This window comes from Hemibagrus wyckioides, linkage group LG17, assembly GCF_019097595.1.
Source record: "Hemibagrus wyckioides isolate EC202008001 linkage group LG17, SWU_Hwy_1.0, whole genome shotgun sequence".
Taxonomy (NCBI): domain Eukaryota; kingdom Metazoa; phylum Chordata; class Actinopteri; order Siluriformes; family Bagridae; genus Hemibagrus; species Hemibagrus wyckioides.
This window is the reverse complement of record NC_080726.1, coordinates 15,571,157-15,821,202: the sequence shown is the minus strand read 5'-3', so window position 1 is coordinate 15,821,202 and position 250,046 is coordinate 15,571,157. Positions and strand designations below refer to the sequence as shown.

General features: G+C 39.2%; 15 protein-coding genes and 1 long non-coding RNA gene across 26 annotated transcripts; 6 read left to right on the top strand and 10 right to left on the bottom strand.

Moving 5' to 3' along the window:
* Positions 1–2,100: 2,100 nt before the first annotated feature.
* Positions 2,101–3,725, bottom strand: zgc:154093 (uncharacterized protein LOC777623 homolog). The gene has a single exon (XM_058412831.1). The coding sequence runs from the start codon at positions 3,429–3,431 to the stop codon at positions 2,619–2,621; it is 813 nt and encodes a 270-aa protein (XP_058268814.1). The 5' UTR covers positions 3,432–3,725; the 3' UTR covers positions 2,101–2,618.
* Positions 3,726–12,887: 9,162 nt separating this feature from the next.
* Positions 12,888–24,256, bottom strand: zc3h4 (zinc finger CCCH-type containing 4). 2 transcript variants are annotated; one of them, XM_058413237.1, is made up of 14 exons: positions 23,944–24,256; positions 20,971–21,214; positions 20,782–20,889; positions 20,070–20,316; positions 19,790–19,938; positions 19,611–19,704; positions 19,389–19,525; positions 18,704–18,805; positions 18,447–18,563; positions 18,133–18,237; positions 17,609–18,030; positions 17,193–17,497; positions 16,808–17,047; positions 12,888–16,015 (listed from the first exon to the last, which is right to left on the bottom strand). In XM_058413237.1, exons 1-14 carry the CDS (start codon positions 24,021–24,023, stop codon positions 14,421–14,423), a joined length of 3,945 nt encoding a protein of 1,314 aa, XP_058269220.1. In that variant the 5' UTR covers positions 24,024–24,256; the 3' UTR covers positions 12,888–14,420. The 2 variants fall into 2 exon arrangements, with proteins under 2 accessions (XP_058269220.1, XP_058269219.1); XM_058413236.1 differs by having other exon boundaries at positions 12,889–16,015; positions 17,184–17,497; positions 23,944–24,255.
* A 1,321-nt stretch (positions 24,257–25,577) lies between these two features.
* sae1 (SUMO1 activating enzyme subunit 1) lies at positions 25,578–36,750 on the top strand. The gene is made up of 9 exons (XM_058413238.1): positions 25,578–25,945; positions 26,366–26,477; positions 26,594–26,767; positions 30,120–30,265; positions 30,358–30,457; positions 30,538–30,643; positions 34,520–34,664; positions 34,760–34,829; positions 36,389–36,750. Exons 1-9 carry the CDS (start codon positions 25,845–25,847, stop codon positions 36,479–36,481), a joined length of 1,047 nt encoding a protein of 348 aa, XP_058269221.1. The 5' UTR covers positions 25,578–25,844; the 3' UTR covers positions 36,482–36,750.
* A 2,176-nt stretch (positions 36,751–38,926) lies between these two features.
* Positions 38,927–46,740, bottom strand: bbc3 (BCL2 binding component 3). Its single transcript, XM_058414492.1, has 4 exons — positions 46,323–46,740; positions 44,750–45,004; positions 43,391–43,599; positions 38,927–41,113 (listed from the first exon to the last, which is right to left on the bottom strand). Exons 2-4 carry the CDS (start codon positions 44,988–44,990, stop codon positions 41,018–41,020), a joined length of 546 nt encoding a protein of 181 aa, XP_058270475.1. The 5' UTR covers positions 44,991–45,004; positions 46,323–46,740; the 3' UTR covers positions 38,927–41,017.
* An 8,122-nt stretch (positions 46,741–54,862) lies between these two features.
* rad1 (RAD1 homolog (S. pombe)) lies at positions 54,863–58,602 on the bottom strand. 2 transcript variants are annotated; one of them, XM_058413036.1, is made up of 6 exons: positions 58,462–58,602; positions 58,087–58,301; positions 57,893–58,001; positions 56,428–56,686; positions 55,845–55,943; positions 54,863–55,245 (listed from the first exon to the last, which is right to left on the bottom strand). In XM_058413036.1, exons 2-6 carry the CDS (start codon positions 58,279–58,281, stop codon positions 55,068–55,070), a joined length of 840 nt encoding a protein of 279 aa, XP_058269019.1. In that variant the 5' UTR covers positions 58,282–58,301; positions 58,462–58,602; the 3' UTR covers positions 54,863–55,067. The 2 variants fall into 2 exon arrangements, with proteins under 2 accessions (XP_058269019.1, XP_058269020.1); XM_058413037.1 differs by having other exon boundaries at positions 57,893–57,950.
* Positions 58,603–59,679: 1,077 nt separating this feature from the next.
* Positions 59,680–62,519, top strand: ift20 (intraflagellar transport 20 homolog (Chlamydomonas)). 3 transcript variants are annotated; one of them, XM_058413918.1, is made up of 5 exons: positions 59,680–59,815; positions 60,174–60,416; positions 61,470–61,555; positions 61,630–61,733; positions 61,821–62,519. In XM_058413918.1, exons 2-5 carry the CDS (start codon positions 60,290–60,292, stop codon positions 61,900–61,902), a joined length of 399 nt encoding a protein of 132 aa, XP_058269901.1. In that variant the 5' UTR covers positions 59,680–59,815; positions 60,174–60,289; the 3' UTR covers positions 61,903–62,519. The 3 variants fall into 3 exon arrangements, with proteins under 3 accessions (XP_058269901.1, XP_058269902.1, XP_058269903.1); XM_058413919.1 differs by having other exon boundaries at positions 59,712–59,815; positions 60,266–60,416; XM_058413920.1 differs by having other exon boundaries at positions 59,728–59,815; positions 60,263–60,416.
* tmem97 (transmembrane protein 97) lies at positions 62,248–63,493 on the bottom strand. Its single transcript, XM_058413917.1, has 3 exons — positions 63,360–63,493; positions 63,140–63,284; positions 62,248–63,011 (listed from the first exon to the last, which is right to left on the bottom strand). Exons 1-3 carry the CDS (start codon positions 63,471–63,473, stop codon positions 62,737–62,739), a joined length of 534 nt encoding a protein of 177 aa, XP_058269900.1. The 5' UTR covers positions 63,474–63,493; the 3' UTR covers positions 62,248–62,736.
* A 1,614-nt stretch (positions 63,494–65,107) lies between these two features.
* Positions 65,108–73,860, bottom strand: si:ch211-167j9.5 (fibroblast growth factor receptor homolog 1). Of its 3 annotated transcripts, none has more exons than XM_058413915.1 (14): positions 73,677–73,860; positions 73,464–73,591; positions 71,900–72,008; positions 70,899–70,970; positions 69,357–69,450; positions 69,012–69,213; positions 68,728–68,866; positions 67,206–67,304; positions 66,856–67,016; positions 66,176–66,313; positions 65,987–66,098; positions 65,763–65,862; positions 65,329–65,428; positions 65,108–65,247 (listed from the first exon to the last, which is right to left on the bottom strand). In XM_058413915.1, the coding sequence occupies exons 3-14, from the start codon at positions 71,931–71,933 to the stop codon at positions 65,197–65,199; spliced, it is 1,302 nt and encodes a 433-aa protein (XP_058269898.1). In that variant the 5' UTR covers positions 71,934–72,008; positions 73,464–73,591; positions 73,677–73,860; the 3' UTR covers positions 65,108–65,196. The 3 variants fall into 3 exon arrangements, with proteins under 3 accessions (XP_058269898.1, XP_058269899.1, XP_058269897.1); XM_058413916.1 differs by having other exon boundaries at positions 73,776–73,826; XM_058413914.1 differs by having other exon boundaries at positions 73,464–73,860.
* A 94-nt stretch (positions 73,861–73,954) lies between these two features.
* usp32 (ubiquitin specific peptidase 32) lies at positions 73,955–113,886 on the bottom strand. 2 transcript variants are annotated; one of them, XM_058413660.1, is made up of 34 exons: positions 113,681–113,886; positions 103,979–104,106; positions 99,276–99,381; positions 98,625–98,743; positions 96,624–96,783; positions 92,487–92,618; positions 92,122–92,229; positions 91,738–91,853; positions 91,406–91,468; positions 91,221–91,304; positions 91,048–91,109; positions 89,900–90,002; positions 89,608–89,788; positions 87,792–87,970; positions 86,783–86,923; positions 86,423–86,582; positions 85,049–85,203; positions 84,779–84,860; positions 84,600–84,674; positions 84,116–84,254; positions 83,921–84,026; positions 83,648–83,821; positions 83,234–83,408; positions 83,006–83,157; positions 82,332–82,443; positions 81,961–82,205; positions 81,684–81,868; positions 81,451–81,537; positions 81,252–81,372; positions 79,257–79,448; positions 78,914–79,160; positions 78,309–78,751; positions 78,018–78,110; positions 73,955–76,297 (listed from the first exon to the last, which is right to left on the bottom strand). In XM_058413660.1, exons 1-34 carry the CDS (start codon positions 113,736–113,738, stop codon positions 76,124–76,126), a joined length of 4,857 nt encoding a protein of 1,618 aa, XP_058269643.1. In that variant the 5' UTR covers positions 113,739–113,886; the 3' UTR covers positions 73,955–76,123. The 2 variants fall into 2 exon arrangements, with proteins under 2 accessions (XP_058269643.1, XP_058269644.1); XM_058413661.1 differs by having other exon boundaries at positions 86,465–86,582.
* A 7,416-nt stretch (positions 113,887–121,302) lies between these two features.
* On the bottom strand, positions 121,303–124,147 carry LOC131367562 (tubulin beta-4B chain-like). Its single transcript, XM_058412932.1, has 4 exons — positions 123,881–124,147; positions 123,245–123,353; positions 123,040–123,150; positions 121,303–122,410 (listed from the first exon to the last, which is right to left on the bottom strand). Exons 1-4 carry the CDS (start codon positions 123,935–123,937, stop codon positions 121,350–121,352), a joined length of 1,338 nt encoding a protein of 445 aa, XP_058268915.1. The 5' UTR covers positions 123,938–124,147; the 3' UTR covers positions 121,303–121,349.
* Positions 124,148–127,071: 2,924 nt separating this feature from the next.
* exo5 (exonuclease 5) lies at positions 127,072–131,915 on the top strand. 2 transcript variants are annotated; one of them, XM_058414602.1, is made up of 7 exons: positions 127,072–127,259; positions 127,476–127,556; positions 128,170–128,251; positions 129,205–129,455; positions 129,570–129,674; positions 129,796–129,968; positions 131,056–131,915. In XM_058414602.1, the coding sequence occupies exons 2-7, from the start codon at positions 127,481–127,483 to the stop codon at positions 131,527–131,529; spliced, it is 1,161 nt and encodes a 386-aa protein (XP_058270585.1). In that variant the 5' UTR covers positions 127,072–127,259; positions 127,476–127,480; the 3' UTR covers positions 131,530–131,915. The 2 variants fall into 2 exon arrangements, with proteins under 2 accessions (XP_058270585.1, XP_058270586.1); XM_058414603.1 differs by having other exon boundaries at positions 127,072–127,346.
* A 6,789-nt stretch (positions 131,916–138,704) lies between these two features.
* On the bottom strand, positions 138,705–155,558 carry LOC131368425 (uncharacterized). Its single transcript, XR_009207036.1, has 3 exons — positions 154,981–155,558; positions 142,273–142,419; positions 138,705–141,464 (listed from the first exon to the last, which is right to left on the bottom strand). It is a non-coding gene; the product is annotated as an uncharacterized LOC131368425 (long non-coding RNA).
* A 1,867-nt stretch (positions 155,559–157,425) lies between these two features.
* abhd15a (abhydrolase domain containing 15a) lies at positions 157,426–164,615 on the top strand. Its single transcript, XM_058414550.1, has 3 exons — positions 157,426–158,397; positions 160,720–161,072; positions 164,034–164,615. Exons 1-3 carry the CDS (start codon positions 157,894–157,896, stop codon positions 164,581–164,583), a joined length of 1,407 nt encoding a protein of 468 aa, XP_058270533.1. The 5' UTR covers positions 157,426–157,893; the 3' UTR covers positions 164,584–164,615.
* Positions 164,616–180,168: 15,553 nt separating this feature from the next.
* On the top strand, positions 180,169–208,888 carry aipl1 (aryl hydrocarbon receptor interacting protein-like 1). 3 transcript variants are annotated; one of them, XM_058414219.1, is made up of 7 exons: positions 180,169–180,299; positions 191,958–195,397; positions 205,538–205,717; positions 206,474–206,662; positions 207,006–207,182; positions 207,516–207,657; positions 207,812–208,888. In XM_058414219.1, the coding sequence occupies exons 3-7, from the start codon at positions 205,559–205,561 to the stop codon at positions 208,570–208,572; spliced, it is 1,428 nt and encodes a 475-aa protein (XP_058270202.1). In that variant the 5' UTR covers positions 180,169–180,299; positions 191,958–195,397; positions 205,538–205,558; the 3' UTR covers positions 208,573–208,888. The 3 variants fall into 3 exon arrangements, with proteins under 3 accessions (XP_058270202.1, XP_058270201.1, XP_058270199.1); XM_058414218.1 differs by lacking the exons at positions 180,169–180,299; positions 191,958–195,397 and adding exons at positions 201,517–204,427; positions 204,531–204,716; XM_058414216.1 differs by lacking the exons at positions 180,169–180,299; positions 191,958–195,397 and adding an exon at positions 201,517–204,716.
* Positions 208,889–210,831: 1,943 nt separating this feature from the next.
* trarg1a (trafficking regulator of GLUT4 (SLC2A4) 1a) lies at positions 210,832–220,815 on the top strand. The gene is made up of 3 exons (XM_058413670.1): positions 210,832–211,884; positions 217,367–217,493; positions 218,989–220,815. The coding sequence occupies exons 1-3, from the start codon at positions 211,501–211,503 to the stop codon at positions 218,994–218,996; spliced, it is 519 nt and encodes a 172-aa protein (XP_058269653.1). The 5' UTR covers positions 210,832–211,500; the 3' UTR covers positions 218,997–220,815.
* Positions 220,816–225,535: 4,720 nt separating this feature from the next.
* gosr1 (golgi SNAP receptor complex member 1) lies at positions 225,536–249,388 on the bottom strand. Its single transcript, XM_058413669.1, has 9 exons — positions 249,266–249,388; positions 244,778–244,889; positions 244,582–244,669; positions 243,432–243,539; positions 242,587–242,678; positions 239,515–239,589; positions 230,503–230,532; positions 227,268–227,350; positions 225,536–226,147 (listed from the first exon to the last, which is right to left on the bottom strand). The coding sequence occupies exons 1-9, from the start codon at positions 249,294–249,296 to the stop codon at positions 226,023–226,025; spliced, it is 744 nt and encodes a 247-aa protein (XP_058269652.1). The 5' UTR covers positions 249,297–249,388; the 3' UTR covers positions 225,536–226,022.
* Between the last annotated feature and the right edge of the window lie 658 nt (positions 249,389–250,046).

Here is a 250,046-nt window from a genome sequence, read left to right as displayed (position 1 = left end):
ACCCTTCTGATGTTGTACAGAAGAAACCGACATGAGCGAGTCACATTAGTAACATGGGGGGAAAAGAACAGTTGATTGTCCACGGTTACCCCAAGATTGCGAGCAGTTGCCACAGGGGAGAGTTAACACAAGATCCTTTACTTGTTAGAACTCAGGGACCCATTTATATCACTCATCAATTTATACTTGTGCAAAATAATTTGTAGAAAAATCCATGAGGTTAGAGATTATATTTATTTTTCATAATTTTTCATTATTATTTGTATTTTTTAAATTATTTTTGTTGTAAGATTTTAAACATTGTGTTATATGAACAGTCCTATATTTCTTAATATTGCGAATAGATTTAAGTTGCCTTGTTTGTTTTGTTTTTATTGATTGACCTTTAGATACTTTAGATACCACATGCTAAACGTTCTAAAAAGTTACTTAGCAGTCTGTTTGGTTTAAGTAATAAGTAAATGATTAATTAATAACAATTATGAAAATAGTATTTGATAAGGGTTGTGGTAAATTAGTGGTGACGGTGTTGATCAGAAGGTTGTGAGTTTGATTCCCAGGTCCACTAAGCTGCCACTGCTGGGCCCTTGAGCAAGGCCCTTAACCATCAATTACTCAGTTGGATAAAATGAGATAAATTGTAAGTCACTCTGGATAAGGGTGTCTGCCGTAAATGTAAATATTAAGTGATATCACCCACATAATCACTTTTTACAATCATGGTGAGCAGAAAAGTATTTCAAAACATCAACTTTGAAGAAGATGGGCTACAACAACAACAAAAAAATCACATCAGGTTCCACACCAGTCAACATAGAATATGAACCTGGGGCTATGATGAGGACAATCCTACCCCAAGTGGACAGTTGAAGATTAGAAAAAATAAAATCACCTGGTGTTTTTCCAGTCTGTCCAGTTTTGGTGAGTTTGTGCCCATGATAGCATAGGGTTCTTGTTCTTGGCTGACTGGTGTGGAAACTGATGTGATTTTCTGCCCATCAGAGAAGCATATCGGCATTCCCATCAAAACCTTGAGGTCAAGCTTTGGTGTGTTGTGTAGGCTGAAACACTTTTCTGCTTGCAATGATTTGAGTTGCTAGAGACTTCCTGTCTGCTCCAACCAGTCTGGTCATTCTCCTCTCTCTCTCATCAACAAGCTGTGTTTCAGCCTGTAAATCTTCTGCTGACTTGTTCTTCACACCACCCTTTGTAAACCCTTGAGACTGTTTTGTGTGAAATTCACAGGAGATCAGCAGTTTATGAAATACTCAAAACAGCCTATCTGGCACCAACAACCAAAGCTGTTAAAGTCACAGAGAGCACACTTTTCTCCATTCTGATGTTTGATGTGAACATTAACTGAAGTTAACTAAAGCTCTTGACCTGTATTTGCTTGATTTAAGCATTTTGCTGATTAGATGCATGAATGTGTAGTTGTTCCTATAGACAGTGAGTATATACATAATGCTGCCTGAGTCATACAGAGATAAGAGTCAAATGTTGGTCTTAATTTGGACTGACTCATGCTGCTACATTCACTAGAATTGTTTTTATTACGTTGTGTGAAATTAATTTTCTTTTACAAAAATTGACAAAGAATCGAGTTTTTCACAAAACCCACATGTAATGAAGTAATGACCATATATTACAGACTCCTGAGAGACCCCAGTTTAAGGGCTATTTTTTATTTAAATTTTTTTTTTACTTTTTAATGAAGATGAAGACATTTTTTTTCTTCTGCAATAACAGCCAGAGGGAAATTCTTGTTACAGCCTGGAAGGAAGTTAGGGTCAGTGTACAGTAGGGGTCATACAGCATCCAATAATAGACTACCTGACAAGAAGGAAGCACCGCTCCCTAAAATACATATAATATCATTTGTACTTCATTTGCTTCTATGATAAGTGCTCAGTTAATGCATAATACAATCATACACCATATTCCACAGCCAGATTTATATATATATATATATATATATATATATATTGTAAATGGTGTTTTCCTTGTGTAATTTTCCTGTATTGATGATCCTGAGGTAATATTCTTTTGTCCATTGTTTGCATTCATATCAATTAGATGATGAAATAATAAATACTTGAATTGGTTTCAATATTATTTTATTTACATGACCATGTTAAACCCATATCTCGTATTATGATACAAATCAATAATAAACTGTGTTTCTGATAGAACGCCCCCAAAAAAGGGAAATAATGGAAACCTATAATTATGGGTATCAAGATGAACTGGTTTCTGCTTAAAAGTAATAATCAAGTCAGCATTTCATATTGGTCATAAATTGACTAATGTGCAATTAGTAACTTTTGCACTGGATTTTTCCTTGTTTACATACTTTAAATTATAATGTAAGGCAGCAAAAAAGTCACAGTCTATTTACACTGAGGAGATTTTTTTTAATATAATAATGTAAATGTACAATATAAACAGTATACAAAAACAGTTTTCCATTTTGCATCTACATTTCAGATGGTCATTTACACAGAAAGAGATGCAGTTTTTAGTTTGTAGTCATTCTGTCCCAAAGATTTACTCCAGTGTCCAGCAAGGGAAGTACAAGGCCAAGCAAAGATATGCACATTACAAGTTTCTTTGCCAGCTTACAGCTCACACCTGTCTTTCACACTCTTGTAACGGTCCATTATCCTGAGAACGTCCTCCAGAATGGATGGTCCCAGATCCAGGTCGAGGCCAGCAAGAGACTCTGAGCGTGACATTGTGGGAGAGAATGCAGGAGACTCACTGTGCTCACTTCGCAGGTCCTCATTGCTCAGGCCAGTATCAGAGTCCAGGCTCAGACCTCGTTTAGGGTCTGGTGGAACACAAACTTCGGACATTGAGTCATCTGAGGAGGCCTCAGAGAAAGAACCAGGAGAGGGCATAAGGTGTCTCAAGATGGGGATGGAAGCAGATAGGGTGAAATCATGGTAGGGTTCCCGGTAGTGTCCATCCCCGTCTGCGCACACAGACATGGAGTGTTGCTGCTGATTGTGGTGGCGCTTATGTTGACTAGAGCTTTCCTCTAAGTGTAGTCGAGGAGGTTTCGGAGGTGGCTGCTCAGGGGCAATGAAGGCAGGCATTGAGAATGTGCTTTTAAGAATGGAGCTGTCATTTGAGTTATGATGGGAGTTATACCTTTGCTGTAGGCCTTGTATCTCAAACATGTCATCAACATGCCTGCTCATGTTGTTTGAAGAGGGATGTGCTAAGGAAGGTAACATGTCCAGTTTGCCTTGGAGGAAGCCAACATCTCCGAACATATCACCCTCACCTTCCGGTCCAACATGGGCGCTGTGGCGCAAGTCCCCTAGAGGAGGGCTGATCATATCACTAGAGAGAACATCCCTCAATTTTAGCTTTTTGCCATGCTTTGGTGTGGGTGTCTTTAAATACATAGGTGTCTTGGCTGGCATTCTGTTTCCCAGAATTCCAATGGCTGTTGTAATGATGCAGCTGGAGCTAGGAAATGTTTGCTCCTGGTTTTAGCATTGGCTAATTCATAGTTGGTACACCTTTACCAAACCGAAAGATGGAAGAGTCTTTTGGTTAAATATCCATAACATCACAGGATCTCTAGATTCGTTTAGAGCAGAGCAAACAAACAGAACTGTACAGGTCTCGTTCTGTACTTCTGGATTTTTCCCACAATCTCCTGGCTGTCTGTGTTTCAGGAATACTGCAGATCATGGAGTCTTTAGCATCTCTGAAAATCTGCAGAAATACAGAAACAACAGAATAGATTAACTGCCAAAAGAAGTAAAAGATAAAGAACTTTTAGCACCTCTTGGAGCTTGCTATGGCAAATGTAATTACAATGTAGTTACAATAAAGAACATTTAGTCTCCTCACTCCCAGCTACCTTCAGCTCTGTGGTTGAAATGCCTTGCGAATTACATTTTAGGGAAAAGGGGCAGAACTTAACAGCTGGGACAGAAAAAAATGTAAACAGAATACTAAAATAAGTAAACTTGCAAATACCAGTTTAATTTATCTTTGAAATTATATGTACACATGTGGAGAAACACTTTTAAACCTGACATACAATCCCTGTAATTTGGGAAATTAGAGCTTTAGAAATCACCTAAAATGATTTTATAATCATTCTACCCATGCCCAGTTAACAGATACCATGTTATGAAAGTTCCTCCTGCATATACGTATAGGCAAGTGATGTGCTTTTGTGTTTTCTGCATGATGTGAATGCTACTGGCCTCTGTCCACCAGTTTATAACTCCACTAAACCTGCTAGAACCATCAAGCCACTGACGGCATATTAATTTCTTAAAAGGTATGCTTACTGTTCCTAATGTACTTAAGTATTTTGAGTATATTTTGAGTATAAGTACAAAACAGTCCTTTGAGAACAGCTGATGGAAATCCATAATAACCAGACTGACAAATTGCCACTGCACTGTTTTTAACCAGCACCTCATTTGGCTCGGGGAAAAGCAGTCTGCTGAAGCAAAAAAGGAGGCAAATTTGTGGTTGCCAAAAAGGCCAGACACACCCGAAAGCTTGTAAACTTAGATATTTTCTTATAATTCTATTATCTCTGGCATAACACATGTGTTAAACTGTTCAAAACCACAGTTCCTTTTTTAAAATCTTGTTTCTGCTTGCAGGCCATATGTTTTCTCCATCCGAGTGTTTACGGTCTCTCAATGTGGTTTACACACGTCTGACGCCACGCTGCAAAAATATCCAGGGAAATGGCTTTAGATGTGAAAAGTATGGGAAGACAAAAACAATGTGGACCAAACCTTTCTTTGTAAGCTTGGGAAAAATAAGTCAATGTTCCACAGGCTGTATCAAGATGAAATAATTGTGAAAACAATAAAGATAAAATCAAATTATGTAACAAGTACACTGTAAAGTTTAGCTCTTGGCTTAATTGTTCCCTGTTACAGCAACACACCTCCCTGTGTTTGTGTTCAGTCCACACTATCTGAGTTGATCCAATTCCTGGGTTTCCAGATTTAACCACTTGGTGCCATCGTTTAGTCCTACAAATCCACACCCAGCCCAGTTATCCCATATCCCCTGCCTGGATTAATCCAACTTGTGAGTGTGAACTATAAGTTTAGAGATGTTTAAAGAAAACTGTTTTTAAACTAAAGCTGGACTAGATTTTAAAACATAGCATACAGTGAAATAAGCACAATGCAAAAGGATATCCAGGTTTAGGCTTAGACTTTGTTTTCTCTATATACACAATCTACTCTTCATCTTTTCCCTCAACAAAAACAGAGGTCAAAAATGTTTAAATGGAAAATGAAATATAAAGTGAAATAATAGATTAAATAATAACTTATCTATAACACAGTTGTATATAAAAAGGAGTGTATGAACAAAATGTATTTTGACAATTTATAGCCTACTTCATGGATAGCTCTACAACTCTATGATTTACAATAATTCAAAATAATGTCTTTTATTTTTGTCTTTCTGCATTAAACAACTATCCGAATTTGTACAATATAATATGTACAATATAATATTACAAATATTCAAATATAGTGCCAGATATATAGTGCCATAAAGATCAACATTAAGTTATGATAAAATATTATTAGTATTAAAATACATTGGTACTTGCCTTTTGGCTAGTCGGACTGCTGCACGCGCTTCTCTCCCGAGCACGACTGTAAACCTCTTAACTGTGATGCAACTTAAACCGGGGAAAAGCTGAAGACTGAGAGAGAGAGAGAGAGAGAGAGAGAGAAAGAGAGAGAGAGAGTGTGTCATGCTCTAGGCCTAGCGACGAAATCCCGCCTCCTCCTACCTGGATTGGCTAATAAATTACGCTCACAGTCAGTCAGCCAATCAGAGCGAGGGGAGGTTGATTCTGCCGGGAAATGGAAATTCATCACTACACGGGAAAAACGCTGGAGCCAAGAAGATTCTGGGACAAAGTGAGGGTACTTGAAGTGCTTGTATACAATTTAAAATGCTGTCTCCGGTGAAAATTAACCTCCATGGCAGTTCCTCTCTTTTCAGACTGATTAGCTGTAATGGTGGGCCAAGGCCATGCTTGTTTTTTCCGTTTTTACTGGGTTGTAATAAAAGCTTATCTGATGAAAAGTTAGGCCCCCTATATATTTGCTAGGGAAGTTTAGTACATGGTAGGAAACCCTGTCAAATTAATGTAAGCTACTACTAGTGAGAGTTTTATAACCTCTATAATTATTAGCACACTTGAATGTGCTAATCATTATAACTGACTTAGAATCATTTTATTCAAATTAGAACAGATGAGATCAGATGAGATTAGATTAGATTAGATTAGATTCAACTTTATTGTCATTGTGCAGAGTACATGTACAGAGCCGATAAAATGCAGGTAGCATCCAACCAGAAGTGCATAAGTGACATATTTACAATTAATTACAATAAAGATATACAGCTATGGGGGTGATGAATGGAATGTCTTATGTACAGGTGTAGTAGGTATTATAAATAGGTATAAATATGATTTATGTATGTACAATTGTACAATTAATGTAAGTCAAGATATACAGATGGGTATATATATATATATATATATATATATATATATATATATATATATATATATATATATATATATATACACTATATTGCCAAAAGTATTCGCTCACCCATCCAAATAATCAGAATCAGGTGTTCCAATCACTTCCATGGCCACAGGTGTATAAAATCAAGCACCTAGGCATGCAGACTGTTTTTACAAACATTTGTGAAAGAATGGGTCGCTCTCAGGAGCTCAGTGAATTCCAGCGTGGAACTGTGATAGGATGCCACCTGTGCAACAAATCCAGTCGTGAAATTTCCTCACTCCTAAATATTCCACAGTCAACTGTCAGCTGTATTATAACAACATGGAAGTGTTTGGGAACGACAGCAACTCAGCCACGAAGTGGTAGGCCACGTAAACTGACGGAGCGGGGTCAGCGGATGCTGAGGCACATAGTGCGAGAGGTCGCCAACTTTCTGCAGAGTCAATCGCTACAGACCTCCAAACTTCATGTGGCCTTCAGATTAGCTCAAGAACAGTGCGCAGAGAGCTTCATGGAATGGGTTTCCATGGCCGAGCAGCTGCATCCAAGCCATACATCACCAAGTGCAATGCAAAGCGTCGGATGCAGTGGTGTAAAGCACGCCGCCACTGGACTCTAGAGCAGTGGAGACGCGTTCTCTGGAGTGACGAATCGCGCTTCTCCATCTGGCAATCTGATGGACGAGTCTGGGTTTGGCGGTTGCCAGGAGAACGGTACTTGTCTGACTGCATTGTGCCAAGTGTAAAGTTTGGTGGAGGGGGGATTATGGTGTGGGGTTGTTTTTCAGGAGCTGGGCTTGGCCCCTTAGTTCCAGTGAAAGGAACTCTGAATGCTTCAGCATACCAAGACATTTTGGACAATTCCATGCTCCCAACTTTGTGGGAACAGTTTGGAGCTGGCCCCTTCCTCTTCCAACATGACTGTGCACCAGTGCACAAAGCAAGGTCCATAAAGACATGGATGACAGAGTCGGGTGTGGATGAACTTGACTGGCCTGCACAGAGTCCTGACCTCAACCCGATAGAACACCTTTGGGATGAATTAGAGCGGAGACTGAGAGCCAGACCTTCTCATCCAACATCAGTGTGTGACCTCACAAATGCGCTTCTGGAAGAATGGTCAAAAATTCCCATAAACACACTCCTAAACCTTGTGGACAGCCTTCTCAGAAGAGTTGAAGCTGTTATAGCTGCAAAGGGTGGACCGACGTCATATTGAACCCTATGGATTAGGAATGGGATGTCACTTAAGTTCATATGCGAGTCAAGGCAGGTGAGCGAATACTTTTGGCAATATAGTGTATATATATATATATATATATATATATATATATATATATATATATATACATACAGTATATATATGCTTGAATAGTACTGTTGTGTACAGGATAAAAATGTACAGTAGTGCAAAACCAGTTTTATAATTTATATAGTATAAAGATGCACTTCAAGTGGATTGTGGAAAGTTGAAGTTGTCTTATTTTTTAATATATTATTGGACCAACTTTTGTTTTTGTTATTTAGTATAATTTCATCATATTTCTCTCTCAGTTTTACACTCATAATGTCTTTTGACTTTGTACTTGTACTCTAAATATGTATTGCGTATGTATCCATAAGCATAATCAAAGATATGGTTTAAAACAATACTAAATTGATCATATTTATTAAGGCTACAAATTGTAATGTAATAGCTTGCTGGTTCATAACAAATTAATTGCAAATTTTTAAATACTTTTACACTTTCAATCATTTTGATACCGTGAGCCACATTATTATCCCCATGTTGCCATGCCTCTATGTATTTATTGTAGGTATAACACATTCTGAAATCAGAGCACTTATTTTTGCTTATAGCACAATCACAAATTAATTTTCAACACAATTTACAGTGGCCTAAAGGAGAGAAGGCAGTCCTAGGAGTGAAGAAAAAAAACAAGTGTCTTAAACTAAAGTGGTTGTTTCTGGTTACAGTCAGTGGCAAATGTTTCAACTGTGAAAAAAGTGAAGTGCAGACATCTATACTTTGTGAATGCAGCCTTTTAAATCTAGGTGCAATTATACTTTATAAATTGTTTGTTATGCTTTTTAGGTTGTCTGGCACGCAGCTGCTGCAGACTATTTTATTAGGTACATTATACAGTATAGCTAGAGTCAGTAAATGAGCTTGAATGTATACGAAATATAGCTACAGTTAAAATAAGACTAAACACTATTGAAATAAAATCATTTGGTCTTATGACCAAACACCTAGAGTTCTCACCAAAAGTGTTCAACTGTTACTATATAAAAAAATACCATAAGCTCATTAACATCATTAAAACGTCACACCACATTGGGGAAATCAATGAGATATTCGCTGGCGGTTATTGTTATGTCAGTTGTAGCGATTCATCAACATTTCCACCTCATTTTTTTGGAGCAGGTTCAGTTACCTGTTCATTTTAATCCATTGTCAGGCAGTGAGCAGTCTATAAATTAGTAAAACTATAAAGATTTATAGTCTGCTATTAATTAATAGTTTACTATTAATATAATACTATTATGAAAGTATTTTGGAAAAAATTAAATTAAGAATTAAAAAACAGCAAATTAAAAAAAAATGTAAATGTAAAAAAATATATAATGAAAATAAAAACTGTATTGATTCATACCCAACAGAAAAATAATTGCCCCTGTATAAAACAGCATTTAGTTGGAGAACGTGACTAAGCCATGCTGAGGTTGTCCACTTCCTGCTCTAAGAGAATTTGTAGGTCAGAGTTTAGAGTCAAGACTCCTAGCGTGGGTTCTGACATGACGCAATAAGCCAGTGCATTGTACAGACCCTCATTCACTACTCAGCCAACACCCCTCCCTGTAGAATTTCATCATGCTGTAACTCCATCAACATGGTCATTGTAAATTTGCCTGTGTGAATGTGCACTGATCACAGACTGCTCAATTGCAGAAACTATGCAATGACTGTGCACAATGAGAGTGACCTCTCCAGGAGGAATCACAGGAATTCATGTGTGGTTTAGCATTAAGCCTGGGGTGCTGTTTTTTGCAGAGCTCCCAACATGCTTCATGCTGGGAAGATGACACACTGACCAGATGTGGAAAATTAAAGCTGTAAATTCATTTTTTTTAGGTTTCTCTATTTACACTCACTGTGTTCCCAGGCAGCTGTGGCTCTATTGAAACCTGTCCTGTTCACATGATAAAAGAGAGCATGTGAGGAGGATTTAATAATTAATATATTGTAATGGTGGTTAGTATGCATTTCTAAACCATTACATAATGTAACTGTGTATGACAATCTTTACATAGCAGTTCATTTATCCTGAAAAGTAATCTAAATCAGAATATAAGAACAAGAAAGAGAGAGTAAGGAATAAAACACAATGGGGCATGCTTTTAGAGAAAAATAATCAACATTATAGTAGTGGAACATGTTACTGTTATTACACCAAGTTATTTCCCTATTACAACACATCCTAAATTTTAATCCTCTTATATGAGATCAATTTCTTTATGATTATTTATTATTTTTTATTCACAAACAACCCACCATTTAGTCACATTTTACACTGTGGAATGTCCATGGAACAAGTTTGCTCTTGTAATCATTTACAGCACAAAAGCTATAAACAGTCTTTCCTTCAGCAGTCTTGTTTTTCCTTTCTTTGAAGTTAATAAGTCTAGCTAGTGAAATTTCTAAGAAAAAAGAAAGTGCAAAGTCCTCTGTCCTGAAGAGTTTCTCATGCTGGAGCATTTACTGTTACAAAGGGCTGCCAGTGGAGACGAATTCCATAAATGAAATTAAAATAAATAAATAAATAAATAGAAAAATAAAATAACAAAATAAAAGATGTCTTATTTTATAAAAAAAAAGAAAATCAAATAAAAATAAATAAATCTTACAAAAATAACATAAATCTTAACGAAAACAGACACATTTTTACTTGTTTATTTTGTGAACCATCCTACATACAAGTCCCTGTGTAAGTTGTTACTACACAATACCAAGTTGAATATAAACCTGTGATTTGTTTTGCAGCTGGAACTACTGTCAGCGATCCTGATATAGAAAATACATCAAATTTCTCTGGTCGATGAGATTTGAGAATACAGCAGTGCTATGGTGTAAAGTTAAATGTGATGGACAAGGGTCAACTCTTGACGCATACAACTCTTGATCCCTAAATAGCCAGCTGTTTCAAAAGAATGTACTTCTGGGAATTTGTCCATTTTTCATGCTAGGCCATCCTGCACATTTCCTCTCAGTGCCCTGTATGCACTCATGGTGCACACACCGGATATGGGTACAATACAAAACATACACCAAAATAGAGCTACACGATGAGGGAGAGGTAATATTATATTCTAAGTAAAGGTCCCCAGTGAACTCTGTGTATTATTGGATAGATATGAAATATAGTAGGTTAAGTTGTTGGTCAAGTATCACAGCTGTGACATAATGAAAGAGGACCTGGGAAAAGCCACAGCTCAGTGGACAGAGAAGCAAACAAAGTACATGGCCCATTTAACACTGATAACTCCCAGATGAGACTTCACACGAATCCATTTCAAAAGACAAAAAAGCAAGAGATGGTATGAGATTGGGAAAGCCCAAAATCTAACTATAAAGTAAAACTTTTTTTGCACTGCACACATTTTACACACCCACAACCATAACATTTCATTACATAACGGCTATTTTGAACTATTTTGATGTGTTTATTCACGTCAGTTTGTGTCCACAAAGGGAAAAGAACAGCTTGTGAGTGGAAAGGAAGGCCTGATTTTTTCCACTGAAGGAAGCCACAGTTGAGTTTTTTTGTCTCCTGGACCGACACGCAGTCTGTGCTTCACTGCCTGCTGCAGAATGGAGTTATCCCAGATAGGAGAAAGTGTGCACGAGGGTGGAAATCCTCAAAGAGAATGCCTCAGGAAATGGGATGGGGAGGTCTGAGGAAGAGTTGGAGTCGAGATAGCATGGGAATTACAGACAGGACAATTAATGACTTTTTGCAGGACACAAGGGACACAAACACATTGTGCCTAGAGCTAAAAGTAGAGGAAGATATATCCTTGGAAATGATGGGACCTGGTGTAGACAGAGTCCCTTAAAAAACTCTACATATCTTTACAATAAGCATCGTTTTTTGTAAAACTGCAATAAGCTCTCAGAATATTGCTGGAAATAAAGTCAGCTGTGTTTGCCTTTTGTCAAAATCACACAGGTTCTTCTTTCTGATCCACATTGTAGCTGATGAAGACCATATGTACACAAGTTCAAACTGCGTACATGCTGTAAATATTTGGATTTTGTGAGGTCACATGCGCCTCCAGTGTGTCTCATCCTTCAGTACCAGCATGCAGTGTCTAAACAAGCTGCATATTCTTAAAAACATCGCTAAATGAGTTTTGATTCCAATCTCAAGTAGCGTGTATGGGAGCCTCAGTTTTACTACTACTAAATACAAAAAAAGATAAACCATGCAATATTTTCTCCTGAGATACAACATAACACAGCACTTAATACATCCTGATCAGTTACTGCAGTCCATAGATGACAGTTAATTTTTCAAGCACTGCTTGTATAAGTCACACTACTGAATGGCCCATTTCAGCTGTAAGAAGATCAGGAATGCTATATTTACTCGAGCCTTCCCTTCATTTAATGTCGCTTTAAGAGGATTATGGGTAAATATAAACACCAAAGTCTTGTGAAGGCTCTGCTTCAGGGATACCGAAAAGCTGACTTACATGTAGTACAGCTACACAGCTAAAGCTGAAATAAAAGGAATCAGAAATATGAAAATAATCCTTAAGCAAATTTATAAGATTACTAACTAAATTTAGCTGCTACTGAGTCCCAAACAAGTTCCTCCTGCTAACATTTATTGCTCCCTCGTCAAAGTCCGGTATGGGTGTGGAAATGTTTTTGAATAAATGACTTTGTCTATAATAGGCTAAATGTAAAACAAAGTGGGAAAACGTTCCGTTAGTTTGTTTTACCGTAATTATGGAAAATGTCTGATTTTTTTGGGGAACATCTTAGATGAGTCATTTATTATAAAGGCTGATTTTTGTAAAGAGATGAGTTTAGGGGAAATGATTTGCGTCCATTAGAGAGAAAATAGGAAGGTTTTCTTCTGAATTGTAGCCATGGAATCATAATTGTTCAATTGTTCTTATACTAAGGAAGGAATAAAAGATGACATGTAATGAGACAAGGAAATGAATCAACAATGGGGGTGGCAGGTTATGAAAGCGAAGGTGACTATTTTCTAACAGGGGCACGATGTCTTTTATTTATCTGATACCACAAAAGATTTCCAGCAGTTTTAATTTATTAATCAGCAGGATGTCATACATTTTAATCTTTGATTATGTTTAAGGTTGTGTAGCAGCTATGAACCATGATAGATCACTTACATGTTGAAGCAGCGATAAGCCTTTATTCTCTCAACTCTTTTGTCTCTTAGTTAATGATGCAAAAATCACAGGCAGAATGCACAAAATCTTCTGTCCTATGACTTTCCAGTGGCAGAAAACCCTTTACCTTTGGGAAATAACTATTTTTAGAATAATATTAAATAGCTATTACATAGATTATGTGAAGTGTATGCCATACAAGAGCTTGTGAAGAATAGCTGGCAATACTGTCTGAGCCATTCTGTTAGAGAAAATTTATCAACACCTTCAAACCCATCAGATTTTAGTATTCAACACTGTGTGTAAACACATTTATCCAATTCCTGAGCCTTTGTCATGTTGAATCTTGTATTTCCTTTATTAAATATTTCACACCCTTACCTACACTGAATGATACAAAATGTTACCTGTTGTCAAATATGGACATTTATCAATATACAAAGTCCTTTGCAAGGGTAAACCCAAACAAAACAGATTTTTTTTAAGCAGTCCTTATGAAAAAATTGTGTTTCAAGGTAAGTTGGAAAGAACAAGAGTTCTTTTTGCTGAGAGACAAAAGCATACCTTAATTGTTTGTGCCCATTAACTGTTGCACATCACAAGTCCATTTACAATACAGGTGGGAAAAAATATATATATATATGTATATAAATGTACTGTATGCAGTGTTTATATAATGATTATATTCTACTGCCACATGAAAAACAAACATTTCTCATAAGTATAAAAAAATAAATTAAAACAATTTCACAAACACTATTAACAGATGTCGGTTTCAGTATACAGTTCTGTTACTCAGAAAGAGAGAGGTTCATAGTCCCAAGCAGAAGGAAGGTGCCCATAAACAAATATAAAAAAAACTGAAGAGACAAAACTAAACAAAACCCTAAATCTGAGTGTGGACAATGAGAGCGCTAAAAGAGTTTTAAAAGGATTTTAAGCACTGACAGGTGACCGGATGCTGTTAAAGCATTGCTGTGGCAGTGCAGTCACACACACTGGTCTTTGCAGTAGAGGTGATTTTATATAGTGCTTGATCTACTGACATATCACACCTTGTACTCAAAGGTAAGATCTGGAAATCCACACTGCTTGAGGAGAAGGGGCTGGCAGAAGGGACAGGCAGTTCACAATGGTGTATAGTCATATGGGTCATCCATCCTTCAGCTAAATCATAGCACAGAGTACTAGCTAAGGAAAATGTCTCTTCAAAAACCGAAAGTGACTGACACTCTGAGAAGGTTTTAAAATGAATGTGTTTTAAATATTTATTCCATTTGGTTTTAAAATAGACATTTAGATAGATTCTGTCCCTTACCATAATTCATTGATGTATTCCCTCCCAACCATATCCCCCAACCTATAATTCCTGTGAATACTGAGAATGTGGTGTTAAGGTGCCCCATGCTGGCGTAGCATCAGAGCTTCACTTTGAAGTTCACTGACAGAATGGGGAGGCAGTAGGGTCGAAGCCTTTGAAAACGTCCTTTAAAGAGGCGTTGTCCTGTTCAGCAGTGTCTGGCTGGGCTGGGCTGTTGCCACCAAACGGACTACCTGTGCCGCTGGGCTTGCTAGCTTGCTTTACCATACTGAAAAGAGTGGAGACAGGCAGGTTGTGGACTCCTGCCGGTTGTTCTGTACCTCCCGCAGTTCCCTGGGGATTTTGAGAGGGACCTCCTGTTGTGGGAGCTCCTCCTACACCTACTGTGTTGGGTGAGGGTGAAGGCTTGGGCCGAGGCCGGTTATAGCTGTTGTAACGGTCAGTGGTTTGCTCGCTGCTGTTTTTCTCTGGTTCTGGCTGGTCCAGGGCTGATTTTCGGACAAACAGCGGCTCTTTAGACTTTGGCTTCGCCGTAGAGGCTATGCTGTCACTGGGCTTTGTCTCAGTTGTTGTTGTGGTGACCTCTGTATTCTCCGGTTTGTCTGAACTCTGTGTGCGTGGGTCATACAGACTAATGTTACTGAGAACACTGCTGCCAGACCCTGCAGTACCCCCTGAACCCCCTCGCCCTGCTCCACCCACTGAGAATAGACGTGGGTCATAGGGTGCAATAGTATGTGTGGGTGAGGCTGGAGCAGGGGATCCAGAAGATGCAGACGTTTGCGAGGCTGTAGGTTCCGTGGGCTGCTTGAGAGCAGATTTCTGAGGTTGAAGCCGAGGATCTGTGACTTTGCGGGCCATGCGAGGATCGATTGGCTTTTCAGCTGGGACGGGTGCAGGAGGAACCCCAGGTGAAGGGGTCTGTGAAGGACTGGAAGAAGAGGCATTAACAGTCTTGAGTATACGAGAGAGCAGCTCAAAGTCTGGTAGGGAGGAAGAAGATTGGCTGGGAGGCTCAGCAGGGGGTGCCGAGGTAGGCAAAGGTGCTGAAATAGACGTATGGAGCTGCTGCTGTGCACGGGAGAGCCGTGGATCTATGGTTGCTACGGGAGGAATACCTGGGGGCAGCGGAAGAAAGTCTTGTTTGGGAATGGGGATAGGAATTAGATCTTCGGGACTCCAAAGCACAGTCTTTGCAAAAGGCGGCTTGATCAGCACCAGGTCTTTTTTGATATGGCTAAACTGCTGGAGCTGTGAGCGGGGATCACGCAAAGCCATGCCCATTAAGGGATCCAATGGTATAGGGACAGGCTTGTCCCTCAGCATTCTCTCTCCCTCCTCTTCCTCAGTAGCAGCAGGTGCAAGGGGTGGTGGTTTATACACAAGTGGGGGCTCTGGTTTGGATGTAGCAGCCTGACGTGCAAGTCGTGGGTCTGTGGGAGCAGAGGATGACGGAGGAGAGGAGAGGTTAGTCTCTGAAACCTGGGAGGAATCTGCGTTACGTGATAAGCGAGGGTCTCTGGCCAGCCTGGGGTCAGCTGGTCTGCTGGGCACTGGAGCAGGCTGAGACTTCTGTAGTCGGGGGTCACTGGGAGCACTTTCAGGTTTTGAGGGTCCTTGGGCTTGGCTTTGCTGCCGTAAGGTTTTCAGGATTGATGTGACACTGCCACCACCATCTTCATCTTCACTAGAATACCAATTTGCTGAATCTCCTAAAAGACATAGAACAACATGGATGAAATTTTTTTTTATTTTGAGTTTTAGCATGTGACTCGCTTAGACACAGGCATTTATACTAGAAATTGTTTGTTGTTGCCCTATTCCTATATCAACTATGTTCAAATAATATCAATGACCAAGACTGCCATCTAGTGAGAGAACAGAGTTCAATGAGACTAGTGAATCCAAAGGATATTTACAGTCTTTAGAGGCCTTGAATAAGGCCATGCAGAGAACTGTGCCCTTGAGACATGTCCTTCCCAGAACAAATTGCTGCCCAAAAAAGTACAATTGTTTACATATTGGGCACTGAAATACATATCACTTGGTAAACCTGGATCTCCAAATATACCATCACTGGTGGAAATCACACTGATAAAGCACTTTTTAAAACTTCTGTTTTAAGATATGATTATATATAAGTGTAACCTAATATATCCTATTTCATAAACATGAACTTGTACAATTTATGAAATAAAATAATGAATAGTTTTAACAGAATTAGATAATTTCACGTCTGATATATGCAACTCTAAATGTACTACAGCTATAACTCAGCTGAGCATAGCTATAGGAGCAAAGACCTTCAAAGCAAATTAAAATAATATAATCTATAGTGAATCACATACTTCCAACTTGTACAAACCAAGACACTGCTGAGCTTGTCTGAATTACTCCCATAGATTTTTTAATCTATCTGTGTTCAAATAACTACTGTGATATACTGTGTAAAATCTTTTAATAAAGATAAGTATCAAGTATGGCATAAGAATGTGAACTGGTACCTTCATTGTCCCGCTCAGGTGCTCCTTCAGCTAGCCTCCTGGCCCTTTCCTCTTCTTCCTGCTGCTTCTGTTGGATCCTCATAAACAGCACACGCTGTGCTGGAGGCAAAAAGTCTGGCACTGTTATTCCAGGCTGATTAGTTGAGCCTCCATTGGATGGGCCCTCCATATTACCAGAATTCTGATTCCCTGAGGACTGCTCGCTAAAGTTTCCACCAGATCCTGCCATGTAGTCGTCATCTATGTCATGAAACAAAAAGTAACCCTGATATACTGAAAACCAGAGGTAGTACAATATCCACAACAATACATAATTACATACACAATTGTCCTTTGAATAAAATTGCTCGGGTTTCAAGCAGAAAAAATAGCTCACCCTCTTCACCTTCTTTTCCTATACTTTGCTGCTGTTGGTAGAAATTGTCATAAAAATTGCGAGCAGAACCACCCCCAGGTGGCATCATGGCCTGGTTTGGAGGTCCTTCTCCAGGGCCAAAGTTTTGCATCATTCCTGGGGGACCCTGGTTCATGTTGGGTGGGCCCATGCGTGGCATGTCATGAGGCCCATTTGGTGGCATGTGACCCGGTGGTGGTCCACCAGGGAAACGAGGCGGAGGTCCACCTGGAGCACATGGAGGTGGGCCTTGAGTTCCTGCAGCACCTGTAGCAGCAGTGCCAGGAGCTGGACCTCTAAAAAGAGATACACAGACTGATTAGCATTTACAATATGTAAAAATTCAAAGCCCTTGTGGGAAAACTACAAGTGTACCATGGTTAAAATAAGAAACAAGAAGGTGCAACCTGACGCCTAGTTTTTGCGCTAGTTGTCCAGTGGGTTTCACAACGATCTCAAACAAGGAGGGGATCTTCTTTCCTGAGTTACCGCCACAGGGAGGTGGTGGACCAATGGGTGGTGGAGATGGACCATGGCTTGGTGAGCCCTGGAAAGATCCTCCTTCTGGGCATGGGGGAGGAGGCCCTTCATGCCCTGGTACTGGTGCAGTGCTTGGGCATGAGGTACCATTAGTAGGTATGCTGCCCTGCTGTGGCCCTACTGTCCCAAAGTTTACAGGAGCTGAGGAATCTGTTGGACCAGGCCTTGGGGGTGTGGGTAAAAGTCCCACACCAGGTGGGGGTTTGGGGAGGGGATTGATGCCCTGTTTCTTCAGCTCCTCCACTTCCTTCTCATCCTCAGCACCAGCTTCAGCATCCTCAGCCAACATCTGTAATAATATTAAACCTCACAGTTTGAGTGAGAATGTGATGGGGGAACAATAGAAAAAAAATATTTTCTATCAACAATAGACATTCACAGATAGGCTCACCTTATCTAGCAGTTCCTTTGTGTCTTCTGATAGAGGTTCATGAGAGAACATACAGTCATTCCCATTTACACAGTTGCCTGTGGTGTGGAACAGCTTGCAGGGGAAGTCACGTGCTTCTGAGTTAAGGAATGATCTGCACCATTCATTATATTCTCTTATTAAACAGTATTCTAACTTAATAAGATCAGAGTTGGAAGAGCAATTCACATTACAAAATTGTAACAACTTGCTTTCTTTTTCGAAGAGACAATGTCTACTACCAATATTAGTCTAATATCAACTGCTACAACCAGTCATTTACAACACCTGATAAGGATATCATGCATGTAAGGACAATTTTCAGCCCGTGCACAGAAGCCAGTGATATAGAACTTGCAGAGTTCTTTCTTCTTTGGCAACTCAATATCGTGACTGAAGTTGCAATGGTCCCCCTGTTAAGCATATAAAAAAAGAATAAACACAGACATAACTTCGATACTGCATGTATTCATTTATGTTTAAATATATACAGATTTATAAATAAGAATCCTCCTCCATACACCAAATATCTCTGTATATTAATTGTTCTTACCCAAGTACAGCGGCCTTCAATGTAGTACTTGCAAATGGCCTTGCCCTTCTTGTCCTGCCCATGCTTCTCCTGCTCATGCTTCCTCTGGCCACCGGATCCATCCTACAGAACCCACAGTTCTCTTCACGCTTAGCTTTCACTGTGCAGCTGTTCTGAAGTGTGGCCTAGAGCCAAATTCCATTTATTAACCTATCCAAATTTACTAATCAGCTCGAGACTACCTGAACCTAGCCACAAAATCTATTTTCACATAAGATGTCTTCAGATACAAACAAGCTATTTTTAATTTAGATATTTAAAATTCTTCATTCGTAATTGATCTGTTACCTCACACACAAATTTTATTTTAATTCACAACAAACACAGCTATGACTGTGGATAAGTCAGGGCATCAGCTCACGGACATAAAAGTATGTAATTTTACCTGACTTAAAATCCTGTGCACTGTACCTTCAGCAAATATTATAGGGTTTTTTTTTGGTAATAAAAGAGTATATACCAGATAATAAGACAAAGGTGAGGTACACTACAAATAATAGCGCAGTATGTGACACATGATGTTACTGGACATACTTGCCAGACTTGTTTTTGCCTTTCACATGGTGAAAAGTGTAAGCCATTTAAAAAGCCATTTTAGTTGACTGTGCTGTGCGAGACTGGGCACTGTGTTGATATTATTTCTTACCCCCATGTCCATATCTCCACTGTTTTCATCATCATGGCACTGATCTCCTCCACGACCCCTCCCACGATTTCTTCCCCGGCCACGGTTCATGCCTCTGCCCCCCTTCCCCCGGCCTCGACCTCGGCCACCTTTGCCACCTAAAAATAAATTATTCAGCTGGTTATGTTTTTTCTTAATCTACTATTAAATTAAAAAACAGCATATAACCTGTTTTAAACTCACCACGCCCCCTGTCTTTGCATTTTCTGTACTGGTTCAATTCTTTTGTGTAATCATCATCATAATCATCACCCATGTCATAGTCATCATCACCATACTGTAAATGGAAACATATGTTAGTTTGTGAACAATTACCGAAACATAACACCAGATGATCAAATCATCTAAAAGTCAGAACTAACCTCCATCTCATCTCCATACATGCCATCCCCATCATCGTTCTCTCCTCCCATTTTGCCTCGTCCTCTACCTCGCATTCCACCTCTACCCCCACGGCCCCTCATTCCTCCTCTGCCTCGGCCTCTCTGGTTTTTCATTCGGCCTTTAAGGCCTGCACAGATGAGGTTATGATATAATGTTCACATTGATATCAAACTGACTTGAGAAGGAGTGATTCTTTTTATGCCTTCTGTAAAAGTGACAGATGCATCTGTATTCTGCCACTGGAGCATTAGCGTGTACCTCTGCCGCGCTGGTTGCCCGGTCCACCTCCACTACCTTCTTTGGCCTTGCAGTACTGGTTAAGCTCCTTGGTGAAGTCATCATAGTCATCTTCTCCCATGTCCTCATCTTCCTCACCCTCATAGTTATCATCATCATACTCATCATAGCCACCGTACCCCTGTTTGTCCATTTTCATGTAGCTGCCTTTCTTTGACATAGGTCCTCCATGTCCAGAGGGAGGTGCAGGACCATAGCCTCCATGAGACTGGAACATGAAGAACGTTTAAGTCACATTCAGTTCACAGAATTTTTAGCATCCATCAGAAAACAAAGTGATGTGTTGTTGTTTGGTTGCAGGTCTGTTTACAACGTTAAGTGAAATATATGCTTTTAGATAAACCTGTACAACCAAAAATACAAGTGCCAGTTCTGTATATGAACTGACAAACATGTTTAGTTTCCTTTCCATCTTCCTGAAAATGAACACGAATACATAAAGGCTCGTGTCTCCTATTGGCTGATTCAAAAAATTCAGCAGATGAAGGACTGTATTTTATGCATATGCATCTGTTTGTGTGCTATTCATTAGCACAATACTTCGATAAAAGTGGTATTTATTATTTATAGATACACCAAAAATAATTTTAAATGTAACTTTAGACAGACATTCTGGGTGTTTAGTTACTTAAAGAAATGTGATTCGAATAGGAAAATAAAGTATAACACTCACTGAGGGTGGATACTGAGGGCTGTATTCCCGATACTTCCTTTTCCCACTAGGACTGTAGTCAGATTCATCACTGTATTCTGAGTGGTCATCACTAGAAGAGGCATGGCGCTAAACCACACAAAACAAACTCTGCGTCAAAATCTATTGAACAAAAAAAAACAACTCTCATTAACTCACTCACACACACACCTTGTGTTTTGATCTGCGTCTCTTTCTGGATCTCCGCTTTTCCTTCTCCCTCTCTCTATCTCTATCTCTCTCTTTCTTCCTTTTCTTCTTGCGACGGTGGGCCTTTTCTTCATCTGACTCACTGCCGTGCCGCTCCTTTACACGGCTGGGCTTCTCCTCTGGCTCTTGTCCCTCAGTGCTGGGCATTTCCACATCACCTCCATCATCTTCCAGCTCCCCTTCTTCCAGCTCTTCATCCTCTTGTCTGTAAAGTTCAAACATTAGAAATGATGAATGAATTGTGCCTTGACAAAGACAAAGAATTTCCAAAGTAATATAAAGTCCCCACAGACTGGACACAGAGAAAGTGCTTTGAAACTTTTCATAAAAATACATTGTCGTCATGTTTTGACCACCATTCCATAAATTTTGTAAAGTCATGGTTTTATGAAAGTGATTTTAAAGTACATATAGTTATATATACAAAATGTATCATCTGGTTAGATGCCTTAACATTTCAACACATGATGATGTACAGATCTGGGTGAAATGATGACAACTGTAGTCTACTGTGAGCACTAAACTGAACAATTTAAAGAGCCAGAGAGCAATCTGATAAAAATCATGCTAGCATCAGACTGGGACAGTGTATTGGGAAAAAGGAAGGAGCTCTATTTTAAACAAGAGACTTGTCCATCTACTGAAAATGAGAATCTAAATTGTGTTATTAATTTGTGTATATTTTGGATGTTCAGGAAAATCATTTTACTAACAATGTGACAAAATAAGTGTGCAAAACCTTTTTTGTCTATCCTCATGCATTTTAGTATTCAAGTCAACATAATGTGACAGTTTTACAATGTACCTACATGCACAATCTGACTCCTGACACTTTCCCTTAAAACTTGGGTTAAATAGGAATAACCCAGCTCAGTGCCAAATACATCCTGTATACGACACATTTACCCACAGGCTGCTACACAGAGGAGAAACAGATCTCTTGGATAACTGCACAACATTGATTAGGATTAGATTAGTGTACTCCTTGTACTGTGTCCACTGCCCACCTACTACAGGACTGAGGGCCTGCTGTTCAGCTGTCAGGTCATGATCTGAACTCTAATTTCTCAATCACATGACTCTTATCTTCCTTCATACTAGTGTGTAAAGGAAATATTCTAAACTCTGCTTAAATGTCAAATTTCCAAAGTCTTTTTCAAAAAAAAAAATAAAAGGACTACATTCCTGCTGGCCACTTTAACATCATGTAACGCAACAAATGTGTCATCATATCCTTAGCACAAGTAATATGAGGACAACTGAGCTTATTCGACCATGCAGTGACTGACAAGACAGCTGAGAAATCAGGTCACCCTCTACCAAAAGCTATAAACAACCCATCCAGAGCACTCTCATCCATTTCTTAATATTACGAGCTAATGCGGCTATAAAAGGGTATACCTGAATGATAACCAACCAAAGATAAACAATGCTGAAACCGTTTCAAGGCCCCTAAAACCACAGCCTGTAGCATGCGGGGACCTGAAACTGTTCACCTGAAAGCAGCAGTATTGAAAATGAAGCTATAAATTCTGGACTCTGGCAGCTAGAAAATGGGGCTGATCAATTCTGCATGAGGTCACTGGATTTTGGGAAACAGTGAAATTAGTGAAACTTGTGTTTTAGATCACGTTTAGGACCTTGAATGCTTTTGAGACATTGGGAAGGAACTCAAAGTGTTGTCGAGATGCATTAATTTTCTGGAGGACGAGCTCATCCTAGGAGAAATAAAAGTCATTTCCTTGATGAATAACAGTTGTTCCCTGGCTTAATCAATATTCTTTGTTTTAATCATTATTCGTTGGTCACAAATAGCCATTTTTACATGTAAAAGCTAATGATGTAAAAGCTCTTTTTTAATACAGTGCGATTCCCCCAATTTAAGTTTTTTTTTGTTATGAAGAAATGTCAGTGTTGTAAACCTACACTACATTAGCGTATTTGAATGAATAGACATATAGCTAGTTATTTAAAGTTTTTCCTTGTTAAAAAATCCGCTTTTCTTTGCGTACTGAAATGTGCATATTCGTACACAAACCAGTTTTTTACAATTTGACGCCCTGCGGATTGAAATATTGTGCGCGAGGCGTTGGCTATTCAGCTACATGAAGCTAATGAACTAGCGACGCGAGACGCTTAAATGATAGATTACAGCCGTTGCATCTACATTACAAATGGCGTTTGTTTGATATCCAGGAAAATTCACACGAGTTGAAACCAGAGCAAATTTCACGAACGCGTTACTTATCCTAAATAAGTAAACTATACGGTATTTTTAAAAGGGGGGGGGGGGTGTTAGCAAAACGTAGCATCTGCGCCACCAACCTAGCGTGTTTAGCTACTCTCCAGCGTTTCAGGAAGCATCTTGTATTAGCTTTCTTTAAGGCCCTGGCTACAAGATGCTAGCCTGAGCTACCATAGACGGCTAACTATCTTGCTAGTCGTATCGGCGACAGCAGTTGACTTTTTTATGATCGCCGAGCAGTGCACATAGGCTGCGCTTAAAATATATACGATATAGATGGAATCACTACCGACAGCTAGTAAGAGATTAAGTGGTTAAAATCGCCGACGTTGAGTTTGATCCGTTTTCCCTTTACTGTAAGGAAGCCTGAAAATACATGATCGATGTTCTTTGTTTAATGGCCACTTTGGTCCTTCGCTGGTGGAAAAAAGAGCGTCGAAAAATGTCTGGATTTGTAAATACATTTCTGTGTACAAACAGAATATGTCCGTGATTCGGATACATGACCTTCCAGATTTGCGCCGTGTTAACGTTTCAAGATGGCGTTCGTTACCTCTGTACTCGTTTCCCAGAAAAAAAGTCGACTTTAATCCCTTTGAAAGAAAAAATGCAAAATAATGCCCATGCTTTTTGTACTTAAAAAGCAAAGGATAAATAAATAGTTGGAGAGAAATATGATATTACTCGACCTTTCGTCAGTGAGAAGGCTGTTGTGTTCGTGGTTGGCTGTTGGGGAGTTTGGATGGACAGTCATGCTTTCCACAGCCATTTCCTCTAACGGACTACAGTTCAGTGCAAAAAAATCGACTCAGGATTCAACTGGCTTATGCGTTACTTGACTTTGATCTACTTGTTGATTGGTTTTAGGAAGAGTTTCAGTTCATAGCAGTTAAATTCCCATTAACAGTTTCAAAGAGAAACATGCTGAAACGTTCCTGAAGGTCTCTCCGTCCTTACAGTTGCGAGGTGAAATGAAACTCAGTCACTCAAAATGGCGACAGTTCTTCTCCAACGCGAGGGGGGTGGGGTTACCGATGATGACGTACTCACAACAACGACCGACTTTCTACGAAGTGGCTGAGGAGGGGTGGGGTCTCCCAACACCCAGTAGCATTTCCAGTCCAAGGATGAGTGATAACATGCTGCTTGTTAATCTATTAGATAGTTTTTAATGGATTGACCAACGAGATTTATACATTGAAATAAGTGACGTTATTGTGACTGGTTTTTTTTTCCATTTCAGAATAAGAATCATTTTCTCACCAGCACAATAAAATACAATATGCAGTATAGATTAGGTGTATCTTAGTGTGTGTGTGTGATGTAAATTCCAATAGTTTTATAGTATTACAAATCACAGTCAGACCAAACACAAGACAAACAAAACTGACATACATAGTATACAAAATGTATAACAACATATAGACCTGTACATATCCGGATGCAGAATCCAAATTGAATTTCGACTTAGACAGAATGCAAGAAAAAGGTTGAGGGTTTAAGATTAAAACACACAACCTTCTGATCAGTAGTCCAAATATTTATTGTTCTTTTTATTCCATGTTTTTTTACTCAAGCTTCTGTAGACTAGCCTTCAAGGACTACAAACGAGACACTTGCTGCCTTGTTCATTTTTATTGAGCATTGCATAGTCAGTTTTCAACAGATCTATGGCTGTCATATTGAACGTTTAACATAGTTAAGCATGCAACACTGAGTCCTCTGCACTTATTTCATCAATATATCAAACATAAACTCCAGTACATCAGTATTCTTAAGGATAAAAGGTTAAAACAAAAAAAAGTTCATAAATAACCCAATACTCACATGCAGTATGCATATCCTTATATAATATTCACATATAAAAAGCTGTTATTTTATTATGTATACCTCCCTTATACCCATATTTACTGGGCACTCTGTCAGGTTCCTCTGAATTTCATTACTGAGAGTAACTCATTTGTTGCAAGCACAATTTGGGCTCTGGATCCACCTGAGGCTCTATACTTCTTGGTTGTAGCTTTTCCTGTTGTGATCCACTTTCTGCTTTGATGGATAGTTCCACATGCATACATTTTTCTATCCCACTATTTAATGTCACATAAGGGGAAAAGGGTTTCCTACTGAGGTTCTTCTCATGTTCCACATGTAATCTCAGTGAGAATCTCCTCGTCTTTCTTGCGTCTTTTTTTTTTTCATTAGGTATCTAAGTCTCTATACAAATACAAAAACGAACCATTTGACAGTAAGAACCGGTTGCTACTGAGCTGATTCCTATGATTTGACTCACTGAATAAGGACTCGTTGGCATTTCTTGTACTCCAACGAGTCTGATAATGTGAGGGACAACGTGTTAGTGCATCATCTTGTACAGTTAATGATTTATGTTGTTATTATTAGCCTTAACTCGTTATTTACTGGTTATTAAATGTTCCGCTGTAACCCACACGTCATCATTATGCGCCCTTTTGAATGAGACCAAGCGGGAGAATTTGTCGCATTGAATGGGCAGCCGGAAAATTGTACCGAAAGCGACTTTGTTTAATCTGAGCATCCGAAACATTCAGGATCATTTCTGAACCTCATTGAAATGATTGATACAATCGAAAAAGACGACAATATCATAAGTGAGGAAGAGGCAGCTCAGTATGACCGACAGATTCGGCTCTGGGGTCTGGATGCACAAAAAAGGTTTGAGATCTGCTAGCTAGAGAAGTAGCTAAGCGGCTAACTTGCTAATAAATATATGAACTTGTTTCTCGGATAATTCCTGATAAAAATGCGCGCATTATATATTTGATATTTGTGTGCTGCTGTGAAGTGCTAATTAACGTTATCCATATTCATCTGATCTGTAAAATCATCTTAAAACTCCGGATTGTCCAAATCCTATAATACAATTAGTATAAAACGTTCTTATGTATTGTTCGAGTTCAATGCATTTAATAAGAGCACTGATCCATTAATGGTGCACCAGAAGTAAAATTCCATGCAATAAAGCATTCACGACACATCATTTATTAATGTTAGACTTATGTTTTATAATATTAATTAAAAAAAATCAAAGAATACATGTCTAGCAGCTAGTGACATGGAGGCTGTCTCTCTCAGGCTCAGGGGTTCTCGAGTGCTGCTCGTTGGACTCAGAGGACTGGGTGCTGAAGTGGCAAAGAACCTTATTCTAGCCGGAGTGAAAGCACTCACTCTGCTGGACCACGAGCAGGTATGACTATCTTCATCAAACACTTCCCACTTATTGGAAGAATCAAATTCTGTGATCATTACTATAATAATTAATGCTGCATCCAGCTAAGTACTAATCATGACATTCGTATTCAGGTTACTGAGGAATCGAGACGAGCTCAGTTCCTCATACCGGTGGATGCAGATGGTCAGAATCAGGCCCAGGCTTCTCTGGAGCGAGCCCAGTTCCTCAATCCAATGGTAGAAGTAAAGGCTGACACAGATCAAGTGGAAAGCAAATCAGACGACTTCTTTCTTCAGTTTGATGCAGTAAGTGTCTAAAAGAGCAGTCAGCATCGCTCAGTTTGCATGCTGACAAGCTTCTTAATTATTAGTGGTACTTTCAATAGTAGGTTTTCTATTTATTTATTTTCTTGGAGTTTTGTACATAACTAAAATCTTCTTCAGTGTTTTTTACATTATCGTGATGATTGTTAAGGGTCTACTGTTGTAAATAAATAGTCAGTCAATCCTTCATGGATTTCTTTGGGGATTGTTGTGGCCAAAAAGGCTTGATAAAAGCAATACCGAAATATCAAATGTGCTTTTGAGCTTTTTTTTTTGCTTTTTGCACAGGATTCTTCTTTTAAACACCACCAGAGAAGACACTATTATAGCTTTACACACGTTTTATGAATATGAATTAAAGAGGGCTTTGGCTTAATGCGCATTATGATGTCAGAAGTTTGAATCCTAATAATGCTCACAATCTCCTAATGGCAGAGTGAATGCTTTTTAGGGGCTTTGACACATTTTTTATCCGTTTATGGCATTATTGACTGTTGTGGGCCATGAAGTTCATTTATCTCTTGAATTACAGCAGCTATAAACAGTCTTTCTTCTACGTGCCTCTATTTTTTCTGATTTGAAGTTGATGAGACAAAAAACAGCTTTCCAAGTTGGCAAGCACAAAGTCGACTGTCTTAAAGTTTCCTTTAGAAGTAATCTCACTGAATTTTACAAGGCACTGACTCTGGAGACTCCCTCTACAAATGATAAATTCACACTGTGGTGGAGTTACAATAATCTAAACAGAAAAGAAAAACACATTAATATAAGTCCATGATTTGAATTACGACTGCCCTGTTTTTTGTAGGAAATTATTTAATTAGACTTCTGAACAACCAGTTTTGAGAATTCATCAACACTCTTGTAGATAAACATTCAAGTCTAGTAGTTAATGTTTATGACTGTATAAGCAAGTTTTGTTCTAGTGAGGGAAGAATGGAAGACTGTGATTAGAATAATACACAAAGCTTTTAGGTCCTGTTCTCCTTATGGCCAGTAGGTGGTGTAATAAAGCCATGTTATTGCTGTTGTTCATGGTAAAAGATGCTTGGGTATTACATAAAAAAAATCATGATGTTTTTCTGATGAATCGGAATTGTAAGACATTAAACCCCTGCATGGTGACATAAATAAATAACAGAAACAATAGAATCGTGGATTTTATAATAATGTCTGTGTTAACTGGAGACAATAAGCAGCTACCTTATTAATGTCCAAGCATGGACGAATAATGCTGCCCATTCCTCGGAGGATCATCATTGTTTTGCTTAGAAACTGGACCTTAGCCCATTCTTGTTTATCACCGAATCTGTCAGCATATGAATGTTCAAAGCTCAGATGATCTGCCTCCCAGCCTGTCTGCGTTTGCGAGCCTGGGAGTTCTCCCAGTGGGAGTACTAGTGAGAGTTTATAAGGAGGGGAAGAGGAACGTTGTGAGGAGGGGGTTCATTATAGACAGTGTTGCTCTTTTATCTGTTTCCACTGATATTTCAAAGTGATATATGAGGGGAAAAGGCTGGCATGCTTGGGAGAGTGTTTTGGATGCATGCCTCTTGTAGTACATCAATGATACTATGATTGACAGCTTTTACTCAAGGGATACGTTGTCTGTGTTGATGAACTCAGTTTGCTCTGTTGGTGAGCAAGAACGCTAGTTCATATGCTACTTCCTTATCCTTATAATGACTAATGTGGCAAAATCAGTTTCACTGTTTTTCAAGGACAATAATGTTTACTCAAAAATCATGACAGCTTGCCGAGCCGGTCATGTCAGATCAATATTCCTTTATTTTCACCTTTTAACTTCACTAGAAATTGTTGCCTCATTACATCATGGCAAAAAGGAGGAAATACCTGTTTTTATTTGTTGACAAAAACTCTTTATGGTTGGACAGTGGCAGAACATGATGGAGCAGCATGTCCTCAAAGCTCCTGGGTTATGTACTTCTTTTCTAAGAAGTGTTATCAATAGTCCATGTTGATTTACATAATGTTTTTACAACGTTTTGGAATCCTTGCAGATTCAACGTTCTGCGTCCATAGTTTATCAGTTAATGAGTGCAGTGCTGATGTCCTCGCTAGCGAGGTAAATGACAATCGTGTGGCTGTAAACAACCTTCAGTCTCAACCGATTAAGTATGTACTTGTAGGAGCCACCCAGTGTCTTCAACCTGGCACTGCGTATATCAATATCCAAACAGTAAGTAAAGTGCTGGGTATTTCATGTAAACAGGCTTATCATCAATACAGAATGGGAGGGTACAAGGGTTGGTGTCTTGGATAAGATGGACCAAGCTTGCTGGTTAGATATTCAGAATATTATAAACAATTGGCTGCCTGGGAAAACCCTTTACACAGTCAAATTTAGAAACTAATAAAATAATATAAAATATAAAAACATTATGAAAACTGTTCCTAATTATAGTTATAGCTTTTGCGTGTCATTCAATCAAGTTAATGTTTGGTTACTAACAAAAGTGTAAACGCAGTAAGTTGCAATTAAAGACTCCCTCCCTCGCATGCCTCTGTATTTATATCCTAATCTAAATATAGAAAAGCAGCATCACTGCATTTAGCTGTCATTTGTATTGAACGTCCAAGTGCTTTTCTTGTTTTGATGATGTGATGGCACAGGAATGTCACAGACTTGTAACAGATTGTATTTGATTACAAACTGATTCGCAAAACGAAATGGTTTATGTCCATTTTGCTTTGATTTGTAAATATCCAGCATCATAGTGTGTCATTCATAGTGTGAGGAATAGAAACAACTAACAGATCTTAGATATTAGTCTGACTGTTTTTAACCACTGTGTTGTTAAACTGGCTCCGTACCGAACATTACCTTTGCAGACATTAAAAACAAGACATTTAAACATCACAGTGCTAAACAGTTTTATATATAGAATTGTTTTCCTAAAATAGAAAATGTAAAAGTACATTAGTAACATAAATTCAGAAATTTTATTTCCGGATTCAGGCTCAGCAACATAAGATGGGTTTTCCACAACCTCCACACATCTAAGAATAGACTCCAGGAACCTTATTCATCTGCCTTTTTTTTATTTTATTTTATTTTATTTTTAATTTTTTTATTCAGCAGCTATTTAGAGCAGATATTTGGAATATGGATCCGACTCACATGAACTGATCTGTAGTCAGAAAAAGACCTCATTAAGATGAAGATTCTGTTTGAAAGTTGCAGTCATTTACATACCTCTAACACATTCCTGATACAGCGGAGATGTGGATTTCACAATAGAAATGAAAACTGAATCATTCCCGGAGATGGGAAAATTTGATAATTGTTGTTAATTCTTTCTCGTCCTCCTAGGTGTGTCTGACAAGATGCTCCAGGGACATGATGGTGCGTGTGGACCAGCTTTGTGCCGGCAAAAACATTAAAGTCTTCTGTGGTGATGTCTTTGGTTACCATGGATACATGTTTTCTGACCTGGGCTTGGAGCATCATTATGTGGAGTATGAGGCTCTTTATTGTCTGACAGTGACTGAAATCGGTAACTGAAATAATTTAGTGTATAGTGGTTTTGAGGTGTCTTTGTTTTCCTCAGAGAGAAACCAAAGGTTGTGAAGTCATCAGAAAAGACCAACGATGGCCCTGAAGTGAAGAAACCTAAAATTGATCCGAATGAGACTACCATGGTGAAAAAGGTGTGTTATCACGATTGTCTACTGTTGCTAGTTATTAATCATGTCAAGTTCTCCAATATCTTTTTTCTTTTTGATTGCAGACTGCCAGTTTCTGCTCTCTAAAAGAGTCTCTAGAGGTTGACTGGACGACTGAGGAGGCCAAACGCAATCTCAAACGCACACCACCAGATTACTTCTTACTACAAGGTTCTCACTATATATATATATATATATATATATATATATATATATATATATATATATATATATATATATATATTATATAGGCACTAGGTGTGGATATATATATCCACACCTAGTGCCTTTACAAGAATGGTTTGGAAACAGTCAAAAGTGCGCCTCTTGTCATTGACTTTAATGTAAACAATGGGCCTCATTTGTCAATCTTTTAGCTTTGAGGCTTTTTTCCGTGGGTCAAACCGAACAAAAAATTCCTGCCAGAGTTAACAAAGTTTTAGTAACAGATTTTCTTCATGCTCACATGCAGATGTTCCTGAATGTCAACCACATGAAAATTACAAAAGATATTTACAAGAATAAGACTGATTTTCATTTAGTAGCACAGACAAAAGTCTGTAAACAGCAAAAATAAGAGTGTCTTTTAGAAAAAGCATGTGTTAAATCTTCCAGTACTGCAGCCATTGCAGCTTCATACCATAGAGACACACAGGGGGAATGTTCATGAGTGTGTCTAAATTAATGCATAAGAAGGCTAACTAAGCTTTGATTTGATCAACCTTAAATCATAGACAGTCCCCTCCAAAATTATCAGAATGGCAAGGACAGTTTATTTGTTTTTTTGTGTTTGAGATCAAAAGATACACTATATTACCAAAAGTTTTGGGACACCCCTCCAAATCATTGAATTTAGGGGTTGGGCTTGGCCCCTTAGTTCCTGTGAAAGGAACTCTTGCTTGGTATGCTTCAGCATACCGCGACATTTTGGACAATTTCATTCTCCCAACTTTGTGGGAACAGTTTGGGGATGTGCACAAAGAAAGGTCCATAAAGACATGGATGAGTGAGTTTGGTGTGGAGGAACTTCACTGGCCTGGCCTGTCCTGACCTCAACCGAATAGAACACCTTTGGGATGAATTAGAGCGGAGACCTTTTCGTCCAGCATCAGTGCCTGACCTCACAAATGTACTTCTAGAGGAATGGTCAAAAATCCCTTTTTTAAACCTTGTGGAAAGCCTTCCCAGAAGAGTTGAGCTGTTATAGCTGCAAAGGGAGGGACAAGTCCATATTACATTCATATGCATGTAAAGGCAGATGTCCCAAAACTTTTGGCAAGATAGTGTATGAGTGTTTATAATAATTTCAGTTTTTATTTACTGGTATTTATATCTAGATGTGTTAAACAGCAGAGAACATGGTGTGTTTTTCGTATCAGACCACCCAATTTTTAGAAGAGCAAAATTATAGGAACAGATAGGTCTTTATAAATTTATAATTCTAAAATTATAATTGAGTAAATAACACTGAATATTTGGTTGCTTGCAGTAACTGCATCAAGCCTGTGACTCATTAATGTCAACAATTTGTGATGCTTTTACCACAGCCTCTTTCACCCGATGTTTATTTTGGAACTCTCCCTTCAGTCTCCTCATCAGGAGGTGAAATGCGTGCTCAGTTAGGTTAAGGTCAATATCAAATTGTACATTAATTTTGCATGTTTTTAACGATTCTCATATTAAATACTTGTTTTTTTAATACATTATTAAAAGTAAATTTCTGTAAAAAAAAAAAAAAGGCATTATGATGAAATACTGCTCAAAGGACACATTTTGATCCAATGAATATTTTTTATTCAAACAAATTTGGAACAAACCCCTGAACTAGAGTATATGTGATAAATTATTATTAGATGACTAATATTGTCAACTGTAAATAGTAGTTTCTTTATTTTGTTTAAAATACTTTCTTTTATACCACTACTTAGAAACAGTTAGATAGAAGATCTACAAGGAAAAACATTTCTGAAAGTGTCTGGTTCAGTAGCTGTACAAAGTATAATAGTATATTAAACAATATAATTTTAAAATAAACAGAAATGAATAATAACTATAATTTGTGAATGAATCTTCCAGTAGCCCTGTATTTTTCCATTGTTTATACATGTTTCCAGGGCACAGCTTTCAGTATAGACCACGCCCACTTCTGGTTTAAGTCTGACTATGAAAACCTATGAAAATGTGTGTGTGTATATATATATATATATATATATATATATAATATAATATATATATGTATATATATATATATATATATATATATATATATATAATATAATATAATATAATATAATATATATATGTATATATGTTACACCCCCTTGAGTATCCATGTTAACCTCATTTTTGGATTTCTTCAGCTCAGTGGTGCATTACTTGCAAAAAAATATTTTGTGTGGAAATGAAATGGAAGCAACTTTTTAAAACCTGTTTTTCTGTACATTCAGTTCACACATCTCTAATTATAGAAACCGACAAAATAATGCTAAATGTGCGGTTATGCTGTGCTGGTTTCATTGACAACACTGTCTGCTCTGAATCTTTTTTTACAAGCTCACCTGGCACTCTCAAAGAGGACAGCTCATTTTTCATCACGGTTGTCCATGACCAGTCATGTGCAGTGACTTTAAAACTGAAAACACTGTCCGCCTTTCTTAAAGCACAGATCACTAAAAAAAGCTTCTGAGTGCTCCAGTGCCTCACATATAGTTATGAACTAATGGAAACAAAAACAAACCCTATTTGTGTGTTGAAGCATTTAAAGGTTAGCAAGTACATTAGAGCACTTATAAATGGCACGTAACGGCTGAGCTGCTTTTGAGGAAGAACTGTTTCCTCCATGTTATCTCACTGATTTATCTGAGGTTATGTCAGCTCTCTGATGGGGTTCTGAGACAGATGATGTGCCACTGATTTGAATCCTTTCTACCCCTCAAGCAAAATCTGATGTAATTTCACAATGCACTGGGGAGCAGAAAGCAAAAGCCGAACTGGTCTCAATGTAGTTTGTACTCTTTTAGATTTAATATGAATTAGTCTCACTTACTATACTGTACTATATTTAAAATTTATTAGTCGAATTTAGGTATTACTTTTGAATAGAAAGAAAATAATAGGTTAGAAAAATGGATGCATGAGAAGTTAACAGTTTGAGCTTTTATACTGAGTTTTATTATTCTAGCTTTAAGTTTATCCAAATTGAACAGTTCTAGAAGGATAGAAGAGACTGAATACAATACATTTATGGACAGATTTGAACTTGGTGTAAGTATTAGTCCTTTAGTGGCTATTTAAGTGGTTTTACCTTGAAGATTGTAGCAGTAATAATCAGAGATAATTAAAATGCTGTGCAGACAATGTACTTGTTTGGATTTCATGTTGATCAAGCTTGATATTTTTGGCCAGAACAGTATGGAATACAACCAGAAACGAAACAGAATGAAATAGAAAACTCAATAATGTGAGTTCGGTCAATCTGGTTGTAGTGCTTCTGGATTTCTTCATGGGATTTTTTTTTTGTTCTGAATATGAACCTGTGAATTTGTGTCGGAAAGGAATTAAACTGGAGATGTAAGATAAATTTAAAAGGGCAGAGAGTATAGCTTTTGGCACACCTAACTGGAAACATATTAGTAGTCTATCTGGAAACATTTCATGGAGATGTGTCTAAAAGAAATAATGTTTCCTTGTTGCATGATGGTATTTGTGGTTGACTTTGTGCCTGGTGGAAATTCAGTGTGCTTCACCTGATGGTGTGGTGAGTGGGTGGTCAGAAAGTCAGTTTCAGTGTTTGGCAATGTTGCATGGGGATGAGTGATTACGTAATACCTGCCAAAGATCCTCCAGCAATCTTCAAATTTATTCTCATTTTTAGATTAGCTGCATATCTTTTTCTGTAGCAAACTACAAGTGAAACTGTTGAAAGTTAATGGCCCTGTTTAGAAAATCACAACTTTCTTTTTCACAACCTAACTCAAACATTGCCCATCAATGCTCTGTTGTTCTCCTGGCAGAAGTTCTCACTACATCTTTTTCTTTCTCCTCCAGTATTACTGAAATTCCGCACAGATAAAGGTCGAGACCCTCATCCAAGTAGCTTTGCTGAGGACTCTCAGCTGCTCCTGCAGATCAGAGATGATCTCCTAGAGGCTATGGGGGTCAATCCGGAGCTGCTGCCTGACAGCTTTGTCAGGTCCTAACTAACATTTCCAAAATTTATCATATCTTATATCTCATAGCTGTTTGAGTTATGAAAATAACATTAATGTACATGCTCTGTCTTTACAGCTACTGTTTTTCTGAGATGGCTCCAGTGTGTGCTGTCGTGGGAGGAGTTCTGGGTCAGGAAATAGTCAAGGTATGACCTGACACATCATTTGTTTATTTTTTTTATTCAGCAAAGTATGTGTACAGTTAAACCTGTTCATAAATCGAGCTTTCGGAAATTGCATGTTACTCAATTTTATCTTTGGTGTATGGATACAACCAAACTCGCATCAGATTAGTGTATAACATTTTAGCAGTGGTTTAGTTTCGATTATTGTAATATATTAATAACAACATGATCATGCCTCCACAACCAGGTCATCCATGCGTTCATTCCTGATCTCTCAAGAATGAGTGGTTGAATGTTTGTAGGAATTATATGGAATCATTGTAACCACCAAATATAGCGAGTGGATTTTAGATCCATACAGGTTCAAGGTCATAGCAAGTTTAGATTTGTGAAATAGATTTTGTGTAAAAGCTTTCTTCCTTCTTGAAGGGGATTTAAAGGGTATTTCACCAATGCATATCAGTAACAAGTAGAACTAGACTTGTTAGCGGCAGAAACATTCCCAATGATGTCAACTTTTTATTTCAAGCGTCCTGAGATTTCCAAGACGGTGTTCTTGCAGACACAAAAAGCTCGGTAAACGGTAAAAAATTTCCCTTCTCAGTTTCCTTGTTATTCTCTTGGATAACTGTAGTCTGCTGAACACTTTCATTTTATAGACTCACTACAACGTCACCTGCATTAATATATATGGGGGTAATTTGGGTGTGTCCTACACATGACATGTAAATAAGGGTTAGTGAGTGACCGTGTTTAGTGAAGGATGAAATCATTTAGACTCATTCATATTTACCTGCATTAAAAAAAAAGGCTTAAAAAGAGATTGCACCAGTGTCAGCCACCTGTCTTTTATAGTCGATGTTCACTGACTCTTTAACTCTTTAGCTAATTGGAAACCATAAAAACCCTATGCCCCTATACAATGGAACTTTCATGAGCCGTGAAGGTGGTTTTCCTGATAAGGGTCTGTTTCAGGCATATGGCATCTGCCTTCCCCATTGGAATCTGGCAGTATATGGAAAACCTTTTAGGTGCCGACACTTTTTAAATGCCAGAATGGAAAAGGTAACATTCCGGTCAGTGGAATCCAATTCCTGTCAGAAATGTTGGCATAAAATCCACAAATGGTTTAAAACTGTCCTTGAAACCCCACCTACTATTGTTCATGTTTGTGGTTGTGTTAAATTTGATACACTTTATGTTTACACAGAAGGCTGGTAAAGTACTGAGTCAGATTAGTGATGTAATATAAAGATGTACGTGCCTGATTAAGGTTGACCTCATCATATATTCTATAATTTGCTGGAGTCAGTTGAAGAAGCCTAGTGGAGCGTGTGAGTGCGGTGGATACAATTCTGGCTGGGCAAGCCTTTGCACCCACATGGTGGTGGTGGAGAGAAGCCAGGCTGTCTCGCCATCTCCTTGCATGATGAAACAGGCTGTAACTCACACATGGTCTTTTGCTGTCCCTCATACATCAACCACAAGTACCACAGCCGCCAATGCTTTACTGTGAAAAGCCATTAGCAGCCATACCACACTGATGCTGATGCACATTTTGGTTGTGTGTGTTAAAACAGGCGCTGTCCCAGAGAGATGCCCCGCACAGGAACTTCTTCTTTTTTGATGGCCTGAAGGGTAACGGCATAGTGGACTACTTTGGAGCCAAATGATCATCTAGAAGACCAAGGACAAGTGGACAAAATGTAGGCACTCAAAGACCTTTTCAGTGCTGCAAAAAAAACAAATGTTTTGAACAATAAGCACTCCTTTGAGGAGCTCAGGCAGTGTCATTATTTTTTGTGACTTTATACAGTCTGTAGGCGTACACACATGTTTTTTCTGCCTGCAATTATGATAAGATTGCAAAGTTGCATGGCAAATGTTGTTATTTCCCATTTTGTATCGAAAAGTTTCAAATAAATACATCTCTTTTGGATTACATGGGCAGTGTATGTGCTTCTGTATGAGAAGGGTTTGAAATATTCTTTATCTGTTTTATTATCTGGTCATTCGCACGTGTGTGTTTGTGTATGAGCAAGAGTATATCTAAGTGATTACACAGAAATTGTGCTGGATGGCACAACATGGCAGTTGATTTTGAAGAGAAAAAAGTGTGAAAGTAAAGTCAAGGTGAGTTCAAGTGTATGTATCAAGACCATCTGTGGTTGGATAACTCATTTATGACCTTGGCTGAGCTATTTTCAATGACGTAGTTTGGCACAACAAACTGGGTGACTCAGCAGCATAAGGAAAACAATAAATGTTTTGATCTGGAAGTTTTTCCCCCTCACTTAGTGTCTGGTCTGTCCAGTCTGGTCTGCTGGAATTCCAGACAAGATGGTTAAAACCAGCACTGTCCATTGTCAACTGTTAGCAGTTGGAACTCTGCTGGAGACATGCAAAGTAAACGATTAAGAAGCTAGATTGACCAGAAACATGTTTTGAACACCAGAAACCTGTAGCTGTGGTTCATTCTGCCCAACACTGGAACAGGATACACCAGTTAATCAGGTGCTGAGGAGGAGTGGCATCAAGACACAACTCTCTTGTCTTTTACACAGACATGACACTTAATGAAATTATAGGTATCACAGATGGGTCAAACTGTCATGTGTTAACATCTCTTATTTTCTCCAATCTGGACTTTGATCTGTTTAGTCTGGAGCAGTGACATGGGAGAAGATATGATGGCTATAGACTGCTCTTTGTACTGTAGGACTGATGCTGATGAGTTCATTGCATTCTAGCTGCGTGGCAACTACTACCGACAGATAAATAAACATAATGTTCGTTTTCTTTGGTGAAAGGACGCATGGAAAGGGGAAAGTCAAGGCCATAGGGGACGCTGACTATGTAAGATGTGCTTTTCCCCGGTTAAAAGAAAGCAGGATTAATTACCAACATAGCCCCTCAACGGCAACCTTGATGGTCCCTTTCCCGTGTGGTGCTCGTTGCTCTCTACAGTCCGTTTCCCCTGGCTTTTAGTAAAGCAGCCAATCATTTCCCTGTCACCAGACCTAAAGTAAGGAAAGCTAACCTCTGATTGGCCCAGGTAAGGAGCATTATAATTCTGTTTTTTCCTCTTTCAATTTCGTGTGTAGGCCCAATTATTACTGAACTCATTTGCAGGCAACAAAACAAAACAAAGCCCTTGTTCTTAGAATGTCACCCTCTCAGCTGTACAGTGCATAAACAAAGCAGTAATGGTTAAAAAATGAGATCATGTATGAGGAAATGAATGCATAAAAACCCACAGACTGGATTATTGACCAGCCATTTGCTCATGGAGTAAATTAACCTGTCTTTCCTGTTTAAAATGTCTGTTCATACTTTCCACATTGTTACACATCAATAAATACAAACAGTATATAACTACATTATATAAGCGTTATTCTTGGTGTTATTGACTAACACCTCTAGATGGTGTAATAGCTTACTAATTCCTACAGGACAGTGATCCTGATCCTAAATGAATGCTAAATTAACTAATCTAAACTAATTTTGTCTGTCATGTGATATTAATCATGGTGTTTTTAAGCACATCACTCAAAAATACTGTCATATTTCTTTTTATTTTAAAAAGGCAAAGGGGGAAAAAACATACCAAAATTCATATAGAAAATCGATAGAAAAAAGTCCAAACAGCAAAATGTACAAGGCTAGAAAATGAGATTGACATGAGATTGAGTGCAGTGTGATGTTCACAGTTCACACTTAAGGCCTTTCCCTCAGGAAGAGAGTGCATCAGAGAATACACCTATCCACAAGAAGCCACACACTGTCCACAGGAAGTGGTATACACCACTGCTTTACACAGGAAATCATAAGACAGGCAGTCACGAGATCACTGGTACTCAGTATGCTCAGAAATACAGTACAGTACCCACGTGAATAAAGAGGACCAAAAAAGGAGAGTGCTAACAAGGTTTTCACATGGTTTAACCACAGACATCGCATATGTGGTTGGATAGATACACGCCTATGAACTCATGTGAGAGCAATGGCAACATGCAAGCAATCTAACAGAAGGCCCCAGAGGGTCACTGTTCAAAGACAATGAACCTACATATTGAAACTTTTGTCTTCAAGTAAAATAGGTCTGGCTCAGTTTCTTCCATAATGTTATTGCAGCAAAAATCACGACCATTAATTAAATTACAGCAGAAATACATTTAGCATGTTTTGCTTCTTACTTCTTTGTAGTTGTGTGTAATTGTTAATACAAATACATACAGTATAATTCTTAGAGAACTACTAAGCTTTATCTCCATGCTCATTCAATCTGGTTGATCTTTACAAGCCTTGTTTACAGGTCATACAAAATCTTCCTAAATAATTCATGAAAATAACTTTAGTTGAGCTTATCATTTTTTAAACCCAACAGATTAGTTACTCCTCACTAAGAACCAAGCATAGAAATGGACAGAAAAATAAATTCCTCATCTTTTGTTTGTCAGGATAGAGATTTGTAATATTTCTGAGGGGAATGTTCACAAACTAAACCTGTTTTAATATATTGAGGCTATCGGATTTCCAAATCTAGATCCGTTTGTGAACATATAAATAGTTCTTGGATTTAAATTTGTTAACCTCCCTGCTTTGGTCCATACAACGTTCAGGAAAACATAAATCTGACATACAGCTTTCAAACAAAAAACAAGGAACTGTTAAGTACTTTAAATTTCACCAAAATATACACGGTACACCGGGATAAGAATAGCCAGTTCCTTCTAAGCCTTGCCTGTTGCCATTTTCTCCCAAAAATATTTACATACAAGTTCATTACAAATATTAACACTGCTACCCAGCCGTTTGGACAGCCTGTGGTCTGGCAGATCCACAGAGCTTCCGGCCTCGATTCTATGGCCTCCATTGGAGGTGATCAATCTTTGAAATGAGTGGTGAATGTCGTGTTCCAAAGTGTACATGCAGGTGGGAGCACCAAGGCACTGACCCTTTACCCCACCACCCACCCCACCCCAAACACCGTTCACTGACTGCCCCTGCTAAATCAAGCACATGTAGGTTTTTAAAGGGTGATGTAAGGCACATTCACCACACTGGGATCGCTGTAGAGGAAGCGTGTGGTACTGAAAGGCCCGTCTGTCTCTGTCGCCTGAACGTCTCTTATGCTGATAGTCTCGTTTAGTAGTGTCCCTTTTCCCTGTGCTGTGACGCAGTATTGCTCTGTAAGGCAGCTATGAGCAGATACAGCATTTCAGTGCCTGAGGTACAACCCATCCATTCAATTAGTGCTTTCTGGAGACCTGGATTTTGGCATTTGGTTTTGAATGCTTGTCATACTTGGATGTGTGTTGACCCTGTGTTCACACTAACTAGGGCACAAGATGATGATGCTTACAGTCTGTCGTATATGTGCATACACGCCCAGCTTCTTTAGGTTCTGATAAAACATAGTAGGAGCTAATGCATAAACGTACGCCTAGTGTCGTTATTTTTGTTTAATGCTTGTATTTGATGTTTTTAGTGCCAAATATGGTTGAATGAGGGAAGAAAAAATGACATTTTTTATAGAAGAGGTTTGGGGGAGAATTAATTGCACATGGAACAAAATTCTTCCAATGAATTTTTACTTCATTTTACTGGGTAATTGCTAATTTGCTTATAATTGAGAAAATATATTTAATGCTGCTCTGTTTTGGAGATTACTGCTCTCTATAATATGCTCACAGAGACTGTTCCTCTGTTTCTTGCTAGTGTAAACACAGGGTTGAGAGTGAAACAATGTAATTTAGTTCATAATTACAAATGATCTATATTGGTGAATTGGCCACTGTCTAAACTCACTTTTTGACACATTTGTTCCCATCATAGATTTTCTAAGTACCCAGGCCTTCAGGATGGTCAAAAAAACGTTTTTGTTTTTTTTTCCTAAAAATAAACAAGTGTCCACCAGATTGTGCTTCACAGCGTCACAGATCTAAAGAGGCACAAAAGCATTTCTCCCCCTTAACATGCCCCCACACTGACATACACTTCAGTCACTTGCTACATGAAACTCCTCCCAAAAGAGACAGAGAAAAAAAAACATTATACAACATATACAATTGAGAAACAACACAAACAAGAAAACAAAAAAAAATCCACAGTGCATTCTGGGCCTGCAGAAATGTCCCCGAGCCAGTGCAGTAGATTAGAGTATTGGGGAGCGCCGGCACTCCCCGCAGTGCCAAATACCCGTCCATTTATCTGAGCTGGTAGAGGGTGCTGATGGTGTCAGCCAGGAAGGCGACCAGGCCGCGGTACAGGCCTCTCCAGTTCTGCCACTGCGCGCCCTCATTCTGAAAAACATACAGAATGTGATCGTGAATGGATGTAAGCTTAAACACAAAATACCTTGAACACTATTATTAACATACAGTCAGAGGTCATGCCAGAGTGATAACAACATAGCGTGTGGTTAACATCTCATTAGTGTGCGCTTATGCAAAACTGTAAACCTCAGCATAAATTCAAAAGTTAAGCTATTTTTAGCCAAATCTTTTCTCTACTTGAGTGACAGCTTGACATCAACAACAAACAAGCACTTGACAATCACATAAACTTGGCTAGCCAAGCAATACAGATGTACAAAAAACAAATCTGTTATGTCCCTGGCCATGTTTGTGTGAACAATGTGAAAGAACAAGACGGCAACAAAGAGAAAGTGATCATGTGTGTCTGAGTATCAGACGCGAATGTTTGCGAATCAGTCCCTGTCAGACAATGTCTGCAACAACAGTCTGGTGAGATGCTATTCAACAACTGCTGTGAGTCATCATCTAAAAATAACTCTCAGAGAGGAGAGATGAGAAGTCAGGCAGTTAGTGAATAAGTGACAGATCACTTCTATAGTCCCTGAAAAGTGGCACTGAAATCACTAGAGCATGTACAGAGGGGGAAGAGACGTGTGCAGCGTGTAAGTAATTACACAGTGACCGGCCAGTACAGAGGTCATGTGAGAACACAGGAGAAGCAGACAATTAACACGACACAACAGGTCATGAACTGCTACTACAGCCCAGTTGCCACAACAGAGTCCACCCTATCATTATAACATTAATCGCTCTCCAGTTAGTAAACAAGCACATACTCATTAATCCTCCAAGTTACAGCTTCTACAACCGACAACCACTAATCTCTAAGCTTTACGAGCAAGCTAAAATCGTAAGACTCCTTGACTCCTTAACTTTCATTAATAAAGACTTGTGCAACGTAAGACATTTTACTATGTAGGCAGCACTGACTTCTAAATCAACTACAATAATTACTTTTTGTTCCAATATCACATACACACCAATTCTAGTGCTTATGTATATCTCCTTTAACAGCGTGTAAACAGTGCCTCTTTGCTTCAGTGTGCTTCCTTTCGGTGTTTTGTTTTGTGTAAAATTGCAGTAGTTTCCAGGAAGCAACAATAAGACCAGGAAGAAATGACCATACCGACGCACCTGTTACTGTCGCATGGAGGGTCGTTTGTAGGGAACAGTATCCCAGTTTGTGTATTGTTTTTATTAGACTGTGTGAGATAGACTGGTGTGTCAGCGAGGGGAAAATAATTAGTCTGAACATCAGTTGCAGAGTAGTGAGAGTGAAAGAAGTCAAGAGGTGCATTCTACAGCTACACTTCTAGCCCTGTACATACACACCCACATCCAGCCAGGTTGTTGTTCCCCTGCTTGAGGAAGTACCTATAATTTCTTGACTGGTCCTGAGTAAACAATGTTTGTGTCATGTGCCGTAAAAGCATCCTGGTATCAGAGTTCAGCGGAGCAACAAAACAAATCGTGCATGTGATTCCCCAAACAGCAGGTTCAGCCACGCAACATACCAGCTTTATGATGTATTACATTTGTACTCAGAACTGATTGTTTCTGTGATTGTGTGACAGTGCAAGTGAAAGTGTAAAAAAAAAAAAAAAAAGAAAAGAAAAAAAAGTGCACTGTCTGGGTACATGATTGTGAAGATGACCAACGTGTCAGTGTGCGTGTGTCAGTGTGTGTCTACTGGGTACATCTGTGTATTTCTGTGTGTGTACATACAAGGGTGTGTAGGCTGGAGCACTCAGCGAGTGCTGGAATAGTGCGGTGACATCATGTGTGTTTGTCTGAGAGGCGAGGAGAAGGGAGGAGGGGGAGTTGGTTTGCATGGGGGAGGGAGAGATTAGACTGTGTTTACTCCCTGCCTGCTCCAAAAGCTGAGTCCTCACGCGATACGGCAGGGAGATCGAGAGCAACAGAAAGACAGAGGCAGGAAGGAAGGAGAGCGGGAGGGGGGGGGGCAGGAGGGCAGAAAGCGAGAACAGGAGAGAGCGGGTGCACGAAAGAGAAGGAAGGCATCAGGTTCAACCACTACAGGAAATCTGACTCCAGTCACAACACTAGCCATGGTGAATACCACATTGATCCATTTACAAGAAAAGTCACTGGAGGCTACATGCACACACACACGCACACACTTGTACAGTTTCACAAACACTGTCACTGACACACATCACACCAATCACTGTTACACAAAACAAGGCCAGGGTTGGACTATATAATAGCAGCACAGCTACAGTACACAAACTGGATCCTTACCCTTCTCTGAAGGTAAACAGCGTTCATCTCATCTCCTATGGTTCTCAGCTGGACCGCCACTCTTCCCACCACTTGTTCCTCCTCCACGGACTCCTCAGCAGCTGCAGAGCCTCGGCGGCTTGATTGTGCAGAGGAACTACTGCTCTCGGGAAGGTGATCGGGCAAGGGCTGCTGCATCCTACTGGGACAAGACCTCTCCTGCTCAGTCCCTGAAGGATAGACAGAAAAGAAAAAAATCGTGGTTAGAAGAGTTCCATCTCATTCCATAAAGATTGGGGAGATTTTGTAAATATGATCGAGGCTCCTCGTTTTTTTGGGTTACTCAAACTTTATCATAGAGATGTACCATCCATCTCTGACGCAAGACATCTGTCCAATAAAAAGACATTATTTGGCAGGACTTTGCTGACCCAAGTAAACGAGCAACGAGCTTCAACAATCAGCACATCTTTAATCTTTGCCAAAAAATAATCCCTCAAACCTCCATAAATCTTCCGGCAGTAAAAGAATTTCAACAGGCTTCACGATCTGTGTAAAATCTAATAATCTGCTTAATCAAAGTTCAGAAATCAAGTGCCATCTTTAACTGTTAATAACTGTGTCACAAAAGAGTAACTATGCATTCTTAATGGTCTGATGCCTCGATTTAATTGAACTTGATTTATTTTCTTTACTAGCATGCACAAATAGCTCCACATTACGTGGAAATGCATGTGTGTGGGGCTGAGCTCTGCTAATCCTTCAAGCAGGTGACTGAACAGAGCGAGTAACACTGGGAGAGCTGTGGTGTTCTGGCTTGTTGCCAGGGTAACTGTAAGCCCATGCAGCCTGAGATGAAATGCAGCCATTGGTGGACAGGAACAAGGGCCGGGCGGTGATTGGATGGACAGTGTGTATGTGTGTTTGTGTGTGTGTGTTAGGGGGGCAGGCCAAAAGCCTGCAGCGTTTATAAAGGAGGTGCCAAAAGAGCAGCACCACAAGGGTTCATTTCAGGCTACAGCAGTAATGACGATGTGTGGAAATTTTGGACAGATATAGTGAATAATGACTGCTGGACCAAAACACTTCAAGACCGCTGCTCAGAGCAGTGCGGACATTCTGATACTGTATGTTGGGTTGTTCTCAGCAGGAAGCCACCTGTCCAGGGCAAGTTGCAACATGTCCTTTCTTCTAATGCATGCTCACAGAGGGGCAAAAACCACTTCCTGTCATCTTGAACACGAACCATAGTTATTGAACTTTTTTTTATTTTAGTAATGCTTGTCAAACACACTGCCAAGCATGCTGTAAAGCATTCTGTAGCCACATGTACAGATCACTTGCAGTGAAGTGTATAGGATAAATAAAGGGTGAAGGTACCTGAGCTGTCTCTGAGTGGACCTTCCTGTTGGGGGGAATTGGCCATGCTCACAGTGGCGATAACGGGTGCTGGTGCAGTGCTGCTGGTCTGAGTAGCCACAGTCCTGCGTCGTCTGGACTGCTGAATCAGCTGTGTGCCTCCAGTGGGCCAGGCATCCATACGCAACACCTCCATCCTGCAGGTCTGCGCCTGTGCAGGGCTCTGACTGTCCACCCTGCTGTCCGGCTGTGGCCGGGCCATGGCAAAAAAAGAGGCTGTAGCGAGCAGGGAAAAAATACTTAGAGGTGTGGATAATTTATGCACGTTACGTTAGCAAACATTTCATATCACAAATGATGGGACAAATTCAGCGGGGTCACTTCAAATATTCCTAGATTTAGTCTGTATGATGTGTAAAAAGCAATATGCACACCTTAACATTACAATGTTGTTTTGCCAAAACATATATATATATATATATTATAAAGAGTAATATGAAATCGCTACCATAACCCCTTGCTTGTATTGTTTTCAGGGGAGTTCATGTCTCTATTGGGGTTTTTGTTTCTCTACAAACAAAATGAAGATTAAAATCCACAGCCCAGCCCAATCAAAGACAAAATCAGCCAGCTTAATATACAAAAAAACACTAGTTTTGCATTAGAGAACAGATGTCTGCAATATACTTTTCGAATTTTGCTAAATTAACAAACTTTGTGTTGAATTAACAAACAAAATATGAAAATAATTCACTCCCCGTGTCTCAAGCCCATTGAATTTTACATTTAAAAAACGCAAGAAATGAAAAAATTATCTATTTATTTCCAAAACATTGTGCTTTTTTTTCTCTTTTGGCTGCCGACCATAGCGTAATGACCGCTAGGGGGCGAGCGCGAGCGGCGCGCCGGCTTGTTTGTAAACAAATCCGTGCAGGTAGCGGTAATCGTCAGCGCGCGCGCTTTCTCAACTCCAGCACGACACGTTTACACACAGAGAAACCATTAAGGGAAAAAAATCACGCTTCCAGGTGACACTTGAAAGTGAAATCTGCAATAAGACATTTCCAAGTTGCAACACTGCATGAGATGCATTTTTTTTTATCAGATTTTCGTTTAGACTGCCCGATATGGAAAATTTGAAGCGATGGAAAAGCAGATCATGGTTATTACACAGAGTACACGAACTAAAAAGAGTGTTGAAATAAGCAGGAAACTAATTTCCACTAAGGAATAAAAATGCCTTCACAACGAGGCCTAAGGTAATTTTTTTTAAAAACACGTTAATCGCGTGATCAGGTTTGTTGAATGATTGCGAAATGAGCGCGTGCGTCCATAAGACAGATCCAATTGCAATAATACAGAATAACTTTATGCCTTTGTAGAAACGACACGCTGTCCGTGCATTTTTACATGGAAATGCTATTCAGTCATGACTTGACAGCTTTCACAGACAGACAGTGGATCACCAGAGTATTAGACACCCCGGCCCAACATGATCAAAACATTAATAAACTAGTGAGCGCCGACACACAGCAGGATTACGCACGAGGACATCGCTAAAAAGGCTTGCAAACAATAATTCTATCACCCCTACCTGTAAAACTGTTGTTGTTGTTTGAGGATGTGTAGATAGTCCAGTTCTCGGTTGCAGCGTGCTGCTGTAGGACACTTGGTGTAGGACACTTGGTGTTTTTTGTTTTTGTTTTTTTTGCTTGGTCAATAACCGGTACCCTCGTGCTTCCCGCGCCACACAAACGTTATTCCTTGTTTTGTTTTGGTTTTTATCTCGCGGTTTGCTCGAGTTACAGAGTAAATCCGTTCATGACGCGTGCCGTTAATATTCCTGGATGTCAGTCTGATCCTGTGTGTGTGTGTGTGTGTGTGTGTGTCAGCGCAGAAGATGCGAGCTTCAATAATGACAGCAGCTCGCGCGTACTCCCGCGAAGTGCTCGCTTTGGCCACGCCCTCTTTCTGCATGTTCCATAACAAGTCCCGACATGCTCATCACACCGTCAACACCATCCCGCGCAACACGCTGTCACTTTCCCGCCCATGCGCGAACAAGTACCGCCTCCTGTGCCGGCATTGGCTGGAAGTTCACTGAGACGGATACATCGTCCTATCAGAGGGCCGCCTTTGACGCCCAATCCTGACACGGAGGTGGGTTTAGATTAGGAGTAGATTAGACAACAAAACAACCAGCGCAGCACCTTCTGACTCGGTTAAAGCCCTTTATTTATCTTTTTCCTTCATTGTTTGTTGCTTGTATCTGAATGTGCCACTGTGCAAACATACACTACTAGTTAAAAGTTTTTTTAACACCAGATGACTGTCAGATCCTAAGGAGACTCTAAATGCGTGCATTTGGAGGATAAAAGCAACCCTAATTTATTCCTAATGAGGGTCACGTGGATCTCCTGGAGCCTATCCCAGCACACATTGGGCAAAAGGCAGGGGTACACCCTGGACAGGTCACCTGTCCACATATAGACAGACAACCACACACACTCACTCCTATGGGCAGTTTAGACTTACCAATCAACCTAATGTACATGTTTTTGGACTGTCAGAGGAAACCAGAGTACCCAGAGTAAACCCACAGGGAGAACATGCAAACTCCACACAGAAAGGCCCCTACCTGTTCGAACCTGGGATTCAAACCCAGGACCTTCTTGATGTGAGGCAACAGTGCTGACCGCTAAGTCACTGTGCTGCCCAGCAAGGTTTTAAAATATAAAACATAAATACTGTATATAGTGTGCTGTAAGTGCCTGTTAGGGTGAGAAAGACTGTGGCCTTGCATTAGATCTGCATCACTTCAGTAAATAAAAGCATTTAATTTTTTAAAATTTACTACACGTTTTTCCATTAGCATTTCTCCATTAACATTTACATGCTCTGCACATTTCTACTGTGAAGAATTATTTTATTGTCAGTTGTTTTTCCTAATTAGAATATGGACGCTATTTTATTTCTCTTTCATTACTTTCTTTTTTTTAAAATCTAATATTACTTATATTTTTATTACACTTTACTGTATATTCTATATTTTTGAATGTATTTTGTATTGTCCTTGTAAATTAGGCTTGTTCCCCCCTTCTACCCTGTCGCTCTTGAGAGGAGTAAACAGAAGTAAGAATTTCATTGCACTAGTACATATGACAATAAAACTATTGAATCTTCAATCTGTCTCTGTTCATTTATTGCTTAGTTAGATTTTAGGGAATTTAAATGGGCAAATTTATTAGGTGTTTAAAACCTGGACACTGCTGCAAAAGATTGACCGTCTCCTAGTTTTTGTATGAAAAACTTTGTGCTTGATTTTACAATTTTTTCTTCAGCTTTTTAACTAAAACCTAGTCAGGGTCATGGTGGAACCAGAGTCGATCCCAGGGAACACAGGATGGGACGTGAGGCAGGAATACACCAGTCCACCACACAAACACACTCATCCACACGTAGGGTCACTAGGACACTGCCTATCTCAGGAAAACTAGACGATAGGTGAGAATACACCCTGGATGTCCACCATGTCCACACACATTTGCACTTACTAATGTAGGTGTAATGTAATGTAGGCCTAGTTCACCTACAGACATGTTCTTGAGGGGAAATCAGAAAACCCAGAGGACACCAAGACGAACATGTGAAACTCTACACATATAATAAAAAGAACGGAGAGTGAATATCACAAAAACTGCTGAGAGGATATGAAAGAGTCTGGAGGCACTCAGAGAGAAAAGGGTGGGCATACAAGTGATTTCAGATTTTTATGCCCTATTTAGAAAGCGAAATGCAAACATATTGTTTCAGTTCTCACTATTAATATTTTCTGCATATAACCTATATAAGAATTTTTGTTTTTTTAAAAGAAGGAATAAACACATGGTAACTTCGTCTTAAGTGAGTGCAAACTTTTGTATGATACAGTGAGCCAGCTGAAATTTAGCAATAATCACACTTATTATGTGTGCTCTTACTGTAAACATGTTGTTAAATGACACAAGTCTACAATTAATTTATTTATATCCTAATTAGCAACACAAAATATAGATGCTATTTTAGATGTATATATTCTTTCTGGGTTGTAAAAATAAATATTATGCAATGGAAACCCTGCTAATAGAAGGTGTAGCCGTCTGGATCACTTAAGAAAATTCAGGCTTACATCATAGTAGGTTTACCGCGACGCTAGTTATGGTTGAAGAATGACGTTATAAACGACTTGAGAATTAGCTAAATGATTTTTTTTGGACACCAGTTAATGACTGGGTCCTCAGTGCAGGCCTGAGACCGTGTGTTAGTACACAAGGACAGGATTTGCTGGTGCAATCCTAGTGTATCCCTTAGGCCTTTTTTCCTAAACAGGTTTCAATAATGCATATTCATTCTCTTCAGGTTTTATGTTTTGCATATGAGGATTGATTTTTGTAAATCAGAGCCAAAATGTATTTTTTTTTTGCATTTTATGTTGGCTAGGCTACTGTAACCAGCTGATCAGTGAACCCAATTAAACAGGAATAATGGTATATATTCATTGGATTATGCTAACAGGGGAAATTCCCCATTTTTTGCCCCACAGTATGTGTCCTGTGTCAGTGTGGTCATTGTATCTCATTAAAATCTAATGGGCTGGAAATGGCAGCTGGGCTTCAGAGGCACTTCACACCCATGCATTAGAATAGAGAAGCTCTCTTTATCACTGGGGATTCCCCATACAGGTACATGTCTGGGCGAACAACCTTGCCTTGTCTTACCAGCCTGTGCAGGGTAGCATGGGTATAATCTTCATTTCAGGCCATATATATATTTATGTAAATAACAATAAACATACATTGTTAGTTAGTTTGTTTGCTATTTAGTTTGCTATTTGCTATGGTATGGTGAAACTTTTATTGGCTAAAACACTGTGGCTACATGAGACATTTTTCAACAAATTAATATTTGAAAAAAAAGGCCTATAGGTCCTTAGTGGCCCTTAGCCATGTCAAAACCTGACGCAAGATAGTATTTTCTACTGTTGAGAGACAGCGGTCATAATCCCTCTAAAAATTACATGCACAGTAGCACCATGTAAATCTAATGCACTTCGAGCAAACAGTAAACATTGCAACTGTCATGCAAACACTAAACATAAGTGCAAGCATACTGCAGGTACATTCTGGAATAAAGAAAATAGCGATTAGAAGGCCGACTCTTTCAAGCTGAAATGCACAGTTTTAAATTTTGTACCTTTTGTATAGTAGTAATAAAACAACAACATTAATAATACTACTTCTAACAAGAACAGCAGCAACAACAACAATAATAATAATAATAATAACAACAATGATAATAATAATAATAATAATAATTATTATTATTATTGTTGTTGTTGTTGTTGTTAATAATAATAATAATATATAACTATTATTATTATTAATGATCTGACACATATGTAATTGAAATTTCTTGTATTCAGTCTTGTATTGTTCTGAGTCATTTAGGCTTTGACAGATTAGTTTGTACAATGCACATGTTTAATAACAACTTACACCACTAACAAACATAACAAGATCAAATATGTGGCCCTGATACACTTTTACTTCTTTCGTAGCCGAAACATACAATACAGACAATGGAAATCACATGGTGTGTTTGTGTATTTCTGAAGGTTTGTGTATACTCGTAACCAAAGCTGAATGAGTCTGTGTGTTTCTCTGTGTGCTGAATTATTCTGCCACAATGACATCATCCATTATCTGACCTGGTATCTAGTAAAGTAAACTTCATCTCCAAGACTATAGCCATCTCCCCTCCACTTTAACAAATTAGCTGTCATTGCTGTCAATATAAGTGGTTGCTAAACAGTGGCTGTCAGACATCAGGGAGGTAGCACAGGGCAGCAGCTGCCTCTCCCCATAAACTAATGGGATGGTGGTGAAAGAGAAACATGTTGAAAATAATTTTGAGTAGAACGCACATCACAATCACGCAGCCTAGGCTTTAGCTCCTGTTTTCAAACGGTGTTCAGCAGTCAATGCAAATGTATTTTACTCCACAAAATACTTTTTGTTTTTGTGAGAATATGCAAAGACTATTGCTTAACTTTTCATATAATAAGGGTTCAACCAGTTCAAACAGACAAACCTAGGGTTGTCGCCGAATTATCAGATAGAGATGTGTGTGTTTTTTTAAATATATGTTGCTGATTTTATTATTTATTTTTTTATTTCTTGGTTTCAGTTTCATTCCCAAATGTCTACATTGACCACAAATGGAAAATGTTACACATGACATCATACTTTAGTGTATACATAATTTCCTTCCTGTTATTACCCTATTTAACTACATTAAACAGTTATTTCTTTCAACAGCAACTACCTTGACTCATGTTCTATAATAATTAATATAAATGTCATTCAGTAAAAAAAATGAATTGTAATCGTTTGCAAATCATTGTCATATAAGAGGAATAAAAAACCTTGTTGTTATAATCCACTTTGTGTCAGGGCGCATCACACACCACCCCCTTATTGACTTTGTATCTACTTCTTTTGCACATAATGTTTGATAAAAACTCAGTTAAGTGCTTTGTCTGTGTGGGAAACAAAAACAAACTTCAGCAAGAATGCAAGAATATTAGTACGTATTAGTACCCTTTATATTTTTTTTTAAGTCCAAAACTAGATCTTTCGAGGCAATGTTCATATTTCTACACTATATTTCTTAAAGCTATTGTTTTTCGGAGTCACAGTATGCAATTGGAGTCAAATATTTTTCTTTTTAAAGCCAAACCTCATTTTATATTTTTAAATATGGAGATTAAATTAACATGCGATAAGATAAACTCTAAGCCTGTCAAATTTCATGCAAATTCAGCCAACGCACATGTGGGCTTGTCATAGAAACCTGTGGATGAAAAAGAAAAACAATACACAACAGCAGCCATAATAAACCTCCTAATTTACATTTGGTGCTAAAATGCATCTTTAATTAGATTTTTAGACACATTCAGATAGTGATGCTTCTTCACTATGTCATGTCCAGACAAGCCACAATAATATTAATCCTATTAATCTTGAACTTTTCATGCTATATTTCTTATGTTCTGAAAAGCTGCTTTAAGACAATGTCCATTGTTAAAAGCGCTATTCAAATATAATTGATTTGTAATTGCAAAGATACTTTTTGGTCAATAAATATCTGTGTGTTTTGACAGTGTGAACAAGAACTACAACTTTGTGATGGATATCAAACTGTCTAAATATTTTACACAAATGATCTTATTATGCCTCTTCATATACTATAAATAAATCAGTGTAAGAAAGGTTATTTGAAATACTTCTTCAGGACAACATATATATCAAATGGCACACTAAATGTAAAAAAAACAAAAACAAACATGATGCTGACACGTGACTTAGGACTGTGCACCTTCCACTTACTGTGATGCCACTCAATCATGCATATGGAGGAAAGTGTTAGGTTACAGATGCACAGGCATGATCTCATCGTCACCATGTGGGATCATCTCACACATGGCTGCAGTCTGGGGAGCACTATGGAAAGGGGGAGGAGCAGCACTGATGGAGTCAGGGGTCGATTGGCCTGTCGGTTTGTTGTTAAGTCCAGCTGTTGTCATTGTGACCTCATGTGACTTCTACAGACCAGCTAACAATGGCTTTTTTCATGCGATTATTTTTCACACAATGCACAGGAATGGCATGTTTATGTATATGGGGCTTCCCCATGACAAGAATCCTTCAGGCTGCATAGGGAAGATTGAATGTGAGCTGCTTATTATGATTGAACAATAATCTGCATGATTAGGGTTATAATCAGATGTCATTCTTGAATACGGATTCAATATACAAATTCACTTGGCCTGTAGGCTGGGTTTCACGTGCATGGTTGATATAACTGATAAAACTGGTTTCACCTCTTCAGCCTCCTACCGCATATTGCTTGCATGGCTGATGAAGGACTTACATCTGAAACCGTTTCACTGGAAAATTTTCTGTACTACACAACCCACTAGACCTAAGATTTGCATATTTAAACACTGGGTATTTATCCTTCTGAGTTCTTTTTTTTTTTTTTAAAGAAGCATCTGTTTATCTGTTTGACAGAGAGCTATTTTTATAATCATCTACACAGCTTAAACACACAGCTGTTTAATATGTAGAATTAAGTAATTTAAGAATATCCCTCAAAAAATTCAGAATGTTTTCAGAATATATCTCTATCCAAACATACCGTACAAATTTATTTCCATTCCTCTTGCATAATCTCCACCTTTTGATGTAATGTTCATGACTCATGGTCTCTCGTGACTCTGCTGTGCACCTTCGCTTTATCTCTCTTGAGCTCTTCTGTTGCTAATTGTTGGACTGTCACAACAATTAGGTCACCGTTGAGTGTGTGTTTACAAAACCTAGCCGGTGCTAAGGCTCGAACCTGATACTCGCTGACTCACTGGTGGGGCAAAATGGGGGCAAACGTGACGGCCTACCTCACTTGTTTGCATCTGTGACATCTATATGAGAGGCGATGTTGCCCCTGTATTAGATTTTGTGCTTTGGTGAAACGCTCAACTGTTTGTCTGGACAGTTGTAAGCTGACAGCCATCTATTCAAGTGCTTCTGAACACTTAAGTGAATCTCTTGAGTATAGAAAGGCAACAGGTATGAAATGTGACAAAATCATGTTACTCCATTGGATTCAGCATTATTTCTGTGACTCCAGGACTGGGTTTTACATGTAAACATACTGTATGTATGAGCAACAAGTCCTGTATCAGACAATTGCACTGTCAACTTAAATTAATTTCTTGTTAACCTAGACATAAAAGCCAGAAATCTCTCTGAGCATACAGAACTTTTTTGTTTTGTAGTTGGACAAGCCGGTGACAGTAGACTCGGTGTGTGAAATGCGCATGCGCGGTTATTTTGCAGTAGTTCAAGCTCCTCTGCCCGGAAACAGCGTTACCTCGGCAGCTGTACAAGGACAAAACGATTGGTCCCTGAGTGTTTAGCATCATAGACCACATCCTCATCTGCTTCATATTAAACCAAATAACTTGTCAAAACAGGTGTCGAAAAAAGTAGCGTACTTTCCCGGTGTTAGATTTTATATTCTAGTTGCCTTTTGAGAACTTATATAATCGCCTTATATAAAGTTCACCTGCATTGTTCATTACAGACACCTACCGACTGGAACAGGGTTGCATTGTGCTTTAAATGTAAAATAAATAAATAAATTACATGTAAATAATAATACTGAGTTTTTAAAAACATTATATTATTTATTTCAATTAAACCTGACCACAAGATGGCGGTAGTGGCTCGGTAACTTTTATAGCGTACTCCAGCGCCCTCTGCTGGTCACGCGGCTTGTCATTAAGGAGCAAATGGATGTTTTCTACTCGTCTTATTTCTTCTACTACAACTACTTCTAACTTCTATAAGAATTCATGAGCCTTGAAGGAAAAAAAAACCCCAGTGTTTTCCAATCTAGCAATATTTCTTCTTGACTCTTGACACTGTTTTGCATATTTCAGTCATTCCCTGCTCCAGTAATTGGTTGGAGGGTAGGGGTGATTTGTGTGATATTAATGATGTTCGATATCAATCACCATCAAACATCACACACTATATTGGCAAAAGTTTTGGGACACCCCTCCAAATCATTGAATTCAGGTGTTGTTTTTCAGGGGTTGGACTTAGTTCCAGTTAAATGAACTCTTAATGCTTCACCATACCAAGACATTTTGGATAATTTCATGCTCCCAACTTTGTGGGAACAGTTTGGTGATGATCCCTTCCTGTTCCAACATGACTGTTCACCAATGCACAAAGCAAGGTCCATAAAGACATGGATGAGAGAGTTCAGTGTGGAGAAACTTGACTGGCCTGCACAGTCCTGACCTCAACCTGATAGAACACCTTTGGGATGAATTAGAGCAGAGACTGCGAGCCAGGTCAAAACGGAGATGAGGAGTGTAGGAGTGTGTTTATGGGAATTTTTGACTATCCCCCTAGAAGCGCACCTGTGAGGTCAGGCACTGATGTTGGACAAGATTAAAAAATTAGAGTTGAACACTGGAAGGAATCTGTGAACCACATCTTACCCAAGCCTCAAATATGATTCATATTTGAATGAATAATTTTCATTATTTATTCATAAAATATAAAATTACAAAATACTGCGTGTATAATTACACAGTAAGTTATAGCCATATTAAATATACAATATCAATATACAACAACATATTACAAACCACAGAACCTTTGAAGACCCTGAAAATCCACACAGTGAACAACTTTAACAAGGAACAAATATGGTCCCTAGTGTTCCTTTACTCTTCATCAACCTCTTCGTCGGGACAGCAATAATATTCAACAAAACAAATCTGTCCATCATCATTCCGTACAAGATACTGTAATGAGAGGAAACCTCGAGTATCTGTTCTCACTGACACCTTGCAAGACAGAGCCAGGGCCTTAGTGGAGGGTTTTAAGAGTGACATCTTGTACCTATAAGAGCAGTGAGAACACAGACAAAACTCATAATCCAGGAATAAGATGTATGGCATTCTGGTAGAGCCTTTAGTAGGTGCTTAACTTGTATCCAGCAGTAGCTTGTAACACGGAAAAAAGCATTTCACTACGTCGTACTGCATATGATTTTGTGTAAACCCTGCACAACTCAGTTCATAACCATAAGTCGTTTTACAACACCATCTTTGTGTCTGAAATCGTTCCTGCGCTTATGTATTTATATTTTCCTATTTTATAAATAGAGCAGTGGTGACAGAGCTACTAAACAGAATTCAGAGAACACTGACTGCTAAAACATTCATGCTTTGAATATTAGCAAATTGAAACCAGAAAAATATAGAAGAATTAAAAATACCTTTCTGTATAAACCACAGCGTTTTTCATTTACATTTATATGCGCATGCAGTTCGCTGCTAACTGATAAGAGGATTTCGAGCTGAAAGAACCGCACTAGTGAAGACATACTCTTGAAGGAATATAAATTAAGAATTTGGACAACACTACAAAAATAGCTGAACCCCTAATAACCCACTATATGGTGAATATGGAATGAGTAAAGACAGGACATCTTTTACCTGTTGGTCTGTGTCTTAGTGCACTGGAACAATTCCATCATGTCTGAGTCTTTGGGGTAGTCATAATGGGCATTTCCTGAATTTCCAAATGTTGACAATCTGGGGGAAGTAGAAGTCATCTTTCTTGAGTGATATTAAAATCAACATAAAAATCTTAAGCCTTACTTTTGCAAAATTACTGTAATATCCAGTGAGAGTGCATTTCATAACAGCATTCAATCAATCTGAGGGCAAAAATGGCAAATAGCAAAGGTGTGCAAGGTTAAATTTGACTACAGATGGTCAATATTAAGATATTAATAGTCAAAATGATATCAGTCCAAATGTTTTTGCATGTTCCTTCCTGAATGCAATATAAATATTCTCTGGTAACCTGCATGTAGCTATAAAGACAACGGGTGTCCATACAACTTCCATCATATCCTCTGAACTTTTGGAGTCTAACTGTAATTATCCACACTCTCTCCAGAAACAGGGTTTCATTATAATAAATCTCCCCTTGGCATGGATCTAGGCTCACTTGACCTTTATCAGGTTTATATTCAAGTCATTCCCTCCCTCTCAGTGTTTGTTATATCTATACCTGAAATAGGGATGACTTGGTGACATTGTTAGCTGCAGGATCTCACTGGTCATGTCCAGCTCTGAAAACGCCTCTTTCAGGCTGTCCGATTGAAGGATCACCTTGTTGGTGACATTAGTGCTGCAGAAATCAAAATCTAAAGGCTCCTCAGGCTCCTGGGTGTTGATCTTGCAAACAGTTACCACTCCTCCCTCCTCCAGAAACAAGGTTAATGGATAGCCATAGCCGTTGTAGCACATTCTCAGAGCCGTGCTCACTCCTTAATGGGAAAAGAAAAGATACACACTTTACACATTAGTGTCATGTCCTCTAAAAGGTTTTTATGTACACAATGACTGATCTATAATTAACACATACTGTATTATTACAGTTGTAGTCTTCACTACATTACAGTAAAATTACACTACTATAAAAAAAAATACTGTATGGACCATTTGCATATTTGCTGCTAAACAGTAAGTTATTATTATCACCACACATACATTACAGCACAGCTGAGGAAGTTGGGGTCAGAGCACAGGGGCAGCTATGATGCAGCACCCCTGGAGCAGAGAGGGTTAAGGGCCTTGCTCAATTGCCCAACAGTGGCAGCTTGGCAGTGCTGGGGCTTAAACCCTGACCTTCCAATCAACAACCCTGAGGCTTAACCACTTGATCCACCACTGCCCCATTACAACATTTATTATTTTTTAATATCTTTTTGCACTTTAACAGTATACTGCTCAGCACTGTGCTGTATTTCACTGTGTCTATTGTCTGGTTAATGATTATTCTACTATCTTGTGCTGTTTGCACACATTCACCGATCAACCATAACATTACGAGCAGTGACAAGTGAAGTGAATAACACTGATTATTTCCTCATCATGGCAACTGTTAGTGGGTGGGATATATTAGGCAGCAAGTGAACATTTTCTTCTCAAAGTTGATGTGTTAGAAGCAGGAAATAAGCGTAAGGATTTGAGCGAGTTTGACCAGGGCCAAATTGTGATGGCTAGACGACTGGATCAGAGCATCTCCAAAACTGCAGCTCTGGTGGGGTGTTCCCGGTCTGCAGTGGTCAGTATCTATCAAAAGTGAGCCAAGGAAGGAACAGTGGTGAACCGGCGACAGGGTCATGGGCGGCCAAGGCTCATTGATGTACATGGGGAGCAAAGGCTGGCCCGTGTGATCCGATCCAACAGACGAGCTAGTTAATGCTGGTTCTGATAGAAAGGTGTCAGAATACACAGTGCATCACAGTTTGTTGCGTTTTGGTAGCAAAAGGTGGACCAACACAACATTAGGCATAATGTTAGGTCATAATGTTATGCCTGATCGGTGTGTATTTGATGTAGTTTTCTTGAGGTCTGTGCAGTCTCATTTAGCTCTGGGTTGTTTTCTATAGCACCATCGTCCATGGACAGTTTTATAAGATTTAACTTGACGATAAAGCCACTTGACTTGACTTGACTTGACTACATGCCTGGCACTGTGCTTCCTCCAAAGATGGTAAGGCAATCCAGCAGCACCGTGAGGTTCACCTGAAACCCAACCACATCCTCTTTCAAGGTGAATTCTTGAAATATCTCCGCCTACAGAAATAAACACACTTTCTAGTGCACAGACCAATGGGTGAGAGATGACACTATTTTCAATTGATGTACAGAGAGCACCAACCTGAATGAAGGCGTTTGCTTGAAGACATTTGGACTCTTCTACAGTAACTTTTAGTCCGTTTTGCGTTGCATTAAATATTGCGTGATCTTTGAAGGATATGGCTTTCAGGATGTTGGAAAGGTTCCGTACATTATCCAGACTGACCACCAGAACATAGTCCTCATTTCCTGATTGGGACTGGGTCGACAGAGGCATACTTCTCAACCACTGAGCATCTGCAATGATAAGAGGAAAGACACTCATAACTGTCAGCTACCTTAAGGAGAAAGGTCTATTAAAAATACACACAAGACAATAGTAACTAGCTGTGTAAATAGCTTACGTTTGTATAGTAAGCAGAGATACAGTAACTAATGTAACACGTGTTATACTCACCTACTTAACAAGATAACACACAGATCTTACTTGGCCTTAATGTTTTGGCGCTAATGCCTTTACTCTTCTTCTTTGACATTTTTGTCAGGTAGCAGATCGCATTACTGCCACCTAGTGACCGGAGCGCGGTGTGGTGATTTTCTTAAAAATGTCAAATTAAATGGTGACCCCTTCCTGTTCCAACATGACTGCACACCAGTGCACAAAGCAAGGTCCGTAAAGACATGGATGAGTGAGTTTGGTGTAGAGGAACTTGACTGGGCTGGACCCTGAGATCCTGACCTCAACCCTATAAAACACCTTTGGGATGAATTAGAGTGGAGACTGCGAGCCATTTCAAAACTGTGACATCTGCCTTTACATACACATGAATGTAATATGGAGTTGGCTCGCACTTTGCAGCTATAACAGCTTCAAACTCTTCTGGGAAGGCTTTCCACAAGGTTTAGGAGTGTGTTTATTGGAATTTTTGACCATTCCACTAGAAGCGCATTTGTGAGGTCTAATTCATCCCAAAGGTGTTTTATCAGGTTGAGGTTAGACCAGTCAAGTTCCTCCACACCAAACTCTCTCATCCATGTCTTTATGGACCTTGCTTTGTGCACTGGTGTACAGTCATGTTGGAACAGGGAGGGGTCATCCCTAATCTGTTCCTAAAAAGTTGGGAGCATGGAAATGTCCAAAATGTCTTGGTATGCTGAAGCATGAAGAGTTTCTTTCACTGGAACTAAGGGGCCAAGCCCAAACCCTGAAAAACAACACCTGAATTCAACGATTTGGAAGGGTGTCCCAAAACTTTTGCCAACATGGTGTATATTCTCTGTATTTAAAGCACCAGCTCTTGTGTGCTTTTCAGACTGTCCTGACTAGATACTCGCAAGGACAGCTAAAGACATTCTAAACACATTAGATATTGTACCAGACAGACTCTCCTTTACCCACTGAGAGCCATAATCAGTTCCGTTGTTGTGAAAACTTACTGTGTGGCTTATTTTGCAAGACGCACACATATTGGGAAAACGCTACATGTAAAATAGGGATACCTTCCAAGTAGATTGGATTGGAACATTATGCAATTACAATTTATTCGGAAATATACAATGCCATTTGACTTACACTCACTATTTCTCAATATTCAATACACGCAATGAATCAAATGAGTAGCTTGCTTAAATGATTTAAGCTAGAAATTTGTCCTGCTTCCCCCCCTGGTGACGAGGTGGTACGACCCGCCCGTCTCCAAGGCAGCAGAAACACTGGAATGGAGGCGGAGTCACATCAGCTGGACTCGGTCCCTGTGACACATAATCGAGTGTTTTAGCAAAAGGACAAGAAGTTGCTTTGCACTCTTTCGGTGAGATAAAACTGTACTGAGTTATTTAGTTTAACACGCAATTTGAAGTTGTACTTTTCTTTCACATAAACATCTTTTGTCATTCAATGAAGAAGGTTTTTGTTAGTGGTTAGCATATTAGCTTCTACACTGATGAACCTGTACGTCAGTTAGCCGTATTGTTGCTCGTTAGCCACCTAGCTAGCGGAGTGTCGATCGGTCGGCATATGGTGTGGCACGAGCTACTGTTTACTTCAGTGTTTAAATGTTATCTGATGGTTTGTCCAGACCTATAGACAAGAGAACGAATAGTTGGCCTTTTGCTGTGTCATACGTGGTCAAAACAATGTACACTCTTTGTTTTGTTCTTTGCTTTTAGTTCGGAAACTGAAGGGCAGCAGCTCCATTGTCAGCTAGACGAACTGACGTGTTATTAAAGGCAAACCCGTGTGTGTGATTAAACCCAAGCAGGCTCGCTCTCCTGGTCTCCTGGACATGGCTAAAGATCCACTAGCAGAAGCTGGACTTCATTTCGATGAACTCAACAAGTTACGAGTGCTCGATCCAGATGTTTCCCAGAAGACCACTGAGCTTAAAGAAGAATGCAAAGACTTTGTAGACAGTAAGTGTATTCAAGTCCACTCAGATACCTACAGTGAGTTATCAGTGTATGTTAAGTAAAAAATATCTATAGGGTTACACCACCAGGAAGGTAGCAGATGTTTCTCTGGAGTGGTGCAGAAAAGTCTGTATGTGCAGTCTGTTATTTCTCTGCCTCACATTTCCCCTCACATTTCCCCATGCCTCAGAGTCAGTAGGCTTCTTATTGCTTCTCTTACCTGAGAATGACTCTATACGCTATATTGCCAAAAATTTTGGGACACCCCACCAAATCATTGAATTCAGGGGTTGGGCTTGGACTCTTAGTTCCAGTGAAAGGACGTCTTAATGCTTTAACATGGGTAACAATAGGTCCGTATACAAAGCATGTGTCTCCTCCATTGGCTCATTCAAAAAAAAACTCTTGTGGAAACTCTTGCAAGAGTGTATACTCTTCTTTTTAAGAGTTTTGCAAATATATCTGAAAACACAATCCGAGTTTAAACTATATTTGTTGTGGCAGTAAAGAGCTGGATCTGTCACTAAGAAACATTAATTTGCCATGACAGTGATAGCTATGGTCATCCCCTTTTTCCATTTTTGTTACTGGTATGGGAGCTGATATCAGCTGATACTCAGTAAATGATTCAGTCAGTAACCCACTCTATCAGGTGGTTCGTTCACGCAAGTTGTCAGCGTCCCAAGCATTTATGTCTAAAATCATTAACAAGTCTATCAGAATGAAACTCAGTACATCTCTAAATATCAGGTAATTGGGCCAGTATGGTCTCAGAGTCCCATGTTCAATCCTGAGCTTGAGTTACTGTCAGTGCTGAATTGCCCCGTGAGTAAAGGAATATATACGAATGTGTGTTCATAGAGTGCACTGATGGGTTGGCGTCCCATCAGGGTCTATTACTGCCTTAAGCCCAGATAAATATAAAGCGGTGACTGAAAATAAATTATTGAAGATTTCTGGTGGCTAGAAGGGTAGGGTAGCTTTGGCAGAATAGTTTATTTCCCCATTAATGGTTAACACCATATTTTACCAGCATGTTTCTGTGTTTACTAACAGAAATTGGACAGTTTCAGAAGATAGTGGGTGGGCTTATCGAAATGGTGGATGAATTAGCCAAGGAAGCAGAAAAAGAAAAAATGAAGGTATGTATATTCAATTCAAATTGTTGAGGTTGATTATGAACTGTATATGAACTTGACGTGTGGGGATTCGACAGGCGATAGGTGCTAGAAATCTGCTGAAATCAGTTGCGAAACAACGAGAGGCTCAGCAGCAACAACTCCAGGCTCTAATTGCAGAGAAGAGGATGCAGCTGGAAAGGTTTACTCACGTGTTTTTTGGCCTTTTTTTTGTCTGCGCGTACACAAAACAGCCCTCTTTAAGTTCTCTGTTCTGCTGTTTTGACAGGTACAGAATCGAATATGAAGCTCTCTCCAAAGTCGAAGCGGAGCAGAATGAATTCATTGACCAGTTTATGCTGCAGAAGTGATCGTCTTTTCTTCTGCATTTTGTCAAGAGGACAGAAAGTATGATGCTATGCGTCTCTTTGACAATGACTTCGCTAATAAGAAGTAGGATTCTCACTTGATTTGTTTCAATACGTGGCTTTAACAACCTCAACATATGACCCATATCATGACCAGTTCCTGGGGTTACAAATGTAACATATCTGTTCCACGATAAGGCATTAGTATTTATATAAAACAGAACATATTTATACTATTTATATAGAAGTATTCTGTACACTTTATTTTAATACCTCTTTTGCTACCAGGTAATAAATACAGTATCTGCATGTTACTGTAATTAATTACAAGACCAAGACTTGAGTGTTTTATCTGTATATTTTGTATCCTTTTTGTGATTTGAAAGCTTTGATTTGATTTTCTTTAATTTTTCAACACCCTTGATAGTTCATGGGACCACAAAAGGAGGTACATTTTAAAGGTTCTGGACATTTTGTACTCAAACAGTGCATTTATTTACTTTGTTTACAATACATTTATTAAAATTCTTACACAATACTTATTGTCAAAGTACTGTTCGTGTTGACACGATGACTCGATGTAAACATGATGTATATTTGAATAAAACTATTTTTGCTCATATATGTCTACGTTATCAAATCACAGCTTTGTGGTGTGGATAGCAGTGATGGTCACAGTGATTTCATTCATCAATCAACGATACATGATTCTGGTCAAATGATCAATCTTCAAAAATACGTAATTTTCAGGATATTGTAAAGGCATCTTTACGAAACAATCCTTGTTTTTGACAAAATCAGAAAAAAAGAAATACAATCTATTGAAATCCGCAGACTTTATCTCAGCTTCTTGCTCTTGGACGAAGCCTTGAGATTTGTAGAGGCAGAATTATATGTGGAGCTGAAAAGCATGGTGAGAAGCAGTAAGAGGGGGATGATGAGGTATGGAGCATAAACAGACACCAGTGTCCATCTCTCCTTGGACGTCTGCGGACCTGGAAGAGGTGCCAATGGGAAGTTATAGAGTAAGATGTGTCCTAGGATGGGGATTAAGGCGGTGGCCACGTGCACTGAGTATATGATTGCAGGGGTCCTGATCCATTTGCAGTTTCCTGCAAATAAAGTAGTCTTTAACCTTCTTGACAAGTCAGAGTTCAGGAAAAATAGCATTCTGCATTACCAGAAATCAGGTTTGTGTCATATCAAAGCTGCAGATCGGCATGGTTTATGATTCACTGACCTTTGAAAAAGGCGTATGCTGCGATAGGAAAGAAAGGCAGCTGAACAAGTGCTTCACAAAATATGAAAGATTTAAACCAAACAGGTGGGTCCAGCACCATGGGGTCTCTGAATTCAGATGCATACCAACGCAGGACGTCTTTAAACTGCAATGCAAATGATGATTTATTTACAGACCTGGACTAGAACAGAAATGAAGCGACGCTTCAGGACACACTTACTGGCTGAGGATACACGTGTTCTGGTAGTAGTACTTGAAGATCAATGAAGAGAGTAATAGGAATGTGTGAGGCAAAATAAAAGAAAAAAATAACTTCTAAAGTACGGAGAAACATTGTTACAGAAACATAAGACGCCGTCGATGTGAAAGAAAAGTAAATTCTGCAGCTTTATCCGGGACAAGCACTTAATAATGGGAAGAGCATCAGAGCAACGTCGCCTCACGCGCCGGAATTCTGTCTTGCTATTGGCTGTTGAGCTCGTTTGAGCGGCGAAGAGGCGGGGTTATTCCTGAATGTTGGGTGACGTCAGAGATCAAAGTTTTAAAGGGACAAGTTCAGAAGGGAGATAAGTTATCACACCTCTGCTCCTTTCACCCTCCATGAGCTAGAGCTTCCACATATAGTTATTTTTAAATAAGAGCACTGTTAATGTGGACTCAGGAGTTTAAGTACTTGGGGTCAACAGTCCAAAGTAATGGAGAGTGTGGGAAAGAGGTAAAGAAGCGAGTGCAGGCAGGTTGGAATGGGTGGAGAAAGGTGTCAGGAGTTCCGTGTGATAGAAAAATATCAGCGGGAATCAAGGGGAAGGTGTACAGGACAGTGGTGAGATGAGCCCGCCATGCTGTATGGTTTAGAGACAGTGTCACTGAGGAAGAGACAGGAGTCAGAGCTGGAGATGTTGAGGTTCTCTTTGGGAGTGACAAGGTTGGACAGGATTAGGAACGAGTACATCAGAGGGACAGCTCATGTTGGACGTTTGGGGGACAAAGTTAGGAAGGCCAGATTAAGATGGTTTGGACATGTTCAGAGGAGGGAGAGTGAGTATATTGGTAGGAGGATATTGGACATGGAGCTGCCAGGCAGGAGGCAAAGAGGAGGTATATGGATGTAATTAATGAGGATATGAAGCTAGTGGGTGCAAGTGTTGAGGATGCAGAAGATAGGTATAGGTAGAGAGTGATGATTAGCTGTGGCCACTCCTGAAGGGAAAAGCCGAAAGCAGAAGAAGAAGAAAAAGAAGACTGTTCAAGTGGACTCGAATAGAGAATTAATTCACCATAGTTGTGCTCCCAACTGCTAGGCTGCTTAAGGCTGATGAAATTCTTCATAAAAGTTAAAATACATGAATGAAGTTAAAATACAGAAGTGCAAATAAGATCAAATGGATGCATATGCTACACACAACAATATTCATTTACTTATTATGAGGCTTTTGTTCTCGCTACTGCTTCTTAACAACTTAACCTCAATGATATCACTGTTAGTGCCACAATGACTGTTAGCCTATTAGCTCATCTGCCATGTTGCTACCTCAGTTGCTGGGGGTTCACAAGACATCATGAGAGTATTTATCACATTTTATCTGCAAAGTGTGAGAAAATTGTAGCTCCATACAGGCAGCAAGCTTCAAATTCTTTAGCCGTAAAGCAAACAGGAAGCAGACGATGACTTTTTTGTTGTTTAAAAGATATAACTTAAGTGTACCACAAAATGAACGATCTCTATAAGTGGCCTGAGAACAATTCACTTAAAGGAGCCAGAGTTCATTTGTTGTGCTCATGTAGGTACAAAATAAGGTCACTGATCTGAGACTACATGGAGTGCTAAAACAAGTCTCCAGTCTGTTGAACTGTACAACAAGGCTTCAAATTGCATAGTTGTCCGGTATGAAGTTGGATTCTTGACATCCAGCCGCAGTGTTATCAGGAAGGTCATATCCATTTTAACACAGGAAACTCATTAGTGCATAATAGTTGACTCCTTTATTAGGCCATTAGGGAAAGTCTCTGAGCCTCTGTATGCTTTTAGACTCCAACTTGATTATAATGTTGACAATTCAGTCTTCTGCTATACTCGCAGGTCTTTGGTCTACAACATCCACATAATCCTGGAACGCAAAAATATGCACCATTTTTTATTTAGCTGATAATGGGGCGATTGTTAAATACACTGATTAAACAACACCTACCGCATCATTCTCAATGATACTCTCCAAGATTCTGACGAGATCAGAAAAGGAGGGTCTGGCTGTATAAGGCTCCAACCAGCAGTCTTTCATAATTTGCAATCTGTATGGGAAAATATCAGCTCATCGTTCAAATGCAGAATATTCTAATGCATCCACTTCATACCCAAGCATAGCACAGTTCAAATTAGTGCATAATTGTGGGCCCTCTTGGTGTGCCCTTTACATGTGGTTTGTGTACCACAGGTTTAGGTTTTTTTTTTTTTTTTCATGCTCCGTTACTGTAGAAAATGTTAGACGTGTCTTAGAAAAAGTCTTAGGCATGTAACGCCTACATCTCCCACCAGAGACGCTGTTAATGTACATGAATTATGCTGATACACAGAGCATTTTTGTAGCCTAATAGCAAATAAAGTGTGAATGATGTTGATACTCACATCTCTGGTCGGCAGCTGTCGGGTCCTACATTTCTGGTTCCAGCACAAATGTGATAGACCACTTCATCTGAAGTCTCCAAATTGGGATAGGGCAGACTGCCTGTAAAGAGCACAATAAAAACATTTTTATTTTATTCTACTTTTCTGCAGTTTTCAAATTGGATTTCAAGCAAATGGATGATCTAATCAGTAGGTCTATTATAGGATTATTGGGCTGAGCTCACCAAATGTCTGCATTTCCCATAACACAATACCAAAAGCCCACACGTCCCCCTTGAAGCTGTAGTAGCTGTTCCGGAAATATTCAGGAGGATACCAGCGCAAGGGCACTCGTTCCTAAGGACAGCAACATTTCATACCACTGGAGGATTTAAGTAATATAAGGATTTATGTAATATAATACAATGCCTAACCCTGTGGTGTTTTTTCCTGGTGCTGCGTCTGCTTCTCATACGCGTCAAGTCTCTGGCCAGACCAAACTCAGCCACTTTGATTTCCCAGGGGAAACGGCTTACCAGAATATTCCTTAAAGCAAGGTCACAGTGTACCACCTGCAAAAAACAAGGATGGATCTCAGTCATAATATACATCCGTTACCTGTGTTTCCACTGAGATAAAAACTGTACTTTTCCCAAACAAGTTACTGAGTCACGTCTGTGTCGCACTGCAGAGACCGTTATTAAAAAAGGACATTATACACAGTCTCACAAACCCCTGCCATGGATGACATTTAAGGCAAACTTCTCTTTCTTTTCTTTGCTTTGTTGCACAAATGTTACATTAAAAATAATGTTGCTTTTTCAACCTGCTGCACGCACAAAGCACAATTTCATGCTGCACTTCTGCAGCTCCTTATTTCTACTGAAATAACATGCCTTTTTGGTCATAAAAGTATTGCAGAAAAATTGCTCCATGCATTGCTGAGAGCAGGATAGACTACTGTTAATGGCAGGTAAGATTAATGTACAAAGGAAAAGAAGCATACATAACTGCTGCATTCGTATCATCCAGGCCAGATTTTTCATTCTTTAAAAAAAACATAAATAAAAGGTACGACTGTAATCTCTGGTGTTTCACTGAGACATAGAGATACCATTTTGGAGCGTAAGTGTTCCATGGCCAGAGCGATGTGATAAGAGGCGATAGCGAAAATGTTCTGGATCTCAGGGTCAGCGTTCAGCTTGTCATGATGCGTCTGCACAAAGCTGCGCAGGGTCCCATAACTTACAAACTCCATGATCAACACAAAGGGCTCTGCGAAAACAAACAAACAAACAAACAGCAAGTTAGAGAAAACTTACCACATTCATTCTAAATGTAAGAAAATGAAACGCAGCAACTTGGTGTTTGGATTTGAACTAAAACGTTGAGTTCTACACATCGAGTGTAGGAGTAGAATTACTTGGTAAACTAAAAATAGACCACGTCTGATCGAGCTCTTACCCTCAGCAGTGTTCCAGTCCAGCAGCTGAAGCACATTCTTATGATACACCAGCTTCCTCATAATAGACACTTCGGTCTCCATTTGCTTTGAAGTGACTCCTAATAGAGACAGTCACCTAATTAATGATTGTTCTTGTCTATAACAGGAACCTAATATCATTTGTAAAGCTATAAATAGACAGACAGAAATGATCCTTCCTTCCATATGCCCTGTTTCTACTGTAGCAACTCCAAACGACAAAATTCAACATGTACGTCTATCATATCAGACTTTTTCATCATTTTATGAGGTTTACATGGAACAAAATCCCACAGCACACCACCAACCAAAACACACTGTAGCTTAATACAGTATATATAATAAAGAAAAAATAAATCTCTGAATGTGTTTATACTCTCTTGGTGTGAATCCTGGGCTCTCTCATTCACCATTGTGGTTTTTTATTGAAGTTGCCTGTTTCTCAGTGTGTTCACACAGGTGTACAAAATAGACTGTGCTCTTTAACAAGGTCATTATTGCATGGAGGAGTATTTCCATTACTCTGCCAATCACTACATCGCATGCACAGGCATTCAACAATGGCAAATTACTTCTGGTAAATAAATAATCATTTTTTTCAATAATTTCCCACGGCACACCTGACGATTTCTCACGGCACACTGGTTGAAAATCACTGTATTATATAACACAATAGCACTTTATACACTTTGTAAAGTAGACTTGAGAAGAAATGAAATCCCATTGTATGTTTTTTAAATAAAAAAGAGTGGCTATTTTCTTGTTTCTTGATTAGGATATTTTGTAGATTATGATTATTGTTAGATTTACTGTAAGACTAGTGCAAGTGCTTAATACAGAAAAAAGTTCAATACAAATGATATCAACAATAACTTGAGTGGAAAGTTTCAATTTGAAATAATTAATTTAAATAATTAATCATATTCCTGGATTATAGAGGGATTATTTTTTAGTTTGTCTGCCTTTTTGCTTTAATGACAGCGTGCACTCGAGCTGGCATGGACTTCAGGAGTCTGTGAAAAACCCAATGATCCGTGTTAGATCAGATCCATCCGTGTGAACGCATTCTATAATGGAAGAGATCAGGCATAAGGAAAACCTGACATTTTGTGTAAATGAGTTAACACGGTCAGTGTAACAAATTTGCTTGAAATTTAAATAGTGACCTAGAAAGAATCAATATATAGACAATTGTTTTTTCCCCCCAGATTTTTAACATGATCTCAAAACGTCTGGACTACACTGCATGCAGATGTTATACTACATCATTACAACAGCACTATAATAATGTTTTCTTGATTAAACCGTTCTGTAAAACCCTCTAGTGAGTCCTCACAATAACCAAAATAAATAAATTCTAATATCATCCAAAAACTAAATTTCTGGTACTGATTTAAAAAGTAATTATATCACACACCTGAAGTGTAAGCTAACGCTCGGCAACAGTAGGGTTAATAAATTTAGAGTCAGTGCAGAGAGAAGGGTCTTTCGGCAGCGTACTACCTTCTTTTGCAATCTTGCAAGTGACAAGTGAGTGACCTTTGCAGGTTCCCCGCAACATCCTGGCTTTGTAGAAAGCACCCTCTCTTCCAGCTTTGATCAGCTGTATTAGATTCAGGTCTGTCCTTGCAACCCGTGGGTTCTGAAGAAACACAATTGTGAAGATGTTGCATTTATTACTTTCTATTTATGTGTTTTCTCTCATCAACCTGCAAGGGTCTATCTATGATATACAAAACAAAAAGATGCAGCTAATCATGAGTTGATTGAATTGTGATGCTCTGAACCTGTTGCGACGGTCTCCACAGTAATCGAACGCTCGATCTGCTTTTCTGTCCACGTTGGCCTGTTTCTGCTGAATTGTCTAACGATGGCATCACCAACACCGATGGAGGAGAGGTGGGTGAAAGAGGAACGGAGTCTTGAGGAGGAACAGGCGTGGACTTTCCCTGTCTAAGCAGCTGTATGGTTTTATTCAGGGATCGATATCTGAAATATAAGGAATAAAGACTTTTTTAGCTACAAAATGAAGTGTGTTGGAAAGAAAATCTCTTATCTGAATGTTAGCTGTGACTTGCTCTAATAATGTAGTTTGTAAAACTGTTCTCTAAGTAAAGAAACATTCATTTTACTTTTTGAAGTACACAATGCCAAACAAAATTGTGATGAAAACAGCGAGGACAGAGATGCCAATGAGAATGTGATGGATAGTGTCCAGACCCGCACCTGCAACAACAAACAGAAGGCGAGAGGTTACGTGACAAAGCATGACAGGAAACTAAACTAGGCCACATACTAACACAAAGTTTCACAACACACTTCAGTAAACCTGTAACTCACTCACAAGGCATTTACTAAGTGTTCTGAACGTATTAAGAACATTTTCTCTGTTTCTTTACTGCTTTCACTCACAGTTTAAGTTACAGACATATAGACAATAATATAGATTTAATATACATTGTACAGCTGAAGTCGAAAGCTTACATACACCTTGCAGAATCAGGGGGTCGGGGGGGAAATAAAAAGAATAGGGATCATAAACTGCATTTAGTTTTTCATTTAGTTCTGCCCTAAATACACTCAAAAGAAGACACAAGTTTACATACGCTTCATCCTTAATACTGTGTTGTTACCTGGATGATCAAAGACCGCTCTTATGTGCTGTAATAGCTGTTCATGAGTCCCTGGTTTGTCGTGGGCAATTAAACTGCACACTGCTCTTCAGGTCCTGCACATTATTTGCTTTTCCATTATCTTTTGCATAATATATATTTGCTAGATATGATACTGAGATCCATCTTTTCACATTTGAGATATGAAGAGCCTGGGGTGTAAACTATTTTAAAGGATGATGTGTGTAAACTGATATTTTGTCTTCTGGGAAACCTTTAAATAGCTTATGTAGATTCTGACAGGCGGCACTAAATGAAAAAACTAAATAATTTCACTAATCACTGATCATCCTGTTCAAAAGTTTACACCCCCCCGACTCTATATAAGAGTGGCGGTGGTAACTCAAGTGGTTAAGGCTCTGGGTTGTTCACCAGAAGATCGCGGTTCAAGCCCCAGCACCGCCAAGCTGCCCCCAACCCACCCTGATCCGGGGTGCTGCATCATGGCTGACCACTGCCCTCTGACCCCATCTACCAAGGATGGGATATGCAAAGAAAGTATTTCACTGTGACAAATAAAGACAATGTATGTTATTAAGAGGGTGTGTTTGCTTCTTGAGCATCAGCGAATGTTTGAAATGTGTACCAGTCTTTCCGTTGTCCTCGGTGTTGTTTCTGAAGAACAGTAGGCAGTGTAACAGCTCAGGACAAACCAGCAATTTATAAATATATTTTGTGATAGATAAGAACAGACATTCGTCATCTAGGTAACAACTAACAGTATTAAGAATCAGGTGTATGTAAACTTTTGAACTGCTTCATTTGTATCGTTTCAGTGTCTGGTACTGCGTCAGATAATTTACATATCGGAGGATCTGTAAAAGTCTGTCGTCAGTTAGCTTATCATGAGCAGTACTAAATAAAAACATAAATACGATTCATGATCCCGCTTATTTTTTAAATTATGAGCAGATTTGAGAGAGAGACGTATATAAACTTATGACTGTAAATAAAATGATGATAGAGCATTTATTTATGATCATTTATTCGTAGCATTGACACCTCCAGGGTCCTGGTCTGAGCTCTGGGTTTGAGGCTTTGAGGTCTTGTCCGGCTCCCTCACACATGGCATAGCTGTGGAATAGAAGAGGAATAAAATACTGTTATCGAAAAATAATCAACTTCTGAGTAGGCATCACGTCTCACTGTCCCTTATTGTACAATTTTCCGTACCTATTTATTTTTTTTAATCTTATTTATTTATTTTTTATATACTAATTAGTACTTTTTTTTTAATTGTTTGAATGTATGTATGACTGCTGCACTTTGGTTGGCACTTTTAAATTTCGTTGTACATGCAAATGGTACAATGACAATAAACTTCTATTCTATTCTATTCTATTCTATTCTATTCTATTCTTATTTTCTGATAACAGCATGTGTTTTGTGCCTTATTTAAAGGGGAATGCACGCTTAAATTTTAGTAACATTTGGGAGTTTTCTGCTGATTTTTGTTTCGTTTTTATCGGAAAGCGTGATTCCTCCTTACTCTAACAATATTACATTTATAACAGAGCCATTTCAACGATTATAACATTTACAGCACTGTGCAAAAGATTCAAGTACAAATGTTATAGAGGTTTATTTCATGACTTCTGCATTATTGAGTCAGCAAAGAAACGTTTCATATGTCTAAACATAACAGGAGTAAATTTTGAAGTCTAGAAGAAAAATTTAACTTAATAAAGGCTGCCGATTTTTGCAAGTGTGGAAAACGAAAGACCAAGCAAATGTAAAAGACAAAAACTGTGGCAGATTCTTCACCATGCTCAGTAAGAATCAGCAGCTAATTTTCTTGCACAAGTTGCACTGTAGTGTATCTGTGTCAGGTCTCTCCATCAGTTGTGGTCGATAAAGTGGCTTTAGTAAACAGTGCCATATGGTTAATTTTAGTCAAATAGCCAGAAAGAAATCATTACACACTTCCGTCATGTTTAGTTTACAGTGCTTGAACAGCAGCTTGTAGGCTGTAAGGAGCAGAATGTAAAGTGTTATACACTTACATTGCCGGGTTGTTGTATAATTAGAAACGGACATATTCTTTCTTCTGAGTGGACAGGTATAACAGCTCCATGCATTCCTTGTGTACGTCTGAATAAGACCTCAGCATCACTAAAATATAAAGAAAACTTGGCATCTAAGTCACAGCATAGTATGCTACTCATTTCTGAACAAGTAATGAAGTAACTAGAAAGGGAGGTATGGTATAAATAGTCCTAAAAGCTCATTTACAAGGGAATGGAAATAAACATTGTATTCACAAACCTGAGGAATGTGAAACTCTATAGTTTTATGTAGCAGAAGAGAGATGAAGAATGAGGTCGCATGCGAATTAGTCGATGATTTAATCTTTCACAAATAAACTCCTAACATTTATAGCAAGGCTGTTGGAAAAGTCGAGGGACAAAAACGGCTTTCTGCAGAAGAAAAGTGCAGCCAGTATATAAAAGTGTAGCTTTATTTTTTTTTGTAAAGAACCAAAGGTTTTACTGTAGGCAACATTAAAATAAATGCATTTGTATATAAAAAATATATTTGAGTTTGCTTCTACAGCAGTGTGAAGTTTGCTAAAGCGTGTACAAGAGTTCAATTTTTTAATTTTCTCCCAGTTTATATCCATTTGCTTTGGTTTGTTTCACATCGAAACAATTTTCAAGCACACTGGGATCTTCCTGGACTTATTCTTGGCATTGCGTGATTTAACGGATACTTCCTAGTCTAATAAAAGATGTTTTACTTCTGCAAATCAGTGTATTTTTCTATCCGAGAAAAAAATATAAATACTCGTGTCAGTATTCACACCAAGCGTCAAATGTTTTCTGCTCTCCATTAAACGATCAGTTCAGGTTTCTCTTGAAATCCCTAAGTTTTGTTGTTCCAGGGTTCAGTTTTTTAGTGTGTACTAGAAGAGATGTAATGTTCACAGAAGTGAAGAAGAAGAGGTGTAATGTTCACAGAAGTGAAGAAGAAGAGGTGTAATGTTCACATCTTTAAAAACAAACTTAATTAAAGAAAAACGTCACTTGGCCCACACCAAACAAAATAAATGTAAACCAGTGGCAAACGAAACGAAAAACACAAGAGGCAGCGTCCAAAGCTATGAACATCTGATTCAAAATAGAAAGAAGCAACTTCTAAAATTTATGATTAAGTTTTGGGTTTAGAATTATGGATGGATGGGGGAAAAAAAGTTAGTGTTTATTTTCTTCTGAATGGGAAAAAAAAAATCAATATATTGGTAGGTCATAAGATTTTTAAGTAAATGTTCGGTGTATAACTGCATTCGCATGTTCTCCACACATTACGCCAAACCTAATCCTTTCCTAAAACAAAATACTAACACAGTCAATAGTCAAATCACAAACAAAAAGAATTTGTTTCATTTTGAAAGGAATAGCTGTTAATCTTTCTTTATTTTTTTTTTCCTAGCTAAAAACACAACATGACCTCGATTTCCTAACAAAAAAAAAAAAAACCACCAAACAACACTTTCAGCTACTTTCATGACACCAATGAATGAAACAAACAAAAGTAGGAAAGGAAAAAGGCAAAGAAGAAACCACTTACCATCATTTCGATCCTAAAATGTCGCCATCGTGAGCATCAGTGTGTAATTTGAGAGTCACGGAGTCCATGCGACCTTGTGGTGTGCTGCTACAGCGAGAGCGCACGGAAACTGCCTTCAGCCGGGTGATCTTTAGAAAGTAGAAAGCCGCCGGTGAGGGCGAGATGTAGCACAAGAGCAGAATGTAGTCAGATGCACTTTCACTTCCTTCTCACCTCCTTCTGCCTTGCCGAGGTCCAGATCGGGGCTGTTTTATTTTAGCATTAAAACACACAAGAACAAGATTAATGAAATACACAGCATACTGTGCTTACATGGTTTGCTTTGGCTTGATTCGGGGAAGAGGAGCAGCATTCAGAGCATGACCAGTGTTGTGGTTTCCTTTCTTTCCCTGCTGCTCTCTGCACACGCACAAACATGCAAACATTAAAAGAGCACCCGAGTTTGCAAACAATGAAAAAAAAAAAACAAGAACCAGCAAACCAACACCAGGTTTTTCAATTGCATTGGCTGAATTTAATTGGTTACTCAAATAATTGTTACAGATCAACAGTGTCACTCCATATACAACTACATTTTTACAGCTCATTTTCAAATACATCATGTTTTTTTTTTTTTTTTTTTAATAGGCATTATTTACAAAACGTCTGTACATTGGATGTCAGTGCAATGTCATTGTACTCTTTAAACACTGTACAAAATAAAGCTCATCGAATGAATACATCTCTTGATGATGAACAAAATCCAGATATCAGTAGTTGATTGCACTACTTGCCGATTTAAATCAGGTTTCTTGGAGTATTAATAAATTATCCCTGTATCAAAACAAGAAAAGAAATCTTTAAAAAGTGATGCGTTTTTATTTTGCAGCCTCGATAAGCTGAGAGAAAGATTCCGGTAAAATGAGCGAGCCACTCAGTTCCAAGTAAACGTTGGCGTGAAAGGGAGAGAAACGATTCAATGTTTTAAATCAAATCTGATATTTTCCTCGATAGCTGTTATCGGACAAATATGACTTGCTTGACGTGAACTATCCGAATGTTGAGTGACATCATTTGACCAATAAATAACAAACATTTGCAACCTTTCCTCGCTGGCAAAAGTACATAAATATCCTTAATAAGGAACAAAAGTAGAAAGTAGAGCAGCAAAACGGTACAGAACGACATTGTAGCTCTTTCCCAATGAAGGATCCGGTGCATTCCTTAAGGAGATCTTTCGTTTATACGGAACGTAAGAGAAAGGAATGACTGGCTGCATCATTATCCATTCACAGTGTTTGAATGAAGAGTTGCTACTATCCTGGCATTAAGACACACAACTTTAAGCAGGTCACACAGATGGCACCTCTTTTTAAAGCACAGGGCTATCATGAGGTCGAGGTGTTCTTTCAGAGAAGCCACAATGGTGTCATTTCATACCACCTGTTAAAGACTTTGGCTTGATAAGGTGAACCTCTCGGTTGAGAGAACACTTATCAGATATGCATGAATTTGGCTACCATTTACTCCAACACTAACAAAGATGTATCTTAATGAGAAAAGGACAAATAAAATGACAAACTGAAACGAACCTGCAATGGAGTCATGAAATGCTCATGGTGGTGGGAAAGCGTTATGAGGAGCCCATGTTTGGATAAAGTGATCTGATTTATGGTATTAAAATAAATATCTCTGAAAAATAAAATGTCGTCAACTTAAAACTCGCCTAAGAGATACACTGGCTTTTTGAAAGACACTGGGACGATACCTGAAAACAAACATAAGCTTAAAATAGAAATCAAAATATAGCAATATCGATGATTTTTCTGGGGGGTGTTGCTAACCGGAATGCAATTTTCACAGGCTTTTTTTTGTTTGTTTTTTAACCAGATTTCATTACCCAATATGAAACGTTCTGGGGATATTTAATAAGGTGTGTAGAGTGTAATACTGTCTTACAGTCTTTCCATTAACAATCCGCCAATAAACTGCAAAAAAAAGGGAGGTAGTGTAGGTAGTGTAGAATTATCTGCTGAGAAACAAAAAGAAGTCATCCTTTAAGACTGTGCATTACAGAACTGAACATTGCACTAACCCAGTAGAAACCTCTCCAGTTGAAATGATGGATAAAATTGGGACTGATTTAATGTGTTTGGCCAAAAGAAAAAGAAAAAAAAGAAAAAGCTCTGCTTATGATTCAATCATATAAATATAAAAATACAAAACACAAGTTTTATGGAAGATGAGAGCTCTCCTTCTCCTTAAGAAAACCTCATGGAAAAGTAAATACATAAATATCATTTCCCATGGGTATGAGATGCTGCAGATTTGGACCGAGTCCTGTTAAACACAATGATGTCAAAGAAATCTTTTTTTTTGGTCCAGGACCCATTTTGTTCAGTTGGCAATATTCACAAGCTACGTAATTCTTCCTTACTTATTTATTATTTCACAAAATCTCACAGCCATTTGATGGCTAAATCACTAGTAAGTGTTTCTGAATCAGGGGGCAGCAGCAGAGGGTAAAGATTCCTCAGTCTAAAGCTGATCTTTGTGCTTCGCTAACTGCAGCTCCTCCGCTTCAGCCGTGCAGCTTCACTTGGCCGCACTGTCTGCATTGCACATGGGGGAAGGATACTGACGAACTCGTTAAGTGCCTTTTAACGTGGAAGAGCATGGATTCACTGAAGCACGCAGTACTTCTTGTAGTCCGACTCAAAGTCTTCGTCCATGCTTGTAGTGTCTGCCATTTTTTTGCCATCGGTCATAGGCAGAAACTGAGAGTAGTCCACTCCTTGCTGCTCGTAAAAGAGAATGTATGCTGAATCCGTGTCAATCTCTTCTGAGTGAACCTCCTGAAATGAAACGAGACAGAGGCAGCAAAGTGTTTTATTTGTAATTTGTCCTAAAGCACTTTAACCATTTCCTCCACATCTTTATCTTGCCTCAATCTGTGACACAACAGAAAATATTTGGTCCATCATTATGTACATCTGGACTACACTTCACAATCGTCAACATCCTAGTGATCACAGCAAAGGCATGACTAGAAGCACCGAGTAAATCCGATCATCTGACCCCTGTGTGGACTGTGTTAAGCTAGATTTTCCATTAGCATTTGGATCCTGGTAAACACATATCTGGTGTTAGAAATCTAAATCTAGCAATTTTTTTCTAACCATATATAAAAAATAGCTTTTTACAGCTTAGTGTAATCAGATTAGTTTCGTTCTATAATACACTCGTGTTCTAATGTTCAGAGATGTACCAAAACGGATCTTTTTTTTGGTCCACTGATCCAAAGTTGCCTCAGAAGAAAAAATAAAAAAAATTGCTTGGAGCTCCCATTCATAGCCCTCGTGCATCAATATCACAGAATTATTTAATGATCCAAAAAAAATAATTCATTTAAGATCGATGCTAGTGACATGCTAATGGTTAACAAACAGAAGCATAAATCAGTAAATGTGTTTTAGTAAACCAAAGTCTTTATGGGCCAACATGAGCCACCAGAACAGCTGAGGCTTGGCACTGATTCTGTGGAACATTATTACAGAGAGAGAGAGAGAGAGAGAGAGAGAGAAAGACCATTCTTACAACATTTATCTCCTCAGTTGGTGCTTTGATGATGGTCAAAGAGGTCAGGCCAAAAACCTCCCACGACTGTTCAACTGTGTTCAGATGTAGTGAATACAAATGCCATTTCAGCCAGAGCCTTTGTTATAGTACAGCACACTCCGGTGTCTATTAAAATTCTGTACATTTATAACTACCACAGTGCAGGAGGCAGATCTGTCAGTCAGTACTGATATGTGCATGTTATAATCACTAAACCAGTGGATTATAGCACAGAAATGAATGCTGCACTAGAGACCAGAGCGTGATGCAAAATGAAAAGCGACTGCAGACAAACACTTGTGGTGCAATGTGGGGGATTTCTCAGCAGACCTATGGTACATGATTTGTGTACTGTATTTGATTCCTCTAATGAATTTGGATTAAATCTTACTGCAAATGTATTATCTCCCTTTTAACCTGCCTTTCTGCTCCAATCTGTGTGAGAGTAAAATCCACCCACTCTCTAGACCTTATTAACCGTAATATACTCTCTAATCTGCACACAATATCAGTGCTCACTCTGCATCAAACTATTACAGATGTAGCTTCTCATGTGGATATAGGACAGGAGATTTCTTTAATCAAATACGGATGCCTCAGATGGTTAACCGGATAAAGGGGATTCGTTAGAGTAAGTCAGAATATTTATTTGGAGTGGTGCTTCTGTTCAAGTAGACAAAAAGGACCCAAACCATGCAAGCAAAATGCCCACTTCATCAGCCACCATTTCCCCATTCATTTGTTAGCTATATGTATGTTTTTAATATTAACCAACAATCACCAAGATCTTTATACTCATTACACCTATTACATTAAGCTCTCCACACAAACACACACACAAACACCTTATCATGCCTTTTTTAAACATCTTTCATGGAAGTGAGTGGGGAGCATTACTAATAAAAGATGGATATATCCTTTAATATAAATAGTCAAAAGTACAGAAAGACACTTTACCTTGCAGCTGCTGTCGTTGTAACAGTACCATTTATCATTGGGGTTTTTAGCGTAGGTCACATAGTGGCCCCCTCCCATGATTCCTGAATGGCACTACAAAGAAAAAAGTATTTGAGTGGGCAGAAACATTCATTATACTGTGATGGAAACATCCCTCTGTCTCTGTTTAACAATAAATATCAACCTGCCCCTATTCAAACAAGTACCCCCCACAACACAGACATACACACTCACACCCACACACACCCACCAGAACCAGCAAATGAGGTTTGAATAGACAGGGAAGATTACCGAGATTGCATATAAGTTGTATATTGGCTCAAGACAGACATCATCTCTTCTGTGAGAAGAGCTGTCTGGCTCTGTGGTGGTGTCCGAGAGCCCATTGATTTGGCTGTTGTCCTGGCTCAGTCCGTTTACCATGACGACATCACAGTCAGTACTGGAGGAAACCAATTTCCACGAAGAGTCCTGTGTGTTAGGCTCTGGTGTAGCTCCTGCAACCTGAGGCTCCGCCTCTGTTACCATGCTGGGCTCTGACTCTGACCCACTCTCCTTACAGCCACTGCTGCTGCTGCTGTCCAGATTCTCTTTGCTGTTGGAGAGTCGGTGTCTGCTGCCTAGCTGAGGCAGACGCAGACGTCCCTGTTTTCGCCCTGTGCTCTTAGGGCTGTTGTTGGGGCTGTTGCTTCTGCTCAGCGGGCTGCCTACCCTCCTAACTGAACCAGGAGTGCCTAGATGTAACAAGCATTTCACATTTCACCATGTCAGGTTTGAAGATGCATATTTTTATTCAAGCAGCTTTTAAACTGTTAAGTCAAATAAAATTGCAGAACTGGGAATACATTAAAAACTATTTTGTAGCCTGTGACAGAGAAAACACAGTAGAGACAAACCTCTGCCAGATGTGGGAGGGCTGACCACAGTAGTGGTGGAGATGGAAGACACTGAGGAATCTCCGATGTCCAGTTTCTGGAGCTCCTCCACTGGACACTCGCTCTGGCTCTGCAGGCTCCATGTGCTCTGAGCTTCACGTGGAGCCAAAAACGCACTGGGGTTGAAGTTCTCGCGTGGGAACTTCACTATCTTCTGGGACTTAATCCAGCGGCCATTCACAAACTGGAAGCGTTTCAGATGAACAATCTGGAAAAGAATATAGAAGTCATATCCTTTAATGACCAGGTGAAGTGAAGAACAAATAACAAATAAGGTGAAAGGAGTAGTTTTTTTTTTAAATACCAGTATGGGAGGAAGCCTCCAGAGGTCCAACTTCTTGGTGGCCAGACGATGGGCTTTGCACTTGGAACAATAGTAGAGCTCATCCTCACCCAGCTCCTCTTCACTGGTGAAAGCTTTCAGACAGCTGTCTAGACTGATGGGTTCAGCCTGGGCACGCCGACTTAGTTCTACACTTGTGTCCTCTTCCACTATCTGCACAAAACACACACAATTCCACTTCAACACTAAGCATCGTAAACAGACTTGGCAGTAACTGGCAGGTCCTGGGGAGAAATTGTATATTATTCTATAACAGTGCTTTTTTTTAAACATATTAAAAGAAAAAATAAGTAAAGTATGGGCAGTATGGTGCAAGTGCAACTTTCAAAATCAATTAAACTAGACTTTTTAATTTATTTTGTAAGAAATAAAAATAGAAATATTTGTCACATATTGAATGAAGTGTTTTTTTTCCCCATAAATACAACACACACTCCAACATGATAGAAACTTTTTTTGGTCACATGATAGATTTCTGAAATCCTCAATGTGCATCATATCTTAAAGAAGCGTGGCTTACCCCATTGTGAACACAGACTAACCGCTGTCTGCAATGATCTGCTTGCTAATTTGACCTAGCGCGTTTGTTGAATTGGGACATACCTTCACTGGTTCAGTTTTATACTCCGTGACAGATCTAAAACATTAATTTTGTAGCATATTTACAGCATCAAATTCCAGCAACAGAATTAATTTTTCCAGATTCAACAGCAATACCAGTCTAATAAAGCATGAACAGAGTAGACTAAAGTAAAATTAACTATTTATTACATTAATTACATTATTATTAATAACGATTAATAACATTCTATAATAAATTTTTCCAAATTCTTAACCTTTTTTCTAAAATTCAGTATAAAAAAACAAAATTCTACATTGACCAGTATACTAAACACAAGTTATTTACCCTATACAAAGCTTTCTAAGAAACAAAACAAAACATAAAAAAAAAACAATATGCTTGACCATGGAGCATGATAACTGGAAAACGGCAGCTGGAGTTCTATTTAAACAAAACTAGAATATATATCTGTGTCCAAAATAACAGAACAGAAGGCATTCTCTGCTCACACCAGTCTGTAATGTGTGATATGTGTCAAACTGATAATTGAGAGTGCCACAGATCCTAAATTTAGTTTTGATCTACTAAAACCAAATGAATGGTGCTAGGACAAGATAGCAGTGACCTACATACATTTTTGGCACATGCTATCTGCCTGAAGATGTATTCAATAATCCTCATAAAACTATAATCAGTTAAACATTCTCACTAATCCTGATCATTCAAAAGGTCACTTGCATTGAAGTCAAATTATTATGTAAACAAAAGGTTGATAATATACACACAGCAGGGGATCTGGTTATGCAGGTGATCTTGGCAACTAAGCTTAACTAATATTTTATATGATGTAAACCCTTAGATACGACTTGTCTGTTGTGTGTTGCCGCATTGCAGGATAGCAGGTTCAATAATATATATACGCCCAAAAGTATGTGGACACCTGATATAACACAGAGTGTCTAGAATATCTGTGTGTGTTGAAGCATTAAGATTTCCTTTCACTGAGACTCCATGTTAATGCACATGGTTTTTCGAATATTGCATCCAGTGTTCTTAAATTGTTCTTAGTTTCTGTGGTTATTTGATTATTCAAAAAAAATAAAAAAATACTGAAATCCCCAGTTTAGCTGTGCATCACAATGAGTGTGTGTTTGTGGTCTGTAGTTACACGAAGAGGCAAAAATGTTAGAATTTATTTCCTCTGACAAAAGCTTTTTCAAGACAAATTGTATTTCTCTAAAAGCATCAGCACTAAAAAAAATACTCTAGCGCTTTAGTAGTGTCCATTACGCTTCACTCCTGAAAAACTGTCTTTACACTGAACATTGAAATGTTTGGACAATTTCAGTGTCCAAAACACCTTATTACATACTTTATGTATTAATGCCACCCACCCTTTCTTGGGAAGTTTGATAACGGAGGTGCAGGGCTGTGGGGTCCCAGTCCACAGCAATATAAGCATTTCCTAGGGATGCCAGGTCCTCATTACACTCCACTGTACAGCCTCTGCAGAACCTGGCAAAGACATGGCCACTCTCATCACTCACTGCAGCCCTCTAAAACACCACCGCAGATACAGGATATATGGCTTACCTGTACCATGGGCACCAGGCACAAGAATTGCCATCCTTTTGCACTGCCCGCAGGGTGAAAGGGTACTGATAACCCAGGCTATCATCACTACAGATTGGCAGGAACCATGACATTAGAACAAAAAATTTCAAAAGAAACATATATGTCTTTTTAGATTTCAGACGTTTGACAGCTCATCACTGTACAAACGTAATTATGGAATACTATATATAATGAGATAAGAAGGCACTGACCAGTCTTGTGCATGGTTGCTGGCCTCCTGAGGGGGCAGGGGGCTAGCTAAACGGGACACCTGAATCCACACAGCATCATATAGATCCTTCTTACTGGTGTGTACTGTGCAGGGCACAATGAGAGGCATGCCAAACAAACTGGGCCGATTCTTCTGAGATGAAAGGAAGTATAACTCTGTCCGCATCTAAAGGAGACAGCACGATAGAATCAGTACTATAGTTGAAAGTTTCTTCACTGTGTTAGTGGTGGACTGACAGATGGCTGTGCACCAGTTACCATCTTTCTGTGCATGGCAATGATGTAGCCAATGAAAGGGCTGTCCTGAACTGGGGTGGCATGGCCGTTGGGGATGCCATCGGCAAGACTCTTTTCTGAGGCAGAGGGCACCACCGTGCTCGGCATGCCGTTAGCCAGGCTCCTGTCAGAAACACTTCGAACAGGGGTGCCAGCTGTGCCATTTGGTATGGGGCCAGGTTTCTCAGCATGACTGTTCCGAGTGATTCCATTGACAAGTGTATTGCCTGGGGAGAAGACATTTAAAAAAAAAAGAACAAGAAGAAGAAGAATGAGACAAAATGGAGCTTGTGTGAATTAAAAAGATAAGATAAAGAGATAATGCATTAGATAAGGAGGACTGTCACTCTTACCTACTGGTGCTGGGGAAGTGATAGAGGTGGGGGAACCAGGCACAGGAATCTCAAACGCACACAGAAAGCCATTTACAGACAGACGCACTTTCTGGTTGTCTTGAGGAAAGTTCTAGAAACATTCACCAAAATGTCTGTCAGTGAGACTTTAATAATAAATAAAATAAAGTCGCTAGCCAATATGTCATTAATAATAATTATTATGTAATAATTAATAAATACTGACTGAAACATGCTGAGGTGTTTATGAAAATAATTACCAGGGTGGTGTCATGTGACATAACACAGTGTTACTGACATTGCCTTGAAGTCGATTATTTCCAGGTGTGCATTAGATCTCTTATACCACAGCAGTGTGTCAACGGTTACAATTTTTTGGTTTATTACTGAATAGCACGTCATGTTTTTTAACATTTATAGTTACAACTAATGTTGAGGAATGTCCATGAGACAAGTCAGTTCCAGTTATCGCTTTCTTTAAGTTAAAAATTAATATGTCCCCGACATAGGCCCCTGTAAACGAGCTATTAATAACATATTAAAATAATATTAATATAAATCTGTGATGTGAAATACAGCCTGGACTATTATCAGGGACTGACTGATCACTATACACTGAACATGATATAATGTTTAATGTCAAACTGTCCTTGCTGATACTGTGTTCAGCTCACCTTGATGTTGGAGGAATGGACTTCAGCAAGGAGGATCTGCTCTGGTTTTAGTCTGCACAATTCACTCAGCTGCTTCTTCAGGCCTGTATATTTTTCGTCCATGTTCAGACGGAGACCATAGCGCACTGGGGTGGAACCGTCCAGTTTGATGACTGTAAAATACACATTTGTGAGCTTCATGCAAACCGGAAGATTTCAGATAACCATTTTTCTTCTGCTACACCTCACCTGTTATCTCTAAGTGCATGGAGCTGTCCATTGGAAGGGGCAGGGACAGGAAGTTAAAGGGGTCAAAACGAGCGCTGATGTGGCCGCAGGTTTTGCACTTAACTTGGGACTTAAGCTGGCCATGGAACAGGTCCACCACAATCGAACGATTTCTTCTTAAGTGGTTGTCCCACGCCTACACACACACACACACACACACACACAATGCCACATTAAGTACTACATAGTACAGCACTTCCTAAGGCTTCTTGCTGTCTTATCAATAAGTCGCATCAACATTAAAGCTAATCTACACCTTAAGAAGTCTGGAGCTGAAAGTGTGATTTTCACAGCTCTCCTTCAATCAAACAGCAAGTGTCTCTGTTGTAAACAGAGACAAGAGACCATGGAAATGATTAACAGCTTGACACTGACCTCAGTGGCCACTTCTGCATCGGGCCGTCCATCACTGTCCTTCAGCTCCACATAGGGCTTCTCATGGACCCGATTCAGGTCCTCATGGAGGCCATCCAACAAGAACGCCAGCAGCTCTTGAGAGTCCTGCTGCTGGAATCCATTGAATCTCGGCGCATATTTTGCTATCGTCCACTACATGAAATATGACACTAACTTCAGTATGGAAACTTTGAAAGTAAGCAGGAAGTAATTCTGAAGCAATGATAAATGACCAGGTAAAAAAATGCCCACCCTGAGCTTTAGCGGTGCAACGTTTTTTTGTGTTCCACTCCAGAGTTCCTGCACTAAATCTCCATAGCATTTGGCCATATGGCCTCGCATTCCTATAGGATTGGTTCTGTCAAGATAAGAGTAGCAAATGAAAATCCTCCATCAAACAAACTCCCAAAATGAAAAGTTTTAAACAAAGTACTTTTAACAACAGACCTGTTCAGCTCATAAAGGTGTCTCCCTGAGATAAAGTAGTCAGTGAGAGGTTTGGTGTTGCTCACACACTGAATACTTGAATTCATAAAGCATGTGTTCCCCAGGTTACTCAGACCTGTAGCACCTTTCTCTGTAGGAACTTCAGAAAGAATCAGGAGCCATTTTACTTTCAAAATTAATTTCACAATATGTTTAACTATTAAACACACAGTGGACTAGAAAAAAAGAGAGGAGAGGAGTCATTCCAGTCATGCTTCCTTCTGCTTTAATTATTCATGCAGTTACATCTGGTTTTATTTGTAAGAGATCAATATTAAATATCCCAAGCAGATACAGAATCTCTTATCAGTTTCACACTGTTTCGGCATGCCATGGTGCTCCATAAACTCTAATTAATAATCTACTTTCATAGGAAAATTATTATGGAGTGAAAAACACTACACACAGATCTTTGATAAAGTCTTCCACGACCTATGAATGTTACCTTTGTGTCTGTCTATTTTGCTGCTGTTGGCGATGAAAGACATTTCCTCTGGCCAGCTCATGTCTTTGTTTCGAACTAGTGAGGTACAAAAAGAAGAGTATATTTTCTTGCAATTTTTTCTTTAACATGTAGAAGCAGGATAAACGTGAATTAGGAGAGAGATAAAGCCACGGACATACCCTCAATCACTAAATGCTGCTCATCCTCTATTTTCAAACTCTCTAAAGTGTGATCTTCATCATCAAGCAGAGTGAGGTAATTCTAAGGACAGGATTTTAGGAGTTAATAGCAATGCCATGAAACATACAATCTACATGCAATGTACATGTAACATACTTGACCATAGATTAACATTCAGTAAAATAATTAAAAGTGATATGTAAATGCATATTAATAAGGTAAGGAAAGAGCACTGTGCTAGAGCATAGGAAAGCCACAAAGAATCTCACTTCGCTGTTATAGAGCCAGAGGCGCATGTCTTCTTCTTTGATGCGTAACCTCTGTGACAGGTACTCGTGGATGTCCTTAATGGTGCTCATCCTGCTGAAACAACCCGTGTATGCCAGCACACGCTTCAGTGGGGCATTCGGGGATGGCATGTTACCTGTGGGAGGGTGGGAAAAAAGGCATGTCTTTAACACTCAGTCAAGTCAGTAAAGAATATCCATTGCAAAAAACCATGAAACCTTGCTGTGCTGCTATACTGTACTCAGAGGTTTGTCATTTCATGTACGCCATTTGGCAGACGCCCTCATCCAGAGAGACTTACATTTTATCTAATTTTATACAACTGAGCAATTGAGGGTTAAGGGCCTTGCTCAAGGGCCCAGCACTGGCAGCTTGGTGGTCCTAGGCTTCAAATTCACAAGCTTCTGATCAGTAGTTCAACGCTTTACCACCTTAACCACTGAGCTACCACGTCCCCCATTTTACAGGAGAGATGTGAGAGAAGTGTGAATATATTGTGTTAACCAGGGGTATACTATATACAGTGTATACCTCTATATATCAAATATCTCTATTAAAAGGACCTTCTTACTTTCTTCATTTAAACACCTGAAGGATGTGAACATACCCTATCACAGATACAATATACACCACAGAAAAAGCACAGGATATATTAAGCTGTAAGTAGCAGCAAGAAAGGGCAAAGGTGATTTTAAAGGGACTGAGTAACCATTAGTCTGGGGGAATAAAAGAGATGCACACAAAGCCAAAAGCACCCCACAAATACAAAGACAAACAAGGTAAGTATAAGTATAGCAGTGCTGATTAATATTTAGTTCAAACCCTTAATCCCCTTTGCAAGATCATAGACAGAAGCAGTCAATTGGACAGAAGCACCCAATTCTTCCCAGAATGCACAGCAACCCATCTGACAGGAGGAGCAGAGTTGTGACTGAGAGATAAACCATGTAACAAACCCTGCTACAGCCAGGCATCAGATAGCTAAAATAAGATTAGTGGAGCTCTAATGCTCAGTATCACACAGCCTCAGTGCTGCACAATTAGGTTAGCGCTGTGCTATGTGTCCCTCCTTCACTTAGTGCTTTTCAGGAAACCCGATAATGAGCTCCATAACCAAATCGTATCTAATGCCTGTTAAACAAACATACAGGGCTTCAGTCTGAGCTCACCAGCAGGTATGCAAAAAGCAGGCAGAGATAGGTGCTAGAATTGAACAGGATTGGGGATTTTTTTTTGTGCTGCCAGTCAGACTATGTTGCACTTGCTGTGCCAAATCCCCTTTAGGAGTGTTTTAGGAGATTAGGTTGCCCCAGGACGGTGGAGGGAGCCACTCTCTTGCTGCAGGCTTACATTACCTCGGGGAAAGTGTGGAGGGAACATTCGCAGGCTGCTCATACCCATGTTAACCCAGATGTTGGACTGGGGGGTGCGTGTGGCCGGTTGCTGACGTAGGAAGAGCAAATAACGGGGGAAGAGCTCCAACTCTGGCTGGTCTGTGATGACCGACTTGATCACCTTCAGGCAGACAAACAGAAGAAAAGTGTATGGATAATTCACTTTAATTTTTCTTACCAATATATGCATAGCAATAACAGGTGCATAGTGCCCATTTTTGTTGTACAAATGTTTAATAAAAGGCTCTAAAAAGCAGTGAGGATATACAACCAACATGGGAAGATTTGTATAGTTTTACTGATGAAGGCTGGCACACATACCGGTCTGGGCAGGCTAAGGTTGGCACCGTACCAGTGGTAGAGTGCCCGCCATACTGGCTCTGGTACGGTCTCAAAATCCCGGCCAGCCATCAGGTTCACGGGTCTCTTCAGACGCCCTCCTTCCATGGTTAACGTGGGAGCCTGAAGGGGGAAAAAAGCAAACATGCTGTCTGCTTATCATAATAGCCACGAGGATGCAGGTTGCCCTGATAAATGACCATTTAAATGTCAACTATTTGAAGTAAACCAACACCAGGGGCAGCAGTCCACCTGCTGAATCATTTCATTGCCAACAGAGTGAGATGAAATCTAGCACATTTTAAAAGGCTTATTTGTTGTGAGTGCAGTGAATAATGGCATATAATCAGGCCTGACAGTATGAGAGTCAGTTAGAGGACAAGGTGTTATTACAGAGTATAAAAACTTTCAACAATAAAAGCAATAACACATTGGGCCTCACACATTGAGTCATTGCAGTCTGACACTCTGCCGCTTTAAAATATTATGAGTTTCTCACTATGCAATTTGATGTCATAAAATATCAACATATCATCTTCTCTCCAAAATTCCACTGAAATATGGCAGTAATAAAATTGTAAATTGTCAATCATGCACAGCTCCTGCTATAAACACTCTGAAAGCATTTGGGTACTGAGGAAATTGCCAATTTTCCAGCTGTTGATTCTGACAGCTGTTTGACAGGGTTTATAGTGAAAAAACTCATTACACCAGATTCCAACACATGATTCCCATTGTAGTTCCAATGATACTTGATGAAGTTTGGTGCTTTATAACAACTTCTTTCTATGGTGTCAAAGAGGTCATGTCCCATAGCTAATTTTAGAATAAATATAACCACAGGAAAAAACAAACATTTTTACAGCTATTTTTTTATTTTTTTTTATCAAAAATTTTACTTGACATTTCAACAACTATATGACTCTTCTGTTGTAAGATGCATAACAAGGGGTTATACATGCAAAGGTTTTATCATACAACACAATCAGACCTTTATGGGGTCAGTGGTGACTAAGGGCTGGTTGTCGATGGCACCTGGCCTCTGTGCAGACAGGTGGTTGGGTAGGTGGCCATTGGCAGTAGAGAAACACTGGTTATTGTTATCCAACACATTGTGCTGCCGAGAAAAGCAGATGTCCGTGGCTGATGAGCTCACGTGTGGCAGCTGACCTGAGGAAGGGATAACAGACAAGATTTCTGATGATTAAGTAACTTAATACTAAGAACACAACGATCAGTGGTTGATTTGTGGTGAAGTCCCAAACTGCTTATATTAGATATTCATCTCCTACACTTCTAGGCACACTGACAACAGACTAGACAACAATCTAAGACAATAGCTTAATGTCCATTTGATTACATATGAACAAAATGGTTGATCAGCAGTATTTATGCAGACCTAGCAAATGTAATGGGAAAGCAGTTAGAATTATTAAAACCGTATTTTCATCCAAATATCTCATGATTATATAAGCAGACCAACTGGGTGGACAAGTGGATGATCCATCTTATAACATTGATGACAGATTACTACAGTGATAAGGCAGATTATAACAGCTACAGAACAGATTAAAAGAGTGATAATGCGATTTTTAAGAGTGATGACGTAGATAACTGCAATTGTGCAGATCATAACATTGGGCATGTAGACTATTGCAGTGACGACAGATTGTAAGATTGATGGTATAAATTATAAGTGATGTGATGACAGATTACTAAGTGATAATGCAGATTAGAACAATAACGCACAGATCACAAAAGGGTTAGCACTGGTCTTAGAATATCTTTGGTTCAATGCCAATAACATCATTTACAGTTGCTGGATTTTCTTTTCTAACATCGTGGTATGATGTTGAATGAGAACAAGAATCGTGTACCAAATCTGCTGACTTTTAATTAATATGCTGACTTTTATTAATGATAATCTCAAAGCTGTCCATCCAAGTAATGTTTTTGCCAAAAAAAAAAAATGCTATTTTAAATGTTTGCCATCTAGCAATTTATTCAAAATGCTTCCAAGACAAAACTTTTTTACTATTTAACTTCAGCAGATAAATTGTTTGTCAATATGTAAAAATGTTCTGAGAAAACGGTACATATGTTTTGTCAGAAAAAAAAAATACTTAAATTACAGTCTTGTGGCATTGTTTATCACATGCCAAAGCTACCATAAAGCAGTAAAACACCAACGGGATGCTGTTGTCGCATCAACGCAACAGAGATTGCCAGAGGCACAATACACACGTTGTTATGCGTCATGTCAACCTTTCATAAAGTATAAGCATGCAAACAAACACTTTCAGTTAGAAACAGGAGCTGCAGTGAAAGGCAGGTCTGGGCAAAACATAGGTACAATGATGTAGCTGGATTACAGAGTAGAGAAGAGTTATAGGAAATAATGATGGGAAACTACATCACATCAAAAGAGCAGCATCGCTGAGAATAGCTGAGACAGAATTTCAGTCGGCGGATATTAATCAGTGCACTGCAGATCAGCGCATTACTCCTTCTGTAATGTTAACTCATCAAATGCGATGACAAATGATCTAAAATTACATTATATGGGTTAATATAATACAGTAAGCCTGCACAGAAATGCTGTTTTGTTTGTATTTTATTCTTTTTACATTTGGAAATTTTAACGCAGACTGTTGATTAGACTGTAGATTATATTAAACCCCACTAACAGAAACAGACTTCATTTAAAATGTTCCACTTACAAAAACAATAATATGAGCCTAAAATAGCACAAAGAGCCACAAACAGCTGCCATATTACTTGATAGCTAACAATAAGCACACTCTTACTGTTAGGGGTACTGTCTGAAACCTCCCAATTGCTTTTCGGAGACTTTTCTCCTGGAGAGCTAAGAGATCGTGCCACTGTTCCAGTCTTGCTCAGGGCTGATTCAGCAGATGGTGTGGACTGAGGAGTCCTCCTGCCATTGCCCAGCATACCCGGCTGCTCCACCACTATGGAATTATTATCCTTTAGACATAAAGAAAATGATCACACATTAGTGTACAGTAGCCTTTACTGATTTCAGCATAATATTGTCTCGGCAGAATCGCTGATTCTTCTCTTGATAATGTCACTCACATATTTAACGTAGTCTTTCCACAATTTCCACCACTGCATAGAGATGAGGAACCAGTTCTGGCCCGGCTGCAGGCCATGTCTGCTCTCCCGTTCGAGCCATCCCCTGAGTGCATACAAACAAACACACATGAGCGTGCGCACATGCACACACATGCATGCACATGAGCACACACACATGTCGTTGTGGAACTCATTAACTAAAAGGAAAACCTTTTTCTAAATTAAAGCTCAGCTCAAAACAGTCCGATTTTGTGAACACGCACAGAAGCTCCAAAAAGTCACAATACACAAAAATACACAAGCTCCATCTACAGATACACAAGTATGTTAAGAAATACCCAAACATTTACATTATATCAAATAATATAGTAATGCAATAACGGAAATACAAATCACTAACAGGTAATTCATACCAGCTTTTACACTGCAAAACAAGGAACATTACAAATTTAATAAGCCAAAACTAATAAAACAAACAAAACCTTTGTCATTTAATATATCATTTAGTATATATATATATATATATATATATATACACACACTGTAATTAGGTGTATTCAAAGTGAACCTTTAAAATAGTGGTTATATTGAATAAAATGATCAAGCAAAAAAAGTTACATCAGTTCACTCGAATGAGAAAATGTGTTGATTTCACCTTCAGAGTACATGCAGTTAAACGTTCAGAAAACCTTCAAAGCACAAGATAACAAAAACAAAGACGGCTAATTGTTACATAGAGACCACATCTGACTTATATTGGATGGGCCACAGCTGTAGATTAGCTAGCTAGTCAAGGTGCTACTTTATTCCCTATGAAGACACATTACACCAGTACAGATTATAACCAGCTCAACTTTGCTTCACTCTGACCAAGAACCAATGTGACTGCTGTTCAGAAGAGAACATTGCTCAACTGAATATAGTGCTATAGAGAAATTAAGCTAATGTAATAGGTGTCTAGACAATGTGTCGTAATCAAGTCATTACTAATTATGAATATAATTATCACCAAGAGAGGATGCAATATGCAATGCAATCCATGAAAACCCATTTTAACACAGCACTGTGGCCAACAGAGAGCTTAGGGATGATGAGGTTTAGCAAAGGACACTGCTGGTAGATTTCATGCCCCTTTAGGCTGTACTCACCTAATGATCTGGCCTTCTTCTTTGGGCGTAGCAGGCCGTAGGCCCAGGACTATGTGACAAACCTGATTAGTGCGACAACATGACATACACTTAAAACCAAGAAGAAGAAATATGTCACATATACAGTATGAGCACATGAAAATGGCAGATATATGTGCAACAGTCCCTGATACCTGAAAAAGCAGGTTGAGGAACTCGCTTGCCAGGGCACTCTTCACACTCCATATCTGATAGTCTTCTAGTGTTAGGTGTCCCTGCTGTGTGGCAAGAGACACAGACACAGCAGTAAATGAGCTTACATTGCATTTCACTAATTCAAAACCAAGCAAATTGTGAAAATAAAAAAAATATTACATACTTTTGTAGTGTCATGTATCGTAAGGATTTCATCAACAATATCAGAAACATTGGATTCCAGTTCCTACAAAAGGAAGGAAGTACAAAATTAACTGACAAACAAATGAAGTCTAGATAACGGATAAGAGCAAAGCAGTGAAAACTAGCCGTTCTCGTTTACACTCTACAAAAGCATGTCAGGCTAAATAAAAAATACTTTTTAAATGAGGAAGATCATCTTATTTGTAAGCCAAATAAAAATTAAAGAGTACACTAAACTAAACCTGTTCCCAAAAAAAACATTTCAAAACCAAATCAGGCAACAAGAAAGTAGCGGTAAGTTTTATAGCTTACCGGGAGAGTATCAGTGCGGTTGTCCTTCCACACTTCCAGTAAGGCCACCACCATCTTGTGCATCTCATCTCGAGACAGAACTCCGTCACGATCTACGTCGAACACTTTGAAACAAACTGGACAAGAAGGAGTGCTTTAGTAATTAAAAAAACATCAAGATTACCATCATAATCACCATCTGCAAGTCCCAGTGAAAACAATAGGGGGAAAAAAAAAATCTAATCATGTTTTCACTAATTAAATAATTGCGGTGCACGGTTGCTTACTTAATGAAAAGATCCTATAACCAAAACAAGAGGCATTAAATAAATGACCTTTGGTGAAAAGGGCTGCTCTGCTGTCGATTGTTTTAAATCAACTTAAAAACCAAATGGTGCAGCTTACACTTCTGCCTCTCAGCCACAGGTCCTCGGCAGCATGCAGAGAGCCCGCATGATATTTCCTTAAAGTCTATGTGATTGTCCCGATTCTCATCAAAGGCATGAAACAAGCCTGCAAAATGGGAGAAAATGTCAGGGCTCAGATTAACTCTGAAAATAATTGGACAGTTCAGGATGTCTCACTTTTAAAATATATTGAGCTATATGCAAACGTAATTCCCATCTTCTAAAGCCAACATCATTACTGAAGCATGAAATTTCTTGAAATTGAACAGGTGGATGCATTTCAGGGTGTATATTGGATGCCCATTGTCTCTGGGTAACAATCCAATAGAGTCTTAAAACCAGCATTCATAAATTTTACATTACCTTCACTTAGTGATGCATGAATAGGGGGTGACACCAGAGGAACAAAGGTTTCTAAGTCAAAGCGTCCAGTCCTGGATTGAGCTTTCAGAAGCCAGTAGCGCTTTTCCAAATCAATAATGTCTGATTCTTCTACTGCAAAAGATCAAAACCACAAACATTGTGTAAGGATTTCTTTATGGGTTGTGGTAACCTTCATTTCAGCACAGGGACAACCTATAAAATTATATATATATATATATATATATATATATATATATATATATATATATATATATATATATATATATATATATATATATATATTTTTAATGCCCCTGAATATTCCAGAGTGTCTTTCATACAGAACTTAAAAAAACCATAAATGTTAAATCAATCATTTGCTTTTTGATAGTCATTATGACTGAATTCAAGAAATATATATATCCTGTAAAGCTCTCAAGCTACAGTGCTCTTGTTTTTATACAAGTAAATACACTATGCAAGCTTCATCACTTCTAAATCACTTCTAGTTGATTTAAAAAGCTAATTATGAAAATAATATCGGAAACAATAAAAATAATAAGGTGACAGCGGCTATAAGGATCATTATGTAAGATCCTGGAGTTTACTACTAGGTGAAATGACTGGGCCCATAATGCCCATATAGAGCAATGAAGCAGGATAAGAGGCCCTAGGATGACTCGCCCTTCATCAAAATAATCTTAGGCTTAGGCTAATAGGATTGTGCTATCCATGCCACCAGTCCTCTGTAAAGCAGAACCATACATAAGGTTGATAAAGCAAAACATTTCCACGTATATCACATTTGTCTGCCAACATCATGCTTCATTCAAATCTCTCTCTGGTCTTAATTTCCATTGCGTACACTTCTTATTAACGCTTCAGCCAGGACAGAGTAAACAGTAAGAGAGAGAGAGAGAGAGAGAGAGAGAGCACAGGCGAAAGCAGCCAGCAAATTAAGCAAGCTACAGACCAACCAGTGGACACTTCCAGGCATGGTTAAAGAAGCAGTTGAGAATTAAGGACCTTAATAATTCAGAAAGCATTGTAAAAGCAAATGTCCATTTTTACAACTCGCCAGCAGCCCGTTTAATGATGAGCAACACAGCTGCCACTTTCCCACACTTAACCACAGAGTTTGTGATTAAACACAAACATCTAGCCAATTAATAAATGGTGCAGGTTGCTGAGTGCTTGGAAGAAACTGTGGTTAGTTTAAGCAGTAAACTGGATCTAGTGGAAATGAGTACCAGGTTGAGTAGTATGCATGGCTTCTCCATTGCAGACTGACTGACAAAGTGTGCCTTTCATTTCATGCACACCATCAGTAATAACAGCTAGTAATGGCCGTCAAGACAATTCTGTCCTTCTGTGTCATGTATTGAACATCATCCTTCAGCCTCAGGTCATATCCATTTACACTGCTAATACCCATTTTGCCAATCAGTTCTGCTACATGTCCAAACCTAGGGTTGTTTTCTATAACTTTGAGCACAAATAACAGGGTTGGTGATGCGCAGCACATCTTAGCATCTAAAACAGGAAAGTTACCTTCCAACAACAACAGTGATGTGCAAAACAGCATTAATTTAGACAAAAAATACAAATTGAGATCAAGAGATTTGCCTTCCAAATGTAAATAAACATAATGATGGCTATAATAGTTACTATTAGACCTACTAGAAAGTATTCTGAAGCCTGTAATTACAGGTGTAACTTATTTTTGTTCCATCAGAAAGCCAGAGGCAGTACCCACCTAGAGGAGCAACTCTGTTAGAATGGCAACAGAGGAACCATAACATGTTCCACCGCACATGTCACGGCTCAGGTATGGACCATAATAAACTCCACACAGGACACCATCACATTGAGGGGAAAAAAAAAAAATTCACCATCACCAGGCAAATCTTTGACCTGGGCTTTTGTCTAGATTGCAGTACATCACCCATTGCCCTGTCCATCAAGGCCTGCTACAAGTCTGAGGTGTGTGGAGATACATGCATCGAGATCACGGTGGCTTCATGCTAAACACACACACACCTTGCTTAGTTAAGAGGATAAGAGCAGGCAGAAGATTACAGAGTCTCTCAGGTTTGCTCTCTGATTGGTTTTGGATCTTTCCAGCTCTGTCCCTGATTAACAAATTAAACTCAATCTAAATATATCTGCCTATTAGCACAACCCAGCTGTTTTTGTAGCTCACATCTCTTTTTATAGTAACAAAAATATAAAACAGTACAAAACTAATGGATGGGGACATGGACATTTTGCAAGAATAAGCCAGCTGTGCATTTTCCTACTCATCTTATGTGATGAGCATTGAACATTCCGGCGTCGCTACAGCTGGGAATCCAATCATGCCTTAAAGTGCAGTTTATTGATTGTACTGGCCTGTGGAATAGTCAATCACCAAATAATGATTTTCTTTCCACACCAACAATCTATACTATTTTAAATCTGCACACCTGATTAATACACTAGAAATTTAAGTTGTTGGTCAATGAAAATATTTGCATTGCATTTTTTTTGTTAATAGATCAGTAGAGAGCTTCCTTTAATCACTAGTCTAAATTACAGGAGAATGCATATTTATACAAATAATCTATGCTAAAGCTCTTGTATGCTTTAGAGCTTATGATCGGTTCATTACAGTTTCTCTTCACAGGAACTAAAGGACAAAGCTTAAACCTGTTCCAGTATGATGACGCCCCTGTACACAATGCAAAGTCCATGAAGACAATTTTTTTTTTTTTATTTGGTGAGGTTGAAGAGGAAGAACTCAATTCTAGATTTACATTTTTTATGCATCACTGCTGATTTGCTGTCAGTTTGGCGTCTTATGTGATATTTTTATCATATTGCCCTCCCCGATCGACATTACTATTTCAGTGCAGAAAAAAGCACAGAGTGACTGCATAAGTAGCAGTCCCAGTATGCAAATGTCCCAGCCGTGATATGGCCAGCAGGGTCATAAAAACCCAGGGTTGAAACGTGGTGCTGTCTGGGCTGGCAGGCTGGTTGGGAGGGAGGCGGTCTGAAGGAGGATGAGAGGAGAGCGAATGCAGTCATTTCCCCCCTGAGTGTCAGGCAGTGGGTAATAGCTGGGTGGTGGTGACAGCTGCAGCGTTGCAGGGTAATGTCCCCCTCCTCTCAATAGGACTGGGTATGTGTTCAGCAAGTGGGAAGTGGAGCCTGTCACTTGCTATTATCACACTCAGACGCCTCTTTCCCAGCAGAAGAGAGAGTCACTGATGCTTGATGTGTGTTAGAGAATAAAGTCTGGTTTATGCTTTATCAGAGGTGCTTCTGAGAAACTGCCTGGAACACTCAGGCTGTCTATCAAACATGGCGGGCTGGGTAGTAAACAAAGTAATAACAAGTGAAAGCAAATATTTTGTTGTTGTCTATTCAAACAAACGGGTGTCATGCCTGAACGAGGAGGTTACAGGTTTCTCATCACCAAAGGAAGATTAAATAAAAAGCAACACCCTTTAAAAAGTAATGGGCAAGATGCTTTAAAAAGTTGTTTTGGAAAAAACGTAGTTTCATCTAGGAAGCTTACTAAGCTACCACCTACTACACTATTAGCAAAAATTGCCTAGTTGCCTCTAAAATTGAAAATGTTACTGTTTATCAATACTACAATGCAATTCAGTCATAAAGTTTAATTCATTATGATGAACAGTACAACTTCATGTACATCTCAGCATAACTGTGTTCAACTGTTCAGTCGCTGTAGATATGAGCAGCAACATGTTCCAATGTTTCCATTTTAGAAATGTCTATTCTGACTCACCCTCTTCTATCTGTAACTTTCTGACCTTCCTGAAGTGGCTTCTGATGTCAATGGCAGTGCTGTGCAGACGGAAATCTCGAGCCCATACATGACGGACAGGAGGCAGGATTTGCTTACACTTGATCGGCTTCAGAATCAAAAAGCCTCATTGATAAACACGGTCCCAGAGTTCAACCAAAGCTACTACTGACAAGGTGGCTCTAAAGTTATACACATATGCAAAACATGCAGACACATTCCGAAACACTGCAGTCCTTTTATACCTCTTGAGGAGGTTTAAGCTGGTGTTTAATATATAACGGTACTGCACCCTGATGTCTGTACTGGGCAGTGCCACTTACAGTGTGTGACTCCGGCCAGTGTCTGGTAGAAGGTGGGTGTGTCGCTGTCGTCAGTCAGGGTGACACACACACCGCCAGAGAGCAGCCAGCGGGAGAAGGTGAACGCCTCTTTGTTTTGAAGAAGCCAGTTCTTGAACTTCTCATAATTCACCTTTTCACCCTGCCAGAGATACGCAGGAAGACAGCATCCGTCAGTGTGTCAGTGCATGCAGAATTCAGCATGCTGGTGTCAAAACAGGTTACAAGTGCAGAATCACCTCTACTAGTGTAAAGGGGTAAATAAAATGATCTAGTGAATATTACAGTAGTTGTTAATCATCACTGACAGTATTAAGGGAAATCGTAATGAGGTTGATATTAACTTTAATAAATATAAATACTGTCACATATATGTGTGGAGACATTGATGCCTTTTTAATCCTTGAATATTTCTATTGGTTTGTTTATTATATACCTAAACCACAGCAATGTTAAACATAATTCATTCATTTTCTATAACACCAGCTCATTCACAGTATGGCTATCAATAAACATATTTAAAACCCTGTCCCTATTTTATAAACAAAATGTCCTTATAAAAAATTATAAGGGTTTATAAGATTTACTTGAGCACATTGTAACAAAGGTAAAGCTGCTTTATACCACAGGGGTAGTTTTAAGGACCTTTTGTGGTTTCTTTGTGCTTTTTCCGGCTGCGGAAATGTAACTGATAACAGGAACTAACCTGATGATTTCATTATAACAGTATGTGCCAATTTGTTTTTATTCCTTATAAACAGTGGAAACATTAAACATAACGAATACGACTGTGTTTATTATGCTACAGGTGCAATGTATAATAAAACTAAGTAATTAACATCTTTCCATGCTCTGTAGCATGTAAAAAAAAAATGCTGAGCATGTCAACCTGACCTCGATAATAGATCAAGAATGACAAGAGGAAAAGATCTATGGCTTCAAAATACAATTCATTATAGACGCACAGACAGCAGGAGGAAAAAAATGCTCGACGGGCCGGTGTTTCAGTAGAAATGGTGATTAGTGGTATCTACATTTCGATTTATGAGAAAGACATCAGTAAATAGGATTGAAAATTGTTGCCAACAGCACACATACACTGACAGTGATGCTTCTTCGTTAGACAATCTCCAATAATATCCCTCTTGCTCTCACACATACTCCCACACTTTCTCACACACACACACACCTTACTATCCTTGTAAGAGCTTTCAAATGACATAATTATTAATCCAGCTAATTAATGCTATGTCTACACATAAAAATAACCTTAACCTTAGTGGCTAAAAGTAAACCACACAAGTTTTTTAAATAGTAGTTAAAAACTGTCAAAACTGAGAGTCAGAACATGTTAATAAAAAAGACCACACACACACACACACACACAAAGTGTTCAGATCTCAGAGAAGGAAGGGACACTTGGCAGAGTATCAATAAATGACCTTGTTGCTACAAAATGATAAACTGAGTAAACACTTGCACTTTCTCAGTTGGGCGTTACTCCTCCAAGGCGCTTGACAGAGGAGAGAGGTTTATTAAGCTGGAAAGCTACATAGATCTATATTTAGTTCCAACAGGGTAAAATAAATAAATAAATAAAATATTCAAAAAGCTCCATCTTCATTCTTACAGTTTCTAAGTTAGCCAGTGTCTTCTCAAAGGAAAGAGGAGAAAAGAAAAGATGATTACAGTGAAACAAGAGTCTTTAATTTGCATTTTGTTGTCAGCTGCAATTTTTTTTTGTTTTAGAACATTTGGAGTGCTCGTTCTGTCCTCCTGCTTTCCTTGTCAACCTCGGGCTGATTTCTTGGCAGGTGCTGATTGGGAGAGCAGGAGTCGCTGCAGCTTCTGAGCCCAACAGGCAATTTGATGAGGTGATATTGACATGCACTGAAGAGTTAAGACCTTGCTTGTGAGAAATCAATCACAGAGGTTGGCTAGTCAATCTGTGAGGGACTGTAATGCAGCCTGAAATGCTCTGACCTCTAAGAAGCACTTCCTCAGTGAGGGTGGGACTTCCCCGTCCACAGCACGGAGCCTGCTCTCTACTTCCTCTCGCACCACGTAGCTGCCCGAGTCACTGGCGAACAAGCTGAAAATATCTGAGGACAGAAGACCCAGAGGACACTAATCAATCTCTCTCAAAAACAAAAAAAACCTAAAAGACACAGAGCACAATTCTTATCAAAGTTGTACAGACAGTGTGCATATCAATCACAGCTGTCACGCTGTAACGTTGTGCTGCAGGGACACGACATCAGCAAGGAACATTAGCTTGCACAGTTGCAGAGAAATCCCAGGGCTTCCATACTACACTTAAATGCCTGACATCATACGCTGCTAGAAGCTGCAGATATCTGTGTTCCTTTATGACACAGAAGAGCCTGCTCAGGCTTATTTTAATAAGAAAGGAAGTTTATAGTAGATACGTGAATATGCTGACTTCAGGCAGGCTGCTAGGCTGCTATTTTTAAAAGGCATTGTGGCACACCCACTGGGACCCGAACGCAATGGAATATGGAGCTCTAAATGCTTGCACACTTCTGGCTTAATCGTATAAAAATGGTTTATATAAACCAAACAGCTCTTAAAGAAGATATATAGGCATATACGCAATCAAAGGTACACATTTACATTTGGCTTTTTCCTCATCACGTCCTCTCGTCAGCAGCACCAGGCCGACAATAAGATTGTTGAAGTGTAGCCCTTTTGGCGTGCCTCCAAATGAGTTGTAGATCACCTATAGAGAATAGAAAAATACAACAGTGTATAGACACTCAAATGTAAAACAATCAGTGAATTGAAAACATTTTTACAATGTTTTGAACACATGAAAAATCAGTCCGCTAAAAAGCAGGATGCAGGGCACAATTCCATTCTGACTACTCCTTAATTCATCTACTGGAAATGCACCAATTTATGCCCCATGCTTACACACAAACACCTAGAAGCAATTAAGCCTAGCCCATAACCCACTGTAGGGGTGGAGAAATCATGATAGATAGATAGATAGATAGATAGATAGATAGATAGATAGATAGATATAGATAGATATAGATAGATATAGATAGATAGATAGATAGATAGATAGATAGATAGATAGATAGATAGATAGATAGATAGATAAAGAGAGAGAGAGAGAGAGAGAGAGAGACAGATAGATTAGATACCCAGTGCCATGCTTTGGTTAGCCTGAATAAAAGGTAACTTAGGGTTAAGGGGTAGTTAATGTAATGTAGTACGATGGCATTAATAACCAAGGAGTAAATGAATACCATTTGACTGTGTGCGGCCAGCCATCGGACACACATCAAAACTTTTCTAATACAGTATGCTGTGGTTGTGTCCTTGACAAACAATCAGCAAGTCACAGCCCAAAATGAAATCTACTTTTCTGCTCTTGCATCAAATGTAAAAGATATTCTTTGAGTCTAGATAGAGTCAGCATTTTCTACTGATTATTCTAAACATGAGGTGAATGCGCAAAGTAAGAACCAGTAATACGATGGCTTTGCAATACACTATTCAGGTTGTTTTCACATACTTGCATATTTCTGATTATGAATATGAACCATGTCACCCTGCCATACTAGTCGGATTCGGCTGATGCGTGCAGAGCAGCAGGCAGTTGCGTTCGGAACGAGAAGTATGCACTGGTTCGGCATCTAGATCCATCGCACCAGTGTGAAGCACCATAAACCAGCTGAAAGCGTTTGTTTTGTAATAGTCAATAGGGAGAAGGGATATTTTCCATTTTTCTTTTTGATTGTTGGATGAGAAGAGAAAACAAGTGCAGCCTACTGAATGTTCTTATTAGTCTGGCAACTATGAGTTTAAAAAAATAAAAATAATTTATGTATAGCTGATGACACTAAATCTGCTTGTCCCAATAACCTGGGGTAGTGAGTCGTCCATCCCATACCAGCATGTTTTTGGCAAATGGGAGGAATAGAAAGAACTGGGAAGAAAGTGAACATGGACAGAATATGCAAACGTCCATACAGAGTGTAACCAGAGCTCTAGACTGAGCCGGGGATGCTGGATATGTGACTTGGCAATGCTACAGCTGTGCCACTGTGCCCTCCTAATAATAGTACTGAAGTCTCTACATGGTCCATTTCAGGCGTTTACACTGAAGCCTTCTACTCACAGTATGAGCACTGTTATGGGTTAATGCTGCCCAAATCCACCAGAGCAGGCATGGCTGTCTGGGAAGACTGTTTCTGTTGAACTGCTGTATTGGTGTGAGAGTGCTGGATGAATCAGCCTCTCTCCCTCTATCCTGTAACTCTGAGGAGATTAGCTATGGGACAGAGTGTGTATAGGTGTATGTATGATGGGAGGGGAATGTCCACAGAGCTGACTAGAGCCCTGGGTAAGAACTACAGCAATTCCAGGAAAGAACACCTGCTTGTTGTGAAATCCCAGGTGAAAGGGGATTTAGCTGTGTGTTAATAATACATCCTACACTAATAGGTACAGTACGTCAGAAAGGTACAGCATAAGACTTAAAAAAAACAACAACAATGGAACACTGCTTGGAGAGCATTTGCTGGAGAAAAAAAAACCCCACATGATTCAGTGACCTTTAATCACCACTTGCTGAAGTGAAGCAGGAAATGATGAATGTGAGCAGTTTATAAGTCTGCCACTGCAGAAGGCAGGAAGGTGATAGGGAGTGATGGCGTAATTCACTATGGGATTTTGAAACTCAGTAGGTGCAGTCAGTTCGCTGCCTAAGTGTCAATGCAGCTAAATGAGACTGCTTTGGCTAACTCCAGCTCATTTATCTCTGTGATGGAATGAGCTGCAGCCTCTCACCGTCACCGCCTACTCAGGGACACAGAGCAAGATGTCACCCTGTGTCTAGAGGCTGGAGATCAACTGTCCCAAGCCCTGGCACACAAGCATCCTCTTCCCATACAGAGCGGTTGTGTGTGTGTGTGTGTGTGAGTACAAGTGTGCAGGTGTTTGAACAAAGGGTGCCAAAGAGGTTAAGCAATAAGAAAAGTAAGACTTGCTTACTTTTTGTTCTGACAGTTTCTTCTTCCTCTCTTGACCCTGCCCTTGTATTAGACACGCTAAACGAATACATCAGTTTGAAGGACGCGCAGATGCATGCTTGAATCTCAGCCCAGCGTTAGTGTACTTGTTAACAGATGACTCTTTTGATAAAATCATTCCATGCTGTCTAGGCAGAGATGAACTCACAAGGCTTTGAAAGCTCTAAATATATCTGTGCTGCTACAATATGGCACGCTATTTGTAGCTGCAAGATTTTTTTCTTTTTATAAGCAACATCTCAAATCTCTGCAGCAAAGAATTTCACCATTAAACCAAAATCCACAAGACACATCCTCAAAATTAAAATCGTAGCCAAAACATTTGAGGAAATAACCTGAGGTTGACGGCAACATTTCAGTAACTGTTTCCTGCAGCACTGTTCTTCATAGGTGAGCTCAGAAAACACAACATTGAAATGATGCATTTGGATAGTGGTTCCTCTGACAACAATGGACTACAGCGGGAACTGAAGCCTGTCAAGTTTGTGAATGAACAAAACCCTTCCGTTTTTTATGACAGATCCATGAGGGACATTTTTCTGAATGCAGGATCTGCAGTTGAAGAGTAAAAAATATAATACATAATTTAAAAACAAACCTAATCCTGTAGCTGGCTTTCTTCCATCATATGACAGCTACCAAACGTGGAGGATGAGTAGCTCATGCTTTCTCTAAAACGTATAAATCTTTTTGAGCTACATCTCCTGCTACCCCACAGGAAAACATTCAAACTTGTAATTTTCTAATGATAATACTTTACCACTCAGGCACCCTAAGATCACTGTATAATATTATCCTGACCTTGAGATGTGTGCGAGACTATTTATTTCTCCCCAAATCTCACTCCCACCTGCTTGGAATTCTGACCAATCCTGCCCACTCCTGAGGTTATTTCTGACTGTATTTGGCTGCAATCTTTTCTAATAAACTTAAATGGTTAATAAACTTTGTATCCAGTACACTCCAGTTTTCTTCATCAAAGCCTTAATTTGTCCTGCAAGCTACATAGCTGCCTGCAGCTCCTGCCAGCAGGAGAGCGAAAAATTAGAGTAACGATACTCCCGTGACTTTACCCAAAGTTATGCCGAAAACAAGGCTATGAGCGCGGCTGAAACATTTTTAGACGGAGAATCACGTTCCAGCCGTGTTCCTTTTGAGCGTCTGCATACGGTGCTGTGATTTGCCGTTTTCTTTCTTTAAGATGGAAGTGTTATTCTATTCTCTCAGTATCCTGCCTTTGAACAGAATCAGTTTGTTTACAGTCTCCTTCAAAGCTATCACAGAGCTGCTTTCTGAAGCATAGAATCATGAGACAGTTTAGACATCAAGGCTTCTGTTTTGGACACACCTAATGTTTAGTCAGCAATTTACAAAAAGGAAGTAAAAGTCCAACTAAACAATACTAATGTGAATCCCCCTCTGCATTTCTTTTTTCCTGCTGAAATAAAAAACAATGGCGGCGCATCAGTGCATCATGCATCATGCAGTCTGCCTGTAGCCGGCTAGCAACATGACCAACCATGCAGTAGTTTCAGATCTAATTACAAGCTCCTGGGCATTAAGAGATGCAATTTGAAAGCTGAGCATTAGAGATATGAAAGCCTTTCGTCACGCAAAACCGAGTGCTCGCTGTAGTCCTAATGAGGAACATCATTAACTTGCAGATGGCTGTTCAAGGCAACTTTTGGGTGGGGGGGGCTGGGAATATACAGGAGCTTAAAAAGATTTGATTCCAACTTTCTGTCTGAGGCATGTCTCCATGGCAAATTCAACATGAACGTCGTGACCCTTAAAACGGTCTGATATGGTGCTTAAATGAGTGGGATGAGGAAAAATGAATGCCAATCAGCATTATAGTGAAGGCAGTGTTATAATAGCATCTTTCCAGTTGAGCATGTGTTTGGTCAATTCATTTCTTAATGACTGAAGTGAATTAAAAAATACATTGAAAAGAGTATTTTGTTGGAACACACAATGGAAAGGCACAGTAAGCAGGACAACACAGAATCATGGGTAGAATACTTGGCTAAAGGGCATGATGACTCAGGCAGGAAGTTTATTATTGACAAAACATTTGCAGCAGTGACAAACCAGTAAAGTGGTAGGCTGGCTGTGGGACTGAAAGAAACAAGTGGGCTGAGAGGTAGGCAGAATTTTGGTGGTAGATGTGGTAAGCACAGAGAGCGAGAGAGAGAGTGAGCGAGAGAGAGAGAGAGAGAGAGAGAGAGAGAGAGAGAGAGAGAAAAGTGATTGCGTGTTGGCACAATGATTTACCTCGGCAACCTTCGGTGGAACGCCATCTCCCAGTACCTCTTTATAGAAGCACTGTTGGGTCATGTAGGCAGACAGGCCACTGGTTCTCTTAAAGGCATCTTTCAGCCTCTTGAGCTCCACATCAGTAACTGTGAACAAACAGACATGCACATTTTGAAGTGTTTCATCTTTATGGTATGAATTAAAAAAAACAACAAAAAAAAACCTTGCCAATGGTGACTTTCACACCGTTTCTGACGTGTGAATATGTAACGTTGTGAAAGTGCAATTATTTTCTCCTCATCCATGACGATTTGATAAAGCCAATATCACGTGCACACCTTGTCAAACTGATTTCCTCAAAAACAGCTATTTAATGTGTTAAATGACTTTTTCTTTACAGATAGAGACAATAAAATCATACCAGGTCTGACTTTGAAAACGCAAACTCCTGAAAGGTCAGTGCTATCAGCGTGGCGTTCTGAATGCTCTGAGAGTTATGAGGACACGCATAAGCCCGAGTCAGCAATTCTGCCTTAATTGCACAAGCATACACATGTGTGCGCACACACACGCACAAACCTTTTACAGCAGCTGATATCAGTTTTAAACCGACACATTTACAGGAGCCCATAACTGCTCTCTCCAAGACTTTTACTGTGTATAACTGAAATACAAGGTATTTGCCTTAATGTCTGGAGCCTTCAATGACAATGCCACATCCATCGATACCCGTAGTCTAGGAAGCGAAACTGGCTATGCACTTTAGATTGTATTCACTCTCCTCGTCAAATCAGTGTGACCCTAAGCAGCTGCAAGCGCCTGCGAGGTCATGTACGTGGATGGGGCAGATAATGCTTTCCTCTGCGTGTGTTCAAAGCACGAGCAGCAGGCAGATTGTTTTGCATGTCTCGGAGTAAGGTGAGTGCTGGCTAGTACATGAGAACAGGAAGATTCAGAAGAAAATTCAAAAGAAAATGAAATTCAGAAGAAAATAAATGGGAAATCACATAATGTGTAGAATGATCATGCCTTCCTGATAACAGTGCAGTGGACTTTCCCCTGTACAACCGTATAGATAACAATGCAGGTAAAAGTGACTTGAGAATGTTTGGAATGAAGAATGTCTTGATGTGAAAAATCAAAAATGATGGTGGGATGTGTGGTAGTTTAGTGTTTCAGGCATTGGACTACTGATCAGAACGTTGGGAGTTCGAATCCGAGGTCCTCCAAGCTGCCAATGCTGGGGCCCTGAGTAAGGCCCTTAATGCTCAAGTGCTCAGTTATATAAAAAATGAGATACATTGTAAGTCGTTCTGGATAAGAACGTCTGCCAAATACCAGAAATGTAAACATGATGTTGAGTGATAAAGAAGCATTTAAGGAATCCCCATCAATCCCTTTTCACACATACCTAAGCAACCTGCACGGTATATGTTATTGAAGAGCCCCTGAACTAGAGCTGTAGAGCAGCTGTGGTATTTTCTGGTTAAATGAGCAGCTAAATTCTAGCAGATTCTCTGTCTGATGCTGTGAAGGCTGTTTTTCTTGCCTGACCTGGACAAGACAAGCCTCGGAATGCTAACGAGAAGCTAAACAACTGGAGATCATCTTCTGTCAATTTCGTGCTCTCTGTGCTGTAACTCTTCAGAGGGAGAAAAACAGAAGGACGCACCGAACCAGAGTTATGTCTGAGACAACCACTGGAGCTGCAGTCTGCCTCAAGAGGCGGAGCGTGTACACCCGTACTGAAGGCTGTACTGCGCTGCAAACTAATCATAAAACACCATTTATTACTGACAAGAAGCTTGATCCACTCCGTGATCAGAGTTAATAATCATCTCCTACCTGCCAAACATGAACCATCTTCTATGACAGGAATGTGAGTATATTTTGTGCTATGGCGGCACAAGGCAATTAAATATTCATGAATTTAAAGCTGAGGAGAAAATAAAAAGCCTGCAAGCTTATAAAAATGGCTCAGGGTCAATCAAGGGCTACCAAGTTTATCCATAAACATCTCCCATTTCAAAGGTCTGTAGCAACAGATCGGTTCTGTCTGCTAAAGAAGGGGGAGGCAGCAGATCCTTCAAACACATACACATTATGAGGAAACCATTTTCTAGTCAGGCAGGTCTATGTAAAGATGCTATGGCAGAATAACGTAACATTTGAATGCATGACACGACATCTGATTATTTGGGATAAAATCCCATTCTATTATTACTATTGCAGTTGTTGTTGGTGGTGTCATTGTTATTATAACAATACAGAACCACAAAGGCACCAAAGTCATGGTTGCATCCACACCGAGAAAAACAGTAATAATGTGAGGGAATACTCGCAGTTCTCAAATCATTAAGGGTCAATTAAATAGTTTGCTCTGGCAAACTTCCAGGCTGTGCTGTGAGAAAATGCTTAAGTGCTAAGCAAATCATGAGACTAGTTTCCATGACAGATTATTCTGAGACTGAGAGACTGCTGCTACTTCAGTATGCATGAGAAAAAGTGGAAAAAAAAGCCTGAGTGAGAGTCTTAGTAAAATGAAGTAAGAGAATAATTTCCGTGTCTGATCGCTCCCTGAGTGTACAGAAGAAACTCATAATATCCCAGTTAAACATCAGAGCTCAAAGTCAAAGGCACATCTGAAAGAGACAGATGAGCTGCTGGCTAGAGTGTCTGCCCTATCTGCATTATTATTAATGAGCTATAATGTAATACGCTAAACAGACAACTGTCTTATTCATCTTACTGAAAAAGAGTATTAGTAAGATGTTAGTCTTGTTCATAATCCTTTAAAGATTAGGCTTAATTAGGCTCACATGGAACAGTGGAGCAGAGTGTGGCTTGTTAACGTGCTGGAGAAAATGAGAAGAAAATGTAAAAAGGTTTCCCACTGGGGCCTGGGATGACATTTCGTCACTTTGAAATGACAGCAGCAGCAGCACACACCCACATAAACGAACTACAGCCTTTTCTGTCTCTTTGATTTCCACTGCTTCCATCCAGTATCAAAGATTTCCAGTATGGAAGGCAGAAAGCTAAATCCATAACATGAAGGATTATTTCTTTGACTTGAGCCTTCAGGATGCTTTGCATTTACGTTTAAACTAATTCCAGAGCTCTCCTACTCAGAAACGTGACCTACTTTCCCAGTATTCCAAGCTTGTAAAATGTAGGACTGTATAAGTAGAACCTGTAATTCCATGCTCAGCTCGGATTACATGCATGTTACATGAAGAAACATGAACTAGGATTCAGTACTAGTAGTTTAACTATGTTCAGCCAGGCAATGTGTAATATCCTAGAACATTCAGGCTCTTATTGTGTTCACATTCATGGTACAATGAGCACCAGCGTACAATGAAATGGTTAAGGCACCATGGGAGGAGAGATGATGTACTGTTACAAAAGGAGGGTGTATTGTATTGTAACCCGGACACGCTCGAGCTCATCAGAGAGACCGCATTGACAGCTGTCTTACCAACAGCACAGTCAAGGCACAGCAGCCTTACAAACCTCAGACAAGTTTGGAACACTGTCACTCCAGGTAAACAGCACAGATATTCAGGACAATGAAAATCGCTCAAGAAAGACGTCATCTAAAAACCAACCCAGTTCCTGACCTTGTACTACAGGGTCTGTCTAGGCAAACTTTTGAGATATAGAGCATAAACTTTTTACATTTCAGCTCTCGAACCTCTAAATTTACATTTGTAGCTCAGCAAACCCCTAGACTTCAGAGATCAAAATTCGGAGACAACTGAAAGTGGATTTCTGAACGCTGACCAAAAATGAACCTTATTATTCTGTAAGATTAAACACAGTATGGTTCAAAGTATTTCCTCATCATTAAGCCATTACTTAATATTAAAATATTCATTTTTCCCCCTCTGATATTCAAACCAGGATTTTGCTGATGTTGGACCGATACCTTTGAACAATTTTGTTATAAATTGCAGTGAATCTGGAGCCTATCCTGGAGCTTATCCTGGAAACACTAGGCATGAGGTGGAAATACACTCTGGACAGTATGCCAGTCCAATGCAGCACACACACACTCCCACACACACACACACACAGAGGCAATTTAGAGTCACCAATCCACCTGCTGGCATGATTTTGGACACTGAATTAAACCAGTGTGACCACAGGGAGAAAGTCTGGACTGAGAATAACATTTATTCTGTGTATTAAATCTAGCTAATGTTGATAATATTTGAAGACAGTATTTACTGATGTTAGCTACAGTTAGTGATGGTAACTCTCTATGAGCAAAATAATCAATTGTCCCAAACTGAATCCAAAACTGAAAAGTTATTAAACCAGGGTTTCACACGTGACCTGACGTATATAAATCAGGACGTTACGAATGTGCACTGTAGCTCGGGTGGAAGCTTGCTGTTCTAACCTTTCACTCTGGGACATTTTGGTCTTCTTCATATATTAGATGTGTGTTAGTTTATAAAGGCATAACAATAACTGATTAATAAACTTTTCATTTAATTTACCAACTGCTGCTAAAAATATGATGCATCATTAGGCTTAATTAGGCTAGTAATTAAATAAACCAAAGCCTTTAATCAGTTACAAGAGGAAATGGTTGGCAATGTATTCTAGTACTTCATTAAGTTCACTCCCTTTGGATGTCTTGTCTATAAAAATGAAAGTAGATTAAATTAACTACGTTAATCCCATTATAACAATGCCATGGTGAAGGAACAGTTACATGGTGGAATGACCGTTAGACTTTCTCATTCTTACTGATATCTGGAGATGTAGAAACACATAGCAGGTGATGTAAGGATCGGCCTTGCTTGTGAGTTGAAGAATTGGTGCCATGTTATTAAAGATTGCTCACAAATGTCACGCTTCAATTTATACTGGCTGAATGGTGGGAATCAGCTGTCCAACAACTGAGCAACGTCTTTATCCTTTTATCTGTGTTATTTCCAAATGTGTTATATCTGGCATGGTCAATAGTAAACAAAGCCATCCTCGTATAGGCAAGGATCAATACAAAAACTGTGGCTTGTAGCTGTAATTCCAATACACACACACACACACACACACACTCACTCACTTTTCCACTAAAATAAACAGGTTGCTTTTATTTTTGGCTAATGGATATCAGTTACTTGATTATTGAGTATTTTCCCTAGGGCTACAAGAGAGAAGCAATCACGACTGTCTCTTTAATTTCTCCCGTCACTTGCTACAATATACGCTTTCTGCGGTGACTGTAATGTGAGAACTTTTACACATTATTCACTGTAACACCAGTAAGTACGGCAGATTAAAAACCAATCCTGTTTTGTTCACCAATTTTTGTATTACTCTCAGTAAGCAACGTAAAACTTTTGGGGATAAGAACTGCACATTATGTAGCTTAAACATGGTTAGCAGCTTTTGCGTCAGTGTTGGGGGTTCGATTTATGCCTCTGCCCTGTATGCGTGGACTTTTTATGTTCTCCCCGTGCATCAAGGGGTTTCCCTGGGTACTACAGGTTCCTTCCCCGGTCCGAAGACATGCACCGTGGGCTGAATCACTAAAATGTGTGTGGTGTGTGACTGTATGTGATTTTGCCCTGTGATGCATTGGCACTCTTGTCCAAGCTGCCCCCTGCCCTCATAAGCAGTACAGAAACTCACCTTTCTCTGGCTCTCTCTCGTCAGGATACAGCCTAAACAGAATCTGGAAAATGACTGGCCACAGCTGCCTTGTAGCTCACAGACTATTATTGGCTAACAGTTAAAATCTTCTATCCGAGTGTGAGGACATAAATATTGCCCCAAGGATTAAATAAATAAATATCCCCTAGTGATGAAGTGTTCATGTGGTTAATTAATTTTCAATTCATGCTCATAGACACTGAACAAAATCCTGTTACTACAGAGCTCTGGAAATCAAAGCAGTAGAAAAGTCTTGTGTATTTGTATAATGAAGATATTAAGGTTGTCAATAAGGCTAGACGGCACAATCTATTATCTACTAGATTAATGGTACAAGAAAGAGGATGTACACACAGCTAGTCCGGGGGGAAAAAAAAATCCCTTTTTTAACGTAAATTAAAATGCTTAATCTTCCTATTCCGACCAGTGATATTGACTATACAGCATCTAACACAGCAGCGAAGTGAAAGTCAAATCAAGAAGGACTAAGACAAGCGGGTGTGTTGAGGTAACAGGGGTCAGTGTTCAGTAAGGCAGTCGTCGCGTCACTCTGACGTTATAATGTAAATCTCTGAGTGCAAGTGACCAACAGGATGCAAATAAATGCAAAGCAATGACAGCACACTGCTTATTCAAGGTGGGGGGGGCCAGCTGGACGTGTCTGTCCTTTGGACTGCTAACGTCAGACCAACATCTACCTTTGCTGATACTAACCACGCCTCTGACACAAGATATTCTATTGCACAGTTACACCAAACACAATATCCAGGATGTCTTTCACCACAAAATTTACATCAGACCTGAATAAATTGCTAAAGTATAGAGGAACTGGGTTCGGTCATACTGCAAATGGGTTTTGGTCTGGGAAAATACGCTAGACTTTCTGAAATTCTGTAGAAAAACCACAGAAAAAAGATAAACCTCAAGCTAAAAACCAATAAAAATATTTCGCCAAAATGACATAGAAATGTATTATTTACTTTTTACCTACTTTCTTTCTTTTTTTTTTTTTTTACTTTCGGTATGCTGTCTTCTTTCAAAGATCAGAGCCAGTTTAACAAGTGTGGAATAAAAAACAATCAGCCTGTCTATTAATGTCGAAACTTTCTTATCTATGTGTGATTTCTTCTACTTTAGATAGCCACATGCCTTAACAAAAGCAGATATAATCTTAATCTATTCAGTTTATAATCTTTAAATGTGATTATTTTCCCTCACTTTTGGAATAGACTTTAACGACTGATAAATACACTCAATGGCCAAATGTTTGTTGATATGGCACCCATATGAGGTTCTTCCCCAAAATACTGCCACAAAGTTGGAAGCACACACAAGTGTATAAAGAGCCTGCGGTGTATGTTCCAGCATGACAATGTCACTGTGCATTGGTCTGGAGTAGATAAACTTGAATGTCCTGCACAAAACCCTGACCTCAACCCCACTGAACACTTTGTGATGAACCGGAAGCCCAGACCTCCTCACACAACATCAATGTCTGAACAGTGTCATTAATGCTCTTGGGGCTGAATGAACAGAAATCTCCACAGTCACGCTCCAAATTCTATTGGAAAGCCTTGCTATAAGGGTGGAGGCATGTTGGGAAAATGTCAAAGTCTGACAATGTGAAGTGTTTTTTCCAGTCTGCTGAATAAATAATATAACCAGCATCAAACTTCCCTCGGCAGGATGTACAAAATAAATCCGAAATCTGAGTGAACAGTTGTAAAATGTTTTAAATATACAATGTGCTTAAAACCATACAGCTGGAGGAGGACATTAGGATATACTACAATATCACTTCCACACTCTAATCACTTGTGGCCAGCAGGCCTGACATCTCTAATCTGCTCTTGAGACACAGTCATTATGCAAATGCAGGTACACATTTTTAGCTTTGTTACCACCCAAATGACGAAGCAGATAATCTACTGGCTTTTGGGTTCTTTGGTCTTATAGAAGCTGAATGGTTTTTGTGGATATCTTATATAGCAGTCTATTGCACTTTGATACGTCATATACAATATAATCATAGGCATCGCTCAGGTGATGTGTTATTCACCAAACAGAGAGCAGCGACACATGCATCCAGTCCTGAGCGACATTTTCTGGTCTGATCCTCTAAAGTCATTGTGTGATGTCCACAGACATTGTACACCACTTTCACATGAACACAGCAAACAAATTATCCTAATACTCATCACCATTACACCCGTGACATTTCATGTTACTTGCGAACAGAAGTTTGCAGCAGACCCCCTTATAATCACAGCAGAGATTCGATTTTATGCACATTACCTCAAATATGCACCATTATATATCTTTTAGAGCTATTAGAGCTTTTTACTCTTGAACTTTGCCTCTGATGAAATTGCTAGATGTAGATCAGAAACACTGCATCATCAGCTGAACTTTCTGTTTTCATAATAATTTGCAAAAAGGTACGGGGGGGGGGGATAAAAGAGATAACAATAACCACAATGTGGCAGAAAAACATACAGTGACATACACTGACCAGACATAACATTATGACCACCTAACTAATATTGTGTTGGTCCCCCTTTTGCTGCCCTGACCCATTATACACGGTGTATTGTGACACCTTTCTATCAGAAACAGCATTAACTTCTTCAGCAATTTGAGCAAGGGTAGAGCCTTGGCCATCCATGACCCTGTCACTGGTCCACTACTGTTGCTTCCTTGGACCACTTTTGACAGATACTGACCACTGCCGACCGGGAACACCTCACAAGAGCTGCAGTTTTGGAGACGCTCTAATCCAGTCGTCTAGCCATCACAATTTGTCCCTTGTCAAACGCGCTCAAATCCTTACACTAGCCCATTTTTCCTGATTCTAACACATCAACTTTGAGGACAAAATGTTCACTTGCTGCCTAATATATCCCACCCACTAACAGGTGCCATGATGAGGAGATGATCAGTGTTATTCACTTCACCTCTCACTGCTCATAATGTTATAGCTGATCTGTGTAATTTATCACAATATCAGTATAATATCATCATAGTGCCCAGCCCTGGTTAACAGTAATCTTTACTACAGTCAAAACAGTCAGCACGTCAGAGGATATACATTGTGGATGCTTCAAGGAACCCGGACCCCACTTTGAGAACCTCACTTTGGAGTAAGAGGACGTGGATCAGTATCGGGCATGGTCCGATACTCCCAGCTCAGATTTTTTAAAATCTGATCGCTCCGAAGCAACATTTATGGCATTATTACAGAAAACAACAACGTCAGCCGGCCCATATCAAGGAGCAAGGTGGTCACCTAAACATTTCATGGAACACGAAAGCTCTGCTGCTTTGAGAAAGGCAACAACAACAACAACAAAATAGCATGCACTCTGTTTTAATCACCCGGCTTACATTGCACACTACTGATGACTAAGTGTCGTACTGATTAATTGATGACTGTGGATCAGAGGCACTTGCAGGAAAGAGAGATTACTGTATCTGACACGATCTGTGCTGAGGAGTTCAGATGACAAGCAGGTACACTGTAGTTACACCTGATTATTTAAAGGTACTCTGGGTGCATGAGGAAACACAGCAGCAGCAGCACTGAGGACATGTGATCATCTACAGGAGTGCTGCTGCTGCTGCTCGACAACAATGTCTGTTTTCTGTGTTAGGTCTTTCTACTAGATAAGAGACATTAACGCAGAGCACACTCTGAGCTGCTGTGGTCATTCAGCTAAACCTCCTCCGGGCAAAAAAAAAAAACGAGAGTGGACACACTTTATTCTCTTATCAGGACTGTTGTTTTTTGTGTGTTTTATAACACTCCAAAACAGACAGTCCTTCTTCTACCTAAGTAATCACACACAACTCTAAGGCAGCTACATTCGCTGTGAGCTTAAGCGAGCCATGTTAACTGTCCAACACCTCGTCTGGACAATCACACCATTAAATCTTGTTAGCATAGCGGCGCTGCCGAGAGTTGTCCTCCCGAGGCTAGCCGGCTAAAGCTAACCAGGCAGAGAGGCAGAAGCAGCCGCAATCTGTGATTAATCGCAAAGCGGGAGCCGTTACCTCTTTTGACGGCCTCGTCATAGGAAAGAAAGCCTATCCGCGACTCTTTGGCCCCCATGTTGCCCTCATTTCACTGCAGTGTGTAAGAAATGTCGGGCGCAGGAGAGTCAGTGCCTGTTGCCGTTCTCTCCGCACGAGCGTCCGGTCAGGTGTAGCGGGGTCTAAAGTGTAGTTTTGTGTTGTTAACGTGTGACGCGCCTCCGCTCCGTGCCGACGCCTCCATCCTGGGTCACGTGATCCCAGGCTGATGTCGCAATACCGCCTGACTCCCTGCGTCAGCGCACTATATTAGGTATCGAATAATGCCTTTTACACCCTATGTAGTGCACTACACGTTTAATAGGAATCTATTTTAAATACGGCACCTGAAAAAACACCTGATAGTTAAGCGGGTCGGTTTTTCCTGTAAGTGTTGTGGAAAGAGCACCTGAACTGTACATACTGTCAATTTGTCATGGCTTATTTTTGAAGGCAAGCCATGTTGGACAGTTTTAGACTAGGACTGTGGTAATATTTGTAATCGTGTAGCTTTCCAAGAGTGAACCATTGGCTTTACTATAGTAATTACCATAGTAGTAACCATATAAATCCAATCAGCTTGTGTAACAAAAACAAATAAATAATCAGGACACATTTATAATCTTGAACATAATAAACCCATTTTCTGGAAAGTTTATCTTACATAGTGGTAGCTCAAGCGGTTAAGGCTCTGGGTCGTTGACCGGTAGATCAACGTCCAAGCCCCAGCTCCGCCAAGCTGCCTCCGTTGGGCCCTTGAGCAAGGCCCCCAATCCACCCTGCTCTAGGGGCGCTGCATCATGGCTGACCCTATGCTCTGACCCCAACCCCAAAGGATGGGATATGTAAAGAAAGAATTTCACTGTGCAGTAATGCAGTAACCTGGGGTCAGTTCCAGGGCTCATGGAACACATTGCAGGGGACAACCTGGATGGGAATCGCACACACCTTCACACACTACAGGCTTTTTAGAAATGCCAGTCAGCCTACAGCGCATGTCGGTGAGAGGAGGAAAACCGGAGTACCCAGAGGAAACACCCAAAGCACAGGGAGAAGATGGAACCCCCAACCCCAGAGGTGCTAAGCCACCAGGCAAACAATGCAAATAATCCCACAATTATAATATGAGTCACATAAAGCAAGCACTAAAGGTATCATCCTAATTATTTATTCAAGCAGTTAAAACTTGATATTCAGGAACTTTCTAAGCACACACTTCAAACCGTTGTGTGAAAACCGTTGTGTGATTTATAATGTTTTATTTAATACTAAAAGCTCTTTTCTTTTTGTATTATTAATATTGCAGTTAGTTTCAAGTGATATTCAAGTACAGGCCATATTATTTATAGCACCTCATGTTTATGAAAATGAGTCTTGGGACCTAGAAAGGTTTGTGAAACTTGAAATTAACTGAACTTTTTAAAATTGCAGTTAAAGTTATGCGTTAACAAAGTGTAAGTGATGTTTTATTGATTTTTTTAAAATCATTAAAGCTTGTAATAAACTCATTAAACCCATTTACTGAAACATTTTACTAAAATAAATATAACATCTCTGATAGTGATTAATTATGATATCACTAGAAAATCCTCCAGTTTACTTTAATATCCATCATGATATAAATTATGTGGAGTTTTTAAACGCATCAACAAAGCATAGATAAACATAGTATGAAAGTACAAGACAATTAATAGAATGATAATAGTTATCTATTAGGATTAGGCCTACAGGTTGTGTAGCTTAACATCAGTGAAGAAGAGGAGGTTCTTGAACCACAAGTTTTGATGTGGAACGATCTGAATCATTAGAGAAAATGTGACCATCTAAAATAATCTACCCAGCACATGTGGTGCGACTGTGGAGTCCACAGAGGGCATGCAACATAAAAATAGAAGACATCCTCAGTGATTGCACAACAGGTGATGGCTCTGCCTTTTTCCTGATGGTATTGTGTTTCATTATTTTCAGAAAATGGCAAAAGTGATAGTGGTGAGATTTGAAGATTTTCAGGAAATCCAGTAGCCATGGCTTGGTTGAAACCCATATCCTTTAATTTATTTAAATGTTTGGAGAGAATGGTGGCATGTAAAGTAGATGTGAAGCGTGAACAGGATGTATGTATAAATACTTGGTGAATTTTAATAAGTGGAGGGCCAGTTGGATGGCATTTGGGTAGTCTTGAGGCTGCCATGATAAACACGTTGAAGTGGGTCAGTACATGAAGGAGTACTGGGTTTATGGTCGGTCAGCATCATGTGCTCAAATACCTTAATAGCTACAGACATTAGGGAAGTGGTTCTCAAAGACCCTCATGAGTCCATGAAGCATAACTAGAGCATCTGCAATGGATTTATTTAGTTGCTGTGTTGGAAATCACAACATCCCATTATCAAAGTTATTATATTTGATAATATGTTTATATAGTTATTAGCCTGACCACATGAATGAACTTCAATAGCTTCAAAACAAGTAAGACTAATTTAATATCAACTTGGACCTAATATGTTCTGTCGGTGAATAGTTCTGCAACGCACACAAAGTAGTGGTGTACACATCTAAATTAGGTTCATGAAATAAATGAGTGCTGAAGCGGTCTGTGGAATTTACAGTTAAAGATGATCCTGACTAAGAAACATTTAAGAACATCTAACATGCCTTAGGATTAGTGCTTACTTACTTCAACTATAGATATGTAATGCTCTGAATAATAATTTTTCATTTTGTTTTATTATTATTATTAAATGAACCTCAGTCAATTAAAAACAAACCAAATGGACAAACAAAAACTAAATTTAAAAACGTCATTGTTTTGCTCATTCTTATGGAAGTCTTTTGGATATTATAGGAAAACCTAAATATTTTTATTGGTTATGGAAATACTTCTTTTCCCATGGCTGGTCATAGCTTGAACATTGATGATTTATTTAGCTCTTTCTCCACTTGATATAAAATTGACATACTGATTTATTACTGTGACTATTTATTGATTGAATATTGATGAATTATCAATCTGTTCCTTTTTTCAGATGACCAAATGACTATAATTGATTCAATTAGAATTTGGTTTTCCTTAATATTCCCAAACCCAGTATGTTCATAAAACTGAACTGGAAGCAGACGCTCTCTTGGCGCCCTCTAGTGGCTGATGTTTTTAACTGCATTACTCCTGCTGGTAAGGCTCACAGTCCATGTTTTCCAGTAATGGACTCATTTGACAGACCTTAATTTGATTTTCAGTGCATTAGAGCCTTCAGTGTCCGCGATTACGTGGATAATAGTGAATTATGCAGTTAAAGGTGCAATAGGGTATGTCTTTTAGTAGTACAAATATCCTGTAAAATATGTACATGATGTAAAAAAATAATTGTTTAAGCAATTGCTTCAGCATAAGTGTATTATTTCATTGAGAATCGTTACCCTGTTACAACTCATAGTGCTTGTTCTATTATTTATTTATGTATTTATTTATTTAGCCAGCCAGATCCCCCTGTGCTTCCTCCAAAATCTTTGAGAACTGCTGATCATGTAACATCACAAGGAAACTGAACACTATCTGCACTCTTGATGAGAGTGCCCTAGAATGCAGATAACAGATTAGTGACATACATAAATAGGTGTGAATGCATGTAAATAAATAAAATCTTTACCCTTGGTTTGGTAAATCCCATCAGTTCAGGTGCAGTGGAACACATTTAGAGGGACAGCATTGGCAATGCACTCACAGCTGTATGTAGGGGCATGTTGTGTCTATCCTCAAAAGACACCTGAGCTTTTCCCTCTAGAACTTCACTGATCTCCTGCTTGCATTTCTTTACAAATACAAGACATTAGATTTAACTTTATTGTCATTGCACATTGGTACACGTCAACAAGATGCAGTTAGCATTTAAATCAATCCAGATGTGCTAAGAAGTAGTGAAATTTAAACATATGTGCAGATATACAGACAATATACACCGATCAGGCCTAACATTATGACCACCTGCCTAATATTGTGTTGTTCCTCCTTTTGCTGCCAATACAGCCCTGACCAGTCGAGGCATTGCCTCTACTAGAACTCCGAAGGTATGCTGTGGTATCTGGCACCAAGATGTTAGCAGCAGATTCCGTAAGTCCTGTAAGTTGCTAGGTGGGGCCTCTATGGATCGGACTTGTTTGTCCACAGATGCTTGATTGGATCGAGATCCTATATATATATATATATATATATATATATATATATATATATATATATATATATATATATATATATATATAAGCATCATCTCAATCCAATCAAGCATATATATATATATATATATATATATATATATATATATATATATATATATAGGATCTCAATCCAATCAAGCATATATATATATATATATATATATATATATATATATATATGGAAATGTGTTTCTCTTGTGTCTCATGTACCTGAACCACAAGTAAAGTTTTAGCATTTTAAAACCTGGTTACTCCCAAAAGTGAAAGGGGGGAACAATTCATTCCAAAGTAGGTACAGGAACCTCACAGGCATGAACAGAAATAAATATAAAGGAACAAATTTGTAAGTGGCACTTTCTTATGCTGAAATGTGGCTGCTTTCCAGCTTCTTCAAATCCTCAGGAATGACAAATTGGTCTTTGGCAACAAGACAATCTGCTAACAGCCTTTGGTCATATCCAGAATCAAATAAAAAAAAATAGTCACGACAGGCCAATCCATGAGTTCATCAGTAAGAGGCATTGGATAAGCATCAAATTCCAAAACTGCATTTAACTTGCAGTTGTCCATTGCCATGTCTGCCTTGGGCAACAACTATTCCAGTCACCGAGGGAGTATTATATTACTTCTGTCTCCAGCATTTTTCATAATACATCCTAAAACATCTTTTTTTGTGTTCAGTTAAACATTACTGCTGGATGCATGCATGCTGGGAGTAGTCTTCACATGGTGTTCTATGAGGTTTGTGTGTCATCTTGACAACCTCAGCCCTCTAGGATGGTGAAAGATGATCAGTGTTTGGACAGATCATCTCTACCACCGTTGTCACCAGAGCCAGACTGCAAATAATAATAGTGCCTCCATTTATTTAACCTAATTTCAGCTATCTGCATAAATGAACATATGAATGTTCATGTTCTTAAACAATTTACATTGAAGAGCTTCACTAACCCATCAGTATGAGGATGATATACACTGGTATGGTTTGGATTAATTCATAAAATTTGTTAGGACCTCTTTCTTGAAAGAATGCCTCAGTCAAATGTTTTGTGGAGAATGTATACAAAGGCACTGCTATTGTGTTGTGTAGTCCACAAGAACTAATATGAAGCAACATGCTCATGCAGGCTAGTGTAACATTTTCTGATATCTGACAGCTGGGTCTGAGCTCAGCGTAGCTTGGAGTTGCTTAAGTCTCTTTATTAGTAGTAGGTCATTTTGCATAAAAGCAACCAGCAAATCCACTAGTGAATACTGCTAGAAAAGGCTTAAAAAAGTAAAATAAACAAGAATTAATTAGGCAGCAGCTTCACAAATTTTGACTCTTCAGTCCAGAGCACCTGCTGCCATTTTTCTGCACCTCAGTTCCTATGTTTTCGAGCATAGTTGAGTCACTTAGCCTTGTTTCCATGCCGGAGGTATGGCTTTTTGGCTGCAATTCTTCCATGAAGACCACTTCTAGTCAGACATCTTCCAAAACCTCAAGTAAGTTGCAGAGTTTGGCTGCTCCTTATCTAGGTTCAAGCCTCTTACACAGCTGTTTCTGTGTCAGATCTAGGTCTCCATGGATCAGACATTTTTGTCCAGCACATCAGACAGATGCTCGATTGGATTGAGGTCTGGGAAATTTGGAGGCCAAGTCAACAATTCAAACTTTGTGGCATGGCGCATTTTCCTGCTAAAAGAGGCCACAGCCATCAGGGAATACTGTTTCAATGATAGTGTACATGGTCTGCAACAATGGTACATGTCAAAGTAACATCCACATGGATGGCAGGACCCAAGGTTTCTCAGCAGAACTTTACACAAAGCATGACACTGCCTCCGCCGGCTTGCCTTCTTCCCATAGTGCAACCTGGTGCCATGTGTTCCCCAGGTAAGTGACGCACACACTTGGCACTTTCGGTGGTGCACAGGGGTCAGCATGGGCACCCTCACTGGTTTGCAGCTATGCAGCCCCATATGCAACAAACTGTGATGCACTGTGTATCCAGACACCTTTCTATCAGAACTTCTTCAGCAATTTGAACAACAGTAGCTTGTCTGTTGGATCGGATCACATGGGCCAGCCTTTGCTCCCGACATGCATCACTGAGCCTCGACCATCCATAACCCTGTTGCTGGTTCACCACTGTTCCTTCCTTGGACCATTTCTGATAGATACTGACCACTGCAGTCCATGTCCCAAAACCCAAAATTTGACCCCAGGTTTGAATGAGTACATGATCTGGACTGAAGTCCTGTTATAGGCTGGTGCCCCATCGAGGGTGTGGTCCTCCCTCTAACCTAGGCTCCAGATTCACTTAAACCCTGCCCAAAATACAGTAGTTAATGGAGCTGAATGAATAAATATTTATTTTTAATCCAGTATTAACTATATTTGTCAAATTGCTATGATTCATCTCAGCTAGACAGAGTTCCCACCTCAAATGAATAAAGTGTTATCTATATTTCTATTGTATAATGCAGTGATGGTTAGCTGACATGATTCTGAACTAGTGAGTGTAAAGTTGCACAGTTTACATTTCAGGGACATTAGAGACACTGTTCACCTCTGGAGCAAGACCCTTAACCTTCAACTGCACAAATCTAGGAACACAAATTTGATTCTCATTTACTTGTAAGCCTTAAGAGAGTCTGTCAAATGAATTACATGATAAATTCCAGAGATAGTTTCCCCTTTATCACATGCTGGCAATGCACTATTTTACTAGCGCTTGTGTTTTTTCAGGCAATAAGAGAACACTAAAATAACTATGTTCTGTGGCTTGAATTTCATCAAAATTGTATTCACAGTTTTCATACATGATTAAATAAAATCAATTCTTAGTAATGGTTTTAACATTTTGAAAATGATCAGGTATTAGAACAAGTTTAAAACAACAGCTCCATCTGCTGGATAAAAATATCTAATGTTTTTACTAACTTCGTAAATAATTCTGAAATATTATGCTACAGGTTGCATATATTTAAACGAGTTAGTCCTCTAGTATTTATTTTCATGTGTAACCAAACTTGTAATAAGTGAGGAGCAGAAAGGCTCCATAGCATCGTTTGCTCAGATATTCATTCAATTCCTGTTTTTACAATTTGAACATTTACAATCTTTGAATCCATAAAAAAGAAACATTTACTGTATTTATTACTGAGTCATATGTCTAATGCATAGATTCTGTTAAGAATAATGATTACCCAGAATTTTATATAATTTTAAATGGAGAATCATTTTGCTTCATGTAACCCAGACAGCGGAGGCAGAAAAGCTGAAAGAATTAAAATAAAACTGGACTCTAAGCTAATGAATGATTTAGTTAGGTAAAAATGAGCACAGGGAGAGCCAAGTTGCCAAAGTGAAACATTTATTAGAAAGTTAGAAGTGACTAACTTTTTAATTGGATCCCAGAAGACGACATGGAAAACATGAGAAAGATAAACATCTTTATTCCACCTCCTCTTCTGCCTCATCCTCAAAGTCACCCTCCTCTTCAGCGGTGGCATCCTGGTACTGCTGGTACTCAGACACCAGGTCATTCATGTTGCTCTCTGCCTCAGTGAACTCCATCTCATCCATTCCTTCTCCTGTGTACCAATGCAGGAAAGCCTTTCTTCTGAACATGGCTGTGAACTGCTCAGAGATGCGCTTGAACAGCTCCTGGATGGCCGTGCTGTTGCCAATGAAAGTGCCAGCCATCTTAAGCCCTCTTGGTGGGATGTCACATACAGCAGTTTTGACATTGTTTGGGATCCACTCTACAAAATAGCTGCTGTTTTTGTTCTGCACATTGAGCATTTGCTCATCAACCTCTTTCATAGACATGCGGCCCCGGAAGACAGAAGCCACAGTCAGGTACCGGCCATGGCGTGGGTCACACGCTGCCATCATATTCTTTGCATCAAACATCTGCTGTGTTAATTCGGGCACAGTGAGTGCACGGTACTGCTGGCTGCCTCTGCTCGTGAGTGGGGCGAAACCAGTAATAAAGAAGTGCAGACGAGGGAAGGGCACCATATTAACAGCCAGTTTTCGCAGGTCAGCATTGAGCTGTCCAGGGAAACGGAGGCAGGTGGTCACACCACTCATGGTGGCAGACACAAGATGGTTGAGATCGCCATAGGTAGGAGTTGTGAGCTTTAAAGTGCGGAAACAGATGTCATAAAGTGCTTCATTGTCAATGCAGTACGTCTCATCAGTGTTCTCCACAAGCTGGTGCACAGACAGAGTGGCATTGTAGGGCTCCACCACAGTGTCTGAGACTTTAGGAGAGGGCACAACACTGAAGGAGTTCATGATGCGGTCAGGATACTCCTCACGAATCTTACTAATGAGCAGCGTGCCCATGCCTGAGCCGGTGCCACCACCCAGGGAGTGAGTGAGCTGGAAGCCCTGTAGGCAGTCACAGTTCTCAGCCTCTTTACGTACAACATCCAGCACAGAGTCCACCAGCTCAGCACCTTCAGTATAATGGCCTTTGGCCCAGTTGTTTCCAGCCCCACTCTGACCTGTGGAAAGAGGGACAATAAGGCAAAAACATAGCCATGTGGTCAAGCATGTGAAATTAATAATAAAGAAATCATGGGCAATTTTTGTGCTGGGTCTGAAAGTAATAAAATATTGCCCTTTAGGGATTTAATCACTTGATGGTCCTATATCTTAGGTGCTCAAAAACTGACAAATCTCTCAAGTCCCCCTTGAAAACATTTACATTGCTACATGTGACCCCAGGTTGCCAAAAGAGCATTATGTAATATGCTGGCACAATATTAAATTACTGTAATGAGGGATTTAAAGCCAATATAGATATAATGGAATGTGACTCATTTCAGAGTGAAACCGCATATGAGCGTGGGTATGGAAATTCAGTGCATCAGTGATATAGCCAAAATTCAAAGGCAATTCAGGGGCAAGGAAAAAAAAAAAAAAATCAATTTTTACTTTATTTATTTTTATTATATGACTGAAAAATATTTCATGATTATTTCACTAATCACTATTAGATTAGCATTTAGTTCAATCTTGCAAAATGTGATGAGCAAGCAAAGATAAAGGTTCCACTTTGATTTTATTCTGTTTATCTAAATCTTTAAGAAAGCTTTAATATACATCTAAAAAAATATAAAATTTCACCCACCAAAGACGAAATTGTCTGGTCTGAAAAGCTGGCCAAAAGGGCCAGATCTTACAGAGTCCATGGTCCCAGGCTCCAAGTCCACGAGTACAGCCCGGGGAACATACTTCCCACCTGTGGCACCACAGTATACATTCTCACTACGGGTATTTAAGGTGGCAATTAAACCATAAGCTTATTTGACAGAAGGTGGCATTATGAGTTGTACCAGAGGCTGCGTTGTAATACACGTTAATCCGCTCAAGCTGCAGGTCGCTGTCACCGTGGTAGCTGCCGGTGGGGTCGATTCCGTGCTCATCACTGATCACCTCCCAAAACTACAACAGCATCCAATTACATCCTTATTATAGTCACCAATTACTGAACTCTCTAACGTTCTCAAGCTAGTCTGAGCAAGAATTTTACCGGTAATCATGCGTAAATAATTTAAACCAGGAATGTGAAAGCTTATGCTCAAAGAGCCGGTGTGTGTGTGTGTGTGTGTGTGTGTGTGTGTGTGTGTGTAGCTTTTCATTCCAACCGAGAAGAAGCCTCACCTGAGTCTACTGAAGGCCAGGAGCAGTTGATTAACCAGGTGGACTCAGGTGCGACTCCTGCTTGATTGGGATGAAAACCTGTACCTACACCGGCCCTGCGGATAAACTTTCACATCCCTGATTCAAACAACTGCCATTGTTAAACTACGATTTAACTAAAATAATACATAAATAAATTATTAAATAAATAAATACATGTAGCTTAGATAACTAAGATATGAGCAACTGTAACTATATAGCACTGCTGCTATTCCCAACTATAAACGCAAAACTATAACAATTGTGCACTATCCATCCTTTAAACTTACTTTTGCACCAATTTGATTCCCACACTGACCAGCTTGGACATGAACAATCTCCCTCATTTCAATACCTGTAAAGTCAAGCTGCCTGAATCACACTGACTCCCTCACCGCCGCCACTCTGATTTAAACACCACCAGCACAAAGGTCTTGGAACTCCATTGGCTCAACGGAACGTCAATCATTCCGTATGGACTATTATTGGCACTCAGAAACAGGTATGATGTATCATGGATTTTGATTGGCCACCAGAGATTGTGCTCCGTCTCCAACAGTGATGGGAATTCCGACTCGTTACTGCGAGTCCGATAAGAGCCAATAAGAGCCGACTCCCAGATGCCTCGTTGCAATTTTTTTTCCAGTGTTTGTGACAGTTCCTGATCAAATCTTACTCCACTGTCTAATTAACAAAGCAATTATAGATAATTGCCTATAAATGTTCATCCATGCAAATAATAAATAACCCTATAGAGAGAGTCTATAACCTTTCTTTCCTCTGAGAGCTACTTTGACAAAATGAAGGTGGTTAAGAGCTACTCATGTTATAATATCTGTAACATTTATTTACACAGCTTATTGTCATAAACCAAACCAGCTCAATAAGCTATTGCTGTGTGAAAAAAGTCAATGTCGAACAGGTATATTTTGTAATAAAAATCATTTTAAATTCACTTAAACAGCAAGTTAACTGTTGAGTCGAGTTAACTGATTAATTCAACAGGTTTGCTTCTCGGTTATTATTCTGTTATTTATCAGCAAATTGTTACTTACAAGTCTCCTGACACATACCCCGATGTCCTCAGCAAGACTGAATAAGACTTGAAAAAAAAAAGGAACACCTTTGTTATGGAAGTTAATATTAATTTTGAAAGCAGAGACCTGAAATTGTATTGGACTTTATGTGATTAAATAATAGTATTTTTGTGGCATTCATATCCAATTGCAATGAGAATATTAAACTTTCTGAAACAGCAGCTGCACTAATAAGAAATGTCTACAGCTCACTCGTCCTGCATCTTTCTGTAGCAGGACAGATTCATTCAGAACTTTTACTTTAGCAGCATCGTAGCTTTATTCCTAACACTGTTGAATAGATCTGCCATGTGTTTTCATTATCCTTTTTCCAAACTACTTGTGCAAGCTTCTACAACATTGGCTCCATCATTCAGTGACACATTGTACCATTTTCCCAAGCACTTTATCGGGCTGTCTTTGATGGATGGCATAAACTCACCTTGGACTTTGAGGTCTATACTTGCTTGTGACACTGCCCTTCTTAATCACCAGCATCCTAGCCTTGAAGTACAGTCTTGCCCACATGGCTACATCTCTCAGGGTTTCCAACACCCACCTCACCTGAACATGGGACACCGTTGTTATTGTCAGGTCATCCATGAAGCCCAACACCACTGGTTGCCTGACTCGAATGCAGGACTGCAGATTATACTTTCTGCTGCTGTTATTAGAAGGATAATATTTGTAATAATAATAATAATTAATTGAAAACCTGGTTTGATAAAGGGATCCTTTTGGTAGGACAGTTGTTGAATTCTCAGGGGTATTTAATGACTTATGATGATTTTTTTTTCAAATTTTAAAAGAATCCCAAAAGAATATGCCTCTGTAACTGAAGCTGTCTCTTCTATTATTGTGTCTTTATGTAGAGGTATTTCATACTCTAAACATGTTTCTTTACTTCACCCGGCTGACACTTTCTGTGGTAGAATTTGTTTTTCAAATTAGTGGCTTAGTGGTTAGCATGTTTGCCTTACACCTACACCTTCAGCGTCCTGAGTTCGAGTCTTACTCCCGCTCACTGTGTGTGTGGAGTTTGCATGTTCTCCCCGTGCTTGGTGGGTTTTCTCCGGGTGCTCCAGTTCCCATCCAAAGACATGCTTCTAGGCTGATTGAAGTCTCTAAATTGCCTATAGTGTGTGTGATTGCATGAGTGTGCATGTGCCCTGTGATGGGTTGGAACTCCGTCCAGGGTGTATCCTGCCTTGATGCCCAATGACGCCTTAGATAGGCACAGGCTCCCTGTGACCCGAGTATAGATCGGATAAGTGGTACAAACAATGAAATGAAATGAAAAATAAGGCTATACATTTATTATTTCAAAAAGAAATTGTTACTAAGCCATGTGTTATTTTCTATTGGTCTAAGTTTATTGGAAATATGAATTGGAGGAAAGTTTGGATATTACCTAATAAATATCTCAATTATTAGGAAATTTCACTTTAAGACACTGCACAAATTTTACCCTGCTAAGCATTTTTTAAACAGATTTGTTGATGATATAGATGTAAATTGTTTATTTTGTTCATTACAACCAGAAAGGGTACCTCATATTTCCTGGCATTGTCAATATACAAAGAAGTGATGGTGGGAGGTTTCTAGATTTATAAATGACAAAGTGTCGTGCAACTTTCTTTTACTATATGAACATGTAATATTTGGCTTTTTGAACTATGGTAAGAAGTTGGAAAAATGAGGCTTAGGTGATCAATCTCTTGATTATACCTGTTATGTTTTATATCCATCATTGTAAAATCAGCAATCAGAAACTCCTTTTTCTCTGTGGTATTTAAGGAATTAGATAATTATATAAGCACCATTAAGGAGAGTACAAACAAAAAAGCTGTAAAAACTGTGTATTTATTTAGTACATTTAAGTTATTGTAATTTAGCAAGGCCTTTCTTTATTTTATTTTTTATTTATTTGTTGGTTTTATATATACATGTGTAGTTAAAAACACAATTTAGACAAACCAGAAAAGGTAGGAATAGTTTGCGGATAGAATTCTTACCGTTGATTGGACGAGACATCTGTCACTCAAGATATACAGGAATACAGCAGGCTGCAGCCTTAGAAAGTTGATTGGTGTTTCTGTATATGTATGCAGCTCTGCTCTTATAACACTCCTTAAATAATTTAATCTGAAATAGTTTAGACTTCAAAACAGTTCTTTAGGTGTGTTTATAGACATCGCGAACTAATCTTTATGTCATGATACGCTATCAATATATCCAAAATCACTGCATATGAATGGCCTTCCCCAAAATAGTGTAAGAGCTGAAAAAAGAGATTCTGTTTTGTTATAATATTTTGTATTTATGTATGGACTTTTATTTTTACAAGGAAGCTTGTAAGGGACTTTTATTTTGCTGAAATATATTAAGCAGTGACTTTTTTGGGAGGGGTCAGTGTAATAAAGGAGAAGAGAAAATAAAGTGAGAGTTGCACAAAAAAAAAAAGTATTAAAAGTGAACGGCAAACTCCACACATGTACAAGAAATAAATTTAGATATACAATTTCCTGCGTGAGAGATGTCTCGTCCAATCAGCGGCAAGAATTCCATTCGCAAACAATACTTATCTTTTCCGGTTTGTATTTGTTCTTTTGTTTTCTTATTTGTTATTTTGTTTTGCACTTCTCGGCCACCGTAGGGAGACATGTGACCGCGACTAAACGTAAACATTTAATCACAATACATGTAAAGCATGACACTAATGATGTGATGGATTAATATATCGTTTTGTATGTGAGATGCCCGGAACACCGTTCATGTTCAAGCGCGTGCGTTATTGTTTCACGTACAGTGATCATGGAGCAGGAAGGAGACTGGGACGACATCAGCGACTCTGAACTGCTGGATATCCAGTCAGAACATTTCTGCATCGGTAAACAACAACTGTGTATGAAGGGGGTGCACAGAAGCGCGGTTTTAAAGCTTTGTTAAAAAGCATTTGCATCTGCAGTTTTGCTGTTTTTGTTTAACTGTTTGCATATTCGCAGCAGGCAAACAAGTCATGCAATATTTCTGAGGATATTCAGAATATCCTGAGGATATACGTCATATTTCTGAGGATATTCAAAATATCTTGTGTATATACGTCACATTTCTGAGGATTTAAGTCATGCAACATTTCTGATTTTAGTTCTGCGTCATGAGTAAAATTTAAAGACTGAACTCAAGATGGCGCTGTTGTACTAATTTGTAGGACTAATCACACGCTCGTTATTGCGAAATCTTAAAAAAAAAAAAAAAAAACTCTAAAAGTAACCCTAACTTTTTTTGTTGTTATTTTAATTTCTCTCGGTTTTAATTATTGTAAGGATTTCAGAATTGCCCAAATCCACCCACACAATATTCATGAGATGCTGCACATCCAAAAAGCTTGTGCTATTTTCCAGTGATTTAAACCGTATTAAATATAACAATTAATTCGATTAATTCAAAAACCTGCTTCAGTTCTTGGCACATTGTGAAAGATTGTGTTTGTGAAATTTCAGAAGAGTTCTCTCAGCCTTCCAGCTCTAGGGCCACAAGTGGAGACACTCAGATAAATACCACAATCCCAGCAACGCTGCCCAGGTAAGTCACGATCATTTCGAAAACTATGCTGCATATGTGTCTTATATATGTAATAAGAGCAATTTATCCTTTTTGGAGCCCTTCTTTGTCAATAAGCTGAATTGCAAATTCGATTAAGTTACATTTGCACTGACTAGCCTTCACTTTCCACACAACTGACCCTACTCCTTCTCACCAAACTACATCAGGCCTTTTAAATGCCTTTTAATACGCTGCTTGGCAGAACTGATTTAGGACAGAGCTTATATCATGACTAGTATCCAGTTTCATGACTTGGGCATCCTGGTGGTCCAGCAGCAGGATCCCGCACTCTCATTGCCGCGGCCCGTGTTCGATTCCCAGGCTAACCCAGCCACTGAAGAGTTAACTCTCGATGTCGGTCCCAAGCCCAGATAAATTGTGAGGGTTGCATCAGGAAGGGCATCCGGTGTAAAACCTGTGACAAATCGAAACATGCAGACCAAATGATCTGCTGTGGCAACCACACACAGGGAGCAGGCGAAAGAACAACAACAACAACATACAGTTTCATGACTAGTATCTAATTTCTTGACCAATAAACATTAATAAAATAACAAGATCTATTGTATAGTATATTTCCAAGGTACGTTTCAAATTACATGATATTTATACACTCACTGAGCACCAAACACCTATACACCGACACCTTCATGCAATTATCTAATCAGCCAATCGTGTGGCAGCAGTCCAATCCATTAAATCAAGCATATATACGGTCCAGCAGCTTCAGGTAATGTTCATATCAACCATCAGAATGGGGGGAAAATTGATTTCAGTGATTTTGACAATGGCATCATTGTTGGTGCCAGACATGCTGGTTGAGTATTGTATTTATAGTTGGTTGCTGATGTTGGATGTAATGTAATGGCTCTGCAGTACCTTTCTTTACACTGCTTAACAAATATTGTACATGTCTCTATCATGACCTGCAGTACCGTGGAGCAGTTAAAGCAGAGTCCTGTTAAAAGAAATGAAGAGACAGGTGTGAAGAGGAAGCGTGATGCTGAGGACAGCCATATCCCTTCCCTGCGTTTCAGGAAGCTTTACCTGGGTGTCAGCCTGCTGTCTGAGCAGACCTGGTGTGAAAAGAAAGTTGTGTATGGCATACTGAAACCTCAACTCAGGAAAAAAGATAAACAGAGAATTGAGGTGCAGAGCGGAACTAGCATTCATCTAGCAAGAGGTGAAAAATAGCATCTTTAAAAAATGCCTAGCTCTGGATAATTTATTTTTCTGTAACATGTTGTCCTAGCCTAGTATTATGTGTATTCTATGCTGTATATCTGTATCCTCACAGAGTTGGAGGTCCATGATGTCGTACCGATTAATATTCAAACCAGGGAGGATGCTGTGGCCATTGGTCTGGTCAACATGTTAAATATGATTCCGATTTTAGAGACGGGTAAGTCAAAAGCAAAAAGTCATTATTGCTGCTCAAAACAGAATATCTGTTTAGATCGCTCAGGGTATATTGCTATCTTGTTTGTCAACATATCTATTTTTGTGTTTTTTGGTGTCTTCAGGGCAGTGTGTGCGGGAGTTTCCAGTATTTGGTGTAGTAGAGGGTGTGTATTTTAAGGGCATTATTGATGAGCTGAGTTATAACCAGAAGGGGGAGCTGGTGTTGAAGGAACTAAAAAGTCGTAAGCACGACTCTCTGCCCAGTGCTGCCCAGGCTCTCGGCCATCACTTTCAGGTGTGTGAAATATTTCCTCCCCCACAACCTTTTTTTCTGCTTAAACTGACCTGTCACACTGTAAAAATCAGCTCCAACACAATTATAGTCACCTTTCAAGAGACTGGGCAACCTAATTAGATAAACATTACACAGGATGCTTCAAATTTTCCAGTCACCAAATTTTGTATAACTGCTTAGTCTTCCTCTTGATAAAAATCATTTAGACTCTTGGGGAAAATCCGTGTTTCAACACTAAAGAAACCGATCATTAATATGGATGCGCATGAAAAGCAGTTCAATAAAATGAATCCTATTCAAAACCATAAAACCGCTTTAATAGTTTGGAACAACTGAATATTTGCCAGGTAAAGGAAGCATGAACATACTGCTTTAAAACACACAGAGGAGAAAAGTAAAGAAGATGATAAAAAAAAAGAGACTAAAATTTCTGAATTTCATAGTTTAATTTATTCCCCAGTTTCAAAACCAGCTTTTAGACACCACTTCCCTAACAACACGCTGTTTGAAACAAGCCATTCCTAAGAGAAGCCTGCTTAACTATGACTGGAATCATGTGTTGTGGTCAGATGAGACCAAAACTCTACTTGGCCAAGATTAGCATCAGCATGTTTGTTGAATAAAGAGAACTGTACACAAGGAATAGCACCATATAAAAATAGAAAATCTGATGGAACTTTCATGCTTTGGGGCTGTTTTTTTTTTTTGATTGGTGGTTCAGGGGTTGTTGTGAAGAATTAAGGGCATAGTGAATTCCTCTGTGTTCTAGGACATTTTAGCCAGTGACTTGGCTTATTGTCTCTGGCAGGAGATTTATTCTAGACTATAGATTGATTAAATGACAACAAACATATTTTGAAATCGATAAAGGAAGGTAGCATAGCCAGTGTTTCTCGGTGATCATCCCAATGTGGAGATTTAACCCTTTTGAAGTCCTGTGGTCTGATTCGAAGAGGCATGTTCACATGCAGAAGAATATAAAATATCATGGAGGAGGGTCCAAGATGCACTTAAAAGTTGTGTCTAGGGAAGATTGTGTTTGCTGGTCTTTGCTCTGTTGACTGTCTTTTCTGTGTATGTGTGTTAGGTGGGCATGTATAAGCTTCTGTTTGATGCACTGGTCAGGGGGGAAGTGAAGAAGGAGCAAATTCTGGAGCACCTCAAGCTTAAAGCCTCTCTGGCTCTTGGAACTGAGGTCAAAACTCATGCCGCAAACGTTGGAATAATTGTAGCCACCTTCGATGAACTGCTTGATGCGTTCTTCCTCACTCTGTCCTGTTCTGATCTGCCATGTGTCGACGTGCTTCAGCTGGAGTACTGTCACCAGAGCTCTAGCAGTTTCATTGGCACCGTGTTGGTGTCGTTTGACGAGGCCCAGATGAGGACAGAGCTTCGTGGATATCTGGAATACTGGAGAGGACAGAGAGAGCCCAAGGGGGTGGATATAGAAGAGGCCTGGAAATGCACATCGTGTGTCTATGAAGAGATCTGTGACTGGAAAAAAAATAGATCTCAGGTTCCTGAGAGTCTTCACACCAGGAAGAGAGTCAACATGAACTGACATGCAGTAATTTGTTTCACCCAGCTATACTAATTGCATTAACCTGTGTCTGTGATTATAACTACTGCTTTTATACTTTTATTATGAGTATGAATGTCAATTATGTATTTTTACATAAGCATAAACTATCAATCCCAAATAGAAATTTTTTTATTGCTGTTTTAATGTCAAATATGATGTGTTAACTTTTGTTACTAAAATACAATGTACTTTTTTTATACAAAAATTGTTTAAAAAGAGTAACGAGAGTCTGTTAAAACATTTTAATGCATGTATGGCACAATCAAACCTCCTGATTAATCATGATAAATAATGCCGGTCTTATTTATCAGTCAACCAGTTCATTATCTTGTAAATAAAAGCAGCTGATCTGATTTCTCCTGCTCTGGTAATGTTTCATGGGTTAACACACCTGCCAATGTCACAGAGAGATCTCAAAATGCAGTAAGTATAGTCTATATAAAAAGTCTACACACCCCCATTCACAATTGCAGGGTTTTATGATGTGAAAATGAATGAATGATGATAAATTATGTCAGATGTTACCACCTTTTATTTGATACAGTATCCAACAAAATTTTGCTTGTAATACACTCTCTTGGGTAAGAGTTTTCAAACTTTCAAATATGCCCCAAAGATGCATCATCCATTCATTTTCTGTACCACTTATGCTACACAGGGTTGCAGGGAGTCTGGAGCATATCTCAGAGGACACCCTGGAAGAGAGATGCCAATCAGTCTACACTGCATGTCTCTGGATTTGGGGAGGAAACTGGAGTACACACAGGAAACCCATGTCCTCCTCCTCCAGTCTTAAGACATATTATAGGCTTACTGGCATCTCTGAATGAGTGTGTATGAGATTGTGCCCTGTAATGAGTTGGCACCCAATCCAGGGTGTTCCCTGCCTTCTGCCCCAAGTCCTATGAGTTAGATAGATTCGCAGTCCATAGTTCCCTGCAGTCCTGTGGTACAGAACATAGATGGATGCACCTCAGTGTCACTATCTGTATCTGTTTGCGTTTTCTGCTCTGAATATTCATATGTTCATCTGTTTTCGGATTTAAACCCAAAGTGGGCGTGGTCTACACAGGAAGGTTTTGTTGTTGTTGGTTAATTCAGTATGAACCCTACAATTATGCTCAGAGAAAAATCCTGGAAATAAACAGATGTGGAAAATGGCAGCACTCTCAGCTTAACTGCCTCTAACAGTTCCTCAACCTCAGCTCGATGTTTATAATTGGTTCTGTTTCATTAAATTCAAACGAACTAGCAGCCTAATTTAAACCACCGCAGCCCAGACCGGGGAGCTTCGAAAGATGAATGAATGAACCTTGTAATTGCATTAGACAGTGCAGCATGTTTATGGTAATTGAATGCGGTCTGTGTTTGTCCTGCAAACTGTAAGGATAAACCTCCTACATGTGTGGCTTTTAAAGTTATGTCACAAGGGATGCCGATCCAAATGAATATCTTTAGTCTTAACCAGATGCCCTTTAGACTTTACTGTGGCAAGCTGTCTACAAAAGAATAATAAATGATGTGTTTGTATGCATTTAGAACACTTTGTGTTTATTCCAAATGTAGTTACATTCAGTTTATTGTCCTTCTAGAAGGTTTTGTTGAGAGAAAATATTTTTGGAAACCTAGGGTGATATTTGAAATAAACCCACCAAATGAAGAAAGAACTCAATGAATTTTAAAGCATGAGGTACAACCAACAAGAGAATGGCCAAGTCAGAGTGCTGACCTCAATCCCACTGAAACACTGGCAAAATTTGAAGCAGTCCATTCAAGACATCCCAGCTATATAGAGGACATGTACTAAAACAGCTCTGCATAATGCAATGGTTTAAAATACTTATGTGGTTTAAAATAATTTTGCGGTCTTCAGCTATCCAGTTTCAGTGAGCCTGTGCCCCAGTAGTGTTTCGGATTCCTGTTTTTGACAGTCAGGAGTGGACCCTGGTGTGGTGTACTGCTGTTTTAGCTCATTTACCTTAGTGTGTGATGTGTTACGTATTCTCACCACAGGTAAAGAAAACGTATCTGTGTTACTGCAGACTTACTGTCAGGTATAAGCAGTCTGGACATTCTCCTCTAACTGTTCCCATCAACAACGTGTTTCCTTCCACAGGAAACCTTTTTGTTTTTCAAATGATTCTGTGTACGTTTGTGTGTCTGTGTATACACTAACCTGGCATAACTTTATGACCACCTGCCTTTTATTGCATTGATCCCCCTTTTGCTGCCAAAACAGCCCTGACCCGTCCTGCACTGTGTATTCTGACACCTTTCTATCAGAACCAGCATTAACTTCAGCAATTTGAGCAACAGTAGCTCGTCTGTTGGATTGGGCCACACAGGCCAGCCTTCTCTCCCCACGTGCATCAATGAGCCTTGGCCGTCCATGACCCTGTCACCAGTTCACCACTGTTACTTCCTTGGACCACTTTTAATAGATACTGACCACTACAGACCAGGAACACCCCACAGGAGCTGCAGTTTTGGAGATGCTCTGATCCAGTTGTCTAGCCATCACAATCTGGCCCTTGTCAAACTCGCTCAAATCCTTACACTTGCCCATTTTTCCTGCTTCTAACACATCAACTCTGAGGACAAAATGTTCACTTGCTGCCTAATATATCCCACCCACTAACAGGTGCCATGATGAGGAGATCATCAGTGTTATTTACTTCACCTCTCAGTGCTCATAATGTTATGCCTGATCGGTGTATAAGCTCCTTAGTATTGATATATCTGATATTTTGCACTGATTACTATATCTTTTCTAATGATTGAAATAATTTTACCATAATTCAGTTTATGTATAATGTGTGCATTTTGTGGCAATGGCATCCATTAGGGGGAGGTATTGGTCTTTTTTTATTTTCAAATTAAACCTAGACAAAGAAAACACAAATACGGTACTGTGATATGACAAAGCCCATTCCTGCATTGTATAATGACCAAATAAGGACATATAATTCTGTCTTTGCTTCTTGATGTGCTTGTTCTTAAATTCTGTGTGACATTTACTGCTGACGTTAAATTCGTCTCTGACACTGGAGTGTAGATGTGGGCAGAAAAAAAAGCTGTGTGTTTATTTGCACTTGTAATCTGAATCTGCAGTTAGGGCAGTGGTGTGTCACATTGCAGGCCTCGTCCTCATTATTACCAGGACACAGAAGAGCTGAACACATCAGAAACCTGGCATTAGGCCTGATAGACTCCCTGCAGGGCACTTATCTCACACACGTGCACACACACACACACACACACACACACACACACACACACACACAAACAGTGGAACAGCAAAAAAGCTGAAACTAAATCATGATGTATGTGTGTGTGTGTGTGTGTGTGTGTCTATTTTTGAACTGGTGTGTTGCTCACTGATAGTATCCAGGTGTTGCATTTGTTGTTTTAAGAGCCTCAGAGATTCTGTCAAATGATGGGAAGATTTCTCTCTCATATGCCCCTTGAGCCATGTGTTACGAAGATCAAGACAAACACTGTAGTGCACTTAGTTCTGACCTATCATGCTGTACAGATGAAATCAGAGCATCTCATTTCCATACTATACTACACTATATTTTATTCCACTGTACTGTGGTGTACTATACTCATCTTTGGAGTGTGATAGGAGAAACTAAGCGCACTGCTGTGTTCCTCTTGGCTGCTTAATCGCACAGGGCAAATTTGATGAAGATCTGAGAGTGTCAAATTTACCAGCCCAAAAAGTAGTAAAGGGGTTAGCCTTTGTTTTTGGCTGAAATATTTGATGTACTTTGTTTTTCCGCAGATTCACACCTTGAATTAAGAAGTTCATGTACATGTAGTTTTATCTTCCTGCTCCAGAGTTTAGATCAAACATTATATTTTCATCCTGTACTACATTATATTTTACTATAATGTACCGTATACTTACTATAATGTATCTCAGCATTGGAGTGTGACAAGATGAAACAATTTGGACAGTTGTGTTACTCTTGACCACTTTAATGCACAGGGTGAATTTACCTAAAAAAAATTGGTAAGGGGTTAACATTTATTTTTTTGTACACTTTGCATCTTGTGATAAGATGTTCAAGACAAACACAGAGATATGTTATGCTTTAACAAAGAGGTACACTACTGCTCAAAAGTTTGGGATCATTCAAAATTTTTTACTGTTTTCCAAGGAAACACACACAAAATCAGTCTGAATAGAAAATATAGCAAAAGAACAGGACATGCTGACATATCAGAGTTAGAAATAATGATTTTGATGGAAACGATGAATGTTTTCTTCAAACCTTGCCTTCATCAAAAAAAAAAAAACCCACCTTTTGCAGCAGTTAAAGCCTGGGCATTCTAGCTGTCAATTCTTCAAGATAATCTCATGAGATTTCACCCCATGCTTCCTGGAGCATCTCCCACAAGATGGATTGGCTGATGGAGTCTTCCTCTGTAGCTGAAATCAAGCTGAAATATGCAAGTGATCCCAAACTTTTGAGCGGTAGGGTATATTATAAGCTCTAAGCATCATATTTTCATACTTTACTGCACTGTATTATACTTCAAAATATATAAGTGTCATCTGTGAGTTTTTTCATACAAGAAAATGGCTTAAGGTTCAGCCTTGGTGGGTTTTTTGGGGTAAAAAAGTGCCATGCCTTGATTTTCACCAAATTTACACCATGCATTAGGAAGGCCATTACAAACAATGTGGTATGTTTAGTTTGGTCCTATTGTGTGCCTGAGGGAAAATTTGGTGATTCTGTAAGGGATAGATTTTTCACACAAAAATGATAAGAGGTTAGTATTTGTGTTTTTGGGAAAAAATAAAAGTCCACCAATTTTCACTTAATTCATACCTTGCATTAGGAATGTCAATGCAAACAGCAGTGCACTTAGTTTCATCCTATCATATTAAAGATCATATTATCTAGGCAACTCCTCTCCCTGCCATACTGCACTATTGTATACTACACTGAATCTCAGAAATGGGATGTTAGATGAAACTATTTGCACCGTCGTTTTATTCTTGACCACCTTAACACAAAGGGTGAATCTGGTGAGGATCTGAGAATGACACATTTTCCAATCCAAAAACACTGTAAGGGTTAGCCTTTTGTTTTTTTTAGGAGGAAAATATAACATGCCTTCTAGCCCAATCAGTCAGGACCACAAACTAAAAACATAGATTGTTATTACTGAAAACCTACGCTGCATAAATATTATTTATTACTTTTAGAGTATCCAGTTACATAAGAAAGTTTGAAATCCCTGTATACTGAAATGATAAAACCAAGCAGACTTCCACTTTCCTCTAATAATTTTTTTTCCTTTTTGATTAGCATCGTTAGGTATTGTCTTAGGCCATTGTGTTTGAACGTAGTTTTTTTTTTTTTTACTGTTGGTAATGGTATCTCTACACACATTTTATACCTTTCTCCAGCTGTGTTAAGGGTCAGTATTTTCCTTTTTAGGCCTTGTGAGAGCTGTTTTCAGATTCCATCGGCTCTTAACTTCACTACTTACAGCAAACTGCTTGTGAGTGTAATTAAATCTTCCTAGTTTACAGTAAGAAGAAAGTAAACATGTGTTAACTATTTTAAGTCTTTAGACCTTAATGACTCACAGTCAGATTAACCAGAATATCAGCATGGATGCAGATCTGTAGAAACACAGAATAAAACACTTTCACAGTTTGAAACATGAAGGTTTCATGTTTTATAGTGAACAATGGCAAACAAATGTAGGTGCAATTGAATTAATGTTAAGAGCCTAATTAATAATAATAAAAAGAAACTCAAAGTTTCTTTTGTTTCTATTAGTTTATATAAATAACAGGGAGATCCTTTTGATTTCTACTCCACCTACAGGACTCTGTCCCTTTTTGTGTCCCTTCTGTCTGCACCAGAAGATGAAGGACATAGGCTGTAATCTGCTGCTTGATAAGTTAAGAGCAATCACTGTACTGTTTGTAGAAAATGCCTGCACAAACAGAGGGCCATGCAATTCAGGCTCACTAATGAAGTCACTCAGACGCTAATGACCTGTTCATCCAGGCTCCATAAAAGCTCTCCTGCTTACCACTAAACACTCCACAAACACCTGGCACAAGGAGGAACCGGCCATCTGTAATGGCCTCCACAGATTCACAAAATGTCCTACTTGCTGAGGCCATTAAGCTCACTTAGTGCCTATAAAGCTGCTGAGAGAAGGAAATGTGTCCTCCTCATATTTATCTACAGGGAAAAGGAATGTGTGGCAAAAGTAAGAACACGAGCAGAGGGAACAGCGTGAACAATACTTAATGTCACTATGAATAGACTCTTTGAACTGTTACTACCCTTATGGGGAATTTGTTGAATTTGAATGACGTAGTTTGGATTATTATTTGTTATATTAATCCCAGTTGGTGAACCGTTCATTTTCACAACAGTAATATTTTCTTTAGTCCTTTGGCAAAATGTAATGAACACAAGGGAACAAATTTTAAGGTTAAAGCTTGCCTGACCTAAGTCGCTGTAAAGAGAAATAAATAAAACTGATAAAGCACTGAGCTGGTAAACTGATTGCGGAGTTGACCTTATTATGGTGACATTGATTATGAATAAGGTAATGCTGGACCTCCACCCTTGTGTGTTTGGAGATCTCTACACTATCCAGACATGGGAAAACTAAAACTCATAAGCTATCAAGCCTAAACTGGAAAAATGCCCTGACTGGGGGTCTGCCAGGGAGCCACAGCTTCAACATCATTCCAGCGTCAACATCGGCCTGGTGGTGGAAATCCAAGAGACTTGTGTCTTGTAATTAGTTATATTCCAAACAACATTGTCATCTGTAACTGTTTAAGGTCTAATGCATCACCGTCAAAACATTAAGTACATAAACCATCCATCCTTTTTCTGTAGCACTTATCCTACACAGGGTCATGGGGAGCCAGGAGTCTATCCCAGGGACCTCGGGGCATGAGGGCCACCATATTGCAATATATCACCAAGATCTAGTGCAAAGTGGAATATGTAATTATTATAATATGTAATAATTCATAGTGTGTGTGAAAGGGAGACAATATGGTTTGAATCAATATCGTATGCAAAAATTTTACAAATGAAAATTCAGAGGAAAAAATTTAATAAAAAAAACAACATGGAAAAATATCAGTCAGGGTTTGGTTATAAAAAATATTCAGAAAATCGAACATCCATGGAACACAATTACCTGAAAAACAAACAAAAACAGATAAAGAACAATCCCAATTAAGTCCATTTTGGTTCCAGTTTGTAATAAATGTGGAGAAATTCAACTTGAATTTTAATGGAAGTCACAGTAGGTTTAAGCTTAGGCCATATATAGATAGAGGAAGTATACTTTACCTTGCACATGAAAATATGTGACCACAAAATTTGGTTACAGCTCTTATCATATCTCTCAGATGACAGACTGAATTCATAGATGTGCATGCCTTTTGGCTATGTAAATTTGGATATGTCAGTGGCTGAAGAATACAATGTCAGAGATACAGGATGTAGAATATACAAATATACAGTATGCATCACAGACACATAAGTGGCTTAAACACCTCCAACTCCACACGAACCCAAGGCCTAAAGATTTCACCAGTAGTATACAGAGTAATCGTTTTAATCTTTACATCACTTTGTACAGATAACCAATAAATAAATAAAAGAAACCCACAAAAAGCTAAACAGTCAGTGATTATGTGACTAAACATTATGTGCTTGGATCAGGTAAATAAAAATAAAGATTGCTGAGATGTTTGTTTGAGGATCCCTAAGGCTTTATTACATGCTGTGTGGAAATAAGGAATTTTTTTCTTGTCTTGGAAATCAGAGAACTGTTTCCAATTTAAGAGAGAGACCTGCATGAAGAGTCTGCAGAGAAATCATCAGTGTTATTTAATGCCAATTAGTGAAGGCAAAAGCAGTAGTAATTAAAAGGGAAATTATGCAGCAGAGGATCCAACTGCTCATGATACACTAAACAGCAACTAAATTTGCATTTCTGCTGCATGTGTGTGTATCATTGTGCACGGTGAATTCTTTCGAGAACGCTCAATAAATAGATCGCATTAATTAGACTGTGGTAATGTGTGGTAATTTAATGAATGGCAGTTCAAAATAACCCTGCAAGTCTGACGCATAGATGCTCACAGATGAGTGAACTCTAACTGCTAACCGCTGCTGTGTGAGCTCTTCAACAACACAGAAACATAGAAAGAGCCAAGATCCTTATGTCTCTCTCTCTCTCTTTCTCTCTCTCTCTCTCTCTCTCTCTCTCTCACACACACACACACACACAAACACACACACACATTTACAAAGACCATTTCCTCCAGGAGAGATAGGGATTCATTAGTTATTTTTAGCATAATGCACGTCTGCTCTCTCTGTGAATGGCAGAGTGCACCTGGCCATTAAGAAAATGTACCAAGGAAATGTAATTTGTGAATGGAAAAAAAAAAAACCCATCAAGAACAGAATCCTGGGTATTAAGGTGTCATTGGGTGCTCTGAGACTTCCTTGCTGAAAACCACCTTCCTTTCAGAGTCACAATGTTAGTATGTTATGTAATGGTTGAACTAAATTCCGGGAAAGTTTTCTCATGCTCATGATCTATGACAACAACATGTGGGAGGCCTACAATATGTTTGAATAGGAATTAATCTCTGTACTGTTTAATAAGCAAAAGGTCTTTTTAAAGCAAGATATATCAGCTATGGTGTCTGAATTCATTTATTATTTATAATAGTACTCATGTCCGTGTGCCTGAATCGCCCTGTTCATGTAAACATAAGTGTCTCTACATAGAACTGAGGTCATTTGCTTTGAAGGACTCCTACAGAGCTTAAGCAAGCTTTACTGACAGCACTTAAGACTTATTTCCTTTAATGACAGCATGCAACCGTGACTGCAGCCCTCAAACAATTACTATCATGATTGCATGTGCTATCCTTTGGTCAGCTGGTACCTGAAAGGAAAGGAACAAAACAAGCCAGTAGAAGCGTCATCACCCAGCTGGAATTACTGGAAAGACCTAGTGTGGTTGAATCAACTCAATGTTCTTTTCTTTTGTAATAAAGATCCTAACACAAAGGCACTGTTTTTTGTTTTCCACTCTGTGCTTCCTATATGATGGTGTTCCTTAAGCTGTTGTGTATGGTGCATATGGTGCATCTGTGGTGTGTTTATGTGGCCTTTACGAGATACTCTCTTGCAGTGAGCAGGCTGCAGGTGGAGACGACAGGTTGACATTTATAGTCAAAAACAGGAAGTTGTGAATGTGCGTGTGTGTGTGTGTGTGTGTGTGTGTGTGTGGTGAGGCATACATAGTTTGCTCATACGTAGGTAGAGGAAGATTAGTGGCCTAAGGGACAATGGTTCACTTAACATGCATAAGAGTTCACTTAACATGCATAAGAGTGCTCTAGGAAAAAAAACCCAAAAAAACAAAGTTACATGGTGGTCTAAAGCGGTGATGCCAATTAGCTCCTATGTTAATCCTTGTTAAGCCTTTTTTACGCCAGCATGCATACAGAATTGGTTTTCCACCTGCTGTGTGTGGCGTGCTAATGGTGTTTAGCTGAAATGAATAAAAATGCAGAATTGATGGCATGCTGTAAATGCAATTTAAATGTATAACAATTTAATGTTCTACCAGTTCCAATAAACATGGAGTGCAAATAGTGTTTCAGCAAAGAATAAAACACAGCAGCACAGACATGGAAAAATAATCAGTAACAGTGTGATTTGACATGATGTGAGATGATGAGACCTGAGCAGAGTTACTCTTACAAATGCAGTTCCTTTCTTTTTCATTTACAGCATTTTCTGACATGTTTTATTCATTTTATGTTGTATAAAGTCTGTACAAAAACATTTAATACTTACATCGTGACCAGCCTCTCTCGGTTCCTGTTTCAACAAAAAAATCCACCTGTCATTTTATTAGAGTTCTCTGTCCTGATAAAGTCAGAAAGCTTAAAGAAACAAGCTTACCTTGCAGCTGACTCCTTCTTAAATGACACCCTCTTAACAGAAAACCTCAACATATAAACAATTACGCTTGTGTTTTTTATGTTATTTATAGAATCCATTATACGAGTCTCCGTGTAAGTTGTTACTATAGAAATGATGTACTGGAACAAGTACATTCATATAAACCTGTAATTTGAGTGGCAGGAGACATTACTATCAAAGTTGTGCTCTTATAAAAAAATAAAAAAAATAAAAAATCAACACCTTCTAGTTAGTCAGAATCAAGAACTCAGCAGTGTTGTGGAAAGTAATTCGTAGTTACATATAGTACATATTTATTCTAAGATTCAAAGTCACCTTACAATAAAAATAATTTAGGAGGAAGAAAGGTGCAAAGGTACATAAACACTAGTCTGACCTTAAACAATGTCAATGTTTTTTTTTTCCAAAGTGATAAGGCAGTAAGAATGATGGTGAATATCTGATGGTAAATATAGACAAATGCAAACTATCCACCAGTACGCAAATAAATACTGCATGTCTTCTAGGCTCAAGTCACCAAAATCAGCCTTTGCTGAGAGTTTAGTTTAAACCCTAATCTGCTACATCCAATCTCTCGTCTAAGCTCTGTAGATGTTATCCATGCTTCATGGCTTTGTAGAAGTTGTAAGTGTGGTTCTGTGGTGTGAAATGTCTGATTGGACACTGCACATACATACTGTATTTGAGATAAAGTGGAAATCACCTCAGCAAGCAGCTTTCTTGTACACATGCAGTGACTCAGGCTGGCAAAAAGCCACAGGGCTCCATCAGGAATGGTATTTATAGATGCCCTCCTCACTGTTCGAGGGGAGAAGGGAGTGCATCTCAGCCGTGACGTCAGTCTGGGGCTCTGCAGAAAGGCCAGAGAGATGGATATCCTGATGGAAACGGCATGCCCTTTAGCTTAAGTTCAGCACGAAGTTAGACTAGTGCTCTCTATAAAAGTGCTCTTAATTAGCTTTTTAAATTGTGTTCAGTTCCCTTGTGGATTTCAGTTTCAGTATTGGTTAATTAGCTTTGTTAAACATCTTATTTCTTATGCATTTTAACTTCAGTTGCCAGAGTACAGTTGCCAGTGATACTGGATGAAAATAGTAGCAAGGAATACCAAAGCATTTTTTCAACCTAATTTCTACTCAGTGCTTCTGTAGCACAACTTGCAATTATTTTGACATTACCTGATACTAAGAATAGAACAACAGACTTCTTTATTCAAAACTCACTTAAGGAATAATGAAGAAAAAGAGGAGTTGTTTGAATCTGTAATAAATGTTTCAACTGTTCAACTAGCTACTGTTATACTCACATTATGAGACAAATGTTAAAAAAAAAAGCTGCACTTTACATTATGTAGTATTCAACTTTCCTTCACTAGAACAATACAAAGTCAATAAAAAGTCATTCTAGTTTCTTACATTTTGCCGATAAGCAAGAGTTTGTGGTATTCGTGTGCAATCAGGGCAAATTTGATGCACTATTATTGTCATTCGTGTTCATTTCTATGTTGATATCACACAATGACAAATTCCTCACCATAAAAAGCATTGGAAGGAGAAATTATGTGAATTATATCTCTTAACTAACAAATACTTTGGATTAAACAGCTCAGGATTGATCTCCACAGAAATTAGTTTTGCATATATGTTACCACTTGCTTGGGATCACTCAAAAATTGTATTGTTTTCCAAGGAAACACACATGAAATTAGTTTGAATAGAAAATATAGCAAAAGAACAGGACATGCTGACATGTCAGAGTTAGAAATAATGATTTTGATGGAAATGATGAATGTTTTCTTCAAACTTTGCCTTCATCAAAAAAAAAAAACCCCAAAAAAACACCTTTTGCAGCAGTTACAGCCTGGGCATTCTAGCTGTCATTTTTCCAAGATAATTTGATGAGATTTCACCCCATGCTTCCTGGAGCATCTCCCACGAGATGGATTGGCTGATGGAGTCTTCCTCCGTAGCTGAAATCAAGCTGAAATATGCAAGTGATCCCAAACTTTTGAGCGGTAGTGTATGTTTATTGGCTGCCCTTATACAATTATTATAAGGTGCGCATTAGTAAACATTACAGAAAAAGCAAAAAGAATTAAATAATGAAATTCTTACACATATACTACAGAAATAGAAAATAGATATTGGACTGAAGAAATAATAGAATATATCCATATATGGGATCCATCAGGAATGGTTGTACAGATGCCCTCCTCATTGTTCGAGGGAAGAAAGGGAGTGCATCTCAGCCATGACGTCAGTATGGGGCTCTGCATTATAAACATATTATTTTTCTAGTTAATACCGTCCATATTTGGAAGAATAAGTTGGAAGAACAGTCCACATGAATTCCTCATGCTTGTGACGTCAGTGCCATGAACTCGTTACAGCTATTTTTTTTTCATAATTCAATCCACTTTTACTTGTATATCATTTTTATCAATGGATATTGTCACTTAGAAGCTTTATAGGACTATAAAAACCAGCAAGCCAGAAGCAATGGTGGCAAGGAAAAACTTCCTGAGACTCAAGGAAGAAACCTTGAGAGGAACCAGATTCAGAAGGGATCCCATCTTGGCTGACACCCAGAAAGTGTGATTATAACTAATTTACTTTCCATAACTGTATACTATATAGTCAAGTGCTATTGTGTAACCAGGAGCTTTAGAGCAACTTGTAAGTATCAGCATCAGTCTAATTTCTGAATTCATTATAGTTTTAACATAAATTCCTTTCTGATGAAGCCATCAAATGTTCAATGATGGAGACCTGAGTGTAACATTTAACATATGCAAGGAAGGGTCCAGTAGTCAACCAGCCAGGATAGAGGGGTGATTTGCATGTGTCTAGGCAGCCTGGGAATAAAAAAAGGCAATATGAAATAGATTACTACTGTGTATGGTATACAGAATTACATAGACTCGGTTTACTATAGTATAATAATGCTCGGTTCAGCAGATTCTGAGCTCTAAATGGACCAAACTACCTCAAAGTATATTTTCCCCAAACTGTGAAATAAATCAGGTGACCTACAATGGCTCTGGTACAAAATAACCTCTTCAGTAGTGAGCGGTGGTGAAGTACGGGTCAGCTTATGGTCAACGTGAATTGACGTGTCTCATTTGCATGATGTTCTGCTGGCACAGTTGTTTTTGGCATACACGGAAGAGTGCGAATTTTCAGAGTGGAGGAAGGGGAGCTCAGAGCTGTGTTGCTTATGGACTGCAGCCAGCATCTCAGAAGAGACTGGGTCAGCTGGAATACATCTCAGTTACAGGGGAAAGTCCATTGACGCATGTTTAGACTAATATCTTGTATGTGCCACAAATCTCTCCGAATTTTTTCAAGACAATTTAAAATCAATTCAGTGTAGAGAGAAGAACGAGCAAATGCACAATTAATCTGAGTAGATCATACATTAGTGTTGGATTGATTTATTTTTTAAATTAATCAAAAGCTGACACCGTGCTTTTCATGCCTCATGCGAGTGTACAGATATCTAAACATATTTCAGGTTTGTGAATGTAACTGCAAATCTAAAATATAAATGTTTTTCCTCGAAGGTCACTGTCACAGACATGCAAGGTTTTCTCATGACAATGATGACATGTGCTTTCAGAGAGACTGAGAGAAATAGAGAGACTCTTCTTTTAATCTGTCCTGAAAGTTTCTCAATTAAAGAAGCTTTTGAAATACAGATTAATTTTAATATGGGGCCTGTGATGTGATGTGGTCAATAGTATCAAGCTACAACACCCCAGAAATATCTGTTAGGACAGATGTCCTAAATTGCGTTTGCCAAAAGTATGGGAATAATCTGTGGGCAGAAAGTTGCTGATGAAATGTCACACTGTTCTCACTAACAAAGTGTCACTTAAAATGAAGCTCTTGGCAAACACATTAGAATGCAAGTGAACTTTATGTAGCTAACAAGCACTAAACAAAAGACAGACTTGTAGTTTACAGTTAATTTACTAACCGTATACATGGCAACCACCAGATTCTTCTAATTTCAAACCTATTTTATGATCCAAAAGTTTGTGGACACCTGACTATCACACCTATATGTGCCCATCCAAGATTTAGTTGCCCTTTGCTGATATAATACCCTCCACTGCTCCAATGCCTGCATCCACAGAGCTGGAGTGTTCACTGATTGGTTTGATGAGTGTGAAAATGTTGTAAATTTTATGCTATGGCCTTCACCGTTACCAGATCTTAACCCCAAAAAATATGCATGAGAGATTTTGAAGTGATTTTCATCATTCCAGTAGAGGAGTTTCAGAGACTGACAGTCTATGTCACAGCACATTAAAACTGCTCTGGTTCATGGTGGACAACTAAGACAACTTATTTTGTTTTTTCCTTAGATTTGTCACTTGTATGTATTAACCTGATACCATGTGTACTTTATTATTAACTCAACATGATATTTAAACTACTATAAAGTTTTAAATAATGGTCAGACGTCTTCTGAGCTGTTTCTATTATAAAAACTAGTGTTCTCTTTCATATTTAAAGTGGTTGTGCTTTATGGCTCTGTAATGTATACATATACTGTCTATACTGTATTCACTCAAATGCTTCTAAGCTGCATAGAAAGTACTGAGGTCCTGGAACTAAAATATGGGTTTTGCTATTAATGTCAAATATAATTATGTGACTACACCATCATATATATATATATGATAAAAAAAAAAATATATATATATATATATATATATATATATATATATATATATATATATTTATATTTATATATATATTTATTTATATACATTTTTTTTTTTTTTTTTTTTTTTTTTTCAGCATACCAACATTTCAAACTGATTTAACTGCCCATGATGTGGGCCTAGATATCATTCATTGTATTCTGTAGTCCAATATTTTAACTCTCTCTCTCACTTTAATAGAATTCATGAGTCTGTATTGTTGATGCGTTTCCATCAAAATTCTATTACTTCAGTAGCCAGCAAATATGTCAGAAATGAATTGGTCTGCTTGTGAATCACTGTTTTTGGAAAAGAGTATGCATATTTCCAACAGAGGTATTATTTCTTCTCTAAATTTTGCCATATTGCCCATTTAAAGAAGCATTCTGTTGGAACATTAGATCAGATTGCATGCACTGCTGCTGTATTGAGAACTAATTAAATAGTCCTTCATTTCACTTTATAACAGAAACCATGATTTTTATCCACATGATTTTCCACATCAAGCTGAAATTGAAAATATCTGTAGTAATACTACTTAAATTCAGTTGAACCAAAAATTGCTTTTTCTTTATCTCGCCACTGGCATTGTGTTGTAGGAAGAATAGGTTTATTCATACTGAGTTAGAACTGAGTGGTTTCTCACTCATCCACATGAGCTGATATTTCTATCTTTTATTTGTTCTTTATATGTAGCACAATGTCTGGTGATTTTATCTCTGCACAGTTGCAGAGATGCAAAGGCAAAGGCAGAGGGAAAAAATGACAGGAAATGCACATTAGAGCATGAATGAAAAATGAGTACTGACCAACACTGGCCTAGCTGCTCTATGTAATGCAGCAGTTCCGCCTTGGCCTTGAGAAAATGAATCTGATAAATGCTCAGACACTGCAATCAAGGGAGCAAGTCCCATTTCCGGCCTATATAATACCAGGGCCTGCAGCCTTACTTTGCTTTATAATATATATGTATAAGTCCCAGGGTTCTGAAGTCCTGCACTACTCAACTACAAACTGAGTCTGATGCAGGAAAGGGTAACAGTCTCCATTTTTGTTCACTCTGTACACATCAGACTTTCAATAGAACTCTGAAACATGCCAAATGCAAAGGTTTTCTAATGACACTGCAGTGGTGGGGTGTATTAGGGATGGACAGGGGTCTGAGAACAGAGGATTTCTGGATAACTTTGTGGACTGGTGCTCCTAAGTAATTGCTCCTAAATGTGATGAAGACCAAGGAGATGGTGGTGGACTGCTATGTTTAATTTAACTTATTGTATTCTATATTTAAGGTTTTCTTCTTTATTCTTCGTTTTTTTTTTATTTTGTGTATATATGTATATGTGTATGTGTGTATATATATAATTTTACATTTTTGTGTGTGTTGTATCTTGTAACTGTCTAAGCTGCTGTAACACAAAAATTTCCCTAATGGGATCAAAAAAATATCTATCTATTTAGCCAAAAAGCTACTGAGATTTGATCATCTCATCTTTGTTAAACAAATGCTATTGCAAGCTATTCACAGTGGAACATTTCGTAATATGTAATATGTAATGTGTGGTTTGGATTAATCTCTCATCTGCAATTGCCAAATAATACAAAGTCAATAAAAATTCAGGCTGTGTTCTAATGCTAAACACGTTGCTTAAATAACAATGACTCACTGGTCTACTATATACTATATAACTATCTGACGCTATTATCTCTCACCCTCTCGGGATTACAGAAATTTTAAGACAATAGAAAACTATCCCCATTATAGCTGAGTTTGAAATACATCAATTACAGAGATACTCGAAGGATGCACCAACATGCTAGTTAAATAGAGCAGAAAATAAAAGATATGGGGATGACACACACACTTCCTTGATTGTCTTGCTTGTAATAATAATACGTTTGCAATGTATAAAGGGCAGATAAACACACCAAACGCACCCATTCCCATAAGCAGAATTGAATGCACAAAACGGATTAATGTATTAATTACTTAATGGCAAACTGACACCAAGTCCCTCAAATATTTAGATCATGAACACTATCTAATATCAAAAATTATAAAAACTATAATGGAGCAGAATCAGTTAAGCATTTAGTCTTCTGAGAAACTCAGTTCTCTCTGAGAAAAACAGTTAAACATGGCTTAATGGATTATAGTAGTAATTTAGGAAGACTAGAAAGAATTTCCCTTTGATCATTACAATCTACTATCAGAAAAATGATCCCGCAAACTACATATAAACCATTAAGTTTATAGATGCTATTTTACGCCATTTCCTCACATTAAACATTTTGCAAATGTTCATTTACATTTACATTTCTGGCATTTGGCAGATGCTCTTATCCAGAGCGACATACAAAAGTGCTTTAAGTCTCTATCAGTGAATACATTAACACTGGTTCAACATGTTACAGACTTAGGATACCATTAGCCCAAAATTGTTTTTTTTTTGTTGTTTGTTTGTTTCTTTTTTTTCTTCTTTTTTTTTTTTAACATGTAACAATACATAAAAACAGGGAAAGATAAGAGCTAGTTTAAGTGCTTCAGGAAAAGGTAGGTCTTCAGACGTCGTTTGTGACTCGGCTGTACAGCCATCTAGGGGAAGTTCATTCCACCACCTTGGTGCCAGAACAGAGAAGAGTCTAGAAACACAACCCACAACTAATACCTGTTAGCTAGTAGCCGGTCTGCAGTAATGCACTAGCTTAAACAGATCAGCAGTCACAAATCTGTAAAATTTGCATGCATCAAGAGTGAACAGAAGTCTTGATTTACTTGTGCTTGCCCAATTTCAAATGCAACACACATGAATATATTAAACACACCTAGTTTACCACTAGCTTGCTATCTTGAGTTTTCTAGCCAAAAAGCTTAACAACTTACAGTAATACAAATTACACAAACGAGAATTAATCGGTTTATGGTTCTTGGATGTCCAGCAAATTAGAGAACAAATAAATGCCTTAGTTGTTCAGCAAGAAATGAAAAAAAAACAAAACAACCTGAAGTATCTGTCCTTTTTCACTCTCTCACTCCCCTGTTTACAACTTACCGCTCTATATTTGGTTTTATTATAATATTTTATTAGACTCTCTCCTCTGTTTGTTTTATTGGTGTGATAGACTGGATACTCTCTATCTCTTTGCTCACTCTGATTGGCTGCTGGCTCTTGCCTTTTTTGCCTTAAACTAAAGTGAAATGATCTAAAACAGATCTGAGCAGACACATAACAAACACATGAAAATTCCCACCAAATCCAGCCCTCCAACTGTGAATAGCTTTTCAGAGTGACTCATTTCAGCTCAGGAACAATATATTTTATAGTGTTTTTCTTTCCCATGACTTGAAAATGATTATTTTTTAAATTTTTAACAAACAAATAGTGCTGTAGCTTTAATTGAGTTAATCTAAACTGATTTAAGATACAGTATCAGAATGACATTACACTCATTTAGACATGCACAGATCCTGAGCCAGGTTTCCTTTTGAATCAAAAGGGCTTTGTATCCAGACGATGATGTGGCAGGGCTTTTACGTGACCTGCGAGAAGTACATTTATAAAAGCTTCCAGACGTTTTAGGGAAGTGGGAAAATGGGAGGAAAAAGGGATAGAGGAAAGATGTCAGAAACCGTGGGGACATGCCTTTGAAATTGAAAGTAGTTGTAGTATTATGGATTTATCTGAATTATTGGCCCCTGTCATTTTTTCATATGTTTTCATTTGTTACTGTAAATGGATCCAAACAAATTGAAATTGTACAATCTGAAACTCAAAGAACACACCAACTTGCTTTTAATGCACATCACATTTTCAGAAGAATTGAGAAAAATATGCATTATAGCTGCAGTCTGCTTATTACGTCTGCTGAAAGGACGCTGGCAACACAAGCTAGTGTGGTTTGGCATGGGTTCATCATAGGGTGCAGCACATTACTGTCAGCATTACATAAGGCAACAATGCTCAATTGGTGGTCTCATAAAATGTTGGTGGGCCACTCAAGGTCTTGCATAAGTGCAGTTTCTTTTTTCTCCAATGTGCAATTCAAATGTCATTTTGATTATAAAAAAAAAAACATTTCAAATTTCTGACCTGGCTGTAATAAATATTTTTGAGTATATTGATTATTTTTCATTTAAATAATCTACATACATTTGCATTGCTGACAGCAGCACTATTAATAAGCCAGTGAATATGGAAAGATCTCGGGGTGAGCAGTGATGCTCAGTGGAACCAGGAACATTTCTGCTTTATCTAAGAAGCTTTTTTTCCCTTGGCTTGTCTTATCCGCTCATTATCAGAGCAACCCCATTTTCTATAACCATGCTCTGTTTGCTAGGTTGTAATAGCACAGAAAAGGAACTGAGAAGAGGAACAGATATACAGTACACATAAGGAGTGTTGTTCTTCTAGTGCAGTCCTGCTTAATAGCTGTATTTCTCTGTGAATATGCCTGAGTGGATGTGCTCAATAACTCTGTCATGCGCTCTCTTTCTTTTTCCATGTCTATACCTTTCTTGATTCCTTTTCCCATTAGCCTATACCTTGAGAATAGCTGTCAGCTTTTAAGCTACTCTGTGCACATTAACCCATTAGCTCAGTCCTACAGCCGATGTATGAAGTACCACTTAAGTGGCCATTGGACACCTTGGAACCAAACTAGCATGAAGAAGATCAGACTCATTCTCTCTCTCTTTCTCTCTCTCTCTCTTTTGCCCTCTCTTCAATGACAAACTATATCACATGCCTTTCTGGTCACTTATTCAACTGGTCAGCTGCTACCCAACTCAAACATTACCAAAGGTTAATTTAAGGTTAACCTGAATTTAGGCCATAGACATTAAATTGCTCACTGATGCAATTTACTAGGTTGTTTTACAGCCAAACTCTGCCCTCAGTGCCACTGTGTGGAAACATCTGCTCACATCTCCATGGAAACCGACACCACAGTCACACTGCATGGACTGGCTTCCACTACATTTCTGCAGGTAAACCTCTTAAACTTATTTGTAGACGGAGAAGAGAGGAATAGGTCTTGTTTTTGTGTATCTCGCAATCGACTCTTTACTTTTCTTTGTTAGCTAGCTTGTTTTGGATATGATTCAACAGAACAGCAGTATATAGTTCATGTTAAAGCCAGATTAATTTAAAAGTCATCTTAGATTGTTCAGCTAAGTTAACTAATTTATCCAATTAATCTAAGATGCCTTTAAAATAATCATTACATATATTAGTCGTCATTTAGGGATTAGTGATTATTTCCTGAAATGGCATCTTCTTGGAGTTTTCACTAGCCCTCACTATCATAGCCCTCGCAATTTTGTATTTCTGTGCATAAAGTGACATACAATTTCTTCTGAGTTTCTTTTAATCTCAAATGTTTAAACCAACCCCAAAGTGTAAGTCAAGATACTGACTATTTTTTTTAACTGACCACAGTTTACCTCATGGCTCGCTCATCTGGGGACTTAATCCACATCTGTTTTCAAACAATACTGCTTTGTGACATGTCTATGGTTAAAAGCTGTATATAAATATCATGGAATTAAACTGAATTTAAGTCAGAAATGTTCCAGCTGGTTTTGGAACCAGCTAGAACTAATAGTACTGTTAAAATAGCTGTTTGCAAGCCATTCTGTCTCAAGACAGTGTGTGACACTACAAATACACCACTAGAAAAAGAAAAGGCAAAACAACATCTGATTTCTTGCCGCTGTTTGCTTAGCCAAATGGCATATCCTTCTTTTCTATTCCATGATATGCATAAATGTTAAATTTCTTAAAAGACAAAATACATACCAGCAATATTTACAATACAAAATACAGTGCAAAGTGACAAAGACATGGTGAAATTGAGTGATAATGTTGTTACAGTTCAATTTTTGGTTCATCATACATTTGAAAATAAAAAAAAATTAGTCCTCATTTTATGTAGGCGTAAATTTAAAAACCCTTCATAATTTTAGCTTTTTACAGCATAGTCAGAGTCTAATCTAATAACGTCAGGGACAGGGGTATTCAATTTTTTCAATATTATTAAAGGTCCAGTTACATAAAATTGTTTGCTTACAAAAGTCTACAGTTTGTAACCTAAAGTCACCTTTAATTAACCTTTTAATTAAACATTTGTGATTACTTCATGGCTATAAATAAGACAATCTGAAGTCTTCATGTTTTGTACTTAAAGCAGAAAATAAATACATCCTTCACACACATCTTTGAAAAATTCTGTTTTCATCATTGACCTTGGCTGAAAACTAGAATCACTGAACTGCAGCCAAATTTTCCACACGCTTATCGGCTTTGATACAGTATTCAATTCTATGTTTGGCCCGTGGAAATTCTTTCCTGGGTTCACATCCGGAACATAGCGTACCATTTGATGACCCCTGGTTTAGGCACTTGCGGTGCAGTTGCTTTGTTGTAGTCATCTATTTGACTGCAAATGAACTAAAGGCCCAAGTTCCACTGGTTCCCGGTTGAGGCACTTCTTGTTTTTAAATGAAGAATAGGAAAATACCCAGTACTTCAGCTGCATTACTTACACTAAATTATAGATTTTTTTGAGAACCAGAAATCCACAGAGACATGTAACACTGACATTGTTACAGAGAAGGGAGAAGGGTCGCTGCAGATTACACTTAATCCATATTTAATGTGCCGCAGCATCTTGTTGCACCACATCACAGTCTCTAAAGAATAGCAAGAGGCAGCGTACGCCTCAAAAACATCTCATCATCAATCATTTTTACAAAGCTAAATTGGGCTTGACAGCCAGACTGTGCAAGCTGAGTGGTGTTAAGGGGAACTCCTGCAAGAGAGATAATTCACCATACCATTTAAAAGCAACCTGTCATACAGAGCAGAGTTATAGTGACAGCTTTACAGGCCATGTATGGCAGTTGGGAGGAAGAAACTTTTTACTGTGCTTCCTCATAGACATCCACAGTAGTTTTAGGAATGTAATCAGGATCCATGTTACCTTGACCTATAAATTACAAAGTCAAAATTGAAGACATAAGATACTTATTAATAATTTTCAGTTCATTGAATTGACCTACTTCTGTGCTTTGTCAAACATGAGATAAAAAAGAATACAGAATAAATTAACTTTGGGAGAAAGTGTTCAACATTTCTCATGATTTGAAGAACTCTGTGTTAATGAAACTCATAGTAATAACAGACCTGTGAAATATTATTAATGAATAACTTAATGGCGCAAATTATCTAGCAAACTTTGATACTTTGACCTGAATAATCACACCCATGCTGTGAAATTAGCAAGGACTTGCAGAGTCGCTGCATGAGTGTGTCTGAGACCTCAATAGATTGAACTGTGACAGGCCTCAGTTGCAGGTCTCCTGTAATTTGCATTGCAAGGCAGGAAGTGTAAGAAGGACAGGAAGACTGCCACAGAGGATGTGGTTGAATGTGTTACTGCCTCTAAGCTCAAATTGACTCACTGTGGCATTTCTGAGCTGATTCATTCTGCCACATGTCTTTACATATCCACAACCACATTGAATGCCAGCTTATGCCTATTCACAACTTATCAGCAGAGCTAATTAGTGCACGCATATGCTATTAGTTCCTGAACTATGAAACATGTGGCGCTGTTTCAGCAGTCACTCTATGAAGGTTGCAACAGTGAGTCCAAACAGCCAAATAGCAAGTCCTTGGGGCAAAATGAGTCTATCATCTTGGTAGTGTTTATTTACAATTGCACAGCATATGGTTCAAGATCATGTCTCTCCAGAGTTGAAGTGTGTCTGGTGCTTGACGTCATAGCGCCTGTCTGAGCAGAGATCTGTCTCGTTTACCTCCCCCTTTTTATGAGGCACTTTATATTTGTATAGTCTCATTAAACTGTGCCCACAGAGCTAAAACATTCAGGAATTAAACAGTAAGAGGAACATTCAGGAGTCATTGCCCTGACTGTACTGTACACTATGGGACTAAGGGATCAGATAATGTTGCTACAGTGACTGTGCTAAACCATGAAAGAGCAAAAGAAAGAGGCAGTTCTGTCAGACTTTCAGTGGTAATGAGATAGTGATTTCTCAGCTGAGAGTGAGAGCTGGAGCAAGAGTCTTATTGAGTTAGTGTGATCCCAAACCAGGAGCTCAGTCAATGCATTCAGCACAGCCACAGCTGGTTTCCATTAAGAACCGGCAATGAGACCTATCAAATTCAGGAATTTAGCACACCAAATGTGCAGACTGAAGTACAGTAAGTCAGAGCTGAAAATCCTGTTCGCTTCCTTTTTTCCTTAAAAAAATTCATATTCTAATATTTTCTGTCACTTCTCTTGATACACCATTAACCTTGTTGTAATTTAAAGGAAACCAAAATGTGTTTTAGTAAAGATGCCTGACTTGCAGGAAACGTCAGCTGCCTGTGCCGGAGATCATTCATTTATAATACATGTGATGGTACATATGCTATCATTCAAGTAATTATGTAGGCTTATGTTCATTTTAGGAGTTTCCTTGGAGTCAGCATTCAAGCAAAGAGCCAGCTTAAGGCCAAAACTTCACAGGGAAGTAGGAAAGAAGAGCAGATACATAACAACATGATTCTTTGTTATGTGATCCAGTAATCTAGTACAGAGGTCAATAAAGGAACAATACAAGGTTGTCACTTTATGTGGAGGAAAAGACCTCTTCACTAGAGAACCAAGAACAGGAGAGGTTACACTCACAGTATTTCAGAAAGACTGGATATGTTCCTTCCAGGTTAAAGCCTCTTTGTCGTTTCATGTCTTTGTTTATCTTCACTGTCTTCCCAAGGACTTTGTTGGTGATCCGGCCTCTTTCACAGACCATTCTTAAGCCCTTCCTGTTCAGTGTAGCAACCCTAATTGTCATTGAATCACCCGAAAATACATCAGTGAGTCATGTTTGATTTTAGATTTCCTGCACTAGTCCCTTAAGGGACTATTTCATGAAGGTTAAGGATGGCAGTAATAACTCAAAACCTCTCTCCCACCATTTAAAAAAAAAAAATCATATCCATACTTTCCCACATAAAAAAGCATGTTTGGAGAATGTGATGCTGAATGTGTAAGGGAACCTTTAACAGAATGAGTGCAAAGGTTAAACAGAACCTTGGTGGGATATGTTTGTTCATGAATTCTCCTGCCTGGATTTTCCTTTATTTGAAATTAATAGTTGAAAAAGGAGTGGGAGATGTTTTGGAATCTATTCTCAAAGTGATAATAATACATAGAGAACAATAGCCATGAGACTGCCAGATGACTCTGACTGCAATACGCCCAAATGGCCCAATGCCATCTATAGGCTACTTTTGTTACATTCTAGAAAGAAAAAGACAGACTGAATCACTACATGATAACAATATGCATGTAGGGGCTCTGTTTTATCATACTGTCATAAATATTGTAGGTCACTGTAGCACTATTAACCCAAACAATGATTTCTGAATATTTGATATAGAAATTCTGGGAACCCATGTCTTTGTCTGCTACATTTAAGAGCAGCAAATTATGTTTGAAGAGTTTTGAAGAGCAAACTGACCATATTATATACAGCAAGATGACGAGTACTGTTATATCAGGGTTGTGTAACTCATTTTACAATTCAGAGAGCATAAAAAGTCATGACAGCTCAGTCCTGAGGAGTTCAGAACAGACTCCCGTACAGAATGTTAAATCACTGTTTCTAGTTTAGTATTAGTAGATTCCCGAACACTAATAAATAAAAAGCCTCCTCTGTGAATTGTCTGAAGGAGACCATAAGGCTCCCAGCATGCTGGCTGTATTTCTGCCTGTTTGTATTCTACATTCTGATCCTACAATGTTTGTGTGTACAAGGGAAAAATATTTCATGAAGATTTACAGCTGCAAGCAAATGTGTAAATATGAGGTGTAGACCTACGCTAGTTTTATATTTGAATGCGTCTTTGTCACACAATAGTAAGTGTACAAATATCAAATTAACTGTATATATAGTGAATTCCTGTGCATGAAGTAAGATATTTTATAAATGCAGAAACTCATGACACATATGACTCACATGGCATTAGCTTCAATGTGATAATTCTCCAACACTACATATGGCTACAAGAAAATATGTAGTTTATGCATTATACTGACATAGTCAGTAATTGTGGTTGTAATATTAGATGAGAGACTCAAATCTAATATCTATGAATAGCATAACAATGCAATGAACTAATTGGTTCATGATGCATTTCCGGTTAAATACCAAAGAGAAAAGTTAGAACCTTACAGTTCTGTCATCTGTCCTTTTGCATCATTTTTACTTTGGTTGATCACTATGTTTGTCTATTTTTTATTTTCTATTTTGAAGGCATTTTGAGGAACAGGTATGACAGTAAACAATCCTTTATGCTCATTACAGGGTGGATGACTTGTCCATGATGTGTCAATGGTATGCATAATTGAAGATCTCAGAGGTCTTTCAGTCTGTGTAATCACCTGATAGGACAGTCACTGATGCTGCATGAGTCCACAGTCTGGGCTAAAACAAAATCAGCCTCAGCCTCACTTCATTATATGTTTCTGGGTCTTTTTCTTACGACCACTAGTGGTGTTGTTCCAAAAAAAATTTATAATCTGCTTTAACATTTAACATAACAGAAAGTATGGGTGCAAAATCAAACCGACAAACAAATAATAATAACAATACAAAAATAAACTTTATATTAGTGACTTTTTATCTTTGAAAAGATGTGACTTCTCTAAGTCAAGATGTGACTTCATTCTGCTAACTCAGTTAGACTATGTAACAGGATACAGTATACGAACAAGTATCCTGTTTCAGACAAAAGCATTGATCATCCCTGAGCCATACTCGCGTTTCCCATGATGCACTTGGCGATTAAATCAAGCCATCGCCCTGCCAAAAATCATCACTTTCAAAATATTCACCTAAAATATATCATTTCTTGAATGCCATAATTTTATTTATGTTGAATTTGTGAAAAAATGGTATTGAGAATATAAAGGGCAAAAAACCCCAGTATAGTTCACTTTGCTTATGATCGAAACCTTAGGATGCGATTTAATAGAAATGTCTACTAGGGACTGGATTAAGCAACAGCAGTCGTATGTCGTTATACAGATGTATGCTACATACTGCATGGTGGAGAGAAAGGCGCCTGCTGCTGGCTTTAAAAACGCTGACAGCGTGAGAAGAGCTCCTGCACTGAGCTCCAGCACGCGCGCGCGCGCGCACACACACACACACACACACACACACACTGCATTTCAAAACCTAATGGCGCCAACGTAGGATACTGGTTTGATTTAAAACGCATATGTTTTTGCCTTATGGATACAACTGTGGATGATTTTTGCTCCAGAAATGAAGTAGTCTTAATTAATCGGATACGACAGAGTGAAAGGCATCAGTTTCTAAAAGTTGTTTGAACTTGCACGAGCAGAGAGCGCACTCGCGACTTTTCCCACAGCGGCTTGAGCGCATGGAGCGCGCTTTCATGAAGGGAATGGATTCAGAGCATTGGTTTCTACGCTTCTGGTGAATCTGGTGTCTTTTTTTTTTTTAACGAACCCCACCTCCTCTTTCACCGCCACTGGATTTCTGTGTTTTCGTTCAGAGAGGCCGTTCAAATGCTGGAATGGATCGGCGTTGTTTGTGTCCTCCTCTTGGTGGCCACGGTCTGGCCAGTGCTCAAACATTTGGGAGCGTTTTTAAGGGGGCCTGAAATCGCACGAGGAGAGAGGAGCGCATCGGAGCGTGCAACTGGGACAGAGCCTATTAAAGTGCACGAGCCGGCAGGTGAATCATCAGCCCCTGTCGCGTTCATCTGCAAGCCCTCGGCACTCGCCAAATACCTGCTCAAATACTGCGCGAGCTTCTGCAAATACGTACCGAGCCCGGCGTGGCACTGGCGGGCGAGTCCGTGCTTGCAGACAGTTTGGGGTGCTCTTTGGCCGCACGACTGCGCCGTGCATTTCATCCGAGATTATTTACAGCTGAGTGACGACGGCCTGGTAGCTCTAGATTGGGCTGTTGTTGGTCCGAAGAGGAGGAGGACTTCAAGCAATTCCTCCAGTCCCATCCTTCTAATCATTCCCAACTCTTTCGGAAAGCTGACCAGGAACGTATTACAGGTAATAAGATTAAGTAGTTCATTTTTTCATTTTCCTCTTGTCCGGGTATGCTGTTCGTCCTAAATCAGTACCAGGTCTTATAATTGTGCATGAGAAGGGTAATCTCCAAATCCTAACAAAGCGAGCATGCTCCGTCGCCCACAGCATCTTGTGTGGTATGATCTTGGTATAGTTGTGGTATGGATGGCTGACCTTTATTTTGTTTTGCTGATGTTTTATCCGCCAAATGGGCTATATAGTCAGGGTGAAGAGTCATAAAGCATTACATGATCATGACAGAGAGCTTACAGTCACGATAAAGACCATATAATCATCATGGAATAATATTGAGAAATAATAACACATGATATACCTCTTGCAACGTACAACACAGGGGAAAATGACTGCACACTAAAATTCAAAATGCATGAATGAAAAAGGTGACTGTCTTTTTTGTTACTGGATCCCTTTTACCTATATAAGGAGGATCACTGCTGCAACAGAGACTGGAGACACCCTGCTGCGCGTTTATTTTATTTGGATCGCGTTGCTCTACTTGCATCATAAGGCTGCAGTCTTTGCAAAGTGAGCTCACAGCCTTACAGTCTCCCTGTAATGAAATGATATGCAGAAATATTCTGTGGATGTTGGCGTGCATCACACATTGTGGCAAGAGGAAATGTGGGCTGCTGTTCTTTGTTTGTTTTTGTTTTGTTTTGTTTTGTTTTGTTCAGTAGCAGGCATGTCACATAAGCTTGACAGTTATGATGCCTCCTGCTTGCAGTGTATAAGGATTTTTGTCAGTGATGTTCAAAGGTGAAAATTACACTTTTTTAATAGATCATGATTCTCCAGTGTGTTGCTTAATATCACTTATATTAACCTTATAATAATTAGGTTACAAATGCCCATGGCTAATTAATATGTTTTTTTTACCTCAGGTTTATCTATCTATCTATCTATGAAGATAGTAAGTCAAATGTGGAAGCTATTATCTTCATTTTGCTTGGCAGGTCTGTGATGCTGCTTTGCCGATTGAAAAAGTGTTTTTGGACAGGATAATAACATAATACCATATGAAAAATCATGCCTTAAGGCTCACTGATTGAGGTTTCCCTATTTGATGCTTCCATCTATTTCCTGTCCCAAAACATTCTTGCAAACTGTTTAGTACATACCTTTGCGTACAAATCCGTAGGTCGTGAGTTTAGTGACGTCTGAATTTGGCTCAGCTTCGATGGGATCTGATTGATGCCAAGAAAAAAAAGCAGTAAAGCCCGCTTGTTCATGTCTTTGTGGTTATTTGATTTACTGCTTTCGCTTTACTTAGATTTCAATCGTTCTTCCTTCCCTGAATGGAAGAGTGGATAGTGTTGCACAGGCAACAGTGATAGGCTATTTCCGGTATAACATAAAAATTGAATATATTAGTTAAAACATCTGGTTATAGACCTTTTTCAAAAGACTGTGTTTAAAAAATCAATAGAACCTGAGAGTGCTTTATTAAATTAACTACAGAAGTTTTTTTTTTTAGTGGTGGAATCAGAGTAATGGTTTATATCAGTTGCTCCTCTCCCTTGCTTGCATGCAGACTTGCATTCTGTTTCATATACTGCGTTGTTATGTAGATTAACCTTTGCCCATGGTACAAGGTGTCATTTTGCATGTATGAAAATGATGCTGCTGTGTTTCAGATGGGGCTTATAGTGGTCAGCCCAGCATCACAGACAGCAACCTATACTGTGAACTATCATCATACATACCACCGAATAAAAAACATCATTTTTAAAGGAACTTTAGTCAATATTGCTTTGGGCTTGCTGACTGTGATGGACTGCATCAGGCAAAAGTGCAGCAATTGTGTCTTGTACAAAAGACCTGTAATGAGGTGAGCATTTGAAATAAAAGTCCAGTGTTGGCCTTATTCTGTCTTGTTGACTGAACGCTTGATTTTGATAGATTCTCTGGCTCGTTGAACATGTGAGGAATGTGCTGCAAAGCAATAGTGCTGCTTATCTGAGTCTTGAGCCCCCTTGACAGAATTCCCCATGTGCCTGGTTTACACAGAAAAAATACTGAACAGCATTGACTGCAATTACATGGTCCACTGGTTTGTTTGTTTCAAATAAATCTGGGGCAGCATTCATGCATCAGGATAAACAGAATGTTTCAGAAACACATGCACACACAAACACACATAAATAATTAAATATATATATATATATATATATATCTGAGACTTATGTAGAGGAATATTTATTTTCTCAAACCCATAAAACTTGTACATGTGGAAGAGATCTCTGCCCCCGTGAATAATGGTGTCTGCTTTTTTTTTTTCCACAGCTCTGTGAGGCAGCTTTGAATCATGGCTACCTCCCTGTGGTGTTTAACCGGCGCAGTCAGAATGGTACCCCACTCAGCACCATCAAACTACAAGAGTTTGGTGACCCAGCCGATCTGCGCGAGGCGGTACGCTATATACGGTACCGCCAGCCTGCTGGCCGTGTCTATGCGGTGAGTGAGAGCACTGGCTCAGGCCTTCTCCTGTCATACCTGGGAGAGTGTGGCTCCTCCAGCTACATGACTGCTGCTGCCTGCCTGTCGCCCATCTTTCGCTGTCAGAGCTGGTTTGAGAGTGGTCCTGGCTGGCCCTTCCACTGGGTCCTCCTGCTCTATCAGAAGGTCTGCCTTAGCAGGTATAGTAAAGTGAAACACTTTCAACATACATTATAAACCTACCTACCACTTTACTACTACTACTGAACACCTTAGATTTTAATGCCCATCAAAATGGCAAGGAAAAACTAAATTAATTATTTGGTGGTCACCTGACCATCATGCCCATACAGTATGCACTTTTTAAATATTCATTCCAGATATAACTGTGTCAAACCTTTGCTTTGCGGCAACGGTTTGGGGAAGGCTCACATATGGGTATGATGGTCAGGTGGACACAAACCTTTGGCCATACAATCTGCATACAGTGAGAGACAGTTCTCTCTGTGGATTTTCATGTGAGCGATCAGAGGATCATGGGCATACTGCTTCGAACAGAGAGCAAGGTTAATGTAACACAAATAATCTCTCTTCAAACCTGTAGTGAGCAGAAAAGAAGGCATCTCAGAAGGAATAATAAGCTGAACCTTAAATGAGATAGTATACAATAACAGAAGGCAACATGGGGATCCTCCTATCAGCCAAGAACAGTCTACAGTGAGCACATGTTCAACAAAATTAGACAGATTTGCTTGTTTTGTTTGTGTTTTCTCTCATTCTTCAGCTGTCCAGGACTGCCTATTTTACCCTAATGTCTTTCATCAACATGACTCTTCCATGTTTGGACAGTGTATATAATTTTAGGGACACTTTTGTTTATTAAAAAAATAATTTCTGAGTAAATTTGAGTTTCACTAACCCTTAAATCAAAAGATTGTAGTAGACATGCTGCTGTTGAAGGAAATATACCATAGTCCTTCTGTTGCTATGTGTAATTTGCCAGCTCCTCCTTATCCATTAATGTTAATGGAACGGACCAGATATCATCTGGTTAGTGGATCAGTGATCATTCTCAGCGCAGCCATGAAATGTCATACTGGTGTGAAATTTTTAAAGACCTCAGTGGTGCTGTCGGGTGGAAAGAGAATCCACCAACCAAATTCTCCAGCCTTTACCAATTTAGTAGTCATGAACTTTTCACTGATGAAGGACTAGCTGTTAAAAACCTTGCAGTTAATTAAATGCTTCTGTGCTTGTGTCTCACACACACACACACACACACACAATTACACCCTGAACATGTCTGTGTCACTACTGTACTCTAGACCAGTATGCATAAAGTGGCGCAGAGTAAAGTTTTAGTCATAAGTGACAAAAATTATTAGAAATCATGAAATATGTATCTATACCTAGGCTAAAGAACAATATACAAATATACAAAATGTACAAAAACTATTTATCTGCTTTATGATGGGCAATTATTCAGGATAGTTGGAGAGGTGCCATAGATGGTAATACTGAAATTATACATGCATTATATTTGAGATTCAGAAGGATGTGCTACAACAGATAGATGATTTAGTTCTCAAATACATGCCCCGTGCTGAGCATGAAATGTTCCTTTTTACTTGCAGTTTTAATTAGCAAACAAATACAAAGCAACTCTAGCTGATTGAGACGCATTTATTTCTGGCACATCATGGTCTGGCTGCTTTGTTGATTTGCTCTCATGTATAACCACGATATCATTCGCTTCAGTTGAACCTTCACTAAACCCGTCATGTGTGACCAATCACAAAAAGAGCTACTTCAGCCAATAAGTCCAAAACCAATATTAGTATGAATTTTATGTATGGTTTTGTTATAAATAGACTGTTGTTATAAATAGAAATAATGGACAATTTCATTTCTTTGTGGTTTCTTGGATTTTTTTTTTAAAAAAGCGATATCTACATCCAGAATTTTATAGTGCATTTCATGCTTTCTTGTACTGCAGTGTGTTATACAGCTGGATATGAATCATTTATCATCTCTGCTATCTTTGGCAGTTTTGTAACAGTTTTGTTTTTCATCCTAACTAATCATTCTGAACCATAGTGTACCCAATGTGTGTTTTTCTTCCCCCTGTTATTTTTCATTTGAACAAAGAAGAATTAGATCAATTATCTAAAACAGGCTTAATCTCAAGAACATTTATTCATTTGAAGTATTTACTTTATCCCAGTTAAGGTCACAGTAGTCAGCCTCAAGCATCACACCCACAAACCATTGGCTGAACTTCTGATGAATATTGCACACAAAATTGGAAACACTTCAGGAGTTTTGAAGCAGTTATCTAATTTTTTTTTCACATGGAAGGAGGAAGCTGTCATTTTTACAACTGTGACATTGAGCACTCAAACAGTGGATTTTCCAAATGATGTGAAGTTCTCGGTATTTAATTTGCATGACTTTCTTAAATGAATGATCTGTGGTTGCACATCAGTCTATTTTTGTATAGACACCGACTTTACATTTTGACGCCCTTGAACATGATGCTAAACAAAACAGACTGTGATTGGTTGCTGTACATGTAAGTCAGATGTCCTCTTGGGTGGTCCTTGGCCAATAAAAGCTGCTATGGAGTCCAGACCTTCTGCTGTCAGTCTAATGGTCTGGCTCACTGAGGTCACAATGGATCCATAAGCAATATAGTGGCTAATTAGTATAGCCATGTAATGGCATTTTTTTTGAAAGGTGAGAGGACACAGGAAGCTGATTTGAGAAATAAACAGTGTAAAACACAGTACACATTTAGTAACACTCCTAGCTTTAATTAAGAATTTTTGTACATTGGTTAAAACATTTTTGGACATTGCTCTTATTCCTTGAAAATAGTGTACAAATAAATTCATTAATTTCTATTACTTAGGCACTTCTTTACTATGAGTGCCTTTATTCGTATAAAATATGGTTTGTTATGGGACGCTGGAGTGGGGGAGTTGTACAAATTATGTATTACTGTATACCTGCTGTGCTAACTGACAATGTTGATCTAGTGCTATTGATTTCTATTAAGCTTCTGGTCAGCTCAATAACATATTATACACTTTTAAAGAAGGAAACCTGCTTTTTTTTATCGGGACAAAATCTTTACTGATTAGGTTGAAATTTTCCTGCAGGTACAGAACAGTGCTTGGGGAGCTGATCCATATTGACAGCCTGTTCTCCAGCCGCTCACTCAGGGCCATGGAAGAAGTGCTGTTCTGTCAGTCCGGTCTGAAGGAGGCGCCATCTGAAGGAGCCTGGGAGGCGTACTGGGAACGCAATGACGCACTGAGGGACGTGGACGAGGTGGCAATCCCCGTGCTGTGCGTGTGCAGCCGCAACGATCCGATCCGCGGCGAAACTCGGGCCACGCTACCCCTAGAGCTATTCGAGAGCAACCCTCACTTCTTCCTGCTGTTGACGGAAAGTGGAGGCCACTGTGGCTTCTCCTCTGCCAATGAAGGCCCTGTGCTCTGGAGCCACCAAGCCGTTCTTGAGTTCTTCAGGGCTACCAGCGATTTCTTTGCCGCTGAAGAGCGGGCCAAGGTGGCCGCCAGGCGTCGTGGTGTGAACCTGGGTGCCAAGTCTTTCCGCCACCGCAGCGTGAGCACCTACAAAAGGTTACCTGTCTGCTCACACAACATCCACACCATCTACAACTGGCAGAGGTCTTACACCAGATGATGATTACTGACAGCTTGGAGGAGGGAATTTTTTTTAAAAAAAGTAAATGCATCAGAACATACCAGGCAGATATCTGTATACGTAAGACTGTACACGAGAATGAGTCGAGCACTTTACTAAAAAAAAAAAAACTAAAAAAGTAGTCATGTAACAGAACTCTATGTTCCACGATTTACATGGTGCTTCCTGTATCTCATTCCCTCATCTATTCCTTACGTTCATCTGGACAGCGGCTGTCTGTTGCTGATCTCACTGCCATTACAACATCCTGCATGTAAAATGATAAACAGAATTTTCCATGAGGTAACGCTCTCAGTATGTGCAGCTTCTGGAAGGTGGAGTAATGAGCTGTAATGTTATCACAAGGCCATTACATTCATTCTATAATCCTGTGAGACTGCTGGGATATTTATAATTGCCTTGTTGTCTGACGTTATGTTGTGTGCCGTTAAGTAGTTGTCGGAACTACTGGGGTTTTGTTGACCACACTATGGTTGCGGGGTTCTGTTGTAGCATTCTTGAGTTGTAGCATTCTTCTTGCGAGTCAAACTAGCTTGTGGTTTTTCACTCCAAACACTGACGTGCCAGCCTTTTTTAACTGTAACAATTTACAACACAGAGTTACTGTCAAATCTTTTTTTTGTTTGTTAAATTATCTACATGCTTGATGAAAAAGGTTAATTAAAAGAATTGATCTGAAATTATATACTTGAGATCTTTTTGTTTTTCATTAAAACTGTATTGTACGTGAAAGTTTGTACAGATTTATACAATTAAAAAAAGATTCAGTGCATCATGTCATGTGTTTCCTAGTCATTTTGGTGATGTTTATATCAGACATTCCCCAATATAGATCTAGCCTGCAGTCAGTCTCTGGTAAAATTCAGTGACCCCTGAACCCAGCACTTCCTCTTTTAGATGCAGATAAATTACCTGTCAAGTCTGCTGCCTTTTTTTTTTTTTTTTTTTTAAATCAAAACATCAGTGCAATGAAAATCTTTTGTGTAAACATGTTATTTATAATATGTGTAGGTACTTGTAGGTAAAATCTGCTCACATGGCCAGTGCCTAGAAGGACAATTAAAGGATTTATTTGACTTGCCCTTTAAAGAGAAGCTAGCGTGACAATAATTGTTAAGTCTCAGTTCACTCAGGGTAAAATTGATTCAACTCCTAACAAGCTTTAACTTGCTTCTTCACTGGAGATGCGAATCGTGCCACGACTTCCCAAATCCCAAACTCCTTTCAGAATGCCAGTGGACAAACATGGGCTGGACATTTTATATTGCTCAAATGTAATGGCTTATGACATATAATGCATTACAGACGAAGAATGACTCCGTTGGAAATTGTAATATGCTTACAGTGCCATCTAGTGGGGAATCAAACTAATTGAAGATGGAAACAAATGGAGCAGAGCAAAAGGGTGGACTGTCTAATGCTGTTAAACTTACTGAAAACTCATTATCTTTTGCCAGGCTTTTTTTTTTTTTCCATCTGCCAATATCCAGCTTCATTTATATAATTGTTTTATTCTGGCATAGGAGCAGGGAAGGCAAGAAATCGGACTAGAGGTTTGTTTTAGTATAGCATGAATTGTTATTCTTTTATTCAGTATCCTAGATTTTATTTGTCACATACAGTTATATACAGTATACAACTTGAAGTGAACAGAAAACCTGGCCTACTGTTACTTAGAGTTCATATTAATCAAACTAAATTAAAAATAAAAATGAATAGAAAAATAAGTAAATAAATAAATAAATTATAGATGTGACACCAGTTTTAGCCACACATGCAGTACCATCATTTTTTATTTATCAAAAACCAATTCAGTTTATTTTACTTCAAAATCCAGTAGTCGCCTGACATGCTGTTGATTCTTTAAAAACCATTTGAAAGCTGATGAAACGATACTCTACTGACTTAATCTACTGTGTTTCTCTAGACGTTTGTGTGGTTTAACTGCTACAATATACTTAGCTAAAAACCTTAACCTCAAAAGGAGACCTGTGGGATTTCTAATCTACTGACTTTTTCTTTACTTATAGCTTAACCTCACCAGTGACTAAGGTACAGTATCACAAATCTTAGCAGTAAATGAGTTCAGGCTCATAAGGAGTTATTTCCTGTTTTGCTGAATTATTGTGCATCTTCACACAGGCAGATGTCCTGTGCTTTTTAACCTGTGGCGAAAGCTGTTCATTGTTTCTTCTACCATGATACCATGGCTGTAAATGAATTCACATGTGGTTTTTTAAAGAATTTCCTGTGCAACCGAAATGCTTTTATAGTTGGTTTTATATTTATACATATATGATTATTGATACTGCATTACCACAGCACCAACTATCACTGTAGAAAACCAACTAGGACATCACACACACACACACACACACACACTTCAGACGCAGTCCCTTCATTTTTGGCTTGGAAACTATGATTATATTTAGTACTTGTTTTCAGTGGAAACACTGCATGAATCAAAAATCAGCCCACATGTTAAACACAGACACTGCATGACTATGCCTGAAATGTTAGAATTTTAAACAGCTGAGGAGTTTCCAGTTTTCTGTAAACCTGTGCACATGCCTTCATGACTCAACGCTCATGAATCCAGTCATCACCCGTTTAATAAAAACATGATCTGACAATCAGTGAGTATAGTCTACATGGTTGCTGTTGCATACAACATAACTCTCAAGGGAATCAAAGTTTAACTGTCCAGAGGAAATGTCTGATTTTTCACTTATAGGATCTTAGGTTTAGTCTTGTGATCTAATTGGGTTCGATATGACAAAGCAAAGGTCTTGGCTTTATTTGGATTTATTTCCAGTTCCATGGGATTGTTCTTTACTTCACACCATTGATAACACCTGTGCTGTTTGACCTGTAACGAAGGCTGTTCCTTGTTTCCACTATCCAGGTGTGACTATTTCCAACTCAAGCAGCAAATATTTGCTGTGGCCTTCGGCAAGTTCAGCAAATTCCCAACATGAGTATTACGCAGGCACGCTAGGTGGGGTCACCTTAAAAAAATCTCTCTCTCTCTTTCTATCTCTCTCTCTCTCTTGCTCTCTCTCTCACACCAGTTAACATCTTTCCCCTGGGCAGGACTCACACAGTCAGTAGAAGATGTAATGCAATGTGACATGTTGTCTCGCTGGGCAGGAAGAGACCAGATCAGTGGAGAAATTGGGGCCAGGATCTTACATTCTTCTTCCTTTGACTGCAGATGAATCACATTTTACAGCTGATTGCGAGAGAAGAAAAAAGGAGCTGGTGATGCTTAAACAAGCTGTCTTGCACATCCCTGTCCCACTGTGGAGAAATTGCACTCCCTCGTGGAGACTTGCGTCAGATCTTTTTTCCATTATGCAGATTTGTGCCTGCATAGCATGACTAGTGACTGACAACAGATGAGCTTTGAACATTGCAAAAGACTAAACAGGATCTTTAGATTCCACAGGGCTGTTACCAAGCAGCAAGTTCCCAGATATGCTGGTTTTAGTATTTTCTCTGCACAACATGTATGAAGCAGGCAATAAGGGCTTAATTTAATAATTAGCCTGATTACCTGAAAGATACACATTACACATCGCACCTGCAGCATGCAGTTATCCAATCAGCCAATCATGTTGCAGCAGTGCAATGCATAAATGCCTGGTCTTTGTTGAATCTTTCTCTATTGACATTTAGATATAGATCGCGAAACACTCAGCCAACTTGACTGACTGAGTGTTTCTGATTTAATGGAAACTCGATGCAGAAACAGATCCTCTCGATTCTGTCCTTGAGGCCCTAGTCATTAGAAGGATCCATGGAGAGCGAGACAGACGTCCTGCACCTACATCCTTCAATCTATAGGCCTGAATTTTCACTTCTAACAATTAAACTATGAATCACTCGCATGCCGGAAAAGTACAGCACATATCTTCCTTTGAAATGTTATGTCTCGTTATATCCGTGTGAGAAGGCCTCAGAGTACTGCTCCGTTTGTCACCACTCCCAAAACAAACCAAACTCTCACACACTAACACACAGACTCGGGATCAGGCATATTCCCTTGCTCAATACCACTACTATTTTTTCTGTTGCATATGATTAGTCTTTGCATGTTAAAGGGGTAAGACTGAATGTACATACAGAGATCTCAAAATGGCTACATTTAAAAAAAAAATTACATATATTACAGTATATATTACAAAAATAGAAGGACTTTAATCCTGAACACTTTTATGTAATGTACTTTATTGTGGTTGTGATCAATAAAATAATTACACATGCAGTACACTGACATACAGTCCTTTAATATTCATTAACTAGATGCTTTTAAGATTCGGGTTTTCATAAAACTTGACTTTTATGTGTTTAAGTGGGACAGGAATTTGCCCTGAGCAGAGTTTAAATCTGCAGCATGTCACACTGTAACCCAACACCCTGACAGCAGCCTTCGGCACTTGTAACGTTCAATTCAACAAGATTTCACTATTTAAACTCTTATCAGCTCTACAAAGTGAGAGTTAAATGCGCAGCTCCTCACTGTATCTCTTACAACATCCATCCTGTTGTACGGATTATATACGGAATAAAACACGACTGGGTGTGGTGTTACAGGACAGCAATCAACATCACACCTGATTATTGCTCTATAACAGCAGGTCCAAATGATATGTCATATTTATACGTTTATAGTTATTTTACATATTGTGTAACATCGCAGACAGAGAGTATTTCCTGTTATCATTTTCATTATATGTAATATCAGCAGTTCTCTCTCGACATTAGTAACAGAAAAAAAATGCAAAGTCATCTGTCCTAAAGGCTTGCCTGTATCGGGAAACTAAAATGAACAGCTTTACTTCTGACTGTTACAAAGTGTAGAAACTGGAGACTCCTTTAAAATGCTAAATAAACATCTCATTCATATATGTGGTATGTCCACCAAACATTTCCCTGTGAATGAGTTGTTGATTACTGCAGAATATATAATATATAGAACAGGTATTTTAATATAAACATTTGCATTATCTTTTGCATTACATCCAGCACTATCGTCAAACCGTGTTCCATACATGCTTTATCTATACTGATTATATTACCCTGGGCTGCTGGTAACCTGGAGCCTACCCCAGGGGACTCAGGGCACAAGCCAGAGGACACCATGGACGACGTGCCAACCCGTCACAATCAGCATACACTTACACAATATAGACAATTTAGAAATGCCATACAGCCTAGAGCATATATCTGTGAACTGAAAGAGAAAACTATAGTACCCAGAGGAAACCCACAATACCAGAGGTACAATGCAAAAGGGTCAACCATTAAACCCCTGTTCCCGTCGAGCTATATTAAATGAATAAAATAAATCAATACCTTCTGATTTGTCTTCCTCAAGAATACAGCAGCACTCTGGTGTAATCTATTTTATTTTGGTCTTTGCCATTATAATCGTTGCAAATTATTGTGGATTTCATCCCAAAGTTTCAACCTATTTTTTATTATTATTGCATTCATTCATTTATTTATTTTATTAGTTACAGAAAAAGCTTTGAACTGTCATATAACATAATAAATAAAATATATACAATTGATGGATGGTGAACAAGAAGAATGTGCATAAATATTAATATAATAATAATATATCAAAATGAAGCCGCATGGCTGGGACATTTGTGTGGAAAATGTGCTAATAGAATTATGTAGAATTATTAGTGCTAATTTTTAAATGTATTCTTGAATCAAAATAATACACATATACAATATAAATAATATAGCATGTAAACGTTAAGTATAAGGTATAAAAATAATGTTACTGTTTTTGTATTTGTCTTCTGTCTGGCTCTGATTATGTTCACAAACATCCAACACAGTACAGGACTAACTGATGCCCAGACATTTTAATAAATCTTATTCTTGTAAATGTATGAACATATAGTTGGTCTTTACCTTTACTTTGTTCCTCTGTTATTTAAAACAAATGGGTTTTGCTGATCTTTACATAACATGAATCAGCAGTTATGTTAAGGACTCCTCCCCCCTTAAAAGTAGAAACCAAGTCCCCTTCTGTGTTCTCTGTGCAGAACAGTCCGAGCCAACTAGGCTGCATCTCTATGAGGAATTGCTCACATTCTTCATGGATTGAGTTTCACCTGGGAGAGAAAGGACATTCACATCCTGCTACATATACCATCAGAAACAGCACCGAGGGAACAGATCACATTCCGGTTTCAGTCATGTGAACGGTACAGGAAGGGAAAGACTAATATGGTCAGTGTATTTGATTACAGTATGAGTCAAAGGGTCATCAGTAGACTAGATTATATTTCTAGAACATTCAGACTAACCCATAAAAATTATACTCCTAAATTTAGGCCTAACCTGATTCATCCATCATGTGTAGACTTAATATGGTGAGCCAACATAAAGGATTCTAGGTAAAAGGGATATATGTTTTTGCGATAGATTTGTGCATATGCCTTATATACAGTCTATGACACACACACACACACACACACATACGCACTGCTCAAGCACTTTGCTGGAAGTGGACAGGAGGAGTGTCAGGGCTATGGCTAGTGGGGGTGGTGCAGTGACACAGCTAAGCAACACTGTTTCCTCTATGCTTGCCTGCATGCCAGGTTATATAAACGTGTAGTGTTGAGTGGAGCGCTGTGCTATAGTTGGAGCACTGGGCTCTATTTGTGGAAAATCAGCTGGCCGTTTTGCTGGATCTGTGTCAGACTGTAAGCCTGTCAGCTGTGTATGCAGGGAGGTGGTTCGATTTTCAAACAGGTGTGAATAGGGAATAGCAGAGTGAACAGCAGCTTCCTCCTCCACAGAGACCTCTGTCACAGCTTGACCTCATCATGCAAACAAAACCAAGGCAGTGTTGAGGGTTGGGACACATCTTCGGCCATCTCATCTCTTTTTTTCACAGTTTCCATATGATCGCAAGGAACGCATTAAGACACTGTAGGAAAAAAATCTGTTTTACTCAAAGCAGGTTGAGCAGCTGAGAGAGTTTCAGGAAGAGAGATATAAGAATAAGCTGACAGAACAGGGTACTCTGACCCAGTCATGCATTGTGATATGCCCTGCCAGCTCCTATCACACCTCTAGCCACCAGCACCATTATGTAAGCTATAATTGATTTCTCCACGCAGGCAGAAGGCAAAGTGCTGTTTCACCTAGTAACAGCAAAGTGTCATAACCATTCACAGTTACAAAGTTACACATGCTGAAGGATGGCCTCAGCTGCTCAGGGTTATCTAGTATATGCTTGAACGTCAAAAGTTTTAAGCTTTTAATATCTGGGGTAGACCTAGACAACACCATAAAACAAAGGAAGCCCAAAGAAGTGGCCAATAGACTTGTTCACAACTGCCCCCTTTTCCTGAGTCTGCATTCAGGTTATCTTACAAAAATCAAATTCAGAGATTTGTTGCATTTGCAATTACTTTGAAAAAGTACAACTTCTAGATTAAAATACACTATATTGCCAAAAGTATTCGCTCACCTGCCTTGACTCGCATATGAACTTAAGTGACATCCCATTCCTAATCCATAGGGTTCAATATGAAGTCGGTCCACCCTTTGCAGCTATAACAGCTTCAACTCTTCTGGGAAGGCTGTCCACAAGGTTTAGGAGTGTGTTTATGGGAATTTTTGACCATTCTTCCAGAAGCGCATTTGTGAGGTCACACACTGATGTTGGACGAGAAGGCCTGGCTCTCAGTCTCCGCTCTAATTCATCCCAAAGGTGTTCTATGGGGTTGAGGTCAGGACTCTGTGCAGGCCAGTCAAGTTCATCCCCACCAGACTCTGTCATCCATGTCTTTATGGACCTTGCTTTGGTCACTGGTGCACAGTCATGTTGGAAGAGGAAGGGGCCAGCTCCAAACTGTTCCCACAAAGTTGGGAGCATGGAATTGTCCAAAATGTCTTGGTATGCTGAAGCATTCAGAGTTCCTTTCACTGGAACTAAGGGGCCAAGCCCAGCTCCTGAAAAACAACCCCACACCATAATCCCCCCTCCACCAAACTTTACACTTGGCACAATGCAGTCAGACAAGTACCGTTCTCCTGGCAACCGCCAAACCCAGACTCGTCCATCAGATTGCTAGATGGAGAAGCGCGATTCGTCACTCCAGAGAACGCGTCTCCACTGCTCTAGAGTCCAGTGGCGGCGTGATTTACACCACTGCATCCGACGCTTTGCATTGCACTTGGTGATGTATGGCTTGGATGCAGCTGCTCGGCCATGGAAACCCATTCCATGAAGCTCTCTGCACAAGCTCTCTGTTCTTGAGCTAATCTGAAGGCCACATGAAGTTTGGAGGTCTGTAGCGATTGACTCTGCAGAAAGTTGGCGACCTCTTCGCATTATGCGCCTCAGCATCCGCTGACCCCGCTCCGTCAGTTTACGTGGCCTACCACTTCGTGGCTGAGTTGCTGTCGTTCCCAAACACTTCCACGTTCTTATAATACAGCTGACAGTTGACTGTGGAATATTTAGGAGCGAGGAAATTTCACGACTGGATTTGTTGCACAGGTGGCATCCTATCACAGTTCCACGCTGGAATTCACTGAGCTCCTGAGAGCGACCCATTCTTTCACAAATGTTTGTAAAAACAGTCTGCATGCCTAGGTGCTTGATTTTATACACCTGTGGCCATGGAAGTGATTGGAACACCTGATTCGGATTATTTGGATGGGTGAGCGAATACTTTTGGCAATATAGTGTATATATTTGAAATGAATGTCAATGTTTAAATTGTGTCTATTAAACATTAACTTTAATTTCCCACAAATATATATTAGAACCGTAGCTCAGCTTTCCATCTCCAAGTTGATAGATGATCAATTCTTATATTTTAACACAATAAAACTCTTCACTTTTATAGCATTTAGCAGGTTCTCTTATCCAGAGTGACTTTTATAGTGTACTTTCTGGTCTCATATCCTCAAGCTAAGACAAGTAGCACAGCAAGGGTAACATTAAGCTCAAACCCTTTTAGGGTTAGCATGAATGCTAGTACAGCAAATATTTTTCTGTGTAATTTGTGTAGAGCTTGCTTAAGTGCTTTGTTGCATGTCATGTATGTTATCTCTGTTCTCCCCTGCGGAACCGCTGCAATAACATTTTCACATATTTATCATTCTGCACATTCGCATGAATTCCCTAGAAAGGATTTAATCATTTAAGCATGTTTTCTAAACTTTAGTCTGACAAACACACCCCCTTATCCCTGCATCAGCCACACATACAAGCAGAGACTGAAATCACTCTTACTGGCTAAATCAATAGCATATTGTTGTGAACTAGATGGCAGTGATAATTTGCTGCATTGCTGTGTCACCAACAGACTGGAAATATGCTGTGAGGACTGATCATGTGTACAGAGATGCTGCACTCTCCAGTCTGTACTGTATGATTACACACCTCTGTGCTGTCTTGGCTTGCACCAGGTACACTTTCACTGCAGTTGTGCATCTGCATAAGTTAACATCATGCTGAAAATGAAGTGGAGACTGTATAGTATGCACTGTAGGGGTGCACGCAGTGCTGCAGATTCCATCTGCATTTCAGCATGGATGTTTTTATGCTCTTTTAGTTTGTCCCAAGCAAGCTCAAGCTCATTCCATTCTATGAGCAAGGCTAGCTCCTATCTAAAAGCAGGCCTTGGCCTTGCACACTGACAGACAGATAAATACTTCTCAAAACTTTCATTTGTGCTGCTTCCAGGGCAGATATGTTCACACGCAGAGGGCAAGAGTCCACCAGCCAGGCACCACATGAAGGTAATATGAAATAACAGAGTCCAAACAACGAGTGGTTTAATGGTAGTGTTATTTCATGTATTTCAGATGAATAGGAAAGCACAGTGATCCTTTCACAAATGTTAAAATATCAGTTAGAGAAAGTATTTTTGCCAAAATACCGAATAAAATCTTTATCTTTTACCAATTTGATTTTTCTTTTTACAATAACAAATTGTTATGACTTTCAGAAAAAAGTAAGCTTTATTACTTTAAATCATCGAAATTCTTTTAAACAGCACAGAGTACATGTTGTATCTCTATTGTATTGTACTTTGCTTGGCACTAGAACATTACAAGTATCAGATAGATAACTCACCAGACACTGAAACATTTATTAGAGGTCATAGGCTGTCCAGTGAGTGCCAGTGGAAACATTTAGTGCAACGACGTGATGTATGATGTTTTTACAAATATGTCAGATATTTTCATATACTCTGAACAGCATTTGCATCCCACAGCTTTTTATTCATCCATCCTCTTTCAGTAAACGCTTTAATCTGCTATAATCCACCCTGGTCCACCACAGGGTACCACATACACACACACACACAGAGACACATCTATGGGACATGTCACACCTACTGACATGTTTTTAAAAGGTTTTTGGAAAAGTAATTACTGTTGGCACAAAGGAATTCATGCAGCAGAGGGACAAAACACAAATGAGGACATGTATGTATGTATAAACATGTGCCTGTGTTAGATAGAATTCCTGTACTAACACTACAAATGACCTGCTGAATCTCAAAGTATCATTCTCAATCTGTTCGTTCAGAACATATTCATGATTTCAAAGCAATTTCTAACAGAATCTTTAGCATTTCTTCATGCCAACCTACTGTATTTGTGCATGATATCTATTCCATATCAATTTTGTTGTAAATGTCTAAATATAGCAATTGCCTCATTTACACGTGACTAGATGATAGTGTACAAACATCACATGAGTTTCTCATTGTGTACTTAAGCATAATAAATACTTCTGCTGTCAATGTATGGAAAAATAACTATTTATATTAACAGAGTTTGCTTAGGCTGATGTTTAAAATAACACTTCATCAGTATAACAGTGTGAAACTTCACCACAGTAATCTGCTCTTACACATTGAGGGGAACTGCTAGAACAACATGTGACTCACATCCCGCACGGCTGGTTGCTGGCACAGGAACATGCCGATCAAGGTTCCTGCTGAATAAATGAGGCGTTTCTGAAACCATTGCAATTGTTAGCTTATGGTCTGTGGTTTTTGTCATATATGATGTACCCAGTATGATGAATGTGTATGCGGAAGTGTGGCCTTTCTGTCATTTGCTGCATAAATGACAGAAAATTTCATTTGTCTCGGACTTTGATCCCGTGTTCAAAGTTAAGTTAATGTTACAATCAGAACCTGGCTGCTTGGTGTCTGTTAATATGTCATTGAAACATTATGAAATCAGAGACACCCAAACTGCTGGTCTGTGTGTCAGTCATGCAGGTCCAGGTCAGAAAGGGCAAAGCTGAGTCATGCTGGGTTTGAGACTGCAAAGGTGTGGCTCTCTCTAAATATTGCTGCCACAAGTCCAGATTTTCCCTCTAGTTGAGTTTTCACGGTCACACATTGTGCCACTGTTTTCCAAGGTGAGGGTTTGGGGTGGGGGGGTTGGGGGGGCGCATATCTTCCCGACGCTAAACCCTGTCTCTTTAAATCAACATCAAGCATCATCTCGCACGCGCTCGTCAGTGCTGAGTCACTGGGTTTGGGCTGGTATCCTTAAACCCCGCCTACCGTCACTTTTCATTGGTTGGAGCTTTCACGAAGCAAGTTTTGATTGGTTGTCAGAACCAATAATCCGTAGTCTTGTGCAAAAAAAAGGGGGGGGGCTGCTCTTAAAGTGACAGTTCCCGGTTTTGACGCCACTGTGTGCTAAGCGATAGAGCAAACAGGGTGGGGTAAGGGCAGATAAAGTTGGGCTGCTGGAATGCATTACAAAAATGAAAAAAGGGAGCTATCTGAGCACAGATGCACACAAAGCTATATTCCTTTTTTACTGCATCAACAACATGTTGGGGTACCAAACAAAAACATTTGTTTGAAATTTTATGTTAGTGATGTATTACTGAACAACAATTAACAATAATAATATGACATGTCATATATATATATATATATATATATATATATATATATATATATATATATATACATGTATATATAGTTTGTAGTTAACACATCATAAAAGCACCTTCTTCAGCTGATATCACACTGTGAATTTTGATGTTGGGAGTTGGGGTACCACACGACAATGGGCAACGTCATGCCCAGTAAACTGATAATTCATAATTATAATGAAACAGATATATTTATCTAAGGGTGACACTCTTCCACTCTTGAAATAAGACTCGACACAGCAACTCTGGTCTTAAAACACAATATATTAATGTCATTAAATGGTCATTAATTCTGCACCAGAGAACACAACCAGATATTCTGCAAATGATTAGGTTTGTCAGTTTCTGCCAAACTGCATTTTATGCTTATTAACTTTATGACAGGGGAAAAGAGCAGGTGGTGAGAAAGTTTATAGCTGCTATAATGTGATATGATAACAAGTGACAGCATGAACGTGTTTCACATTCCATATGTGTGGATGTAATGTGGATATTCGTAAAACAACATAAAATGTAACTTTAGCTGGTTGAGATGTAAGAAGTGATGTTTATCAATACATTGTTGGTAAATTGCTGTTGCATAAGAGGAATAAGTTGCTTGTCAGAAAATGTCACTAATGCAGAAAAGGGGAGACAACAGAGACAGATCATTTTTCTTCCAAATCTTTTATCCAAATTGTTCAGCCATTGCTTTGCTACAGGATGGCACTTGCCTGGAGAGGAGTGATAGATTCCTGGAATGCATTTAGGAACTGGGTTAAGGTATCCTCAGCCCAGTGTGCAGGGCATGTTAAGGCTACAAAACACAAACTGAGACATATCTACAGTATATGTGCAATCAGAACTGCCCTGAAGTCAAGTCAGTACCTTAGCCTGACTGGGTGGCATTAGTGCATCTGACATAATGAGGCTTTGTCAGAGGCAGTGCCTTGCTGAACAAGGGTGGAGGGTGTTGAATCACGTCCTAAAAACTTTCTGAAGATAGTACTGTTTCTTCTCAAAATATCTTTATAATTAGAACAGTATGACTGGTTGATTTCTTGAATGGCTGGGTGATCTAGGATAAGTGCATACTATTTTAAACTATTTCCTAAATTGACTTCTTGGCAGACAAGGGGATTTTGGACCATAAATGAGTTTTAAAAAATCTGAACCTCACACCTACTACATGTTGATACCACCCAGGGTCATGGAGACAAGAAAATGCATGAAATGAAGGTTTTGTCACTTACCTTAACTATAGTTTTCTCAAAGAGATTTCATGCATAAACTAAAGTTGGGATCCTTCCTGCATCTTTTTGGTCTTCTTGGCCTCCTCTGAGCCTCTAGAATTATAGCCTCCTGTGTTCAATTAAGAGCCTTCACAGCAGCAAATATTTAGCATTCCAGAAGTAATGGCAGCAGCAACGTTACTTAACTCCAACCAAATAAGTGTGTTTCATTTTGCTCAATTCTGAGTAAAGTAGTGGTTTGGATGTGGCTGGTTCAGAGACAAGATACCACTATACCGCAGTCTGCTCTGCTGTACATCTAGGTGCAGATTTGTGAAATACCTACAAGCCGGAACTAACCAGAAGATATCTATGGATGAGCCATGCATGAGAATGAACGCACAATCCGCCATAGTCTGCCGGTATTGTTGCATTCCACAGCTAGTGGTGAGATTTATTGCTTAAACTGCGTAGCATTTCTTTGGCATGAAACTGCACTGTTGCAAATAATAAGAGGGTTGGCTGATATATTTTCTGCTGCTCTGTGTGGTCACTTTTTGGATTGCTGTTTGAATTGCTAATTGTGGAGTGGTTTGTCAGTATGTTGTACATTCTTGTGTTAGATGCTGGACCTCTAGTACCATATATTTCTAACATCTAAGAGATTTCTGCTTTCTGTTTCTGGACTGTTTCAGCTCATGTTACCACAGTAACTGACATTGACATATCTGTGTGTAACCATAAAATAATAAAAGCCTACAGTTTTCGAAAATATCTCCTAACCTTCAAAGGAAATCTGTGCAAATACCCCTGTGTTTTTCTTATACAACCAATTAAGGTTTCTGTCTTCAGATTGGCTATTATTGTGAAATTAAAATAATATTTCACCAAATATTGTATATTATATATTTCTTTCACCTTCCTAAGCATTTTAGTCATATTCATTCTTAATTTTTTCACAAGATCACTTTAGCCTGTTCATGTGCAAGGCTATGTATGTTCAATACCTAAATAAAAAAAATCACATCATAAATTTGATCAGAATTAGCTAACACTAATGTAGGAAGAGAAGGTTAGGTAACAAAGGTCTTGAGCAGGGTTGCCAGGCATACTTGACAAAATCACCTATATGGCAATCCTGTAGCAACTAAAAAAAAAGCTAAAAAAACATTTCAAAATGCCCATCCCAAAACACTTATTTTAAAGTGCAATATCTTAACTATCATATTAAAATGTATTTTATTTTTTTAAAATCATAGTCATATATATTTTAAATGAAAAAGTGTTAAAATTTGCAGTTTTCCTAAACAGATCTTTCACAATGGTCCTAAAATAGCTGAATATCATTACATATATTGTCATAATTAGATCATGGCTGAGTAGGTGAATTCACTAACACATTACATATAGTTGGATAATGTTGTGAATGGGATCAAAAGGAGTGTGTACGAGATGCTAATGTATCCCATGGCAACTATGGGAAATACCATAATAACTGGTTATGGAAACACAAAATTCTGATCCAGAAAAATTCATGGAAATTCCATATATCCAGTATGGGAACAGCAACATCCTGATAATGTAATGGAAGAATATAGTCAACTATGTGGAAAAATATGATGTTTGGGTTGGAACTAAGCTCAGAGCAGCTTCAGTTTTGTGCATAGACTTAACGGTCCATGATGTCCAGCGCTCACATGCGCTGATCTGTCTGACTTTGATTTCTTTGTAAAAGATATGCATTATATAAATAATAGGCTAATATCTGGCATAGCTATGAAGCTATGATATAAAATGGTTTAAGCTTATGTCAGATATTAATGATGATATAAATACAAGTGTTTATGAAGGGGGATAATGAGCTTGTGAAATGCAAACTTCTTGTAACATTTGCTAATTGCATGGCATTTTTAATGTAATTACTAGGAGATGCAAGAGACAGAAGGATTCACAAGAGAGAAAGACATTACTGTAAATCACAATGAAACGTCACTTAACTTCCAAAGATTGTAACTGTAATACATCCACCCACCCACACCCATTTTCCGTACTGATTTATCCTACACAGGGTTGCGGGAAACCTGCAGCCTGTCCCAGGGGACTCGTGGCACAAGCCCCAATCCACTGCAGCGGTTCAAAAGTAGGCTGTGCAAATCACGTGGGAAAATTAAGGACCTGGCATCCATACGATTTCGAACGCTTTATAGGGAACGTAGGTCGGAGAGGCATCTTATTGGTCAACACGTTTTCCAGCCACCCGAGTAGAGGCGTCCGATTGGCGAATGCGCGCCTCGATCACGACAGCTTTCCAACGTGGGCGTCATAACGAGGCTTTGACGTTAGAGTTGATTGGTCATCTGGTGAGTTTGACGTCACGGCGCTGCCAGCTGATCGGAGGAGAAGCCGGTATGAGAGGAGTAGAAGCGGACAGACTTCGGGAGGCGATGTGAACACCGGGAAGACGGACACACCGCGGGGAGAGACAGACTAATGGAACAATCTTATTTAATCCAGTTATTGACAAGGTAGTATTAGTAGTTACTGTGGCTGCATTTTACACGCATTCGCTCATAAACACCTTTTAGTTCTACAGCAGCAGTGTGAACTGTCAGCATTGATTTAGGGTTAAGGTGTGGCTTTCTGCGAAATGCCATTTTCCCGACCTATAATTCAATGTGGATTTTACTTTGATCAAGAGCTCGGATTGTTTACTGACGACAGGTCACTTTTTGTATGATTACAATCTGGTGAGATTATTTATTTATTTATTTATTTTAGGAAGGAAGGAAGCAGCCGTCTAGGCTACAGTGTAAACTAATGTGTGAAATGTTGCAGAGCGGTGCTCGATAAAACTGTACAGTTTTCTGGCAGCGTAACGGGAAACCACACCAGAGTGTATAACAGATATGTAGTAATTATTGGAAAATGCGAATTGTTAAGAGACGGAGGGATGGTTGGGGAGTTGAACAGGGCGTGAGCTTGGAGTCGGTGAGAAGAGCTCAGTCATGTCGGGGTGAGGTCCTCGATTAAACAAGCGAACGGACAACAAAGTCTGTGTGTTTAGGTGAAGTTTTAAAACTTGGACTCGCACTGCTTTCGAAAGGAGAAGTGCTGGTGAAGATACCAAGGCTACATTGAGGAATCCGTATAGAAAGTAAGTAGCCTAGATACCAGGGAAGTTTTTTTGCGACAGTAGTGTGGTCCGGAGTGTGCTCGAATGTTCTTGGGTCATTTTTAAACTACGTGCTGTTGCGCTTATTAAACGCGTATAGCCTAGCAATGAATCAATCAATCAATCATAGAATAACATACACCACCAGGTTTATAATACACCGACTGAACACTTTAAAATGTACTGTAATCTCATACTTTTCTCCCCTTTACCAGTTATCTGAGAAAAGTTGTGCAGGGATGGGCTTCAGGTCATTGGGCGTTATCACGGCGTTTCATTTCTGCGCTTTATCGTAAAAAAATATTCACATGTAGGGTAATAAATGTTCGATAAGATGCAGGTTGAAATTAATGAATTCATTCATTCATTGAAAGGTCTGAAGCTTCTAAGCTGACTAGTCTGCTGTGTATAGGCTATGCATCGCCACTGATTCCTCTCAGGAGCGAGCACGGCCCCACCCTGAACACTGCGTTATGGATGAGCAAGTTTTTCCCCATATAAAGTTTCTTGTTTCGTTTGTTTTTCTTTCACGTCAGCACAGGTTTTCAAAGAGTGCTTTTTCCTTTTCCTCCACTCCACACATAGTGTGTAAACAGTAGAAATGTTCGTCTGGTGCGTCTCAGTTCTGCAAGGCCTAATGGATTTCTGCTTGTCTGACTGACAGCCTGCTGGTATAAAGGTATGAAGTGTTCTGTATAAAAGTAGAAGTTTATACTGTTTACTCACCCAGGTCGTGTCAAATACCTAAACTATGTACTGAACACCAACTACAATACAATGAAAGTAGATTATTTCCCCTTAAGAAAATGTTAATTGAACCTAATGTAATTATAGACACTGTAGTGATTGAATATCATTTCATTTTCTTATCCGTTTTACTGACTACGCAGGCGAAAATGTAAAATGCGTACGTATCTGCAAAAAAAACCCTACTTCAGCTCCCGAAACCACATAAACCTTCAGTACTAAACAGTATGTGAAAATAGTACGCCATCTACCAGTCTACCGTATTATCACAGGCCTAGTACTTACTGTTCACATGGGTTTGACATGAAACCAAAGCCTGCTGCCGCTGTTAAGACTTACAGGGTATATCTGGAATGGTTTGGGTTTGCCTTCTTAGAGGGAAGGGTTACTGTAAATCACATAGTTATACTGACTGATCACCTTTGGTCTGTGATGAAACATTTCTATCCTGCTGGGAGTGGCCGCTTCCAGGATCAGAATGTCCACATCCACACAGCTCGAGGCATCAGTGAACTTCATTTGTGTAAAACGGATGTTATTCATATAGCCTATGGCGTAGTCACCACATCTCAACTCGGTTAACATCTAGGGGAGATTTTGGCCGTTATACAGTATAGAACTTTTCACCAGCACCTGAGGGGATTTTTTTTTGTTGGGAAATAATAGCATTTCTCTGCTCCTGTACATTTCCGGAGACTTGGATAATCTATACCAAGTTCACCGAAGCAACTCTGGAGGCTTGTGGTGGCCAAACAGCTTACTAATACATTTTATGTTGTTTTTTTTCTTGTCACCTGGCTCTGTGTTGCTTCCAATATGGCAGCTGGATCGCAGATGTGGCACCCAGCTTTCCTTTCTGTTTTGCAACACTAAGCCGGTGAATAAACAGAACAAAACAGAATGTGATACTTATGCTAACCAGCCACCTGTCAGCAACATATTTACAATTAACACAGGCCTTCTGATTATATATATATATATATATTCAGTGAATTTAAGCCTGATTAACCCATTGCTTTTACTATACTATACTATACTATATTATATTATATATGTATTATTATTATATATACTAAAAAAGAAACAGTTGTATTAACAACATATTCAGGTTTTTACCCATCTTACTGTTTCAGAAAAGAGCGATGTCTAGTATATGTAGGCCTCCAAATTATAAAGTGACAATATAATCGATCAAGTAAAATATTTAAAACTTCCTTAAACACATCATTTAGTTCTTTTCAAATTGTAAGTGGTATTTTTATAAACAGCACTAAGCAGGGTGATACCAATAGAAATGTCAGACAAGCTTGATTATATCAGTATTTGTTAGCGACGGAGTGATGATCTTTCCTTTCTGTTACAGATACTGACATGGAAATCTTGAGTATCAGCTGTACCCATCCAATATATTTCTTAAAAACTACTAAGATTAAAACAATATGAATTATTTTTCTTTTTACTGAAACACTTGACATAACAAAGGGGAAAAAAAAAACATAGATTAAAAACAGCTTTTTCTTTCACACAAAAATCATTCCTTATGGCAAATAAAATATACACCCCACACACACACACACACACGCGCACACACAAATCTTTCTTAAAGCCCGATGTTGTTTTCTGTGTACGGAAACAAACAGGAGATGAATTCCTACTTGGATTGCCTGCTGAAGAAATTCGTGTTCAAAGGTGCTGGGATACTTTTTTTTTAAAAAAACACTCTCAGTAAATGTTTGCTTGGTGATCACAGTGTCTGTTAATTCAGTCACATTTACTAGTTGTTATCCCAGTCTGGCTGGAAAAATGGCTACAAATGTCTACAAATGGCTGTCTCAGTGCTTCTTTGGGCCGGTCTCCAGACAGCCAGACTTCAAATGTAGAAATCAGAAATGAGACATGATTGTTATTCAAGGTCCGCACTTGTCCACTGCTCTCTCCCTGTCTGTTTTCCTTTATGGCCAAGATGTGTTCAGTGTGAAGAACGTCTGTGAAAAATGTGAGAGAGCATTCTGGAGACTGGAGTTTCTGCTCTGTACTATTGATTCTTCTGTAACTCATCATGCTTGTAGGAGCAGCTCAACAGAGTGAAACCTTTTTTCAAGGATGTGACTGTGGCCTTTGGAATGAATGCTGGAAATTAATATTGACCAGTGGCTAGTGTTCATTGGCCCAAGGAGAAAAATGCTAGTTAGGGCCACACCCTGAGAGTTATATCACAGTTCTGCTATCTGTGCTGAAGTTGTTGCACGTGATCCTGTGAGTGGGTTGAAGAGCTCTGGTGGGATTTGTGTGCACAGTCTTGCCTTTGCTTGTTGGTTTGTAATGTATGGTTGGTGTAACAGATTTTGAGTGGGCTTTGTGGGGGTGTGTGAGGCTCTCTGTGAAAGTGATTTTCTCCACTTGGCAGTTAGCTGTCTCTGCCTTGTCCATGTGGGAAGGCAGGCGTTTGGTTTGAGTGTGCTCTGCTGTCTCTGAGATGGTGGAGCTTCCTGTCTGTGCAGCCGCGTGGTCCTTTGGGACCGAATGCTGGACATTCAGACAAGCCTGTGATGGAACTGGGCCTGCAAACATTTCCTTCTTAATGGCTCCATTCCAGAGCAGCGCTGAGCCTTAGACTACATTCATATGTACACTTTGACATATTTGCAACATATGGAAAAGTCAAACAGGAAGTAGTCCAGTTGTCAGCTTGTGTAGTTATTTGAAATTGGTTTTGATTGCTGGTGTCATGGATAGTCATTTGAAATTAATTTCCCCGTGCCATCTTTCCTAAGGGGCTTGTTGATTAAATGGCCTGTGGGTTTGGTGTAACCCAGTTTAAGGTTTTTTTTTTTGACAATGAATATCAGCCACAGACATGAGCCACATATAAAGAGGCATTGCAGGGAACTTTTCCATTTGGTCCAATCTTGTTCATTCCATATTGAAGAATCTTTTTGACTCCTTAAGGCTCTTTCTATGAGACCGAGGGAGGGAGTGTATGCCGGCCTGGCTCTGAGGCGGGGTGGAGTCCGTCCAGCACAGAGCAGTTCAGACAGCATAGAGGGCCTCACCAGACTGAATGGAATTTATACCATATGTACCAGGCATCCTCGGAATGTGTGGCACAGGAACCTGACCAATGGAAAGAACTACAGAAAGAGGAATGGAAAGGAGAGAGAGAAGGATGGGTGGAGGGAGGGGAGAGAAAGCTGCAGGAACAGACCTGTGGTGTATAATTCCGTGACTGGTTTCCAATGACCTATTTAGCCGTAAGGGTAAGTAGTGGTTAGGAGCTGTGTGTTTTAAAAGAATAGCGCTGTTATTTAATTATAGGATACATTACTAGTTTTATTATTAATCACAGACCCAGGCAGTCATGGTGTAGACATGTTCATATGTGTCTTAAAGCTGATCTTTCCATAAAGCAGTAGTTTATAGCAGTTTTAACAAAATCTCTGCCCAGGGGTTAAACTTTGGGTCTGTGTGGTGCCTACTTGACTTGAAAACATAATAAGGACCAGGAAAATCTAGCCGAAGTTTCTACTTGTTACCTCACAATTCAGAAAGCTCCACCTAATCTAGCATACACAGAACACACTGTGGGTTGTGATTTGAGAGGAAACACTGCAGCGAGGAAGTGTTTAGATTGATTATATCTTTAACGTTGATATTGGTGACTTTTCAGTGTTCAAAGCATGATGAAGTCAGAAAATATTTTGCTTTCTTTTCATTGGTAGTATGTTCTTCACTAACACAGTCTGCTTTTAAAGCCTATGATCTGAATCACCAGAAGAAGAGGGTGAGGACGAATGAGATGTCGATGGATTAAAAACACGCTTTGGCTAGAGTTAAAAAGTACAATATTCACTATTTAAAAACAGCTATGCGTGAAAACAGGCTTGTTTAGTCGCTTGTTAAAAACTGTAGAAAAAACAGATGCAATGTTTTACATGTTTTTAGATATTGTTATTTGGGAATTTCGCAGTAAGTGAAAGCTAGTGAAAACTACCATTTTCAGTGTGTTTTCTGAAAGTTTCCCTTGTGCACTGAAACATGAAAATGACAGAAAACAGTGCTGGCTGTCTGATGCATGACCTTATAATTTATGTCATTTCTGCCATGTTTGTTTTGACAACATGAACATAAAGTACGCTTTCTTGCACATACCAGTGTTGAACATTCAGCACAGAAATCTAAATACCTAACAGAGAAAGCAGCATCGCTAAGAGTCAACCACAGAGATGACATGAAAATAATACATCTTCGTCTTCAAAAAGCTAGGCCGGAGAGAGGATTAGAAAACGTGCATTTTCAGGGGTTGAAATTGTATTGTTGGTGGGGATGGAAAGGCTAAAGGAATAAGAAAAGATGCATTTTCATATTTTTCATATTGGTGGAGACACAGCTTTAGTAGCGTATCTCTACTCATTTTTCCATGTAATTTTAATGAGGTTAAAGTGCATTATGACCACTTTACGTTGTTAATATGTCCATTTGTGTCCAGGGATCTGTGTGACAGTGATAACTAATGAAACATTTTGTTCAGATGAACATCAACATATGCTGTCTCTGTGCTATAATATAGAGAGATGAATAATTTAATTCACACAACAAAGACTAATGACTCGGAAAAAAATCTGGAAGAGTTAGCTAAAAGAGAGCAAAAGGATTAAAGTTTGGATGAGATTTTATTTAATTGCTGCATAATAAAATGCGCATAGATAAACAAAGATGCCAAAGTGACACAACAAGATGCCTTCTTCACCAGAAATTGATGCATAAATCTGATGCTGTAAACCTTCAAAAATGATTGGGTTAGCTAATGAATTTATGCAAACTACATAGCCAGTGAGTTCCACTACGCTGTTTAATCTTACACAGTCTTACACTGTGGGTGTATGTGGGTCTGTGCAGTTCTGTGGGGTGATTTATAGACAGCCTTTACTCTCCTCCCTCCAGCTCCAATATTAGCAGGAGATTAGATGAATTCCTGAAATGGCTTTGCTACTTCCGAATTGCCTCACAGTCATTTCCATTGTATGAGCCTGATGGAATTTCCTTTTTTACATCAAACTATTTTGTTTATTTGCTTGTCTGTTTAGCAAGCTGCTAAAAGAATGTGTTTAGCATTAGGGGCAAAGTTCACCATGAGAGAGTAAGCTACAGAGAGAGGAGTGTGAAGCGCTGGCAAGTCAAACGAGAGCCTGCAGCTTGCAGAACCAAGCACAAACAAAGTCTTTATTCTCACACACAGCGGTTTGGGGAAGTCATGGCTGGATACGGGAGAGGGCCTGTAGTTTACTTCAAAATGTGTCACATCATTTTCTCCTCTTGTTTCAACTCTTCAATTACGTTCTTGTGTCTTATATCTAGACTGAATTGATACGATTTAACAATAACATGCATTTACACTTGCAGCATCTCCAGGGGTCCAGAGTGAAATCTAAGAGCTGTACAGCACAATAATAAGCAAATCGGCTTATTCCATTCCAACACCAGCGTGTAGTACTGTTCCTCTTCTTCTTCTTTTTTTTTTTTTTTTTTAAAGTTTAGTTATTGTTCAGATGGTTGCCACATCTAAATCAGGATTTTCTGTGTTGTTTTACATCTCCGTTATGTTTTAAGTGTACACTCTTAAGGGGCCTGTGTGTCACCTGTTGGGTGGGGTTTTGTTTGTTGAATGTGGTTTGGAGAGTAAGATACATTTCCACACTTCTATAAAGTGGTTGAAATGTGTCTCGGTTCTCCTAAAATGCAGCAAATATGGTGCAAATGTGTCTTAGATGTAGTTTCTTTGTATTATTATTATTATTATTATTATTATTATTATTATTATTATAATCTCCATCCAGATATAATCCTGATGCTCAAGATGCATGAAATGACCACATGTCACTTGCTTTATCATCATGTTGTGTAAGACAAATCAACTTTTACCCAATGCTAGAATGTGGGAATGCAAGGAGTTTTGGGTTGGTGGTTTTCCTAGTTTTCCCCTCTTTTCCTCTTTTCCTATGATCATGGCATCTGTAACCAATCAGGTTTATCCTCTAAATTCCACAGGGAAAATACACCAGAACACATAGCAGCTGCACTGGTTACCAAGATGGCTTTAAAAGAGCGGTATAGATCGCCCCAGGAGAATATACATGCTGGGTTTATTTCACAAGATGACAGGAAACTCATAGTACATCTAATTAACACTCGCAGGATGAGCATCAGTGCTGAGCTCGGGAGTCCACAGCTTCATTCAGGCAGGCAGAAGTGGCAGGGTATAAGTCCTCATTGAGCTTCCTGTTTACGTCTCTATACACATTGTACACATCCTCATTGATGAAAAAAAAAGCTATTTCTGAACTGCAGGTGCAGCTTGCCCTGTAATGGTTTGTAAATTTTTTTTTTTTTTGCATAATAATCCCCTTCCTCTCATCCTGTAGTTTTTTTGCTTCCCATCGTGCTCCTGCTATTTACATCTGTTTCTCAATCTTAGTTTTGCACTCATGTCTCTTTCGCTGCTTTGCGGTATGAGTCATTGATGGCACACTGAGGTCACACTGGCCATTGGTTTTAACCTGGTGAACTGGCTTGATTGCTTTGGCTCTGGATAAGCCTGATGCAAGCTAACTGTTTGATTAAAGAGATGTCAAGTGAACATGCTTCTTCCCGCACAAGTGTTCACCATGAATAATGCATGTACAGTATAGTGCTATGTGAGCTGCGCAGATGGAGAGAGCGTAGCTCCAGAATGCTGTTGGACATTCGGCATCAATTGTGCATCATCTGCCATTTCTTTCAAGCACAAGCTCCATGAATGTATTTTTCTAGAATTTCCACTGGTCAATAACAATGCCCGATTACATGAAGTGTACATTTCTGATGACTTTTTCATAAAACAAATAGCACTGTTAAAACAAACATGTCTCATTTGACTGGTTACAACTCATCCGAATTTACTTCGAATAGGAAGTTTTGCTACTCTCAATTTGTTTTTTGTCTATTGAATTCTCTACAGAGGCTGCAAATAAATGTCTGCCTGCTATATTTACTTCTTGGATTTAACTTTTTTGCATTCTCAGTATTCATTGGCTATTGAGAGAAATATAAACCATATCCAGTCTTTGATACTCGAGCCAAATGGGCTAAAACTAGCAAAAGCATAAAGCATGAAATTAAAGACTGTGCCCTTCACATACTACTTAATTTTCTAAACCAGCTGTCAACTCAGACTGACCCACAAATCAAGCACAGACTCTGCCCAATTTGTGTGAACGTGATATACAGTAACCCTGACTTAATTCTTCTGATCGTTTTATGTATTGCATGTCTCGTGGTATTTCAGAGCTAAATTAAGGCACCTTTCCATCAGGGCTGTAGTGGTTTTCGCTGCCAGTTTAAGAACGCAAACCTCAAATTTTTCAGTGCACTGAAAGACTAGTTTTTTAAGCTTCCTAACCACTGGGTTTGTCTCTCCTTTTCGCTCTCTCCTGTGACTCTATTTCTTGCTTCAACCCCCCCTTCCCTCATTCTCGACAGGGCAAGTATGGCTGGAATGTACCTTCTTGTCCTGGGAGCTCAGAGTTTCCAACTTGGCTGATTTTAATCATTATGTCACGTCACCTTGGCCCTGACCTCTCTGTTTTTTAAATGACTGTAAGGCAAGCTCAGGTATGGGGCTAATTAGAGAATCTTTTCACTAAACTGAGATTGAAGACGACTCTAAAGCTAATAAGACTTTATTTTGTTGCTGTAATCAGATAATGAGTTCAGTCTTAAAAGCAACACATCTAGAAAGGATGAATTGAGTTAATTTTTCTCCTTATACATAGTCTGACTATTTATTAACAGCTTCTTTTCTCCCGGCAACCAGTTGCCTGGGATGTGCTGGTTCACGGGCAGAGATAGAGAGAGGTATGTCTATATAAAGTCTCTGTTAGAGGTTTGGTCATTTTTTTTAAATTACATTTTTGTGTAATTTTCCCAGGAAATGTCTACATCCATAGGATTACTGGAACACGGTGTTCTGCAATGGGATCTTTGAGCCATCGTGAGTGTGCGTATGTGAATGAGTCACGGTGTGTGAGAGACAGGAAGAGTGGGCTATGGTTAAATATGCTTCATTGTGTGCAAAGCAGACTGCTTATGAATGAAGCTTTTAGCTCAGAGAGCAGAGTGTGGCTTTGTGGCAGTGTATCCCGCTGTAGGAAGGAAACCTGCGTGTACCCAGGAACAGTGAGAATTCAATATGAAGTGCTTCATGGAAACACTAGCACAGCCTATCAGAAGAGACTCTGTGGTTTTTGCTTGAACAGTAAATGGTTTTTGTTGTCTGGTGTGAAGGGAAGTGAAAAATCATCGATCCTTTTAATGCTTTGGAAATATCTCTTAAAAGGTCCTATTTTCAAGGCACAGTTGTGAACAGACGTTTAAACAGTATTACCAAACAATTCTAATGTAAAAAATAAGCCAAGCAAGCTCTCGAATTCAGATATTATGTATACATGAAAATATTTAGCATTCAATATGCTCTCAATAATTTAGTAGGTTAATGCCATTAAACTGAAGCATAAACAGCAATCTACTCGAAGCTGCAAAACAAGATTCAAGGAAAGAAATGTCCCCAAATCTATTTCCTGCATCATTTAGCTATCATTCAGCAACTGAAAAGTAAAACGTCCAAATGTGGATTTTTTTTTTGTAAACGTTATGAAAAGTTGTATAGTATCCTATTCAAATTGAAATTCATACTGACTGCCCTAATGGAACTGCATCAAGCCTGGTTTCAAGTGTGGTTTTAAAAAGCATTTTAAAAGCAAATAGTCAGACTAGGAAAGAAAATCATAATATAGGAAACAGAAATCAAAAAGTGAGCTGCACTAAGATGCATGAAGAATTACTGTGTAATGACACTCTGATATCTGAATTAAAATTAAAGCTCCCTAGAGAGGCCACCTCTCCTAGTGTGTGCAGGAGGTGTTAGAGGTGCAGTTTTACGATGTAGTGCAGCACAGGTCACGTGTATGAGAAAGACAGACAGTGAAGCTTGCTCTCTGTGTAACCGTAGCCCACGGCTCTCTCCGCCATCCGTATCCTGGCCACAGAGAGGACTTTATCTCCACTTCAAACAAAGAGTGATTCAGTTGCTTGGGTGTCTGATAACCTGTTTTAGACGCAGTGGAAGCTGCTACTGAAAGTCATTTTAATCATTGTTAACAAAACAGACGCACGGTTGGACATGACTCCAACACACTCCCCTCAGCTACCTGGTTAAATGAGCATGGCTGGCTTTAAAAGACTCGGCTGTTTGGCAAGAGTGTGTTTTTATGTGGGTGAGTGTTTGTAGGGGTGTATTTGTGCAGTGTGGTGAGCGTGTGGGAGTGGGTTTGTAGGAGTTAGTGAGTTTGCCTGTGAGAGCGTGTTAGTTTGTGGGTGTCCTGTCCTTGGCCGGAGCTGTGTGGATTGGCTCTTTCCATGGTGCTGCAGGGTCGCTGGGTTCAGTGTGCTACTGAGGCTGTGCTTGCCCCGCTCTCGTCCTTGAACTGCTGAAAAAATGCAGCGCTACAAAGCCACCTTTAACTGCACACTGAGATGGAGGCCTCTAGACTCTCTGACTCGTTGAGGTTTCTGTCATGAGGACTGCTTCTATATTATGAAATACGTTTTGCGTAACGCTGTCATGCCCTCACTTGCCTTTTTTTGTCATTAGAAGCATTTTTGGTGAGAGTATTTGATATCTAATGTAATAAACTTCCTTAAAACTTGTGAACTTCGATCAGTCTGCACCCTGTGGAGTGTTGAAAAGGATACTCAAAGTTTTGGGAGGAATTGGGATCTGCATTGCTGTGATGTGGCCACTACAGTTTCATGAAGAACCGGTTCTGGTTGGACCTAAAATTCTGGAGCTGTTCTGAGCTGACAGCTACAGGAAAGGCAGGATTGAGTGGAGCTGAGCTGAGCTGTGCTAAGCGCAGTAAATGGGAAAGCAGTAGCAAGCTGGCTTGAACAGAAAAACCCCTGGGGCAGAGAGCACATGACTCCACTGCTTGTTCTAGCCTGCATAGCTGTGGCAGCGAGGGGAGGCGCAGCTGAAACCCCATCCACATAGCTTCATTATCAGCTTTTATACATCTCCGTTTACCATGCTTCCTCTGCCATAGGCTGATTTGAAGAGATCAAAAACTGTATGTGTGTAAGAAATGAGAAAACTTCCCTTCCTTGATCTCTTCCATGATTTCAAGCTAAGTCTAATGTACACCTCTTTTCTTGTCTGTGTATCTTTCTACAGGTTGATCCTCTCTACCTCTTGGAATGTCCAGCTTGTGTCCGGATGCCCACTGGCTGACCCGCAGCAGTTCTTCACTGGCAAGCTTTATGTCCTTGTGTATCAGCTAAAGCTGCCAGCTGAAGAACTGTTGTGGTTGGCTCTTTCCTGGCACCCCAGCTTAGAATGAAACCATCACAGGTCAACAGTTGGAGGAATCTGAGACGAACCAGATGGTAGAGAAGTCAAAATCAATCTCAGGTCAGACAGGTCCTGATTTTTATCTTAATTCGTTTATGCAGCGCATCCCAATTTCCCCCCGTGCCCCATTTGGAAGGTGTCACGTGAGCTGTCTGGGCCTGGCTCTGCATTCTCTGCAAGCATAAACTAAACCTACTGGCAAGGCCCATGCTGAGTCAGCAACATTCCTGAACGGATGAGATGCTCCTGCCCTTATTTGGGTGTGGAACAGGCGGGGAACACCCTTTCAACCTCTCTGCTACTGATCAAAATGTTTTGAGGGTTTGAAAGAAGAATTGCAATGCTCTTATGGATGTCAGTGTGTTCGCTGGATCAAAGCCCAGGCCTTTACATGTGTTTCTGTTTATGAATAAGTCACCGGGTTCTTCGATCGAACGAAGAACACACTCGCTGGACTTGCATCTGTAACTTCCCCTCATTTTTCCCCCAGGCCCTGCTGTGGTATGTGATTTTGGGTTTATTTGTTCGGCTTATGCATACTGTGCATGAGTACAACCACCGACACACATGCGTACGCACGTGTGCGCTCACACACACACAAACACAAACACACACACACAGTGCCTGACCCTCAGCAAGCAATAAGCCTCACTTCAAGGGCAAAAGCAGTGCCGAAAACAGGATATGAAAATGTGTCTTAAGCCTCCCAGCCAGATGAAAAGCGAGGTAGAAAATGTTCTCACCACTCAGCAGAACCAGATGCCCATGGCCTGAAAAGTGAAGCCCACACTTTTTGTGTTTGTGCTCTCCGTCATCTCTGAGGCTCATGTAGGATCAATATCATTAACTGTTGTGGATGCTGTTTAACTTTTTTTTAATGATTCAAGACTTTTTATAAATTCAATCTGGTTAATTAAACATGGTGTTTACATGCATCTGAATATTAATAATCTTATGTTTTATTGCTAAGTTGTAGCACTACATTATGGTCATGTAGCACATAAGAAAGAGAAAGTATTTTTAAGTATCAAAAATGGAGGTGATATCATAATGTTCAAGGTCAACAATGAATCTGAAACATTAATGGGTTTTGTTTTTGATAAAAAAATAATGTCATTTTTATTTCATCTTCACACAAGCATCTTCTTATTTGCTGTATGTGCCTACTGCACAGGGCCAAATGCAGCGGTGTTTTAGAACCTATTTAATGCACAATCCAATGATCCTGACTACAGTATGTGTCTGCTGAACTGATTACATGTAGGCCTAATATCATTTACACTTCACTGACTTTATATAAATGTTTTTTTCATTAGAAAGGCAATTTAAACATTTGTGAAAATAATGTGCTATAAATGCACTTATTCAGAGCTTTGACATGCATTATAAATGATTATAACATCATATTGTCTCTGTTATTTTTATTTTCAAATGGTGTGTGAATTTGAACTGTGGAAATTCTTGTGTGTTTAAATTCTTTCATTAAAATTATTGTCTTTAGTATCAGTGATGGTGCATAAAAGACATACTGCATATTCACAGTGGAAAGGAAAGAATTAAGTAAAGCGTGTGTGTAATAATCTGAAGCTTCGCTCTAATTAACATTTATCCTGACTGTTTGACTGTCTGTCTTCGGTCAGTCATTGGGAAATTACAGAGAAAGTGTGCTGAAACAGCATACTAAAAACTTATGCTCCACAAATTGAACTTAAAAAAGAGAAGTTTAAAAAATCAGATTTACGAAATCAATTGCGCAGAAAGAGACCAGCATTGTACAGCTTTGTATAAAGGTTAAAAGCTCTATGTTGTTACAGGAAGAGCAGTAGAATTACTAATGGCAAGGGTCAGATGCTTCTTGATAACCCATTGAAGTGTGATATCGATCAGTCAGCAGTGGGATTTCAAAGCACTTTTGGTTTCAACACATTAGATAATATTTAAACTGGAAGGGGATGTATGAAGCCCAAAGCCCTCAGGTCAGCAAATGCTGCCATGACTTAGGATTTCCTTTATAAGAAATTATAGACACAAAATTTTCCTGTGCCGTTTTTTTTCTCCAGTGTCTGGTTTGATGCCTGTCCTCATGCCACCTGAAGAGAGGAAAGAAGGTTCTAGGGCAACATACTCAGCACCAGGTTAAAGCTGCTTACGCAGATTACCTTGAGTTCCAGGCAGACAGGAGATCACAGCACCTGATGAAACATTCATGTTGCAACACTGTGCCAGACCTCTTGCAAGCTTGCTTGATCTTTGGCCCTGTGACTGAGGCAGAGTGCTGCCGCTCTAATCGAGCACAAGTTACCTGCTGTGCTGTGAGACTCACTTTTCCCCAGGTGTATAGCTAATGAGGCAGTCGGTGGCCTTTTGTGTATTTAAAGAATCATCTGTTTGTAACCAAGTAGTTAAAAAGTGACCCAGGCAATTTATTTATTTATTTTTTGCAAAAATCCCAGCGCTTTACTATGACTCATCATAAGTTTGCTCAGCAGAGGCCATTTTGTGTGCGAAGCCTGAGAGGAGGCAGCACATAGACATAAAGCGTGACTCATGACAACGAGCTTTCTCACTCGGCATGTAGACAAGCCAGACACTCACACTTGCAGTGTGTAGAGTAGAGCACACCATGATTCTGGATCCGGTTTCTACTCTCTCATGATTCATATCAGGATTGAGATCCTAAAACCACACAGATGTATCTATCTATTGAATAGCATTTTGCATACAAGCAGTCGAAAAACTAATGTGAAAAATAGAATAGGATCATATGCTGTTATATAAACCAAATGCAGATGTGATGCAGTGGCTTTAATCATGCCTCAAGCCGAAGATAATGTTTAAGACCTGTGATCCCCAGACAAATGGATGAGTCCATCATCTCCAGGCCTATAATAAACGATAGCCTCGGTCTGGCCAGCTCATTAACTACTGCTGGAAAATACCATGAGCGGATGTCTGAATGCATCCTGATGACTCAGAGCATATGCACACCCACCGCCACCACCATGTCTGAGTGACTAACTAGCCTCCTGTTCCACTGGAGCCCTGAACAAGCTCTGTGACGCATTCGGCAAAGCGAGGCCACCAGCAATGTGTCACGTTTAATGTGGCCTCGTTGCCACGAGGTGGGATGAAAAAGGGAAAAATGTGAGAGTAAGAGCCTTTGAGGGCACACCAGTGGGTGAATAGGATTCATTGTGGGTCTTTAATCTGCTGTCTACCTCTGCAGTTAATCCTGCTGGTGACATCAGGACGAGACTGTTCAGGTACTCGATTCTCTTCTCCCTTAATGATTATGTAATTCCATGGAACAACTGACAGGAGAAATACATGAGCCAGACAGTCTCTTTAAAGGAGCATGTGGCCTCAGCAAATGTCTTCCTCTTTCGCTGCTTGTTTTAACCAAATCTGAAATTTTCTCTTTGCTCAGAAAGATCACAGATGCTGCTGCCCACAGCGCCAAATATTTGCTTTGAATATTTTAAAAGGGCTGCTCTCATTATATACTGCCATAATTATCACAGTATGGTCTGTGATTTTTAAGAATTTCAATGATGTTATGAGATCAGTATCAGTTGCTGTTTACTGGTATTTCCTGGGTTTATAATTACACTAGTCACATAAATATATTTCCTTGAGGAAGTTACAAATTTTATAATTTAAGGCTCAGTATAGGGGTGTAACACAATGCTTCTGTCTGTATCATTAAACCTGAAGAGGGTGTGAGTCTTTTTCTTTTTAAAATAAAGGTATGTGTGGAAATTTTAATAACGACAAGCCTGACCAGGCATTAAGGATTACTGAGATGCATCATTATAAATGCATTGTCAGTGGTCTTTCTTGGTCCCTATATTGATTTCAAACATATATTGTGTCAGTTTCATATGTGATAAAATTATAGAAAGTTAATATGATATACTCTTTTTCTAGGAGGAAGAAATATTTCTCCAAGGGTTCTTGGCATACTTAATGGTTCTTCACCTCCGAAAAAATTTTTCTGCACAAAACCTTTTAGGGTGGTAAATGAGTGTTATTTTAGGAATAAAACTAATAGCTTCACTAAATATGTCTGACAGTATGCATATTTGTTAAATGTGCCTATTTTATTTCTGTTTATAAAATTACAATGTCGGTGGATCCATGAAATATTTTTACACTGAATGGACACACTGGCTGCAGAAAGTCTGAGAAGCCTGATCTGCTGCATTGCTGTTAGTGTATCCATATTTAGCTCCTTCCCAGTCATGGTGGTGATCTCTGCCAAGACGTGCCACTTGCTAGAGCAAGAGTGTAAAGCAGAGGTTACTCAACAGACTTAAATTAGGCTAGTGCGTTAGAGGTCTTGACTGCCGGTGTAGTTATATGACCATAATAGCCTGTCAACTTTAATCCAGTTTTCAGTGCAGAGGTCTCTTCTAACACTAGAGTGGATTTGGTGTCACAAATATGTAACATGTAGCCATGTGTTTCTAACAATCCAAACTTTTTCTCTGTAGCACTTCACATTGCTAAAGGTCTTTTAGGAGAAGAGTACTGTGTCTGTGTGAACAGGTCACATGGCAACTGAACAGTGAGTTAGTGAGAACTATTGTGCAATGAAACAGGAACTGCTTCCCTTCATGGCTGTCCTACAGTAAACCCTAACGTGCTGGAGCAGTGCAAGGCAAAGCATTTGAGTGATTGCTATTCTCCGAAGAGCTGCACTGAAATGTCCCCTTTGCTCTGTGTACCACATGCGGGTCCATGTGAGATCAGTCTGCCTTTCATTTAGCTTAGCTTCAGGCTGCAGTGCTCATCTGGGCTATGAGCTGCGTGAGCCGCATAAATACATACTTGAGGAAATTGTCAGTCGTGGCTCAGGTCAGGTTCTCCCTGGGCATGAAGCTCTGGCGGTCAGAGAAAGACGAAGTTCTTTTTTCACCGTCATTGCCCCAAAGCTCGCCCCTCCCCCCACCCCCACCCGTTCTTTTTAATTGACCCATTTTAATGTGTGAGGACAAGCAGCATGACTCAGGAGGGTCACTGAGTGCATTTGAGAGCGCTCTGCTCTATTAAGTACTGGCAAAGCCCTCAGCAGTCATTGCTTTGAGCTAGCAGTGCCGTGCTAAGCATGCTTTAAGGACTGGTCTTATTCACTCATGGACTGACGTGTCATTTCCCTAAATCTGTGCTTTTTATATATACGTGCAATAAACTTTGAAGGAACTTCTTAAAAACGTTCAGAACTTTATCAGTTCTTTCTGTGATAGATTATACGTTCTTTGAATAAATAATCTATTACTTGATCATCTATTCAGTATAGTCAGAGTTTTGTATAGTGAACAAATATATATTTTAATACTACTGAATATCATCCTAGCTAAGAAAAAAAAACAACCCTATACAACCCTAACCCTAACGTTAGCTCAGATATCATAACGCTTCAACTACAGGCACAAAAGAAAGCAGACTACAGAGTGCTATGCAGAAACCACAGAAAATCTCATATCTCCCAGTCTTATATTACACTATAAAAGGAAACCAGATTCTAAAGATTTGCAAATCGAAGCACATTTCCTTTAATTAAACTAGAATTTGTTTTGGCAAACAACTTTCTAAACCCAATTGCAGCTGTGAATTATAAGTGCTTGTGTTATATGATCTTCAACCTAAGTGGATGAAGTATTTTGGAAGTGTGCTGTATCTATGTTATAAATACAGGGTGTCCCTGAAGTCTTCATAAATGGGGGAAATTAACACTTTTTTTTTTTTTATTATTAAAACGTAACTGTGTTTACAAAACATCCTCTACGTGATTGCCAGTTCTGTGTAAACACTTGTGTTAACACATCTGGTGTTATGTCCATCACAACCTTGCAACAGCTTCACAACCAGCTTCCTTATCCAGCAACGCGAATGAGTTTAATACGTTCTTCTTTTGTTAGAGGCTTTCTTAAAAGCTATCTTGGGGGGGGGGGGGACTTAATTATGGAAGACATTTTGCAAAACGTGCTATTTTCAACTATGTATGGAGACATTTGGGACACACATGCTATAAATCTAGAAGAATTGGTTATTCTTAACATGTCCTATGTATGTCTTCTGTAGTTTTTCATACAAAATGATGATGTTAACGACAGAGAATGTCTCATATCTGCCCAAATCCCTGCATCAGGGAGAGAAGCTGAGATAGCTACAAATGCAGCAAATATGAAAAACTGGCAGACAAATCCAGATCATTGGCCAAATTGAAAACAGAGAACAGGCAATAGTCAGGTGATCAGCAAGCAGCATAAACAGAACAAATCTAAAATATGGAAATTGGGAAAACAACCAGAATAATTATCACAGAAATGAAAGCTTGATAAGTTTAGATGCCTACAAACTGAGCAACAAGGCAGTCTCTTGATAAAGGATGTGTGTGGGATTGGAAACAGGTGAGTGCAAGTCCAGTGATTGTGAATATATCATTTAGGGAGGTTTTGTCTAGCATGGCCATATCTGTAGGCCGCAGTGCATTCTGGGAAACTGAGTTCACGACCGAAGTTGACCTCACACCCTGCAAATGTTCAGACATTTTAGCCCTGTCTCTGCAGGAATGAACATAAACATGGCTGCAGCCAGCAAAAATGAATTTCCAGCCTCCCAGCATGAGTCTGCCTCTGAGGAATTTGAGTCACACTTGCATACAACACACTAACACTGAGAATTCCTCTCTTGCTGCCAACACACACGTCCTGTTCAAGTGACCAGGTGGTTTGAGCTGGTGATGTGGTTTATGAGTTTGGAAAAGGGGTTTGGAGTTGTGCGGTTGGTTTATGAGTTTGGGAATGAGGTTTGGAGTGATGGCATTAAGGCAGGGTTTGTGTAATACCTCTAGGGTTCAGGATGTGTCAAAGTGTATACATCACTGCTGGAGCCTGTGTGTTTGCTGGCAAAACAATCTTAAAGGTATGCAAAGTTTGTAAGGGAAAAGAAAGAAAAAAAAGATGATGGAGAGGCAATAAAGTTTTTCTTTCAACAAATAGTGAATCTGAGCTCTGGGTCTCAGGGCCATCAGAATATGAAGGTATCTTTTAGTAATTAATTTGAATTATAGATGCAGAAACAGTGGAGGCCTATAATCACATAGAAAAGTGTAGATGCTGCACTGAAGCTGGGCTTGACAGCAACACCAACATCTTGGATATGTCAGCTTTACTAGATAACCCTTTTTACCAGTAGACTGGTGATCCATTACACTAGCGGAATAGAAATCGACTCGAGGGACTTTTTTAATCAGTATAAACAATATTTTATGGCCGCAACCTTCAAATTTGAAATTGTTTTTTGCCAGACATTTTCAGTGTTCTTCAAGGCTGCGACTCTTCAAAGTTCAAAGAGGTTACGCAGTGTCTATCTCAGAATATCATCTCAGAATAAGGTTATAGAATTGCCAGGCTCAAGCAAATGTATGACGTGGCAGTGTGAGGAGGAACATGTGCATGCATGTACATGTGAACAGTGATGACTGGTTATGATACAAGATGGGAGGTTTAAAAATTTAACATCTAACAATAGCTCACCTTATGAAACTGTCAGGGTTGAGCGGTGCATTATATCACAGGGTCTCACCTATGGTATAATAAGAACAACGTGGGCAAACTGTTACACATGCACAGCTACATTTGTGATTGCTAAATTTGGACAGTCAACGTTTCAGTTTGTCCTAAAAATAAGATGACAAATGATCCTCCATAGTGTTCACATGTTCCGTCTTGATCGCTGCTGATAATTTCTTACAGATGTGACACTGAAATGGGCTAAAAAAATATCAGCATGCCATTTTGTGTAATCACTCGAAACGGTTGTCTCTGATAGGCTGCATGAATCTACAGCTTGGGCTAGAAAGAAATCAACTCCAGCTATGCTTCTTGCATTTATACATCTGTGTGCAGTTCCAGTTGTGGTGCTGTTGACCTCAGATCTACAGAAATCCAAAAGAATTCACATTAAAGCATTTGTCAAAAAGAATCAAGCAAATAATCTGATGTGGATGCCAAAAATAAAACCGTAACTAAAATATAACCGAAGGGTTGAAGTCCCATGGAGCTCCCGCAGAAACAGAGAAGCTTAAGTCCGGGCATCTCAAACTGCAGCGCTGTGTGAATCTGACAAGAAGCTTGAAACACTTCAAGTTGTAGCTGGAGAACATTTGAAACAGAGGTGTGTCTACAGTACAGGCCTGGACAACTCTGTGGCTGCATGTCTCATATATCTCAGAGCATATCCTTAAAGATTGCTAGATTATGATAATTACCGTGCACACAAAAATCCTAATCATCAAAACAACAATTAAAAAAAATTAATTAAAAGGCAAATTATAGTTTAATTCATTCACTGCTTCATCCAGCTCTCATGATCGTCCGCCTACTGGAGCATTTAGGTATTACATTCTACATATAGATAAAAGGTCTCAAAGATGAGAACGGTTTAATCTGCCAGGCCGTCTAACAGCAGTGTTTATTATTCTAATAGAATTGAAATATATTTTTGCTAAATGCCGGCTTTATCCTGGTCAGGGAAACAGTAGATCCTGAAATAAACCCCAGATGGACACACACAATATATCTATATTCATTCCATACAGACAGTAAGTGGAGCTCAGAGCTCAGACTCTCAGACCTCACGGCTCATGGAGCATCGGATAGCTTTTGTACACTTTTATTTCCATGGGGAAAACAAACACTTGAACTTCATGAGACGCTCAGAGTTATTTGATACAGAGAATTCGAATGGCTTTAATAATAATAATAATAAAAAAATGCTACTGCCTCTCAGCTTCAGGGTGTCTCTATATGAAGCTCAGGTCAGTGTTTGGTTTCTGTGTATGTTCTTCCTGTGTATGTATGGGTTTCCTCCAGTTCTCCGGTTTATATCACATCACATATCACATCACATGGGTGAATTGACTAGGCTACATTACCCTTAGTATGTGTGTGACAACTTAGTGGTCACAGTGTTGGACTACTGATCAGAAGGTTGTGAGTTCAAATCCCAGGTCCACTAAGCTGTCACTGCTGGGCCCCTGAGCAAGGCCCCTAATCCTCAATTGCTCAGTTGTATAAAATGAGACTAAACAAATGTTAGTTGTTCTGGATAAGAGCGTCTGCCAAATGATGTAAAACATCTTGGGTGTGTACCTTACATAAAGTGTCCCCAGGATAGCCTCCAGACCCATAGCCCTGACTGGGATAAAGCTAATATTTCTGTTGTTCCCTTTCTTTCTTTCTTTCTTTCTTTCTTTCTTTCTTTCTTTCTTTCTTCCTTCCTTCCTTCCTTCCTTCCTTCCATCCATCCATCCATCCATCCATCCATCCATCCATCCATCCATCCATCCATCCATCCATCCATCCATCCATCCATCCATCCATCCATCCATAACAATTGGTTTTATTTTGAAATGAAGCCTCATTCAGTTGTTAGGGCAGGAAACACTTACTGTTTATGGTTTTCTAGTAGCAGTACCAGTAAAAGCCACTAACATAATGCACTTACTAATGGAAATGAAATACATTGACAGATATAATCAAAGACACAGGTTCAACCCTACTGTCTGTTCAGTTCATGTCATCTGCCCTATCCACAGAGACGTGATGACGTTTTATGGACTTAGTGGAACAGTTTACATTCAGGAGGCCATTTTGTAATTGCAGAGGCAGCAACTATGTGGTGTGTGTGAGCCACTGTAAAGTAATAGGATTGTCAGTACAGTAAAGGTCTCACTCAGTGTGCGTGTAGGGGTTGTTGTAGGCACAGATGTTCACAGGGAGTCTGTGATTTAGATGGGGGTCCAGGCCTCTGTCAAGACTTGTTGAAATCTCCAGAGATGACACTTCAGTGAATCACTGAGGATCTGATCTTCTCCACACAGATATCCTGCTGTGTGAATGCACGCAGGTGAAAGTGTGAAAAGGCCAAATCCCAGTGGAGGAGAAGTGTTTGACCAACCTCATCTCCCCTATAGCAAGTCTCAAACCTGTGTAGCTAGGAAACCCTTTATGTATATAATAAATTCCATGGATCCCCTTTGCACAGATTTATTTCATAAATATTGTTTTTGTTACTGAGCTAAAGATATTTCTGTTTCTGAGAGATTTTTCTCCAATAAGGTAAGTTAATGAGATTTGGAAGAAACTCATTCAGTGATCACTGAAACAGGTAAATAAATAGAGGAACTGAGTATTCAGTATAATAACTTTGATAATGCTGGCTTGCAATTTCCTCTGCTGTAACTAAATTAAAAAATAATCATGGACCCCTGTCTAGGCTTCTCAGCCTCATGGACATCCTCACTTTGAGCACCGCTGCCCTGCACAGTGGAAATAAGGGTCACTCACAGTTTCCAATACCACATACTCAAATCAGTCTCTAGCTCTAGTGATAAAGCAGTAACCATGGCTCCACCCTGAGTCCCTGTAGCACCTGTTCCAGGGATTTAGCCTCATCACTTTATGAATGAGAAAGCTTTGTTGTATTGAGCCTTGCAGACAACATATAATATATCACATTACACAAACAGATTATGATGCATAATTATTAATCAGGTTTCCATGGTGTCATTATAAAGATGTACATTGTGTTCTTTGAAAACACACCTCACTAATACGAGCACGAACCCATACACATGCATCTGTGTGCGCAGGAGGACTGACTCAGTCACAGTGACTCACACAGACACCAGAGCTGACATACTGGAATGGTAACATCCTTATGTGCTTAAGACAGGTGGAGAAACAAACTAGCCTGAAGCACAGTGCACATTTCTACTGCAGCTCTACTCCAGGTACTGAGAGTTCACACTCCAATACCATGACTGATGTTTGAGCAGCACATATGATCAAATACCCTTTCATATACTAATCTGAGGAATAAAATGGCACCAGATGTAAATCTCCCATCCTCAAATGAACAAATTAACAGATTAGCCATGAAGTTGTTATTAAAATGATTAAAATTCATCAGGCATAAAAGGCCTTTGTCAAACAAAATACCTTGTATTCCATAGACTTTCTATAGCCTGTACCCATGGCAACACTGAGATAATGAAAAAAGACTTCTTAAAGTCTTCTGAGAATAAGGGAAACCAGTAACTTTGTTCTTATATGTATGACTGATGAAATTAATCTTTTAACTAATTCATTTTTTTGCACAGACAGTGAAAAGAGTAAGGGAGAAGAAAGGAAAGGAAAGGAAAGGAACGGAACGGAACGGAACGGAACGGAAAGGAAAGCCGAAGAAATAAATTCAGCCATTTATTACTGCAAGCCTAAATAGATCAAAGATTAATAAATAAATAGAAAACTGACTTGTAATTGTCAGTTAAGATGCAGAATCAATAAGGGTTCATTCCACCACTACTAAAAGTCCTGTAAGAATCAACATTCCAGGTAACTTTTGTACTGTTTTTAGCGAACAATACAATTTACAAATAGTGCATACGAAAGGGTTTTTTTTTTTCTTTTTATTTGTATAGCAATAAACTTAGCCACAAAGCAGCTTTACAGAATCTAGCTCTAGATTTAGACTCTACATTTTGAGCGGAAGCCAGAATCGGCAGACTCAAGGAAAGAGTCCCTGAGCTGGCATTAGGAATAAACCTTGACAGGAACCAGACTCAAAAGGAAATTCAGCCCATTCAAGGCCACACCAGATAGTCTGAAAATCCCAGATGTTCACACAGTTTAGTGCACATGAAAGAGTTCACATTGGCAGAGAACAGTGCACATGGAAGTATCCACATTGCTGCCACTAGAGGGCAGATAAACCATGCAGCAAGCCAGGCCTGATTGGCTTAGATACAAGTTCTCATTTCAAACTGTTGTGCAATAGCAATGGCCACATGATTGGAGGAATGTAAGCACACTTTGTCTTTGTAAGCAATGCATGCTTCCTTTTAAAGGAAGTTCCCTTTTCACAGGACCCTCCCCATACAGCTGTGGCTTCATGTTCAAACCTTACTATCCTTAGCAGTCCAACTCGAAGTGAAGTTGTTGCTCACTAATGTGACACATGCACAAAACAGCTAGCTGTGGTGAGCTAATCAGTAAAGCCCATCTCTGTAATCTTATGAAGTTGTAAAAGTGGATGGCTTGTTTGGACCGCTGTACAGCAGGAGATCTGTGAGCACATTCTCCAGCTGTCAGCCACATGTGTACACCGGGGGCATTGAGTCCACGAGAGTCTTGCTGCTCTCTCCTGTTAGCATGGACCACCGTGGAGGCTGACACAGAGGGACAAACACTAGTCTGTCTCCCTGCATTTTCCAGACATTTCTGGTAAGACATGATCATGGGTGAAAAGTGCTGAGAAAAGCCCTTCTGTGGATGGCAGGTGGAGCTGTCAGGCCTAATCCTGTTATCCCTGTCCTTTAATCCACAGGCAACACTCCAGTCTTTAATACTCAACTATACAGTGCAAACATACTTGTCTGGACACAATTCTCTCTCTCTTTATATATAAATATATAATATGGTGGACAGTCTGCTGCTTGGTGTGGAGGGAATCAAAAAAACTATCTTGCATGGAGGAACCAGTGAGATTCCCAAATTTACCACAGGATCCAAGGTAGGTTAGGCAGCTCTACAATTATAATATTTATGAGGTTGTTACACAACATATCTAACTCTATAGCCTACTGCTTTCATTTCAGATATGTTACACATATTTGCCAGCTGGTATTATGTGTGTAAAAAACCATGAACACAACTGATCACAAATCTATCATTTTTAAGACTAGTTGTAAAATGGTGAGAGGGACAGTGGCACAGCAGGAAGGGTTGCTGACTCTCAGCTCAAGGGCCTCCAATTCGATCCTTAGCTCAGTTTAAGGTCTGTGTGGGTTTACTCCAGGTTCTCTGACTTTCTCTCACCTCCCAAAGACATGTTGGTAGCTGGCTTGACTATGCTAAAGTGGTGCTCAGCAATGGACTGGTGTCTCACACACTACCACCTCTGCAAGTCCAGTGTTCCTATGAGAGACTTAGATTCATCGACTTTGACCAGAATAAACTTAAAGCCATTAGATCATTGAATCAACATGAAAGGTTAATTTAAAAGTGATGTCTATTTTTAAGTGGAATATAAGAAACACAACATAGACCACAGGGAGCACATGATTGCACAGTCTGCCAATTTCTCTGATTGGAAAGACCTGATTCAACTCACCAGCTAATAATCAAGACCTTTGAGGGTTTGATTATGTATATTAGAGCTGTGTAAACACTAACCTCTTCAGCACTTTAGCCCTCCTGCAGAGGCTCAGTTTCACAACCCCTGAGCCAACCAGACATTTTATAAACATAAGGTATCAGACTTCATACTGGCAATGCTTCTCTGAGATCGGTGGCTATTTGTGTCCTCTCATCTTCAACCTTTGTGACTCACAGGTGACTTTCCATTTTCGAACCATGCTGTGCAATGATGATCGCACTGTGCTGGATGACAGTAAGAAAGTCGGGGTGCCCATGGAAGTGGTGTTTGGAAACATGTTCAAGCTAGACGTATGGGAGACTCTACTCAGGTCCATGCGCATAGGAGAAGTTTCAGAGTTCTGGTGTGACATTATCGTGAGTACCATCATTCAGAACAACTCAAATCTACCTGACCGATGTATGTCTTGTAAATATCACCATGCGAAATGCCAACCACAGTGAAAGCACAAAACAAGCTTTGTTAAAAGTTAATTAAAAATGCTCTGCTCTGGGAATTCAACAAAACAACACCTGAAGGTTTAATAGCCAGTGATACAATACGATTTAATGTCATGCTCATTGCCAGCAAAAGCGACATTGCCATGCTGTTTGTGTACAAACTCTGCATGGTGCTGAGCTCTGTATATTAAATTCAATTCAGTAAAGGCTAAAGGCAAATGCTGTTAAATGCAATGTTAGTTCAGGTCCTGTGAAAGCCATAGCACGCAGCTTTTTGTCAGTAAATGTTATGGTAGGATCTCAGCCCAAATAGCCTTCATATACTCTGTTCATTAGCACTGTAAAAGAGACAGGAGCCTAGTGTCTACAGCTCAAGTGGCTAAAGGAGGATTAAGCTGAATAAACCCACCAGATGTACTTATTATGTACTGCTCTCAAAACTGAGCCCTATAACCTGACACCCATTACCTGTTCTCACAGCAATGAGCTTTAAGGGAAAGCTGTGCTTGATTTAGCTTTTTTTTAAAAAATGGATGACGTCTTGATTTATTTCGAGTTTCAGAATATCATAGCAGTAAGCAATATTCAAATATCTTAATCTGTTTGTTCAAAGACAGGAGGCGTCTTTTTGCATGTGTTTAACATTCTCTGGTTTGTCTGTTTGCTGGACAGCACACTGGCCTGTACCCCATGGTGGCAAAAAGTCTTCGGCGCATTGCAGTGGGAAAAGATCCCGTAGACTGGCACATCCATACCTGTGGCATGGCTAACATGTTTGCGTTTCACACCCTGGGTTATGATGACCTGGATGAGCTCCAGAAAGAACCACAGCCTCTCATCTTTGTGTTAGAACTACTAAAGGTCATTCTCATCTCCCTTCCTTACTGACTCACACACATCTGTAAAGAAATACTTCCACATACGGAGAGACACTAAATCTTAAGCAAGCCCATACTGTCTTTCATGAATCAGTTGTGTAACAGATTTGTGTTGGGCAATTCATTAAAATCTGAGAGACAACTTGAGTGCACTAAACTACTTCTCAAGAACGGCCACTAGGTTGAGCTCTGGATTTACTTTCAGTTGAATCTTCTCGAGAGCAATACCGTACATCTTTATGGTTCTTTCTATGACACTATAGATAATACATTATTACTACACTGTATTAACTATTTAGTATACTTTTGTGGGTTGTGTTGTTCAGGTTCAGCAGCCGAGTGAGTATCACAGGGAGTCGTGGGCAATGAATGATGAGGAGAGACTAAAGGCTGTTCCTGTGCTTCATGGCCAAGGAAACAAACTGTACAAACAGGGTCGCTTTGAGGAGGCCACAAACAAGTACAAGGAGGCGATCCTTTGCATCAAGAACATTCAGTCTAAAGTGAGAGAGCTAAGACCTTTGAATGGATGGTTGATGACTAGTTGTTGAATAAAAGTGAATTAAAATTTTAGTTGATATGTGAATGTCAGATGTATATACCCAATAACTCCAGTTTTTCCCACCCATTCATAATACTTCCAGGAATTTCTGGCCAAAGCCTTGTAATGTAATACTGAAATTCATCTTGTTTGTGGTTATGCTCTATTAAGTTAGTAATTTGTGTTTACTGTGCACAGCAGCTACACCATCATGGAGGGCCAACCGGGGAATTTGTCCCAGGCATTATGTCAGGATTACAGCATTGTGTGTGTGTGTGTGTGTGTTTATTTTTAGGAGAAGGCCTGGGAGGCCCCCTGGCTGAAGCTTGAGAAGATGGCCAACACTCTCACACTCAACTATTGCCAGTGCTTGCTGCGCATGCAGGAGTATTATGAAGTCATTGAACACACTAGTGACATCATCAACCAGCATCCCGGTTAGTGTAGAATATAGAATTCATAACTTTGGCTTGAATGTATTCAAGGCCTGTGTACTGACTGTGTAATGATGTAGAATAAATGATACACCAAACCAAGTTGTTTTGAGAATTGTATTTGAAGCACTGTTATACACTGGTTTGTGTTGTGTAGGGGTAATGAAAGCTTTCTACTTGCGGGGAAAAGCACACATGGAGGTGTGGAACGAGGCCGAGGCCAAGGCTGACTTTCATAGAGTGCTGGATCTAGACCCAGGTATGAAGAAGTCAGTGAAGAAAGATCTAGCCGTTCTCAACATGCGTATGGAGGAGAAGAGAGAGGAGGACAGACAAAAATACAAGGGAATGTTCACAGCCACAGCAAAGGAGCAAACAATTCCAGGACAAATAAAGGAACAGGAGAATACAGACCAAGAAACAACAGAACAATCAACTACTGAGCAAGAAACTTTCAAGCAAGTGGCTCTAGAGCAAGAACAAGAAACAACATTCCTGGAAACCCCAGAGAAAGACAATTCAGAGAAGGAAATTTTCAAGCAAGAAACTCTAGATCTAGAAACGTTTGAGGAGGAAAAAACAGAGGCAAAGTATCCAGAGAAGAAAACACTACAGCAAGAAACTCTAGATCTAGAAACTCCAGAGCCAAACAATCCAGATGAGAAAACCCTAGAGCAAGAAAATCTAGAGCAAGAAACTCTTGAGGAGGAAACAACAGAGGCAAAGTATCCAGAGAAGAAAACACCACAGCAAGAAACTCCAGAGGAGGAAACTCCAGAGCCAATCAATCCAGATGAGAAAATGCTAAAGCAAGAGACGCTAGCACAAGAAACTATAGAGCAAGAAATTACAGAGAACAACACTCCAGAGCAGGGAACTCTAAAGCAAGAAATCCTAGACAATGAAACTCCAGAGTAGGAAGAACAAGTTACTCCTGAACAAGAAAATGAACAACTTCTGTATCACAGTTAACCTCAACAGTAGCACAAACTTTTAATGACTGTCAGTGACAAAGCTTCTTAATAAAAGAATCTGACAGCCATGTGATCCATTTGATCCCTGTTATTGGAATTCATCTAATAGGGCATGAGGTGGGCATATTGCTTATATTTAGTAGTTGTGCTTAAGATATGATCTGATAAATATCTGATATTTGAGAAAATACTACATATACGTACATAATATTTAGATGAACGATTTTCCATTTTGGGTGAAATATTATCCATACAATGCATGTATGTCTGTGCTTTTTACATGAATTTCAAGCAGCATAGTGCAATAAAACATATTTATCAGGCTCATTGTATTGAAAGAGTGCTCATTCCCTGCTGTGATATTTCAGTCGGTTCTTCATGGTGCTGACTACCTGGCTTTAAATTACTATTTTGCTAGATGATGAAAAAAAAAAAAAAATCATATTGTCAGTATAATTCGCACATGGCCTCAGCCAGCGTACCTCAAAGTCAAAGTCATTACTGTCATTCTTTCTCACCACAGATGTATTGAGTGAGGTATGACATACAGTTACTTAAGGAAACTGTGCCAATAGTCATATAGTAGACTATACACAACACCAAACATTAGATTATACACCATTAAGCAGAGGGCAGAAGAGACTAGATGGTAGATAGTGGGATAAATGAACATTATACATGTATTAGTACACCAAGCAGTAATAGGTGGGAATAGACCTTAGTGACTTTGTCATTTTCAGAAATGCATCAGACAGTGTGTACAGTTGAAAGTGTTAAAGTGTCTGTGCGTATATCTAGGATACGCCTGGGCTCACATATGTTGCTGAGCTGAGGTGAGCTCTGCTGTTTGGTGCAGAAGCAGATCATTCTGCTCTAATAACACAGGTTTAAGTAATCAGGTTGTGTCTTAAAAGGTACTCTCAGACTGTAACTGAAGAATCTGTAGTATGCGGTAAAATGCCTGATATATGAAATAGCCTGCTCACTGTCAATTAGCTTTCAGGAAATTCCCCTAATTCCCCTAAGACAATATTTAGATCTTCATAAAGGTTCTACATGCTGTTCATATTACTGGAATCAGACACTTGGCTCTGAGTTTGTAATGCTGCATTATGAACTGTGATGTTAAACATCACCTGCCAAGATTCAAAACTAAAAAGAAAAATGTTAGTCTTTTTGTTATAAGCTTTTCTTGGTGTTTTCCCCTGGCTGCTTTGAGACAGATGCAGATATTATGTGCACAAAATAAACAGACTGTATAAGCTATAAAAAAAAACAAAAAAAAACAGCTGGTCTATAACAGCTTCAGCAGTCATCCAAGATGTCTAGGCTTTGTGCTGTAGGTAGACCTCTGGATAAATATCTGGTACCTGCCACTGTGTTACTAGAGATCAGTTAAACACAAGGTATATTTGACGTTTCTATCATCTTTTGCTTCATTATTATTGGGATTTTTATGTTGCCGTTAGACACCACTGCCACAGTTTGCACACCCACACAGGTCTGAACCAGTTATATACAGTTCATACACTATAAACCTCAGAGCTCTTGGGTCCAGGGTTTGAGCCTAAGCTCTGATTACTGTCTACGTGGAGTTATACGCGTTCTCCCAGGGCTGTGTGAAGTTTCACACGTCCTCCCCTTTAATCTTCCTTTGGCTAACGCATAAAGTGTGTCAAAGATCTTTTGATTAAAAACATCACATTGACATGGGCGTTAACTGCATTTATTCAGTTCTCAATTAAACTGTAAATAAACTTTACCTTACAGAATGATGAATAGCTTTTCTCACACCTCTTTCCAGAGGACTTTAGAAACATGAATGATATGATGAACATGATTTTATTCTATTGAATTTTATTCTACTGAACTTTAGAGTTACATTATTTGGATGCAAAATATTAGGTTAGGTGCTACAGAAGCAAGATTTGCCTAAACGCGTTGGACAGGATTTACAGCAAAAATAATAAACAGCAATAACAATGAGGATTTCTTTGTCTCCTAGAAATACTATGGGGATTTTTGCACTCATTTGTAGACTAAAGCCTTGTAGATTTCCTATCAAGATAATAATTCTACTGATCTTAGAATCTGAAGCTTTCATGTACAAAAATGATTGAAACTGTCCAGTTAACTGTTTCAGTTGGACTGAAATGTTAGTAATGATGTGAGCGATAGGGAGTGCCTCTCTGCACCTTTGTCCATGGGGAGAGTCTGGACGCAGAGGCAGCGCGGGTGCTGATGGGAGGAACAATGCACAATCCTGTAGTGAGTAGTGTGCAGTGAAGTGAAGTAAAGCAACTCACGCAGTCTCCTCATCAGCAGCTTTAAACAAAACAAAGCCGAAAGCCCGCGGCGCGACACGCAGCTTCTGTTCTCTCTCTCTCTCTCTCTCTCTCTCTCGCACTGCGTTTGTGCGTGTAGAAAAGTGGCTTTTTTACTCGCAAACACCTTCATATCTTGTGCAAAGAGGAAAAGTGATGATGGTGCGCTTTGGTGAATGACTTCTATTCCTCTGCGCTTTTTGGTCCTGAATCGCTTTGGTCTAATAGCTTTTTAAGTGAAAAGGGCGGATTGAATGGAAGAGCTGATCTGAAGGTCCGGGGAAGAGGAAATGAGCAGATGTGAATGGGAGAACACTGACAGCCTACAGTTCTCCGGATGTTGACTGATCCTTCGAGCGTCTAGTGGATGCTGCAAGTGATATTTATTGGTAGGATCTGTTTTTTATTGGGAACTAGACCAATGCGTAAGTGAACTGCAAATGATGGAAGTTTAGCGCTGCATCATTACTTTCTACACCGGTGCTTCTAGAAAACGGAAGTTTTTTTTTTTCTTTATCTCATTGTGAACTGATTTTCGGAGGTGAAGCATGGCCATAAACACCGACAGTGAGTTTGAGAAGACGGGTCTGGCTGAACGCGGTAGGGTGCAGCAGGAAACGGAGAAGCTGCTGTGTGACGGCGGTGCAGGAAACGGGCTCAGCATGTCCACCTCCGGGACACTCACTGTGGACGTAGAGAAAGGAGCCGAGGGCGAGCAGAACGGCCATGGGGGACCACAGAGATCAGGCTCAGTGGTGCAGCTCGCCTCGGCACCCCTGTCCTCCTCCAGACCAAGCCTGAGCCGCACCTCGTCCACCGGCAACGCGGTGCATGAGCAGCCCAAACCCAAAGACTACCTGCTGCTGGTCATCCTGTCCTGCTTCTGTCCCGTCTGGCCCGTAAGCATCGTAGCGCTCGTGTATTCCATCATGGTAAGAAAAGATGCATTTTTCCCCACATTTGCGCGTCTTTCCCAGTATTTCATATTTAATATAATAATAAGTGTGAATTTATATAAGATAGAAGCAGATGTACATCAACCACTTATCAAATATCACTGTGAAAAACAACCCTTCTCTTGTCAGGTACACTACTGTTACCTTGTCTACCTTTAATATCCATTTTCACCTGGAAACTTGCAAATAGTGTACTTTTAAAAAGCTTAAAAAGGGAAAATAAATGGGTGTAATTACCTTTTAGAATAAAGCTATACTCCATCACCTTTCTAGTTTAAAGATCCACAGAAAAGCATACTCTTGATGGTCCCACTTGAGAGACTAGGAGTGGTACTTTTCTCTGAGAAGGTAATGTTAAAATAATCAAGCTGTGTTGAATTTACTCTTACACTGTAAACACCTACATGTACTAATGCTAAAATACATTTCTCATCTATGACTCCCCATTCCAGTTAATTCCATATTGATGTGCCTAGATCATTTGCACAGCTAAGTACGCACAGTCCATATGATTTATCTCCGTGCTACACACTGGCTTGGTACTGAGAGAACATTGCTTCTCGCATTCACTGTCCAAACCTTAAGCAGATTGACTCTCAATTTAATCTCATGCATTTTAGGATGAGCACTTAGGAGGAAAAAAAAAATAAAATAAAATAAATGATCTCTTACTAAGTTCTTACTATGTAATATTATATACAGCAGTTTTCTAGGTAGAAAAAAATTGTACTGGCCACCAGCAAGCCCTGGCTGCTTACATCAAATATCCAAAATGTGCCAAGATGTCTTTCCCACTGTAATCATTTATTCTTGCAGTCTCCAACAGGGAATCATAACTCATAACAGCCTCTCATTTAGAGTAAGAGGCAAGATGGTAGTGTTGGGTGCGGCTCCATGCATTGCCCCGGTCTGTGTGTGTGTGTGTGTGTGTGTGTATAGTCTTGAGAGAAATGACTCCACTCCACACTCTCATAAGAGATGTTGAACCAAATGGTCTTCCCCTGATGTTAGTGAATCAGAAATAGTTATTTATGGGAATGCCCATTTGACTCAGGCTAGTCTGAAAGAAACACTCGGTGAAGAGGGAAATTGAATATCTGCATATTGGAAATTGGATCTTTAAAAGGAGAATAGGAAAACTCCTTTCTCTGCGGTATCCTTCTCTTCATTTTTCTCTATCCTGTTTTGAGGATTTCCAGTCATACACAGCCAGTGACCCATTTGGATTTGGAACTTTAATTTCTATTAACTATCCCTTTTTTTTTTTTACTAATCTACATTATTTTGGTGTGGAGAAGAATAAAAAGAGTGCAAGAGAATTATTTCCTAGTTTTCCCTGAGTACACCAAACCTTCACTTTGGGATCTAATGTGTCTTTGCTGTCCTTGTGCCTATCATTCTGTCTCTACAGGGAAAATGGAGAGTTGTCTCCCTAGAGAAATGCAAAGACAGATTGTTTTGAACTGCTGTATCAGCAGTATCATGTGCATGCAGTAACTCCAATTGCTGCAAATGAGTAAAGTTAGAATCTGCTCTACTTTTCACTGACACACTGGGGGGAAATGAAGACATGATACAAGAATGCATAAGGATGCTTTTTAGCACTTTTCCACACTTCCACAAAGGCACAGTTGTTAAAGGCATTTTTAGTTTCCAGATATACAGCTATTTGGAACGACTTTCTGAAAGAGAAACACTCCAATGTAGGGGTTTAGATAGGACCTTGAAGAGCTCCTTGAGGGACAAACAGAAGAGTGCACTGACAGGACTTGGCCTAATGATTATTTGAATTGTTTGTTAGGGCTGATATTGTGTTTCAAATATGGCTTTCCCACCAACCACAATTATCTAAACATCCTCAGCCTTTTCACCAGACAACTGGAATCAAAAGGCTTAGGCTTTGGATTCTTACTCCATCAGAGGAGAAGAAAAAAGAGCTGGCCTTTACTAACTCAGTAGTAGAAGTAGTTGTTAGTCAGCGCTCAGGCACAGAAACAACATTCACACCCCGTTAGATGCTAGCAGGGGTCCTTTACACATCATCTTAGCTATTGCAGACAGTGTAGGAGAAAAAGCGAGGCAGAGAACAGACAGTGCATTATCAAGGTGTTTCTGGCTAGTGCATTATCAAAGACTCCTGAGACAAATTGGAAAGCAGAGAATATGGTTGGTTACAGAGATCAGTAAGATGTATTTGCAAGTTGCAGCTCATGGTCGTAGGCAGGATCCCATTACTAAGTCCATTTATTGGACTGAGCAAGGTTTGACATAAAGGGGAAGTCAGAGCTACAAGACTGCATGCTAGGCAGAATTGTCGGTGAGTTGTGGCTGTCAGAGCTGCAACAAAACCCACTCATTTGTGTTCACGTTTCCCTTCTGTTTTATTTCACCTCGTAGTATGACCTGATCAGTAGAACGAGAACCTTTCCAGCAACGGATGACTCTTAAAGTAAAAGCTCTGCAGCTGCAAACAAATCAAAGCTAAGGAAAATGATAATGCCTATCGAGCAATTTATCCAAGCTGCACAGTTTGAAAATATATTTGCTGAGTTCTTCCACTACTATTGAACCATCACATTTTAGATGCTCGGTATCAGTGAGATCATGTTTCTAGTGCACCTGCTCATGTACTGACCGCAAAGGCTTTATGTACAGTAAGAGAGCTGAGTCAGTGGTTGACTGAACGGTGTGAGGAGCTCTTCCACTGCTTCAGTGAACTATTACTTGGTTGTCACTTTTGCTTCTGACCTTTAACAGGGCTGTTCCTGCCATTATTAATGACTTAAGCCTGAAAGAAAATACTCCTTCACCATAGCAGGGCAATATCGAGGGGCAAGGGCATAAATGGTTGCACTGCAGCAAAGCCAGAGAATTTCAAATCCATGAGGAAAATATTCCTGGAATAAAGATATCCATTAATCACACTGTGGGAGGTAATACTGATCCTCTTCCTTGCGGAAAAAAACACATAAATCATTAGATTCCTGCACAGCTAGCGTCTCACTGCTCGCACAGTTATGAAAAACATGGTTTATATTCAAAGCCTAATATAAAAGTTAGTTACACTCTTAAAAAAATATATCATTAACCCTCCTAGATTTCTCTTTTGCGGGCTTTCTCATAAATCTCTCAAGGGTTCTCTCTACAGGAAAAAAAAATGAAACCAACCCTTTATGTGTCAGGTTTTATCTTTTACCTCTTTACACAATGACGCTATCTGTACCTGCCTTCAGATTTAAATCTGAAGTGGGTGTGGCTTAAACCTGGATATTTATGGTAGAAAATTCCAGAGGCAGATATTCCAGCATGTTAGCATGGTCTGTGGAATTTGCCTTTAAAATATCCTCAATCTCAGTTAGATTTCGTAATTGGTCTTAACTAGAGATGTAGAGTTATTGTTTTTGTTTATTTGGTTAATGAGTTTAGAAACAGAATGAGTTTAATTCATTCTGTTTCCCAAATTATAAACACACGAGTAATCTAACTTAACTCACCATGACCCTGCCCAGGCATATTTTTGTATATGTTTAGTACGCATTAAACATGTGTTCATTCAGAATAATGTATCTGTGATTGGCTACAACCCTGGAAGATATTAAGTTTTGGCTTGACACCATTACATTACCTGTATCCCCTCTTATAACCCGTCTTATTATAAACCAGAGGAGATGAAGGATCTGAGAGGTAAATGGCATTTTACTTTGCACAGTATTTCAAGAACTTGAATTCTCTTGATTCAAAGCACAAAGGTGGCTTTTGGCTCTGATTGTAGTAGAAGATCAATAAAGCTTCTTTGCGCCAACCACACATATCTCTGCTAAGATGTCAGAGCTACTCTGCAGCATTTGAAACTCAGTATAGTGATGAGCGTTTACAAATTCCTCCATTCCAATATATACACACTGTGTAGTATAAAAGTAGAATATTTCATAATCAGGAACTGGGGCTGTGGTTTCAGTGTCTATGGTTCCAGTGAACTGCACCACTAGCGCAGCTTGTGCCTACACAGAAGATATACAACGTTCAATTCAATTCAAAGTCTGGACACAAAGGATCACTCTTCTCTCAGAAACAGAGCTATTGCTCATTGGCTGTGTGAGGGGGGAGAGATTCTCACTCTGCTCAGGAGCAGTTTGACAGAGTGGTAATTCAATCCCCTGCTGTAGTGACCCAAGCAAACACACCTGCAATGCTGAGATGGAGTATAATAGGGGGACATGGTGTGTATAGAGTCCAGGATAAATAGAAGAATATAAGACTTGTCTAGTAATTACCTAGCTGATTGTTAAATCTTAAGCTGGGCCATGGATCAAATAAAAACATTTCATTACAACAAAAAGGATATTGCTTTCTGCTGTAGATGTTAACATATGGAGAAGACATCAAATGATAAGTACTAAAGTATTAAATAGAATCCCAGCACTAGGACCTATTCTCTTGTTTGGAGGACCACACTGCAGTAGGAAAGGTCATGAAAAGATGAACTCTCATACTGAAAAAAGATAAAGAGATTTCTTTTATTTATTATTTTATATTTATTCATACAAACTAAAACATATACATAAGAGTAGTTTTCACTGGGATTACAATTTAATCTTATTCAATGAACTATTGAAAACAGAGATGAACATTTACCACAATATGTTTTACCCCACATATTTTTTTTTCTCTGTGGCTGAGAATTTGGCCTGATGTCAAATTGTCTAATTGATGACTCCTGATGTATGCATCAGAGGATGTGAACGATTTATATTTCTTCTGAGATCAGCAATGAACTGCAGGAAAAAGGCATCCATTTCACGTCTCTTTGCCAAAACTGTGTTCAGCACCACGGACAGCGACAGCTTGTCGAAAGGCTTGCCAGTTACTGCTCTTCTGCATCTGCTGGAAGATTTTTAAGGTTATATCACATCATTGAGCATGTAAACAGAGGTATATGGGTAATGGTATGCATGGAAAGTGTGTTGTAGAGTGAGGTGCCTTTGTCAGGGGCTTTTTTTTCCAGCTGTACTGCTCTGTATCGATTGCTTTAATGCAGTCTAGAGGGGCTTTCCCCAGAGTGCACTGAAGCGCTAATAGGAAGTGGTGGCATAGGGTCCCTGTTAACGAGAATACATAGTCATCAGGAAGCTCAGCATGTCTCCCCATCACTGATGACGGTTGTGGCAGGACACATAATAGCACCTTGCTGTTATTTTATTCTCTAGAATAAAAAGCTGGCTTGTGTCTAAACATAATGAGATTCCATACTCTCAGCTGGGAAGAAATCCTAGTCAAAATGACTTCATCCATCTTTACGCAGTGTGAGATAGTGTTCAGGTGCTGCTCTTTGTTAGGTTGCTACTGTAATGGCAACTCATACATATTTGAGCAATAAGCACTTTGTGATCTTTGTGAGACCTGAGAGTTTTCATGGAGATTTTGCAACATTCTTTATCGTTCTGTCTTTTTCATTCAGTCCAGAAATAGCCTACAGCAGGGGGATATCGATGGGGCAAAACGTCTGGGTCGCCTGGCTCGCCTACTCAGCATCGTGGCTATCATCCTGGGCCTGGTCTCAATTATTGTTTACGTCGTGGTGTCAGGTACTACACACTCAATGCACTTTATCCTGCTCGTTTGTCATTCTTTGTGGTCCAATACAAGTCTGTCAAAAGACATTATCTGGGGTAGGAAGTCTAAACCAGACTTAAATTATTAATACATTTGATTTTAGTCATTAGCTGAAAACAATAACTGTAGTAGAAAATATATAATGAAATAAACTGCTTAAACAATCAGTGAACATTGATGAGGATTTGAGAACAGTGGGGTTATACCATAACTCACAATACATAAAATAACAAAAGGTCATGATCTTCAACAAATATTAAAAGGTAAAAATATGATCTCAGTGATTTTAACTGTGCCATGGATTTTGGTGCCAGACCAAAACTGTTATTCTGAAACTGCCTATCGTCTGGAAATTTCAGACATGACAGTCTGTAGAGGTGACTCAGACTGGTGCAAAATAAAAAAATAAAGCTTCCAGGGAGCAGCAGTTGGATGGAAACAGCTTAGTGATGAGAGAAGACAGAGGAGAACTGTGAGGCAGGGTGGAGTACATATCTGTCATGAAGGATATGGCAACAATATGGAAATAATCAATCTTTATAAATGTGATGAGCTATAAATCAAAGAATGTACAATACATCATACCTTAAGGGCGATGGGCCACAACAGCAAAAGACCACATCAGGTTCAGCTCCTTTCAACCAAAAACACTAATCTGAGGCTACAGTGGACACAGTCTCACCCAAACTGGACAGCTGAAAACTAGTCCTAGTCTTTTTCATTTTCAGGTGTCCAGATTCAGTGAGCATGTGCACATCTATGTAGGTCTTCTGCTGTTGAAGGTTTAACATATTGATCTTTATGAGATGCACTTATTCTCATCACGGTTGTACAGAGTGGTTCTTTTGGTTTGCTATAGCCTTCCTATCAGCCTGAACCCATTCTGGACATTATCTTCTGCCCTCTCTCATTTCTAACCACAGAATGTTCTGAAATATTCAAACCATCCCTTCTGATATTAACAACCGTATATATAACCAACATATTTTCCCTGTGACTAATGTTTGATGTGAACGATAACTGCAGCTCTTGATCTGATGAACTGTGCTGCTAACAAATTATTTGGTGATTGTATAAAACGGGCAGGGGTACAGGTGATTATTTTTTCCTAAGGGTATACACTGAGCAATCGAGCTTCTGATGTAGAAGTGACAGCCCAGTTTGGGTGCAGTTGATCATGTCATACAAAATGAAATTTAACCCTGAATTAGTAATTATTGTGAGTAACAAGTGAGCAAAACGTAACATCGCTTCCTTCCCAAATACACTTAAATTGCATTAAATGTGCAGCACCAACCACTATCACTCATGGTCTTATATTTAAGTGTCACTGAGAAATGTAGCTCGTTACTACTCACTGCTTGATAATATTATATAGATACATTTAGAGATTACAGCATGAGGAAAGTCAGTGGATGGATAATTGAATGACAGATAACTGAGTGTGTCTCTGCTTTCTCTCTTCAGTGAGCTAAAGAACGGGAAGACCCATCTGACGAGAAACAACCATCTACAGCAAAAAAAATCTCTACTGTGTAATTAGAAAAGATGAGATCTTTCGTATAAAATGACCTACAAAACAAAAAGAAACTAAAAGGAGTGTAGCAAAAATAAGATCTATTTACAGAGAAATGACATGCATGCTATAAGTTAACGTGTGCTTGATAAAAATAAAAGAAAACACAACTATAGGTTTAAAACCAACAGTGTACACCAAACACTGTTCCTCTGACGAAACTGACTGAAGATGATGCCGAGGATGAGAGCAGAACTCTTCAGCGAGATGGGGACCTCGAGCTACAAGATGCATTCTAACGTTATATTACTCCTGAAATATCCAGATGCACAGATATATTTGCAATATAACTCTTCACATATATTTTATGTAAAGATTTGTATGACAAGATGAAATGAACTTGGGGAAACAGGAGAGTCTTAGCTTTGCCGGATGTGCCGGACTTGAAAATGGAAACGATGATGAACGGGAGGAGTGGTTTTGTTTTACGTTCTTTATTTTGTAGCTTTTGATTCATGAAGAATGAACACTTGCATGTGAAAAGCCGAACATCATCTCCTTTTAGAAAGACTGGCGTTTTTTTGTTTTTCATTTGTGGGCAGAATTGCACACACTACATGACCGGAGCTGGTCTTGGCACGGATGAGCTGATTCTCTTGGCCTTGCTTTTGGAAGTGGTGCGAGTACTAAGCACTGAAACGCATGCCGAATCCCCTTTCCCAAATAAATCTGAGTTACCTGCTGAAGCATGGACAAACGTCTAGAGGCATGATGAGGGCAGGACCACTTCACCGTGCTCTGTGCCAAAGCCCTCAGAGCTGAACTCTACCCACAATCACTGAAACCACTAGTGCAGAATGCCACTCTAGCTCTTATGGACTCTTAACTTGTATACGTATGCTATATATCCATATACTTATCAAACTATTTAGGCATGCTGTAGACAGACAGTACATCTGTTTGCTAATTTCTCTCTCTCTCTCTCTCTCTCTCTCTCTCTCTCTCACACACACACAAAAAAAATGCCATTTTAATCTTAAAATTGAATTGTTTCTCTGATATGACACAAATTACAGTATTTCTTGCATCTCTGCAACCATTAAAAGAGTTAAATTCTAGACATCTAGATCTAGCTGTTAGGCTTTTTCCTCATAACTGGAATACATGACCATTTTCTCATTCTGTTCAAGTATTTTACTGCCCCATTCAATGATTTCCAAGCACTTTATTACCTGAAGCTTTTCAGGATTTTTACACCAGATTACACCAATGATTCTCTTCACATTGATTAGCAAATTTATGTATTTTTCTCTTTGATATATTGCCTTGTTTTTCTTTTATTTGTTTTGTACAGGTAGAGACTGTTAGCATCTACAAAACCACCCAGAATCACTAATCACTGGATTCTGTATACCGTTTTACCTCATCCACTGTTTTTCTGTCCCTACTGTGTGTGTGTGTGTGTGTGTGTGTGTGTGTGTATGCGTGTGAATGTAAGAGTTAGAAATGCTATGCTTTGCTCTAAGCTGTGGAACATTTAGACAAACACAGCTCACTTATATCTGTTTCATACATCAGGTACTTACTGTACATTCATGTGCAGTGCCAATATTGATGAGATGCACAAGTGCTGCTATGTGTCTAAAACTGTGATTTTTTTTTTTTCCCCCCTTCAATGGTTTATGGTACCTTGGTTCACTTTGGATATGAATTTTCATTTCGTAGATTCGTTGCGTACTTCTGCATGGGTGGAATAAATGTTAACGTGCATGGTCTAACACCGTGTCTGATTACTTATTCTCTAGCTTTTATTAAGTGCAGTGAATTCAGAATGGGAGGGGGGACTGCCAGTACACACAGAGGTTATTATGCTTTTCTCTGACAAAGGCTTACGCCATCACAATCACACACGCACAACTATTTTTCACAGTCGGTTTGTGGGAAGGAAGAATGCACGGATCAGTAAAACAGCTATAGGCTGATTTTAGCATTTTATATGCAAGCTGCTGGCGCTGATCTTTTAAAGCTCTCGCTGTAACACACGCGTACCTACAACAATTACCCAAGTGAAATTATGGTCATTGTGTCAAAGCATGATTTCCACTTTCTCATATCTCAAATCGCAGGTTGAAGTGATCATTAAGTAGACAAGCATTTAAAATTAAAATCAACTAAACTATTTCTATGATTTAATTCATATGAGAAGTTACAAAGATGATATCATTTGCTTCTAGGTACAGAGGAAATGGGATTAATTCTACAGTGTGGTTTATTGCAAAAAAAACATTTTCAGAACTCAGATGATTTAATCTTTCATAAAGGGAACATTTCTAAAAGGGAAACTTTTAGAACAGGAACCCGAAAGCTTCATCATATCAACTTCTTCTTTGGGCTTTTCCCTTCAGGAGTGGCCACAGCGAATCATCTCTCTCCACCTATCCTTATCTTCTGCATCCTCAACACTTGCACCCACTAGCTTCATATCCTCATTAATTACATCCATATACCTCCTCTTTGCCTCCTGCCTGGCAGCTCCATGTCCAATATCCTCCTACCAATATACTCACTCTCCCTCCTCTGAACATGTCCAAACCATCTTAATCTGGCCTTCCTAACTTTGTCCCCCAAACGTCCAACATGAGCTGTCCCTCTGATGTACTCGTTCCTAATCCTGTCCAACCTTGTCACTCCCAAAGAGAACCTCAACATCTCCAGCTCTGACTCCTGTCTCTTCCTCAGTGTCACTGTCTCTAAACCATACAGCATGGCGGGTCTCACCACTGTCCTGTACACCTTCCCCTTGATTCCCGCTGATATTTTTCTATCACACGGAACTCCTGACACCTTTCTCCACCCATTCCAACCTGCCTGCACTCGCTTCTTTACCTCTTTCCCACACTCTCCATTACTTTGGACTGTTGACCCCAAGTACTTAAACTCCTATACCTTCTTCACCTCTTCAACCTGTAATCTTACTGTTCCACTTCCCTCCCTTTCATTCCCACTTTATCATATCATCTAATCTATGTTAACAACAAATGTTTACTTTATTATTAGCCTTAGATTATCTACAACAGCAGCAGACCACATCAGGTTCCACTAAGGCAAGAGCAGGAATCTGAGGCTATTATGAGCAGAGACTCACTAAAGACCACACCAGGGTGAATGTTTTTTTCTAATTCTTCTGCTGTTGTAGCTCATCCACCTCAGGGTTTGATGTGTTGTGTGTTCTGAGATGCTTTTCTGCTCACAACATTTGCAAAGAGTGCTTATTTGACTTACTGTAGACTTCTTGTACACTCAGATCAGTCTGGTCACTCTGTAGACCCTCTGCTCACAGGATGCTTTTAGTTTTTCACACCATTCTGTTTAGACTTTAGAGACTGTTGTATGAACATCCCAGGAGATTTCTGAAATACACAAACCAGCCCTTCTGGTACCAACAACCATGCCAGAATTAGTCACAGAAATTCCTCATTCTGATGTTTGTTGTGAATATTAACGAAGGCTCTTGACATGTATCTGCATGATTTTTCTACACAATAATAAAACTGCATGAATGGCAAGGTGTACAAGTGGTCAGTGAGTGTAAGCATGTGATTTGAGACATTACGTTACATAACATTAGTTTATATAGTTGTGGGTCACATGGTGCTATGCTGCCTCCACAATTAACATTGGCATTGCACCATGTGGACACACTGTGTTCATTTCTGACGACTTGCACAAGCAAAGCTCCAAATAACAACAGGATAAATGCAGCAGCCTTCTTTCATACATGTAAACATACAAGATGAGGGGCTTTTTGGGTCGACAGGCAACATGACTAACCGGGAGAGCTGAAACACCTCTTTAATCTGATTGGCTGAAGTATGGTCATTTGTTGTTTTCCGGAGACTGGGAGGTCTGGGAGTTTCCCCTGTGTACAGAGCTTTGCAGAAAGAGCTTTGAAAAAAAGTATTACAAAAATTACCTTAAAATCACTCACTGTACCTTTAAACACATTACCTGAAAACTACAAACTCCTCTGTGAGGTTCTAAGTGAATAAGATTAAGTGTTGGGTGCTTTTAAATCTAATGTGAAGCTGAGGAATCTTCTAGCAACCTCTCAGTGCTGAGAAAGCTTTAAGAACAGTGCAATGTGTAAGATGATTGATAATCTGTCCATCACAAATCCATCAGCTTCTAATCTATTCATCTCTTCACTCTAAGCAACTGGAAAGCCTCACACAGGCGTCACACAGGAAGTACAATCCAGCAGTGTTTAAACTATACAACATAACGTCAGGTTGAAGAGATTTCCCATCAGCCCACACACACACCCATGCTTCCTCCTCCATGTGAGAATAATGAGAGGGAACAAGTCAGTCACTGTAATATGATTTCCTTTTACCTCCTGCAATGAAAGCCAGGGCTCCAAATATTTTTATTTATTTTAGCTTTATTTCAGGAAAGCGTATCGAGCGAAAGCAGAAAGAGTGTGATACTGCTGTGACCTTTAGATAAAGCACCAAATGGAAAGAGCATTGTTTCAGGACTGATGACTCTGTCTGTATTAAAACATTTTAGAGCACAGGACTGACTCAGTATAAACCTGCATGCACAGGGACATGCTGATGGAAAACAGAATTTCCTGAGTATTCCTACTATTATACCTTGTGTAGTAGCCATCAATATGCACATTTGGATAGAGGTAGATGATTTCATTTTCTCTAACCAGGTAGGAAATAGTTGCCATTCCATTTAATTCCAAAGATGTTCAGTGAGTTTAAAGCTCGGTGCAGGACACTGCTAAAACATTGACATGCTGGAACACTTCTGAGATTTTTAGTTCAAGTGAAGGGATTTCTTACCTATAGCATACAAATAACATTTGATACAATTGTGTGCTTTCTAACTTTGTGGCAACAGATTGTGGAAGGTACACATGGGTGTGATGGTCAGGCGTCCACAAACCTTCGGGAATACGATGTACCCCAGAGCACCTTGCTATGCAACATGGACTCCACTTTGCTCCAATGTGTTCCACTAGAGGTAAAGTTTAATATGTAGAATGTGTAGCAGGAGACAGTGTGATGGGCCACCATGTGTTACATCATCAGGCTCTTCTTTCTGGAAGAATGGATGAACATCAGAAAACTACATTCATGCACTCAGTGTCACCGTCAACCAACGCAGTCCAACTGTAACACCTTTTTTTGTGATGATGTGTGGAATAAAGGTTACCATTTTAATCTAACAGCTTTTTTAAAGAAAGAAAAAAATATATACCCCAAATAAACATGTATTCTATCTGTACTGATGACGGAATAATGATTACCACGATCCCAGGTCATCAAACACAATGTGCATTCTTAAAGTTTTACTCTCACTGTAGAAACAATATGATTATCATTTTAAACAGAATATATTCTTCCGAACATTGTCAGTCTAAATTTGAGCCGATTCTGTCAAAGCCAAAATAAAGAACTGTAAACTCGAGACATTGAGAAATGACAGACCTACAGGGTTTAGGGAAATGACGAAAGCAATTATGTCAGAAAACTCACTTGAGGTACAAAACAGAACTGCCTACGTTTCCTACTTGCACTGAAAAGAAAACAGGTCCAGAGAGGAAGCAGTACAAGTTCATTACACCAACCTGGAAACTGCAATGACTGTAGCAACACTGTGTCATTATTAACAATTAGAGACAGATTGAAATCCCGGTCCTGCTGGAAAACTACTAGGATAAAGCATGAACTGATCATTGCATACCCGTGTGTCATGCAGCATTGCACGAGCACCATATATGTGACTTTTCTTTAATCCACAAACTTGACAACTGAATAGCAGTTCCTGGCTGCAGCAAACTGGGAAAAAAAATACTCCTGCTTCTACAACAGTGTTGATGCACGCCTCTACCATCATTAAATGCATTGCTCCCTTGTCTGTGCTGCTCTTAAACCAGTTTTTATTGGCAACAGCAAAATTACTAATAAAAAAATCCCACTCGTGCTCATTTTTTATGGCGGTAAAAACATAAAAAACAAACATAAATCTGAGCCTTTGGTACTGGTCTGGTGGTTTTCTGGTGTCAAAAGTTCCAGTACATTTGAATTCAGTGGGAAAAGGCTGTAAACAAGCTATAGCTAACGTAAGATGTTTTACCCAACGAGTGCTCCGTTTGCCTGGGAATCCTGGTGCTGTGTATTAAAGCCCTTCTTGATTTCCTGAGCCTTTGTTCTGGAGATCATCTTTTCAGCACATCAAACACAGGATTAGTTGCCTCTCAGTCTTCTCTTGGCTCAGTCGATGTTCATCTACATGAACTGCGGGCTCACAGGGATGAAACAGATGATGCATCTCTTTATCTTTCTAACATGTGTTCACTGGCAGTGAAGAAAAACGAAGAGGTTTAGGTTAATCACTCTCAATACACTACGATGCAACTTTCCTCATCAGAAAAAAGCCCAATCTTTGTAGCTGTGTCTACAGAATAAAAACTTTACAAACACCCACTGTTTGAGTTTTTAATATTGTGAATATGAATAATTTATTAAATCACATGGTACATAACATGATGAACATCCCCTTCACTAAAAGGACCATCACATTAAAATCCTCTTTACCCCAGTAATCAACAGTGACTGCACAATTTCACGGTGCTGTGTCACAGAAAGACTTTTCCTAAAGCCAGTATTAGTATTACAGGCTGCTCTTTAAAACCATAATGTTCTGGTTTCGTTTAATATTTGGTCTCCATTTCATTGTCATCAGAAGAGCACGTTTGTATTAAAGAAAACAAAAATGCTGTAAGAGCCACATCCAACCCAGTGCTAGATACAAGTAAGGTAGTCCATGCTGGCCACAATCAATCCTGTTATTTGATTAGGCCAAGTGGGAGTCTGCTTAGCAGCCTCCAGGGTCCCATTTACTGAGCTTATTCTCCAAGCCCTGCCACTACTCGCAGAATAGCCCAAAATGCCATCAGATCCGCTGTCAGTCAGTGAAATGCATACAGCAACAGGAGGATGGTGCAGATGCCGATAACTCCACCCAGAATTAATGAGTCCCGTCTCTTCCTTAAGTTGATTCGCTGGATGAGGCTATTGATGGCAGGAAATCGATCTGGCAGAAAAAGTTAAGGACCCAAAGAAAGTCAAGCATTTTGAAACACAATCAGAAGAAAATAATTATCTTAAAGAAATGTCATCCTAAGGAGACACAATATATTTCAGAGGAATGTTCTTAATCAGTATTTCTTTTAAAAATGAGCTAAAGTCTTGCTAGGATTAAAGGTGATACAGTTCTAACTACAGGGATCAAACAAAAGCTACGATCTCTAACTAGCTCTCTGTCTCTGTTTGTTGTATGGAATAAAGACTCCCAGTGCCACTTTGTTTTATGGTGCTGCGGCTGAAAATAAAGCCTCGTTTATGTTTAAAGGATCCATTCTCCCATAGGTAATGCTCAGAAAATATGATGTAATCCTTTTTTAAGACTGCATTCCTTTTGCATTATTGCTGATGAAATGCAGTAAACATAAACCAGGCCTGTAAGTAGTCACACCACCATAGGTCAAGATCTGCTACAAGGAACATTTCAGGGAAAAGGCTTTGTGGTTTTGTTACATTGCAGCACAAAGTGTTTCTATTTACTTCCTTCCTTCCAATGTTTTTTTTTTTCCTTTTTCTCTCAGTGTCTATAGCACCCAGCGCTAATTACTTGTGCTAATAAGTTGCGCACACCAATAATGCGTGATCGAGTGCTGTGTCTGTGTTGTGGCACTCATGCATTTATCTCCATTTTGAATGGTGAGCTGGTGCAAATCTCACCACAGACTTGTCGTTGCTGCCTCAGTAGGAAAAGAAGAAAAAACCCTACAGCATTTTCAGCTAGCTGCCCACCCTATTGTCAAAATACATGGCCCTACAAATCAACACATACCATATCATAAGAGAAGAGGTCAAACAAAACGTTAATCACTATAGAGAAATGTACTATCAAAAAACAAAAGATGGTAGCAAGGAAACACTGGTTACATCCATTAACAGAGAGCTGTAGGAGTTGCCCACCTTTGGGTGCACTATAATACCTGACTAAATGTTCATGAGTGACTGTCTACTTGGTTGGCTTGCACGGCTGTCTACAACTCTCTAAAGAAGATCTTAATAAAGTAATCTAAAACCCATTTTTATAGCAGCCTTTGCTTGAGAACTCGATTTCCGCTACAGAAATAAAAGGATACTGGCCAGAGTGTTGACCCTGCTCTGTATGGATTTTAACACGCCTCGCTGGGAGGTCATGTTTTCCTTCGTTGCCATCGCAATACTGGAAAAGAACAAGAGAATAGTTTCACGTGAGTTAAACATGAGATTAACGACCGCAGCCTTCATTTATTCTGCTGCAATGCATTTAGAATGCAGAAGACTTAAATGACTTTGCTGTTGCTTTTTAAATGCATGACCCGGTTATGCACGCTTTGACTTTTCTAAAACTGTCAGGCAAATCCAGAGCCAGCACTTATTTGTCTTCTTCAGCTGAGTCTTGTTTTCCTGTAACTGGTAGAGAGGATTAAATTGCAGTGTGACACTATAGCTCACTCAGGATTGGGCTCAGCAGCTTTTTGGAGTGTAAATGATAGCCTGGCACCTTGTTGCAGGCTTCAGCTATTTACTTGAGGAAGCGGGACAAAACTGATGTGATACAAAAATCATCCCAAGCCAAGTGTAATTTATGGTCAAATCAAATTAACAAAGCAGAATAAATGTAGTGTAATACTTTTACTCTATATGCACATGAATGTTGAGCAAAATGAAATATATTCAACAGCACACATGCAGTTTCATGTTCACATGCTTCAAACGAATAGACTCAGACAAAAAGGTTGAAATCATTTGAATAAATGCTGTAAATGTAAGTATGTTAATCATCCTGTGTATAACAGGACAGGACATACCACTTGTCCTAGAGGATCACAACCCCACTGAGACTTTCCCTTTTCAAATACACCAATGACGATCTTAGGAATAAGCTGAAAGTGTTGCACAGGATGCGTTACATGACACCAAGGTACAATGATCCTCTAGTAATTTTTCTGTTGACATCAGTGCTGATTTGATGCCACATTACAAAGCATTACGATGTACATTGCTTGTAGTTTTATATTTGTGCTAAGAGCACAACTCCACCTATAACACCGCACATAACTGACGCATACACAGCACTAAATCAAACAGGAGTGGAACAAATAAAACACAATGCATTGATATAAACAAATTGTATAACTAATCAGACAACTCCCTCTTGGTGCCTTTAGACATAAACAACAAGGCTCCGGAGACATTCATCACCTCTGAGAGCTCAGCTGACGGATCCCTACCCGAGGACTGGAAGGGTGGAACTGTACAGGGTATATTTCAAATGGACACATGTTTGTGTCTAAAGTTACGTTCTCACTCTTATAACATGTGTTTATGTATGAAGCAGATCCACAGCTCTGGTGTAAAAAAAAACAAACAAAAAAAACCACACACAACAGAGTAAAATACCATAAACTGACCTGACAACAGGAAAAGGGGAATAATATGTTTACTAGATTTTCACTCCACTCCCCCATCGGTGGGTATACAGTATAAACATGACACGTCTCTGTCTTATATTTTCACTAGTCTCCTTTCTTACCCATTTTGTACTAGTTTCTTTTACATGTTTAAAGATAATTGTAGAAGCTGTGAAATGTTTCTAAATATTTCTGGTCATTAGAGTCACTGAGGATTGACTGACGTTTAAAAGTGTTTAAATATGCAGTATCTGCTCTTACAGATGTTGGTAGAGTAAAGGTAACAAACAGTGATGTTAACAAGTTTCTAATTATTATGAACAATTATGTGTAAAGTAAGGCTTGCGCTATGGCTGTGAGATTGCATGGCCAAATCCTGATGACCAAACTGTCCACATTCTGTGAGTGGTAGAGATGGCACACTCTTTCTCCTCTTTGAGCTCATGTATGGAGAAGACGGTGGTGCTTTCATCTGATCTGACAGGGTTACGGAGCCCTGCAGTGCTGCATGAGATGCAAAAGATGTCACTGACTGGCTTCACATGTTTGGAGGAAGCGCTTGTTACCCTTTACTTTCCCCAGTTGGTAGTTGTTGCATGATAATGGAGAGCTGGCTGGTGGGTTCAAAAATATGTTAAGTCATTACATTTGAATAATTTTTGGTCTTTTTTTTTTTCCAGAAAAACCTTTCAGCTATATTTGTCTAATGGTAAAAATACTGATACTATACTAATATTGATAAGATTTAATTTCACATTAATGAAATCAAAACATACGCTCAAACTTTTCTTGATTATAACTAAGGTAAATGTTCAGTATGAGTCACCAATTTAAAATTATCTACAGCGGTAAGGGCAATTGAGTGTTAATTAGTTAATTAGTTGGACGTTAGAAAATGTTGTCCAGGGATGTTATAGGAACTGGCATTTTGTTTCAAAGACCTTCCTGTGAATCATTAAAACACAATCTGAAGCGCCCCTGCACCCAAGTGACCACAGCAATGATGAGTCACAAACTTATTTCAGTGTATTGTTGTGATCCCGGTGCAGGAAGCGTAACGATCACAAGCAGTAGATTCTGAGCAATTTTCTGCATGAATACTACCAAGGGAGATTAGAAGAGGAGCTGCATGGACCACGAACCAGCTTAATTAAGCACCTGGGCCACCTGGCTCCTGTGGGCTTCCCCAGATAAGGTTAACTGCTACACTGGGACTAAGATGAAGAGAATGTGCTCACACATGCGTCCAGTCACGCCATGGGACAGCAGACAGCCCACGCTCTCTCAGCCTGAACATCACCTACCAGGTGTAAGTATGAGCTCAGCTCAAGGGCAGGACCTGTACCCAGGGTTTCAGTTGCACATTCAGATGTGTTAATTGTTATTTATTGAGCCAGGACTCAATTCGCAGAAGGAGGCATTTGATTAAAAAAAAACAAAAAAAACACACACACACACAGCAATGTTCCTTTGCAATATGTTAAGATTTGCATCCATTAGTTGTGCTTGCCATAGTGGGCACAGGATGTATGCTTGAACAAAGTGGAATATGTGGTTTCAAACAAAGCAACCATTAAATGTTTGCCAAGAAAGCTTTTCTGACAGCTTCACTTAAGAGAGAGGATCTGCTTTCAGTCTAATCTCAAGCAATAATCTAATGGTATCAGAGAATGGACAAGTAATGGGTTAGTGGCTTGATGTTTAGCATTGATTGAGGTCTCTTCTAATGGAAATGGGTGCAAAATACACTACTGTTTTAGCAGAGATTTGACTTTTGAGAAGATGAGTCACACTTCAGTTAAGAAACATATACATTTAAAGGCAGTTAAAATGTGTATAGCATACACAGTTAATACAGTAACAATAGTCTGAGAGCACTGTATCGTTAAATACTGAGCAATTTCTGCAGGACCTGGCTTACCTTATTGTGTCTTCAATCAGTCGATCCGAGCTGTAAGAGAAAAAATGTAGATGTTAGAGGCTTCATTAAAATCAGTATGAACGAATAGAGGTGAGCTTATATTTAGAGTTCCTGAGATTATTGACAAGATGTTCTTCCTCTTTTGGAAAGGAAAGTATTTTAACATTTACTACAGATACAACACCACAACATAACTTATTAATCATAAGTAGAAAGAGAATTAAAAATGCATCCAAACGTCAGGTTATAGCACAGCATAAAAAAAATATATATATCTTTAGACCTTTGTTTGAGGCTCAGTGTTGACTCCTTATACTTAGAATGCAAATTATGCTCTATTATCAAATAAAGTGTTCTGAAAGCAGACATACACATATCAAAATCATGTCTTATCATTTTAAACGACAATGACCAGGAAATGTAAAAGCTCAGGGCACGGAAATATCGTCCAGCTTGGGACTTTGCCAGACAAGCTCCAATTCAGAGGTGCACTCAAACAAGATTACAAATACTACCCCTGCTCCAGGTCTCCCCTAATACAGCGGTGCTCTAGAATGTTGGCAGTGAAAAGGACTGCAGTGGGTTAATGGTCCACATTACTCATTCCAGCAACTGTAACGCGACAGTGAGGACACAAATTCACATACATAGACATGACATAGGATTTTGTGGGAGTAAAGCAGTAGGGTCAATCAGTTAAAAGGTTGTCACCAAAGACCTGTCAAGTAATGAGGCATGCCTTTGCGACTAGATTAATTATTATAAATTGCCTATTATGGTTGTGCTGACGCAGTCTATTTCTTAAGGTTTTGCAACCTGGGCTCCCAAGTGGCACCTACATCCTGAGATCCCAGGTTCAAATCCCGAGAATGGTCCAAGAAAGCATAATATGCCTTGCTCTCTGAAGGACAACGTTTCTTTCTCCCCTGATTATTAGTGCTCTCCTCCAAGCATGTTTTGTTGTCTTTTGTAGCACATGTCCTTCACGAAAATGATTATACAGGTGAGAGATGAGAGGGCAATGTTCTGATTGAGCACAGTATTAATAACAATACTACAACTACAAAATACAGTAATGTTGCTTTAATGCATTTTCTAAAGCCATTCAAGTTTGAGTTCAAAAACTGAACACAAGACAGTAGATCAGTTTCCTTTTCTGATATTTACATCTAAAGGTGTTAAAGCCACCCATTGTTTTAACCCAGCCATTTTTTAAATAATACCCCGCATAATACCCCTGTGTACCCCGCTAGAATGATTAAACAATCAATAGCTCTGAATGTCTACTCATGGTTTGAGCAAGAAAACCATTCTGAATAATTAGCAAAAATTGGAATGTCCTGAAAAATAAAGAAACCATGGTGTGTTAAACACCGAACATTGAACAGAGCAGCCCAGGAAAACGTCAGCAGTTAATGAAACAGGTTCGCTAATCTTTATTGATGATGTAACCCATGATGATAGCAGCAGAATGAATTCAGAAGCCTACAGAAACATTGTGTAGGTGCCAACCTGTTTAAAACATCTATATATAAATATCAGGAAATGAGAGCTGAAATGCTGATCCATCATCTCATTAATCATGTGTTCCAAATGTATTCTGTGCATAGCAAACACAAAAGGGTTGGCCATACTGTTCCAGTACTTTTGGAGTGGACAATATAGTAATAAACGCACACACCCTTTGAAAGAGCTGCTGTGTATTAGACACACTCATAGCGGTATGATATTTTCAGCCCATTTCAAAACTTTCATTGAGTTAATGCAGTGCAGAACAGGAGAAAAAACGTTTATTTATTTATATGTTTGTGTTTATATTTTATTGATTTATTTCCCCCCCATTTGCTTCCCAAGTTGGTCATCTGCCAATTCTCCACCAACCAGATCTTCCCATCATATGACATATGACTGCTGCTTATGCTGCATCACAGGGCAGCATAACACTCTTGGAGGAAAGTGCTATCTAAGCTCTTCCACATACATGAGCTCACAGATTGCTCGATTGGTTAGTGTCATTGTGACTGACAGGAGGTAGAGAGTATGAAATGCTGTCAGAAATGAAACAATGGCCACCAAGTCATTGATAAACACCCACTGAAGAGATCAGCTTATTTATGAGTCCAAGAGTGCAAAATTAGCAAGGTAAATCTGAGCTGAGTCAAATTAGCTTTAGTATTCATTTGTATCTAACTGCACTTAAACACTAGCACAGCAGGTTAATCCAACAACAGGGAGTTTCCTGTATACAACTACTCTACAAAATTCCACTGCTACAGGATGATGATACGGTGCAGAGGCATGTAATGGAGTGTTGCTGATTAAGACATTTGTCTAAACTGCTAATAAGCTGCTTTTCTCCAGCAATTTGTTGCTAATAACTTGAACAGACCTCTGAGGAAATAATGACTGTGCCCCTACATAGCCCAGGCTATCATCTGTCCAGATCTTTCCCACTGCTGCCGCGAAATATACAAGGACAAAATGAGCAGCATATGAAAAACATACGAAGTGTACGAAGTATAAATCTGGCTTTCTATGCTCCCCACACAGAACCCAGGAAATAAACCACACCCTCTTAAATCACCCATGCTCCATGGGGCATGACGTCATCCTCAGGAGACCTGGGTTCTGCACAAACAATGCACTTAGCATTTTACTACCCAATTAGAATGGATAATTTTCAGTGAAGCACCTTTTAATAGAACAGCAAAAACACATATTTGCTTTAATTATATTCACATTAAGTACCTTATATTAAAGCACTCTATTTCGCTCTGATATCATGATAGTTTGGATAGAGAAGATGAATAGTTTCCAGGAAACAAGATGCTGTTCCAGACCACACTGCCTCCTCACAGCTGTAACAGACCGATGCACAGCTGTTAAAGCAGGGAGAATGCTCCACTCTGATTCATTTAGTTTTTTACAGGCTGAGATGAGACCAGGCTGAAAGATTTACTGGACTCTTCTATCAGTGCCGAACAGACAGAATGTCACAAACCGGTGCTACATGAGTGGATGTGTGTGTGCGCAAAGATATTCTCAAGCAATAAAAAGCAGCCCTCAAACAGCCGGTATGAGCTGCCACAGTCATTAAGTCAGTCATCATCACGAAGCACAAATTCAACACTCAGAGCCACTCGTCCTTCTGCTTTCTTCCTGTCTCAGCTTTAGCCACTCAAGCAGGACAATTCAGTTTGTCTTATAACTCCCATAATACCATCCAAGAAGTGTACTTAATACATTTATACAGTGCTTACTTCACTGATGCATGAAGAGAGCTCATTATTCCCTTCCTCAAATTGAATACTGTCTTTCACAGAGCTTGATCATTATGAAGCAAAATTCAGTCTTGAAAGATTATAATGTGTTTTTATCTGTTTTTCACTGTATACAGAGGTATAGAAGAATTGCTGTGTGTCTGCAAACAATGATGCCCTGCTTTCAGCAGTTCTTACAAAATGCTTTTCTCTTCTATACTTTAAAAACCCTATTCACTGTACTCACAGACAGGCTTATAAGACTCAACTAGAATATTGATCTTCTGTATACACCTAATAAATGAATGCCAGAAAACTACAGTCCAGTCTCAAGACTCTTTTTTTTTTTTTTCTTTTCAATAAAGACTTAAATGCGATGGCACCACAGGTCTGCCAGGGACACAGAACTAGAAAAAACCCCACAGCTGCTGCACTCACACATTGAAAAGCTCTACAGAAGCTAGGAATAAATAAGGTGCTATAGCTAGTAAATGGACATTATGCTATGTAATATGACCTAAGCATTGTCCATCTGTCTTATTACACCCACTCAGCCGGACACGCACATTACAGGAACAGCAGAATGATAGAAACCACTAACAAACTGTGATATGCCCCATTAGACCCATTAGTCTCTAACCTGAGGCAAATATTGAAAGAGTTAACGGCCTATACAATGACCTCATAAATCAAATATCAATATATGAGACAAATTATGTAACTTTAACCATCACAAAGTCGTTATAAGGTCTTTTCTAACTTCCAGTTCTCTCCGCAGTTTGAGTATTCATCCGTGAGCTTGGCAGAAAGAAGAATCCTGGGAGCTAATCAGAAAAGCCACTGTCTGTGACAGGCAAGGAGAGATTTATGTCACAGCTGAACAGGAGTTGACAGAAAAAGGGGAGAGTGCATCTGGATCTAGGCTGCTGAGCTCCATCTGCTGCTTTATTACCGCACAACTCCACTGTTAGTCTTCACCCGGTGTCTCTCTGTGTATTCTATTCTGTCACTCATATGCTCAGATATAATATGGCTTAGTGTGTAACACATCTGTAAGATGTTAGAATAACTATTCCTAAAATGAACTTGTGTTCTACCACTGAACTGGCAAGGTCTCCTTTACATGTTACTAGCAGGACATCCTTCCATTTCCTCTGCTGGTCACTGCGGTTTTACACCACCACAGGGAGTTGGTGAGAGGAAACTGAGCTAGATAATGGAATAAGAGGCATGCTTGGCAGAGATTGCCAGCACTGGCTCGATGATGTCTTTTCCGCATACATGAGACATTACGATCACTCTGATCTCAGTAGGAAATAGCAAATAAATTGTTTTTTAATGGCATGCATCTCTATGCAAAAATGCGAAAACACATTGTTTCCTTTTGAGCTCAGTGTTACAGGACTGCATTGGTTCTGAACACACCCAATAACAAAAGGCCTTAAAGTCAGGTTAGTTAGTGAGGATGTCAGATTCTCTGACTTGTAAGAAAGTCCTTAGTATATGGTCTGGGAAAACACTTTGGTTGTTGCTGTGACAGAATTCTGGCAAAGAAGGTTTGTCTGCCTATATCATACTTCATATCATACACTTCAGCTTTAATATCAAATAAGTATATTTCACCAAAACAATTAACCTTGTGATGACTATCTTCATGATAACCAACCAACTCTAAAGGTGAGATATATATTTATATATACACAAAAGAAATATGCACTGATGCCTGCCTAACTAGGCATCTATTTACCTGTTTACAATCAGAGAAGCAGTAAGTTAAAAAAGTTGAGGACCTGAGATGCGCCAACACATGGACAAGCACAAACTGGACTCCCTGCACCTCTTTAGCAATAAATAAAAACCAACCTTACTGTTTCCTTTCTGTCTGAGGGCTGAGACATGAACATGAGCCAAAGAAATGCAGTCAGCACTCTGGAATTAGTGCTAAGCAAAGAGAAACTGAACCCTTGGGGAGGTGCCTGTCAGCAAATATTAAAATGCTAAACAAAAATATATTCTTAAATCACAGATAACTTGTAACTATTAGTACGATGCTGATATTTCCATGAATGTGAATCAGTGAACTGGCTGTAATGGAATAAAAAAGCCCAATCAAAGTGATTAGATCAACATATTTAAAGCTGCAGTAAGCAGCCAGTTCCAGCAAACATGCATGTGGGGATCACACACATCATAATCTATCAGAACAGGAAGAATCAAGAGGAAGTCTGTGTCACTTTTGTATTCAAGTATAATGTATTTATTATAGGTGAAGCATAATGATGTATTTGCCACAAAATAATCTGTCTCAGCAGAGCATTCAGCTCGTTTCCATTCTGCAGCAAGTTCAGCAAGCCATTAATGCAGCTCGAGAAAATGTCTAATGGACTCTGTGGCTGTTATATATATATTAAGATCCTGCAAGAGAACACACTTACAGTCCTCTGCAGTGGACACAGTGTGGAACAGAAATATAGAACTTTACACCTGGATGGTGTTGTACAGCACTGTGATTTAAAGAGCCACCTATGGCTCTTCCATCAGACAATATTACATATAATCCTTCATATTCTCACAGTTTTCTGCAAGTTCTTGTGCTGAATATTATTACCCATCTTGCCCAGGTACCATGCAAGCTGAACTGTGACATATGAGTGGAGCTCATATAGTGCAGATGATAAAGACTGGTCAAGCTCAGTCAAACATAGATCCTGATTAAAATTTCTAGCTGAACTCTCATCACCCGCAAAAAAACTTGCCACAAACAAGGGTTATAACGATCTCACAATTCGTATCAAATGCAAAATATAAAACAAATTCAGAAGTCAGAAATCATAATTCATAAATCATAATGTTAGGTCTACCACATATTCAGAACAATATTTGTCACATACTGATCAGTAGCTAATAAATGAAATGTACTGCAACATATTGTAGCAGATTCAGTGGTACTGCCAATCATCAAATTGTTGCCTTATCAATCGAAATCTTATGTAGAAGCTGGAGATTCCACATAAGAAGGTATGACTCAGAAAGGATCAAAATAGCTGTAGGTAGTTTGTACAAGCTTCAGCGTTCTGTGAACAAATGTTTTAAATGTGAGGAAATAGCCAAATAGTGTTCAGCTCCAGCCCTCCATGACAGGATTTGGGCACACCTTGGCAGTAATAATTCATGACTAAATAAAACAGAAGTTGTAGATATTTAAAATGAAATGCTTCACCAGATAGCTGAAGTTTTTCCACTTTCTTGTAAATTGAACTCTCAGCTACTATCTATTAATAAAGTAAAGGTGACGGAGTGTGGGAGGACAAGTGATACACATTTGGAGGCCACATCTTGCGGCAAATGGTGAGAAAGCAAAATGTTGAATACATAGCACTGTTGCTATATTCTTTAAATATCTGCACACAAATTGCTTTAAACTATGCAAACAAAATGCTCAGAAAGCTTTAAAAAAAAAAAAGTCCAATAAGATGATGTTCTACTAATCAGCAGGTTGTGAGTTCAAATCCCAGAATGACCAAAAGCTACCACTGCTGGGCTCCTCAGCAAGGCCACTAACCCTCAACCGATCAGTAGTTGAGATAAAATATAAGGGTGTCTCCTAAATGCCATGAATGTAAATCTACACATTTAAACACAAAGGAGGAAATGAAGGTGAGACTCCAGCAGGGAGTTGACTAATTACTGTAATGGTTTTTCAGCATTCTGTACACTGCTGCTCAAACACATGAGTCAGCAAAAGACCAGGAGCATTAGAGCAACTGCTGGAAATAGATGTAGTATTGCTCTAACACACCCCAAAACTTTCACCATTCACAGAGTGAATATTTCCGGGTGTTCCATCAGACATACTGCGGGAGACATTTGAGGACAAGAGGAGTATGGGAATTACACATTCCCTATAAAGGAATCCAAAGGCTGTTGATCAAGATGGCAAAGCACTTTTAGAGATTTGCTCTAATGAGTTTATCAGTTTTTCCCCTCCCTTACAGTCTTATCCTATTTAATTGAATAATTGTCAGTAATGTGTTTTTCTGCAGCCCGGCTCACATCATCTTCGGTCTATCCTCTCTCAATGTGTCTAAACTGTCAGTAACCATAGCAGTTAAGTTTAAAAGGTATAACTGATGTTATTACTGATGATATCATGTTTAAATACAGCTAGAAGCTCTGTTACTAATGACAGATTTCCTTTCCAACAGAGGGCATGAGAATGAAAAAAATGGCTAAACTATAAGAAAGCAGATAATTAGCTGACTTTACCATCATACAACATTGACAACTTTGAAACAATGTGTAGGCTTGACTTATATGTTCGAAATATTGACATTCTATCCTTGACGTTATTGATAACCGAACCATGAGTGCCAGCTAAAAACCATTAAGGATAAAAGTCCCAAGCATGATGGCAACAAAAGACATTCTACAAAATCAATGGCTGCAAATTCAAATGCAATCATCTGTACTTTATTATTATTATTATTATTGCTGTGGATCAAGGGCATATCCATGGAACACTGGATCTGGGGCAAGAAAGGAATATACCCCAGATGGAATACCAGTATAAATTTTTAATCATCCAATAGTTTAGGTGCAATAAGCAGTGTGTGCCCCCCACCTACATCACTGTTTAAAATAGTGCAGCAATATGCTGACTCTAGGCTGATGTTCAAAGCACACACACTGTTCTTTTTATAGCTGTTTATAACACATTCATCTCAGTAAACATAGCTGTATATCTTTAGCTTATATAACAGCTCAAGCACACCCAAGTGGAGTCATTGATGAAAGTGCTAAAATAAAGCCTGTTAAAGTGAGTAGGCCTGGGCTAAATATCTAAAATAATTATAGAACTTTTATATACAGATAATTACATAAACTTTCGTTGGGGGGAAAAAAAGTACACAGCTAAAGAATGTTCACGGCATCTCATTTTTTTCTCATGAATAAGTTGACATTAATCCATTTAAGATCGACTTGTACAACCTACATCTTGCCTACTACCTATTTATTTGTGTTCTGTCAATAGATTAATAATTCAGAGCCTTGCCAATGAGAGCAAACAGTATCGGTCAAGGATTAGCACTAATTACAAATTAGCCCTATAATAATAATAATAATAATAATCATCATCATATGATATCAAATCATGATATCAGATTACATCATCATCTTATTGGTCAGTGCTATAAGTCAGATGAATGGAGAAAAAAGTGGGGGCACAGTGCAATGCTGTAAAGGTTGTACATTCCACCACAAATTGCTGTAAAGGGCAAATGACTAATGCCTCGAGTCAAAGCCAGCGAATCAGATTACAGACAATTACACCGTGAGATGTAAAGTCGCAACCTACACCTTGACCAAGAACATTAGAATAGTGTTTCATTTAAGTTCACTTCATTTAATCAATTTATAGAGTGCTGGGAATGCTGCTACACTTCTCCAAACTTTATTATGTGTCACATATTGATAGATTTTGCATGGAAATTGTGTTAGGGATCTGAATACAGTTTCCCAGTGACCGAATTCCTTTAACCTAAGAGAACAAGTACTTAATATTGTGTTCATTATTAAAACTGTGCACCACTCTTGGTAGGTTCACTTCAAAATTAGCTTGATTAAATTGCTCTAAAGTTAATTCAGTGTGTGTATATAACCAGCTATAATCACACGGAGTCTGATTACATGACACCATTTCGATGTGTAACAGCAAAGTTATGAAATTTAAGAATAAAAAATAAGAACTTACTTTCTTAGGTGCTCATGTTCCTTAAGAAAAAGTTCTGTCCGTCTGTTGTTCACCCCTGAGCCACTCTTGTACGTCCTGGAAAAAGAAAGGAACGCATTAGAACATTATTCACATTACAATATAAAATCTCAGTACCTCAAGCTGAGATCACCACGCATCATGTGACACCCGACACACAATTACAGCCATCTTAGAAAAATAATTACATATGTTTATTGACTAGCAGTGAAAAAAAAACACAAACAACTCTCCAAGTTGCATGGAAAATGTTTTTAAAAGCTGCAGCAAAAATCATGACTGATGTATATAATGAACACATTTTATTAACAAGCCACTGGAAATCCAGCAAACTCATTATACGTAAACATGCCTTGTATTATACATTCACTCCATTTTTCTTCCAGCTTTTAGAGGCATTTATATAAAATGACTGCTTTGCATGAAAGAATAGTTTTATTAATATTCTATTCTTTGTGGTGATCTCTGATAAAATAAATAAAGACAAAGAGACATGGCGTTATTGAAAAATATCCTGGCTGATGTGTTTATTTTTCTTACATTCCTCAATGTTCCATTTATTAAAGAACAACACTTGGTGCGCTTTAGCTGTTTATAGTCACAGTCAACATTGTGGAGAGACAATGAGACAAGTTCGATTTTCTGTTATCACTTATAGCATGAAAATGCAGCTTGTCATGTTACAGTGAAACTGTTCACCACTAAAACTTACCGGATGTTACAGAGTGCTCTATCCCAAAAATCCTCCTATAAATATTAAATAAACATCTAAAACAATTATTCAAAATATCGATGAGTATATGTTTTTCTTTATTACATTTTTAATCTGTTTATTATTAGGCTTTAAAGTATCTGTCATACAAATCTTTGTGAATGAACTGTTACTACAGGATGAATAAGATATTAGAGGTAGCATTTTTATATTAAATTTTAATCTGAATTAAAGGACTACAGTGAGAGCTGCTGTTAAAGACAATTAACCAACACAAACAGCGTGGTATGAATTGACACACACACACAAGACGACTGCACATAATATAAACCACAAAATCTTTTCAAAACGTTTTGTAATGACCTGACCCTGTACATAAAGCATAAAGCACAGTAATCATTTGCCATTCATCATCAGTATAATGGTAGGCCTGCTTCAAATCAAAAATTCAACTTACAGAGGGCATGGCATTTCAAGCCAATTAATCAAATTTGCCCCCTTGAGCTTGGGCTAGCGAGTCCAAGCTAATTTAACACTGAGGCTTTCTTCTTCCGGCTGTCTACATGGAGAATCTAGCCAGTGCTTCCACAGAAAGCATTTAGTGTGAATAATGAATGAGTGCAGTGCTGGGAAGACCAACCCTTTCCAAGGAGTTAATCAGGGCAGTGGCAAGCAAAGATGCATCTTCCCATGGTCTGCAAACCCGGAGGCTACAATCCTTACCCCTACTGCCCACACAACTGAAAATCAACCTACATTTCAGAGAGAGGAGGCAGGTAATGGACGGCATGTGTGATGTAAAGCTAACCAAACGACAAAACCAACAAACATAAAGCATACTCCACCCATTGCTATGCAATAGGGTGGGTTTAGTGCAGCTTCACAGATATGGATATCACTCTGCTCAGTGGGAAAATGCATTCACATACCGACCCGATCAACACGCAGCACTGACAGTCAATTTAATCATTCCAACGACACTATAAAAGGCCTGGGCTATATAATATACACACATGCGCACACACACACACAGAGCGACCATCATTTGTGCATGCTGGCATTTCTACTGTACTCTGTGGTGCAATGCAGATCAGGCAAGAGGGGTGGGGGGTGGGGTGGGGGGGACACAATGAACACAGCGACAGGCAAAACCTCCACAGTAATCACTGGTGCCCTCATGCTGAAAGAGGGACTCCGCAGTCACACACACAGGGAAAACGACTGGGTAAGGAAATCTATGACCATACAGATGCGTTTTTCCTAAAGAGCACGTGCTGACACCTGGTGGTCAATTATGATAACGCATATTGTTTTTCCACACTGTTAAGGGCATCCTCTAAACAAATTTAAATAGCAAGAATCCAGACAGAGGCTTTGAAATAACATGCTATGACAGTGTTTATCAGATAAAAAATACCTGACCCTGTTAAAAGTGTCAGGATTATATCTAAAGGGATGTTTTCCATATAAATAATAAATAAATGTGAAAATGCACATTCACAACAGATTTAAATCTAGCCATTTAACTTTAGGAGGTCTGAGATGCATTTACCCACGTTATTCAGTGTCAGATGGGCTACAGCAGCGGAAGACCACATTAGGTTCCACTCCTCTCAGTAAAAAACATGTATACAATACAACACTAGGCAGAAGAAGACCAAAATTGGACGGTTAAAGCGTGGAAGAAATCTGTATGGTCAGTTAAATACTGATTTTTGCTATGACATGCACATGATGGGGTCAGAATTTTGAGTCAAAAGCATGAACACATGGACACGACCTAGCCTTGTGTCAACAGCTCAGGCTGGTGGTGGAGGTGTAATGGAAAGTTTTCTTAGCACAGACTGCATCTCCTCATACCATTCAAGCATTTGAATACCATAGACAATTTGAATATTGTTGTTGACCATGTGCATCCTTAATGGCCACAATTTACTGATCCTCTAATGGCTACTTCCAGCATGATAATGCAGCATGTCACTAAGCCCAAGTTATCTCAAACCAGTTCCAGGAACATGACAATGAGTTCAGTTCAGAGTTCTGCATCAGACAATGAGACTTTCATGGCCTCCTCAGTCACTAGGTCTCAATTCCAAATCTAGAAAGTATCTTAAACACCACAAGAGTGTAAGAATAAAAGCAGTACAAAAAGAACAAGTTTGTGTGCAATACACAGAACACAACAACCTCAGGGGAGAGGCCTGCTTTCACACTTTATGCTGAGGGGAAAATGTCACTGTTGACATAAGTAAAATGCGGTTCTTACTGATTTGACACTGTAACTGTGGATGCATACATTCAGCTCCTAACCACGAGGGCTTGAAAAATGCAAGAACACTCACTCAATGTCTTTCCTGACAGATCCAAGAAGATCCTCTCGTTCTCTGACGGCTAAGAAGTTGGATTTGGTTTTGTGAAACTCGTGTGTGTAGTCCTGCGGACAGACAGAAGGAAATGTTACAGAGAGGAAAAACAGTGAGAAGTATAGCATGTTTGCAGGAACCCGATTCTTTGTACATTTGGGCAGTGGAATCCCTTTCAAATTTAATGACTTATCAAAATGATTTATTCATTTAGTATCTGACTGAATAGAAACAATTTTATATCCCCACAGACAGAGTAAATATTAGTAATAGTACTAAAGTATGCGCATCCATGGAGGATGAAAACTGTATCACTGTCTGAAGTGATGTGTCAGACTGTAATGGTCTAACCACAGTAAGATGTAATGTTGCTGATTCTTATTCAATGTACACACATTTTCCAAGTTTTTCTGATAAGGTTTAGTTTGTTATTGTTTTAAACCTCTAAATAGGTTTATTTACTGTATATGAGGTACAATATGGTGTCAATCCAGGAAAGTACTGGATGCCCAACAGAACAGCATTTGAGATTTGGCCAAAGAATGACTACAATAAATGTCTGATGGAAAATGTTAACTACTTTTCAGTGTACACTTTCTTTCCTTTCTAAATAATTAATTAGAAAACTGACTGAAACCTGCAAAACATGCCACAATTGAAACCTAACAAACACCAGTGTATATGTTTTTTCTTGCCTTTGTCCATGTAAATATTATGAAAATCTGACAGTGTCTGAAGAGTGACTTGCCTTGGGCAGAAACTTTCAGAAGAGATCACAGTGAGTGGGTAAGACGAGTAAGGGACAGATGTAAGACATGTCTTACCTGCAGGATGTCTCTGTGCCTTTGCAGTGTGTGCATTAGTGCAGCATTAAGAGACGTCACACCCGGTGTGCTAGCGTACTCTGCCATCTTATCGTTTATTCCTGTAAGCTAGGAGGAACAACAGAAAAACGACCTGAAATTTAATATTTTGCTGAAGCAAAACCTGGAACAGACTGATCGCTCAGGTTCACATAATCTGCAGTTGCACGTGTTTCAACTGTTAAAACTGAGCTTTGGTTATACTGGATTACACTCCAACCCAAACACCAACACTCCTGTAGAGGCTGTAAAACTGCAGAAGTACAGAAGATTTCAAGAGAAACAAGCCATTCTGTACTGAAGTCCATTATCAGCTGTGCTAGAAAAGCGCTTGTTTAGCTGTAGAATGTGAAACTCTTCACAAACTCTCCATGGTTTATTGATGACACAATACAGTTATTCTTGGTTTTTGCAGTTACACTGGCAGCACTGGCAAATAGCCAAGGCATGTTTGTTATCAAAACTTTGCTATGAGGTTAATTAAGCTAGTAATGGAAACGTCAATCAACCATGTTCGCGTACACAGGCGCACATATTGTGTAACTAATGGGAGAACATTTTGTTTTTAAAACAAACATGTACTACTCTATGACAACATGCACAAAACGTGTGACAATACACAGCACAAGATAAATCGAGTGAGTCAACTCAATTTTGTGGGGATTTGTTGCGCTTAAAATCTGACTGGTCAATTCCAAAAACATACAAATGTCACTTAAAGATGGGTTCTAATGTTTCCTTGTACATTATTTACTAATGTGGAGTGCTAGGGCAATTTGCTGTACACATACAGAAATGCATTAACCAGCCGTTTGAGAGTGTGTGCTCTCACACAAACCAATGTACATGTGCAAACATGTTTTTAGAGATTTTCAATAATCTCTGGCATAAAAGTATTATATATTTCCTTCAGCATAGGTGTTTTCATGGATTTCATAGAAAACAAATAATAAATAACTCCTTTGTTGTGCAAAGACATTAAAAAGGAAACTCCAAAAACAAAATTCTTGGCTGATCGACTACACTACATCAAAACACTGTTGCTTAGCATTTTAATTTTTTTCAACTAATGACTTTATTTACTAGTCTACCAGATGAACAACTTACTAACCTTAGCTAGAAGCTGCTCAATCTCGACCGACATGGTCTCAAACATTCTGTCTTGGGTGGAGTTGTTAAGGAGTGGTGTTGTGTCAGAACTGCAAATAACAAGAGACAAGGCAGAAGTTTGTACAGATTGGAATAAAGTATGGCCCAAACATGCATTATATTAAAATAATATGTTTCATATCCTCGTGTAAACTTACCTTTCTCCTCTCCGGCCATCGCGAGAGCTGCTGTAGCTGGTGCACAGTTTACTGAAGGACACCAGCTTCAGGTCGAGCTCATTCTCCAACTGTCTGGCTTGTTTTCTCAAATCTGCACACACAAACAAACGGAAAACACAACACATCAGTGCTCTTCCTATAACATTAGGCTAATCCTGAACAACTGCAACAGGTTGTGTTTATTTTGCTTATTAGACTAATTATACCACACAAAGTCTCCTCACATCTACAGTTTCCATTCCCAACTAGCTCTGCATGACCCTGTAGGAATATACTGTATTATACCGTGCATTAGTGAACTGTTCTATAAGACGATCGCTACACTCACTGAGCACTTTATTAGGAACACCTGCACCTAATCATCTGGGTAATCAGCCAATCATAAGGCAGCAATGTGCAATGCATAAAATCATACAAATACAGACCAGGAGCTTCAGTTAACCTTCACATCAACCATCAGGATGGAGGGAAAAAATTTGAACATGGCATGACTGTTGGTGCCAGACGCCCTGGCATTTAATGGCATAGGGGTTTGAGCATGGCATGACTGTTGGTGCCAGACACCCTGGCATTTAATGGCATAGGGGTTTGAGCATGGCATGACTGTTGGTGCCAGACACCCTGGCATTTAATGGCATGGGGGTTTGAGCATGGCATGACTGTTGGTGCCAGACGCCCTGGTTTGAGTATTTCTTTAACTCTCCTGGGATCTCCTAGGACTTTCCCACACAACATTCAACAGTCAACAAAGTTTACTCAGAAAAATGCAATAAATATAACATCCAGTGAGTGGCAATTCTGCAGACAAAAACACCCTGTTGATGAGCGAGTGCAGCAGAGAATAGCCAGGCTGGTTCAAGCTGACAGAAATGTAGTGTAATGTAAATGTAGCAGTGGTGTAATGTAACGAAGTAAAATTACTTAATTACAGTACTTAAGTATTTTACTTGAACTTTTACTTCACTACTTTTTTGAAACAAATTCTATACCTTTACTCCAATACATTTTCTGTTCGGCATTTTCGTTACTTACTACAAAAAAAAAACCTGCATCCAAATTTGCGGTAAATCAAGTTTGTGGTTAGTGATGACTTTAGGCTATGTCCACATGTAGCTGGGTATTTTTAAAAACAGAGATTTTTCAACTTCGTAAAAAACGCCCTGTTAAGTACTGTCAGGAGCACGCCTAGCCAATCAGAAGCTTAGACAAAACTTCATTACCGGTTCTGCTAGTTTAACAACAATGGCGTGTCGCGCGATGCCCTTGACATGCGAAAAATTTCAATGTAGAAGTCCAACCGGGTCTCGTCCAAAACAGCCATAGCTGTGTGCCTTGTTGGAGTTTTGTATGCAGCAGCAGCGAGCTCCGTATTACATTCCGGCCCTCTGTTCATGAACGTAATGTGTGAGTAACTGAGCGTGTATGTGCACGGATGTAAAAAGTCCAGTAAACAATGTTAATACAGTCAGCAGTTCACGTAAGTCTGCTATTGCACAAAATATATTCATAAACAAAGCTGACGTCAAATCAAGGAGACCGGCACACAGACAATGATGCCAATTCATCAAAATCTCCGTTTCCCCTGTCCACACAACACCACTGAAAACAGAGTTTTGGAAAATCTTCAATTTGGAAGGAGTTTTCCAAAAGCTCCGTTTTCAACGACCTCAAACTGCATTAGCATGTGGACGAAAGGTCAAAACGCAGAGAAAAATCTCCCTTCTTAAAAATACCCAGGTACGTGTGGACATGGCCTTAGTGACAAGCGCACATGTATGGAAACACTGATACTGTACACTTCATTACAATACAGTTCACTAAGTTCTAAAGGCCTCTACTTTCTTTCATGCAAGTCTTATTTTTTTGGTGGTGCACTTATTGAGAAGTTTAAGAAAGAGAGCAATACAGAATAAAATTAATAACTATTACAGTCTTGCTTTTTTATTAATTTACTTCTACTTTTACTTTCCATACTTGAATACATTCATGAAAGTACTACATTTGATACTTAAGTACAGTTTATTTCAGATACTTTAAGACTTTTACTCAAGTAGAATTATAATGGTTGACTTTAACTTTTACTTGAGTCATTTTCTAACAAAATACCTGTACTTTTACTCAAGTATGGCTTTTGGGTACTTTATACAACACTGTGCTACAGTAACTCACAATCATTCTGTGCAACTGTGGTTAACTGAAAAGCATCTTAGACTCCACAACCTTGTCAAACCTTGAAATAAATGTGCTACAATAGCAGAAAATCACGTTGAGTTCCACTTCTGTCCAACATTCGCAGCATAACAGCACAGCTAAAAAAAAACCTACAGGAAATGTGTGATGCAATCATGTCAACATGGACCAGAATCCCAAAATTCTGTTTCTAACATCTTGTGGAATCCATGCCATGAAGAACTGAAGCTGTTTTGAGAGCAACAGGAGGCGCCACTCAGTATTATTTCCTAATAAAGTGCTCAAAGAGAGAATACTATTATTTGAATACTGTGATGAATTTAATGCAGTGCATAAAGTTAGGAATGGATAAATTTAACACCCCAGAACTGATCGGTTGTTCAGTTGGAAAAAATGTCACCATATCACATTTTCTTACCAGTTTATTATTAGTCTTACATTAAGTGGAACATCTGCAATCCAAGCTCCTGTGTATGAGCTGTTACTATAGAAACAATAACGTATGACACGTGCATTAATATTAACCTATATTGGCAGTAGGTATCAATGTCCAGGCCATGGCTGTTATACAAAAATAATGCACACCTACTGACCAATGCAGTTGCAGTTTATTTGGTCCTAAACTCTACTTTTACAAAGTAGAGTTTGATTCCACTGAAAGCAGGCAGAAACAGCATCACTTTTTAAACTGTGTTTCCTCTCATCTTCACCTATAGGAAAGCTACACTATTTTGGCAAATGTTTTGGGACACCCCTCTAAATCATTGAATTCAAGTGTTGTTTTTCAGCGGTTAGGCTCGGCCCCTTAGTTCCAGTGAAAGGAACTCTTAATGCTTCAGCATACTAAGCCATTTTGGACAATTTCATGCTCCCAAATTTGTGGGAACAGTTTGGGGATGACCCCTTCCTGTACCAACATGACTGCACACCAGTGCACAAAGCAAGGTCCATAAAGACATGGATGAGTGAGTTTGGTGTGGAGGAACTTCACCTGACCTCAACCTGATAGAACACCTTTGGGATGAATTAGAGCGGAGACTGCGAGCCAGACCTTCTTGTCCAACATCAGTGCCTAATCTCACAAATGCGCTTCTAGAGGAATGGTCAAACATTCCCATAAACACACTCCTAAACCTTGTGGAAAGCTTTCCCAGAAGATTTGAAGCTGTTATAGCTGCAAAGTGCGGGCCAACTCCATATTACATTCATGTGCATGTAAAGGCAGATGTCACAGTTTTGGCCTAGTTCGCAGTCTCCACTCTAATTCATCCCAAAGATGTTCTATCGGGTTGAGGTCAGGACTGTGTGGTACATGAAATTGTCCAAAATGTTTTGGCATGCTGAAACATTAAGAGTTCCTTTCACAGGAACTAAAGGGCCAAGAAAAACAACACCTGGATTCAATGATTTGGGCTGATGTCCCAAAACCTTTGCCAATGTAGTGTACGAAAGCTGAAGTACGATTGTAACCCAAAGGCATGCTGTAAAAGCTCTTACTCTTTGCTGTTGTTCTAATGGAATTGGAATAACCCTGTGGAGGCTACTTCCGGGAGACAAAAAAAAAAAAAAATACCCGGAAGTGTGACGATGGCCCATGTATACCAAACAGTTTACTCTAGCTAACCTGAAGAAGAAGCATTACACTGAATCTCCTTATCAGAAGTTGTGCTGCTGGTCAGTTTTCAGTGATATTCACTGACACTTATTAGCTTAGTTTAGATTCACTAGTTAGTTTTAAAACCAGCTGTGATGAACGGCTCGTTTAGCACCACGTCACCAAAAACATTTGATATTTTTATAGCAGCAGCATTCCTACTGTAAACTCAACACAGCTGTTTGGTGACTTGTTGACAAATATATATATATATATATATATATTAGCGTCACTTTGCTAACGATCTAGTCTGCTAGTCAACTGATTAGCCAACTGGCTACTTTCTAGCGACAATGAATCAATACCTCAGACACAACGGAATGACATAACCGAATGTGACATCTCAGTCCACAGGAAGCACACTAAATAATTACACAGGCCATGCTAAAGAGAAAATCTCAGCTATATGACTGACGTCACCCAAATTGCTAGGCTAGCTTAAAAGCTAGAGCTAGTCAGAGAGCTAATGCTAACGCTAACTAGATGAAGGTTTTCGGGTACCAGTCAGCCGAATTCATTCTGCCCAAACCTGCAGAAGCAACAACTCAAATAATAGGGAGTCTCCACAGTTTATTTAAAAATATTACTACCGAGTCTTTAATTACGCCACTTTGCCACCTCACCTTCCCAGTAGTTGCTGTTTGCCGCCGCCATCTTTGTTATCCAACGTCATCCGCGTCGCGCTGGCAGAGGCGTGGAAAAGCCTGACGTAGGTCCCAAAGCACACTAACATACTACACAGTGTGTCAGCTCTCATAGATTACTGTATGAATTCGTACTACAGAAACCCTTACAGCGCCCCTCCCTGGTACAGAAAATAATACACTCTTCATTTTTTATTCTGAAAGAATTTGTCAGATTCACTAAAAGTTTTGGGACACCCCTCTAAATCACTGAATTCAGGTGTTGTTTTTCAGGGGTTGGGCTCGGCCCCTTAGTTCCAGTGAAAGGAACTCTTAATGCTTCAGCATACCAAGACATTTTGGACAATTTCATGCCCCCAACTTTGTGGGACCAGTTTGGGGATGACCCCTTCCTGTTCCAACATGACTGTTCACCAGTGCACAAAGCAAGGTCCATAAAGACATGGATGAGTGAGTTCGGTGTGGAGGAACTTCACCTGACCTCAACCTGATAGAACACCTTTGGGATGAATTAGAGCGGAGAAACAGGTTAAAACTGGGACGTCTGCCTTTACATGCACATGAATGTAATATGGATTTGTCCAATCCTTTGCATCTTTAACTGCTTCAAATCTTCTGGGAAGGCTTTCCACAAGGTGTAGGAGTGTGTTTATGGGAATTTTTGACCATTCCTGTAGAAGTTCATTTGTGAGTTCAGGCACTGATGTTGGATGTGAAGGCCTGGCTTGCAGTCTCCGCTCTAATTCATCCCAAAGGTGTT

Excerpts from the sequence above, each read along its gene's own strand:
- zgc:154093 (XM_058412831.1), bottom strand. The coding sequence starts at position 3,431 with ATGCCAGCCAAGACACCTATGTATTTAAAGACACCCACACCAAAGCAT.
- zc3h4 (XM_058413236.1), bottom strand. The coding sequence starts at position 24,023 with ATGGCTGTGGAAAGCATGACTGTCCATCCAAACTCCCCAACAGCCAAC. Across the intron at positions 21,215-23,943 it reads AGCCTTCTCACTGACGAAAG|ACAAGAGGATGAAGAGCTGG; the intron begins GTCGAGTAATAT and ends TGAACTTTACAG. Across the intron at positions 17,498-17,608 it reads GCGCAAAAACTAGGCGTCAG|AGGTCCAGCTCCTGGCACTG; the intron begins GTTGCACCTTCT and ends ATCTCTTTTTAG.
- sae1 (XM_058413238.1), top strand. The coding sequence starts at position 25,845 with ATGATTGATACAATCGAAAAAGACGACAATATCATAAGTGAGGAAGAG. Across the intron at positions 26,478-26,593 it reads CTCTGCTGGACCACGAGCAG|GTTACTGAGGAATCGAGACG; the intron begins GTATGACTATCT and ends ATTCGTATTCAG. Across the intron at positions 30,458-30,537 it reads AGACTACCATGGTGAAAAAG|ACTGCCAGTTTCTGCTCTCT; the intron begins GTGTGTTATCAC and ends TTTTGATTGCAG.
- bbc3 (XM_058414492.1), bottom strand. The coding sequence starts at position 44,990 with ATGGCCCGGCCACAGCCGGACAGCAGGGTGGACAGTCAGAGCCCTGCA. Across the intron at positions 43,600-44,749 it reads TCCACTCAGAGACAGCTCAG|GGACTGAGCAGGAGAGGTCT; the intron begins GTACCTTCACCC and ends TCTATCCTTCAG. Across the intron at positions 41,114-43,390 it reads CTGTTTACCTTCAGAGAAGG|AATGAGGGCGCGCAGTGGCA; the intron begins GTAAGGATCCAG and ends TATGTTTTTCAG.
- rad1 (XM_058413036.1), bottom strand. The coding sequence starts at position 58,281 with ATGCCTCTGTCGACCCAGTCCCAATCAGGAAATGAGGACTATGTTCTG. Across the intron at positions 58,002-58,086 it reads AAGCAAACGCCTTCATTCAG|GCGGAGATATTTCAAGAATT; the intron begins GTTGGTGCTCTC and ends TTATTTCTGTAG. Across the intron at positions 56,687-57,892 it reads TGGAGGAAGCACAGTGCCAG|GAGTGAGCACGGCTCTGAGA; the intron begins GCATGTAGTCAA and ends TTTCCCATTAAG.
- ift20 (XM_058413918.1), top strand. The coding sequence starts at position 60,290 with ATGGCTAAAGATCCACTAGCAGAAGCTGGACTTCATTTCGATGAACTC. Across the intron at positions 61,556-61,629 it reads CAGAAAAAGAAAAAATGAAG|GCGATAGGTGCTAGAAATCT; the intron begins GTATGTATATTC and ends GGGATTCGACAG. Across the intron at positions 61,734-61,820 it reads AAGAGGATGCAGCTGGAAAG|GTACAGAATCGAATATGAAG; the intron begins GTTTACTCACGT and ends CTGTTTTGACAG.
- tmem97 (XM_058413917.1), bottom strand. The coding sequence starts at position 63,473 with ATGTTTCTCCGTACTTTAGAAGTTATTTTTTTCTTTTATTTTGCCTCA. Across the intron at positions 63,285-63,359 it reads AACACGTGTATCCTCAGCCA|TTTAAAGACGTCCTGCGTTG; the intron begins GTAAGTGTGTCC and ends TTTGCATTGCAG. Across the intron at positions 63,012-63,139 it reads AGCATACGCCTTTTTCAAAG|GAAACTGCAAATGGATCAGG; the intron begins GTCAGTGAATCA and ends CTTTATTTGCAG.
- si:ch211-167j9.5 (XM_058413914.1), bottom strand. The coding sequence starts at position 71,933 with ATGTCCGTTTCTAATTATACAACAACCCGGCAAT. Across the intron at positions 66,099-66,175 it reads CCAGGAAAAAACACCACAGG|GAACGAGTGCCCTTGCGCTG; the intron begins GTTAGGCATTGT and ends TGCTGTCCTTAG. Across the intron at positions 65,248-65,328 it reads GTATCATTGAGAATGATGCG|GATTATGTGGATGTTGTAGA; the intron begins GTAGGTGTTGTT and ends TTTGCGTTCCAG.
- usp32 (XM_058413660.1), bottom strand. The coding sequence starts at position 113,738 with ATGGGGGCCAAAGAGTCGCGGATAGGCTTTCTTTCCTATGACGAGGCC. Across the intron at positions 91,305-91,405 it reads CGATACATGACACTACAAAA|CAGGGACACCTAACACTAGA; the intron begins GTATGTAATATT and ends CTTGCCACACAG. Across the intron at positions 81,373-81,450 it reads GCCTGGTGCCCATGGTACAG|GTTCTGCAGAGGCTGTACAG; the intron begins GTAAGCCATATA and ends TGTCTTTGCCAG.
- LOC131367562 (XM_058412932.1), bottom strand. The coding sequence starts at position 123,937 with ATGAGGGAGATTGTTCATGTCCAAGCTGGTCAGTGTGGGAATCAAATT. Across the intron at positions 123,354-123,880 it reads GGAATCAAATTGGTGCAAAA|TTTTGGGAGGTGATCAGTGA; the intron begins GTAAGTTTAAAG and ends ATGCTGTTGTAG. Across the intron at positions 122,411-123,039 it reads ACCAGACAATTTCGTCTTTG|GTCAGAGTGGGGCTGGAAAC; the intron begins GTGGGTGAAATT and ends CTCTTTCCACAG.
- exo5 (XM_058414602.1), top strand. The coding sequence starts at position 127,481 with ATGGAGCAGGAAGGAGACTGGGACGACATCAGCGACTCTGAACTGCTG. Across the intron at positions 127,557-128,169 it reads GTCAGAACATTTCTGCATCG|AAGAGTTCTCTCAGCCTTCC; the intron begins GTAAACAACAAC and ends GTGAAATTTCAG. Across the intron at positions 128,252-129,204 it reads ATCCCAGCAACGCTGCCCAG|TACCGTGGAGCAGTTAAAGC; the intron begins GTAAGTCACGAT and ends CATGACCTGCAG.
- abhd15a (XM_058414550.1), top strand. The coding sequence starts at position 157,894 with ATGCTGGAATGGATCGGCGTTGTTTGTGTCCTCCTCTTGGTGGCCACG. Across the intron at positions 158,398-160,719 it reads TGACCAGGAACGTATTACAG|CTCTGTGAGGCAGCTTTGAA; the intron begins GTAATAAGATTA and ends TTTTTTCCACAG. Across the intron at positions 161,073-164,033 it reads CAGAAGGTCTGCCTTAGCAG|GTACAGAACAGTGCTTGGGG; the intron begins GTATAGTAAAGT and ends ATTTTCCTGCAG.
- aipl1 (XM_058414218.1), top strand. The coding sequence starts at position 204,621 with ATGGTGGACAGTCTGCTGCTTGGTGTGGAGGGAATCAAAAAAACTATC. Across the intron at positions 207,183-207,515 it reads TCAAGAACATTCAGTCTAAA|GAGAAGGCCTGGGAGGCCCC; the intron begins GTGAGAGAGCTA and ends GTTTATTTTTAG. Across the intron at positions 207,658-207,811 it reads CATCATCAACCAGCATCCCG|GGGTAATGAAAGCTTTCTAC; the intron begins GTTAGTGTAGAA and ends TGTGTTGTGTAG.
- trarg1a (XM_058413670.1), top strand. The coding sequence starts at position 211,501 with ATGGCCATAAACACCGACAGTGAGTTTGAGAAGACGGGTCTGGCTGAA. Across the intron at positions 211,885-217,366 it reads CGCTCGTGTATTCCATCATG|TCCAGAAATAGCCTACAGCA; the intron begins GTAAGAAAAGAT and ends TTTTTCATTCAG.
- gosr1 (XM_058413669.1), bottom strand. The coding sequence starts at position 249,296 with ATGGCGGCGGCAAACAGCAACTACTGGGAAG. Across the intron at positions 243,540-244,581 it reads TTGAGCAGCTTCTAGCTAAG|CTTACAGGAATAAACGATAA; the intron begins GTTAGTAAGTTG and ends TGTTCCTCCTAG. Across the intron at positions 227,351-230,502 it reads CTGATTGAAGACACAATAAG|TATTGCGATGGCAACGAAGG; the intron begins GTAAGCCAGGTC and ends GTTCTTTTCCAG.